Source organism: Trichosurus vulpecula, chromosome 4, assembly GCF_011100635.1.
Source record: "Trichosurus vulpecula isolate mTriVul1 chromosome 4, mTriVul1.pri, whole genome shotgun sequence".
Lineage (NCBI taxonomy): Eukaryota > Metazoa > Chordata > Mammalia > Diprotodontia > Phalangeridae > Trichosurus > Trichosurus vulpecula.
The window spans coordinates 394,955,443-395,210,043 of record NC_050576.1 but is presented as its reverse complement, the minus strand read 5'-3'; the positions used below and the strand labels follow the sequence as shown (position 1 = coordinate 395,210,043).

The following is a 254,601-nucleotide window of genomic DNA, read 5'->3' as shown; positions in this document are numbered from 1 at the left end:
TTGTCCTGCCGCCCACACATTCCAGCCAAGGATATACTCCTACTGTAAGACAGTGCTTCTTTCTGTTCAAAACACTTTTATTAACTGAAAGGAGCAGAAAAAATTGTGAGAAATGTTAAATAAGCAACCTTTATTTCAACACACTCAGAGTAAGAGGGCCCAAATGTTCTATTTCATAGCATGTATTTTACATATGACTTATATCAGCACTTTGAGATTGAAAGCTAGAAAATCCTGGTACCTTGGACTATTTGGCAACTTTGGAACAATACAAGATAAGACAAATAAATATTTTAACGACATTTTATTTTTCCCCAATTACATATAAAAATACTTTTAACATTTTTTTTAAGTTTTGAGTTCCAAATTCTATCTCCCTCTCTTTCCCTCCCTTAAGACAGCAAGCAATCTGATATAGGTTATACATATGCAATTATGTAAAACATATTTCCATGTTAGTAAATTTATAGAAGAAAACTTAAACCAAAAAAATGAAAGAAAGTGAAAAAATAGTATGCTTCAGTGTGTATTCCAATATCATCAGTTCTTTCTCTAGGGACAGATAGGTTTTTTTTTAATCATGAGTTCTTTGGGATTGTCTTGGATCATTGTATTGCTGACAATAGCTAAGTCATTCACCATTTTTCATCATGCTATGTTGTTGTTACTGTGTACAATTGTTCTCCTAGTTTTGCCCACTTCACTCTGCATCAGTTCATGTAAGTCTTTCCAGGTTTTTCTGAAAACATCCTGCTCATCATTTCTTATAGCACAATATTATTCCATTACAATTATATACCACAACTTGTTCAGCCATTCCCCAGTTGATGGGCATCCCCTCAATTTTCAATTCCTAGCCACCACAAAAAGAGCTGCTATAAATATTTGACAAATAAACATTTATTAAGCATTTGCTTTGTCAGGCACTGTGCTAAGTGATGGGGATACAAAGAAGAAAAAGTCCCTGCTCTCAAGGAGTTTACAATCTAATGGGAGAAAACAACAAAGGAAGCTGGAAAGGGTACACCAAGGTAAACCAGTGCAAGGGCATGATGTTCTGTGGAGTGCAAGCAGAATTGCTAATAGAAACTGGAGAGTTACCCAGAAAGTTCAGATCTCTGCCTTCCATAAAGGAAAGTGGAGAGTTGGATTTAGCATTGACAACTCTCTATTGCTATTTATGGTGTGAAGGAAATTATGATGTTTATAATAATCTATATGCTATGTGTAATGAATATACTAATAGATTAGATTTTTCAGAATTGTCTTTCTTGTGAGAGAGCTCACAATTGCAGCTTAAAATGATAATCAAACTTTGATAATGCTCACAATCACTAGCATCCTTCTGACTTTGTCCTGAAGTGAAGTGAATCAAAGACTGTAGAACCTGTTCCCAGCAAAGAACTCTGATCCTGTGACCCACCAAGCAACGACCCCCAAGGACTCGAGCAATACTGCTCCCATGGGACTCCAGAATTGTTGCATTTTCTTCCACTTGTGGGTTTGTTGTGGGAAATAGACAGAGCCTAGGAAAACATTGTTTGTAATCCACTTTCCTGCCTCCCTTCTCACTTGTGATTTATATATATAATCTCTATCTTCACTTCAGCAAGGTGGAATTCTCATCAGAAGTCCTGATTTGCAGATCTGTTCCTCATAATGAAACTAATTAGTTACCTGATGACTACCACTTTGTCTCTGGCCTGCTGTTTTGTCATTCTCAAGTGAGAGACTTGCCCAGTAAAATCCTGTTAACAGTGGCTTAGATGACAGAAATGTGGATTTTGGTTTCTCCCTATAATGTAGAAGTGAGTCATTTCACAAGACATCCATTTTTTTGAGCAGCAGATTTTGGTTGTGACCAGTTCTCTAAGGGGCAAGACCATACTTCTAAGTAGATCTGAGAAAAGTTCTCTGAGTTGGATCATAGAAAGACTTCAGTCTCCACTGCCACCTGACACTTACAAAAAAGTTAGAGGAATAGCTTTGCGGCTTAGGGAAGAGTTGACTGGAGAGAAAGGTTCTACCTTAACCTTTCCCTGAACTGGCATTTACTGCCTTAGAAGTGCCCTTAGAGCCCAACCAAGGGAATAGACCTAGAAAAGCTATGTAGATCCCAGGTTTAGGGGAACTATTTTTACCAAAAGAGTATAATGGTGCCTCAAAGTCAAACAAAACTTGGAAATGCTTTACTGGACTTGGAAAAGCTCCGCAAGTCCGAGGCTTAGGGTTACTGTTTTTGCTAAATACATATATTACTGCACCATAGCTCAGCCAAGGGAGCAAATGTGGAAAAGTTCCGTGGATCCCAGGTTTAGGGTCTCTGATTTGCTAAGAGAACTTAATTCTACACTATAAGACCAACAGAAGAGTAGTTTAAGTGTAGCAGCCAACAGAAAAGTTTATCAGAACATGGAAGCCCAGAAGAGATCCATTCATCAGTGGCCTGTTGTACAGATTATCCCTGAGGGATATCAAAGATATTAAGGCCCAGGGTCCTGAGTTGTCCCAGGCACATGTGTCCCCTAATCAAGTACCTCAGTACTATAATTTTGTCAGTTTCTGCCAACTCTCCCTGAAAGATTCTCTGTGTGCATTGTTGGGAGAATGTGTCCCAGGTTTATGGAGAGAATATTTTTAATTATTCTTGCTCTATCTTCTTTTTAGCAAATATTTCTGATTAAGTATAATGATATCTTCTTGGTTGATTTGTTAAATGGGGAACACACTTGTGTTTCAACAATCTGGCTAGCAGCTGTTGTGGGGGGGTGAAAGACCAACACAACCCCAATAACAAGAATGCTACCAGCATGCTGCAAAAGCACAGGTTCTTTTGATCTGCTTAACTAAGGAAAGCAAGGTTAAGGGGTTGACAAGCTTACTTTAATTCAGCATACAAATATCATTCACTTAGTTCAGGGAGAAACATCAGCACACTGAACTTCAGAGCAAATCACAAACAAATCACAAACATCAATAGACAGACCAAATACAGATTCATAGTTACCAACATCCAGGTTCAGCCCAGGAGCTCAGAACAAGTGCTGGCCCAGAGTCACTCGTGCCACCACTGCTGTGGGTAAGAGCTCCCAGGAAGAGAAAGCCAACCCCTGGTTTTATATCTTTTTCAGGGTCAAGGGTGTCACACATGCGACTCACCCATGTGACCTAAAATCGTCACAAAGAGGCAACTTAAACCCACGTGGTTTGAACCTCTGATGTTCCCAACCTATCACTCAAACTCATTTGTAAACTAGGCCCTCCCCTGAGTTAGCCCCTCCTTGGGCCCCACCTTAGTTACCAACCCACACCCACATAGGTTTTACACCTAATAAGGGTTTGGCCCTGGGGCTTAGCACCTAGTAAGGCTCAACAAAATACACTCAATTACTCAAAGGAAACAAAAGCCAAACTCTTCAAGGGCACTTGTTGAACTAAGTGCTAAGAGCCCATTTTGCTTACCAAAACAGGGGTGCAAGAACTCAGTTGTGAGTAGAATTATAGTCACTGTACTAGGGTTACCCCTAGGACCTAATATAGTGAGTGCAGATTGGGTGAGTGTGTCCACCCAGAAAGAGAAGTAAGAAGGGGATCAGGTGCCAGGCCCATGAACTATACTACATTATTAATCATTAACTCACTTAAGTCCCTGCCCCTCTCCACCTTCTTTTGAAGAAGGGAAGAGGGATAAACATTATCTAAAGAAATGCAGTTATCTATCACCTAAAAGGAACACTCTTCCTATCACAGACATACCCTGTTCTTTACAAAGCAACATGAGAAGCCCCAGTAGAAGTCAGAAGCTAAAGGTTTTAGGCTCAGAAGTCTTTCATCTTCTCTCTGAATTATAATTATATGCAATTAAAGAAGATTAGTAAACATGTAAAATGTTTTTTAAAGTTGCTAAGTTGTGTTAGCTTGGCCAAGTCAGTTGGCTTCTTTGGCCTTCAGTTTTCTTCATCTATAAAATGAAATTGTTCTCGTCCCAGCTCTAAAAGTCTATAATTCTGTGAAATCAATGGAAGGGACTGATCAATGGATTATACTACCTAAACAATTTGATGACTGTGCTGGGAGGTGAACCTACGTATAGAATATTTAGTCCCATCTTCTTATGGATAGTATAGATGCCCCCTGGAACCTCCAGGAAGATGGGTTTCACTGAAAGAGGTTTTGCCCAAAATGAATTGGTTGGCTTGGAGTCTTCCTGGAGGCTTGGAGCCAAAGGACCTGCTCAGTTCTTTTTCCTTTTCCATCTTTATTCTGAAGAGCTCCTGAAAGCGAAGTGGTTAGAAGCCATTTATGGATGCCCTGGAGCAGAAGTACATAACTCAAAAGGAAAGTTTTTGGACAACGTCAGGCTCTTGATTCCAGTCTGACGGAGGCAATGGTGCAACCTCTCAGCCTCGTGGTTGTGATTGAGAGATGAACCACGTGGCCGAGAGGTAAGAGATTCTGAGAATTTCCTCCCTAACAACCCCAAGATTTAGCTTCAGAATCCAGCCATCTAGCCAAAGAAGGGGGAATTTCCTAGGCAGAACAAACTTTTAGGGTTCCTTTTATTGACCCGGAAGCTTGGCTAAAAGAGGCAACAGGCTAGGTGATACATAAATTCATATTGTTTATTCCCTTAAAACTAGCAGATACATGTACATGGAGTCAAAACTTAAATTCTGTCTGATAAAAAGAATGAGAAGCCTTAAATACATTTTACAACAATCCCAACTCAGGATGTCTGCATCACTCAAATTTATGATTTCCAATTATGTTTAACCATGGTATGAGAAAGAAATTTTCTTAATTGAATAGGTTGTAAATACAATAAGATAAGAGAGTTGACAAAGTGTCAGCTGAAATTACAACCCAGGATATCTGTATTTCTTTTACCACTAACATGGCATAACATAGTATATGCCCATAAAATATTAAGATAAGAAAAGTCCCATTATTCAAGATAATGTCTTGGGTTAAGGTGCCTCATCCTTAACGGCCATAAACAGAAGAAAAAATGCTCTTAGTCTCCATCTGGCTTTGTAGTTGTTCACACAGGAAGAGGCATTCTCTGGGTTTACTCAGAGAACAAAGAAGGGCATGTCTGTTAGGCCGAGGTTCTTCTTCTCGTTGATTAGTTCAGGATTTGGCCCTTATTGAGGTTCAGATGATCTTAGATGATCATCACCTTATAAGGAACCCTAAATTCAAGAGTTCAGGGATCTATCTCCTATCAAGAAAAGGATATTTTTCTGAACAGTATCCATCTTAGAGAAAGATTATTTTACATTTGATTCCCTAGTATTGGAAGGAGCAGTAACAAGGGCCTAAAACCATGACATGGGGGTGTGGGGATGGGGAAGAACAAGGGACCTGGCCATTTCTGTTGATGATTACTTTATGTTATTCAATAGGTGTAGTTTCAATAGAAAGGAGGGTTGTACATCACACAATGCCAAGTATTTTTTTTTCTTTTTGGGAGGGAGCCCAATCCCTCAGCCTAGATGCGTGTTTGGGTCTCTGAGGAATAAAAAGGGACTCACTGAAATATTTAGATGTTGCCTGACTAGCAGCCTTAAGTTCATTTCCCCTCTGAAGGCAACCCAAGCCACACGTAGATCTATATGCTGGGGAAATTGTATGTATGCATCCCTATGGAAATAAGAACCCAACAGAATTCAGGAGCTTTCCCACTGGCAACTCCAAGTTCATTTCCCTTCAAAATGAAACACAAATCATGGTATACTACTAAATCTTGAGATCTTTAGAACACTGACGGGAAGTACAAATCACTGGAGAGTGAGAGAATTATATTGATTGCTTATGGAATACTGTGAGTCTTTTACATGTTTTCTGCATTTTCTGAGTGATGAAATAAAAGCTGGCTTTTATCTGATATATATGCATTATTATATTAAACGTATGTAAGAGTTACAAAGGGACCCTTTTATTCACATGTATGGAGTCCTAAATATGAATCATATTCTGAAATTCTGGGTGGGGACATAAAAAGTCAGAGAGATAGTGATGTGGGGAATGAAGGTGGAGGTGGGAAGGTCCCAGGGAAGGAGGCTGCTCCCAACATTAGACCTCATCCATGTAAACCCAGAACTTAAGAAGTTCTGTGTCACTGATTATTATATCAGTTGTTGTTGTGTTTGTCCGTTTTCGAAGAGGACCATGACATCGGGGAGATGATGACATGACTTGCAATTGACTTTAATATGAGGGAGGGAGGGCTGTGCAAGGTCGCCAGCCTCACTTTCTCCTCTAGAGCAATCTGGCATTACATCAAGAAGAACCAATAGAATGGTTGATACTAGAAAAAAGTAAATATTGGAAAGTATACTCTTCATTTATTAAATCCATAGAGTTGCTTCTAAGACAAATGATCATTTTACATATCTAATATGCAAAAACCTGGCATTCTTTTTTCTTATTGCAACTAAATTGGGATACAGTATGGTACAATGAACAGAGAGCCAACCTCAAAGCTAAGAAAACCTAACTTCAATCCTGCTTCTGATATATACTAGCTGTGTGACCCTGGGCAAATCACTTACCCTCTCTGTGCTTTAGGCAACTCTCTAAGACAACTCTATAAGTCCAAGAGAAGGTGCTGACCTGCATCAATGGAGGGAGTTTCTTTACTTGGGGGTTCCTTATACTACTGAAATCACAGGTCCAGGTCCAATCCATATAGAACCAAGTTGCTGGCTAGGTTTAGGTTACTTTGAAACCTGAGTTTTATCATATATTTAAAAAAAATTTTTTTTAGTATCAGTTAAAGATAATTGTAGGATATATGATCTTATAAGAATTAAAACATTCTTCACTAACTGTGATCCCTAAATAATTATCCATTTGTCAATATGATATATAGCACTGAGGATGCCTAGCTGTTGTGCAGTAGTAAGTATAATCCAAAAAGTCTGTCATCAGGAATTGTACTATGCGCTGGGGATACAAAGAAAGGCAAAAGACAGCCCCTACTTCCAAAGCACAAGCAGTCTAATGAGAGAACGATAAGCAAACAACCATGTAGAAATAAGATGCAGACAGAAGACATCAGGAACAAGAAACAGAAAAAAAAAAGCCAAGAACATTAAGGAGGATTGGGAAAGATTTCTTGTAGATGATGGGCTAGCTTCCACTTCCACTAATGGGTGGAGATAAGGAGGGAGAGATTTTCAAGCATCAGTGACAGTCAGGGAAAGCACTCAGTCAGGAAATGAAGTAGTATACACGAGAAAAAGCCAGGAGGCCTATGTCACTTGGTCTCAGAGTAAGAGTAAAGGAATCAGGTATAAGAAGAAAAGAAAGATAGGAGGGAGCCATAGTAGGAAGGCCTTGAAATACCAGAGGATTTTATATTTGATCCTGGATGTGATAGGAAATCACTGGAGTTTATTGAATAGGGAGGTGGTATGGACAGAACTGCACATAAGGAAGATTTATTTGACAGCCCCACGGAGGATGGACTAGAGTGGGGAGAGACTTGAGGCTGGGAGACCAACCAGACAGCTTAATGTTTTGTGCTAAAGTGTGTTCTTATAGTAACCCATAAGATTACTCTGCTCAGCTGGACATTGTCTAATGTTTCATTCATTTGATTCATCCTGACTTTCTTGCTGAGATCATTCTCCTTGATCATGTGCATATCTCCTGGGGCCCATAAAATATGCAGATAACTTAATTACATGACTGAACATTGCTGGTGCTTTCTCTTCAGTGCAACAGGAGAAATCATCCAAATCAGACTTCAAATCACTTGAAAACAAAATTTAAAGGAAACTAATTTGTTCTGTCAAATGTAAAAGGTCCAGAGAGCTAGTCTATGAATATCATAGAACAAATAGAGGTTTTGTTTTTGTTATCTCAGTATGGGCTTCTTCAGAAATTTTTTAGAAGGGTGATACCAAGTTATTGACAGTTACCCTATACTTCTGGGAATGGAAAGGGCAGTGGCCCTAGAGTACTTAAGAGGCAAGGAAACATCCTCCCCTTCTCAAAAACATTTCTCCCACACACTCTACCAACTAGTTTCATATGGATTAGTAAATGCCCCTGTTAATAAGAAATTGTCTTGGGGAAGTGAAACCTGCCTGTCATTCACAACCTGCTATGAATTCCTTTAATCAAAATAATCAGATTGCTTTTCTTCTAACATGTAGCTGAGATTCACCAGCATTAAGATAATGGAGGGAGGGAGTTGGGGGGAGGGAAAGAGTGATGGGGAGGACGGAAAGCAGGAGATTAGAATACTGGAGTAGGGAAGACTGGAGGAAAGTAAAGGCCTAGGTGAGGGGCTGCATGGAGGAGTGTGGATGCACTGCCACAGAATAGTTATCTTGCCACTGGTATACCAGGAGATAAAACTTTCCTTACTTACTATGAGCCCCTAAAGGTCAGTTGTTTCGTTCCTCTCCAGGGTCCATTCCTGACTCTCCAGACTTCATCTACCATGCCAAAGTAGCTTTCTCACCCGGAGAGTTCAGGCAGCCCCTACCCTTCTCAGGAAGCAAGTATACTCTGCCCCTAAGGCCCCTTTCTCTAAATGGCTGATTACTCCCAGAACCTCCATTTTGAGGAAAGTGCCTAAACCAGCCAATCCTCCATTCCTTTCCCAGCTTTGTTTCTGATTCCTGGACTTTCTTTACCATGCATGCCCTTATGAGGGCACCTTCCTCCTCCACCCCAGCTTCTTTTTCTGAATTTTATTTCTCCATTAGAATGCAAGCTCCTTGAGCGAACAGACTATTTTCCTACTCATATTTATATTTCCCAGTGTTTAGCACTCTGCCTAGCATATAATAAAAGCTTCTTTTCTTAACTTATTTAACTCTTTGGTGGCCGTAATACAATGCTATGAACTTGTAGCTACTTAACACTGTGTGGGTTGGATAATTGTGAAGACTTCACAGGGTATGTCTAATGGAGAGGTTTTGGGATTTGGCCTTGTAATTTTGGGAAGGCATGCCCTTCTCTCTCTCTCTCAGATGTTAGAAGATAATGAACTTCCTGTGAGCTGTTTGTTCTCTGCTCTGGGAAGGGTCTCTCCTTCCCCCATCCCATTTCTCCTCCTAGACTTTCAGATGCCACCCTGGCAGTTGAGTTCTGATAGGGAAAAACCTGGACGAACCGGATCAATCTTGGTCCTCTGTGTAGTTTTCGCGCCTAGATTGTAAGCCCACCCACCCCAGCCAATGGTGAGAAGGGATAGAGGTGGGTGGGAATCTTTTTCATTAAGAGTATAAATTAAGGCACGTACCCTTTTGCCTTGCCTCCTCCCTTATGGAGGTGTGCCCAAGTCTTGCAAGGTTTGTATAATAAATTTACTTTGTTTCTCTTAAAGATGTCTCTCCTATTATTTTAAAATTTCTGCCCCATACAACACTTTTGAGGATGACTTTTTAGTGTTATTTTAATAATTGTCTGATTTAAGTGTGTTTGTGGGGAAAAAAAACACCTTAAATATTAGTAATGCAAGTGACATGTCTGGCACTTCAAACTCCAAGCTTACACAGATTGGTCTGATCTTAGAAATGGCCCTCCAAAATTATAACTATATGGCTCATGTTATCCCCATTCTAGCTCTCTATAGATGTGTTTTAAAGTAGTGTTGTCAAACTCAAATAAAAAAGGGGCCACTAGAGTACACAAAGATCCCGGGGATGCATATTGACTTCATTTTAAAATATAATGCTATCTGCGTTTTATTATATTTTTACGTATATTTTGCTAAATGTTTCCCAATTACATTTTAATTGGGTTCAACTGCACTCAGAAGGCCCATGGGCAGCCTGTTTGACATCTCAGGTTTAAAGGAGTCCCAATTCCCCTACCAACACTCAAGGTAGCTGAATACAAAGCAGCCTTTATTTCACTCCAGAGAAACTACAAAAAGCAACATAGACTCACAGAAAATTATCAAACAATCAACATTTATGAAGCACCCACTGTGTGCCAAGCTCTGTGCTAAGTGCTTGTTCTGCTGCTAGCTGGTCTGTCTTCTGAAAAGGAATAAGGAAAAAAAGAGCAAAAAGGCAAAAAATACCAAGTCAGGGTTAAAGATTCCCACAAAAGGGTAGATCCTCAAACAACAACTCAAAACAACCAATCCAACCCCAACTGATCCTCACTGAATTGAGAAAGGACAGATTAAGGCAGATTAAATCAAAGTCCCAAACAAAGGCTATTATCATCATTATTATTGTTTTTATAATTATTATCATCCTTATAAGTGCATCAATCTAATCAAGGAACTCCTCCAATTAACCTCCTACATTAGCTATTGCCACTTTCAATTGATAACCTTTCCATCCCTTTTTGTAATCTTAATTTTGCACACTAGCAAACACAATGTGTTATAGTAGAAACTAACACAATCAGTGTGTTAGAAAGGGCATTGGACATGGAATCAGATAACCTGGGTTTGAGTCCTGGCTTTGCCACTTATCAGTATGTGACATTGAGCAAAGCACTTAACTTCTCTGGGCCTTAATCTCTTCAGTTATTGATAATAACTAATAGTTAAAATAATGGAAATGGACCAATAATATCCAGGTTTCTTAAACTTTTCCCATTTGAGGCCCTTCTAGCACTTCTTAAACTGTGGGTCATGACCCCATATGGGGTTTAAGAAGCACTAGACTAGATGATTCAGCTTTCCACCTCTAAAATCTCCTACAAGTTAATTAAAGGGATGGAGAAGAGGTCTTCTGAGGTCTCTTTCAGCCTTACTATTCTGTAATTCTCCGAATCCTGGCTCCATTGCAGAATTCATCTGGTCTGAGTCTCTATTTATCACTCCTGAACAAAATGCACAAAAATAGACAACACAAAGAAAAGAGGCATTTAAAAATCATATTTTAAAAGGAAGGGCTTTGAGTATAGGGAGGGGACATGTTTTTAGACAGACAGCATTGAGCAAGAATGGAAAGGAAAAAGGGAAGAAAGGAGGAGGCTGTGCATGGAGCAAGCCTCAAAATGTCGATATGAGGTCAGAGAGGAAGTCTTTTAGAGAGCAAGAATTCACTTTTTGAACAACATGAAGTGAATATAATGTGAACTGACTTCCTGGATTGCAGACTAATGTTGAATCTTGTGTATTCTAAGTATAGATGTCCTGGGTCAAGCTCAAAGCAACTCAAAGCTTCATATGTCTCAAACAAAACAAACATACAAGGTGGAGTCACTGGGCTTTGCTAAACTTATAAACTTGTCACTAAAGTTAATTTTAACTCAGTTGCTAGCTAGGCATGAGGGCATTCCATGGAGCAGTAACACCCTTGGGAAAATTACTAAAGCAAAAAACGAGAATTAAGTGGCAAATGAACAGTTTCCACTGTGGAAGATATTGAAAAAAAAAGTCAATGACATTTACAAATGGTACTTAACATGTAATCTAGAACCAGAATTGACCAAAATATAAAAAGAATAGTTAGCCACATTTCCTCTAATCCTTTAAAGTTGGACGCAGATGAGCACATCTCAGAAGACTGTCTTGTAGGCAGCAGCTGTAGTATAGTAAGCAGCCTTAGAAGCAGGTGACTTGGGTGCCAGCTTTGACAATTATTAACAATGTGTGACCATAAATGATTGGGGCTATTCAACAGGGACAATAACACTTGTGTGTTCTACCTCACAAAAATGAGCCAAAAAAAAATGAGTCTGTAAGCAACAAAACCCTTTAGAAATGGGAGATGGCACAGTTGATAAAGATCCCATTTCAGAGTCAGGAAGACCTGGGACTGAGTCCTGCCTCCAATACACACAGGTTGTTTGACATCGGCAGGATGCACTCTTGTGGCCCCAGAGAACACCCTAAGGCAATGTGGTAAAGTAGAGTTGCTAATTTGCATTGGCAGAAAAGGTTTCTTCTCCAGGAATTTCCCTATAATAGTGAAACTACAAGTCTAGACCAAACATATATACATCTACATAAGGTAGGTAGGTAGATAGACAGACAGACAGATAGATAACATATGTACATATACATAAGGTAGATAGATAGATAGATGATGGACGAATAGATGGACAGATAATTGATAGATGAATGGATGGATGGATGGACAGATAGATAGATGATTGCTAAATGGAATGAATAAATGATAGATAATAGATGAATGAATGAGTGAATAAATAATAGATGATTTATAGACAGATGAATGAATAACAAAGATAGATAATAGATGATCAATGACAGATAGATGATACATAGCTAGATGTAAGATGGTTGGCAGATGATAGATAATTAATTTCAATTCAAAAGAACATTTATTAAACATCTATTATGTGTGAGATGCTAGGAATATGAATCCACAAACAAAACCCATTTTTAAGAAGCTTACAAGCAACCAAGGAGAAGACTATGAAGATTGAGTGTAGGTGTCAAAACTCAAACTGACATTTAATAACATCATTTTTTATACCATAATGGTATACCATTATTTATACCATCAATGCAAAGTGAGGCATAAAAGAGAAGACTAGGGGCAGAGCCAAGATGGCAGCTGGAAAGCAGGGACTAGCATGAGCTCCCCTCCAAGTCCCTCCAAAAACCTATAAAAAATGTCTCTGAACCAGTTCTAGAACTGCAGAACCCACAAAATAGCAGAGGGAAGCAGGGCTCCAGCTCAGGACAGCCTGGATGGTTGCTGGGTGAGGTCTTTCGCACGCGGAGCTGGGAGCGGAACAGAGTGGAGCAGAGCCCGGCATGGGCGGTGCAGACCAACCAGACCAGGAGCCGAGCAGAGCAGGCCCTAGCGCCCTGAATCAGTGAACTGTGGGAGCTGCCAGACTTCTCAACCCACAAACACCAAAGACAACAGAGAAGAACTGCAGAACCCACAAAATAGTGGAGGGAAGCAGGGCTCTAGCCCAGGACAGCCTGGATGGTCTTTGGGTAAGGTCTATCCCGCACAGAGCTGGGAACAGGGAGGAGCAGAGCAGAGCCCAGCATGGGCGGTGCAGACCAACCAGACCAGGAGCGGGCGAAGAGGGCCCTAGCGCCCTGAATCAGTGAGCTGTAGCAGTTACCAGACTTCTCAACCCACAAACACCAAAGACAACAGAAAGGTTAGTGGGAAAAGCTGCTGGGGACAGAGTGAAAGAAGGAGTTTGCGGTTCAGCCACCACCGCAGGGGCAGCGGAGGTGGGGCAGCTACAGAAGTACAGCTGCAGTTGCTTCCAACCCCAGGCCCACCTGGTGGGAGGAATTAAGTGGTTGATCAGAGCAGGAATGCAGAGCCTGCTGAAGATCTAAGTCCAGTCCGGGTTGGGGGCTCTTGGGGAAGGAGGAGTGCTGGGGTGGCAGAGCTGGCTGTAATAGCTCTGAAATCAACAGCGCATCCCCCCAAGCTTGGAACATAGTACTCTTTGCTCTACAAGCAGTCATACCCCGACGAAAAACTAAAGGGTCAAGTAAGTTGGCTGGGAACATGGCCAGGCAGCGAAAACACACCCAGATTCAGTCTCAGACTTTGGAATCTTTCTTTGGTGACAAAGAAGACCAAAACATACAGCCAAAGAGCCTACAACAAAAGCCTGCAAGAAAAACATGAACTGGTCCCAGGGCATGGAAGAGCTCAAAAAGATTTGGAAAAGCAAGTTAGAGAAGTTGAGGAAAAATTGGGAAGAGAAATGAGAAGGATGTGAGAAAACCATGAAAAACAAGTCAATGACTTGCTAAAGGAGACCCAAAGAAATACTGAAAAATATACTGAAGAAAACAACACCTTAAAAAATAGACTAACTCAAATGGCAAAAGATCTCCAAAAAGCCAATGAGGAGAAGAATGCCTTGAAAGGCAGAATTAGCCAAATGGAAAAGGAGGTCCAAAAGACCACTGAAGAAAATACTATCTTAAAAATGAGTTTGGAGCAAGTGGAAGCTAGTGACTTTATGAGAAATCAAGATATTATAAAATAGAACCAAAGGAATGGAAAAATGGAAGATAATGTGAAATATCTCATTGGAAAAACCACTGACCTGGAAAATAGATCCAGGAGATATAATTTAAAAATTATTGGACTACCTGAAAGCCATGATCAAAAAAAGAGCCTAGATATCATCTTTCAAGAAATTATCAAGGAGAACTGCCCAGATATTCTAGAGCCACAGGGCAAAATAGAAATTGAAAGAATCCACAGATCACCTCCTCAAATAGATCCCAAAAAGAAATCTCCTAGGAATATTGTTGCCAAATTCCAGAGCTCCCAGATCAAGGAGAAAATACTGCAAGCAGCCAGAAAGAAACAATTTGAGTATTGTGAAAACACAGTCAGAATAACCCAAGATCTAGCAGCTTCTACATTAAGAGATCAAAGGGCTTGGAATACAATATTCCGGAGGTCAATGGAGCTAGGATTAAAACCAAGAATCACCTACCCAGCAAAACTGAGTATCACGCTCCAAGGCAAAATATGGATTTTCAATAAAATAGAGGACTTTCAAGCTTTCTCAGTGAAAAGACCAGAGCTGAATAGAAAATTTGACTTTCAAACACAAGAATCAAGAGAAGCATGAAAAGGTAATCAAGAAAAAGAACAAGAAAAAGAAATTGCAAGGGACTTACTAAAGTTGAACTGTTTTGTTTACATTCCTACATGGAAAGATGATGTGTATGATTCATGAGACCTCAGTATTAGGGTAGCTGAAGAGAATATGCATATATGTGTATACATATACATATATGTGTATATATATATATGTGTGTGTATATGTATATATATGTATATGTGTGTATGTATGTATATACGTAGGTGTGTGTATAGATATAGATTTAGATATATAGATATAGACAGAGCGCACAGGGTGAGTTGAATGTGAAGGGAAGATATCTAAAAGAAATAAAATCAAATTAAGGGATGAGAGAGGAATATATTGAGAGAGGGAGAAAGGGAGAGATAGAATGGGGTAAATTATCTCACATAAAAGTGGCAAGAAAAAGCAGTTCTGGAGGAAGGGAAGAGGGGGCAGGTGAGGGGGGAATGAGTGAATCTTGCTCTCATCAGATTTGACCTGAGGAGGGAATACCATACATACTCATTTGGGTATCTTACCCCACAGGAAAGAAGAAGGAAGAATATAAAAAAAGGGGAGATGATAGAAGGGAGGGCAGATGGGGGAGGAGGTAATCAGAAACAAACACTTTCAAAAAGGGGCAGGGTCAAGGGAGAAAATTCAATAAAGGGGGATAGGTTAGGAAGGAGCAAAATATAGTTAGTCTTTCACAACATGAGTATTGTGGAAGGGTTTTACATAATGATACCCATGTGGCTTATGTTGAATTGCTTGACTTCTTAGGGAGGGTGGGTGGGAAGGGATGAGGGGAGAGAATTTGGAACTCAAAGTTTTAAAAACAAATGTTCAAAAACAAAAAAAAAAGTTTTTGCATGTAAGTAGAAAATAAGATACACAGGCAATGGGGTGTAGAAATTTATCTTGCCCTACAAGAAAGGAAGGGAAAAGGGGATGGGAGGGGAGTGGGGTGACAGAACGGAGGGCTGACTGGGGAACAGGGCAACCAGAATATACACCATCTTGCAGTGGGGGGGAGGGTAGGAATGGGGAGAAAATTTGTAATCCAAACTCTTGTGAAAATCAAAGCTGAAAACTAAATATATTAAATAAATTAATTTAAAAAAAGAAAAAAGAAAAAAAAAGAGAAGACTATATATTCACCATCAATGTTTACCCTACTGTGGTCAATGTCCTGCACAGCATCTAAATGGAATAAGGATTCTCTTTAACTCACAAGTTCATAGATCCTGGGCGGAAAAGGAATCTCAGAAGGTCATTAAAACCAACCCCCTCACTTTATAGGTGAGAAAATTGAGGATGAGAGGCTAAAATGACTTGCTCAAGGTCACACAAATCATAAATGTTTGAACCCAGTAGGATTTTTTCACTTCTCCACACTCTTTAAGGAGTTATTCCAGATGTTCCTGTTTGTAGAAAACATTGTGCTGATTGAATTATGCTCCAGAACCTTTAGAAACTCCTTAAATGAGATCCAGAATGACTCCAAAGAGTTCATTCTAACTATCCATACTGGAAAAACCAGGTGGATGAAGAATACCTCTTGTACAGACTGATGTGCAGCTGAACAGTGAACCCAGAGAGTCAGCCCATCAGACAGGCACTGAAAATGGAGCTGAGTCCATAGGTCGAACAGATGGACTAGATTACACTGAAAAAATTGTGCAGTTTTTTAATGATCCTAATAACACCCTGCCCTCAGGGGAACAATGGAAGTTTGTGCTGACTCATGAGGAGATGCTTTGTGGTGGGATGGATTTAAGGAGGACATGGCTAAGAGCCATGAAGGTTTAAATTGGTTTTGATCTGTTCTATTGAAGATAGTAACTATGTCAATATATTCACAGAGCCATCAAAGTATCAAAGAAGCTGACTCTTAAAAGTGGACAATGTTTAAAAGTAAAGACATTGACTCTCCTTTTCACTACTTAGAGAAGTATAACATACGTAAAAAGGTAATCACTTGTGGAATATTGTCAGCCTTGGTTGATGTGTTGGCTGGTTTTGCTAAACTGCTTCTCTCTCTCCTCTCTCTCTCTCTCTCTCTCTCTCTCTCTCTCTCTCTCTCTCTTTCTTTGTTCAAAGGGATGACTGCCTGGGTAGGGGGCAGAAGAGAAATATATTTAGAATGAAGGTGATATAAAGGCAAAAGATGTCAATAAATTATTTTTGCCATCACTAAACGAAGGCAGAAAGAACCCAGAAACCACTTCAGTCAACAAAAACTTGATGTCTTGCCAAACAGAGAGATATGGCAGCCAAGGGCAACACTGGTTTAGAATACAAGCTCATTTGCAAAACATTATGGAAATGATGGTGGAAGATTAGAAACAGCACTGCCTTACAAAACAATGAAAAGCAAAGGAAAGGAAACTGTTCTGTGGAAAGCTTGGCATGAACCCAATTAAGCCAGAGCATCCTGAGAGTTTTTATGGATGAGAACGGAGACAACAAAAGCAGATTTTTTAAACAGCATTTTATTTTTTTCCAATTACATGTAAAGACAATTTTTAACATTCATTTTTAAAAATTTTGAGTTCCAAATTTTCTCCCTCTTTCTCTCCCCTCCCTCCTCCCTAAGACAGCAAGCAATTTGATATAGGTCATATAGGTGCAATCATGTAAAACGTATTTCCAGATTAGTCATGTTGTGAAAGAAGAAACAGAACAAAAGGGAAAAAATAAAGAAAATGAATGTAGTATGCTTTGATCTGCATTCTTTCTCTGGAGGTGGACAGCATTTTCCATCATGAGTCCTTTGGAATTCCCTTGGATCATTGTATTGGTGAGAAGAGCTAAGTCATTCGTAGTTGATCATTGCATAATGTTGTTGCTGTTACTGTGTACAATGCCGTAGTTCAAACAGATTTTTTTTAAAAAGTCTTTGTAGTGATATCTTTTTTTACATCACCTTCATTTCTCTTTTTAAAAATTTATCCGACAAACAAGTTTGACATGAAACGAATTGGTCAGCATTTCTAAAGCAACGTCTTCTCATCAATGATGATAGTGGAACCACCACATTTAGTACTAACACCTTAGTATTCAGTATGAAGATATGGAAATGACTCTTAAGAAGATGAAGTCTGAAAGGGTGGCCATACCTGATCAAATATATACAGGAGACTTTATTTCAAATATTCTGGAGCTGACAAATTTTCAAGGTAGACACAATCAATTTTCAAGATATCTCAAGAAGAATCTTCCAAAAGAATGGGAAAGATCACGGGTGATATTCGTTACAAAAAGATGATTGGGAAGAGAATAGGAATTACTAAACCACATTCCTACATTCCTGCTGTGGCAGGATGCATGATATAAGAGCCCTTCCCCTACTTCAGCTTATGCACTGATATCCTCTGTTTAATGATCATGATGATGCTTAATTGGCTCTTGAGCTGGACCTCCCCTGGGTGTAAGGATGACTCTCTGAACTCTCCCAGAGAGATTATCTTCTCTCCTCTGGGCCTAGACAGTAAGTACATCGCCTTCTAGGCAAGCCTGTGACTAAGATCTTTATGTATATCTATGCTCTTTTCTTTGGAGAACAACCTTGTGAAATCTCATCTTCTCCCTTTCCTGAGCATCAAAGTGGTGGAAACAGTGGTAATGACAGTGGCTGTGGCAGATCAGTCAAAAAGGACAGAGTAGCCCCCATAGAGAGAAACCACCAGAAAGAAAAGAGCCCACCTGTCATTCATCAGGCTGCACTCAGAGGAAATAAAATGTAAAATAACTACTTTCATCCCTATAGTAAACGTTCCCATGAGGTTTGTGTAATACTCTATTACAATGATTGGTTTGTTTTAAACCCAGGGAACAGTCTCTGAAAACAGCTGCACAAAATCCCTGAAGTCTGGGACAGTTTGCCCTCCACCCTGGAAGCAGAGACCTACCTTAACAAAGAGCTAAAAAGTCAAGTAATTGGCTGGGAAAATGAGCAAACAGTGGCAAAAAAAACTCAGACTACAGACTCTTACTTTGGTGACAAGGAAGATCAAAACATAAAACCAGAAGAAGACAACAAAGTCAAAGCTCCTACATCCAAAGCCTCCAAGGAAAATATGAATTGGCCACAGGCCATGGAAGAGCTCAAAAAGGATTTGGAAAATCAAGTAAGAGAAGTAGAGGAAAAATTGGGAAGAGAAATAAGAATGATACAAGAAAATCATGAAAACAAGTCAACAACTTGGTAAAGAAGACCCAAAAAATGCTGAAGAAAATAACACCTTAAAAAATTGACTTACCTAAATGGCAAAAGAGCTCCAAAAAGCCAAGGGGGAGAAGAATGCCTTAAAAAGCAGAATTGACCATATGGAAAAGGAGGTCCAAAAGCTCACTGAAGAAAATAATTCCTTAAAAATTAGAATGGAGCAAATGGAAGCTAATGACTTTGTAAGAAATCAAGAAATTATAAAATGAAACCAAAAGAATAAAACAATAGAAGACAATGTGAAATATCTCACTGGAAAAAACAATTGACCTGGAGAACAGATCCAGGAGAGATAATATAAACCCAGGGAACAGTATAATTAATGGTCCCTAAGCTATCTGGTTCTTTCTTTGGTTTTAGATGAAAAAGTTTTTAATTTTGGCATAATATAATCCCTCTCAGCCCCTAAGTAAGAATATTTATAACCCCTAGGCAGAGGATGGGTTCTCTGCCCAACCTTATATTACTATCTATCTGTAGTTAATCTCTGGCCTCTAATATTAATAAGTAATAATAGATACCACTTATATAGCACCTACTATGTGCCAGGCACTGTGCTAAATGCTTTAGAATTTTTATCTCATTTGACCTTCACAACAATCCTAGGAGACAGGTGCTATTATTATCCCTATTTAGAAAACTGAGACAAAGAGGGTTAAGATTTGCCCAGGGTCACACAGCTAATAAGGATCTGAGACTGGATTTAAATTCAGGTCTTCCTGCCTCTAGACCTGGCCTCTATCCACTATACCATCTAGCTTGCCTCTTTTTGTTTGAGATAAAATTCAGCTCACTGGAAACATTTTGGGTAGCAAAACAGCAGATTACATTATTGTGTCAGTGGATAGACAAGTATCACAGCAGAAGTTGGGAAGAGTACAGACCTTGTCCTGAAACTTCCCTCAGCTTGGATCCTCCTCCCTGGGATGCCTGAGAGCCAATGACTACCCCTCAATATCTCCCTTCTCTGCCACAGCTCAATCCTCTCTTTACTCCAACCTCTCAACTCCAGACCTACAGGGTCTTTTTCCCCTCAGTTCTGAGCTAGCCTCTCTCTTTTATACAAAAACTTTGACCTAGTCTCTCACACAATAGCTTTGAGGGTTTGACGAGGTATACAGGCCCTTTTCACACTCAATTCTGATGGGTTGATTCAATTAAAAAATTGTTCTCATCTAGCCAAGATACCAATGGGGCAGTTTCAATACCAGGCTTACACTTGACTGCTAGTGTCTCCACTACTGTAATTATTATATGATTCTGTATTGTTCATCATTACCCTCTCTGCACGGCAATAAAACTGCCTGTTCTATACCCTATTCATGTTTGTACTCTAGATACTTTTTTATTTCCCCGCTGCTCCCAGAGAGGGAAACAGAACCCCAGAGCAATGAATCCAGGGCAAACTACCAGAATAAGTAAAAGATACTGTTTGACTATGGATGCTGGCCCTTGTGGCCTCAGCCTATTAGCGACTAGAGAGCCACTATGATATCTAGACTGCTCAAAAAAAAAATTATGTGAATAGTCTCTGCATGTAGGGAGAGTGTCCTTAATAAAGATATAAGATGAGGACAGGCAGGATTTCATAAATAATTTTATCCAGCAGACATCTCCACAAGTTAACTGAAAGTGATAGAGAATGCAATATACCTCCCTTTTCTCCCCCACTTCCCTTAAGTTCCCCCAATGGATGTAAAGTTTCTTAAGGGGTAGAAACTCAAGTCATATACTCCTCTTGTATTCTCCATATACTTAGCGTAATACTGGACTCATAGTAATAATAATTACAGAAGCACAACCCTGAGAAATTTTGCTTCATTGTCTCTGTATTTCTGGATCTCTCAAAGGCCCAGGTAACTTAGAAAAGAAAACAAGATGCTAGAGATTCTGGAATAATTTTACAATAAAGGCCTACTTCAAGGAAAAGGGAGTTAAGCTAATCACCTCCCCTACACATACATATGTCCCCAATACCTATAGCCGAGGACAATACAAAATAATTTTGATTTAACATTATCACTTTTTGTAGATTATATGATGGTTTATTTAACTCTAGAAAGTCAACTAAAATTAATTGAAATAATTAAAAACTTAAGTAAGATTACAGAATTTTAAAAATCCACATAAATCACTGCATTTCTACACATTGCCAACAAAATTCAGCAAGGAAAGATAAAAAGAGAAACTCCATTTTTAAAAAACTATAGAATGTACAAAGTATTTGGATGCCGACCTACCAAGATACACAAAGAAGCTATGTAAATATTTAAATACAAACACTTTAAATGGAAATAGAGATGGACCTAAATAACTGGAGAAATATGAATTACTTATGGGTGGACTGAGCCAATATAATAAAAGGGAGAATATCTACTTAAATCAATTTACTTATTCAGTGCCATTCCAACCAGACAACCAAAGGATTACCTTAAAGAGCTAGGGAGGAAAAATTCATCTAGAGGAATAAAAGGTCAAAATCTCAAGGGAAATAATAATTTTTGAAAAAGTAGAAAGAAAAGGAGCCTAGTTCCAAAGAATACTACAAAACACTAATCATAAAAATAATTTGGTAATGGTTAAAAGACAGAAAAGGCAGCTAGGTGGTTTAGGAGATAGAGCACTTTCTGGAGTCAGGAAGACCTGAGTTCAAATTTGGCCTCAGACACTAGCTGTGTGACCTTGGGTAAGTCACTTAACCCTGTTTGCTTCAGTTTCCTCATCAGTAAAGTGGGCTGGAAACTACTTCCTTATCTTTCCCAAGGAAAACCCTAAAGGGGTCACAAAGAGATGACTGAACAGAAATGACTGAACACCAACCAAAAAAAAAAAAAGTTGAACAGTGGTACACATTAAATATACAACAAATAGAAGCAAACACAGTAAATTAGGTTTTTTTATAAATTCAAAGATCCTAACTACTGGGGTTCACTCACTATTTGACAAAAATTGTTAATAAAATTGTTAGCTTTGATTTTTCCTATATAATCAGAAGTTCTTGGTGATTTGAGACATGCTAGGTATAGCTACCACCTGGAACTGAGCCAGGTATAAAAGGAAAGAAATGCCACTAGCGTGTGTTCTGACTTAAAGTTCTAGGCTTTACATATACTTCACCACGTTGACTTTCTTATAGCTGCTCAGTAAAATAAAAGAGGGCTTTGAATGAGGAGGCTCTAAGGTACTCTGAATTTCTTTCACTGTCTCTTTTTCAAACTCACCTTCAATACTCACTTTAGAAACCCTTGGCTGAAAGAGCTGAAAAGTTACAGAACAGCAATGATCTTCAATAACTTTTCTATTATTCATATAACCTTTAAAAACATTTTCCATTAAAGTGTTTCCATATTCTTGCCCAGAAGCCCAATACCTATTATTAATAACATTTCTTAAAAATTACTAACATCAAGTTCCAGTTTTCTGGAAGTAGAGTAGGTACAGTTAGAGCTGGAGTTACAACCTCATTAGAGACTGCCATTGTTTTTACCTAGGGAAATTTTCATTTTGTGGAAAGTAAAGCCATATAGCATTCAGGACAGAAGACTAGGAGGGTTCAAATGGGCTAACATAACAGATTATGTTAATGATCAGAGCAGTATCATCCAAACAGGACAGATCAACAAATAGACAGCTAGACTAAGGGTAATGCCCTAGCATATAAAACTTCCAATAAGGACCTGAGATAACAACATACAGACCAAAAATTATTAACATTTCTTGGCCTTGAGTTAACAGAACTACTCAAAATATAACATACTAGAAGTGAGCCATTGTGGAAGAAAAATATGCCTTATGAAATACAAATGTAACCAAGAAGTTGCTTAGATCAGAGATGTCAAACTCATGGCCCACTGGCCACTAATGGCTGGTAAAGTTCCCAAGTGCTGCCCAAACCACATTCAAGATCATGGAGTAAAGGAAATATTCTAGCAAAACTCTCCCAACATTCCCCTCTAAATAACTTTGAAATAATGCATCAAATCGAATTCTAAAGCAGTATAACCAACAAAAGGTTGGTGCGAGACATGGAGTGCAGTGTAGTGGTGACACCAGCCGTGGGCTTTCGGAGGCAGTAGTGATGACAGCAGCAGGCATAGCCACAGTGGTACCAGGAGCTGTCGATGCCTTGAGATGGTAAGGGAATTGAACAAGTGTTCAGAAAGAGATCCCAGGGGAGCCCTGACCAAGCACCATTTGACCATTCCATTGTCCATCATCCAGTTCAGGTTTGCAGTTATAGGTCGACAGAGAAGAGTGCCAGCAGTCACAAGGTTAGCAAGGACCCTTTCTGAGTATGGGATAGTTCCAGGGATCATATGAGAACAGGGGCCCTACGTGAATAAGGACCAGAGCACTGACCAGGACAGCAATGATTATATCTCTCCTCAGATCACACTACCTCAGAAGCACCAAAAACTTACAGGCCTTGAGAACTAGCTGTAAAAACAAAGGTGAAAAAGCTTGAAGCTCAGGACAGTGACTCTACCCTACCTAAGAGGTAATCAGAGCCCAACTTTAACATAACGTCCAAAGTCAACAAATGGGTTGAAAAAATGAGCAAATAACAAAAAAGAACCAGACCATGAAAAGCTGTTATGGTGACAGGGAAGATTAAGACACAAATAAAATGTGAAAATTTGTATAAGTGAAAACATAAAGAAAAATGTAGATTGGACACAAGCCCAACAAGACAGAAGCCCAAAAAGAATGCTTGGTAGAGCTAAAAAGAAAAAAAAAGATTTTAAAAGAGTAGAAAAATGAGTTTTAAAATCAAATAAGAGTGGTAGAGAAAAATTGGGAAAACAAATGAGAGCAATGTAAGAAAATTATGAAAAGAAAATTAACAACTTGGTAAAAAAAAAAAAGGCACAAAAATACTAAAGAACTCATTTCCTTAGAAAGCAGAATTGGCCAAATGAAAAAAAAGAGGTACAAAATCTCAGTGAAGAAAATAATTCCTTAAAAATTAGAATTGTGCAAGTGGAATTAATGACTGCATGAGACATCAAGAAACAATAAAACAAAGTCAAAAGTACAAAAAATAGAAGAAAATGCTAAATATCTTATAGAAAAAACAACTAACCTGGAATATAGATCAAGCAGAGATAATTTAAGAATTATTTTACTACTTGAAAGCCATGATCAAAAAAGGAACCTAGACAGCATGTGTTTATAAAGAAAAACTGCCCAGATGTCTTAGAACCAGAGGGCAAAATAGAAACTGCAAGAATCCACTGATCAGCTCCTAAAAGAAATACCAAAATGAAATTTTCCAGAATATTACTGTCAAATTCCAGAGTTCCCAGATCAAGGAGAAAATGCTACAGGCCTCCAGGAAGAAACAGATATCATGGAGCCACAGTCAGGATCACAAAAGATTTAATGGCTACCAAGATAAAGGAGAAGGCTTGGAATATGATACTGCAGAAGGCAAAGGAGCTAGGATTACAACCAACAATAATCTACCCAACAAAACTGGGTATAATCCTATGGGAAGATGATATACGACTCAGGGGTGAGGAATTTGTGGCCTCAAGGTCACATATGTGGCCCTCTGGGTCCTCAAGTGTGGCCTTTTGACTGAATCCAAACTTCACAAAACAAATCCTCTTAATAAAAGACATCTAGAAGCATGAAAAGGTAATCAAGAAAAAGAACAAGAAAAAGAAATTGCAAGGCACTTACTAAAGGTGAACTGTTTTGTTGACATTCCTACATGGAAAGATGACGAGTACGATTCATGAGACCTCAGTATTAGGGCAGCTGAAGGGAATATGCATACATATATGTTTATGTATATATATGGGTGAATGTGTATGTATGTATATATGTGTGTAAATATATATATACATATATATATACACACACACATATATATATATATATATATATATATAGAGAGAGAGAGAGAGAGAGAGAGGACACAGGGTGAGTTGAAGATGAAGGGAAGATATCTAAAAGAAATAAAATCAAATTAAGGGATGAGAGAGGAACACACTGAGAGAGGGAGATAAGGAGAGATAGAATGGGGTGGATTATCTCGCATAAAGGAGGCAAGAGCAAGCAGTTCTGTGGGAGGAGGGGAGAGGGCGGATGAGGGGGGAATGAGTGAACATTGCTCTCATCAGATTTGGCCTAAGGAGGGAATACCATACATACCCAATGGGGAATCTTACCCCACAGGAAAGAAGAGGGAAGAAGATAAAAATAAATGGGGGGGATGATGGAGGGGAGGGCTGATGGGGGTGGAGGTAGTCAAAAACAAACACTTTCGAAAGGGGACAGGGTCAAGGGAGAAAATTCAATAAAGGGTGATGGGTTGGGAAGGAGCAAAATATAGTTAGTCTTTCATAACATGAGTATTGTGGAAGTGTTATACATAATGATACACATGTGGCCTATGTTGAATTGCTTGACTTCTTAGGGAGGGTGGGTGGGAAGGGAAGAGGGGAGAGAATTTGGAACTCAAAGTTTTAAAAACAGATGTTCAAAAACAAACAAAAATGTTTTTTCATGCAACTAGAAAATAAGATACACAGACAATAGGGTGTAGAAATTTATCTTTCCCTACAAGAAAGGAAGGGAAAAAGGGATGGGAGGGGAGTGGGGTGACAGAGGGGAGTGCTGACTGGGGAACAGGGCAACCAGAATATAAGCCATCTTGGAGTGGGTGGGAGGGTAGAAATGGGGAGAAAATTTGTAATTCAAACTCTTGTGAAAATCAATGCTGAAAACTAAATATGTTAAATAAATTAAAAAAAAAACCACTGAAACAAAAAAAAAATAAAAGACATCTATGACAGCATTTGTAGGCAGGGAGAGACAAGCCAAGAGATAAGATGAAGGTGAAGATGAGAGAGCAGGACAGATCAGTGGGACACAATCAAAGAGGAGATCAGTTGAGGTTAGATAATATGAATTGTTAATGGGTTCATTTGGGACAATTTGTGACTTCGTTGAGCATCATTCAGCAGCCTGAGAATAGAAGAGAAAAAGGCAGAGGAGAAGATGGTCCAGTATTAAGAAATGGCAGAAAGATGTGGAGAGATTAAAAGGTGGACAGAAGGCAGTGTCATGTTGAACTGTTTAGCAAAAAAAAAAAAAAAAAGTCAAGCCTGAAGGGAAAAAAATGAAGCCAGAGAAGAAATGATGGGAGTGAAAAACAACAGAGAGGGACAGATGGATTGAAAGTCAGAGTGAAAACAGTACCTGGTATATAATAGATGCTTAATAAATACTTGTTAACTGAATGATGAATAGTGAATGATGAACCAAATGAAGAACAGGTCTGGAGAAACAAGTTAGAGACAGAGATAGAAGGACAGGTTATGATCAGGAAAGTGAATTTCAAAGTTTAAAATCATGGAGATGGTATATTTTAGATAATGATGTTGAAGTATGATGTGTGAAATGACAGACCAAAGATACAAAATGAAACATATTTTTGGGCACGGTCAATGGGGGAATTTGCTTTGTTTGACCATATATAGTTGTTGCAAGGATTTTCTTCTTTTTGTCCCAAAGGGGAAGAAAGTAGGAGGAAGAGAAAAGAAAAGAAAAAAAAAGTTTAAAAACTGAGGTATGAAATACACCACCACCTCTCCCCTTCCCCTCCCCCAACCTGGTACTTCAGGTAGAAAGAAGATGGAGGTCATCGGAGTTTGCTGAATTGGGAGGCCAGTGTTTGAAGTAGTATTTAAAGGGATATTATTGCAAATACAGAAATTTGCAAGGATGAAGGCAAGGGTGGGGGGGGCGGGGGGAGAAGAATCCTTTGACCTGGGGTCTGAAATGATTATGAAAGGAGGGAAGTGAACCGGGGAACAGACAGTCGACTACATTATAAGGCTCAAATTCTGTTGAGGGAACCACCATTCTTCCAGTCAGGTTAAAAGACTAGGAATCATTCTAAAGTCTTCCTTCTGGCTTTCTCTTCTCCACTCCCTATAACCCTTCCGTTGCCAAGTCTCTTCAACGATATCTTCCGTAACTTCCCTAGAATCTCCCCTTTCCACTAACACCAAAATCACTCTAACTCAGTCCTCATTACCCTCCTTGTATCCAAAATATACTTTCTTCAATCTGTTCTTTCCTCAGCTGTGAAACTTCTGAGAGAGGGAGGGAGGGGGAGAGAGAGAGAGACGGAGAGAGAGGGAGAGAGAGAGAGACAGAGAGACAGAGAGACAGAGAGAGAGAGAGAGAGAGAGACAGAGAGAGAGAGAGAGACAGACACACAGAAAGAGACAGAGAGAGAGGGAGAGAGAGAGAGAGACAGAGAGACAGAGAGAGAGAGAGAAAGATTTAAAGGGAATCAGCTCCCTTGGGTAGCAACAACAATTCAATCGTTTTTATTGTTTCTGCCTTCCTTCCTGAAATGCTGCACACCACTTTGATTCAAGCAATTGGCTGGAAACGTTCTGTTCAAAAACTTCCACAAGCTGGAAGTGGAAACATTTGGTATTTTGGTAGATCTATGATTTCATTAATGTGAGTACTCCCTCCCCTTGTGCAGATCCTAACCTCTACATGACTTCTCAAACTGTGGAATTCTTGTACATGTTTTCTAATAAATGCTCCATACAGAATCTACACACTCTTAGCTCTTTTGGAATCTGGGGACCAACATAACACTCGGGCTGTTGTCTCTCATTCCTGCTGCATGACTAACCCACCTCCTTTTCCAGCTGCATGTGGTACTCTACGATGTTTTTGGCCATTCATTATATACAAATTGTTTCTGATGTGCTGCAGTCCACCAGAACTTACTATTTTTCCCCTAAAACTCACTCCTCTAACTTCACGATATCTGTCAAGGGCAGCCAGATGGTGCAGCGCATGGTATGATGGACAGAGTGATGGACCTGGAGTCAGAAAGATTCATCTTCCTGAATTCAAGTCTGGCCTCAGACACTTACTAGCTGGTTGACCCTGGGTAAATCACTTACCCCTGTTTGCCTCAGTTTCCTCATCTGCAAAATGAACTGTAGAAGGAAATGGCAAACCACTCCAGTATCTTTGGCAAGAAAACCCCAAATGGGGTCACAAGGAATCAGACACAACTAAATGACAACAATCTGTCAAGCACACTTCCAGTCTTCCAGGTTGTTTTAGTCTTGGCCTTGATTTCTCACTCTTTTCTTGCCTACAAACCCAGTCAGTTGCCAAACTTTGCCATTTCTACTTCCACAATAGATTTCTCATTCAACTCCTTCTCTCTACTCACACAACCACCACTTCAGTTCAGGCTGCCATTACTTCTTGCCTAGATTATGGCAATACCTTGTAATTGGAATCATAGCTTCAAGTTTTTTTCCCATTTCAATCTATTCTTTACACAGCTGCCAAAACGATTTTCTTTATATTTATTTTATATCTTTTGATTTCATTTTTTCAATTAATAAGCATTTATTTTCTCTCCCTCCCATTTCCCAATTACCCCCTCCCCCAGGCCAATTAAAAAGAAAAACAAAATTCTTGTAATAAATATGCATAGTCAAGCAAAAATATAGGTCTCATTCAGCATAGTGAGTCCATCAACTCCCTGTTAAGAGGTGGGCAGCGTGCTTCATCATAGTCCCCTGGAATCATGTTTGTTCATTGCATTTATAAGCATTATTAAATCTTTCATGGTTGTTTTTCTTTACAGTATTGTTATTGTGGAAATTGTTCACCTATTTTTGCTGACTTCAAGCTGCTTAAATTTTACATGCAGTTTTATATCCAGGTCAAAGTGATTTTCCTTAAGCAAAGATTTGGCTATTTCACTCCCTTGTCTAATAAACTCCTCTAATGCCTTCAGATTAAAATGTAAACTCCTTTGTCTTCTAAAACCTTACGCAACTATTTTTCCTCGACCTTTTCTTTCAGTCTTCTTATCCATTACTCCTGTTCCCATTCTCTACAGTCCAGCCAAACTGGCCTCCTTTATGTTCCATTCAGCACTCCATCCCCCATCTCTGAAGCTTGGTACTGGCTGTCTCCCATGCCTGAATGCCCTTCCTCCTCATCCCTGCTTCCAAGAATTCCTTTGCTTTCTTCAAGACATAGTTTGAGTGCTACCAAACACTACTGTCTAAAATCTGCCAAACAAGCTTCTCTTGATTCCCCAGCTATTGGTGCCCTTCCTCCTTATCTTTGACTTACTTCTCTATACATTTCCCTGTATGTATGTGTTGTTTCCCAGTTAGGATGTAAGATCCTTGAAGGAAGGCATTATTCCCCTTTCATCTTTGCATTCCCAGTGTCTGGTATAGTGCTTAACTCAGCATATTACAGGTACTTGATATATTCTTGTCCATAGACTGATTGATAGACCAGGGAAGCTTTCCTATTGTACTTTGAGTTACTTGTGTTATTTAAGTTTTATATTCTCCCTAGAACCTATTTACTATTGATTTAATTTTATTTCTTCTCAGATCATGGTGTTTCATGACTGCATATATGTGTGTGTGTTTCATGATTCACAGTTAATTAACATCACTGGAGTCTATTACTCACCAGTGGTGTAATCTTAGGCAAATTACTTCACTTTTCTGGACATTTCTGTGGCATTTCTAAATGCCACAAATATTGGTGATAGAAAGCCGAGCATTTGTGACAATCAAAAGTTCAGAATCACTGAAAGTACTATAATTTACCAAAGGCAACCGAACCTCATTTCTTTCTAATTCAGGGCCCAGATTATTGTGTCTCTATGGCACTTGTCCAAGATATGAATATTTTAAAAATGGGTTTTTATTGACACCTTTTATTTTCCCCTGTATCTCAGCCTCTCTCCCCTATCAGAGAGCCCACCAAGTGGGAGAGAGCTAAGCAGACCAGATCATAGCTCTCTCCTTTTATCTAGCTTTCAACTTTTTCCTTCTAGACTAGATGCTAACCCCTCCCCCAAAGGAGGGAGCTCCAATACCCTGATCTACCTAGACCTTTGGGCTGATTTGCCCTTTCCAAAAAGTTGGGCCCAAGCCCCTCTAACCCTTCAGCTGTGGAGCAGGTGTGGTCATTCACACCATTTTGATAAGCAGAGTGTCACCAGCTATAATTCATGGCAAGATGGAGGGCCAATGGATTTTAGAATCTGCCCTATTAGTATACCCTCTAGACCTGTTTCAAAACTCCCTTCTATGTGTGGTTTTCTACCATTAGAAGGTGATTATGTCAGCAGGTACCATCTTGGCTTTAGTATTTGTATCTCCAGTGCTTTGCACATAGTAAATGCTTTTTTGTTCATTCATTCATTCATTCATATCTCCCTGTTTAACACCTTGCTTGGTATCAGTATTCAAAGAGTTACTGAAGAAGTTATCCCCGTGGAGTTTTCTAAGATGATCCCTTGTCTGAAAAGGGCCTTGAAGGCCTTATTTTGCACTGACCAAGTCAAAAACTTTCTTAAAAGGAACAAGAAATAAACTCAGTGGGATCTTAAATTCTGTGCATCATTTTGTTAGTTTTGTGGCCACAACTATATAATGTGCTATAGAAAATCACCTGCAGAAGCCTGCCTATTTTTCTTAAGGATATCTTGGATTCATGCATAGATTATTGGCTTAGTAATTTTATACATATGAAAGATAAAGAATGGCATAGTAGATAGAAAGTAGGCCTGTGTGATACCAGTTCCTAGAATACATAACTTCTCAGGACTCTTGGCCAGTGGTACTGAACTCAGATACAGGGGCCAGTAGTCTGCGCATAAGGAACCTTGCAAGCCACATACTGAAACAGTTTTAAAATGTAATGTTATCTATGTTTGATTGTATTTTTATTTATTCTGTTATTTACCCATTACATTTTAATCTGTTTCTGGCTCTGGTTTGACACCTCTGCTCCATGTACCTCCTTAAGACTATAAGAATCAGAGAAGGTGTATACTTGTATTATTAGAAGGAATTTGTTTGCCTATGACTTCCCTAATAGTGAAAAATCACACTTTGGTCACTATCACATTTTGGTCACTACCCCTATTCTATGAAAAAGCAGGCCTACACCAAGTTTACTCTGATGCATTAGAGTGGTATAGAGGTTACCTTGGGTTCTTAAAGGTTACAGCATGGGTACAAGCATGGATAGATGCTACCATGCTCAAAGTCTTTTGGTTTAGTTCTGGCAACAAACAGTCTACTTTCCAAGGACCAGCCTAGCTTAGTATCATGGGTACTATGAATCATGTTGTTTTTAGGCCATCTATAAATATTAGCTTAGCTATTGGTACTCTAAATGTGAATTCCACATTCAATGACTTGAGGAACTGAATCTTATCAGTATTGACATTCTTACTGAAAACAAAAGTCAGAAGGAAGATGGAAGAAGAGATCATAGGTTCTCCTTGGGAAGGCAAATAAGGGAGTTGATTTTATTTTGTACCCCAAATCCACAAGAAACATCATTTCATGAGAAATTTGGTAATCTCCTATTACAGTTCTTATAACCTTTTAAAGCTCACAAGATTGGAAGCTTTAATGCCTTCACTTAGAATGGGAAAAAAAACCCAGAGAGGCTAAGAACCAGGGCCCATTTCTCAGGGCTACCTGGCCTTAATGGTAAGAAGTTCTCAGGGCCTCTCCCCATCTAATATTGTCTCTCACCAGCACTATCTCTTTGTCCATGTGCAGAGCAGATGATGGGATAAACCCAAAGAGACTAGGCTGAAGCTGAGTTTCGCCTCTTTGTTGTCCCTAGTTTTGGCTACACAGCCAGTTGAAAAAAGATTCCTCCTACCCATGTTGTTAGCAGATCTGATGTAGCTACAGAATGTCTATATATGTTCAAGCCTGTCTATTTCTCATCATCATGACTCCTCTGGAAGCAGACTCCCTACTTCTTCTAAGTTTGCATCAACAAAATGCACTAATTAATTCTGCCCATGTGCTAATCCCTTAAGGGGGTGGCTTATATACATACATACATACACACATGTGTGTATGTATGTATATAAAGGTAATAGATTATATGTAAACATATGTATATATGCACATACATACACACATGTTTATACATGTGTATCTATCTATCTATCTATCTATCTATCTATCTATATATAATCTTACTTCCCCAATAGAATGTAAACTCCTTGAGGGCAAAAACTGTTTCATTTTTTTCCCTTTGCATCTCCAATGCTTGGCACAGTGACTGAAATTAAATAAATACTTAATAAATACTTGTTGGTTGATTGATAAGTATTTGAAAAAAAGACTATCATGAAAATAATTGCAGTTTGTACATCAACTTCTATTGCAAAGGTTGAAGAGATAAATTCTACATAGAACATAATATGATGCTTCAAACTGAATGAATTTATTTTCTTTCTCAGTGATTTCAATACAACAATGGGAATAGGTTGAGGTTAGCAAAATATAGCTTGGAAAATATGGTTTAAGCAGCATGGAATGAGAGAGGTCAAAGATTTGTAGAATACAAAGGATCACCCCACCTGTAGGTCACAAATACTTCCTTTAAGAAAATAGCTGGAAGGCTTTGGTTATGGCAAGCTCCCAATATCAATAGAAAAATTAAATTGATTTTATTTTAACAGACAGGAAATGACTCCTTATGAATGGAGGAGTCATTCTTAAATCAAAGGCCTGTGTATAGTCAGTCCATTGATTTGCTGTAGCAAAGATTAAAATTAATACAAAGCTAGATGAAACAAGAAAAAAACAAGAAAACATGGTGTACAATAAAAATAGCTTCAATATGACCTATTTAAACAAGTTAATCACACCAAAAATTTGGAAATGGATGAAGGAAAGGACATTGATATGAACATATAATAATTTCATGCAGGAGTTTAACCAATGAAAAGGAACTGTCCTAACAAGGAAGTCAAAAGAGCCTAACAACCACCTTAGTCAAATGTGGAAATATGTTGAGCATGATTGTACATGTATAACCTACACCAGATTGCTTGCTGCCTTGGGGAGGGGAAAGAGGAAGAAAAATTTGGAACTGAAAATTTTACAGAAATGAATGTTGAAAACTATCTTTACATGTTATTGAAAAAAAATACTATTAAGAAAAAAACCACCTGAGTGAACAAGAATTTGACATAGTTGCCAGACAGAAAGATATGGCACCCCAGGAAAATGTGTTTTGGAATAGAAATAAATTTGTAAAACTTTGTGGATAATGATGATTAGACAACCACAGTCAATATTGCCTCATAAAACAGCAACATGCTGTGGAGGGTCAGTTAGGATTTGGGGACCTGTCACTTTGCTTTGAAGCAAAAACTCTCTAAAATGGTGTCATTTGTGGTTAGTCAGAAGCCAGACCAAAGACAAAGAAGAATCCATGTATAAAAATTAGGTATCTGTAGCTAAATGTGTTGGGATATAATTTGGTAGTTAAATCAGGTAGTTCTTGGTCTCAAGTAGATAGGAACATGGTATTTGTTGTTGTTTGTCCTTTGTTCTCAGAGAGGACCAATGACATCAGGAGGATGATGTCTTGACTTGCAAGTGAGTTGGATTTAAGAGAGGCAGAGCTGTGCAAACTCATCAGCCTCACTCTCTTTTCCAGGGTCATCTGAGTCCAGTGGCAAGACATAAATCAGGAAGACTGAAGATAACCCCAGAACATTGGTGGTTGCATACAGAAGAGCCCATGAGAGGAATATAACCCGAAAGGGTCTAAGGGAAAGGCCCCTATTTACAAAAATATTTATAAAACACTTTTTGTAACATCAAAAGTCTAGGACTGTGTTTTTGTCTTTCTTTGGATCACAGTGACTGGAACATATTAAGCATTTAATAAACACTTGTTGACATTGACATCTACTCCGGCATTATCTGGAATAGGTTAGCGGGGTCTTTTTTTTTTTTTTTTGAGGCAATCTGGGTTAAGCGACTTGCCCAGGTAAGTACCTGTCTGAGGTCAAATTTGAACTCAGGTCTTCCTGCCTCCACTGCGCCACCTAGCTGCTCCCTTAGCGGGGTCTTATTTCGGTAAGAGGGCCTCTTGCCTTTCCCAAATGCCTACATCCTGCCTGGAATTCCTTTAATAGGAGCCAGAACTTTTCATTTCACCAGTAGAGGGAAGGGTATAGTGCAAATATCTTCCAAGAGGAAATTTATACTGTGTGAATTATTGATATCAGGTTCTTTCCAGAGAACAAATTTTGATAAAGAGAACAGGGAGGGGACTGTTAGCCTCACCCTTTAGACACAAGTGTAGAAACTGAAACTGAATTTCTATTCCATAATTTTTCCTGGATAGGACCTCTCTTCCTTTTGATAGCATTGTAATAGAATAAGCGCTATCATTCTCATTTTACAAATAAGACAGGCGCTGCCTACCAGGGATGCAAAACCTGCACCCTCGTGGCCACATGCAGCCCTCTAGATCCTCAAGTGCAGACCTCACTTGAGGATCTAGAGGGCCGCATGTGGCCTTGAGGCCACAGTCCCCCCCACCCCCACCTGACTGTGACTCTTCCATTTACTAATTTGTGGCCTTGGTTTTCTCACCAGGAAAATGTAGTGGGAGGCTACAAAGTCTTTAAGGCCTTTTCCAGCTCTAAATCCTCCAGTCCAAATGAGGTTAAGTGATTTGTCTAGGTTCACAAAGTTAGTGGCATGGTTGCGAGTAGAACCCAAATCTCCTAATTCTCAGTCTTAGTGAATCATTCATATTCTCTCACCTGATTTGCCTTTATTACGGCCAAGCCGTGGGACAAAACTGCAAAGTGACCCTGAGGTGAAGCTGAAAGTAGCGTGGCTCTGTTTGCTGATGTACCAGCAGTGCCCTAATTAGAAGAATATTCAGTGCTGCAAAACCTTGCAGTAGTTGACAGAGCTAAAAAGGGAGGGTGGTAAAGATTTTGTGGTCCTGTCTGTGGCATGCACAGCGTGCCTGGCCAGAAGCGCCACCTTGACCAGGGAATTACCGAGGCCCAGCTCGTGGGGGCGGTTCATGCTTTCTCAGACCCAGTCCTGCATGCACGTGTCTCGAGTTGCCAGGGCTTTCTCTCTAACCCGATCTGGGGCACTCAGTGGGTCCAGGAATCTAATTTGGGGGTGCTCCCTAAGCCGGGAGAGAAGAAGTTAAGAGAGGTTGGGGAAGGAAAAAGAATGAATGGCTCGGTTCGCGTAGCCTCCAAGGGCTGCGGTTTTGGGAAGAGGGCCGTACCGTATGCCTCCTTCCCGGTCCCCCTCCCCCAGGTCCCGGGGCGCTTGCAGCCACGTTCACTCTCCCACCCTGGCGGCCAACCGCGAAAAGGCACCGCGGCGGCGCTGGAGTGAGCGAGAGAGCTAAGAGAGGGGCTGGGGAAGCGCCTGCAGCGCCGCGCCATTACGAAGTGCTGGGGAGGAGACTGACTGCCTGGCGAGCTCTCTTCCACGCTCCCCGCCCCATCCCCCGCTGCTTTCCCCGCCTCCCCTTCCTGCTTTTGGGAGCAGCCCCCTCCCAGCCTGGCCCGGCCCGCCGGCCCCCCAGTCCTGGCAGAGCTCAGGCTACTGGAGCCTTTGCGCCCTGGGGCTCCGTGCAGACGCGCGCCAGTGGCTCGGGTACGAGGGGATCTGGACTTCTGGTGGCTGCGGCGGTGAAAAGAGAAAGGACAGGAGGAGGAGACGGCGGCGTTGGAGTGGTGTCAGAGGACGTCCTAGAGCTGCCGGGAAGATGTTGGGGGTTGCGGCGGGAATGACCAACAGGTAACAAGATGACTCCCTCTTTTGCACGCATCCCCTCCCGCCCCCATTCATCCCCTGCTGCTGCTGCTGCTGTGGTGGCAACTACGGGAGGAGGAGGAGAGGAGCGGGAGGAGGAGAAAGTGGATTAAGAGGAGGCGGGGAATGGTGCCGAGATTTGCTCCCGAAGCTAGCCAACGTGGGGCTGCTCCACACTTGTAGTTAGCTCTTTCTTTTTTTGCTCCCTCCGGCGCTGGGGCGCTGTGGGGGTGGCAGCTCCGGTCCTTGGCTGCCGGCGTCTGTAGGTGCTGGGCGGAGGCTCCCGAGAAGCTGCCCGGGGGCTACGGAGGAAGCCTTGGTCGCGCTGGCCAGGTTCGCGGCTAGGGCTGCGCAGCTCCCAGGGAGTGGGGCTGCGGGTTGATTGCCGCACCTCCGCGCCGAGAGCTCGGGCTTCGGGAGCACCGCCTTCGGTGCGAGGAGGGGGAGGGAAGCCTCTGGTGGGTCAAGGGGCGATGACCTTTTGTGCCCACCGTACGACTCGAGGTAGGGGCAGGGGGCCATTTGTCTTGGTTTAGTGGGGCTATGACCTTCTGTGCCCACCACACCACTGGAGGCAGGGGGGCATTTGTCTTGGTTTAGTGGGGCCAGAGGAGAAGCAGGCTCCGGAGTAGAAGAGCCTCTCCTGGGGTAGAGACTTTTCTTTTCTTTTTTAACCGAGTCAGCATTTGTGCGGTCGGTGGTTGCAGCCGTCCGATGGTTTTTGATGTCTTTTCCACAGTGCCTTTTCGCTCCTCCCTTCCCCCAGCCCCTGGAGTGGGCTGGCCAGCCGAAGATGTCTGAGTCGGTAGTGAGTCTGAAGTCTGCTTCGGCATGGTCTCCAGCCCACGATCTGGACTTTGACCTCGGGCTGGCTCTGAGTGGGTGTGGGAAGGGTGGCCGGGGGTTAAGCCAGCCCGGGTAGGTCAAGGAGGTTGAGGGAGCCGTGGGGCCTGGAAGGGAAGCAGCTGGCCCCGGAAACACCAGAAAAGATTGAAGTGCAGCAGCACTCAGTTAATTGAAAAACCTGTGTTGTCCTCGCAGTTCCCCAGAGCAGGCAACTGAGGGGCAAAGTAAGGGCACAGTGACTAACGACAGTACGTGTGCGCTTGTTGGGGCTGCTCTTTCAGGATTGGGCTGGTTTTAGAGCAGGCTGGATGGAGCTCTGGGTGTCAGTGTTCCTTTTGCAGCCCGCATGTTGTTTTAGTGGCGGCTCCCTGTGCAGAACGGAATTCTAGCATTTTTACAAGTTACCAACTTATTGGTTGAAGTTCTACCTAAAATTCTTCCCCACCCCGCCCCCTTTACTGCACAGTTGTGGCACCTCTAACCTACAGAGGAAATGCTAACTGAATATTTCTGCATCACCCTAAGGATTCATGGGGGGAGCAACAAGTAGATAAGTCCTTTTGGTTTACTGGAGCACGGTGTTGTAGTGGAAAGACCCAGTGGACTTGGAATCTTGGCGACCTGGGTACAGATCTGATACTTATTATCTGTGTGATCCTTGGACAAATCACTTAGTTTCTCTGAGCCTATTTCCTCACTTGTAAAGTAATACTAGTAATACTTGAAATGCCTACCAAAGTTGTGAGGAAAGCCTAATATAGATGCCAATAATTATTAATTGTAATAAATGTCAGGTTTTAATTTTAATTGATTTTTGAGGAGATTGCTCATTTGTGTCTAAGAACCTTTACCTGAGAACCTGATTTTTAAGAAGTACCTGATGTTTTCCCTTTGGATGTGACCTTTCTGTGTGCAATAGTCAAAAAGCATTTCTTCAGGCTTACTCTGTGCCAGGTACTGTGCTAAATGCCAGGAAGACAAAGAAAGACAGAAGCTGTCCCCTGCCCTCAAAGAGCCCACTTTCTGATGTACATAATGTATCATTTGTAATGAATTTTAAAATTAAAGTATAGTTTTTTTTCTTTTTTAAAATATTAATGTTGAATTAAAAGTAGGGGAGGAGAAAGTCTAAAATTACAGTTGCCTGCTGAAATGCCAGGGAGTGTGGGTATTGAATATTGGGTAAGTCATATGCCTCTCTTGGCCTGTTTTTCTCTTTTGTTAAATGAGATGTTGGACTAGATGAACCTAAGGTCTCTTCCGGTTTTGATATTCTGTCTGCCAAACATTTATTATTGTTTATGATATGTCAGGCACCAGAGATGCAAAATGCTAAATAAAACTGTCCTTTGCTGTCTATGGGAGGAGATGAATACTTGGACACCTCTTGGATCAGTGACTACTCCCTTCAGTAGTGCAGAATGCCACCCATGTACACCTTCCTATTCTGTTCAACTATTGTTAATAATAATAGCATTTAAAGAGGCTTTCATGTTATTATCTTATTTGATCCTCACAACAGCCCTAGGAGAGAGGTGATATTATTATTCCAATCTTTCAGATGAAGAAACCAAGGCAAACAGAGGTTAAGTGACCTGCCCAGGGTCACTCAGGTGTTAAGGTCTGAGGTGGGATTTGAACTCAGGTCGTTGAGAGTCTAGGTCTCAGTCTCTATCCATCGTGCCCCAGATCCTGCAAATGCCCCCACAGGAGGTCTACCCAGCCTTCTGGGGCCTTTCCTGGGGATTCCTTGATATTTGCTGGCTATCAGTGGAGCATAGGACTGGTTATTGGTTGTCCTTTGTTAAACCTTCCTACTGATCTCTGAAACCTTTTCTTCTGGGTTATTAATTATTCGTTCATCATCTGCTGCAGTCTCTAGCTTGCCATGTCATTTTTCAGGTGATCTGCAACTTTAATTCTTTGGAGACTGTGGTATTCTACAACTCAGAGTCAGAAAGCATCACAAGGAGATTATTGGTGTTAAAAGATGGGCCTTTGTTTCAGGGAGAAGCCTGAAGGCACTAAAGCATTGTGTAATTTCCCAAATGCAGATACAATCCAGCCTCTTCTTCCCCTACTAATTTCTGACCCAGCTCACTGTCCATCGGCAGTGTTTGTCCAAGATACACATGCATTTAGTACTGATGGCCTAGCTCCATAACTGTATATCATAGCCTGAACAATAGGCATTCTTCATCCACTTAGTTCGTGGTCTAAGGAGCTTTTACTCTATAGATGGTCCTACTGATGAATTGCAATGCCTTAATTTAATTAATGTCACCTCCCATTTCAATTTATGAGATCACAGTTCAGTTGTGCTTTCATTCAAAACAAGGTTACATTTTCAGGATTCTACTACAGAACTGCATATTCGACAATTTTAACTTTTTTCTTTATGCTGTGATGAGAGAGACAGGAAGAAAGGAGAGAAAGAGGAGGGAGGGGAGAGGAGAGAAAGAAAAGGAAGAGAAAGATGAGTTGAGAAACAAAACAGAGAAAAGGAGAGGAGAGAGGGAAAAAAGATAAGGGAAGAGGGAAAGAGAGAGAAAAAAGGAGAAATAAAGGAAAGAAGAGGGGAGAGTGATGATTATTACCTGAAAGGAACCACAAAGATCACCTGGTTCAGATGTGTTAAACTCAAATAGAAACAGATACCTGTGCATGTAGACGTTGTCGTTCAGTCGTTTTCAGAGCATATCGACTTAGAATATTGCAAATTAATATTATCTATGTGTTGCATTTTTATTTATTAAACATTTTACAATTACATTTTAACCTAGTTTGGGAGTTTTGTTGGTTGCTTGGGAATTTGACAACTCAGACCCAATCCATTCCTCAGAGAAGTTTAATGATTTATCTAAGAACCTATAGTTAGAAAAAGTGTCAGAATTAGAATTGGAACATGTATGGTCTAAATACAAATATAGCCTTGTTTCCACTATCCCCACCCCACTACATACATGTGCATGGATCTTGCTCAAAAAAATAAAAGACAGCACTTTAGGTTTACAGTACATATAAAGGCCTTATCCCATTTGAACCTAACAAAAAATCCTGTAAGATAGGCACTAAAGGTATTGCTACCCACACTTTAGAGATGAGGAAACTTACCCTCCGAAGTGATTTGCCCATCATTACAGCAGGTATGTTCCCTAGGCAGTGTTCAAACCCAGGTCTTTCCTGTCTCCAAGCCCAATGCTTTCCCTAGTATTTTACAAGCTAAAATACATGCATATTATTTGGGATTTTAAAATGGGAAGGGTCATAGTATTGTTTTCAGATATCACCCAGTATGCTAACTTTTGGGTTCTTAATAGAACCTGGTGACCGAGTCTTCTCAGTTCAGTTAATGGATAAAGCGAAGCTGTTGGTATAATGAAAAGAACTCTGGCCTTGGAGTCAGGAGACCTGGGTTCTATTCCTGGTTCTGCTATTAACTTGCTGAGTAACAGGGCAAATCACTTGATCTTTCTGGCTTCAGTCCTCTCATCGGTGAAATAAGCAATTTAGACAGAAAGACGACCTCCAAGGTACTTTCCAGGTCTAACATTCCATGAGTCTATGAGTCACTTGGAGGCTTAAAACTTGTGCTGTCTCTTGATAAATGGTTTCTAACCAGTTGCTGTATCTCTTTTGTTGGGGAGAAGGAAAAATATTATAAATGTTAAAATATTCCATTTAAGAATCCACTAGGAATTTCTGGTTTTTTTTTGTTTGTTTTGTTTTTTATTTGCTGAAAGTTTGGAGGGGGAAGCATTCTTATAGTACTTAAGGGTTTGCCGAGTGCTATCTTTAGAAATATCTCCTTTGATCCTTACAACAGTCCTTGGGAGGTAGGTGGTACTATTATCCCTGTTTTACAGATGAAGAAACTGAGGCAGACAGTGGTTAAGTAACTTGCCTAGGGTCACTGTATGTCTAACGCTCTATACTCTACACTACATAACTTAATATTATTATATGTATAAACTTGGGGTGTCCAAGAGGACCAGTGCTTCTGGTGAGAGGGCTTGCCTTTTCAGGGCTGCTTATCCACCTTTGGTGTCCACCTGATTCATCCAATTTTCCCCTTTGCCCCAAGAAGCTATAGCATGCACAGTGGCCACTCCCTGGTAAACGTTCTTGGCAGATGGGCTAAACCAGTTTGAAGGTAACCTCCAGGCCTCAAACCCGTAAGTGAGGTAGGGAGATGTCTGCCCTAAGCATGTGAAGACTTCTCCCGGAGAAATGGGTGGAGGAGAAGAATTTATTCCAATGGCCATGAAGGTGTCTGAAGCAGGTGCTGTGGCCCCCTTAGAGCTTAGTCACACATCAGAGACACCAAGGTCATCCACTGCACCCCCTGTCATGTTCAGTTGTTCCATCTTTTGTCCGGCCCCTGGAATTCAGCGACTCAGGAAGAGAGAGCAGGGCTGATGACTTTGTGCAACTCTGCCTCACCTAAATCCAGTTCACATGCAAGTCAAGGCGTCACACATGATGTCATTGATTTCTTCTAAAACGAAGGACAAACAACCACATGTGTAAACTCAGAGTCGATAAATGGCCAGAATAAGAAGGAAAAAAAAGGCACTTTTCCAGGAGCCTAGAGAGTGGGGTTTGAGTCTCGGCTGTGTTATGATGCTAGGCATTTCCCCACTCAGACCCAGTTCTCTCTTCTTTAAGATAAGGTTGTTTGGATCACATCAGTAGTTCCTTGCTTGTCAGCTGCGTTTTATTGCAAAGGGCCCTTGAATCTGTATGCTCACCAAACATTGTCATTTAATGTTTTTCCCCCTCTTTTTTATTTTGATTTATTTTTCAAGTAGCAAGTTTTTTTTTTTAAATTAACCTGTCCTTCTGACTACACTATCCCTCCTACTGAAGAAATTAAAGAAAAAATCCCTCAGTATATATTTACATAGTTCAATAAAATAAATTCCCATCATTTTAGACATTTGCCATGTTCAGACATTAGCCGAAAATGTATATCTCTTTCTGCATTTTAAGTTCATTCCTTTTCTGTCAGGAGATAAATCTTCATTCTTTGAACTCCTGGTTGATCACTGAGTCAAAATTGTTTTTCTCTATAATGGTGTTATCCCTGTATAAGTTGTGCTCCTACTTCTGCTTACTTTGCTCTGTATCCATTCGTAAAGGTCTTCCCAGTCTCCTTTGAAATTGTCCATTTCATAATTTTTGGAGGGAGGCAATTGGGGTTAAGTGACTTGGCCAGGGTCATATAGCTAGTATGTGTCTGAGGCCAAATTTGAACTCAGGTCCTCCTGACTTCAGGGCCAGTGCTCTATCCACTGCACCATCTAGCTTCCCCCATTTCATCATTTCTTATAGTACAATGATATGCCATTCCATTCACATATCACAGTTTGTTTAGTGATTCTCCTGAGGATACTCCATTTCCAATTTCTGGCTAAAATGAAAAGAGCTGCTGTAAATATTTTTGTACATATAGATCCTTTTCCTTTTTCTTTGATTTCTTTGGGATATAGGCCTAGTGGTATAGATGGGTCAGAGAGTATGCATGGTTTGGTAACTCTCTGGGCATAGTTCCAAATTACTTTCTAAAATACACCCACTCCACTAACAATGCACTAGCATATCTGTTCTCCCACAGGCCCTCAAACATTTGCCATTTTCTTCTTTTGTCCAAGTGTGAGGTAGAATCTCAAAGTTGCTAGAATTTGTTTTTCTCTCATTAGTAGCAACTTAGAACTTTTTTTCCATGTAATTTTGATAGTTTGGATTCCGTCCGTTGAAAACTGCCTATTCGTAACCTTTGACCATTTATCCATTAGGTAATGGCTCTTTATCTTATAAATTTGATTCAATTCCCTATATATCTTGGAAGACAAACTTGCTACAAAGATTTCTTTTCCAGTTCTCTTCTAATTCTGTCCACATTTGATTTGTTTGTAATTTTATGTAATCAAAATTGACCATTTTATCTTGTGTGAATCTCTCTATCCCTTGTTTGGTCATGAATTAATTCTTCCCTATCCATAGATCTATAGGGTACTCTTATCCTTCCTCCTAATTTGTTTATAATGTGATTTTTTTATATCTAAATCGTGTATATATTTGTAATTTATCTTGGTGTGTGTGTTTTTTCAATTATTTAATTTTTAGTTTTCAACATTCACTTTTATAAGATTTTAAGTTCTAAATTTTTCCCCTGAATCCCCCCTCCCCTCCTTAAGACAGCTTGCAATCTCATATAGGCCATACATGTACAATTATTGGTGTGTGTTATGAAATGTTGGTCTAAATCTAAACCTAATATTTACCAGACTGTTGTTTAGTTTTCCGAGTAGTTTCTTTTTATTTATTTATCTTTTAATTTATGGAATAAAACAAACGTTTCTGTAACATAGTATAATAAAAAAAGATGATTACACATGAAACCTCAGCATTTTTTTGTCAAACAGCCTTGTACTTCTCCCCAGTAACTGGGACCTTTGGGTTTATCAAATACTATTACTGTGCTTGTTGGCTTCTGTATTTGTATACTTAATCTAGTCTATTTATTGACCTCTGTTTTTTTTAAACCAGTACCAAAGCATTTTAATTATTTTTGACTTGTAGTATAGTTTGAGATCTGGTACTGATAGATCCCTTTCCTTTCCATTTTTTTTTATTATTACCCTTGAGTTGTCTTTCATTTTTCTAAATGGATTTTGATATTTTTTCCTAGGTCTATAAAATATTCTTTGTGGAGTTTGGTACAGCACTGAATAAGTAAATTAATTTAGATAGTATTGTAATTTTTTATATTGGCTTGAATTACTCATGAGCGATTAATATTTCAGAAATATATGTATATAAACTTTCCTTTTTTTTAGCTTTAATAAAAAACTGTCTTGCACTATTTTTCAAATGTATGTAGATACTGTTGTAAATAAAATAGAAATTTATTTTAAAACTTTACTAAATTTACAGTAGCTTTTGAATCACCTTTTAAAATGCACATTAGGGTTATTATTAATCTAGAGTTAGAAGGGACCTTGGATTGATTATTTACTTGGTCATCTAATCCAACCTTCTCTTTTTATAGAGGAGCAAACAGGTTTAAAACAAAATGACTTGCCCCAGCTCATACAGGCATGTAAAGGACATTGCTGGGATGACTAGTGATACAACTACTATTAGGAGAGGTTCTGAATTTTTTTTTTAATGTTAAAAAGGGTTTGGTCCTCCTAGTTTTGAAATCCTGTGCTGGTTTGCCAAGCCACCATATCATTAATCATAACGAATGAGGGGCTCAGAGACCTGTACCCAGTGTGGCAAGTGTTGCTCCTATCCATTCAGTTCTGTTCATTTCATCCGGAATGGTTTCAGTTCTCTCTTAGGATAGTTATTTATATATCTTATGTGCGCTCCCCTCTAGAGCCTCAGGGTCGTTATCCTTCCTCCACTGTCTTTTAAAACAAACACATACAAGTTAAATTCTTTAAACTAGAAGCCACCTGGTTTACTAGACTATACAGGGGGAAAAGCTGCATATTTAAAAAAAAAACTCTCATAGATATCAATCAGGACTATTCTCTCTCTGTACAACATATCCTTCATAAACTAACCGAATAATCTTTGTTTTGCATAAATTAGACTTGGTCATGTCAGATCTCTACTAAATTTTTTTTTTCAGTGGTTCCCTATTGACTTCTGAGTAAAGTTTAAACTCTTTTGACTTCTGTGACCTTCTTACCTCATATTAGACCCCTCCATGTATTACAGAATACATTGTGCTTCAGTGCTTCAAGCAAGTCAGACTTCTTTGTCTCATGGGCCCATCCTGTAATTTCCTGCCTCCTTGTATTTGTCTATCCTCCTTTTTACCTGCTGAGTTTCTACCCATCCTTTAAGACTTGACTCAGATGCCCATCATCTTCACTATGTCTCTTCCTCCATGAGTAATGACAGGACCGTGATGCCTTTTTTAAAATCTTGTTTTGCACCTCTTCAGTGCAGTGTTCTTGTGCTGGATTGGAGTCCAGGAGACCCAGAGCTCTATTCTGCTTTAGACATTTATTAGCTGTGTGACTTTGATTTAGTTACCTTCTCTCTTTTAGCCTCAGTTTCTATATCTGTAAAGTAGGAATAGCAATATTTACACCTCTGTCACAATGTTGATGGTAGGGTCGAATGAGATAATTATGTAAAGTGCCTTACAAACCTTAATGTGCTGCATAAATGTGAGCTACTATTTTTTATATAATATTGTAGTTGTTCGTGTCTTATCTCTTTCTGTAGACTCTAAGTTCCAGGAGGGTAAGGACCCTTTCTTATCTGTTCAATGATAGATACTTGTTGAATATTAATTCTTTATGTGTCGTGGATATAATTTTTTCAATGAATATTGTTCTAGAAAAGAAGTTAGGTCATTCATGTAACAAAGAGTGAGAAATAGTGATAAACAAGGTGCTACCCTGGGACCCATGAAATATTAAGACTTGGACCACAGGCATTCAAACTATTGTTCAGATCCTCCAAGACTGACTTATGGGAGGACACGGACAAAAATCGCCCAGCCGACGGTATGGTCAAGTTGTTATTCACACCATTGGAATAAGTATTCCCATCATTGAGATTTCAGGTCCATTAAAATGATGAAGTGTTGTATTAAGCCTGTGTTACATCGTTTCTTCCTCAAATGGGTGGGAAAATTTGTGTGACTACTTTATTTTCTGCCTACTCTAATTAGGTTGCCTCTCCCTTCCCAATAGTGTGGTCCATATTTAAAGTGAAAACAGAAAAAAACCAGAACACATGGTTGGATAAAGGACCTTTCTTCTGCAAAATCTTGCTGAAGTACCCTTGTCTCTTTAAATTGAGATTCCCCCCTGCCCCCCTCCACAAAACCCTGGGCTTGTTGATGGCCTTATTGATGTTAAATATTAATTTTTGACAGTTTCCAGGGTGTCTTCCAAAAACCTTAATCTTAAAATTGTTTTCAGAAACAGCCATTTGCCCCTGGCAGTTTTCACATCCTTTCTGTACTAGCTTTCCTCCCCCCCAAACCAGACATCATCTCATCTGTTACTTTTGATGTCATTAGACATTTCCACTCTAGGGGCATTTTACAACTTAGTTTTTCATATTAGACAATATTTCTGGTTCTAGTTAATCCTACAAGGTAATTTAATTCAGTGTTAGGGAAAAAAGGAAATAAAATAGGCACTGATCCTTTGTGTTTTATATGCCATGAAAAGCATTGAAAAAAGTAATAACCTGAAGCCTGGAAGTTTACTCTTAATATTTCAATACGCAAAATATCTATGATTTCATCCTACTGAGTACTTTCCCTACTCTTCCTTTATGCCGTGCTATAGTATAACTTCTCATTAGCTTCTGTGGCCAAAAAAAAAATTATAACCCAATGGTCAGCCCTCTGGTGGTGAGCTTCTGTGAACTAATAGGGGGGTTTACGATTAAAGCCATCCCAGCCAAAGAGGACCCGCTAACCATGTCCTCCGCTGGTTAGCCTTTAAGAACACAAGGCACTTATATCAGATTGCATGCTCTCTTGGGTGGGGAGTGGGGAGAAGAGGGAGGGGGAGAAAATTTGAAACTCAAGAACTTGAGAAACTGAATGTTGTAAACTAAAACTAAAAAGTAAATTAATTCAAAACAAAACAAAAGAACACAAGATGACCTCTGTGTCATGATACAATGTATGTATTTTGCATGTATACACTTAATGTCTTCCTGATAGATCATAAGCTCCTTGAGGGCACTAACAGGTTTTGTATTTGTCTCTGATCCACAGTGCCTAGAACAGTACCTGGTACATGATAGACATTTAATAAATGCTTGTTGATTTAGTAAGATTCTAGTGAGGACATTCATAATAAGAAATAATGATGACTACATACATACCTACACTTGTGCTTTACAAGCTGCGATGTCTTTTTGTTTCTCATTCTTAGCTTTTGAATCTTTAAAAAAAAATGGGTTTTCTTACCCCGGGCTTGTGGTTACAGATGAGGAATGATGGTCCTGAGAGTTTAAATGATTTGCCCAGTGCCATGGTGAGTTAGTAAAGCTTGACTGCCTAGCTCTGAATTCAGTACCCTTTCCACCATAGTGAAAGCCACAGCTGGCATGGAGAGAATGTTTGGAAGGGGGCAAGATTGTACTTCTTGGGAGATTATTGAGCCTGTGATTGAGGGTATATGGTATTTCCCTTGTCCACATTCCCTTTTCTCTCCCAGTTTTTTTGTCTTACTTTGCTACTGTGTGTGGTGGAGGGGGGAGAGGGAGAGAGGGAGCTGGCTGGATGGGATAATAACAGATGCATAGGAATGGGAATCAGGAAAAATGGAAGTGTAGTACCGATTGATCATGTGTGACCTGGAAAACATCCTTTGATTTCCTTAGACCTCATAGAGCCTCAGAATTAGACAACATCTGAAAAATCAGTTAGCCCGACACATGCCTAAGCAGAAATTCCTTCTACAGAATCTCTTTAAAGAATGATCGTCCAGCACCCCACCCCCCCTTCTACTTAAAGACTACAGTGAGGAGTGGCCATTACCCTCTAGGTTAGCTTATTTCTCTTTTGGACAAGTCTCATCTGCCTCTACCACATTCACCTGTTGATCCTAGTTCTGTCCTCTGAGGACAAAACAGAATAAAGGTAACACTCTTCTACATGACAACTCTTCAAATACTTGAGGAGACTTTGGAATTAGGATCCATCATATCTTCTCTAGGGGCAGCTAGGTGGCAAAATGGATAGAGTGGATAGAGTGCCTGGCCTGGAGTTGGGAGACTCATCTTCCTGAGTTCAGATGTGGCTTCACATACTTACAAGTTTGTGTGACCCTGGGCAAGTCACTTAACCCTGTTTGCCTCAGTTTCTTCATCTGTAAAATGAGCTGCAGAAGGAAATGGCAAACCACCCCAGTATCTGCCAAGAAAACCCCACATGGGGTCACAAAGAGGCAGACAATACTGAAAAAACAACTGATCAACGACGTCTTCTCTAACCCCTAGTCTCCAAGGTCTTTTTTTAAAAATGATTTATTTATTTATTTTTAGTTTTCTAACATTCATTTCCACGAGATTTTAAGTTCCAGATTTTTTCCCCCTCCCATCCTTGTCTCCCAAGTTTTAAACATCTCCAGATCCTCATATGGCATGGTCTCTAGCCCTTCCTACCTTTCCAGACTCATATCCTTCATAAACTATCCTTCAGTCACAGTGGCCCATTTGTCATTCCTTAATCATCTGTTCCTCTTCCTCTTTCTCCTTTTTCTCCTCCTCCTCATAATAACTGTCATTTATAAAGCACTTTACGTATATTGTCTCATTTTATCCTTACAACAACCCTGGGAAGCAGGTGATATTTTTATCCTAATTATTCAAATGGGGAAAACAGGTTTGCACAGGGTCACACAGCTAGGTTCTGAACTAGGATTTACACCTAAGTCTTTCGGACTCCATCCTAAGGTTAGTTTTAGTGTCTTTGCCCATGCCCATTTCTTATGCCCTACAGTGTTTTGCCCCATGTTAAGTTCACCTGTTGAAATCTCATTCCTCCTTTGGGACAGCTCAAATATAGCCCCTTTTGTGAAATTTTCATCGGCTCTAGCCATAAATGATCTCTTCCCTTCTAGGATCTCTTATTGTGTCTTGTTCAAAACCTTCTTCTGTACATATCATAGTTTATTTTACATTAATTCTTTGTTTATATCTCTTAATCTCCCTGCTAGGTCATAAGTTCCATGAAGGAGCCTGGAGACTATCATTTTGGTATCTCCCCCTAGTACCTCATTCAGTGCCTTGAAAATAATAGGTGTTAATACATGTCTTTTGAATGAATAAACTTCTGAAAGCGTTTCCATGTATTTACAGTTGTGGAACCTCTCCAGTGGTCAGACTGTTCTCTAGGACCTGACTTTCTCTTCAGGAATGTGTTGTGTTTTTCAGAAGAATTGAAGCATTGTAGCTATTTCTGGGCTTTTAAAGAATGAGCCAACACTTAAAAGTGTTCTCTCAAAAGCAAAACACATCAGAAACCAGTATTTCAGTTCAATTTAATGAACATTTGTTAAGCACCTTCTATATATTATTCATTCTGCTAGGTGCTGGGGATATAAAGATGAAATAAGACTCAGATCCTGCCTTCACAGAACTCATAGTCTAATGGTGGTGGGGGTTGAGTGGTGAGAGGGTGAGGTTGAAGCATGTATGCAAATGATTGTAATACAAAATACTCCAAAAAATTTGTTGGAGAGCTCTTTCAGGTGAGAAGAATCAGGGAAAGTTTCAAGTGTGAGGTGGCAGGCACTGGAATTGGCTCTGTAGATATCTAAATTTTGTAAAGGACATAAAAGTTTTAATAGTAATAGATGAGATCTGATTGATGGTGGATTTTCCCTTCCAAGCAGAGGGGACAGTGTGAGTGATGACCTGGAGGTAGAAAAAAAAGAGCAGGATAGTTGAAAAAAAATACAGTTGGGAAAATAGTAGGGATTAGGTTGGAGCCAGATTATGGAGGCCCTTAAATATGAGGGTAGGCAGTTGGGAGCCACTGAAGGTTTTTCAGGAGAGGAGTAACATTATAAGAGCAGAGCATCAGTAAGCATATTGCCTGCTGTACCTTTGACTGAAGATACCAAGGATAGTATGGGTAATAGAAGGGAGTTGAACTCTTTTACTTTGGCTGTACCTAGGGTTTATGGTTTGTGGGATATCATATTAAGCTTAATTAATATAAAAAGAGACCCACCTTGAGTGTTTCATAGATTTTTGTTGACTAAAGTCATAGGGATTATTGTAGGAACATAGATTTAGAGCTAGAAAGGAATGTAGAGAGGACTTCTAATCTTATTTTACATATTAATAAACTGATGGTCCCATTGGTAATAGGCAGCAGAATCAGTATTTGAACCCAAGTCCTCTGTCCACTGCACCACGATGATGCAAATAACCTGGTTTTTTTTTTTATTTTTAATGCACTTTTGGAATCTAGAATGAATTGTGTATTGTGTATAGAACACGAAACTGTTCAAAGTACTCCAGGTAAGATGTAGAAGAGGCCTAGTTCTCAATGGGGAGCTTTTACATTTTTAAACGAAATGCTTTTGGTATATTGGGGAAGCTAAAAGAAGAAAGCTAGGACCATGGTTCTCGGAGGGAAAGACCCCATTGACTTCTTTCTTATGGGGTCTGTCTTTGCCACTGTTATGGGGGAAAGGAAGGTCCAGGGAGGGCAGAGCTCACTCTTTTGCAGCTGGGCAGCTTGTGTTGATATTTGGGAAGAGTATCCTGGGACAAGTCATAGATTAAATCTAGAGCTGGAGGGGACCCCAGAAGCCATCTTTGAAACCCTTCATTTTTTTGCAGATGAGAAAATGAAGGCCACACAGAGGTTAAGAGGCTTCCCTGAGGTTCCATAGTCAGAGGTGGGATCTGAGCCTAGGAATGCTGACTCCAGAGGCAGAGCTCTTTCCACTGCTCCACATGCCCACCCAGGGTCCCTTTAGTTCCTCCATTATGGGCTGTAGTCACTCAGCCAATTTGAACAACCCCAGACCATTCATAAAAGCTGTGATGAGTGATCTTCATTTGTGAACTGAAAAGTCCATTGACAGCATTGCTTAGAGAATACTGTGATGTTTGAGTCACCAACATGCAGAGAGAATTATCGGTAAATATAGGGAAAGCAGCTTGGCCATCTGGTTTAATTTAGCTGAACTCTGTATGAAGTCTGTTCTGTACCATGGTTATATGGAACCATTAATCTCTGTAGCCATGGAACTTTGGAAAGCAATGCAAGTATTATGGGCATGAAACCCTGTTCAGTGACTACATATTTGGAAACTTCTTTAGCATCATTTTCCAACCTCAAAAATGTAGATATGGGGTCTTATTGTACTTATATGCAGTGACAGAATTTTAGAAGCTTGGAGTTGTAAGTGACCTTAGGTGTGTCTCTTGTCCAACCCATGCCTGAGCCATCTACAACATCCCTGACAAGTGATAGTCATTCAGCCTTAGTTTGAAGACCTCTAGGTGATTTGGAATTCAATACCTAATGATTGAAACCATTCCATCTTGTGGGATAACCCTAATTATTAGAAATTATTAGAAAGCTTTTCCTTTTATTGCATCAGGGCAGTGATCTCTGTTTGCCTCTCTTTATGGAGGTCAGAGATACCTTGTTCCTTTTCCATGCGTGAATCCTACAAATTCCATAGCAGATAGGCCCTTGTCCTAAATACCTATTGTCATATCTCTGCCCAGCAGAACCAACATATGTGAATGTTTAGGCAGATGGTAACCACATTTGGGAACAGAGCAAGCATAATTGAAAAACCAGGCTGAGTTGTTACCTGTATGAACAATGGACTAATCTTCTCAGAGCTCTGTATTAGCAAAATTACTTTGGCCAACAGTATGCAGGATGGATCAGAGGATGGAGAGACTGGAGGCCAGGAGTCTGAAGAGGTCATGGTGATAATTCAGGTATAAGTTAATGAGGGTCTGAAGTAGGGGAGGAGACAGACAGAACTATTCAAAGTAGTATCAAGCAGACTTGTGAGGGGAGGCCGAAATCAAAGATAACTCAAGGTTTCAAGTTTGTTTGGCCTTGAGCATTGATCCCTAAACTTTTTTAATCCTGTACCTTATTTGTTTAAAAAAACCAACTTTGAGCATTCACCCTAACATTTGCATATTTATTTACAAATTGTACTTGTACTACTCTACTAATAATTGCATACCTTATAAAACTTATATGAAAATAGAAATTAAAGAGAATAAGGGAAAGATGAGACAATATTTGATCCTAGAGTCACTAGGGAGCCACTTGAGTTATATTGGGTAGGGTTGGGACATGGTCTTATCTGTGCTTTAGAAAAGTTAGTTTGACAGCTGTGAGGACAGTGGGGTAGGGAAGGGAAGGAGCTGGAGCAAGGAGACCGATTGGGACCAACAGACCAATCTATCACAATAGTCCAGGCAAGAGGTGATGAGGACCCACACTGTTGTGGTGATTCTGTAAGTAGAGAGGAAGAGGAGAGATACAAGAGATGTTGTGGCGGTAAAATGACAATATTTGGAGTGAAGAAGAATAAGAGTCTAGGATAACACCAAGATATTGAACCTGAGTAGCCAGAAGAATGGTGGCACACCCAACCAAAGTGTAGTAGATAAGCCCAGAAGAAGGTTTAGCGATAAGCCCATGATTGAATATAGTTGGGGGAGGGAAGGGTGACATGGCTGATCACATAATCCTTGCTTCAGGTCAAAGTTCCCACATTGGAGACCAATGATTTGGAGAATGTTTATGCCATTAGCAAAAAAAAAATAAAAAAATAAAAAATAGATAAATCAGAAGGAAGAATGAGTTTTCAGGGTAGTGCTATCAAGTCGGCACTTAGAAAACAGTGGACTGCCACTTAGGGGAGAAGTTGGGGCTAGAAATGGAAATTTATCAGTCATTCATGTAGAAGTGGTCATCGAAGTTGAGAATGAATACTGTCACTGAAGGAGATGCCACCTGCAAATGAATAGAAGGTGTGGTCAGAGAGGTAGGAGGAGAAGCCAAGGAGGAGTCTGATGTTAATAATGAAATGGAGAACAGTGATGGAAGAAATCTTTTGGAGAGGTAGCATGATCGAGAGGAGGATTGTTGATTTGTTTTACAGACAAGGGTAGCCTAAGACTAGCTGTTGGCAGAAGGAAAAGAGTAGAAAATGAAGAGTTTAAAGATTGAAGAGAGAGAAGATTGGTAAGGGAAAGTTAGTAGTGCGAGTCGCCAGCCACGAAAGCTGATGTGACATATAATTGAAATTAAATTACTTGCCTTCCCAATGGGCAGGGGAGGGAGGGGAGAGAATTTGAACTCAATTTTTTGAAAAAATGATTGTTAAAAAAATTAAAATGAAAAAAGAAAGAAAACACTGATTTGATCTCAGACTTCACTAAGAGAGTTAGAGCTTGGAAAAGAAGACCCAGGATAGATGTCTCTAGTTACTCTTTCAGGTCCTCCCCATTCTAGTCAGGTTGACCTGCTGGTTGTTCTGTATGGTATAGGGAAAGAAGCATTTAATTGGAGAATATAAACTGTCCCACTTTTGTCTTTGTGTCCTCAGTGCTTAGCATAATTCATGGTATCTAGTAGGCACTTGATAAATGCTTATTTATTGTTACTGCTATAATCCAGGCACTGTGATAGTTCCTAGAAGTTAGAATTCATTGTATACGCTATCTCCTATTTCCTGTCATTCCGTCAGTACCTAGGACAATGCTCTACACATCATGGACTTTGGGATCTTTAGAGTTGACCTGGAGGGCTCCCAATATACTCATGGGACATCTCAGATGAGATCTGAGAGAATTCACTTCACTTTTCTGGGCCTCACCTTCTTCATGAAGAAATGTAAAATGGGTGGGGGCTGGAGGGATTTGGTGCTTCCAGTATTCCTTCCCCACAGCCCCATGTTCCTATGATTCTGAAATGTAATGACTGTCACATCATCCAAAACAATCATTAACATAGCAGGTTATTTATAGCTAAGCCAGCAAACTCTGACCATCCATCCCTAATAAAACCTATGTCTAATTTGAGTAAGTCTTTCATTTTTAGCCAGTATTATAAATAGTCTTATACTTAAGATTTTACCGAACTTCACTGAAAGGCTGTTCATTGACACATATGAAAGGACGATAATCTTTGGAGGACAGAGCAATAAATTTGAGCAGATATTTAAAGAAAAAGAAAAAATAAACAGTAATCGTTTGATTAGTATCATGTTGCCCAAATTTTTTATGGAAGGAAAGAAAAAAATGAAGATGCTTGTATTTGAATTATAACTTTCTTCTTTCAAGCAGCTGCCGTCATATAATTCTATTTCTGTGACCTTTCTGTGGCCAAGGAAGTGACAGAGGGTGGTGGATTTAGAGTTCTGACCTCATTAAAGGGATGAGGAATGGATGAAGATAGACTTCGTTTGCAAAAGTCCCTTTTGGAACCAAATGGAGTATTAGCTCTCTGCTGAAACAGATTTTCCTTTCTGTCTCTTGGGGACTGTGAAGTGATGCTTAAATGGTCTTTCACCATGTTAAGAATTCTTCTAAATATTATTCTAAGTTCTCAGTTAAGTATGAGAGCCATAGTACTTATAGTAAGTTTTTTTGTTTTATTTTTGTTTTGGTCTGGACTTGTGATTTCATTGAATCAAAACACTTATTGGAAATTCCAGCTCTGTAGTTTATGGTCTTAGAGAGTTACCAAGGGGCCACTGAGAAGTTAAATGAGCTGCCCATGGCCACGTAGTTAATATGTTCATTGGTCATAGATTTAGAGATGAAAGGGACAATACCCTCATGTTACAGATGAGGAAACTAAGGCCCCAATGACTTGCTCTCTGCTCTTCTTGTCTGGTGTCTCACTCTACTTTGGACATTTATTATGTATATCATGTCCTCTAATTTTTGATGTTCCCCAAGGCTTTGTCTTAGGTCGTCTTCTCCTTTTTCCCTATATTTTCTTTTGGCCCTCATCAGCTCCCATGGATTTAATTACCATCTCTGTGCAGATGGCTCCTCGATCTATATATCTAACCCTAGTCTTTCTCACATCAGTGGCTACCTAGTGGACATTTCAAACTGCATGTTCTGCAGACATTTGAAACTACACAACAAAACTCATTTTCTTCTCCCCCAGATCTTCCCATCTATGGAATTTCTCTATTTTGACTGAAAGTATCACCATGTTTGTGGTTTGGCAAGTTTGCAGTCTTGACATAATGGACTCTCCTTATTCCCTCATTTTATGTATTCATTCAGCTACAAAATTTTCTCATTTGTGCCCCCATAACATCTCAAGTCAAAAAAACTAAGATCTGTCCTGTTTACTGTTCCTCACATATGGCATCCCAGCCTCTGCCTTGGTACATTTGCACTGGCTGTCCTTCATGCCTGGAATGCACTCTTTCCTCACATCTACCAACCTCCTAGAATCCCTTGTTCCCTGTAATACTCAGCTTTTAAGCATCATCTTTTTTTATTTTTTTTTTGGAAATTTTCAAAATTCTGAACTTAAACACCAAACGAGAGCATTTCCTTACACTCAGAATAAAAAAAAGAGGATTCTATGGGAACATGTGAATCTCCATTTCATACTGTTTGGTTTTTTAAAAAGTGTATAAGTTCTACTTTCAAAGCTGGCCTGCTTCCATCAGAATGTCCTTATGTTTTTTTCTGTGCATCAAAAAAAAATTTTAAAAAAATGTTACAATGGCCTTTTTTGGGACATCACTACTGCTAACCACCCTTCCTCTTCTCTCTCCCCTCCCATTTAAAAAAAGCAAGAGAGAGAGAATGAAAGAAACCCTTGTAACAAATAAACATTATCAAGCAAAATGAATTCATACAGCAAACCCTGACCCTGGCCATATCCAAAAATGAATGTTCCTTTCTGTGCTTTGTGTCCATCACCTCTCAGGAGGTGAGTCACATGCTTCATCATAGGACCTCTGAAGACATAGTTGGTTATTGATTTGATGAATTTTTAAATCTTTCCAAGTTGTTTTTCTTTGTGGTGTTGCTGTCCTTGTATAAACTCTTCTCCTGATTCCATTACTGGGATTATAATCCCAGGAAGTCATTGATAAGAAAGTCTTCATATACATCAAAATATTTATGGTAGCACTTTTTGTGATACCAAAGAGTTGGAAACAAAGTAGATGCCTATCTACTGAAGAATGCCTAAACAAATTGTGGAATGTAGTGTAAATAAACAACAATATCTCACATCCACATATCTCACATGCTCTCTACTCACATAAATGTAATGGAATATTATTGTGCTGTAAGAAATTATGAATGTGATGAGTACAGAGAAGCATGGAAAGATCTGTATGAACCGATGAGTAGTGAAGCAGAGTCAAGGAAGCAACATACTTGTGTATTGTTGTTTAACTACAAAAATATAAATGGGAAGAACAGTCACACACCAAAAAAATAAAAAGTCAGTACAACACAATTATAAAGATTAAGCATGACTTGAATGAAGAGGATAGAAGAGGACACCTCCAACCCATCGTCTTGCGGAAGTAGGAGAACCACAAGTGTTACACATTGCACATTTCAGACTTTTAAAAATGTATTTATTATTATCATTAATTATTTAATTGTGGTAATTTTATTTCCTCTTTAAAAAATACTATTTGTAAGATGGTATGGCTCTCTGGGAGAGGGAAAGGGAAGGATACTGGGGAATACTAACATTAAAAAAAAAAACCCAGAAGACATCAATAAAAACTCATTTAAAAAAATAAATTGTCCTGATTTTGCTCATTTCACTCTGCATCATTTCACACTACCTAGGATTCTCTGAAATGATCTCTTTCATCATTTCTCATGATACAATAATATTCTACTAAATAAGTGTATTATAATTTGTTCAGCCATTCCCCAACTATCTAACAGACAGTGTAGCACCATTTTACATTATTATTCTTTTCCTTTCTTTAATCTTCTCTTCAGGATCAGTAAAGGTTGTTTGGTTTGTGATTATTTCCCCCCTGATATTAATCTCCCTTTTTAACCTCTCCTCTCCATTCCCATTTGTTTCTCTGTTGTATTTGATTAATTTCTACACCAAATTGTTTGTTTGTTTGTGTGTGTGTGTGTGTGTGTGTGTGTGTGTGTGTGTGTGTGTGTGTGTCTATTCAACTTTCCTTTGTCTATTTTAGAAAGGAGTGAGGTTTATCAGGTAGGTGCCCGCTTGCCCCACACCTTCTTCCATGTATTTAAGTTATCATGTACCCCAAGGAAATAGCAAGTTCTATACCCTTCTTCCTCCTTGCTATACTATTGTATTTCTCTTATCTTTTTTGCTCTTTCCTCTTTTCCAGTCCTCAAAACAGAACCACTCCACTCCCAGAATCCCTTCCTTCATCCTTCCCTCCCTTCTCTTTTTCTTTCTTTCTTCCTACCTTCCTTTCTCTTCCTTCTTTCTTTCCTTCCTTCCCTCCCTCTCCCTCCTCTTCTTTCTTTCTTCCTTCCTTCCTCACTACCCTTTGCAGACGTTAAAGTTCTTAAGGGACACTTATTTATTCCCTCTCTATTAGACTGTTAATATTACATTATTAGAAATCTTCCAATTGCTCAAATAAATTTACTTAATTGGGTTCCTCTGGACTCTTTTGTTTGTATTTCAAACAGCTCTGGTCATTTCATCAGAAATGCTTGAATATCCTCTATTCCATTAAAGGAACATTTCCTCTCTGCGCACCCCACCCCCTCTCCCATTCTGACCAAGGTTTAGATTCAACATTGCAGGATAAGTTATTCTTGGTTGTAAGCCTATCTCCTGCCTTTTGGAATATTATATTCCAAGATGTGCTCTTGTTTATATAGGAGAAGCTGCCACGTCTATCTTGACTATACTTCCTTAGTACTGAAATTGCTTCTTTCTGGATGCTTACAGGGTTGTGTTTTGTTTTTTTTAAATGTGGGAGCTTGGCTTTGGCTGTCATTCCTGGGACTTTTCTTCTTGGGGTTCCTTTCAAGAAGTAGTTGGTAGATTCTTCCCATCTTTGCCCTCTAATTCAAATAGATCTGGGCAGTTTTCATGTATGATTTCTTAAAATATGTTGGGGTTTTTTTTAATCATGGTTTTCAAGGAGTCAAGTGTTTCTTAAATTATATTTCCTTTACCTGTTTTCCAGTTTGTTTTTTTATATCAGATATCTTAAATTTTCTTTTAATTTCTACTTGTAATATTTTGATCTTTCAATTTTATTCTAATATTGCTATCTCAAGGAGTCATTGATTACTTCTTTGTCTACTCTAGTTTTCAGAGATCCATTTCTTGGATAAAGTTTACCAGTTTGCCTTCTAAGCTACTTATTCACCTTTCAAGCTATTTATTTGCCCTCTAATTTTCCCCAGAATTTTTTCATTTTTTTTTAATCTCTTGTTTCATTTCTTCTAAGTATTCATATAATCCTTGTTCAAAATCCATTTATTTTTCCATTAAGTCTTTTCTTGCAATTGTCATGGATTTACTCATTACTTCTTTTTAGAGATCTTAAGATTTGCAATAATTTTTGATGTTCACCGTTTTCTTTGATTTACTCATCTTTCCTGCTTTATTTCTTGAACTGCATCTTTGTGCCAGCATCAGGCTTTGTTCCTTTCTGTGTTTTTCAATGGGGTGGTCAGCCCTGGTAGGTCTTTCCCAGGGTTCCTACGCTGTTTTCTACCTCTGTTAGGCCATCCTGGATCTTTGAGGTTTCAAATGCTGAATCTTCAAGGTCTTTTCTAGCATCCTAGAACAGAGCATTAGGGTAATCAGAGGTCCTAAGACTGGGCTCTTCTGGTCTGAGCACTGTGGCACTGCTATGGTCACTGGTTACTGCCCACTGACATTCTCTGGGACCTCTCTAGGGTTTTGTCAGGGGAACTCTCCATTTTTGCTATCTCTCCTGGAGACACCAAGCTTTACAGGTTACGTGGTGTGCCCCTAGTCTGGCTCTGGTTGTGCTGCTGGGTAACTTCTGTACTGTCACCCACTTAGCTGGGAAGTTGAGGTGGGGCTAGCAAGGGGAGGGCCTTTCCAATTGCCTGTGGGCTTCTGTTTGAATTTGTGTGCATTTCTAATGTGGAAATCAGTTTTTGAAGTTTCTCATAGGATTTCTTAATCATTTGACCTGGGGTGAACTTTAGAGTTTGCTGGAGTAGGTTCAGACAGTTCTCCCTTTATTAAGTGGACCCTTCCGCAGACCTCTAAATAAAGCGATTTTTCTGTAATGCGAATTTACCTCACCCACCCACTTCATTTAGCCTATGTGACAAAGGCATACACACAATAATACCTTTCACGAGTCATAAATTGTACTAAATACAGAGGTGTTAAATACTGGACCATGATAATAAATGAAAGTTAAAGTTAAGGACTAAGTATACACAGCACTGAACAGTAAAGTTAACATAGATGTGCACTGTGTTGCCCCTTCCCCACCCATTGCCCCTAGCCTTTATCACTAGTGACTGGCTACACAACCCTCTTTTCTGAAGCTATCCAGAGGTGTCGGGGCAGTGGCTCTCTTTTTTTCCTGATATATCTGATGATAGCAAGCAACATTATCCTTCACTAGTCTTTGAACTTTTAAAAATCTTGAAGTATTTGGACCCATTCTTTCCATATAAGGAAACAATCCACTCAAATGATGAAATGTTTCTGTTTCGTTGTGAACCGTTCTGGTTGGATCTCGGGTTCCAGAGCTTTCCCTTTGTTCTGCAGTCTTTGGAGCTAACAGCTTTATCAGATCCTCATTCAGCAGTTTCTCCATGAGACTCAACTAACTCCTCCTTCATTGTCATCCACTTCCAGCGCCAGTTCTCATTCTGATTTCACAATCTTGTTATTTCTTCTAATAGTTTTATCTTTGTCAAATCTATGAAAATTGGAACAAACTGCAGGCACACTTTTTTCAAACTCTTCCTACATGTTTCTATTACTTCTTCCCATGCCCTAGCAATATTCCAGATTGCATAAGTATTATAGGACTACCAGAAATCTCTCAATGTCAAGTCCTTATTCGGATAGGTAGGTGGTACAGTGGGTAGAATGCTGGCCCTGGAGTCAGGAGTTGCTGCATTCAAATCTGGACTGAGACACTTACTAGCAGTATGACCCTGGGCAAGTCACATAACCCTGTTTACCTCAGTTTCCTTATCTGTAAAATGAGCTGGAGAAGGAAATGGCAAGCCACTGTAGTCTCTTTGCTAAGAAAACTCCAAAATGGGGTCACAGAGAGTTGTACGTGACTGAACAACAGCAAGTCCTCATCTGTATCCAAAACTGTAATTGCTTGGGCAAAAGTAATTTGCAATCAATCCTTGAGCCATAAGTTGTAATAACGAGGTAGTGTTAGAAGGTAGACCACTTTTACATTTTCATTAAAATCATCTAGATGGGGAGGATGGCCTGGGATATTATCCAAAAGAAGGAGAATCTTGAAAGGAACTCTTATCATTACAAAACTTTTTGACTTGAGGAATAAAGCAGTGCATAACCATTATTCAAAGATGCTAAGGATGTGTAACCTATATTAAATTGTTTGCTTTCTCAGTGAGGAGGAGTGGGGAGGGAGAAAGGGAGAGAATTCAAAACTCAAAAGTTTTAAAAATGAATCTTAAAAATTGTTTTTACATGTAACTGGGGAAAAATTAAATACTAAACAAATTTTTTAAAATGAGATTAAAAAACAAACAAGAAAAACCAAAGATGATAAGGGTTATCCATTCCTTAGGGTTAGCAAAATAATGCCCAGGTAGTGTTGCCTTGCTGATTCCTTTCAATGCTCTGGGATTTTCTGAGTTCTGAAAAAGGGCGTTTTTTGAGTTCCAAGTCCCAATACATTCCCTCCAAGTGGAAGAGTAACAATTTTTAAAGCATTATGTATGCCCCAGCATAGTTTTTTCCTCCACCAAGATGTAGGTTTGAGATGGCATTATTTGATAAAATAGGCTGGTTTCATTTGCATTAGAGATTTGCTCTGGCAAATAGGGACCTTCATCTATTATTTTTTTGCAGGAACTCTGGGAGCTTCTTTGCTACTTCAGTATCTGCACTAGCTGCCTCTCCTGGCGCTTGCACATTATGAAATCTTGTGTGATTTTTAAATCATACAAACCAACCATACCTGTGTTCCTTCAGAGTACTTTACCTTTACATCTTCAAAGGCACGTTAGGCTTTGGCTTGAATTATCATCAAGCTTAAAGGAATATTACTTATGAGTCTGGTCTTCTATCCACATAGTTACTAATATCTCCATCTCTAGACTAGAACCTTCTTTTTGTTTCGACAGATAAATCAACTTCATGCAACTGCCTTTTACGTGCTTCTTTATTGTTTGGACAGATAAGTCAACGTAATGCAAGCGCTGCCTTTTGTGTGCCCCTTCAGGCAGTATCCTTCAGTATGGTGTTCATAGTCCACACTGCAAGACCAAGTTCACATGCTATCAATGAAAATTTTTGTCCTCCATATTTTCTAATTATTTTCATTTTCATTTCTAAGTCTATTGGCTTACACTTAGAAGATGGTTCATTTTTCAAAACCTTCAAGAGCATATTTGTTGGCAGCTATAGTGAAAATATAAGGATCACTGTCGAACACAGGGAGGAACACTCACTGTCTGCAGACTTCGGGATGCTTCTCAGTTTCCCATCACCATTTATCCTGCCTGCATAGTAGCATTTGCATAGGGAATTTTCATAATTTTTTTGAATGCAGATTTCTTTCAGAATTTTTTACATAAGGTCGAATTTGGATAATGCAAATTTATGTAAAGTGAGAACTCTCTGTATTTGGAAAGTGGGAGAAGCTATCTGTAATTCAAGCAGCCATCTTGGCCAGAAGTTAAGCACTATCTTCTACACGAAGCCTTAGCTGGTAGTGTCCTCCCTACCCAAATACCCTTGAATTTATTTTGCATATATTCTAGATATACTTATTTATGTGCATGTTGCTGCTCCTTGAATTTAGGAATTATTCCACTTTTGCCATTGTATCCCCAGAGCTTGACAAAGTGCCCGGCATATAGTACGTGTTAAATATGTCCTTTTCAATTGATTAACTGTCTAAGATCACACAGATAATAAATAAATGGCATCAAAGGCAGAACTTGAACCCAGGTCTTGCTGACTTCAAGGGCCACTCTGTACCCACAATTTCCATATTGTTTCTTGCCCAGTAGATGCCATGAAATTTTACAACTTGACTCATCTTTGATCTTCAAGCAATTTTTAAGGTCTCACATTTTGTCATTAAACAGTGGTAAGAGATTGGTAGAGATTCATAAAACAAGAATCATAGAATTTTAGAGCAGGAAGCAACCGTAAAGTCTGCATGATGGACCAGAAACAAGACTCTGACTTACCCAGGGGCAGAAATCTGATTAGAAGCAGAGCCAGGATTGAAATCCCAGATTTCTAAAACCCAGTCCATTGGGCTTTTATCTATATCATATTGCTTTGCCTCTCTAACTCACTGCCTTTCAATTTGACTAGATGCCCATTTTTTTTGTTCTCATAATCTTGGAAAGATTGATGTGTATTGGGGGAGTAGGATTGACGGAACAGACCCAGGTTGTCTCATAGGTTTTTGGGCAGATGTCTGATTACCCTCCAGGGTGATTCATTTTAAAGTGTCAGGCAAAGAGAAATTAGTTAAAATCATATAGTATTTTTAAAGGGTACCTGGGTATAGACACAGCATCTCACAAATTTGCCAAGATCAAAATGGGTACATGATGTAGACATAAGTCATATGATCAAAATAGGGAAGCATGGATTACCTGTCAGGTCTATGGATAAAGGAAGGATTTATGACCAAACAAGAGATAAGAGAGAATCAAAGGAAGTAAAATACATAATTTTGATTACATTAAATTAAAAAGTTCTTGGCACAAACAAAACCAATGCAGCCAAGATTAGACAGAAAAGAAAGCAGGAAACTGGGAGAAATTTTTTTTTTTTTATGGCTAGTTTTTCTGATAAAGGTCTCATTTCTCAAATATATAGGAAATTGCATCACATTTATCAGGATATGAGTCATTATTCAAATGACAGACTGTCAAAGGATATGAATAGGCAGTTTTCAGAAGAAGAAATCAAAGATATCTTCTAGTCATATGAAAAAAATGCTCTAAATTTCTAGTGATTAAAGAAATGCAAATTAAAATAACTGTGAACTACTACCTGACACCTATCAGATCGGCTAATATGACAGAAAAGGAAAAATTTTGGAGGATGTAGAAAAATTGGGACACTAAATGAACCATTGGTGGAGATGTGAACTGATCCAGCCATTCTGAAGAGCAGTTTGGAACTATTCCTAAAGAGCTATAAAACTGTACACACCCTTTGACCTAGCAATACTACTACTAGCTTTGTATCCCAAAGAGATCAAAGAAAAAGGAAAAGGACCTAAATGTACAAAAATATTTATAGCAGCTCTTTTTGTGGTGGCAAAGAATTGGAAATTGAGGGAATCCCATCAGTTGGGGAATGGCTGAAGTTGTGGTATATAATTGTAATTGGAATACTGTTGTGCTATAAGAAATGAACAGGCTGATTTCAAAAAAACCTGGAAAGACTTCTATGAACTGATTAAAGTAAAATGAGCAGACCCAGGAGAAAATTTTATACAGTAACAGGAATATTGTAATGATGATCAGTTGTGAGTGATGTAGGTATTCTGATCAAGACAATTCCAAAGGACCCGTGATGAAAAATGCTATCCACCTCCAGAGAAAGAACTCATGGAGTCTGAATGCAGATGTACTTTTTTTACTTTGTTTATTTTTCTTGCTTTGTTTTTTGGCAACATGGCTAATATGGAAATGTTTTGCATGATTTCATATGTATAATTGATATCACGTTTCTAGGGGGATCTAGTGAAAGAGAGGAAGAGAATTTGGAACTCACAGTTTTTAGAAAATGAATCTTAAAAAATAAGTAAATGATAAAATTTTTAAAAATAAACTAAAAGGGTACCTGGGGAGAGAAGATTTCTGGAATTTTCAGTTAGAATCTACTATCTTTGGTTTATTCTACTCATGACCTGAAAAGCAATTCACTAGGAAACTCAAGCGTGTGAATGTGGGTTAAAGTTTACCTCGGTTCCTCAAGCCTGTTGTGAATGCCTCTGTCTATTGTGTAGAGTAGGAAATGTAAGTAGGGAACAGATCTTCATTCACTGTTCATGAGTTTTCTCATTCAAAATGTGTGGAGGAAATGATGTCCCAAGTCTCACACAGTCCGAGGTCACTGCCAGCACTGCAGAATATTGGTGTAAGTTCTCTGGGGTTTCAGTGCATTCCCTGTTGGAGCAGCTTCTCCTTGGGGATACAATGTGGCCTTTGTCACGGTGAGTGAGGTGTGTTTTAACAAACATGTAATATGTAATATCATTTTGAAAGGCAAGATGAAGTACAATAATCCATTTGTTAAATGAGGAGCCTTTTGTTTTCGAGTGTGGGTGATTCGTGTTTTTTCACCAGTACTAAAACATAGATGAACGTGCAGTCAGAGACTAGTTTTTCTTTTCAAAATGGGCTTGAAAATGTAAGATTTTAAAGGGCCAGGTGCTGACTCCAAAGGGAGTCACAAATAACACTTAGGGCTTTTTGCATTTCTGATATTTTTTGTTAACCCGCTGCAGGAAATGAGAGCATTCCTATGGCCAGCCATGCTTTTGCCAGACCTTTGCATAGCATAAAACATCTGGAGGTGTTTGTCTCTGTGACGTACTTACCGAGTTTCAAGGTAGAATACCGGAAATGAGTGTTTTTCATGTTGTAAAAGATGTCAGAATTGGTTTAGCTTATATTTTCCTTAGATTTTTAATCTTTTATAAATATGTATATATGCGCACACATGTATGTGTATGCTTTTCAATTAATGAGCATTTACTTTCTTCTTAGTTTCGTGATATTTGAAATGATCATTTTGAATGTTGTAAGATACTTGAGAACTAATTTTGCTTACTTTTCTTAGTGGTCCTTTTGACTTGGGTGAGGTACTTACCCTTTGGAGGGGAACATAACTGGGGAAGATATAAAATGCAAAATAGCAGTTTAATGACAATAAATATAGTTTGTTCTAGGAAAAACTGAAAAGCATTTAGTAACTTCTCTATTTCACAGAAGCCTCATTTCTTTTAAAAGGGTTGTTTTGGGATCCTGACATTAGTACTTAAAAGAATTTCTTTTAAAGCTTTGTGACCCTTTTACTTCTTTACCCCTCACCCCCAGCCCCTACCCCTCACCCCCAGGTCATGTTATTGTAGCAGTGATAGGTCGTAGGAGCTACAAAAAGGGAATCATGGGAAAAACAGGAATGGAAAGCTAATTTAAAATTAGTTTTCTAATGATCATTTGGGATTAATCAGCTCCTGAGGGAGCATCTTGAAAGCTGGTAAGTGAGTGGTAGGTGGAGATAAGGTGAATTGTTGAGAGGAAAGCTAAAATATGAAGCTGAATTTTGTGAATAACTTTTGATAAGAGAATAAATATTTCAGAGGGGCTGCTGCTTTCGAATTCTAGCATGTAGTTCAAGTTAGCTCTTGGTGAACACATTTATTGTGAAACACATTGACTTTAGCACATAGATGTGTGGTTTTCCTGTGTCCTGTTCTTTGTTTCTTTAGTACTATGGGCCATGAAGCATTATGTGGGCAGAAGTGGGTAGAGTCACATTTCAGTAGGATTTAGCTGGACAGATGAGATTGGAAGTGGCGGTACTTTTGTGCGTTATTGCTGAAATCCTTCGAAGTATTTCTTAGTTTGTTTTTTTTCCATTTTACTATAGCAGAAAACCTCGGGTTTTGGTTTTTGATTTGGCTGGAAAACAAGATATTTCGGGCAAGTGAAACTTTTCATTTTATTTTAAGCATTTTATTTTCTTGACAGCCTTTCTAAAAAACCCACTCTGCTACTTTAACAGAGTGGAGTCAACAGAATTTGACCTTTTCTTTGTAATTCAGTCATCATTTTTATAGCAAACTAGTGCACTGGGCTCTAATATACCCTGCCTTTAAAGAGCTTGAAGAGGTATCTTACTCTCTGCTTTTGCTTAATTCCTCTTAAATTGCTAATTGTCCTAGTTGGTGCCAATCTTGTCTCCTCCATGGTTGCTGTCACTTTCACTATCTTGCATTCCTCCAATAGTAGCTTCCATGTTTCTCTGGCCTCTGGGGTCAATGGAATCTCAATTTAATTCAATAACCAGTGCTAGCTCATGAGAGCATTACTTTCCTTGGATTTTCATTGTTGGCTTGAGCTTGGAGGCTGTCATAGAATTCATAGACCTTCTGAGCTGGAAGCAGGCTTAGAGGTCATTTCCCTATCTACCCACACCCCAGCTTCTTTACACCTGAAGAAACCAAAGACGAGATAGATTAAATGACTTGCTCAAGGCCACACAGCTAATAAGCCGTGGAATTGAAATGTGAAATCATCCCTTCTGAAGTTTGGTAGGGGGAAGGGTTTGGAGGGGTAAGATAATGAGTTAGTTCAGTTTTGGACATGTTGAGTTTAAGATATTTAGGGGATATAAAATTTGAGATGCCAAAATCTTCCTAATCATGCTGATTCACAGATTAGGACTACTGCTCCTAATTGTCTGGCTTATTTTGTAATAAAAAAAAAAAAGATTATCCCTAAGGGAATTGGAAAAAAGCCTCCTAACTGGTCTCATTACAAGAATCTCCCACTCCGATCCACAGAGCTGCTAAAGTAATTTTCCTAGTTCTCAATAAATTCTGTTTGGCCTTTAAAACCCTTCACAGCCTGGCCCCAGCCTATATTTCTAAGCTCATTAACCATTATTCTCTTTTACACACACTAAAGTGTAGCCAAACAGGCCTGTTTTGTGACCTTCATTAGGTTCTACAATGCGTGTGTGTGTGTGTGTGTGTGTGTGTGTGTGTGTGTGTGTTTGTTTGTTTTACATATGCGTGTATATGCTACATAAACAAAAGTTCTTTAGGGTCCTCAGTAAATTTTAAGAGTGTAAAGGAGTCATAAGAACAAAAAGTTTGAGAACCACTGATTCTAGTTTAACCCTTTTATTTTGCAGATGAGGGAACTGAAGCCCAGAGAAGTTAAGTTGTTTGCCCAAGGTCATGCAGGAAGTGAATGATAGTGGTTTCTGTAATTATTTTATTTTCTTTTGGACTGGACCTGTGATTTTATTGGGGTAGGAAGCTCCCAGTGAAGAACTCCCTCTACCAATGTAGATCAGCATCTTTTCTGCAACTTAATCTTAGGTTTTGCCTCAGGCAGCAGGAGGAAAATTGACCTGCCCAGGGTCACCTGGTCAATATGTGTCAGAGGGCCAAACTTGAATTTAGCCTTTTCTGACTCCAAGGTCTATTCGACTAGACCAGATTGCCTCTGATGGATTTTTATATCAAACCGTTATGAGAATAAAATCTTAACCTCGTCTAACCTATTTTCCTAACATTTTTAACGTCACAGGGCTATAGATTTAGACTTGGAAGGAACCTCAGATGTCATTTAATTCAACCCTTTCATTTTATAGCTGAGGAAAATGAGACCCAAAATGGTGAACTTTCCTAAGTGTCACGCCAGTAATATGTAGCAGAGCCAAGATTCACACCCAAGTTTTCTGACTCCAAATTCAATGTTCTTTCCATTTTGTGAGTGATACATTATTAAATAAGTGCAACTGTGTTTTCGTTATTTTCTCTATGTCTTACTACTCGTTAATCTCTCATTAAAGGGATAAACTGATGAGTGATAGGGATTTTAGCTTTGGGGATTAGTTTTCCAGCCCATTACTTACATCCTCATTTAAGGTTCTATTTTGTCAGTCGGAATTCCTTTATGTAATGATGTGTTTACACTTTTCAGTTCTCATGTTATCCAGTTCTCTGATTATATCATTAGCTTTGTCTTTTGTTCAGTGCATTTTTCTGTCATACCCTTCATTCCTCCTCAGTCTAATCCATTTGCTCCTAGATTTCCATCATTTCTTGTAACATGCGCTGCAGCGTTACTTTGGTGACATGGTTTATTTATTTTGCAAAAAATAAAATGTTAGTGATCTTTTGCTCTTACATTGCCTAAAATTCCCTTATATCACACTCCCTTCATCCTCCCAGAGAGTGATCTTATTTAACAAAGAATTTAAAAAAAAAAAGAGGAAAAACTATCAGCAAAACTTATAATATATAGAAAAAAATTTTAACAGTATATGCAATGTTCCACACCCATGGACATTCCCTAAAGGTTTGGAAAGAGGTGTCTTCTTTGTGGCCCTTCTTGTTGAACAATCTTGCAACATTTATTTTTTGATTGTTTTGTGTTTTTTTCAGTTGACGTTGCTGTCATCATGTATACTGTTTTCCCAGCTTGGCTTCCTTCACTTTTCATTAATACATGTAATTTTTTCCAGTGTTCTATATTTATCATATTTGTCATTCTTCTTACAGCATAGTACTATTCCATTATATTCATATACCACAATTTATTTAGCCATTGCCCAATCAATAGGCAACTACTTTATTTCCAGTTCTTTGCCACCACAATAAGTATTGCTATAAATATTTTGATGTGTATGGAGCCCTTTTTATCAATGATACCCTTGGGGTATGTGCCCCAAGATCTAATATACCCATCCTCAGTCTCTCCTTCGATCTTCAGTCTAGCACTTCTCATAGACTGCTGGACATTTTAGACTGGAAAGATGCTGTGTCAACATCTCAGACTCAACATTCCTAAAGCCGACTTTGTCTTCTTACCCCCACTCCAACCTCACCTTTCTTCCAGTATTCCCTATTTCTGTCAGAGACACCACCATTCTTTCTGATCTCCCAGTTTGTGACTTTGGTGTTATTTTTGGTTCCTCCTTCTCAACTCTCCCAATCTGTAGACATCCAATAATTTGCCAAATCTGTTTCTACCTCCAAAACATCTCTTTCATCCCATCACTTCTTTCAGCCAAGTCATCCTTACTTCTTGCCTAGAATCATTATAATACAATAACTCTCACTTGGCTTACAACAACCCCGTCAGGGAGTTCAAGTATGATTGTGTCCATTGTAGAGATGAAGAATCTGGGGCTCAGAGAAGTCAAGTGACTTGCCCAAAGTCACACCCATAATAAGACTGAGTCTGGACTCAAACCCAAGGATTTCTGACTCCAGGACCAATTAAAAAAAGGTGCCTCTTACCTACCCCATAGGCTTCTTGTGAAAGACCAGATTAAATACATGAGATTGAGAAAATGCTATACAAATGTTTAATTGTGATGAACTCACAAAGATAGTGCTTGATATGAGGAGTAGAGTGTTGGAACTTCAGCAAATGGAATGCATGAGGGTAGTTTCCCTCCCACCCTCCATACCACCCTCTTAGGAAGACTACAACATTTGAAGAAATCCTGAAATGAATTAATTTTTATTTATTTTAAATAGGAAACATTCCTTAATTTCTACAGTTGTTAGATTTTTATTGAAGGTGAATACCATCTTTAAAAAAAATCATTATTCCCCTTTTCCCTTCTTAATCTATGGCATTTATTTATCTGCTCTATAGACTAGGAGACTACAAACGGGTTAGCTGGAAACCACAAGCCTGAAGAGGATTAAACTCATTAGCAAGTCACTGGAACGTTGGTTTAATATTTCCTCTGTTATCTTGAATTGTGCTTTAGCCTCATTTGTTTATTACTCTCCTAGCCCAAAATGGGCTATCAGTTTATATACACACACACCTGGAGTAGTTAGCTACCTGACCAGGTTGTTAACAACCTGTATCTCCAATCTAAAATGAGCCTGTGTGAAAGTCATTGTGCTTAAGGAAGACCAGGTCACTTGCAGCGTAGGGAAAGCCAAAGGTAGGTTACTTGGAGAGAGGGATAAATTTCAGGTGTTCTGATTTGGCAGAAGAAAAAATTAAGTGAAATGAGGCCCTCCCCTTCTTTTTGCTCTATCCTTTCTCCTTTTCTCTCCCCTACTAGTGTTAAGATCTTCACCCCCTGTCAAAATTTCTTTTGTCTACCTTCCTCCCACCTTCTCTCTCTCTCTCTCTCTCTCTCTCTCTCTCCACCTCCAAAATTTTTTTGACTCATCTTTTTTTTAACTAGTCTTGACCTACTGGTCCTAAGGATGTGATGTTTGCTAGTAATTCCTACATTTTTCAGAATTTGTTGTTGTGCCCTCTATGGAGGGGTGAGGGGTGGCGTATTTACTTTAAAAGCCTTATCTCTACTTTGAAAAGATTTCCCACCACCATCCCAAAATGTTGAGAATAATTACCAGCACTTTGGGATTCCTGATATGAATGTGGCTGGTTCACTTTTAGGCCGAAGGGCAGGAACTCTTCTTTGGCCTAGTATAATACCCTACTTCCTGACCACCTTATTTGGACAGCTGGGGTCTAGGAATATAGAGTCCTTTCTGAGAGGAATAAGTAAGAACTCAATACCTGTAGTACTCTCTTACTGCTAGATGAGTTTTCCTGATTCCTAACTCAACTACTAATTCCTTAGGTTTGTGCAGAGGAAGGCATTTTGATGTGATGGTACATAGTAGAGGACAATAGATTGAGGTTTCCCCTCTCCTCAGCATACAGGGTGAGTTTGCTTTTAATCGATTACAACCTGACATTTAACCTAACCTTGTAAGTAAGTACAGGTCTATCTCACCTAGTCTGTTGGTTCCATTTAAAAAAAAAAGACTAAGTGAAACATTTTGGTGGGGAGGGTGATCTCAGACTCTTTTCTGCCCAGAGGAAAAAATAAATGGAAAGTGCTGAGACCTAGTGTGAAAGGAGGAGGGCAAAGTATTGAAACTGCTTAAAGTGGGTGCCTAAAGGTTCAGAAGCAATGCACCACAGACTGGAGAAGTTGAACAGTTAATTTACGCTGACCTTAAACTTGCAGAAATTCCCCTGTGGCAGAGGGAGGCAGCGGAAAACAGCACCTGGGCCTGAGGAGTGAAGAACCAACTCAAACTGGGCACCTGGGCTGGACTCCGGGCACTCCCGATGTAAGGTAGGAATTGCCTATGATGCATTATCTATGTTATTGTAAATCGTTGTTGGCTGCTGTGTTTCACAGGGTATGTGAGTAAAGAAAACCATTCCAGCCTGTGTGTTATTTTGTTGTTATTATTGTTGGGCCCCATTCTTCCACTTAGGTTACGGTGGTCATTAAAGAATGAAATTGCATTCTTTTGTAAGTTATAACTACCCCAGAGCTAATGTTTGAGGCTACTTTTTGGGGGCCCAGTCCTTTGCCTGAAAACCTCACCAATTCATCAACTGAACTATGCTTAGCTAGTAGGTTTATCTTTTCTCTTTATACAAAGTGTTAGTTTCTTGAACCATGGATTCGTAGATTTACACCTAGAATGAAAGATCTTTTAATTAAAGATCTTTTCCCTCCTCATTTTGGTTCAAAGAAGGGAGATGACTTGGTGGTGATAAGTAGCAGAGTTATTTTGCATTGATTCCCAAATGGCCATTTGCCATACGTCTTTACCCACACATCTCTAATACCCTGCTCAGCACACTGAAGGTAGCGATCTTTAGATGTTCATGCTATCACTTTAAAGGATAAAGGTTCAGGTATGAAGCTAATGTCATGGGCTCATTTTGTCGCTGTTCACCTTGACAGAAGGGGCTTAAAAGCTGATTGACATAACGTCCTAGAACATATACATCACAATATTTTTACTGTGGGAAAGAAACAGCAACCAGGCAAAGAACAGAAGTTTACTTTTATCAGTGAAACACACGAAAGGTTGTATCATCTTGTGGAAAGATCCCTAGGCTCCAAGTGAGGAGACGTGTGTTCAAACCAGTCTGTGGTCTTTGCTCATCAGTAAAACAATCTACCTCACAGAGTTAGTTAGTATGAGGAAGTGGCTTTGTAAACCTTAAGTGCTATATATAAAGGTAAGAGTTACAGTAACAGTGTAGTGCACATTTCCCCTTCTGCATTGTCATTACTCATTACAGGCAAATTGCTATCTGTTTTCCTTTTCTCTGAGATGAAAAATATACTCAGTTCCCATTCTCACTCGTCGCTAGCATAGGACTAGGTTTCAGAAGGACTGGTTTCTCATTCTTCCTCTGCACAGCTCTATGACCATGGGCAGGTTATTGTATGGCCTCTATAAAATGAAAGTGTTGGATTATGTGATCTTGGGCCTTTCTAGCTGCTAAAATAATTTATCACAGATACAAGGATTAATGAATGAATCTAGAATTTTAACTACTTTGAGAAAGTTACTTCATAAAAATATAGTAATGTAGTTATCAGGAACATTGGTATTAACAGAACGATTTTTAGTGAGTGTAATGCTGACTGAACTGATATCCAGGATTCAATTTGGGTTTCTCTATTTTGCTTATGAAAAGTTGAGTCTAAGCATGCAGATATGGAGAAGGGGAAATTTTTGCTTCACCTTTTTTTAATCAGTTGTTTAAAATGTTCTGAATGAATTTAAATTTATAACACAGTAACCGTTTATATTTCACTTGTAAATTTGGTTGACATTCTGCATAATATTTTATTTTTAGATATATAAGTTTACATGTAATTATAGTAATTCTGGCCATCAAAATTTACTTTCCTTTGGAGAGGAGAAGGAGAAGGAGAGGGAGAGTGAGAGGGAGAGGAGGAGCTGAGTTACCCAACTAACTGGGTCCCCATTCAGGCAGCTCGGTGTACTCATAGGTGGTGTTTGTCCTTCATTTTCGAAGAGGACTGTGACATCACGGAGATGATGACATGATTTGCGGTTGATTTTGATTTGAGTGAGGGAGGGCTGTGCAAGGTCACCAGCCTCACTTTCTCTTCCAGAGCCATCTGGGTCCAGTGACCTGATAATTATCAGGATGACTAGAGATAACCCAGGATATCATGGGAGACCCAGGCCCTTGTAGGCTCAGGCCTTTTCATGTACTCACGTAGAGTGAAGTAATGCCCATTCCGCGAATAGGTCTCTTTAAGAAGTGAGTCAAGGGATAGCCCCCCTAATTAGAAAAAAAGGAAAAAAATCAAGCTGGGAGGGGAGGACCCTGAGGGTTACTATTCCAGTAATAAATGCATTTATTTGATACATAACCCAGACCCTTATTGTTTATTATCTTTGGCTACCTGGAAGAATGGTGTATAGCATAACATGGATTCCAAGAGTGTTTACAGAAAGGATGTATTTTCAGTGCAGTGTGGCAGAGTGAATCCGAATTTTTGTTGTAAAATATAATTTTTTAGTGTTTTGATTCTGTGGTTATTACCTTGAAAATTTTTCCCACTCACCCTCATTTTTGGGCTAAGTAATTTGTTGCATTTTGTACAGAAAGGAGTCATTCTGGATTCTTTTATAACCTCTAAGCGTATCAATAATCAAAGGTGACTCCTTGCTACCTGATTTCCGTGAAAGATTGTTAGCTATACTATACATCAAGGGACAGTTTTTAATTGGGTCCATAATTTAGACTTACACCTCCATCCAATGCTGATCTTCAACTAAACCCACAGAATCAGGAGAGAAGGGTGGAATCTGTATCCTGTCCCACTTCCCCTGTCATGCCACCTTATCCTATGTACCCAAATTCAATTACTATAAAGTCATAGAGATGTAATGAGGGAATACATGTATTCAAGGAGGGAAAGGAGGTAACTTTAAATGAATCAAGGGAGCCTATTGTTCTTGACTGAAAAGGAAAGGAGTTCACATAATAGAAAAAACCCTTGTAGTAGGCATCATGTCCAGGAATGGGGCTTAGATTCCAAATGGAGTTTTCTGATATTTATTTAGTCAGAATTTGCAGACTTTTGGATGTCAGTTTACTTTGCAAGGGAATGTACAATGCTGTGAGAGACAGAGACTAAGACTAACTGCCCTGCTATTTTCCTTGGTGACTCAGGTAAAGCAAGAGACATTGATTTCATGCCTAGGTTGTGTGAGGACTTGACTAACTTCTTGCATAATGGTTTTGGTGTCTTTGATGCTGCTTACAGTGTTTCAGGAACTTTAATCAGTCTAATGTGTTTTGGTGCCTTTGCTGTACAAAGTGTTCTATTTTCAATTGACTAAAGTTATAGAGGGCTCAGAAGTTTCTGGGTAAATCTCCATTTTCCATCAGTTCCCATGATGACTACCCCCAAGACTCCTACCCCTTCTTTCTCAGCTTCCTTTTGTGTAATATTTTCCCTCATTAGAATGGAAGCTCCTTTCCGGGCAAGGACTATCTTCTTCTTAGCTGTATCCCCAGCGGTTAGCGCGATGTCTGGCACATATTAGGTGCTTGATAAATGTTGATCAAATTGAATGGATCCTCTCAAATTACCATCAATCATATCATTGATCAGAATTCCTCAGCCTTTTAAATTTTTTGTCTTCACAGTATTGGTATTATATAAATTATTTTGTGGTTCTGCTTCCTTCACTCCACATGAGCTCTTACAGGTATTCCCAGGATTCTCTGAAAGTCTCTATCATTTCTTATTGAAGAATAGTATTCTGTCATAGTCATATTCTATAACTTGTATAGCCATACCCCAGTTGAGTACCCCCTCAATTTTCAATTCTTTGCCATCACAAAAAGAGCTGCTATAAATATTTTTGTCTTTTTCTTCTAGTAATTATTATGTTCAGTCATTTCAGTCATATCCAACTCTTCATGACCCCATTTGAGGTTTTCTTGGCAGAGATACTGGAGAGGTTTGCATTTTCTTCTCCAGCGCATTTTACAGATGAGGAAACTGAGGCAAACAGAGTGAAGTGACTTGCCCAGGGTCACACAGCCAGTAAGTGTGTGAGGCCAGATTCGAATTCGGGAAGATGAGTCTTCCTGACTCTAGGTCCTGCACTCTATCCACCGTGCCACCCAGCTGCCCCTAGTAGTTACCATGGCTGCTTACTAAAAGTACTTTCAAGTCCCAGACCTTTTTTTACTCCTTTGACGTGGTATCAGAGTTTTACAGTTTGCTATTCTGAATCATTCAACATGCTAAATGTCTTCAGCCATCTGTGTAATTTGATGATTTTATATAGAATAAGAAAAAGGAGACACTTAAGTTTCCTAACCTTGCTTACCTCCAAGACTAATGAAAAATAAGCAATCTGTGTTTTTTAGGGAGGTTCCTTTTGGAACAGTGAAGGAGACTAAAAATCACCAAAGGCAGGGATTAGCTATCAAAGGTAAACAAGAGAAGAGAATTAGTATGAGATAATTCTCACTATTATAGACATTTCTTGCTCTTCACTACTAGTCCTGCCAGGGACGGCACTCCTTCTTCTCCTGGGGACTTGCACTATTCCAAACCCTGGCTCTGCTCGTTGTTTCATAAATTCTTGTAGGATGAAGAATTTTTTTGTTCTCTTCTTGGAGTTCAGTGTTCTTCTAAAGAGAGCTTTCAGTTTTTTTGTCTCCATTTCTGCTTCATGGTTACTGACTAAAGTGAGTTACTATTGTTAACCTTTATATAAATGAAGGGAGAAAGAGAGTTGTCGTTTGTGGCTTACAGTTGGCAGGATGAACCAGTGATCTCAGTAATAGAGGCTTTGCAGGGTTTACAAATCCAGAGGAAAAGAAACATGGAAAATTACTTTGAGCATCACAGAAATTGTAGAACTCTAGAGCTCGGAAGAGACTGTAGCGTTTGCCTCCATCCCCCTCATTAGACATGATGATTTCCATAATTTTCAGTGTGCATTCAAGAAGGAAGATTCATTTTCATAGACTTCTATTATTGCAAACTGACAAGAACCAGGAAATTCCAGATTATCTCTGCACTGGCCACTTGCTGCAGTGAGAGGACAATACCGTTTCTGCTTGGTCAGTAGTCTGTAACCCCCCTTCTCCCAAAAAATTTTGGCCAAAACTAGACTAAAACTAAAGAACTCACCCAGCCCAGCCCAGGGCTTTCTTGGTGAATGAGTTCCCTTAGAAGGCTGTACCCCGGAGATCTGTCTGGCTCCATGTGCTCCTTCTGTCTCTGAGATCAGTTCTGGGCCAACTCCTTTAGGGCTGAGATCACTTTTGGATCATCCGGGAATGGGATTCAGGCTCCAGCCCTATTTGTTGGGGGGGGGGAGGAGGTGGCTAGTAGCAGAGAGTTGGTGGCAGTGATATATTGACAGTGCAGTATCTAATGCTGTAATTTTTGTATCTAAGTATAAAGGCTGTTAGCAGCTAGATGGCATGGTAGGTAGAGCTCTGGTCCTGGAATCTGGAAGACTCATTTTCCTGAATTCAAATTTGACCTCAGAAACTTGTTAACTGTATGACCCTGGGCAAATCACTTAACTCTATTTGTCTCAGTTTTCTCATCTGTAAAATGAGCTGGAGAAGGAAATGCAAACCACTCTAGTATCTCTGCCAAGAAAACTCCAAATGGGGTCATGAAGAGTCAAACCCAACTGAATGATAAAATAAAAGCTTTTATCTGGGCCAGGGGTTAAGGGGTCTCTAACTTTTGTGTCAAAGCATTTTAACATCCGTTGTGTCATTTGACCTTCACAACAAACCTGAAGGGGTTAGGGATTATTTTTATTTACATATTCACATATTTACAGATGAGCAGACTGGGGAAGTGGGCAAATACCTTAAGATTAAATTCAATTAAATAATCATTTATTGTTTTTAAAAATAAATTTATTTTTTATTTTTAGTTTACAACACTCCGTTCCACAAAGTTTTGGGGTTCCAAATTTTCTCTCCCCCCCAAGATGGCATGTAATCCAATGTAGGTTCTACATATACTTTCACATTGAACTTATTTACATGATAGTTCAGTTGTAAAGAATAAGAATTATAACCTATAAATAATCATTTATTAAGCACCTACAACTTTCCAGCCACTGTGCTAGGTGAAGGGGATACAGAGGCAAAAAAAAAAAACAAAAACATCCCTGCTCTCAAGGAGCTTGTATTCAACTAGGAGGAAACATTATATACAAAGATTAGCATTTATAACATATATTCAAAATAATTTCAACTAGAAGGAGAAAGCATTGGCTGCTGGGGGGGTCTGGAAGGTCTTTATGCAGGAGGTTTTGCTTAATTTGAGTCTTGGAAGGAGCTAGGGATTCGGAGAAGGAAGGAGAGAGAGCGTTCCAAGCAGGGTGCACAGCTTGTGAAAAGGTGTGAAATGGAGATGGAATGTTCCCAACAAGTAATAGCGAGAAAGCCAATTGGACTAGAATGTAAAGTACCTAAGTGGGGATACTTTGAAGTCACTTTGGAAAGAGAAGTTGGAGCCAGTTTGTGTAAGTCTTCAGATGCCAGAAGTTTGAATTTTATCCTAGAGACAGTAGGGAGCCATAGGCCCTTCTTGAGGGAGGGGAGCAAGTGACATGGGCAGACCTTGCTATAGGAATATCAGTGTGGCGTCTGTGTCAGGGAGGGTTTGGAGATAAGTCCAGAGTGGCATATCACCAAAGTGTACCAAATTGTTCTGGTTCATTTATAAATTTTTAGTCTTCCAGCTTTTAAGGAATTGTGTGTTAGAGATGGTGCTGTTATGGAACCTTGTAATCAATCAACCAACATTTATTAAGCGCCTACTGTGTGCCAGGTACTTATGAGTTATATATTACTGTTGTAGATATGGCAGAAAATATCACAGACCTATTCACCCCTTGTAGTTTACTTCCTGCCAGTTTACAGAAGCATTTGAAGGAATATCCTCTTCTCACTTTATCTTTAAAGAAGGGTATTTCACATCCTCTTTACTGTAAGCCTGCAGCCCCACTTGGGGCCTTGGGGTAAGGTTGCTAACACATCTTTCTGTTTTCTACTTACTCTTGTGTGGAGCACTGGCTAATTATTATACCCAAGGAAACATTCTTGGAGGAAAAAAAAGTCTCCTTTTTTCTTCAGGAGACAGAAACGATCCATTACTATCTGTAGCCAGGAATGATAAAGTGCTGGCTGACTTTGTGCCATGACATAATGGTTTCCCATTAGGACTAGAGTACATTGGTTATTTATCAACATTGATTATTCCTCCCAAGTGTTTTGTCTATAGGGCTCACCTTCTGAATATCTCTAAATAACAAGCACTACCTGGAGAGCATATTAACTCCATTTCTAGGCCCCTTAGAGGTAGGAGGCATATTCACAGGTGAGGCATTCAAAGCCCTTTATGAACTAGCTCCATCCTGTCTTTCTAGTCTTCTTACATGTTATTCCCCAACACCGTGCTCTTTGATTCAGTGACACCGGCCTCTTGGCTGTTCCACATACAAGATACTCCATCTCTTGGCTCTGAGCATTTTCTCTGATCATCCCCTATTCCTGAAATGCTTTTCCTCCTCCTCCCTGATACTGACCTCCCTGGCTTCCTTTAAGTCTCAACATAAAATCCCACCTTCTACAGGAAGCCTTCCCTAATCCCTCTTGATTTTAGTGATGAGGTCAGGGAACCATCTGTTTTTAGGGGTGCTCCAGACCCCAAAATACCAATACACCGGGTCCTGCTCGAATGAATTCGACTCAAGCCTTCTCTGCCAAAGAAAAACAAAATTTATTAGATTTCTCATAATGGGTCATAATGGGTAGTCTTAAGAAATCTCACCATTTGTGATGCTCGTTTTCACAAGCAGGCCAGATTGAATCTGAGTGCCTTCCTAAAGGGTAGGTGGAGATCATATACAGAATGATTGTGGGAGGGATCTAGGGTGGTCCTGGGGTGATGGGAGGAGGGTTTAGGGAGGGTCTTGAGGAGGAGTCTAAGGAGAAGCTTGATAGGACTGGGGTGAGGTCAGACTGCAAGAGCCCAGAGAATGGGATTAAGGGTGGGAAGTAGCTGAAGGCTACGTGGAGATAACAGACCATGTAGAGCTAGGCTAGTTTAAGGGTAACAGATTTGGGCATTGACACTTTGATGGGATCAAAGGTGGGAAGTAGCCAGACAATGGAGAGCTAGGCTGGATTAAGGGTAACCTAGAGATTTGGGCCTAGCCATAATGGAAGGCTTATGGCCTCAGGCAAACGCCTCATCAAGTGGGAAGATTCTAGGAGAGTTCAAGGGGACTCCCACAATCTAAACCCCATCACCAGTGTCTTCCCTCTTTTACTTATTTTCTATTTATCCGGTATGTAGCTTGCTTTGTCTATATTTGTTTGCATGTTGTCTCCCACATTAAATTATAAACTCTTTCACAGCAGGGGCTATCTTTTTTGCCTCTTTTTGTATCCCTAGTGCTTAGAACAGTGCCTGGCACATAGTAGGCTTTTAGTAAATGTTTACTGATTGATTGATTATCCCAGGGCAACAAAACATTAAGCAACTAACTTGTGTGATGGTAGGTACATGACCACAGCCTGCCCAGCCTATGTGCCTCATTTGGTAGGCTGCCAGTGGGACAGATCTAAGAGCACTGAACTTGGAGTCACAGAATCAGGGTTCAAATCCATGGCCCATCTCTTTATGATCTCTATGTTGTTTAGTCGTCCCAGTCATGTCTGACTCTTCATGACCCCATTTGGGGTTTTCTTGACAAAGATACTTGAGTGGTTTGCCATTTCCTTCTCCAGCTTATTTTACAGATGAGGAAACTGAGGCAAACAGGGTTAAGTGACTTGCCCAGGGTCACACAGCTAGTAAATGCCTGATGCTAGATTTGCACTCAAGTCTTCTGACTCCAGGCCAGTGCTCTATCCATTGCACCACCTGGCTGCCCATTACCTCTATGACAAGGGGGAAAGTCACTGCCTCTCTATGCCTTAGTTTCCTGCTGTGTAAAATGAGGGGGTTAGACCAGACTAAAGTCTCCTTCATTTTGAGATCTGTGGTCTCAAGTAAGGGACTCATTATATACACAGGAGACGTACAGTGATGTGTGCTGAAACTCTTGCATTCCTTTTCTTTTTCGAATGTGTAAGTGGCCCTGAATTCATTTATCTAAAGTGATCTCCAGTGGTGATTTTTAAAAACCTTTTATATGACTTGAATTCGTGATGTGGGAGTGTTTGAGTTTTATCTTAGAGGTAGTAGAGAGCCATTGGAGCTTCTTGAGCAGGGAAGTGATGTGGTCAGATCCTGTGCTCTAGCAAAATTATTTTTTATACGTGCAAGGAGGATAATTTAAGGGAGGGAGGAGGCAGTGATAGTCCAGGTAAGACATGATGAGGGCCTTAATTTAGAATAAAGTCCATGTAAGGGGAGAAGAGGAGAAAGATGTAAAATATGTTACGGAGGTAAGATGGGTAAGACTTGGCAGCAGATGAGACATGGAACAATAAGGGAGAGTCAAGAGTCAAAACTGATTCTTGAGGTTGTGAACTCAGGTGACAAGAATCATCATGATGCCCTTAAGAGAAATAAAGAAGTTTGGGGGAGAGAGGTAGATTCGGGCTGGGAATGAAGGGAGGGAGGATAACAAATTTTCTGGTTTAGTTGAGCTTCAAATGCCTGAGGAACATCCAGGTAGAGATGTGTAACAGGCCATTGGTGATTGCAGACTGGAATTTAGGGGGAAAGATTAGGACTGGATCTATAGATTTGGAAGACATTTTGTGTAGAGATGAACTTTGAACCCAAAGGAACTGATAAAAACCACGGAGAGAGAAGGGTATAGACAGAGAAGAGAAATTCTGTTGGATGGAAAAGGTCATCAGTAAAATTGGAGAAGGCATTTATAGTTATGGTAAGTACAGAAGCCAGATTACAGGGGGGTTGAGAAGTGTGAGTAGGAGGTGAAGTAGAGACCAGGAGTTTGTCTGTGAATGGGAGGAGAAATATATAAATATAAATATATATGTAATATAATAATATAATATAATATCTCATGTCACGTGTTCTCTCCTCACCTCCACCTCTTACAAATCCTTCTTTTTCTTCAACGCTCAGCCTAAACACCACCTTCTATATAAAGCTTTTCCTGATTCCTTTCTGCTTACCCCCTAGCTGTCAGTGCCTTTCCCCCCAAAATTACCTTGTATTTATTTTGTATATATATACTTCAGTGTCCTGGTCACAGGCTGGTTTTGTGACTTGGAAGAAATCACAACCTCCCTGTTCTCTTGACAGTTTTCTAAGGCTTTAAGTTCTAGAGGAGGTATCAAGGGAATTACCCCATCTGTGAGTTCTGCAAACCAGTGAACGCATAGGGCCAGTCCCCCATTCCTATATTTTTAATACACTATATTTACATATGTGCTTATTTCAGCAATTAGAATGTAAACTTCTTAAGGGTAGGGACTGCCTCGTTTTTGTTTTTGTATCTCCAGCACAGATAATAGTATCTGGCACACAGTAGATGCTTAATAAGTGCTTGTTGGTTGATCTTATAGAAGTGGCAGGATCGAAGAAAGTTTTGAAAGAATTGTTACTTATTTTTTAATCATATTTTATTTTTTTCTAATTGAATTGTTATTTAAGAGGCAAAATAGGATAGCGCTGTTACCTCTGAAGAACGAAGGCCTAATAAATTTTTTTTTAGGAAAATGTTTTCATTGCATATATTTGAAAAACAAGAGGGCCTGCTTTGGGGAGGGATGTACTATTAAATATACTTGGTTTATCAGTTATATAAAAACGGTCTTTATACCACCCATGGAAAAGCAATCAGTCATTGTAGGAATTCTTGTTTGATTTTCTCAGAAAAATAAGATGAACAGAGGTCTTTTCTTTCCTGGAGAATAGTGGAGTCCTCTGAATCTTGCCTTTAGAAAAGATGCTCTTTACTACAGATGTGTAACCTATATCAAATTGCTTGCCTTCTCAATGAGGGGAGTGGGGAGGAAGGGAGAGAATTTGGAACTCAAAATTTTAAAAACAAATGTTGAAAATTGTTTTTACATGTAATTGAGGAAATAGAAAATACAAAATAAATATTTTTAAAAAAATTTTTTTAAGGAAAAGATGCACTTTTTTTAAAAAAAGTCAATCACAAAAAGCAAACTATAAATACCTTTACCACTTTACCTTTTACTTGTCTTGGAAAGATCAAATGTCTTTTGTGTCTTGAGAGAAAAGACTTCTTGTGATTAAGTTTGTAAGTAGTAAAATATCACTGGTAAAATAAATTTTACAGAGACCTTTACAACAACTCAGATTTTTAAAATTTGTTCTTTGTTGACATTAAAAAAATTTTTTTCTACTTAGTTTTGATTGTGCAGAAAGGAGGAAGGCTTATTTTATTTTTATCCTCTCAATACTGCAAGCACTAGATATCTAATTATTTGAGTATTTAGAAGATATGTCTAGATTTAGAGGTTCTTAACATTTTTTTGTGTCTGTCATATACATATTTTGGTAGTCTGGACCCATTTTGCTGAACAGTGTTTTTAAATGAGGGATTAAAATACATGGGATTACAAAGGAAATCAATTATGTCAAAATATAGTTATTGAAACGTATCTTCCAAAGTTTGTGACCCCCAAGTTAAGAACCCTTGGTCTAGGGTAAACGGTCATTCCATGTGAAACACTTGTTATTTTTTGCATTTAGTTCAGTATTTGCTTTGCCCTATTTAGGGAACTATGAGAATAGTCATAATGTGTCTTGACACCCTCAGATGTTATTTTCAGCCTATGGCATGTAGAGCTCAGTTACAAAACATGAGAATGGACATCATGTGGATTGTTGTTTGGAATCTGCCAGAAATACTGAGGTGTTTGGGAATGACATCTAAAATGTCTTTTGGTAATTCAGATGAAGTATTTGATGGATTTTTAAAAGAGCTTAGTGATTTTTTTTCATCCAAGTTGATTTCTAATCACTTATGTGAGATTTTATCATTGCTTTAACTTTCCATTTGTTATATTAAAGCAGCGTGTGTTTTGTGCCCATTTGGGTCCTAAGGCCGGCCCCGTTATCAGTTCTGAATAGGCACTGTTAGAGTTTTGATACGTTCATCTCATTTAACTTGAAGGAATTTTGTCTGGTACATCCATAAAACCCTAATGGCCTCTAGTCCCCTGAGTGGAAAATTTCATATTAATAACAACTCATGTTTTTCTCATTCTTTAAATTTTACAAAGACCTTCTCAACAACTCCATGAGATAGAGGAAGGCCAGATAGCATGTCTTTTTTATAGACAGAAACTGAAGCTGAGGGAATTTTTTTTTTAACTTTGCCCAAAGTTACTTAGTTGTTAGAGGGACCCTGAATTGTAAGTTTTAAATTTTTTATTGGCCCCTCTTTTTCTGTTTGAATTTTTGTTGTGTCATTTTTTTTTTTTAGTCAACAACCTTGGGAAGTAGGTCTTGTTATTATCCCCATTTTTATAGATGGGGAAACAGAGGTTAAGTAATGTGCCTAGGGTCACACAGCTAGTAAGGTGTTTGATGTAGGATTTGACCAAGGTCCAGCCCTCTATCCATGGCATCATGTGGCTGCCGTGATGACTTTTATCAGTCTTTTCCTTTTGGTTATTATAGCCATTATAGTTGTGATTTTCTTGGTTCTGCTTACTTTGTTGTGCATGAGTTCACACAAGTCGTCCCAGATTTACCTCTGTTATTCCCATTTGTTAGTGCTTAGGATGCAGTAACATTCTGAAATATTCATTTACCACAATTTTCAGGGTTTTCTCTCCATTGTACCACACTGTCTTCACAGAAAGCACAGGATTGGATACCGTAATCTGTTAACCTATGGAGAAACTACCAGCTTCCATGTTACCCACTCAGCATTCCAGGGGAGTTGATTGAAATTTAAATGATAAAAATGTATTGAATAGGGACAGCCAAGTGGCATAGTGAATAGAGTACTGGCCCTGGAGTCAAGAGGACCTGAGTTCAAATCTGGCCTTAGACACTTAACACTTAATTAGCTGTGTGACCTTAGGCAAGTCGCTTAACCCCAGTTGCCCTGCCTTCCCCCCTCCACCCCCCAAAATGTATTGTAATAGCTTGACAACAGAGCTATCAGGAGAATGGACCCTTGAGGTTCTCCCCCACTTCTTCCCTTCTTCTGCCTTTCCAAGTGCCTTGGATGGTGCTATTGTGTTAAGCAAGTCACTTCAGCCCTTTTGGGATTCATTGTCCTCATCTTAAAATGAAGGAGGTTGATGGCATCAATAAAATACGTTAAAATTTAAATAAAATGAAGTACTAGACTAAATGACCTCTAAGGGTTCTACTAACTCTAAAGCTAGGCTCCTGTGAACACTGGAGCTATTGTAATATGTCTGGGATAATAACTAACTGGCTCTGGTCCCATCTGAGCAATAGAGAACAGGGAAGAGTTCATGAGCAGAGTGAGAGACTAGGTGGGACCTGCTTCTCGAAGAGTAAGGAGAGGAGGTAGACCAGCAGTCCAACTTCAGTCCAGCAGGAACTGGAAAGAGAAGTTATTTCTAAGCAGTCATTTATTTTGTGTGTGTGTGTGTGTGTGTGTGCGCGCGCGCGTAAAGGCTCGTTGATTAATTAGCTTTCAGGATTGCTCAACAGGGCATAATCTCTTGGGGGTGTGGCTTCCAATTTTGAATCTTAAAAGTCATCAGTAGGCCCTCTCCCCCTTTTGATTAATTATTTCCAAGATTTCTACTTAAGCCATTCCATTCACCTAGTGGTTTATAGGCTATTAGAAGGGACTCCTTGGTGAAAAATCAGCTTTTCTTCCTCAACTTTCTCATCGGTTCTTTTTTCTTTGCTTACATCTTACTTTCTCTTGCTTTAGAGTTATTTGGGTAATATGGTGCATAGGACCTGGGTTCAAATTCCACCTCTGATGCCTATTACCTGTGTGACTTGAGGTAAGTTCCCAGTTAAATGAGTGGACCTGACATGGTGGTCTCTGATCTCCTTTCCAGCCCTACATTTATGAGGTATGAGTCTTGTCCCTTTATCATGTGCCAGTTCCTTGGAGGTATTGTCTGTGCCACTGTATATCCTTATAAAGTAAGCCCCTTACATATAGTAGACACTTAATAGCTATTTAATGAACGTACAGTTAATTGAAGTATTGGGTATTAGTTGAAAGATTAGTTCTCAGTAAGTAAATAGGTTTTGTGTAGTGAGGACACTTCTATAACCGAGTAACCCTGTCTTAGACTAATGATTATTGTTATCTCCTTAAGCATCTATACTGTGCATTTAACAGTAACCCTATTTAAAGAATTTTACTGTTCAGTTCTTGTGCATGTCCAGAGAAGGCAAGAATTAGTTTTAATTTAATTTTTATTTATTAATTTATTTGCTACACTATACTAATACTATTTTATATATATTGTACTCTAACCAGACAAGATGTAGTATGATTTTAGCTGTAAAGCTTGATAGCTATACTGTGCTGCCTGCCCACCAGACCTAAGGGAAATTGTAAACAATTTGTGGGCTTATGTTGGAGGTGGTCTACAGAATGCCAAAACCATTGGTTGACCTAGTTTAAAGAAATAGAATCAGTCATTAGGCATTTGGCATTGTGTAGCCAGTAACAAATCATGCAAAGACCAGTTAATTACACTTTTCACTTCTCCAACAACTCTTATTTGTTTTGTAAAGTAGCAGTTTTTGTTACTTTCTAGCATACATTGAATTTCTACCATGTAAATTTAAATTCCTATCTCCCTTCTGCAGTCTGAAGGATTAGGGGATGTACAGTATATTGTGTTTATTTTTTTTAAAACCTCTTGGTATAAATCCTGTGATGTTAATTAAGGTCGATATTCAAAGTAACATTTGGTTAAATGTCTAGAACTTTATCCAATTAGAGATAGCCTCAGCCCTCCCACAGCCTGGATATAATTTGCTTAGAATATTTATTTTTCTCAAGCACTTGGGAGAGATCACCACAATAAAAATATGATCTCAGTAAGCTACACTATATTTTGATCATTTGTGGTTACCTGTTGGAATTGGTGTCCAGTAAATGCTGCACTGAAATCCCATGATTATGAATGAAGCATTATCTGTGAGGCCTCACTGGGAACTTTAGGGAAATAATTGATGTATTTTGATAGTTGATTTGTTAGATTGCATGATGGAAATGGAATAAGCAACTAGTAATTTAAGAGAATGTTTGTTTCTGTGTCCCCAGCACCTAACACAGTACTTTTCATGTAGCATTTACTTAAATGCTTGTTTATTGGTTCATTTTTCTTCCACCCAAATTTTGAGGGAAAGGATGTTCTCCCCGCCCCCCCACCCAGTCTGGTTGCTCAGTGATGATTAGGGATAATAGCTGAGATTTGGAGAAGACCCTGCTTTGATTTAAAGAAAGCTTCTTTAAAACTCAGGGGGCAAATTCTTCCATAAGGGTTGTTGGGATAGATGGAATTTTATTTTGTTAGACTGAGATCTGTAGAGCTAAAAAAGGAATTGGTGTTGTTTAAAAAAAAGTGAGGAGTGATTGTTCTAGTAAAGAAATAAGGATGGGTTGGTAACTTAGAATAAAGTGGAAGAGGGAGCCAGGCAAGTTGCATGTCAGCATCCCAAACGACTGCTTTTATCCCTTTCCCCACCATAGAAGTACCGGGTTGAAAACCGTAAATGTACCTAACCTTGAAGGTTTATGGAGATGCAGGATCTCAGGTCATGAAATTATAACTGTCAAGCTGGTAATCTCGCCTAGCTGCCCCGGGCCCCCTTCTCTTTTAGAGATGAGGAAGCTAAGATCCAGAGAACATGACTGGCCCAACATCATGCAGGCAGGAGGTGGCAGAACAAGCTCCCAAGATCATACACAGATTTAGAACTGAAAGGAAGTTTAAACAAAGACACTGAGGGACAGAGAGAGACTATGGAACTTGTCCAGGGTCATATAGAGTATTGTGAGCCAGGCCTGACTCTGTCCAGTCCCCTGGTAGTTTAAGTGGGATACTGGAATGAAATGAAATACTCAGAGATCATTCAACACTTAACAAAAGGAGATTTACTTAGCTATAGCCCAGGGAAGATATTCAATAGCAGTATTCATTGAGGATACCTTAAGTTGATTTGGCTGAGTGAAACTCCCTGGTCTATAGAAAGCTATTGGAGCGCCTTGTGGCTGTTTGCGCTAAAAGGATCAGGGATTGATACCAATGGCTAGAGCCTTTAGTTTCCTGAGCCAGTTAAGTTTTAAATTGTAAGGTAGCTTGGAGTTTAGAGTATTATTCCTAGTATACAGCTGGTTGATGCTGTGCGTAGAGATCCGGTGAGCAGAGGTCTGGGCCTGGAGTCAGGAAGACCCGAGTTCAAATTCAGCCTCCAGACACTTACTAGCTGTGCGACCCTGGGCAAGTCACTTATCCTTGTTTGCCTCAGTTTCCTCTTCTGTAAAATGGGTTAGAGAAAGAAATGGCAAACTGCTCCACTATCTTTGTTAAGAAAATCCCAAATGAGGTTAAGAAGGTTCAGACAAGAGTGAAGCGACTGAACAGCCATATGTATCGGATAAGTAGCATAGCTGCTATTTGAGCCCAGCTTCTCTCACCGTGCCATGAATTGGAGGGAATCCAGAGGTTATCTAGGTCAAGCCATAGCTCAGTCAGGAGTCCTTCCTCTGCTATTTCTGAAAAATGGTAACTAGGTAGCACAGCAGATGGAGTGATGGAGTTGGGAAGAGCTGAGTTTGAATGTCTCCTCAGGTATTTACTAGCTGTGTGGTCCTGCTTCCTCAGCTGTAAAATAGAAGTCAGTAATAGCATCTACCTCACCAGGTTGTACGATGATCAAATGAGATAAACACATACAGAGTATTTGCAAACCACAGTGTTATATAAGAATGATACTTTATTACTCATACATTGAAGAACCCCAAATCAGGTTGTTAATTTCAGGATCGATGCTGGTTTTCTTGAAACAATATTGCTCTTACTGTAAACAACATTCTCTTGCTTCTGCTCCTTTTGCTCTTCATTATTTCATGCAAGTCTCTCCATGTTTTTCTAAGATCACTGAGGTCATCATTTCTTATAGCAATAATTCATATACCACCACTTGTTCAGCCATCCCCCAAGTGAAGGGCATCCCCGCAGGTACTGAGTAGTTTTTAGGAATTGTGCTCTAGACTGGGTCCCTAGGGTTGCTCAGATTATGTATCCTCTGGGCTCGTCCCTCTCTGGACCTAATTATCATGCTATTGCTGAAGTAAAGAGTAAAATATTTACAAGCGAATAAGCCTTTCCAACCCAAATATATGCCAGCATGGCCTACTTTTCACTCTAGACTGTTCTTTTCTGCATTCTACCCTGTGTGAAGTAATGACTGGGCAGACCACCAAAGCAGCAGGCACCTCAGGTTGCATCCAGCAGGAACAAAGGTGTCGTATGAAATATGGCTGAGGCATAAGTGAGTAACAGTCTTGAAAATGATGGGCCCTTTTGTGTAGAGTTTGTTGAGTCAACTTCCATTTCTGTTATGAAAACAACAGGAAGAAATTAGATTAAACTTCAGCATGAAGGATTCAAGTTTGTATCAAAGAAAAACAACCTTGTTCTGAAAGGATAATTTAATATTAGAAAGCTTATGGAAGGATACTATAAAATCTTTAGATGCTTTTTAATAGAAGACAGATTTATTTAAAAAAAAAAAGAGGACGGATTCCTACCTGTTGGAAGTATTCATGTGTAAACTCATTTGAAGGAGTGGGCATTGACTGGGTGATTTTTCAAAGACTCATTAATCCCTGAGATTTTATGGAAGCCATAAATTAGAAGCCTTTTTTGTTCTCAGTCCTGTTTGATAGCTGACATTTATGATAAATACATTATGTATTACTTGACTCTTTTGAGTAGTCTGCTTCTTTCTGCTGTTTTTCTTACTATAATTATTTTCTCCTATCTGTTCTTGCCTTGAAAATAGGGGTCCAATAAATGCAGAATTGAATTCCAAGAGTTATGAATCATAGATTATTTATGAAGTTCCACTGAGATTTGGGAGAGGAGAGGAAATTGAAGTCATTGACATATTTTAATAGTGTTTTTGTTAAATTATGGGACAGAAATGGAAGACGTAATAAATAATTCTGCCGTGTGAGTACAAAAATTATACAGAAATATCCTCCCAGACCTAGAGGAAGTTGGTATATATTTTGTATGAAACCATTTGTGTATTGTTAATATAGCACAGTCAATTTATTAGATACCTACTATGTGCCAGAGATTGTGCTATGTACAAGGGATACAATGTTAGGTGCGACACTGCCTTAGCCCCATTGTTGTTTGTTGTTGTTGTTGTTGTTGTAGGAGCAGCTGGTAGTACAGTGGATGGAGCATGGGGCCTGGAGTCAGGAAGATCTGAGTTCAAAGGTGGCTTCAGATACTTACTAGCTGTGTGACCCTGAGCAAGTCACTTAATCCCTACTTGTCTCAGTTCCTCATCGCAAAATGGAGGCACACTGGAGAAGGAAATGGTAAATCACTCCGGCATCTTTGCTAAGAAAACCCCGTGGACAAAAATCCATGGGCTCAGGTAGAGTCAGATCCAGCTGAATGACTGAACAAAAACAACATGTCAGAGATTGTGCTGTGTACAAGCGTTACAAAGTCAGAAATGAAACTCTTAAGGAACCTATTTTCAAATTGTAAAATTTTGTCTGTACCAAGACTAGCTCTCTGGAATGCTTAGGCTTCAAAAATTTCCCTGGCACAAAACCAAAAATCCTCCGAACAGTCTTTTCCCTTCTTTTACAACTTTCTCCTTCCCTTTTACAACTCCCCTGAGCAATTCCTAACTCTCCCTTAAAAAAAAGACACAAAGCAAAATTCCCTTTATCAGCAAAGAAATGGCTTTTAAGCGCTGGGCTACAAAATATACGTAGAGAAAACTCAAAGATTACCCTTATTATTTGTCATTTAAAGTACTTTAAACTCTGGCTCCAGTTTATCTTTTCATCCTGATGACCTGGTACTCCTCCCCACACCCTGCAAACTGTAGCTGCCCCACCTGAAATGTCCTGCCTCCGAGCTTATGCCTGGGCTTTCCCCCAGGCCTGGAATGCTTTCCCTCCTCACTGCCAGTTCTTGGAATGTAGAGCTCCCCTCCTGAAGGGGCTTAGCTGAAGTACAACTTTCTTCAAGAGACCCTTGAGGATTTCTCTATTTCGTTTATTTTTGTCCAGTTGTTCTGACTCTTTGTAACACCAAATAATAGATTCAGGGCTGGAAGAGATCTTAACAGTCCAGTTATTCTCAAAGTGTTTTCCCAAGGACCCTTTCAGGAGTTCCTTAGGTGAAAACTATTTTCATAATAATCCCCAAACATTTAAATTTCTCATATGGTAAATAGCAACAAATATAATCTACCATAAACAAAAGCTTTTTGAGGGATTCTCAGTTTTTAAGAGTATAAAGGGATACTGAAAACAAAAATTTGAGAACTGTTGATCTAATAATAATTTGCCATTGTTGTTCAGTCGTGTCCAACTCTTCTTGACACCTCTTGGGGTTTTCTTGGCAAAGATACTGGAGCGGTTTGTCATTTCCTTCTCCAGCTCATTTTACAGATGAGGAAACTGAGGCAAACAGGGTTAAGTGACTTGCTCAGGGTCACAGAGCTAGGAATAGCTGCCCCAAAGCAATTAAAGAAGCCCCACAGAGGATCAAACTCGGGACCTCTGGTTTACAAGTGCTATGACCACTGAGCTACGAGCCACCTATGTTCTGTTGAATTATTTTCCAGTCATGTCTGACTCTTCATGGCCCCATTTGGGGTTTTCTTGGCAAAGATACTGTATACTGTTTTGCCATTTCCTTCTCCAGCTCATTTTACAGATGAGGAAACTGAGGCAAACAGGGTTAAGTGACTTGCTCAGGGTCACACAGATAGTAGGTGTTTGAGGCCAGAATTGAATTCAGGAAGATGAGCCTTCCTGACTTTAGTCCCAGTATGTCCTCGACACCACCTAGCTGTCCTGAAGCCACCTATAGGTAATATTTAAGCATCACTCTTGCTGTGTGCCAGGCTATATGCTACTGTGCTAAGCATTTTATAATTATTATTTTATTTTGAACCTCCCAACAACCCTGGGAGGTAGGTGCTGTCATTCCCATTTTACAAATAAGGAAACTGAGGCAAACAGGTTCAATGACTTGCCCAAAGTCACAGGTAGGATTTAAACTCCGATCTTCATGACTCCAGGCTCAGTGTTCTATCCTCTTCAAGCTAACCTCTAGTACAAACTACTCATTTTGCAGATAAGGAAGTCAAAGTCCAGAGAGATTACGATTACTTGTCCAAAGTCTCATGGGAAGTAATGATAAAACAGACTTGAACCCCAGTCTTCTGATTACAAAGTCAATGTTCTTTCCATTGAACCACCCTGCATTCTTTATTAGTTTTCAATAATAAAAGTTTTTCTGTGCCATTCTATTTAAAGAAATAATACTTCTCAAAATTTCCCAAAATGTTCTGCTTATATCTCACTCTTCTTGTAAAAACCCCATGAGGTATATAAGAGAGAAGGGATTTTATAAGAATTTCCGTTTTAGCCTTGGTAATCAGTCCAGACTTCAGGACTGGAACACACATCTCCACTGCCTTCAGTATGCTGCTTTCTGCTTGAGATTTCGTGGGAATCTTTATAGGGGAATAACAAAAGACTCTGTAAAGATAATTGTATATATTTGGTGTCTGTGTATATAATAATGAACCAGTGGGGACCATATCAAAATTCTAACTTCCAGATTTCCATGCTTTGAGCAGGCATTGGTTAAAAAACAATTCTTTAATCTTGTTTAGATAGATAGATATACATATATATTCATATATTTGAAGTTGGAGAGGGATATAATTGTTAACCATGAGGCAGGATCTACGCTTGTTGAAAAATTTCAGAGTTTTTGTGAATGTTTGTTAGCAGTAACAAGAGGAGAGGGCACAATAATCAACACTTTCAACAGTGACTCTTTCACAAACACATGTAACTCATTCTTTTCCCTAAAGACGTGGGGTTGCAGAGATATTGCAAGAAATGTTGATGCTTCATTGAAACCACTAAAGCATGGGGGAAAGCTGTTGGAAACATGTTAGGCAATAGTGATCTCCCTAGGCATGTTTTCTGTGTGGCTGGGAATTTTCTGTAAATTTAGAGGCTTAGCTGCTGTTTGAGAGTATTGTCAAACTTATATCATAGCCTGTCCCCTTAAAAAAGAAACCGACCTTTAAAAAGAGGGAAGTGTTCAGTTGAGAAGTTTTAATTTCCTTCTATTGCACAAACTTAGTAAAAATAGGTATGTGATAGACCCAGATTGCACTCATTTGAGGTAATTTTCATCCTTGCATTTGACCTATTTCCAATCTACTTAAAAAGTCACTTTGAGAAGGGATGTGTGGAATTCTGGCTTTTTAAATACATGGTTTTTACAACCAGCATTTATTTGGCCCTTGACTTCTATTGTATGAGCACCCTTCGTGTGTAATTGCTTTCATTCACTGTACATAAATTTTAAATATATTGTATTTCAAATGAAGTACGTAATTGATCACAGAGGTGTTAAATTGAAAGACTTTGACCCATGTCTAATAAAGTTGTATGCAGAATCACTTTCATTTTTAGAAAATATAAATGAAAATTTCTCTTCCTAGTTTCTACCTACCCTTGAGAAGCTAATATGACTGGCTGTCTAAGTTATTGTATTAAAGCGTAGCTTAGGTGCCTCTTTTCCTTTATCTTTCCTCTCATCTATCTTCTTGCTCTCTTTTGATGCCTTTCTTTCTCCTTTGTTTCTTAGGTAGAAAAGCATAATGTGAGTGAGTCAGATGTTAAGAGATAAGTAAATTGGCAAACTTAGTACTCTCTGGATTATGTTGGAAAAAGGCAGGGGATTAGAAAGCATCTATTCTGAAACTCAACAGATCATTTGAAATTCAACTTTTCCATTGCTGTGATTTCAAAACATTTTAGTTGAGGAAAATTATTTGAGCTGGGGTAAGTTTCTCATTTTGTGATCTTTCTTATTTTTCCTCTTTAATTTGGTGGTTTGGTACTATTTAAAATGAGAGAATCTTAGAAGGTCAGAGCTAGAAGGGACCATAAAAGTCCTCTAAGCCAGAAGATGGGCAGTGTCTTGGCCTGGAGTCAGGAAGACTTAATGTGACTTCAGGCACTTATTAGTTTTGTGACCCTGGGCAAGTTACTTGACCCTGTTTGCCTCAGTTTCCTCATATGTAAAATGAGTTGGAGAAGGAAATGGTAAACCACTCCAGTCTCTTTGCCAAGAAAACCCCAAATGGTTTCAGGAAGAGTTGGAGACGACTGAACAATCCAGAAGTTATGTTTTTATGTTAAACTCCTTTGTCAGTCTGGTGAAACTTTTGCACCTTTTCTCAGAAAAATGTTATTAAACGTATAAATTAAATGTGTTATTACAAAGGAAATGAATTATGTTGACGTGCATAAAACAAAAACAAGTTCACAGACCCTAAATGAGGAACCCTTGGCACTTCGTTCAATGGCCTTTTTTTTTTTTAGACAGAAGATGAAATTAAAACCTGGGCAGTGACATGTCCAAGGTAACACAACTTAGTAAATGACTTTTAAAATGTTTTTACTAGTTGAGTCATATGTGTTTGCATTTTTATATGTTAAAATATATATTAAAGGTGCATAGATCTGGAAGGAAACTAAGAGTTCAACTCATTCATTTTATGCACAAGAAAACTACAGCTCAGGAAAATCCAGTGATTTGCCTAATATCAGGGCCTCTGATTTAAGCATCCGTGTTCTTCCTATTGTACTGTGCCACCCAGGCCAGGAAGTCTCCGTCCTAATGGCTAACCTCTGTGGAACCAAGAGCAGTGTCATCTCCAGAAGCTAACTACCATTCTTAAACTCAGCATTTTGGGGGTAGGGTCCACACACACACACACACACACACACACACACAGGGCAAGAGACGGCATCTTATGGCTGGACCAGCCTTGGAGGCCAAAAGGCTTGAATTCAAATACTTCCTCTGACACATACTAGCAATATGACTCTAGGCAAGTGGTTTAACCTCTCAGCGTTACCAGGCAACTCTAGGAGACTATAATTTACAGACCTACATCAGTAGAAGGAGTTTTCACACAACAGATTACATACACTAGTAAATCACAGGTCTGGACCAAAAGCAAGGTGTAGTGTTTGGATAAACTACTTAACCCATTCTAGCTTAGACTTTCGCTGACAATAAGGAATCAATACATCAAGTATCCCTTAGTTGATATTTATTGGACAGCTACTGTGTAGTTGCCCAATTGTGGGCACTGTGCCAGGTTCCATATGGAATGAAAAGAAGTATAAGATATTTTCTATACCATGTCTAAGAATGAAAGGCAGTTAGTCAGCAAGCATTTTTTAATGTGAAAATTTATATATATTTTTTTCAAATAACAGGTGAAAACAATTTTCAACATTTTTTTTTAAATTTTGAGTTCCAGATTCTTTCCCTACCCACTCCCTTCTTGAGAAGGCAAGCAATTTTATATAGATTATACATGTGTAGTCATGCAAAACACATTTCCATGTTAGCCATGTTGCGAAAGAAAACAGACAAAAAAATGCCAAGAAAAATGAAGTTATAAAAAAGTATGCTTCAGTCTGCATTCAGATTCCCTTAGTTCTTCCCTGGAGATGGATTGCATTTTTAAATCATAAGTCCTATGGAATTGTCTTGGATCATTGTATTGCTGAGAATGGCTAAGTCATTCACAGTTGATCATCGCACAGTATTGCTGTCACTATGTACACTATTCTCATGATTCTGCTCACTTCATTTTGCATCAGTTCATGTAAGTCTTTCCAGTCAACAAGCATTTCTTAAGCACCTACTGTATGCCATGCATTGTGCTAAGAAAGGCAAAAAACAGTCCTTACTCTGAGGAAGCTTAGTGTCTGATAGAAGAGACAACATGCAGAAAACCGTGAACAAACAAGATACATCGTCTCAGAGGGAAGGCACGTTAAGGAGGCCTGGGAAAGGCTTCTTGAAGAAGGTTAAACTTCAGTGAGACTTGAAGGCAGGAGAAGGAGGTGAGGAGGGAGAAATTTCTAGGCATGGGGGACAGCCAGTGAAAATGCAGAGTGGGAAGTTGGAGAGTCTTATATGAGAACGGCAGTTCAGTGTCATGGGAATAACCAAGTACACAGTGTAAGATGTAAGAAATGACCAGATTATAGTGGGATTTAAAAGTCAAACAGGATTTTATATTTGATCCTGGAAGTTATAGAAAGCCACTATAATTTATTGAATAGGGTTGTGATGTGGTTAGACCTGTAATTTAGGAAGACCAATTTTAAAACTGAGTCTAGAGTGGGGAGAGACTCAAGGTAGGTAGACCCACCAGCTGGCAGGACCTACACCAGGATGGTGGCAGTATCAGAGGAGAGAAGGTATAGATGAGAGATATTATGAAGATAGACATGACAAGCCTTGGCACTGAATTTGATGTGGAAGAAGGGGAGGTGACAGTAAGAAGTCAAGGTTGACACCTAGGTGAGCCTGGGGGTCTAGGAGTATGGTGGTACCCTGGACAATAATAAGGAAGTTAGGAAGAAGAGGAAGTTTGAGGGGAGAGATAATGAGTTCAGTTTTGAACATGCTTATTTTAAGATGTCCGTGCAGACATCCAGTTCAAGATGTCCACTAGGCAGTTAAAGGTGTGAGACTGGAGATAGGTTAGGACTGGACTAATAGATCTCTATAGAGATCATAACTGAATCCAGAACATAATGAGATGAGTCCAGGAGATAATGAGATCACCTAATGAAATACTATAGTTGGACAAGAAGGGAAGAGGTCCTGGGTCAGAAACGTGGGAGACACCCACAGTTAGCAGCCACAACTTGGATGAAGATCCAGCAAAGGAGCTGGAGAAAGAGTACTAAAATGGGTAGGAGAACTGGAGAGAGTGGTGTGGAAATTTAGAGAGAAGGAAATATAAGGGGAAAAAGAGTGTTAAAGACTGCAGAGAAATCAAGAAGGATGGTAATTGGAAAGGGCCATGAGATTTGGCAATTAAGAGATCATTGATAACTTTGGAAAGAGTATTTTCAGTTGAATAATGAAATTGGAAGATAGACTGCAGAGAGTTAAGAAGAGAGTGGAAAGGAAAGAAGTGAAGTCACCTAGTAGATTGCATTCCCAAGAAGTTCAACCACAAAAGGAAGGAGAGAGAGGGAGGGGATGGACAGATCCAAGTGAGGGTTTTCTCATTGATGGGGGAGATATGAGTCTGTTTGCAGTTAGTGGAGAAGTTGCCAGTGATCAGGGAGTGATTGAAAATTAATGGAGCACAGCCAGGTTGAAGTCTACTGAAGCTCAGTTTTGAGTTTTTATTTTTTTAAACAAGGGTGGGGCCAGTATTTTAATTTCTTAGCCTTCTCTGACTCAGAGATAGCTCATTGGAAAAAGCTGCTAGTCATTTAATTGCTCATCAGTGTCTCTGCAGTCCTTGAATGTATTTTATTTTTTCCTTTTCATGCATGTGTTTTTATCTCAGCCAAGAACCTTTCTCCTTTTTGTCTGATGCCCTGCCCCAGAGCAGTGTAAAGTGCTCAGTAAACGTACTGTAATATTGATTCAGACAGATTCCCTTGACTTTTAAAATTTCATAAGTTTTTTTTTTAATCAACCCAGTTTAAACAAAGAGTATTTTCCCACAATATTTGTGATTAAAGCAGTGAGTGTTCTTGGGGACATCTATTATGGGAAGGTGTTTTGGATTTAGAGTTTGGCGTTTCACATTCTTGCCAAATTTTAGTTCTACTAACTTAATTTAGCTCTATAAATGTAGCCTCCGCCCTGCTTACAGATACTGTTTTATGGAAGGTTCAACAACCAAACGGGTAATTCAATTGGAAGTTGGTCTTTGGTATCCTGATCAAATTGTACTGGAGTTTCAAAGCTCCTCCCTTGTACCTCCTTCAAGTGCACATAAACTGGCACCTTTTTATTTTCACCTTTAAAGGAAGTAACAATTGAATAGAAACACAATTTGGGGGTGATTTGGTGCATTTTCCTGTGTGAAAAGAATTACATGGTATTAAGTTGTAGGCAGCAGCAGTAGTGTCATAATAAAACACGGGACAAGAGTGCCCCTGCCGCCATCTAGGTACATGACCTTAGGCAAGATATTTTATTTTGGAGATCCTCAGTTTACTCATCTGTAATATGAACGTATTGGACTTTTCCACTTGAAAAGCTTTATGTTTCTTTGAAGTTTGACAATTAAAGGATTAGCTTTTCGGTGAAATAGTCCAGCCTAAGGTAATGATCCACCCTGGAAATGACATAGATAGAATCTGGAATTACTTTTCTTCCTAGAGGGACTTATGTCAAGTAGGAGCAAGGAAGTAGAAGGCAAGTAGGGACAAGAAATAGTAAATTTAGAGCAGAGGTTAACTGGGAGGTTATAAGTGCCTGATATTATTATGAAATAATGGAAATGAGTGCTTAGAACTGGAGCGAGAATGGATCTGAGAAGCTGTCTGGTCCAATGACTTACAGATGAGGAAGCTGGGGCCCAGGAGACGAAGTGACTTGCTCAAGGTAATAAGTGTCAAAAGTGGGCCCTTGGGAACCCAGGTCTTAGTCTGGTACCTGGTTGATTCACAGATTCTCAGCTTTGAAACCAAATTTGGGATATGAGTGCTTTCTTTTAAAGGAGGTAGTGAAATTAAGAATCTGTAAAAATTCATAATCTTGAATCTAAGAGAAAGGCTTCGGAGTATACATGATTGGGAGTTGGCGATGGAGGTAATATCATTTCTCTTTGCCACTTTTGTTGGGATTCCAGGGAAGTCCTTGTTCATACCAGGTCCACTACACCCCTAGAACACACACACATTATAGGCAAACATTCCGATGGTAACATGCCTCAACACCTTTTGGGTTTCAAATAACTTCTCATGTGTTATGAGTAACAACATGCCAGGAAAATAGCAAAAATGATTATTACACTTATCAAATTGACTAAAATAGATTGAAGGGGAAAGCGACAAATGTTGGAGGGGATGTGGTAAAATTGGGATACTAATTCATTGTTGGTGGAACTGTGAACTGACCCAACCATCTTGAAGAGCAATCTGGAATTATGCCTAAAGAGCTATTCAACTGCCTATACCCTTTGACGCAGCAGTACCACTAGTAGGTCTGTTTCCAGAGATATTAGGGGAAAAGGAAAAGAACCTAAATGTTTTGAAATATTTATAGCAGCTCTTTGTGGTGGCAAAGAACTGGAAGTTAAGAGGATGCCCATCAATTGGGGAATGTCTAAACAAGTTGTGGTATATGATTGTGATGAAATACTGTACTGTGCTATAAGAAATGAGTTCAGTGATCTTAGAAAAACATTGATAGACTTGCAGGAAATAATGAAGAGTGAAATGAGCAGAACCAAGAGAACATTGTATACAGTAACAGCAATGTTGTGTTAAGAACAACTTTGGGCATCTGTCATCTATTATAAATATCCAAATTAACTACAGAGGACCGCTGAAGGAAGATGCTTTCTGCATCCAAAGAAAGAGCTGATAAATAGAAGTACATATAGAATAATTTTACATAGTTAAACATACTTGTGTCTAATTGTAGCCGTCGGGAGAGGAGGGAAGAAAAACTGTTACATGATGACTTTATTATATATTTAAAAGTAATATCAAGTTGTATATAATAGATTTGCAGTTTCAAGTGCAATCATTTTTTCATTCTATTATGTTATGGAAGTGCTTGTTTTATTTCATAAATTAAAAATAAAATGAATAAATTTGTTAAAGTGAATTTATCTTTATCCTAAGAAAGGAGCAAAGGACTAGTTGTTTTGGGGTGATAGTAATAAATTTTTGTTACCTCTTACAGTATTACTACTGCTATACTCTATTCCTGGCTTATGTGGGCCTTGGAATGAGGTCTAGCATAATCTCCTCCAAAATAGTGTGCAAAGAACAGAAATCAGCAAGTTTGGCCATTTTAAATTATGTACTAAAAACCTCTGTCCTCTTAAATTTAGTTTGAAATCTCAAAGTTAGTTTTGCTGCCCCCAGGGCTCATAAGGAGCATAAGCATAGCTTAAGTCAGTACTAATAATCACTCTTTTGTTCAGAGCCTTATTATCCATCCAGATGGTTTTGCACTTTCCCCATGCTTTGTCTTTCATTAGGAAAACTGCCTTATTAACTGCTTCTTGGTCTCCTCCTTCTGGCCGCAGTTTCTGTTCCAGTCCCTTCTTGATGCATTTGCTGCCTTTATTCACAAGGTGTACTAATCATCAGAGAGCTGGACTCACCTTTAAGTAGTTATCATGAAGGGGTACCATGTCTGTCTATTCCACTACCTGCACAAACACAGGATCGTTTCTCTAAAGCTGCAGTGGCCCTCAGAAGCCATCTAATTAAGTTCTCTCATTTTTACAGATCGGGACACTGAGTCACAGAAAAGGCAAATGACTTATTCAAGGTCTCACAGGGAGCAGACACCAAAGTCAGTTCTCCTCTGATTCTAGAGCCAGTTCTTGTCCTCTTGCTTTATTTTTCCAGTATAAGGACTGATGACACACAAGCACCACATAGCTTTCATTGCTTTCCTTTTTTAAATTAAAAATTTTTTTTTCTGGTTAGTGTTGGTTGACTAAAGTCTCAAACATTGTCACATATTGTATAGTATTAATAAAAGTTTAAATTGTTTCAGTTTGTCACAGATTAAAGTACACATTAAGTAGACCCCTCCTGTGGTATATCCCACCTCCACCCCACCCCCTATCACCTCTTGAAAGTTTTTTTTTTTGGTATTGCCTTTTGTCTACAAACATTCATTTAAAAGTTGTAGTTTATTATTATGGCTAGGTCCTGTTTAGTGCAAATAATATATCTCATGTATTCAAGTTCCTACTATTCTAAGTTATAATTATGTAAAATATGGTCATTGGTTTCAATCCCATAGATATGTACAGGCTGAGTTTGTTGATAACTCTTGTAAAAAGTGGTAGAATGGGATGTCTCCTTCTCTTCAAAGGGAAGGTGATGACAAACCATTGCATAGACAGTCATACCACTGAAAGGAGGTCTGAAAGACCTTCTGCTCCATTCCCTTTCCTCCAGGCAGAAAGGTACCTTATGTGTCCCAGAGTTTGTTGACAACTCTTAAAAGGTGGTAAAACAGGGTATCTGTTCTCTTCTTCAAAGAAAAAATGATGGCAAACCACTGCATTGGTAGTTAAAATAATCTCTCAAAAAAAAGGGGGGGTCCAAACTCAACAACAAACATTTGCCAGTTACCTTGTATGTCTAATATACTGTCTTAAGTGCTAGGAATAATATGCAGAAGAAAATGTCAAAGTGCCTGACCTGAAAGAACTTACTATCTTGTTGGTGGAAAAGATATACTCAAAATCTGTAATAGAAATTGCAGTGTTTGTGAGGGAGGTCAATTAAACGGGATAAGAGATTAGAAGGAGGGAGGCTGGTGGGGAGCAGGGGACTAGAAGACATCATAAACAAAGCAGCATTTGAAAAAGATTTCAATAGGATGAGTTATGAAGATAGTTTATCCAACTCCTGGAGAAATCTCTACCGCTCTTTTTAAAAAAGATACATAATATTTTATTTTTTTCTCCAATTACATGCTAATTTTTTAGTTTAAGTTTGGTTTTGTTTTGAGTTCTAAATTCTGTCCCTCCTTCCCTCTCCTGCCCCCTCCCTGTGACAGTAAACAGTCAAGATACAGGTTATATATGTGCAGGCATTCTATCCCTCTTAATGTCTGTAGTAAATTATTTTGAAAGATAAACTTTGTGTTTAAGAATTATCCCCAATTCTGGTAACATTTAATTCTTCATATACATGGTATTCCTAACATCTGGACATATGGGCAGAAATGGATATTTTCAAGAAATGAAATGAATGAAATTTTCAACATTTTATTTAATTGGAATATTAACAAATAACGTCTTCAATATGATTCCCATCATTTGTGATGCAAAGGTTGATGCGCTTTGCAAGATTCACTTGAACTCGATGCAATAACTCCACATTGCTGTCAATTTTAGCACATTCACTCTTTATGTGTTCAGTCAAGTGTGTTTCATGTGTGATTTTCATTGAGTACACATTCTCCTTTAGCATACCCCAGAAAAAGAAGTCAAGGGGGCTAAGGTCTGTTAATATTCCAAATATTTCAAAATATTCATTTTCCTATGTGTCCAGACTTTAGGGACACCCTGTATGTTTCTCTTGAGGATTAACTCTTTTCCTTTCAAATGTGTTCACCCTCTTTCACCAACTGCTTGAATGACCAGATCCAACACGTCGCTGTCAGTTGGGAGGGGCGAGTCTCTAGTAGAGACTGAGGAATCTGTCTCTGGTGCTCTGATGTTCAACATTTCCATCACCAGCCAAGAAGAAGGTGTCAGTGGTATGCTTAATAAATTCGCAGACAAGAAGTTGGGAGACGGTAGCCAATTCATTAAATAATACAGTCTGGATCCAAAAAAGATCTTATCAAGGTAGAGCGAGCTGATAGGATAAAATGTGACTTGGCAATTCAGTTAACCTCTCTGAGCCTCAGTTTCTTCATTCTTAAAATGAGGTGATTTGGTTTAGATGACCTTTGAGGTCCCTTCCAGATCTAAATCTAGGACCTTATGATCCAAGATCCATGCAAACAGGTATGATGTTCCCTCTGGGTAAACTGCATATGAATTCCTTGTTTTTATTCATATACCATTCCTGATATTAATTTATTTTAGTAACACAGGGTGTGTAGTGATAAAAGGTTAGTCTCTTGCTTAAAATTTTGAAGTCAAATATTTGCCTTAGTCTTAAATGAATGATGAACACAATGGATTTCCCCCCTCAGTATACATACATACTTTTAAATTTATTCATTCATTATTCATTTATTTTTTTACTTAGTATTTTTCCCTAATTACATGTAAAAACAATTTTTAACATTCATTTTTAAAACTGAATTCCAAATTCTGTCCCTTCCTCCTTCCCCACCCCCCTCATTGAGAAGGCAAGCATGCAAAACATATTTCCATATTAGTCATGTTGTGAAAGAAAACATTCAAAAAAATTTCAAGAAAAATAAAGTAGAAAAAAGTGTGCTTCAATCTATATTCAGATATCAGTTCTTTCTCTGGGGGTGGGATAGCATTTTTCACCATAAGTCTGTCAGAGTTGTCTTGGATTGCTAAGAATAGCTAAGTGATTCACAGCTGATCGATCATCTTACAGTATTGCTGTTACTTTGTACAGCTTCTGTAAGTCTTTCCAGGTTTTTCTGAGAACACCCTGCTCATCATTTCTTATAGCATCACAATCTACAGTTTGTTCAGCTTTTCCTCAGTTCATGGGCATCCCCTTAATTTCCAGTTCTTTGCCACCAGAAAAGAGCTGCTATAAATATTTTTGTACATATAGGTCTTTTCCTTTTTGGTTTTGTAATCTCTTTTGGGATACAGACCTAGTAGTGGTATTGCTAAGTCAAAAGGTTTTATACCCCTTTGGGCATAGTTCCAAGTTGCTGTACAGAATGGTTGAATTAGTTCATAACTCCACCAACATTTTTTTCGTTCTTTTGGTTTTGTTTTATTGTTTCTTGATTTCTCATAAAGTCATTAGCTTCCATTTGCTCAATTCTAATTTTTTAAGGAATTTCTTCAGAGAGCTTTTGTACCTCATTTTCCATTTGGCCAATTCTACTTTTTAAGGAGTCTTTTTGTTCAGTGAACTTTTGTGCCTCTTTTTTCCATTTGGCTTAGTCTGTTTTTTAAGGTGTTATTTTCTTCAGTATTTTTTTGCATCTCCTTTACCAAGGTATTAACTTTTTTCATGATTTTCGTCTGTCACTCTCATTTCTCTTCCCAATTTTTCCTCTATTTCTCTTGATTTTCAAAATCCTTTTTGAGCCCTTCCATGGTCTGAGACTAATTCAGATTTTTCTTGGAAGCTTTGGATGTAGGAACTTTGACTTTGTTATCTTCTGAGTGTGTGTTTTGATTTTCCTTGTCTCCATAATAACAGTCTATGGTCAGAATTTTTTTTTCCTGTTGTTTGCTCATTTTTTTTAGCTTATTTCTTGACTTTGAACTCTTTGTAAAAGGTGGGGCTCTGCTTCCAGGGTGAAGGGTGCACCTGTCTCAAGCTTCAGGCTTTTTGTGCAACTGTTTTCAGTGGTACTTTTAGGGACGTGTAAGTTTTTATTTCTTCCAAGGTGGTATGATCTAAGGAGAAGTGTTTACTACTCTTCTGGCCTGTGCTCTGGTCTGTGAGTGACCACAACCACTCTTTTCTGCCCTGGAACTCTGAGGGGGGTTTCCACTCCACCATGGCCACAAGTTCTGGTGTGCTAGTACTTTCTCACCCTGAGACTGCCACCCAGGACTGCGACCCAGATGGGAGTATGGGCAAAGTAACAGAGTCCTGCCCCCAGTGCCACAAAAATGACCCCTGTAATCTCCTTCTGACCAGTTGTTTCAGCCTCTTATTTTCTGTGGGCTGAGGACTCTGGTAGCAGCTGCTGCAGCTGCTGATTCAGTGGTTCCCCAGTCCTGCTGCTCCTGGTTTGCTGGGCCAGTGCTGTGCTGGCAGGGCCTGTGCTAGACAGTGCTCCACTCTCACTCTGGTGCAATAGACTTTCCCTGCTGACCTTCAAAGTTGTCTCTAGTTGGAAAATTATTTCACCCTGTCCTTTTGTGGGTTCTGCCACTCCAGGAATTGTTTCGCGGCATTATTTTAAGGTGTTCAGAGGCATTTTGGGTAGAGCTCAGGTGAGAAGCTGTCTTTTCTCCACCGTCTTGGTTCTGCCTCTTCAACATACGTATTCTTAAAAAGCATAACTAGTTACTTCTTGCATACATCCATTTATTGGGAGGCCAAACTGAAAGCTTTGCAAAAACAAAAAACACTTCAATCCATTAAAGAAATCTAGTTTGGGGAGTAAAGATTGGATTAAAAACCTCATATTTTCTCTTTCTTCTTATCTCACTCCCAGAAAAGCTTTTTGCATGTTTTAGTAAAAATGTATATATTTGAGTCCTTTAATAGAGTTATATAGTAAAGTCTTCAACTCAACACAGTTTCAAATGTGACTTACATTTCCCCATAAAACTAAGCTATTTTTTAATGAGCTCATCTTTTGCATCTAGATATGTAATTATTTGTTTCATCAATCACTGTTTCATTGTACTGAGTACTCTTGTTTTACTCTATTCAAATGTAACCTTTTTATGGAAAATTTATTTTGCAATATTTCAGTAAGTTGGTGTTACTACGTAAATTCTTGCCCATTTGACATATTCCAGTCCTTAGAGTATTTAACAAAAGAGTTAATGCTTTCACTGAACTCTTAAAAGCACTTCAACTGTGGGAAATATTGACAGTGTTTATTTGATTTCCTGGAATGTAAACAGTTTTTCAGATTAGTTCCCATATATGCATTAGAAAACTGCGTCCAAGGAAATAACTTCTGGCCTACCCCAAAATTATGTTCGGGAGGGTATCCTTTCCTTTGTTCCCAGGAATAAATTTAGTCTTAAACGGGAGTTCAGACTCACGTATTTGTAGTCTTCAAGATTTAATGCACACTTCCTGATGAAATTACCTTGTGTTCACTTAACCGTATACATACGGTATCCTTCCGATAGAATGTGAGCTCATGGAGGGTAGACGCAATTTTGTTTTGTTCCTCCTGTCTCTAGTACCTGGCATTGTGCCTGGCACCTAGTGAGTACTTAATACTTTTTTAGTTATAGGCAGTTTCATGCTGAGCCTGTGTTTTCCACAATCAGTTTTAACCTTCATAGAATCCTAGATTGAGAAACAGTTTCGGAGATCATCTTGTCCAACTCTGTTGTTGCAGAGGCGTATTCTGAGATGGAGCAAGACTCCATGCATGGAGAATCATTGCTTGCCCGCTACCGAGATTTTTGGTAACGTTCTAATTGTTTCGATTCTAATTGACATTGTGATGCAGCGTATTTATATAATGAACTGTCCGTATATTTGTAACAGGTTACCTTGTGTCAGTAGATTTCTAGGATGCTGTTGTTCCATTTATAAGCGACTTAGAAACACCTGAATGTAAAACATCTCATATAGATGAGTGAGCCACCATGGCTCTGCTGCTGCTAATAATAATAATAATGATAGTGATAGCAGGCATTTATATAACTCTTTGAAGGCCACAAAGTATTTTCCATAGACCGTCTCATTTGCTCTTCACAGTAACCCTGGGAGGTAAGTACTATTATTATCGTCACAATTTTACAGATAGGAAACTGAGTAAAGGAGAAATGATTAAGTGACACGTCCACACAGCTAGTAAGTATGTGAGGCAGGATTTGTATTCAGGTGTTTCTAACTCTAAATTTAACACTCTATCCATTGTGTCACCTAACTGCCTTTGCTAGAGCTTGGGTCCTACCTCATCCACTGTTTCCTTATCTCCTTTTTCTAGGGCCTTCTTTCAGTGATTACCTAGGTCACAGGGGTGGGGAATCTGCGGCTTCGAGGCTACATGTTTGGATTCAGTCAAAGGGCCGTACTTGAGGACCTAGAGGGCCACATGTGGCTTCAAGGCTGAACGTTTCCCCACCCCTGATCTAGGCCAATTCTCAGAAGTTAAGTAAAGTAGCCAGGGTCACATAGACTATGGCACAACCAGGTTTCTACATTTCAAATGGGGCAGAAAAAAGGGGTGGGGGGAGTTGCAAAATAAGCATTTGCTTTTATTAACTAGAAATCATAATTAAGTGATTTGGGGGGCAGATGTCCTGGGTTCTAAAACTAGCTCTGTTATTTTCTTCTTGTGTGACCCTGAACAAATCTCTTGATGTTTTCATCTGTGAAATGAAAGAGTTGAGTAAGATGACCTCTGACATCCTTGCTAGCTCTTAAATCTATGATCCTGTGGAATTTTGGGACATCTAAGGAAGGCAAGGGTTGTCCAGCCCCTTGGAAGTTAATATTATCCATGGTGTCCCCTTATTTCCCCACCCCCATCTTGTTTGTCCTCTCCCTCAATTCCCACTGCCCCCCACCCCTTGAGAATAGTGATCTCATAACTGTAAGGTTCTTGGAAAGCACATGTCAGTCAGTCGTTTGCCCAGTAATTCCAATCATTATTCCCTTTGCCTTCTTCCCCCCACACCACTTCCTTAGATGTGTTGTCTTTCCTGATTAGAATGTAAACACCTTGAGAGCATGGGGTCTTGCTTGTTATATTCCTAGTGCCTATTCTGCCTGGCACATACTCGATAATTTTTTTTTCATTCAGAATCTCATTTTATTTGTTTCTATGGTGTTTCTCGGTGCTGATTAAGTATAGAACAACTTGGGCAGGGGTGGATTTCCGTTGCTCTGGGAATTAGAGTGATCTGTACAAAATTAACTGAAAGCCAGGGCAAGAAGATGAGGAGAGATATGATTCATGCCAAGTACCAGGGCTTCCAGAACAGAGAGTCATAGGGCCAAGGGTATTCGATTCAGAAGGCTGCTTCTCTGGTCCTGACTAGATTAAATCTCAGGGCAGGCAACCACTGAGAGCAGTGTTCAGTATGGGAGGAAAGAGAATAAAAAGCATGGTATTCTTTTGCCCATTACCCCATCAATGTCCTTTCCTTCCCTGACTGGTAGGAATCACCCAGTTACTTGAAGATAAATTATTTTCCTTGTTGAAGGTTAAAATATGTTTCTAATCTGGGGGAAGAATCAGGTGTAAAAGACAATGGAGAGCAAAGAAACTCCTTTCGTAGAAAGGCTCTTACCAAATGAGACTGTCAATAAAAGCATAAGCACCAGGGAATGAAGGGACCATGAATCTGTTTATTATGTCAATGACAAGTGATAAAGGGGCCTTTATGAAATTTTTCCTTGATGATCCAGGATTTAAACTTAGCCACTAGTTCAAAGTACTGTGAAGTCCCAGAATATTAGAGCTACTTGAACGTGGGCATGAGTCTTAAGAAAATACCCCACAATCAAATATAAATAACTTTTTTTACCTACTGTTTCAAATTATTCGTGCTGCTTTTCTATTATTAGTGTGAGTGATCAGAAATTGGCTATAAATTGAATAGAGGCATTTAAACAGTTGGGTTATATCTGAGAGAATTCAGTGCAATATAATATTTTTTTTTAATTCCAAGATGATGTTAATGGTCTAGAATATTAACTTAAGAAAAGGTTTTCTTCCTTCTCTCTCTTTAAGACTTTGGCATTTGCTGCCTCTTTAGATTATGGGCTGCCAAGAAAACAAAGCCCAACAGTTTACTTAGTCTGAGGAGGGCGTAGAAAGGGTACACAAGCCAAGACCTGTTGATAGCTATAGTAAGTGGTTGTTTTGATTTCAGTTTTCTTTTAGGCCATGAAATTTTAGGTAGCTTTCAGAGGTGATGACTTGGCAAGCATCGATAAGGAGAGTTGTTTTGGTTATTGGACATGGCAGAAAAGAATGGAAAGATGTTGACACTTGTGAAAAATGTAGGCTGTTACTGGAAACCGAAGCAGAGATGAGAGGAGATGGTGAGTATGGCACTCAGAAAATGAAGAGGCTTTTTTATCCTGCCATAGAGGAAAAGTGGTTTCTGAAGTTGTTTTATTTAGAGAAACTGCCACAGAGGTCAACAATAAGTCAGCAGGCTATCAAGACCTTGCTATATGCCAGGCACTAAGCAAAGCCCTGAGGTACAAAAAAAGTTAAAAAACAGTTTCTGACCTCAGGTAGATCACTGTCTAATGGAGCTATGTAAGAACAAGACAAGTAAATGTACATTGGAGGCATTAGCATGAAGGAGTGGGGATAGAGGGAGGGGAGGGACCAGAAAAGACTTTTTACGGAAAGTGGGATTTGGGCAGTTTTGAAGGAAGCCACATAAGCCAGGAGGGGGAGAAGAGGAGAGAGAGCATGGGGAACTACCTGAGGCACAGAGTAGAACAGCGGAGGGTCCTTTGTGATGAGTAGCAAGGTCAATGCTGGGTGGTAGAGTGCGTTGTTGTGTCCGACTCTTCATTGACCCCATTTGGAGTTTTCTTGGCAAAGATACTGCGGTAGTTCACTATTTACTTCTCCAGCTTATTTTACAGATGAGGAAACGGAGGCAAACAGGGTTCAGTGACTTGCAGAGGGTCTGAGGCCAGATTTGAACTCAGGAAGATCAGTCTTCCTGACTCCAGGTCTGGCATGTGTCACCTAGCTGCTGCTATAGAGTACATGGAGTGGAATGAAATGTAAAAAGATGGGAAAGGTAGAAAGGGTCCAGTTTGCGAAGGTCTGTAAAAGCCAAAGAGAATTTTCTATTTGATCCTGGAGGTAATAGGGAGCAACTGGAGTCTGTTGAGTTGAAGAAGTTGACATGGTCATACCTGTGCTTTAGGAAGATCATTTTGGCAGCTGAGTGGAAAATAGAGAGGGGTGGGAAGAGACTTGAGGCAGTGAGACCAACCAACAAGCTATTGCAGTCGTCTGGAGATGAGGTGAAGAGGGCTCGCATTAAGATGGCTGCTGTGTCAGAGGAAAGACGAGCACACATACAAGAGATGTTGCCAAGGTAAAAATGACCGAGATCTGGCAACAGATTAGATATAGGAGAGCGAGAATGAGGAGTCATGGATGACGCCTCACTTGTGAGCCTGGGTGACTGGGGGGAAAGTGTAATAGGCAAGTTCAGAAGAGATGCTAGAGACATTTTGGACTTCAAGTGAGAGATTGTGGTGCCATGAAGATCATCGGCCCATCCATATGCTAGCTGGCACAAAGGATGCCTGATGGTCCCCCCTCTCTCCTCCCTCCATTCTCACCTCTCTCCCGGAAATGCCTTCACTGACTTACGTTTAATGTTATACCCTCAGCATTTTTAGAGAATCAATAACAAGAATTGTCCATTTGAGTAATATTTCTGTGCCTTTTAAAAAGCCATAGTTGGAGATGTTATCTGCTGCATTACCCAGAGTATTTTATGCAGGGACCCATGTAATAAATCCCTGCTGTGTTTCATTTCCAGGAAAAAAATTGTGGTTATGAATGTGGACACTCTCTATCAGACAATGAATAGTATGTAACCAATTCATTTTCCTTTTTTGCTGTAGCAGCCGAGAAACTTGGAGCCAAACTTAGCACCCAGTGGTAGTAATTAATTTATCTCAAATATCTCTTAACTCCAGCCTCTATTCCCCTGTGGTCTTCATTTATTTTTATCCTTTAATTGTTCTATTTTGCACTATTTTAAATTTGGTAACGCAAGTAGAGAATAAACAAAAGTAGCATTAGTCAGAGGATCAGAATCTTAGATATGACTGATGGATGTAAAGAGTGCTTTCCTAAGTGGAAAGACACTTGTTTTAGACATGGGGCAAATAAGAAATGACATTGGACTATTCAAAGGCCGGAGATTGACATTTTTAAAGGTATTGGCCTGTAAGCACTATTGAAAAAGAAGTAAAAGGGGGTGGATGAGTGATTAGGGTGAGGGGAAACAAGTTTAGATTGATAGGTGGGTGTGGTGGTGATGGTGATGGTGGTGGTGGTGGTGATGGTGGTGGTGGTGGTGGTGGTGGTGGTGATGGTGGTGATGGTGATGGTGGTGGTGGTGGTGGTGGTGGTGGTGGTGGTGGTGGTGGAGGTGGAGAGGAAGAGGAGGAGGAGGAGGAAGAAGAAGGAGAAGAAGTAATAGAAATAGTAGGGTAGCTAACATTTATATAGCACCTACTATGTGCCAGACATTGCGTTAAGCTCTTTACAATTATTATCCCATTTGAGCCTCACAAAAACCTTGAAGATAGATGCGGTTGTTACCCATATTTTACTGTTGAGGAGACTGAGGCAAACAGCGCTTAAATGACTTGCCCAGGGTCACACAGTTAATAAGTGTCTGAGACTGCTTTTGAACTCAGGTCTTCCCGACTCCGGGTCCACCACCCAGATGCCTATACAAAATCCACTCATTGTTGGAGATTGTGTTTCCTAGCAATAAGATGTGTTACATATTGAGGATGGAGAAACTGAATGAATGTGACTGATTTCAGGGAACAGTTTCAAAGCAGAAGAAATTAGTTCAGATTAGGAAAGAATCTAAGAGGAAGAGATGCCCAAGTATAAATGAAATCAGAAAACTTAGAAATAATGGATATATATCCATTTAGATAGCAATATTTGAAAAATATTTAATCTGAGTTCTTTATATTTGTGGGATACTTTTTCTTGTAAAGAAAAAAAATGGCACTGAAATTTGTGGGTAAAAAAAGTTGGCTTCTTTCCTAAGCCTTTCAAACCTATCCTGGTTATGTGTAGATATAACAACAGAAGGAGCTTAACAAATCTCTGGTTCCATCTGCTGGAATAAATGAAGAAAATACCCATTACTTCTTATCAAAAGATCTCTGAGGAGCTTTTTTTGTCTTTTAAGTATTCATATCTTTTGTCCTTACATTACCTTCATTTCCAAGTATATCCCTCCCCGCCAACACACACACACACCCCTATCAAGAAAGCCTTCCCTTGTAATAAAAAATAAAAGAGAAAGAGGGAGATAAAGCAATTCAGCAAAATTAATCATCAACCAATTCTGACAGCATTTATGCATTATTTCACATACCCTATGCCCTCAGTAGGGAGAGAGAAATACATTTTCTCATCATTTCTTCTGACCAAGGTCAAGGTCAATTTTGGTTATTATAATTGCGGTCTTCAGTTTCCTGTTTGTTTTTGTTGTTGCTCTTCCCATTTACCTTGTTATATAGTCAATGTGTATTGTTTTCCTGGCCCTGATTCTTTTGCTCTGCATTAGTTTATATGTCTTTCCATGTTGTTGTTCATTTGTTTCAGTCGTGTCCAACTCTTTGTGACCTCATTTCTTGGCAGAGATGCTGGAGTAGTTTGCCATTTTTTTTTCTCCAGCTCATTTTACAGTTGAGGAAACTGAGGCAAACAGGGTTATGTGACTTGCCCAGGATCACACTACTAATAAATATCTGAGTTTGAATCTGAGCCCAGGTCCTCCTGACTCCAGGGCTGGCATTCTACCCGCTGTACCACCTAGCTGCTGCCGTAAGTCTTCTCGTAGCAGTAAGGTTTTTTTAGAAGAATCCATACTTTTTTGCACTCTAGATTCTTCCTTCGTGTGACCTACCCACTTAATGAGATTTTAGCTAAAGGAGCAAATTCAGAAACTTTCCTCGAGAGAGAATTCCATATCCTGGAGGCTGCCACTTGGAATGTTGAAGCTCTGCTTTGTTTCTCCCTGGAGGGAGAGAGACTGATTGCCTGCCAACTATTTATGAATGCCTGTGGAGCCTTGGGCTGTCCCTCAGAGAGCCTACAGCTCTCCCACACACAGCTTTTTAGCTCCAACTTCCTTCTCTAAGTCCTTAACTCTGCTTTCTTCCCCACTCATCACTCTGCATCCCCCTCCCAAAAGAGGGAACACACACACACACACACACACACACCCCACCTTGAACTCAAAAATATGCAGATGTCAATTTTTCAGTTCTTCTTTAGGTGGTTTGAGTATTATTTGAGAAAATCTAACCCATTCCCTTGTAACTGGACTTTAGAATGAAATGAAAGAGAAGCATGTGTGGTCTGTTTTTTGCAGATGATAACTATGTTCTAGTCTGGTCGTCAGTCTCATAAAATGTTAAAGCTGGAAGGGGTCCGCCAAATTATGTCATCTGCCCCATCCCCTCTTTTGTGGGTAAAATTGAGATTCATACAAGTGAGGTGACTCATCCAAGTTAGTGATGAGCAGAAGTAGAATCCAGGTCTCCTTACTCACAGTTTTAATGTTCTACCACATGTGCTATGTTTCAGAAAAAACCCAGAGGACTCAAGTTGTAACCCTGGCTTTGCTACCAATACTGCCATTTTTCTTCTTTGAGACCAATTTCCTTGTGGATAGAATAAAATAGGACATCTAGGTGGCACAGTAGATGGAGTACCAGCCCTGGAGTCAGGAATCTGGCCTCAGACACTTACTAGCTGTGTGACTAAGTCACTTAACTTTGTTTGCCTCAGTTTCCTCATCTGTAAAATGAGCTAGAGAAGGAAATGGCAAACCATTCTAGGATCTTGGCCAAGAAAACCCCAAATGAGGTCATGAAGAGTGGGACATGACTAAGCGACTACATACACACAATGTATATATCTATTGTATGTGTATATATAGAGACATATATAATAATAATAAAGGTCTTGGGGTAAAGTTATAGGATAATAGATTTAGAGATGGAAAGGACAGAAGCTATTTGTCTAACTCCCTTATCCAATAGATGACGTATGTGAGGTTTCATTCCATGAAAGTTAAGTGATTTGCCCAGCAGGATATTTAATATACACATGTTAAATGCCCAAGTAGTACTCATCTCTGAAGTTTTATCATTTCCAGAGTTCTAGGATCCTGGAGTAGCTTTTTGAGTTATTTTCTGTAGCACTTGGGATTGGGGTGGGGGGGTGGTTTGATGATTTCTTTTCTTACTTACACACATCCTTACACATATCACTTAAACTCTCTGTGCTAGGCAACTCTTTCAGAATGTAAGTTGTAGAGAAGGTGCTGACCTGCATTTTCCTCATGAGATTTCCCTGTACCAATGGAAGCACCCATCCTCTCTCTCTCTATTCCTATCCCTCTTAACACTAACTTGACTTGCTTATACATTTCTTGATCTTAGAATATTCAGAATAATTTGTGAGATTCCAGAACAAAGTAACCTAGCTGCAGAAATGACTAAAATAGTATAGAACCTAGGTGTGTGCCCATTCTCTTCCAGTGGGAAATGGAACCATTTTTCCCCATGTACATTAGTGAGAAATAGTGCATCTCTCTGGCAAAGGAAGGTGAAGCTGGGAGACTTGACTTCTGGGAGCCAAGATGGCGGGGTGTGCAGTAAATTGCTGTAAGTCTCCCATATTTACCTCCAAGCAACAATAAAATAGCACCCCAAAACAAATCCTAGAACAGCAGAACCAGCAAAAAGATGGAGTAAAACAATTTTTTAGCCTATGAAACTTGGAAGATCAGCAAGAAAGGTCCCTCTCACTCAGGTAAAAGGGGAGGGCATTCCAGGACAGGCAATGTCCCAGCAAACCAGGGATCTCAGGGAGTTTCTGAGCCCCAGTGTGGTGGAGGAGGCAAATTCCAACACCAGGACCCTCCCCACCCCAATGTGCCTTAGCATAGCCAGAACCGTCATATTCCAGTTTCAGGAATCACTATGTGCTTCAGTGTACACCCCTGGGGAAACACAGAAACACCCCAGGGCCTCAGAACATACTAGAAACCAACACTAGGACCCCAGCTCAACAACAGGTAACCTGTCAGACCCCTACAGCCTCCAGCAGCACCAACTACTCCCCACCCCACCCCCTTAGCACAGCACCAGACAGGAGGGCCCCCAGGGGCCTCAGGAAAACATCAGCGCAACACCAGGTAAACAGCCAGGGCCTGCAGCCACTAGCACAAGAAACCTGAGATAGTGCCCCTTCCACCCTGAGTGCAGAGGTCAAATGTAAAAGAAAGGAAAAAGGCCAAGGGAAAAAAATGAGCAAAAAGCAACAACAAAAAAAACTCACCATAGAAAGTTATTATGGTGACAGGGAAGACCCAAGACACAAACTCAGAAGAAGATAACAATGTCAAAACACCTATGGGCAAAACCCCAAAGAAAAATGGGAAGTGGTCTCAGGCCCAGAAAGAATCAATGGAAGAGCTCAAAAAGGAGCTTTAAAAATCATGTAAGAGAGTTAGAAGGAAAAAAATGGGAAAAAAAATGAGAGTGATGCAAGAGAATTACGAAAAAAGAGTCAACAGCTTGGAAAATTGCTTTAGAAAAGGAAAGTGAAGCTGAACCTGGGGGAAAAACATATCTCAGGTATAGCAATATTTTTCTAAATGGTGAGATCATTCACTGCAAGTAGCACCCTATAGGAAGTCTAGAATAGCGGGTTCTAGTTGCTCTTTTCCCATTACCTACCTACTTGTGTGACACTGACCCATTCCTTTTCCTTCTTTGGGTTTCCCAATCTGTGAAACAAAATAGGTTGAACAAGATGATTGCTTCCAGTTATAACATGTTGTGATCTTTAAGTGATACAGCAATTACCCTTAAAAATACCACTCTAAGCCTGTGTCAGATTACGTGCCGGCTTGGCGTAGAAGGAGGGGAGGGATGGGGAAAAAAGTTGGAACTCAAAATCTTGGGAAGTGAATGGTGAAAACTAAAAATAAATAATTTTTTTAAAAAGAAAAAAATACTACTCTAAGAGCAACTTTGAAAGACTTAGGAACTTTGAGCAATACAACAGCCAACCACAATTTCCTAGGGCTGGGAATTTGTTTTGCTTGACTGTACATGTCTGTGTGTGTGTGTGTGTGTGTGTGTGTGTGTGTAACTTTTGTTTCTCTTGCTTTTTTATGAGGGGTATGGGGGAAGGGGACTTGAAAGAGAGAGAATGCAAAACTGAAAATAAGATAAAATTGAATGAAAAGAAATACTACTGTAAGATCAAGAAGTATTACAGAATTCTCCTGTTATATTCAAAGTGAAACAGAACAAGGGAGCCTGCATTTATAGGGAGGTCTGGATTAATTACTTAGGAGGTTTTCTTGTGGCCTTAACCAAAGAATCCTTGATCCTTCAATGGAAATTGGGCATTGAAGAGTCCCAGGAGGCCTTCCCATTCAGGCATGACTAAATCCATTCTTGTGCAATGGTCTTTGGAAGAATTGGCATCATTTTTCTCTTTCATGGTATCTGTCAAATATACTTAAGGGGAAGATGGAAAGGTTTTGAAACATTAAGTTCCCACTGCTAAGTGAGACAGAGACTAGTGTCTTAGCTGAACCTGGACTGTTTTAATAAAGCTGGGTAGTGTTACACTGACATGTTTGAATGTGATTTACAAGACAGTTAACATACGTATGTTAAAGACTAGCCCGTGAAGTAGATAAGCTCTTTACTTATCTTGCCTGGAACGAGGGCTCCACGTCACTTGTTGGCCATTCTCAGATGATGCTGCCACACATAGTCTAACCCTACTTTGTGTTGTCTTCCTGTCTTGATTTCTCCTGTTTGTGTCCTCAGTGTTTGGCATGGTGCCTGGCACATAGGAAGTACTTGATAAATGCTTTATCATTAATATTTCTGAGACTCATGGAAATTCAACAAAAAAAAGTTAAGTGTCTCATCAGCATCTCATTGGACAGAACATATACGGTAATGTTCTCCGAAGCCTTTTAAAAAACTTTTATTAATACCTTTTGTTTTTATATTAGTCCTTTCTAGATGTAAACCTTTTCCTTTCTGCAGTGAACACTTCCATGTAACAAAAAGTTAAGCAAAACCAACCAACACAGGGACCATATGTGAGAGTGTATGCAGCCCACTGCACCTGTAGTTTCCTACCTCTATATCAAGAAGGAAGAGGTAGATTTCATTTTCTCTTTTCTAGAACCAAGATTGTTCACTACAATTTCTCAGATTTTGGCTTCCTTTTATGTGGTGATTGTGTATATTGCTTTGCTCTGATACAGTTCTTATGAGTCTTCCATGTTCTCTGACTTCTTCATTTGTCATTTCCTGCAAATATTATTCCTTTATATTTATACCCTTATAAACTAGCAGTTTGTCCTGCTACTCTCCACCTTGTTTCTAGTTCTTTGCTACCACAAAAAGTCCAATAGCCTTTCCCCCCTTTTTATTGATGCCTTTTGCTTGTATATCATTTTCATTTCTGAATATGTCCCAAGTAACCCTGCCTTATAACAAGACTAAAAAAAAAAGAAAGAAAGAAATAGTGCAGGAAAACCAACCCATACATTGACTATTTTTTGGCACATGCGATCCTCTACACCCATTGTCTCCCACTTCTGTAATGAGGGAAGGAAGGTTATAGGAGGGAATGTGGTAGAGTGGAAAGCATTGGCTTTGGAATTCCAAGACCTCAATCCAAGTCATTTGCTTACTACCTTTGCAATCTTGGGCAAGTCAAAAACTGACTTTGTTTCTCAGATTTGTTCATATTTGTCATTTCTTACAGATAGTGAATTTTCCATTAAATTCATGGTGTTTATCTTGTTTCCAGTTCTTTGCTATCACAAAAAATGCTGAAATGGATTTTTTGGTATGTTCAGGAAGTTTTTATCTTTGAGAGCTTTGGGCAGTGGGATAGCTAGGTCAAAGGAGATGGATGTTTTGGTCAACTTAAAGAAAAAAAGATGAACATTTCAAATCGCTTTCAAGAATAGTCAAAGCTATTTTACACTTAATCTTAGCATGAATTAGATGAGAAACCACTAGTTGGCACAATTCACTAGCTCCATGACTACTGTATTGGCCTGCCTTTCCTCCCATAACAGTACATTAACTATTCTCATTTTTTATCTTCTTTGCCAGTATTCTGTATGTGAGGTAGAACCACAGAATTGTATTAATTTGGATTTCTTTTATTAATGACAGAACAGTCTTTAATATAGTTAATAGTTTGCAGTTCTCTATAGAACTGTTTGTTGTTTGCCCTTATTTATCCACTGGGACATGATCCTTGGTGTTTATTCTTTGTGTTAATTTTTTGTATATCTTGATTATATGACCTTTGTCAGAGATTTGATACAATGATATCCCCCCTCCCCACTAAACAGCTTTCCTTCTTATCCTGTCTATATTCCTTTCATCTGAGTAAAAGCGTTTCAGTTTTATTTAATTGAGGTTCTCTATTTTGTCTTTTGTGATCTCCTATTCCTTGTTTAGTCCTGCTATCATTGTTGTGAAAGATATCTCTGACCATTTTCCTCCAATTTTTTGATGATATGACTTTTTGACGATGAGTATCCATTTAGAATTTATTGTGGTATGCATTATGAGATGTTGATCTAAACCTACTTTTTGCCACACTGCTTTCCAGTTTTCATAGCATTTCTTGTCAAATAAAGAGTTCTTTCCCAGTAGAAGGGACCTGATAAATGTTTATTGTCTGACAAATAGTTTATGTTTTCTACTATCTCAAATGCTGGATTGTTTCTGGCCCAATCTCATCTAGCCCTGCCCCCTTCTATTTTTAACTAATTAAGTAGTTTTGAAGATCACAGCTTTATAATATAACTTAAGGTTTAGAAATGCTATACCCACCATTCCTACTTTTTTTTATTTTTTCCCACAAAATTCTAGATTTTTTTCTTCCTCCAAGTGAATTTTGGCATTGTTTTTGTCTGGCTCAGTAAAGTAACATATGACCTTTTTGAAGGAAGGAGAAGATGCATACCTTTGTGGATTCTAACAGGTTAGCACTCATTTATGGAATATGGATATGCTAGTTCATAATTGATTAGTTTGTGGCTACATTTCTTCTCTTGTTAATAGAACTCCGGTAATAGTACAACAGGATATGAGCTATGACAACATTTTAGGGTGTTGTCATGTTCCTTTAGAAGCGAAGGGTTATCATGCAACACACCATGTCACATGTCTCTGAATGCGAGGGAGAAAACCCAACTTGGTTTCATTGGTTTAAATATAGTTGAAGGCTCCAGATACAAGGTTGAGAGGAGGAAGTACTATGCAGCATATAGGAAATAGCTTTTAAAGATAACTCACTGAAGTATAAAATTGACTTCAAAATGTCCTGATGATTGAAATAAAAAAACAATAGACTTGCTGAAAAGGAGGTTCTCTGCTGGATCTGTGGAAGCGAGAAGGGGAAGCAAATTAGGTAAAGTACTTGAGATGGGAATTGGCTGATATAGGAATGTTACTATGTGCTTAAGAATGAAAATTTGTGAAGTTTAAGAAAGGAAAGTAATGCCTAAAGAATTGTGATGTGGGCACTTAATGTCCCTGAACTGAATTGTAGAAGAGTCTAAACTGGGCATGACTAAGGATTCTTTGTGTTTCTTTAAATGATTATTCTCAGAGTCATTTATATGCTAGTTTAGAGACTTGATAGCTCCCATTTTAACCTTTTGTGTATGCTTTTATATATTAAACAGTTTTGTCTTGTGCTAGTTTCAAGGCAGGAAATTTTGAAACCTTGTACCTTTTTTTGCCAAAAGAAATATTAATCACAGAATATAGAATGTACTGTGACCATCCTAATATGCCATGGACAGAGTAACTATTACCAGTTAGGGTTCATTGCTTATTTCTAGTATTCCTTGAGGAAAGTAACTATTACCAATTGGGATTTTTTTTTTTTTGTTATTGTTGTCCTGTATTTGGCATGTGTTATCTTATATCCTTCCCTAACCTGTAAAGTGCTGGTTGGGAATATGCAAAGCTAGGAAGGTTAGTGTATATGTTGAAGGGTATATATTGAACAGAGGTACGATTTCCCCCTGCAAATCAGTAAATTATATGATAAGCCTGGATCTTTTGTTGTTATTCAGTCATGTTCAGTCATATCTGATGACCCCATTTGGAGTTTTCTTGGCAGAGATACCGGAGTGGTTTGCCATTTCTTTCTCCAACTCATTTTACAAACAAGGAAATTGAGGCAAGTGGAGTTAAGTGACTTGCCCAGGGTCACTCAGCTAGGAAGTGTCTAATGAGGGAAAAAATTCAGGCCTTCAGTTTGGTTTTTAAAAGTCATATATTGTACAGTTACAAGATGAGGATGCGTGGATAGACAATGGTTCTCATTGAAGGGATCTGACTGGGCATTTTATGAGCAGTAAGAGTCAATATTTTGCTATAGCAGCTGCAAAAAAACTAACCAAACCTTAGGCCTCATTAAATAAGGGCATAGTGCCCAGAAGAAGGTATGTAATAGTCGCATTGTACCTTGTCCTGTTAGACCGCATTTGGATTATTAAGTTCTAGGCACTGTGTTTTAGGAACACTAGCAAATTGCAAAGGAGGTTCAGATAATGAGAGGGGCTAGAATCTATGTCTTATGAGGATCACTGAATCGAGGGAGAAGAGAATACTTGGGGAAGCCATGATAATTGTCCTCCAAGGCTGTCCTAAAAGCTGTGAAAGGGGGAATAGATTCGTTCTACTTGACTTTAGCTAGCAGAACCTAGGAAGGAGTAGCCAGGTGGAAGCTGCCAAGCAGTAAATTTCTGTTGGAAAAACATTCCAAAGATTAGAAGATTAGAAGTGGTGCAGGCTGCCTGCCCCAGGAAGCAGTACGTTCCCCGTTACTGGAAGTCTTCAGTCAGAGAGACTGAACAATTACTTGTCGTGCACGTTGTCAGAAAGATTCGTGTATAGATATAGTTTGACTAATTGACTTCCGAGGTCCCTTCCAACTGCGAGATATTCTAAGGTTTCTGTTTGCATTTCAGAAGTATTCTATGCCTCGTAAGATGATTCACTGCAAGGCAGCAAAGTGTAGTAGACAGACTTGGAGTTAGAAGAATCTTGGATTCAGAGCCCAGCTGTGACTTTGGACAAGTTAGTTCACTTTTCTGAACCTAAATTTCCTCTTCTATAAAACAATAATAATGATAGTTTCACCACCTGCCTCTTACTATTATGAAGAAAACCCTTTGTAAATCTTAAAAGCACTGTATAAGTGTAAATATTCCTTTTACATTTAAATTACACAATCCAGAAAATTCTCTTATGCAGGGGACTTTAAGAACATTCTTATTACATACAGGTACACTTGTAGCTGTAGACCTGGAGTACTAATTAATGCCTGTTAAGATTGTGCAGTAGCAAAAACCCATGTGTATCCAGGAGTCGAAATGTTTGTCTGTTCTTTTCCAGAGAGACAATGAGGGGAAATTTGTTCAGGGGAACAAGAAGATCTTTTAGTTCTATCTTCAGTCTAATGTTAAAGCATGATTTATTTATTTACAGAGGCTTCCTGGCAATTAGAGCATTACAAGGTAAATTTGAAGAGATGTCGCTTCTGTCATTGTCTAATGGAATCGTTGACTGGTATTTAGACTTTGGAAGCTCTCAGGCTAAAATGTGAAGTCTGGCTTTAATAAATGATGATGAAAAGTTATTGCCAGCTCATATGGTGGTGTGCAGAGTTAGAGAACTGGGAAGCTAGGAAAGCTAAGGGTTCTGGTCCCACCATGTCACTGTTGTAGTCATTCATTCCCACCTTCACTCCATTGATGGCTCCGTGCTACCCACCAGCTGGATGCCATTTACTCTCTTAGACAATCTTTTCATCCGGTCTGGCTCCCCACTCCCAATTACCAGCGTGTAAGTATCTTATGCAGAGGTTCTTTTTGCAAATGGAGGCTCTGAGGTTCCAAAGTGAAAAAGAGAGTCAATGATAATACTCCCAGCTAGCCTTGCAGTAGCTTGGGTAGGAATGTTTCTGTTGCATTTTTAGGGCTGTGGTAGGGGAGAGAGAACCAATGAATCTTAGAGTTTGAAGGGCCCCTAAGAAATCATTAGAAGTATTGGTATAAATTCCTGTGTTTAGTGCCTATTTCATTATGAACATTTATGGGACCAGAAAAGGAGACAGACTGCTTCTATAGCCAGAGTAAAAAATGTTAAACAGATGGACATCCCAGAATCTTGCACTGTCATTGGTGAAATATTTAGAAAAAAGAAAAGAAAGATACTGACGTCGTTTGCCATTTCCTTCTTCAGCTCATTCTACAGATGAAGAAACTGAGGCAAACAGGGTTAAGTGACTCACCTAGTCACAGATAGTAAGTATCTGAGGCTAGATTTGAATTCAGGGAAACTCCTCTTCTTGACCCCAGGCTGGGCACTCCATCCTCTGTGCCACCAGACTAATACACACACACCCCTTTATAAACTTTAGCTCTAATGATGATAGAAAGTGACATTCCATTTTATTTTGGTTCTTTAAGCCAATATATCTTTATTCAGCAAGCATTAATTAAGCACCTTCTTTGTACACAACAATGTATAGGCACTAAAATGCCTTTAGAAAGTCAGATCCTGGATTGGGAGAAGATAAATCATTGACACACTATCCAATTAGAGAATAACTACAAAATAACATGTACTAATGTAAGACAATAGACATTGACCAGTAGAATTATAGTCTGTTAGACCTTCCAGGGACTTTAGAGATTATCTAATTTAACCTCTTAATTTTTTACACATGAGGAAAGTGAATCCCAAGAAGACGTTGAAAAATGTACAGAAAATTAGTTAGCAGATTTAGGATTTTACTCCAGTTCTCTTTGACTGTCTGTTCCATGCCTTAATCTACCACCCTCTTCCTATTATCTGTAGTACCCAGCATTTCTTATAGAAGATGCTACTTAAATGGTTGCTAAATGAATAAGTGGATAAATGGAGCTTTGAACTTGGCCTCAAGAACCAGGTCAGAAATTACAGACGTTCCTTGGCAGAGTTAGGTGGGGAGGTTAGTTGACTTTGTATAAGAAGGAGAATGTTATGAGCAAAGCCATAGGGATGGAATGGAGTATGCACAGGAAAGGACATTGGTTTGGGTAGGCTGGAAGGCCATAGTGGGTATCTGGGAGGTCTCCCTGTGTCTGAACTAGGAATTGGACCTATGAATAGATAGATACTGTCATTTGCGCAGTGCATAAGAATATAGGTCTTGAGGGCAGAGACTTCCTATTTTTGTCTTTGTTTTGTCAGCGCCTATTATAATTCCTGGCACAAAAATATGTGCTAAGTAAATATTTATTGAATTGAATCTTTTATTTCCATATCAGACATCTCTTAGTCAATGTAAATGAGTAAAGGTGGGAGTGAAGCAGTGATTAAAACTAGCTTCCTTGTCTGCTCCCTTATTCTCCCACCCCAAGAATGAGGCTAAACCATGAAGCTCATTTTAATAACGGTCTTGGGAATACTTAATACTTAATATATAGCGACCTACGGGTTTTAGTGGTGAAACACTAGATGACAACTTTGGGTCACCAGTGAAGAAAGACATAATAACATATGTTTACATAACAGTTTAAGGTTTGCAAAGCTGTGGCTAGTGTGAGCATTATCATCTCTATGGAGCGTGAATATTATCATCCCCATTTTACAGAGTAGGAAACTGAAGTCGAATGGTAGTACTACTGATAATTGTCAGAATCAGAATTTGAACCCAGGTTTTCTGGCTGAAGCCAGCACTACATACAGACTGTCTCTCAGGATTGGTCTTGTTTGACTTCATCGAGGGGAAGGTCTGCAGCACCATTCCTCAAAGTTACCTGTTCCCATCCATAATGAGCCGAGTTTTACTGCACGGAGCTAGACTGTAATTTTAGAGGAGCTCCCTAAGTGTTTTAACAATAATTATAGGTAAAGGACTTTGAGTAACTATAGTGGTAGGTCTTGGACTAAGATGTTTTCCCCTAGGCAGCCAGATAGCCAGGTAGATAGAATGCTGGGCCTGGAGTCAGGAAGACTCGAGTTCAAATTTGACCTCAGACACACTAGCTGTGTGAGCTCTGTTTGCCTCAGTTTCCCCAACTGTAAAGTGGAGATAATAACGGCACCTACTTCTCAGGGTTGTTGTGAGGATCAAGTGAGGTAATGTCTGCGAAAGCTCTTAGCACAATGCCTAGGGTATAGAAGGTTTTATAGAAATGCTTATTCCCTTCTCCTTAATATTGTAAGTACTCACAGTCCTTTTCTTGTTAAAGCACATAAAGTAGCTCTGAAAAACCTCTTTAATACCTTTTAATTATATGTCTCCTGCACCTTTTCAAGTGGTGCAGGATAGAATTCTAGGCCTGGAGTCAGGAAGATTTATATTTATAATTTCAGATCTGGCTTCAGGCACTTAATGACTGTGTGACCCTGGCCAAATCACTTAACCCTGTTTGCCTCCATTTCCTCATCTGTAAAATGAACTGGAGAAGGAAATGGCAAACCACTCCAGTACCATTGCCAAGAAAACCCCAGGTAGGATCATGAATAGTAAGTAGTACACAACTGAAATGACTGAACGATAATGCCTTTTCTAAGGACAAATGAAAGTATTAGTGAAAAGAGCTTTGGAGTCAGAGGACCATGGTTCAAACCCTATTTCTGGTCCTTACTGTGTGACTTTGAGTAAAGTTACTTCTTCCTGAGCCTTCATTTCCCTCCCTCTGTAAAATGAGGGGACTAACTTCCAAGGTCCATCCCTTCCAATGCTAGATCTCTGAAAAGCTGAAAGTTCCAGTTTGAAGGATACTTTGTGGGTTAGAGGATTATTTATGGAGGCAGAAATTAATTTAGCTTTTATCTCCCTTTGCCAGTAGAGAACACAGGAAAACGAGTGCTGACTGCTTTATGTTGAACTATGTTTGGGGAAAGTGACATGTCCCAGTCTCTTGATTGGCAAATCTGCAAAGGATTAAATATGGAAATAGCACTATTTTTAATGTATACGGAAGCAGATGCCAAATTATCTCCTTCCCAAAGGGCTGATGTCTTTCTCAGATGGGAAAACTTAATGTGCATTTGAGGAAATGACACAGAACAGCTACTATATATGGGAATTTTTGCAGAACTGGGCTGTCAGAGATGTATGATAAATGATGGCCTCAGTTTGACTTCCAGTCCAGCTGTTTCTGTGATCATATGTCTTTGGTATCTTGAGTCATTTTTTCCATTCCCTCTTTACCTTGAAAGCTGCGTCTTGTTAGTCCTATTTCTTCCAGAGATGAATGAAGCCTGCCCCGTTTGATGCTTCTTTTCCCAAGTGATTTGAAATCTCTGATCTCATTTCGTTCTCACAGCAAGCCTATGAGGCGAAGCTCCTTGAAGGCAGAGACTGTTTACATTTTTGTCTGTTCTGTTTCTGGTATCTAGTACATACAGTGCTGGATCATGGGCATTTAATAAATACTTATTGATTGAATGATAGGGTAGATAATTGTTTTATAGGTGAGGGAAATGAAGCACAGAGAGGTTGTCACTTTCCAGGGATCACGCATGTGGTAAGCAGAACAGAATGTCTAAGACTAAAGCCTGAAACTGCCCTCCTCAAAGTTACTAGTGATCTCTTGCCTACCAAATCCAGTGGCCTTTTTTCAGTCTTTCTCACCTCTTTGCAGCTTTTGATGCTGTTGATTACTCTCTCCTTCTTGATACTCTCTCCTCTCTAGGTTTTCAGGATATTATTCTCTCTTGTTTTCCTCCTATCTGACTGCTCCTTCTCTGTCTCCTTTGCTGGATCGTCTTCCAGATCATGCCATCAAGCAGTAGGTTTCCCTCAGGATTCTGTCCTGGGACCTCTTCTCCCTCTCTAGTACTGCATTTGGTGGTCTCATCAGTACCCAGGGATTTAATTACCATCTTCAAGCTGATAAATCACAGGTCTCCCTTTCTTGCCCCAGCCTCTTGGATGACCTCCACTCTTGCATCTCCAACTACCTTTCAGACATGTTGAATTGAATGTCCAGTAGACATCTTCAACTCCCTATGTCCAAAATCAAGCTCAATATCTTTCCCCCTAAGCCAGGAGTGGAGAACCTTCGGCCTCTGGACCACATGTGGCCCTCTAGGTCCTCGAATTCGGCCCTTTGACTGATGTCTACCCTAAGCCCTTTCCCCCTCCTACCTTCCCAATTACTATAGATAGCAGCACCTACCTCCTAGTTCCTCAGGCTCACAACCTAGGATTCATCCTGGACTTCTCCCGTATCCAAGTTGTTGTCAAGGCCTGTAGATTTCACCTTTGTAAATAGAATCTCTCTTATACCGTCCCCTTTTTAACTCTGACACTACCACTGCTCTAATGCAGGCCTAATCAACACCTCACACCTAGACTATTGCAACAGCCTTTTGGTAGGTCTGCCTGCCTCAAGTCTCTCCCCACTCCAGGCAATCCTCCATTCAGCCACTAAAGTAATTTTCCTAAAACTCACCTCCCTACTCAGTAAACTCCAGTGGCTTCCTGTTAGTGCCAAGAGCAAATACGAAATGTCCTGTTTGTTATTCAGAGCCTTTTATAACCTAGCCCCCTTCTACCTGTCCAGACTTCTCACACCTTACTCCCCAACATGTACCCTTTGATCTAGTGACAGCAGCCTCCTGACTATTCTGAGGACAAGACACTCCGTCTTTTGGTTCCAGGCGTTTTCTCTGGCTGTGCCCCATGCCTGGAATGGCCTCCTCTTCCCCTCCAACTGTTGACCTCCCTGGCTTTCTTTAAGTCCCAACTAAAACCCCAGCTTCTATAGGAATACTGCCCTAACCCCTCAGTTCCAGTGCTTTCCCTCTTATTTCCTATTTGTACTGTATGTGGCTTGCTTTGTATATATTTGTTTGCATGTTGTCTCCCATATTAGACTATAAGCTCCTTGAGAACAAGGATGTCTTTTGCCTCTTTTAGTATCCCCAGTGCTTAGCACAGTGCCTGGCCCATAGTAGGCACTTAATAAATGTTTACTGAGGTGAATTGAATTGAACCCAGGTATTCATATTCTTAGTTAAGGGGCCGGTAGGTGGCACAGTGATTAGAGTCAGGAAGACTCAGGTTCAAATTCAGCCTCAGATGCTTACTGGATGTGTGACCCTGAGCAAACCACTTAACCTCAGTTTACCTTAGTTTCCTCATCTGTGAAATGGAGATGACATTGTAAAGCACTTAACCCAATGCATGGCACATAGTAAGAACTATATAAATGTTAGCTATTACTGTTATTGGTCCAAGAGACCTACCCTCCAAGAAAACTTGAAGAATTGTGAAAAACAGTTCGCTACTAGAGAACCAGCCCTATTTCAGTGACAGTACTTGAGCTGGGGTCTTGGAATAAGTAGACCACAGGATAAAATGAGGATGATGACAATAAACAATAGCCAGTGTTTATATAGTGCTTTAAGGTTGCAAGGTACTTTATGTCTTCCCAACAACACTGGCTAATAGGGGCTATTGTTATCCCCATTTCACAGACGAAGAAACTATGGCAAATAGAGGTTCAGTGACTTGCCCAGAGTCATACAACTAGCATCTGGAGTGGGATCTGAACTCAGGTCCCCCAAGTCCAGCACTCTGCTGCTTAGGATAGATCGTAGGATCATATGAAGCACTTATTAAGTGCTTGCTGTGTACCAGTTACTTTGTGAGTTGCTAAGGATACAGAGATAAACATGGGATCCTCCCTGCCCGCAGGGAGCTTACAAACCACATGTACAAAAATAAATGACATATATGCGAAATGACTTCAGAATGAAGGAAGGCTCTAACAACTGGAGAGCAGGACATCAGGATAGGGAATACCCATAGGGGATGCCACTGGAGCCCAGCTTTGAAAGGATGGGTCAGTCGATATTTAAGTGCCTACTGCCTATTATGTGCCCAATACAGTGCTAGGCAGTGGAGAAAACAAAGGAAAAAAAGACAGTCCTTGCCCTTGAGAAACTTATATTCTATTACTGTAGATAACATAACTACATACAAGTTATATGCAGAATAAATGCAAGGTAATTTCTGAAGGTAGGAGGAGTCACCAGTGTCATGGGTTGGAAATAGCCTCTTATAGGAGTTGGCATTTGGAGGAAATACTTTGAAGAAAAATAGGAAATCTGAGAGATGAATATAAAGAGGAAATGCATTTCAAGTATGTCTGGGGTCCACCTGTTCCAATGCACAGAGGATAGGAGATGGAATATGGTTTGTGAGGAACCACAAGAAAGCCAGTTTGGCTGGATATTAGAATAATGTGTCTAATGAGGTAGGAACCTGGTTGTAAAGGGCATTAAATGCCAAACAAGAGTTTGTATTTTATCCTAGATGTAGGGTGCTAACAGGATTGATCGATGAAACTAGGGATTTTAAGGGTTAGAGGTGAGGAGGGAGGGCATTCCAGGACTAAGGCACAAGACACTGAGCCAAGAGATAGAATATTGTATATAAGGAACAGAAACTAATCCAGTTTGGCTGGAACAGAGTGTGTGAAGGAGAATGATGTGCAGTCAGCCACGTGAAGGGCCCTAAATGCCAAACGTGAGTCTGTATTTTGTCCTAGCTTCTTGATCAGTGGTGTGACATGGTCAGAGCCTGTGCTTTAGGAACCTTAATTTAGGAGCTCAGTGGAGGATGAATTGGAGAGGGGAGAAATATGAAACACAGGAGGACCCGTTTTTGAGATGTGATTAGTCCCTAAACTAGGGTGGTGGTGGTAGTATGAGTGGAGAGAAGAAGGCAGATGCAAGAGATATTTTGGAGGTAGAATAACAAGACTTGGTAACTAATCTTATGTAGGATAGTAGAGAATGGAAGATGACTCCAAGGTAGCAAAATGGGTTGACAGAAGGTGATGGTACCCTCTGTAGAAATAGGGAAATAGAAGAGGTGGGTTGGGGGGAGACTGATAATGAGTTTTATATAAGTTGAACTTGAGATATACCCCACTGGACATTCAATTCAAAATGTTTGAAAGACAGCTGGTCATGTGGGATCAGATCCCTGGTGAGTAGGACTGGATTTAAAGATCTGGAAGTCATCTGCATAGAGATGAATCCTTAGGAGCTGTTGAGATGAGTTTGTGTTCCTTTTTTTTCTTTTTATTTTTCCTCTTGAGTCCTCCTACCTTCTCTTCCCCACCCTCATTATCCCTTTGCCTTTCTTCTTTTTTATCCATTAACTGTTCACAATTGGGAATTTGAATGCAGCTCTTAATACACTTATAGAATAAAGTTTTATTTTTCTTGTTCTTATTTAACAAGATAAACAAATGAACAAGTGAATTGAGTATTATATGTTTCCTTCTCTTGCCTCTAAAAATATGTTTCAGAGCTGGGGCTGACCTGCATTTATAGAAAGAATTTTCTCATTGGGAATTTCCTATTACATTAAAATCACAAGGGGAGCGAGAGAGAGAGAAAAAGAAAGAGATTTCATTTTAAAAACAAAGAAACAAAAACCTTACCTTGATTTAAATGAGTTGTTCTTGGGTGGTCCTTCTTTATGGTCTTTGCAAAGTTCATGATTTAATTTTCTTAAGTTCCTCACCCCATCTGTCGGAGATTATTCTGCCTAGTGTATATCTGAATTATTCTATATGGTTTTTCCATTCCTAATGGATTGTTAAGTGTTTCAAATTTTTAAGGTGAAAAATGAAATTAATTTGTTTTTAAATAATGTCTGTAGTAAATTGATGAAGAGCAGTTTAAATGTGTGTTTACCTCATTAGTTTTAAGCTGCTATGTACTATGTGCTTAAGTGCTGTGTACTTACTTCAGCAGTTCCACTTTGAAAGGGTAGGGATTTTACCCCAGACAATGTGCTTCCTTTTCTTCAGTTCTAATTAACAGCAGTGCCAGATGACTATGACTAAGGATGGCTAATGGAATATTTTAATATCCTTTTCTTCAATCAGACCAGAAAGGCTCCTTTTCAAATGATATCCCTAAAGGGGCATTACTAGGGAGAAAACTTGGCAGAGTGGGAAGAGGACTGAATTTGGAGTCAGAGAACCTGAATTCTAATTTCTTCAAGGCTCAGCTCAAGTGCCTGGTGAACCATCTTTGCAGATGTGCCAAGCCAGGTTGAGGGTAAGCAACTTTCCTCAAACCTGTCTGTGAGTGAGGGGGATGTCTATCCCGAGCATGTGAAGACTTCCCCTGGCGGAAAGGGCAGATGGGAACAATTTGTTCCAACCCCCATGAATGTGGCTGAAGCAGATGCTACAGAGTTACTTAGAGCTTAGTCAGACATCAAAGACACCAAGGTCATCCACTGCATCCCAGGCCATTGCCAGTCATCTTGACTTTTGTCCTGCCACTGGAATTCAGTGACTGTGGAAAAGAGAGTGAGACTGATAACTTTGTGCAACTCTGTCTCACTTAAATCCAGTTCATGGGCAAATCAAGACATTACCATGATATTGTTGGTCCTCTTCAAAAATGAAGGACCAACACCAACTGCAGCAACCTTTCAAAAGAAGTCATTCCCAGTCCTCCTTAGTATTAGGGTGCCTCTCTGAGATCACCCCCAATTTATACTAGATATATCTCATTTGTACATAGTTGTGTATCTTTAGTGCTTAGCACAGTGCCTGGCGCGTAAGCACTTTAAAAAAATGCTAGTTGACTATGTTAAAAGTTCATCTCTGTTTCTGCTTATTGTTTTGCTTTTCTATGGAAATGAATTTTACTGGACATAAAAATAGTTCAGTCAAGCATCCAGCTTCTTTCACCTCGCCATTTGACAGTCCATAGGTTTGTGTCTTGAAGGGATTGTGCACTGGACCCTAAGTTAACTGTTCAGAATAATCCAGAGAATGTGGAAGTTGAGGTGTAGACCTCTCTCTTATTTGAACACCACTGTATAGTATTTGTATCATAAAAGCATAGGCTCATTGTTATAAAGTTGGAAGGGACCATAGAGTTAATGTAGTCCAACCATTTCATTTGACAGATGAGAAAACTGAGGCCCCGAGAAGTAAATTTTAATTCAGATTCTCTGACTCCAAATCTATGATTCTTTCCGTTGTGCTGCATTGCCTCGGTTTTATTCCGTCAGTGTAGTTGAACCAAGAAACAAAAGGATATTACATTTCACAAAAGCAAATTTAGGGAACTTGAGAAACTTCCACTGGGTAGAGTTGGGGCAGTATCATAGAAGGGTGTGGTGATACGAGTTACAACAAAGTGGAGAGAGAGTCTAGGGTGAAGTAATGGGGGAAAAATGAGAGTTTTAGAGCAATTTGGGTGACTCTAGAAATAACTATGAAAACATGAAGAAAATAAAACTACTTCATAGAAATAGGAAATGGCATATTTAGAGAGTACAAATAAAATAATCCCTATGGAGTTGAGATAAACTTTGTGTTTTTATAGCTTAGTTCAGCTTGCTTCAGTTTGGGGGAGAGATAGATTTTATATTCATTGAACATGGGCTGTATGCATGGTGGTGTGTTAAGCACTTGGGTATTGGGACTGATAGCATCACTGATTCAGAGTTGAAAAGGATGGACTCCAGAACCTAAGTCCAATCCCCACATTTTATAGAAGAGGAAGGGAGGGTGAGTGGCTTGTTCAACATTGCATGGTACCTTATTATAACTTTGTATGGTGCAACTTAGACTACATGCAATCACTTCAGAAAATTTGTTCTTTGTATTAATTAGGACCTAACTGGAATCAGGAAAACATGAGTTCAAATCCAGCCTTAGACACCTACTAGCTGTGTGACCCTGAACAAGTCGTTTAACCCTGTTTGCCTCAGTTTCCTCATCTGTAAAATGAGCTGGAGGAAAAAATGGCAAACCACTCCAGTATCTTTGCCAAGAAAACCCCAAATGGCGTCATGAAGAGTTGGATACGACTGAACAGCTATGGTAAAGAGTCAGGATTTAAAACCAGATCCCCTGGCTCCAGAACTAGTACTTTTTCCACTATATTATATATAGAGAATGTAAACAAAATATCACCAGGCATTTGGAATAGTTTAGAGTACCTAGAGTCTGAATTTAAAACAAAGATGGAATCAATTAAAATATTGTGGCAGCCTTTAGGAATTTAGTTTCCTGAGAAAATAAGCATAACATCAGTGGTCACTAGAGGGCAGTGTTTCAATAGCATTGAAGATGAACTCTTTTTATGCCTGTTGATTTTCATTTAGCCAAAAAAAAAAGTTTCTTACCTCCAGTTTGGGGACATCTCCCTCTCTTTCTCCCTCTTCTTCCTCTCTCCTCCTCCCCTTCCTTTCCCTCCTTCCCACTCTCTACCTATGGATCACCATCGTCGTTACGAGGTATGTGATGATATATTCCCTAGATGTTTATAGGAGGCCAAAACTATTGGAAAGGACCACCACGGTCATCTGTTTCAGTCCATCCGTTTTACAGGTGAGCAGACTGAGGCCTGCTTGGATAAAGTGATTTGCTTGAGATCACACAAATAGCCAACATCCAATGATGTTTTCTTCTAAATTATCAAAATTTTTTTTAGATGGGGAGATTAGTTTTAATTTATTTTAAATGTATGGAGAAATATTTTAACAGGTTTGTTTGGGGTTTTTAGACAAAGTCATACAAATTACTTAGAGGCCCAACTGCACACCAAAACCAGGTCCTTTGGGTGGCTCAGTCAAAGATGTAAGACCGCCAGCTGACTCACCAGAGAAACATCCACTCCTTGGTCCAGGTTTTACAACATTGTCAGCTTTCAGCTCATCAGTTATCTCTTCAACATCCTTGGGTGTCAGATCTTCATAGTAATTATCATTTATTTGAACCATTGGTGCATTTACACAGGCACCTAAACATTCCACTTCTGTTTGTGTGAAAAACTTGTCAGGTGTAGTTTCTCTAACCTTAATACCACACTTTTTCTGAATGGCCTACAGTGTGCTGTCAGAATCTCGAAGCATACAAGGTGTAGTGGTGGAGACTTGAATATGATACTTTCCAACTGGCTTTTGATTATACATTGTATAAAAAGTTACTACTTCATATACTCTCATTGGAGGTACTTGTAAAATTTCAGCAACTTTGTTCATAGCAGATATGGGCAACCATCCATTCTGCCTTTGGGCTAAGTCCAGTACTGGAAGCACAGCTGCTGCTTTATGTCTCTCTGGGTAATTCTTTACAATTGCTTCTATCCTCTTGTAGTTTTCTGGTGTGAAATCAAATGGAGTATCTGGCTTATTTTCAGGAGTATCTCTGTGCACAAATAAGGCTCCTCCAGCTCCACTTTGCACAGCTGTTTTGTGTAAGCATCTCATTTGTCTCCCCCAGTGGGCGACGAGACCTGCGGCCCTCACCCAGAGTGACGAGGAGAGGAACATGGCGGCTCAGATTCTTTGGCTTCCCACAGCTGAGTACTAAGTCCCTAAATTATCAAATATTAATTATGTCCTGTTAGAGTCACTCTATTTCTGTATTTCGTTGTATTAGTTATAAATCAGTTATTTGTGTGTGGGATAGATTTTTTTTTTTAAACCAGACCTGTGATTTCAGTGGAGGAAGGACAATGGTGTCAAACTCAAGGTATATGGAGGCCATTAAACTATTCATAAGGATCTCTGCAGGCCACATATTGATGTAGAAACACATGTTTTTATGTATATGTACATATATATATGTATATATATACACATATAGGTAAATATATAAATTCACCAACAGATTCAAATCAGATAGGAACTGCATTTTAATCCGGTTCAAGCCCCACTTGGTATGTTGTAGGCTGCACGTGGCCTATGGACTGCATGTTTGATACCTTTGACATATGGTACTCCTGATGAGAAAGCATGTAGGGTACATATTTTAATATCTACTTGCTAATCATGGTTGATAAAGTGGATTTGTTTTCCTTACATATTACTTGCTCAACATCTGCTTTCAAAAATTTTCTAGATACTATTAACTTCTAACATTCATTTTTTTTAATTTTGAGTTCCAAATTTTCTCCCTCCCCTTTTCATCTCTTCTCTCCCTCAGACAGTTAGCAATTTAATAAAGGTTATACATGTACAATCATGCAAAATATATGCTATTGACTTTTAAAACCACTCATTGCAACTAGTTCTCACCTGGGTCAAGTAGCCCATGTCCAATTCTTGTACCACGGGAGACAGCCCTCACATACTTGAAAATAGATATTATATCCATGTTTGCCCTGCCCCCCCCCCCCGTTTCCTTCTTATGTCCATTCCTTCCCCTACCCCTTTCCTTACCTCATAGGAGGCAGAGTAGATAAAACCCTGCACCCAAAGCCAGGAAGACCCAGGTCAATAGCTGTGTGAACTTGGGCAATTCCCTTAACCTCTGCTTGCCTCAATTTTCTCAACTGTAAAATGGGGATAATTAATAGCACCTACCTCCCAGGGTGGTTGTGAGACAGTATTGGTAAAGTGCATAGTGCCAGGGACAAAGCAGGTGCTCTATAAATGCTACTAATTATTATCATCTTCATCATTATCTAGGACAGATGCAAAGAAGTCTAAGAAACCCTTCTGGAGCTTTTCGGGTCCAGCTGGGAAGGCAGGACAGATACACAAAAAGATGAGTAACAATAAAAGGTAACAAAATGCCAAGCGAGTGCATACCACACCACTACAGATATAAAAGAAGACCTGATTTCTGAGGTGTGGCCAGGCTGATTTGTGAAGACCAGGCAACAGAACATTTATTTCAATTACATAAACACGTCTTAAATACCTATTGAACAACAACAATTCAGACACTTCAAGCAAAAAAAAAAAAAAAACGTAATTATTTAAGACTTTTCTATCAGTGATTAAATACTTTCCCCTTCCTTATATCATCCAGCACACAAAAAACTAATTACCCAACCGTAATTGCTTGGGCTGGGAGCCACTCCCATGGTATTTTGCCACTCATTCATGTAAGCTATTACTGATGATTATAAGCTGTTCATAGCTTGTATTCAATGTTTATGGAGAAAGTTAGGATAATAAAGAAATTAACATTTTGCAGCAAATAATTAAGAACAGATTTTTTTTTTATGATAACTTCCTTAGAACTTTTACCAAGGAGAGCAGAAAAGGTTATTGGATTGATGGATACTGTTCACTAAATTAATTCTTATAAAGCTAAATCTGCTTTTATTTGGTTTTGGTCAATTACCTTCCAGTACTGACCACAAGTATCCTTTGTAGCTCCTATAATTAGATTAACAGTTAATTCCTGAATGAATCCATGCACACAAATTATCCATTGAATGTGCCTCTTGTATGAATGATTCTAGTTTGGAAAGTACACATGCCTTTGATCATGGTCCCCCAATGGCTGAAATTCCCTTATTACTTGTTTGATTTAAGTTAATAAGCCTTGATAGTTGTCCAGAAGTAACATAAGCCATTTCCACCTTAGTGCAGATTAGTCTGTCAAACCAGCTAGGTACTTATGACAGTGGAGGGAACTGAAACAGATGTATGATTTTTGAAGTGTTGGATTGTAATATTGGTATAGTGCCCAGGGCAGCTAGGGGAGTTACCATGAAGGTATCAGGTCCTGGACAGAGAGAAAGAGAGAGTAGAGGATTGAGGGCACCTGGAGTGAGCCTAGATACAAAAAGCAAGTTTTACCTACTTCAGAGTTTTACTTAGGAACTGTGCTATTGTGGGAGGAGGAAAATCTGGGAGGAGAGAGAAAGTAGTCATGTATACTTCTTGCCCCACTGCAGTGGATCGTAATTTTCTCTACTTAATAAGAATTTTCTTACTAATAGGAAGCTGCAAAGATTTTTTTGGGGGGGGGGTGGCGGTGATCTTGCATTTTTATTTTATTTATGAGTAACTGGTAGTGAAGTGACTAGGTCCTGGAATCAGGAAGACAGGAGTTCAAATCCAGCCTTAGGCACGTAGTAACTATATGACCCTGGGCAGGTCACTTAACAGTCTTAATTGTCTGCCTTAATTTCCTCAACTGTAAAAGGGAGATTATAATAGCACCTCTCCAGGTGGTTGTGAGGAGAAAGTGAAATAATATTTGTAAAGTACTCCACATAATACTTGATTCATAGGAGACAAGAAATGTTTGTTCCCTTCCCTGCTTTCTGTGCCCCTTTTAAATCTTCTGTGCTCATCTAGGCATTAACATGGATAATGAAAGTGGATTGTTTTTCTTTTTTCATTTTTGTCACTGTTGCTCAGTCGTGTCTGACTCTTTGTGACCCCATTTGGGGTTTTCTTGGCGAAGATACCAGAGTGATTTGCGGTTTCTTTCTTGGTTCATTTTACAAATGAGGGTTAAGTGATTTGCCCAGGGTCATGCGAACTCGGAAAGAGGAGTCTTCCTGACTCAAGACCCAGCACTCTATCCACCATGCCACCTAGCTGCCCCCTTCTCCAAAAGGCTTCCACTGCATATGCCTTTCAGGTACTCTTATGAAATGCATCTTTATATAACATTCTGTTTAAGTGATCAGAATAATAGGATCCACTGTTATTTTTTTCATCCAGCCAATTACATTGCTCAGCTCAGCCCTATTTTAACACTATTGCAATGGAGTGTTAGATGGTTTAACATGTGGAGTTTGGGGAGCTTTTTTCTCTCGACCTGCCAAATGGAGCCCAGTTGTTCTGGGCTGGTTTCATGCCTGGGATGTTACCATCTGGCAGCTGTACTGAAGCATATTTAAACAAGAATTAATTTGATTTGGGGTTTGGGGCAGGAGGAAACTTTAGCTGAGAAACCAGGATCCTTACAACTGCCACTAAATAGCTCCCTTGTTTTCAATCCAGGCAGAAGAACAGAGCTAAAATTACTGTCCTCTTGACCCCAAATTATCCGTCTTCTAAGTTGTCATGATAACACAGTATAGTAGAATAAAGCCAAGACTTGTGGTGGCTGATTCCTACCTGCATTGAAAGTGCCCACGATCAGAGGGCGGAGCCAAGATGGCGGCTGGTAAGCAGGAACTAGTGTGAGCTCCGTACCGAGTCCCTCCAAAAACCTATAAAAAATGGCTCTGAACCAATTCTAGAACAGCAGAACCCACAGAACAGCAGAGGGAAGCAGGGCTCCAGCCCAGGACAGCCTGGATGGTCTCTGGGTGAGGTCTATCCCACACGGAGCTGGGAGCTGGGAACAATCAGAGAGCAGCGAGGTGGCACAGTGGATAGAGCACTGGAATTGGAATCAGGAAGACTCACCTGCCTCAGTTCAAATTTAACCTGAGACACTTACTAGCTGTGTGATGCTGAACAAGTCATTTAACCCTGTTTGCCTCAATTTCCTTATCTGTAAAATGAGCTGGAGAAGGAAATGGCAAACCACTCTAGTATCTTTGCCAAGAAAACCCCAGATGGGGTCAAGAAGAGTTGGATGCAACTGAACAGCCGGATCAGAGGATCATAGAATCATAGTTGTAGAGATAGAAGGGGGTTTCAGAAGACATCTAGTCATTTTACAGAAGAAGAAGCTGAGTTAAAACTGAGTGACTTGCTCAAGGCCCTAGAGGGAGGGAGTGTTAGAGAGGGAATTTGAACTCAGATCCTCTGGCTTCAACTCCACATGGCTATTTATTCAACAGAATGTTTGGCAGCCTGATCTCTGACCCATCCACCTACCAAATCAAAAGCGTGTAATTCATTTGAAACTCTGTGCTTGATTGAGGGGTGAAGGGCAAAGGGAATGATGGTCAGATGCAAATGCGCACCTTAAAAATTAGGAATGAACCTTTCAAGAATAGCTTATTACTTCAGGGAATTTTGTTTCCCTCAGGGTCCAGCTAACACAAAAACCGAAGAATATGCATATGCTAGGTGACTAGTGCCAGTCCAGAAGTCAAGAGGACCTCAGTTCAAATCCAGGCTCAGAAACATACTATTTGTGTGACCTTGGGCAGGTCCTTCAATTGCTGTTTGCCTCAGTTTCTTCTTCCCAGAGTTGTCCTGACGATCAAATGAGATACTTGTAAAGCACTTAGCACAAATGTCTGGCACATAGTAGGTGTTTAATTCTATAAATGTTTTATTCTTTATTTTGCTCCACTTCTGGGTTGCCAGTGATGCCCTCCTGAGTGAGGGGAAGACACAAAGAGCCCTAGAGACCAATGCTCAAATGTCAGTAATGGGGAATCATGGGAGAAAGAGGAGACTGTAAACACACATTGTGTGGAATCTTCTGTGTGTGAATGTGTCTTGAGGATTGGGGTGAGGGCCTATGATATAAAAGGCCTATGATTTCAGGAACAGACCCAGCCTAACTTATTTCCATGGAGTCCATTGCAATATAGTTAGCAGGGCTTGTTTTAATTTGGCCTGGGCATTCAGAAAGATCTCCACTTCTATAATGAAATCACAGAGTCCCCAGTACAGACATTGCTCCCAAAGGCTGGTAAGTGTTTTCATGTGTAAATCTAGTCAAATGCTTCTCTACTTGTCTTTTCTGTTCCCTGTTGGTACTAAACATTCTTTCCCCCCCTTCCTCTAGCCTCTTTTTTTTAAAGGTTTGTTCATGCCTTTTGTTTGTATACCACATTCCTTTCCTTGTGTATCTCTCCTCAATGAACCCTCTCTTATATCATAGGAAAAAACCCAAGCAAACAAAACTAACCAGTCAGCAGTTATTCAGCGTTTACTATGTGCCAGGCAGACTATGGGCTAAACACCAAAGATACAAAAAAAGGCAAAAACACAGTCCCTGTCCCCAAGGAGCTCACAAGGCTGTTATTCCTGACAACCTGTAGCATCCGTAGAATCCCCCTCTCTCCTCTTCTACACCAAGAGGAGGGAAGGTGTTTAGTGAAACAGGTACTTTAAAATCTCTTCTATGTGGGGGCATCAGAGAAATGATATGAAGATTGAAAAAGTACAAAACAGTTAAACTGTCCCAGCCCTCATAAGTAAATGCAGTGTGTGTGTGTGTGTGTGTGTGTGTGTGCAAAAGCATATACTTTACATATACAAAGTATAATATACAAAAGTAATTTCAGAAGGTATAAGGAGAATAGTGACAACTGTGTAGTTGGGGAAGATGGGTAAGGGAGATCTGGAAGCTAGGTAGCACAGGAGATAGAGTGCTGGGCCTGGATTCAGGAAGACTCATCTTCCTGAGTTCAAAATTGGCCTCAGACACTTAGAAGCTTGATCCTGGACAAGTCACTTAACCCTGTTTGCCTCATGTCCTCATCTGTAAAATGAGCTAAAGAAGGAAATGGCAAACCACTCTAGTATCTTTGCTAAGAACACCCAGATGGGGTCATGAAGAATCAGACAGGACTGAATGTAACTGAACAACACCAATAGTGGAGATGACCCCTGGACTGAGCCTTGAAGGAATTCAGGGATTCTGAGAAGTAGAGGTGAAGAGGTAAAGAATTCCAGGTATCTGGGAGGGCCTTGGCAAAAGTTTGGAGACAGGAGAGACTGTTAAGTAGGAGGACCAGCAAAGAGGCCAGTTGGACTTGAATGTAGAGTGTGTAATAAGCAGTCATAAATCTGGGAAGATACATTGTGAAGGACTTTTAATGTCAAACAGACAAGTTTGTGTTTTATCCTAAAGGTAGCAAGGAACCATTAAAAACTTTGGAAATAACCTCAGAAGACAAATACTTCAGCCTCCCCATTTAACAAATGAAGAAACTGAATTGTATTTTAGAAATGTCAGTCTAACAGCTGTATTTCATCTGAGGCAGCCTATTATAGTACACAGGGTCAGGAAGATCTGAGCTTGTTGACACATTTACTAGCTGTGTGACCTTGGGCAAGTCACTTAACCCCGATTGCCCTTCTTTCCCCCCCTCCAAAAAAAAAAAAAGAAAAAGGAAGATTTGGGTTTGGATCTTGCTTTGGACCATTATCACCTGTGTTATGCTGGGCAAATAACTGAACCTCCCTGAGTCTGTTTCTTCAGTTATAAAGTGGAGGTAGTAATATCGCCTACCTCAGAGTGTTGTTGGGAGGATAGAATGAGATGATGTATGTAAATCATGTTGTAAACTTTAAAGAGCTGCATAAATGCCATCTTTTACTTTTATCATTTATTCTTTCAAGCCAGGATTGGTCGTTACAATTAGTCAGAAATTGGCTGCCTTGTAATATTGCTTTCATTTACTTTATCATATTCACGTATATTATCCTCCTGGTTCTCCTTCCTTTATCATGTGTCCATTCATTCGAGTTTCAGCATTGCTTGTATTCTCATATTTGTTTCTTAAGGTGCAGTGACATTCCACTACATTTGTAACCCAGACTTAGCCCACTCTCAGAGGAGACACTTGCATGGTGGTTAATAGCAGGCGTGGAAAGGCAGTTTAGAGCAGAAGTCAGAGTACTGGTCTTGGAATCAGGAAGATCCTGTTCAGATCCTGTCTCAGCTAATTTTCCTAGTTGGTGTGACCCTGGGCAGGTTATCATTTAATTTCTCAGTGCCCTAGTTTCCTGATTAGTAAAATGGTGAGGCTGGATTTAGTGGCCTCTGAAGCCTCCTTCAGCTATAATTCTGTGAAACTTGGTAGATCTCAGGTATCTGCCTGGGGAATGAGCAGGCCACCCAGAATTCCTCAGGTTCTTGTGCTAATTATTGCTCTTGAGGGAGCTTGGGAAAAGAAAATCAAGGACAGGCCTTCAAAGAGAAACTAGTGTCTGGAGGGAACGTCATCTAGGACTGTCTGACCCAGGAGCTAAGTAATTAGTGCTTCCCCACCAAATCTCCACGGTCGTGATCTGGGAACAAGCCAAGGCTGAATTACACCATAATTTGTTCAGCTATTTTCTCAAATGATAGCTCCTCACTTTTTTGTTTTAATTTTGGATTTTATTTGTTTTTGGTACCACTAAAAGCTACTCAGCGGTCTTGTCGGTCATTTCACTGATTATTGTTCCCCAGGTGAGGAGGGATGCCCTCAATATTTTCTGTAAGAGCTTTCTGTGATATGTCACTGAGAGTTAAGAAGACAAATTGATAAGGCTTGAGATGGGGACAGTGGGAAGAACACTGGATTTTGAGTCAGAGGACCTGGGTTTGAATTCTGACTCTGCTACTTACTACATATGTGATGTTGGTCAAGTCATTCAATTTTTCTGGGCTCCATTTGTAAAATCTGGTGTTTGGACTAGGTGACCTGAGGTCCTTCTCAACTATGTTATCTATAGTAAGGTAAATTAAAAGCATTTTCCCTGAAGGGGTTGTTTTTGTCTTTCTTATCTCTAGCACTCAGCACAATACCTAGCATATAGTAAGCATTTAGCAAGTGCTTGTGGATTGATTTTCATACATAGTCTCTTTTCCCCATATTTTTTGGAAAATTGATAAACCACATGGGGGCAGAAATAGCATTTGAAAAGTTAGTTAACTTAGAACTATGATCCTCTAAGAATGACTGATATTATAAGGGCCCTGAAAGGACCAGAGAGCAAATTATAGTGTTGAGCTTTTCATCGAGACTTTTTACTAGCATTTTTTAAAGAAAGCATATGCTTTGTCTTGTCTTTTTCAGTGGCTGTACAACAGCGCTCTGGCCCATTATTACAAGATAAGGTGTTCAGTCAGTGGTTAACTATTATGTTGGGCAAAAGAAATATAGGAGAAAGTCACAGTGGAGGATCCTTGACCTATGGGGCTTATGGTGACTTTACGGATTGTTCGGGTATTGGAATAAACTGGGCCTTGCAAAAAATAAAATCACATGCACTTGAAGGTTCACAAAGCATCTTACATACTGATGTTGTTGGAGCCTCAGGGTGACTCTGTAACTCAGGTCTTATTCCCATTTTATAGCATGGGACTCAGAGGAGCAAAACAACTAGACAGTGTCAGTAGCTGAATTCAAACCCAAGTTTTCCTTATTCCCAGTCTAGCGCTCTACACAATGTGCCATGCAATCTCCCACATAAATAGTAACATGGATTATGGAAACATTAGTTTCCACCTTCCCCTACTAGTGTTGTGTTTGTGCTGCTTCCCAAGAATGCCCTAATTAAGAATTTTAGGTCTGAAAGCCACTTATCCAATGCAAAGATATTTTTCTCCTATTTTGTGAGTCCATATTCAGTGGGATAATAATAACATGATGTTAGTAGTTTGCATTTATATAGCGCTTTAAGATTTGCACAGCACTTTACATTTGAGTCACTCTGAGGTCGGTGCTATTATAATAGCCATCTTACAGGTGAGGAAACAAGGCACAGAGTTGTTAAATGACTTGTCCAGGGTCACACAGGTAGGGAGTATCTGAGATTAGATTCCGTCTCAAGTCTTCCTAACTCCAAGTCCTAGATGCTTTCCACTTCACTATCTAGCAGACTGGGGAGTGAAGCGTTAGGGAAAGGAGGAAAGAGAACAAGCATATACATAGTGCCAACCATGTGCCAGGCACTTTTACATATATTGTTTCATTTGATCATATTATGGAAGTAATTAAGGAAATATTACAGAAGACAGGAATGGTTCTAAGAGTTATTTATTCATTCATTTATTTTATTGACAATGATTTATCCTACATCAGGTCTCTGTCCTGGATCTTCTATCAAGGTAATTATGGAAATATTACAGAAGACAGGAATGGTTATATGAGTTATTTATTCATTCATTAATTTTATTGACAATGATTTATCCTAAATCAGGTCTCTGTCCTGGATCTTCTATCAAGGTTTTTCTTTTTCTTTTTTTTTTTTATATTACTTCACGGATTAAAGTGGGAAAAGTTTGGCGATTGAAGAGGGTTGAGAAGAGAAGTATAAACATACGCAAAAGATTGGAAATTAAGGCCTATGGGGAAGGAATGGTGAGAGGAACAAGGATTATTCAACTTAAAGAGATAGTTAAGTGTCAATTAATAATGGTCTTTTGGGTTATTGTTGTTCAGTCCTTTTCAGGTGCTTCTGACTCTTCATGACCCTATTTGGGGTTTTCTTGACAAAGATATTGGAGTGGTTTGCCATTTCCTTCTCTAGCTCATGTTACAGATGAGGGGTTAAGTTACTTGCCCAGGGTCGCACAGCTGGTAATGCCTAGGGATGGATTTGAACTCATGAAGCTGAGTCTTCCTGACTCCAAGCCCAGTGCTCTATCCACTGCACCACTGGCCCAAGAGGCAGGTAAAGGGGGAAGAAAAGAGTGGGAAAGAAATGGGAAGAGTGAGTCCAAGGTCACTTCCCTCTGGAACAGTTATCCTCATCAATGAGACTGAACTAGATGGTCCCTAAGACCCCTCATAGCTTCAGCACTGGGATCCTGATGGTCCCGCCTGTGCCTCTCCACCCAGGAATTAGATACAGGTAATGTTTGCTCTTATTTTTATCCTATATTCTTTGCTAACTCTGTCTTCAATACATTATTTGCCCAGAGAGTATGAGTAAAATGGCTGTTTGCAAGGCTCTCACTCTAAAACCTTAACGTGCTATATAAATGTTAGACGTTATTGTTGTTATCATTCAGTAACACTGCCTTCCGAAGCTGTGGATCTCTGTGGCTTCTGCTGCTTCTTTTGGCTGGCATTATCTTCACAGTTGCCATGGAAGTACTTTGAAAAGGACAATTAATTTAGAACTGAACATCTGGCCCTGGTAGTTAGAATTCTTGGAAACATTCGTGAATATTCAGATATAGCCTCCAAGGAAACCATTGCAGACATGGTTATCTGAATTCAACCAGACCCCAGAAAAATTCGTTAATTCATTTAGTCCCGTTTGCCTACTTTTCTTTCACTGTAGATCATTATGAGGAAATTAGCCAAAGATGCATATTATAATTCTCTGTGTTAAACAGAGATGTCCAAAAATGCTCTTGTTTCTTTACCTAAATAACATAAGAAATCCTCTGTGTACTCAATTATTTTCATCACATCTTATTTTGTTTGTAAATGAAGAGCCATCTTATCTCCTTCCACCCTCTCCCCTTCATTGAAAAACAAACAAACAAAACCTCCTGTTAAAATTTGGGTGTCTTGCTTGCCTTGCTAATCTTCCCAATTGTCAGTATATAGGCTGACTAAGTCAGCAATTCCACGGATATATTTATAACATGTGTTAGGAAGCAGAGAAGAAGCAAATGGGCACCAAAGTGCCATTTAGGTCTGAACATGATGTCAATTTGGAAGGGCAAAGACAAGGGCCAAATGGGAATGGCATTGATTTACAATCTGCTTATCCAGTCTGTCTGGGGAATTGCCCAAGGGATGAGAGAGAGAGAGAGAGAGAGAGAGAGAGAGAGCGCTTTAGTTGCTAGGGCTAAACTCTGCTCCTCTGGTTTCTGAACCTGTGAATATTCAGACACAACTTCTGGTTTATAATTCACTTTTGAAGGCCATTTGGAAAAGAGAGAGAGAGGGAGAGAGAGAGTGTGTGTGTGTGTGTGATTAGGGGTGGGGATGGGGATGGTTCTAAGCCCTAGATTAGAAACTATGGAATCTTAGAATCTCTCATTTGAATAAGACCTTAGAGAGATCATCCAATTCAGGCTCCACCTTAAGCAAGAATCTCTATAATAATTATAGCTAGCATTTGTATAATGCTTTAAAATTTGCAAAGCACTCTTTATATTTTAATTCAGTTAATCTTGCTATAAGGGAGTGATATGGTAGGGTTGCAAGCTGATGATTTGGGAAGATCCCAATATATTTATATGTCAAGAGATCTTAGTTTTAGGCTGTTCTGTGTGTGACCACAAGTTATTTGAGACCTCTGAATTGGTTCCCTTATCCAGAATTCATGTAAACATCGTTTAAAAACTCTTCTGTTATTTTGAAAATGTGCTTAGGAGAACCTGAGAAAAGCAAAGAAATAGTAAAAATTCCCTGAAGAGCTTTCAGACCTGACAAAGAAATTGAAAGGGTTGAAATAGGACTAAAGTTTATAAAATGTATATCTTGTCTTCATTAGAAAGAAGGTAGAAATGAAGAATAAGGGGGCCTAGAGACCTGAGCTTTGGAGTTGGGAAGTATGTGAGCAAAAAGCCATCTGTTGCAAAACCATGATGACCAAAGTGCACTTTCCTAAATGGACCCAAAATCATCAACTTGCTATATTTCAATATCAGGTAACTTCATCTTCAGTTAATTAAGTTTAGGTCATAATCAAGTTGAGCTGGAGGAACAGCCTAATTTAATTGAGTTATGCTGAAAAGCAGGTTTGCATAGTGGATAGAAAGCCGACATCCTGGGTTCAAATTCCCTGTCTTACCCATAATGACTGGGTGACCCTGGGAAAGTCTCTTAATAACCTTTCATTCCAACACTTACGTTGCAGAACAGTTATAGCCTTCATTGGTAAGGAGCGTTCCTGTACCCATCCCAATTAAATCGTAGAATAAAAAGCTATAATTGAAAACAGCTTGTTAGTGATGCAGCTGGGTGGCATGATAGATGGGGTACTGGATTTAGAATCAGGAAATCTGAGTTCTGATCCTGCCTCACTACTAGCCTTTTTATAGTGCCTGTTATATGCCAGGCACTGTGCTAAGCCTGTTGCAAAATCCTCACAACAACTCTGGAAGGTAGGTGCTCCCACAGCTAGTATGTGTCTGTCGCTTTATTTGAACTCAGATCTTCTTGACTCAAGGCCCAGTGTTCACTGTACCACTTAGCTGCTCTCATTCCTGTCCCTCTCTCAGCCTCTTTTTCTCATCTGTCAGATAGGGATAATAATATCACCTATTACTGGGATTACTGTGGAGATCAAATGAGATTATAAATATACATAAGCACTGTCTTTGAAAATGCTAACTGCCTCATAGTAGTAATTAAGAGACCACATTAGGCCTTTGTGTTTCCTTATCTTTAAATCAAATGGTATTTTCTCTTGATGTGGCTCCTCTCACCTAGAGTGAGTATACTGTACCCTTCACCAATTCTGATGCTATCCAAATTCTTCTTTGAGGCCAGACTCTTTCCTTTATTCTGTAAGAGTGCATCATATCTCACCCAGTAGGTAGTTACTTATATGTGTTTGGTTAGAAGGGAATTATTGTTGACTATTTAATGTAAATTCTTTTTTAGTGTCTCCTGCTTTGTTATGCTTAAGTCCTTCTATGTGTAGTGTATCTCTTTGTCCTGGCCCTTTCTTGTGAAATCTGGGTTAGTTCCTATTAACAATAAAGTCCAGTGTACAGACTATACCATTCTTCTGAAATTTTGTTGAATAAGATGTTACTTGAAATAAGTGGATCATTAACTGAGGTTTGAGAATGCTTTCTTATAGCTACAACTATTTGTAGTCCTGGGAAATGAACTGTGCCCAAATTAGGGGGACAAAGAGAAATGGGGGAAAAAAAAAGTCTCAGATTTCAGAAATGGAGCAATGGAGCCTTTTAGATGTTGGTGTCAAGATTATACTGTTTCCATAGGAGCTGGTAAACATTTCAGGGACCTGATGAGAATAATTTTGGAATAAGAGACACATTTTTGACAATAGCAAGCTTAGTACCAAAGTCATGGCTTGTAGTGGCGAGTTCGTGGTAGGCAGGAAAGAACAGATTTCAATGAAGTACATACCTTTGGATTCCAGGAAAGGGAGAGGAGCCGTGTTTGTTGCCCATAGTACAGACAACCAGAGTTGTTGACTCTTGACTCTACCGGTCTTAAAAACAAGCTTGTATTTTTTTCTCCTGTCATGCACAAGAGCTTTTGTCAATTGTTTTTTTTTTTTAAGTGAAAGTTTATTTTAGGAAAATTTATCAGATATTTGGATATTATGAAGTACCTGGTGGGTGGGTAGAGCAGAATGGAACTAAATTTGGCACATTATAGAGATCCAAATGACACCGTTGGTCTTTGACTTTAAGCTAATTAACATGCAAAAATCTACTTTTACAAAAAAACCAAATGGCATCAGGTAGTGATTATTCAACTTACCAATAAAATTCCTTTGGCTGAAGAACTTCCTTGATGAATTTCACATGATTCAATTTGCAAAAAGATGAAATTTAACCACATTTTTTCTGAAATACATTTGTGCCCTAAAATGCAGCATATCCCCAATTCCCTTCCATAAATTGGAGTATCACATGTTTAGAGGCAGAAGGGGAATCTCCCAGGTCATTGAGGCTAGTACTGCCCTTCGTTTACAGATGAGGAAACTTGTAGCCCAAGAAAGTGAAATTGGCTTTCCTAGAGGTGGTATTAAAGCCAGGATTTGAAAAAGAGATTCTAAATCCTGTGCTCTGTCCACTGCTCCAGGCTATTTCTTCATTAAACACAACAACTGTGTTTGAGAAAAGGATTAATTAAAAACCTTAAGTCGGGGGAGCTGAACAGCTCTCTTGCTAATTTTTTTCTCCCCGAGAGCGCATAGATTTGTGGCCAGAGTCCTGAGTTTCAGTTCACATCTCTCGGCTACCTTTGTGACCTTGGGTAAGTCAAGGTCCTTCTCTGGGCCTCAGGTTTTTGGTTTGTTTTTTTTTTTTTTTGTCTACCAAAGGAAGGTATTTAACTAATGAGCTCTGAGGTCCCTCCCAACTCTAAATCTATGTTCTTATGATACCATTATTAAATGCTTTCTTTGTGCAAGGTCTTAGCCTCCACTAAAAAGCCACCAGCTGATGCCTTTTTATTATAAGTCACATTTGTAGAACATAAATGTTGACTTTTAGATATGTATCACTCTAAAGTTTACAAAACCGTTTTCTCCCTGGCTGTGCCCTATGCCTGGAAGGCTCTTCCTCCTCCACTCTGACCTCCTTAAAGTCTCCACTAAAATCCTACCTCCTGTGGGAAGCCTTTTCAACCCTTTTTAATTCCAGTGCCTTCCCTCTGTCAGTTATTTCTTATTTATCCTGTATACAGCTTGCTTTGTATATTTCTTTTTCCGAGTTGTTTCCCGATTAGATTTTAAGGTCTGGGTCTCTCTTTCGCCTCTTTTTGTATATATTTGTTTGCATGCTGTCTCCCCTTTTAGAGTATAAGCTTTAGTGTATAAGCGAGGACTGTCTTTTATCTCTTTTTGTATCCCCGGCACTTAGCATGGTGCCTGGCACATAGCAGGCACTTAATAAATGTTTACTGAATTCATTTGAGCTTCAAAACAACTTTTTTGAAATAGGTGCTAACAGGTATTATTAACTATATTATTTATAGATATGGAAACTGAGGCTCAGGTAAGTGAGGTGGGATTTGAAATAAGATCTTCCTGGATCCAGTAGCATTTTATCCATTATTCCACAATACCACCTCTTTATTTTTTATGGCATTTCAGTATGTGTTTAGGGTTCATGATTTGATGGGGAAAGTAGGAACCTTCTGCTATCATTCTCTTACCTTTCAGACTTGTTTGCTACATATAGTTTGTTACATATACCATTTGTCAGTATTCCATTCAAAAGTAAGACTTCTACCCAAGCCCCTGATGACAGACCCATAGAGAATCCATCCTTTTTTGGCCATTTCTCAGTAAGAGGGCATGCAGTACACAGTGGAAAGTCCCTGGGTTGGGAGCCTGAGCACATGGATTCAGATCCTTTCCTTCATCACTACCAGCGGGCCCCTGAAATAGTCATTTAATCTCTGTGGGCTTCTCCTCCTTCGTCTGTAAAACCAGAGGCTTGTACTAATTGGCCTCTACACCCTTCCAGCTTGAAATCTATGATCCCTTTGATAAATGTCTTTTGTCTAGCATATGATAGCCATATACTTCTCTAGTAATCATAAGATAATGTAATTTTAATAATTTTAAGAATACAAAGAGATAAGGACACTGAGGCAATGGCATCTCCAAGAAGATGAAGTGAATCGAGGAGAGTAATGCTGGTACATCAGCCTGTAATTCAGCCTGGACTTGCATCCATGTCAGTAGTCTTTCCTCTAATTATTCAGTTGTTTCAGTCTCTTTGTGACCCCATTTGAGGTTTTCTTGACAAATATCCTGGAGGGGTTTTCCATTTTCTTCCCCAGCCCATTTGACAGATGAGGAAACTGAGGCAAACAGGGTTAAGTGACTTGCCCAGGGTCACACAGCTAGTAAGTGTCTGAGACCAGATTTGAACTCAGGAAGAAGAGTTTTCTTCACTCCAGGCCCAGCACTCAGTCTTTATACTACTTTAAAACAATTTGGGAACAAAGGTAGGGTCCAGACATATGATTTCATTGGTGGAATTTCTGATGAGGAAATTTCCTCCACCAGTGCAGATGAGCAATTCCTCTGTAACCCTCAATCTCAGAGAATTGCCTGGAGGGCTGAGAGGTTGAGTGACTTTCCTGAAGTCACTCAGCCAGTAGGTCTCAGAGTCAGGACTTGAACCTACTACCTTGAGTCCAAGGTCAGCTCTCTATACCACTAAGTAACCCCTCTGCTGCCATGAATTTCTTTTCCTTGTTCAGATTCAGGGCTGACAGGCAATTTGCTTACTCAGTCTCTCTTTGGAAGGAAAGTTTCTGGGTAACTGGTATATTTTTGACTTGTAATGCTAACAATGTGTTTTGATCAGTTTTTCAAGTGCCTGATAGGATATGGTGATTTGTTTTGTGACCTTGGTTATAAGATGGGACAACAATCTGGGCCTTTTTGTTAATAAAGCTGATAGATGACATAGGCAAATTGGTCAGGGATAGGATGAGGTGTAGTCATGGGTCTAGCTGTATGTATCAGAGGTATGGGGCTACTAACCAATGGTATGCCACGCCCCAGAGGAAATGTGGGCAGTTGGCATAGTAGCTTTTTCACCCTGAGCTGTTGTTCCTTTGGGCTGCCTGATGTCTCCATAGCTTGTTCTTTTTTGTTGTTTGTTTCTAGAATTGTGGTGATTTGTTCTCATATCCTTCACCCCATGAGTTTGAACTTGAGCCCACACACAATGGTACACAGTTGTGGTTTGAACCTCCTTCTACAAATCCGCGAAACATTTTGGTTAATGCATGTAACCAAGAAAACACAGTTCACCCAAGAAACCTTCACTTAGAAAAGAAACCAGGAGTTGGAGATGTAGCCATGCCCTTTGTGTGACTTTTAACTTAGTTGTGTGTTCATGTACATGTGGGTGTACGTGCTCCCACACATAAAAAAAAACATGTCCAAAGGAGAAAGCCCAAACACAGCAGGAGAAGGGTATTTGAAAAAACCTTTCCCCTGTCAATGATTATTCAAGGGATGCTATTTAAAGGGTTTACTTCCATCAAGCTCCAAGTCTTGGTTGCGAAATATAAAATTCATCCCTTGTTCTATGTCATAAATGGAAATCAACGACCTGGAAATACACAGGTACTCAGCCAATTCATAGGGCTGCCTGAAGTTAAGGGATATAAAAGCTGGTGGTGATGTCTTGTTAACAGCTGCTCTGGCTCAAAAGGTACACTGTACTTAACAAATGTTTGCAAGAACATTAGCCGACCATTAAATACCACTAATTGCCGATTTGGGGGATGTGATGCTTAATTATATTTTAAGTTTCTCCTCTGTTGGTGAAGGGGTTACTTGGAATAGGACACTGAAAATTGAAATGTAATAAGCTTAGGCAAATGCTAGGGCTAATTGTATTTTATGTTTTCCTCAGATGTGAAGTGTTGAGTTCACACATGCAAAATTCTGTGTAATTCCTTGTAAGCATGAAAAGGGCTTGAATTTCCACATTCTTACTATAAAAAGAGCCTTTTCTGAAAGTCTATCATGTATTTAAAAGTTTATATCAATGTTAATATTATATTATGTAAAGTTTATATTGTGTTACATAGATAATCTGTGTTATATAATGGCAAATTCTTTAACGCAGAATGCAAAGAAGTACTTTGAAACACATGTGAGATTAGAAATTGAGCCTTGAAAATAATTTTCTAAAATTTCTCAAATGCTTACTAAAAAGGTGAGGGGAGTGCTGGGTGAAGTTTAGAGATCAGATCATCCAGTCATTTCATGAAACCAGAACACAGAGAGGTCCAGTGATTTGCTTGGTCATTTCACCTAGGTCACACAGGTAATAGATTAGCAGAGCCTGGGATTCTGACCCCTAAGTCTATTTTTCTATTACATCCCATGCCTTTGGCCTTCCAAATCAATCAGGTTGTATTAAGTTAGGCCTTATACTGAACATTGTGTTATTTGTTTTGGAAGCTATAAAGAAGTTTTAAATAGAGTATCTGTCTCAAGGAGTTCATAATTGAGCAGGACAAGGCTAATAACTTGTTAAACCAGTTTGAAAAAGAAGTCCTGAACTGCAGAATATTGATCATAATTGCAATAGGAGTTCATAGAAGCAAGACTTTCTAGGTTTTTCTGAAACCATCCTCTTCAGCTTTTTTTGTAGCACAATAGTATTCCGTAACAATCATATACCACAACTTGTTCAGCCATTCCCAAAATGATAGGCATCTCCTCTGTTTCCAATTCTTTGCCACAAAAAGAGCTACTAGAAATAGTTTTAGACATATGGGTCCTTTTCCTTTTCCTTTGCTCTCTTTGGGGCATAGACCTAATAGTAGTATTGCTGGATCAAAGGGTATGCACAGTTTTATAGCTCTTGGGCATAGTTCCAAATTGTTCTCTAGAATGTTTGGACCCGTTCACCACTCTAACACTTTCTTGTTAGAGCTATGAATCAGTGCAATCATTTTGGACTGATTAATTTGTATTAATATCAGAAGTTACCAACTGCCACTGTTGGGCATATACCCCGAGGAAGCCAAAGGTGGGAAGAGAAGTTTGATGTCTATGACAGGATATTGGTAGCAACAGTTTTATGGTAGTAAGAAACTGGAACAAAAGTCACTTTTTAAAAAAAGTGTCACAGTAGAATAGAATCAGAAAGGGACCCTAACACAGTACCTGGTGCCTGACAGGTGTTTAATAAATCCTTGCTGACCTGACTTCAGAAGCCCTGCAGTCCAGGCTGCCCTCAGACAAGAACCCCCTTTGGCACAAATAAGTAAAGCCAATTCTACTTTTGTTAAACTCTCATTATTAATAATTTTTTTTTCTTTACATCCAGAATAACATCTGCCTCTTTACAGCTTTCATGGATCACATTGGAGTAGAAAAAGCTTTAGTCTTCTTCTACTCTAACATTTTTACTAACTTAAAAGAATTCATTTAACTTAACCCCTGTTTTATTAAAGATAATATTCATTTCTGGTCAACAGGCAAAGGATGATTTTTGCGGGGGTAGGGGGACCGTTTCTTTTATAGTTTGGAAGCGGGTACCTTACTTCATATCTATCAAGAGAAATGTGTTTATCAAACAGGCTGCATCCCACATAGTCACGTGCTTCCTGCCTTGTCATGGCTTAGCCACTAAGCACTTTTCTTCACCTCAGCCTACCGCGTTTACTTTTGAAAACATTTTTTAAAAAATCTTGACCCATCCTTATTTAAGTATTTTTCATAGGAACCACCCATGCATCAGTTTCTGTCTCACTTTGCATGTGCATGTAGCTTAGAGTGAATACAGCTGATTTTCATTTTACTTGGATAGCCATGGATCCTTTTTTTATGTTACAGTAAAATATCTACTTCCTCCCTCCCTTCAAAAAATTGCCGAGGTCGATTTTGTTTTCCTAACCTTGTTGTTGAGAGGTAGAATGATGTACTGGAAAGAGGGCTAGATTTGGAATCAGCTGATTGGAGTTCAAATCTCAGCTTTGGCCTCTTCTACCAGTATGACTTTGGTGAAGTCATTGCTCAGTTTCATCAATTGTAAAACGAATTCATCGATTTAGATGACCTCAGAGGTCTCTCCCATCTCTAAAATTGTGATCCTGTGAACCTAAGATGATGCTGGATTCATGCTTTGTGAACTCTCAATAGGATCCTCCATCATATGGAAAACAAAATCAGAGTTCACTGAAACCTTTACAAATCTCCTCATTATTTAATTGAGACTAGATTATGCTTTCAATGATTTCCTTTTTCCCTCCTGCATCATCAAAAACTTGTTAAACAGCCATATATGCATTATGTTTAGTTGGAAGATGTTCCAAATCCATTAAAAAGACCCTGGAAATTCTGTAGGGACACTGTTCTCCATTAATTCTGATGTCATGCGAAGACATTGGCCCAGTAGTCAGAAGACCTGGATTCTAGTCTAAGCTGTCACTAGATTTCTTGGTGGCCTTGACCCTAACCTCTCTGGAATTCTTTATGATCATCTGCAAAATAAAGAGATTGGCCTATATCATTTCTAAGGCCTCCCTCTTCAGACTCTAGTCAACTCCCTTTATTCAGACTCCACTCCACATTCTACCATCAGGTGTAGCAGGTAAAGGATTGGGATCAGGATGAATGTTAGACATTTGTAGAATAGTTATTGCCCATGCATCGTGATTTAAGCTTTAAAAAAAGAAGAAGAGTCTTCTTCGTCCGTGACCTTAAATTTCATTAGTGATTTATTTAGTTCAATTTCCATTCAACAGCATTTATTAAATGCCTACTATATGTCAGGTACTATGCTAGGCTTTGAGGATTTAAAGAAAAAAAAATTCAAAATAGCTCCTTCTCTCAAGGAGCTTACATTCTCCTGCAAAAGTCAGGGTAGAGGGGAGGGGAACAACATGTACATAAATTAGTAAATTCAAAACACGCACAAATGTGACCCATGGCCTAGTGCTACCAGCCTAATGGATTCAGAACTTACATGGACTGGATCAGATGTTGGGCATCTGACCCAGAGATGGCCAGTTTCTGTCTTTGACTTGTTGCCTTCAACCTGCAGTGTTACTTTAGAGATATCTTCAAAGTAAAGCTTACATATTGCTCACATTTAAGTTTCAAATGTGGGTAACACATTCTTTAATTTCCATTTTAGGCACTCTGTGCTAAATGAGTGAGTCCCCACCCACACACACTTCAGCTCAGCATATTCAGCCCTGCAACTCACCGCCTTTGCTCTCCAATTAGAAAATTGAACAGAAATGACTCTTCTTTTTTCAAGGAGTGCTATGTCAAGAAATCTCCTTTCTCTTTTATAATTTTTTTTTCAAGCAGCAAAAATCTGTTCTCTCTCTCCCTCCCACTCCCATCCCTTCCCTGTTGTGAATGGGGAAAAAAACCCAACCAAACAAATCCTGTTGCAAACACGTATAGTCGAGCAAAACAAATGTATTCATTGGACATGTCTAAAAGGTGTGCCCCTCTCTCTTGAAGGGGGATCTCTCCCCTCTGTCTTGAATTTAGGAGCTCTTGAATTCAGGGAGTCTGTTTTCAGGATCTCTCCCCTCAGACTTCCAGCAAACACAGGTTTCTTTCTCTGTCATGTGCTTTGGCTGAAACTCTTATCTGTGTCCTGACTACTTCCTTATCTTGACGTGGAAAATCCATTCTCTGAAAATGTAGTCTCTGGCCTGTGCTCTAGAAAAAGAAACAAAAAAGGAGAAGGTAACCAGTTAGTTAACATTTATAAAGTGCCTATTATGTGCCAGACATTGTGCTAAGCACAGAGTAATAAAAAAAAAAAGTAGCAGAAGACAGTGCCTGCCCTCAAGGAGGTCACAGTCCAATTAACGTGGGAGACAACAAGTCAGCTACTACATACAAACAAGTTATATACAGGGTAAATAGAAACTGAGTAAAAGAGGGAAGGCACTAGAATTAGGAGGGGTTGGGAAAGGCTTTCTGTAGAAGGTTGGATTTTAGTTGCGGCTTACAGGAAGCCATAGGGGAGAGCATTCCAGGCGTAGGGGACAGCCAGAGAAAATGCTCAGAGCCCAGAGATGGAGTTATCTTGTTCATAAAACAGCTAGGAAACCAGTGTCACTGGATCGATCGGAGAGAGTGGTGTCCGAAAAACCTAGAAAGAAGGAAGTATCAAGAAGGAGGTGATTAACAGTAAGATCAAAGGCTTCTGAGAAGTTGAGAAGAAGAGCTTGTGTCTAGGACCGCCCCTTTCAGGATTGCCATGGGCTTCTTCATTCCTTCATCTTCATTTGGCCCAAAATACAATCCTCCTCCTCCTTGCAATAAGGTTGAATCACTAACATCTCAGTTTAAAATGAACATATCCAGTCCTTTTCTCTCTAACCTGAGAATGGGTGGAATAGGGGGATGCTGGTACTGTTTTTCACTCATTTTTATTGGGGGTGATAGATGTGATATAGATGATATTGTGAGGGCAGGGAAGGGAGAGATGGGTGGATGTAGGAATTCTTCCAGTAGTCACCAATGCGATCATATGGTAGTGGGAAGGGGGATAGTTCTCCCTGCCAAGTTAGTCTCTTATTTTACATAGTTAAAATACAAAGGATGCAGATTTGGGCACAAGAATAAATAGATAATGCTAGTTAAGCTAAAGAGGCATCTCTTTTTTTGGGGTGAGGGGGCCACAGTTGTTCTTCTGTCCCAGGTTTTCCAAGGACTTGTATGTTAATTGGATTTAAGTGAGGCAGAGCTGAACAGTCATTCTCTCTTCCTGGGCACAGCTGGAGTAGTGCAATAGTATCAAACTCAAATAGAAAGGAGCCACTAAACCATAAATGAAGATCTCTGTTGGAGAAAGCCACATACTAGCATTACATATGTTCTGTTGTATTTTTTACTTATTTTGTTAAATATTTCCCAGTTATGCTGTGATCTGTATCTGGCTGCCCTCAGGAGCCTTACTGCTTCTTGTTTGATCCTTCTGGTGTGTGCTAAGGGGAGGTGTTCAAGTTAGGTGTTCCTTGAAGTTAGGAAAACCTTAATTAAGATCCTGCCTCAGACATTTTACTAGATCTATGACTTCACTGCTCTCAGCTTCAGTCTGTAAAATGAGGATGATGATAATAGCCCCTTCCTCAAAGGGTTGTTATGAAGATAACATGAGAAAATATTTGTAAAACAGCACAATGCCTCATACACATTAGGCACTAAATAAATGTCCACTCGCTCCCCTCTGTTGATTGTTGGAATCTTACATTTTCATGGCTGTAAGTCTCTGCCTTCTTCCCTCTGCATTACTGCATGCAAGGCTAAGGAAGCCTACATGTAAGTGTATGTGTGTGTGTGTATGGAAGAGATATTGCAAAGGTAAGATTGACAGGCCTTGGCAACAGATTGGATCTTAGAGGCGTGAGAGGTAGGGAAGAGTTGAGAATGACATCTGAGTTACCAGTGTGAAGGACTGGAAGGGTGGTGTTGGCTTTAAGAATAATAGGGAAGTTGGGGGAGGAATTTTTTTGGGTGAAGATAACAGAATATAGTTTTGGATATGTTTAGTTTAAGATGTCTACTGGATATTCAATTTGAGATGTGCATATATTATATAAATATATAATGTGTGTATATAACATGCATTATATTATACATTATTTTACAATAAAGATGTACATATATTATATAATTTGAGATATGCCCATATTATATAAATATATATACACAAGTATTATATAATGTATCCATGTTATGCATGGTGGCTAGTAGATAGAGTACAAGGCCAGGAGTCAGACTCATCTTCTTGAGTTCAGATCCAGCCTCAGACACTTAGTAGCTGTGTGACTCTGGGCAAGTAACTTAAATTAACCCTGTTGGCCCAGTTTCCTCATCTGTAAAAAATGAACTGGAAAAGGAAATGGCACTCCAGGATCTTTACCAAGAAAAGCTCAAATGGGGTCACAGAGAGCCAGACATGACTGGAAAAGATTGCATATTATACAAACGTTAATTCTAGCAGAAAGACAGCTTGGAGTCATCAACAAAGCCTGGTGACTAGAGGGTCAGTCTTGAAGTCACCAAGGTGGAGATTCATGTTATCTCCTTCACACATACTGGCTGTAAGTGTTGGGAAAGGCTGAAGTTTCTCTGTGTCCACAGGCAACACTCTAAAGGTGGAGTTACCAGTCTATATAGGTGGAAGGAGTTGTCCTACTTCCTTGGAATCACATTTCCAAATAACAGTTTTTAGAATTGTGGTATAACTTTACAACAGTTTTTTAGCTCATAGAATCCCTCACTTTCTTCTAGATAGATTTTGGACACGTTGCCCTAACTGTCCTTTTCTAACTTGTATTTGGTCTTTTTTTTTTTTTTTTTTTTGCTGTTTTTCAGTAGTTTGTGATTCTTTGTAACTCACTTTGGAGTTTTCTTGGCACTGGAGTGGTTTGCCATTTCCTTCTCCACTTCATTTTACAAATAAGGAAACTGAGGCAAACAGGGATAAAGACTTGTCCAGGGCCACACGGCTAGTAAGTGTCTGAGGCTAGATTTGAACTCAGGAAAATGAGTCTTTCTGACGTTAGGTGCAGCACTCTATCCCCTGCACCACCTAGCTATGTTCTACGTTTATCCTTTATATACTTTTACTAGGTATCCCAAAAGTCTGATTGTACTTAATAGCTTATGTCTTAATAGCTTAAAACTGCAGTTTAAAAAACAAACAAGCCTGTACATAGATGTCCCACAATTTTAAATATGTCCATGTTTTCTTTCTGGTAAGCTTTTTGAGAGCAGGATTGATTGATTTGTTTGTCCAGCACAGTGACTGGCACATATTAGGCCCTTGATAATTACTTGTTGATTGTTTGATGGCAGAAAATGTAGAGTGGGATGTTAAGTGCATGCTCAGAAAATGTGTGTAAATAGATAAAGTAATTACCTCGATGAACAGTTAAACAATGTCAGAGATTATTTATTGGAAAATAAGTGTTGGGGGAAAGGTAAAAATTTACTCAGGTCTTCCTGACATGTAAATTAGAACTTGGTTTTGAATGCTTCCTGGTGCCATCCTTCAGGATTTAAGCTTACTTACTAAATTAAGCAAAGAATCCCCAAGACCCAGTGATGACCAGGCACATCTTAAAGGGAGTGTGGCTTGTGAAGTGCTGAGATGGCTTTCCTGGCATAAAAAGACAGATTCCCAGTAGTTAATTGGTCATGACATGACTAGCTTTTCAGCCAATGATGGAAACCTTGGCATTAAAAAGTTGGTAGGGTTATTCTCCTACACAAACTTTTGCTTTTCAGCAAATGACAAGACCTCATAGGTACAGGACTCAGATGATAAGGGAAGTACAGCCTTTTCTCTCTCGGGGAGGGTGTGTACCTATATGAGAAACAGGAAGTTGTACTCTAACTGCCTCTGTTGAGGTTTTAACTCAAGCTAGCTAGTGCAGGTGTGCACTAGACACGCTTGCTCAGCTGCTCAGTTTATCTCCTTTCCAGACACCTTGGCAGCTAGCTACTTCGACAGACACTCTTTTTTAAAAATTGATGTGTGGAGAGAAGTATGACTACATTACAGCTGAAGGAACTTTCCCATTCAGGTCTTTACAGGAGGAGACGAGATCGGCCAGATAGTTTGGGACTAAATGGGTTACCCAAGGAGAAGTTAAGGTGAGTGCTTATTAATGGTTGGCTACAAGTAAAGGCATCTTACAATTGGAATGGGATTCCATAACCTTTAGATAGAGGAAGTAAAAAGGAATACAAATGAAGAGAAAATTCAGGTAGGAATTTAAGGACTACAATTAAGAGTTTAATAAAACTCCAAAACAGACCTAAAGTGGGGGCAGTAGGGCTTACACTGTTACTAGATTGGTGCTTTGTAAAAACCCAGGATCTTTTTTTTTTTGCTCCAATTTATAAAAAGACAGATTCCTTATCTATTGGTTTCCACCATGCTATGGGTTTTATCTGACATCTTGTAAAACTCTCTTTTGGAAACATGCCTTCTTAATAAATTACGATTTATAATTTATGGGATACTTTTACTAAACTTTGGACTATATGGCTTCTCTGGGATCCTCGATGATGTAGTAGTCTTTTTTTTTTAAGAGAGAGAGTGTGTGTGTGTGCATGTGCGTGCGTGTGTGTGTGTGTGTGTGTGTGTGTGTGTGTGTACGTACGTTTGTAAAATGGCCTGGAGTAGGTTATTAGATCGCAGAGCTTTATTTATTTATTTTTGAGAAGGGAAGTTGGGGGAGGGTTCTCCCCCCCCCCCCCCCCGCAGGGAGTTATTTGTTATTTAAATGGATTTAGACAGAAAAATGCTGTAGAACCAATGTGACCTAGGAAGGAAGGGTAACTAAAAATTCACAAACTATTTCACCACAAAGGTTAAGTTTCCTGGAGATTTAATTGGTCTTAAAATAACACAATTTACTTTTTGAGTGTAACTGGTGAGAATTCCACCCCTTAGTTTCCAAAAAACCCTTGAAGTTATCTCATATATAAACTACTGAGAAAATTATTTAGGTGATTTGATTCTGATCTGAAATGTATTTCTGTTTTAGTGCTGACTAAAGGCAGAAGGAATGGAAGGGAATTTTCTTTTTCTTAATTACATTTACTCTATAGTACTTTATCTTATTTTTAGACTCTTAATTTAAGCATTGGACCTCCCCAATTAAACTGATACAGCCTCAGCTAAGATTATTTTTCTTCTATAAAATGCTCATTTTCAGATACAATTCAGCATTCCCAATTTAAATTTTACATAGAGATTGATTCTAAGCACATTTTAACCTCAAAATTAAATTTGCGTTTGCATTACTTATTATAGGGAATTATAATTCAGAAACAAGTTCTTCTACTTCACTACTTTTTCTTTTAATAAAAGAGCTATTTGGAAGCACTTAAATCAGTAATGATTATTTTATTCTTGATGGATTGGGTTTTATCTTTCATATACCTCTAGATATCATATATTGAATTTATGTAAAAAATCTATGATTTTCTGCAAAAGACGTTTTTGCAGACTCATTTCATTGAGAAGCAGTGGTAATACTACAGGGAAGAGATGCTGGGGCAAGGTGAAGATAATCATTTAGTCATTTAATTTTAGACTTTTCCCTTAATTTTAAATATTTATATTAAATTATATGCAGCGTATATAATAGCTTATATGGAAAAGCATGTATCATAGAAGAAATGTTAACCTATTATATCACAGTGGAATAAAGGGAAGGTGCAAAGCTCCAGCTTAAGACCATGACACTTTAATAAAAATTTGTGTGAGGCAAGTAAAAAAATTAGTTTCTTTCTCCCAACTTGAGCATGTTGGAAATGACTTCTGAAATCCTTGGAGTGAAATCTAATCTAACTCTGGTCCAAGCTACTTAGAAAAGTTGTCTGCATAAATTTTCCTTCAGCTTTTGGATAATAGTAAGAGTTATTCCATTAGTATTTGTGGTCTGTTCAGTATTGAACATTATATTATAGGCAGTGGATGCAGTTAATACTTATTTCACATTCATGCAACACAATTTTGGGCTAAACCTAAACGCTGAAATTATATATCTCGGGATGTTAAGGATGAATTTTATTGTCTGTAAATAATTACTGTAGGGGATGAACTATTTAAACATTCTTTATTATGTCTTTTGAAGAGACCAGCTGTTTTTGCCTTTGAGCTTTGATTGAAGGGACAGGCAAAAGATAACTGCATTGTTTAACTAAATCTTGTTAGTACTAGTAGATTAAGGCTGATCTCTCTCTAATTTAGGGGATGCGTTTTCAGACAGGTATCTGTTCTCTTTTCTACTCTATGTCCTACATTTATTTACTTTTTATTTTAGGAGTAGCAATGGATGGCCAGAGAACAGAGTGTTCATCTTGTCAGTTGTTTCATTTTGTTTTTTAATTTTGATAATTTGACAACAGAATTCTCCCCCCACCCAGGTTTATGCTATTTCTAAATATTTTTAGCATTCAGGATTAAAATTCTAAAGTTGGTACCCAGATACCCACTGTTAACTACCAACAGATACAGTCTCATTTCTCCTACAGCTTCACATGTTGCTCAAATCATATTACTGTTTACTCCTTTCTCACTCGAAGATTTGTTTCCTTGGCACCTCATCAGTAGGGTACAACAGCAATATTAACGTTGCCAAAAAAGATGTTGCATAACTGATGCCAGGAATGAAACATTAAGTGGAAATCAGCTTAACCCCAAACATAAAATACAAATAATGAACTACTCCAGGCCTGATTCATAGGGTTAGATTGTGTGCCTTAAGAGATTCTCAGTTTGCATAGGAATGTAGTGCTTCTGACAAATGCCTTTGGAGGCATTTGTTTTGAAGTTTTGAGAATGCCTTGAAATTTATGGTAATACATAGTAAAATTTTTTTTTAAATTTTCAGTTCCAAATTCTCTCTCTCACTCAGTGAGAAGGCAAGCAATATGATACCCATTATACATAGGAAGTCATGTAAAACATTTCCATGTTATACATGTTGCCAAAAAAAGCAAGAAAATAACGTAAAAGAAAATTTGCTTAGCATTTTCTGTCATGAGACTATTTGAATTGTGAATCATTGTGTTTATTGATCAGAATAGCTAGTTCTTTATTGTTACAGTATTGCTGTTATTATGTACAATGTTCTCCAGGTTCTGCTCACTTCACTTTGTATCAGTTCATATAAGTCTTTCTAGGTTTTTCTGAAACTATCACCTTTGTCATTTCTCATAGTACAATAGTATAATATGTGGTATTTTGTAAACTAGAGTAGTTAAAGACTTTAGACCCTGAATTCAAGTTTCTCACCCCACTGGGCAGCCAGAGACTCTGAATTTCCTCTGGTTAATACATGCCCCAAAACAAAAACCCAACACAATAGAATTGCAACTTAGTTTTTAGTACTGTGTTAAAGATCTGTGACCTCCTAGAGACTTAATTAACTATTGGTACTGCTGATAGAAAATTATCAGGCAAGATGACCTTTCTCATCATGTCTGTGATCTTGGCAGTAGTGAAATCTGGCATATCATATTTCAACTCCAGAAATAATTGGGAATATTTTTGCTTATTGTGCTAGTTGGAAATAACTTAGATTCAACAAATACAGTATTTGGGACCTGTTGTCACTTGTCCCAGAATATATACTGTTCTGTGACAATGAAATCTTACACAAAAGTATTTAGGTTTATACTGAGAAACATTTATATGGCGTAACTATATTTACTATGAAAGTCAGGTATTTGACAGATGTACATCAATCTCCTACTGCTTAGCATGGAAGAGGGGAGCTAGACGGTGGGCTTGACAAAGCCCGTTATAGCATGATCATAGATGACATCCATGTTTTGTATGAGGCATATCTGGGGAAAATGTAAGGCCTATATTTGGACTAATAGATTGATTATATTTCTATTTTCAGGTGCAGCTACAGTACAATTGTCTGTGTACACATTAGAAACTTTATACTGAAGCAATCCTTTTTAAATGTATTCCAGCTTGACCTCTAAATAGTTGTGATTCTGCATACTATGCAAAATAATGTGTGTGTGTGTGTATACATATATATATATATACATATACATATATATATGTATACACACACACACACACACTTCTATTACATAAAATATTAACTTTTAAAAATAATAGTGCCAGAAATAACCTCTATGATACACACACATATGCAGGGACTTGTATATACTCATCGTGTTGCAAATTATGAACCCCTGTGTTAGAGAATATGAAGAGAAACAATTGGTAAAGTAGTCTTCCCACTCTCCATTTTTGTTCCTTTGATCTACTTTCTTATCGCTTAATTACTGACATTGCCCCTTTCGTTATTCTTTTTTTTTTTTTGGAGGGGGGGAAGGCTGGGCAATTGGGATTAAGTGACTTGCCCAAGGTCACTAGTAAGTGTGTCAAGTGTCTGAGACGAGATGTGAATTCAGGTCCTACTGACCCTAGGACGGGTGCTCTACTCACTGTGCCACCTAGCTGTCCTTCCTTTTGTTATTCTTAATAATGTGATTTCATTAGCTAATGAACAAACTCCCTCTGTCAGTGGAGATCATTCCCTTCTCTGCTCCCTATAGTCTTTGAGAGTTACCTAGAGCTCTGAGAATGATAAGAGTCTTGCCCAGGTTAAAATAGCCAGTATGTGTCAGAGGAAAGACTTGAACATTGGCTTATGGTTTTAAGGCCAGCTCCTATCAGCTACCCTATACCGATCATTTTGTTGGAGCTCAAGTGCTATGGGAATGCTTAGTTTTAAAGAATCAAAGATTGTAAATGCTAGAAGGGGTGCCCTTGAGTCTGACTCATTGATCTCATAGATGAGGAAATGAGACCCCACGTCAAAGAGTTGACCAGTAGTAGCAAAGTCTGGATTAGAACCCAGTGTATCCATTTCCAGGATCCTGACTCCCCCTTCCCCCCCCCCCCCCCCCCCCGCCCAATCACACATATGCAGTGTAGCGTAGTAGCAAGAACTCTGGGCTGGGAAGTCAGAAGACATGAGAGGTGCCATGTTGTTGTAAGGGACTGAGTGGTACCAGTGAAAGAGTGCTGGACAAGGAATTCCTCAGTGGGATTCCCAGCCCTTCCACTTATAGCTTATATGATGTTGGGCAAGTCATTTAATTTCTCTAGGCCTCAGTTTCACCATCTGTAAAAGGAAGGGATTGGACTAGTTAACTCCTTGGGTCCTTTTGAAGCTCTAAATCTATGATTCTGTGACTTAAAGTTAGAAAAACATACCTCAGGGACTCAACTTGCTGTGTGACTCAGAGAAAGGCACTTACCTTTTGATTTCAGCTTCTTCACATCTAAAATGGAATAGCACCTACCTTACAGAATTGTTGTAAGGTTCAGATGAATTTTTATTTGTATAAAGCACTTTGTAAACCTTAAATTATTACTTAAGTGCCAGCTGTTGTATTTTTTTTCCCCTGGTTCTGCCAGCTATATAGACCCTAGACAATTAATTCATCTGCCCTCTCTGGGTGTCAGTCTTTAATCTCCAGTGAGGAGATTGAACCAAAGGATCTCTGAGTTCCACGAGAACTCTAACCTGTGCCTCTGACTAGACCACATGTCACATTTCCTGAAGGGAGGATACTATATGCTACCCTATCTGCCATCTAAAACATTTCTGTGTAGTAGAGAATGTATTGTTGAAATGGAAAGTTAAAGTAGCTGTCTTCTCATTCTAACACTGGGGCCTACAAAGGAAAGGAAAGCTCTGTGTTCTCTTCCTATTGGTTCTCTGTGTACTGAAAGATAAACATGAATTCTTAACAGACCTGGTCTGTCAGTCTATTGCACAACACACATATCATACATTTTCTCAGTGTGGATTCCCATGACAAAATTAAATTCCTACAATATAACTTATTATTGACTTCCACATTCTTTATATTTTATATCATCATGTTGGAAAAGAATAACAGGTAATTCTCATACCTCAGGAAGTACCCAGATGTCATTCATTCACCAAAGCAAGAAAAGTAATTTGACTAAAACTGTGTTTTGGATATTTGGTTTTGTTTTATACTGTTGTTAAAAGTGAAATGATACTAATATATTCGGCAGAACTGGGAGAATGTTATTAAGTATATATATATATATACATATATTCCCACATGGGTCATTCTCTCTCCATATACTCATATATAAAGCCGGCACATAGTAGGTGCCTAATAAATGCTTACACATACACACACGCATACACATACATTCCCTCTCTTTCCTTCTCCCTTTGTAATCCCTGGTTTCTTTAAACTTCGGCTGCCATTTCTTCTGCAAGAGAGCTCTCTCAGTCTCCTGGCTACTAGTGGCTTCTCTTCTAAAGTTTCCTTATGTCCACTTTGTATGGCTCTTGTATACATGTGGTCTCCCTGGTTAGAACGCAAACTCCTTGAGAGCAGGGACTGTCAGAAAGGCATCATGGTATTGCAGAAAGAAAGGATGACTTCAAAGCCTGGAAGACCTAGGCTCAAGTCCTGCCTCTGGTACATACTGATTTTGTAACCCAGGGCAAGTCACTTAATGTCTCAGTGCTCTTTGCCAGTCATTCTCTGGATCACTTTATGCTCTTAAAAATTATTAAGGGCCTTTCCCCAAAGATCTTTTGTTTGTTTGTTATCTATTAGTATTTGGCAGGTGAAAAATTAAAATAACCTAGTATTATTATGAAAATAATTTTGATTTTGAGGAGCTCCCTGAAAAGGTCTCAGGTACTCCCAGAGGTCCTGAACCACACTTCCTCTCCGTTTTTTTTTTTTTTTAAGTAATCAGGGTTAAATGATTTGCCCAGGGTCACTAAGCTAATATGTGTCTGAGGCTACATATGAACTCAGGTCCTCCTGATTCCAGGGCTGGTACTGTATCCACTGTGCCTCCTAGCTGCCCCCACTTTCTCTTAACAGTATAAATTGTGAAGAAGGTACCAGTCTGTAGAGGGAGTTTCCTTGCCTAGAAACTTCCTTTACTATTGAAATGACAAGCCCAGTTACAATTTAGCAAAAATTTTGGCATATAGTAGGCACTTAATAAGTGCTTATTAAATAATGGATAGTTTTCAATATAAGATTTATCATATGAATGTTCTGAATTATAGATGATCATTTTTTATTTTAAACGTTGACACCCTATGAAGATATCAGGCATAAAAGTTAATATTTTAAAACCCATGTTTGCCCCCGCTCTAAGTAAAAGATGAAAACATACCTTTTTGGCTTCTTCATCACTGCAGTTTACTAATGGGCTGAGTTTTAAATGAAAAAAACGAATAATATTGAGTTGCTTGATCTATTCCTAGAATAGTGTACTCAGAGGAAACAAGGCAATGAGAGTTTGGTTAATCACTGAACGTAAGGAAATGTCACGTGTAAAATTCAGGAGGTAGAAAAGGACAGGCAGGATAAAATTGAGAAGAACTCAGTGTGGCTGGAACATTGAGTAGTATATGAAAGAGAGTTGTGTTAAATAATTCTAGAGGAGTAGGCAGGTTGAAGCCAGATTGTAAGGATTTCTTCAGTTCTAACTTGAAGAATTGATATTTTATGTTTATAGCAGCGTGTGTGTGTGTGTGTGTGTGTGTGTGTGTGTGTGTGTGTGTTGTCAAAGAACTGGAAACAAGCCAGTGCCTATCAGTTTGAACGGCTGAAAAATTACGATTTGTGAATGTGATGGAATAATATTCTGTAAGAAATGACAAGAGAAACATGCAAAAACTTAAATGAATTGTTAATGTTAAGTGAGAGGAACCCCAAGAACAATTTGTACACACTCAACAACTCTAATAAAGACAAACAACTTTGAAGACTTAAGAACACTTGTCAGTCCAGTGACCAACTATAATTTTTTTTTTTGAGGCAAACTAGGCCATGTTTTGCTTCATTCCTTACCTAGCCTTAAATCACTGCATGGGTGTTGCCTCAGACAAACTGAGACCTGGGAAAGACCTTAACCTAAAAGGGCTAAGGTCTCCTACTACATCTGGGGTCATCTCCAATCATGCTGACCTTTGTCTTGCCACTGGACTCCTGAACCTGGAGGAGAGAGTGAGGCTGATGACTTTGCACAGCTCTGCCTCACTTAAATCCAATTCACTTTGCAAGTCGTCCTCCCGATGTCATTGGTCCTCTTCAAGAATGAAGGATAAACAACAACATGTATGTGCCCATTTTATTTGATTTTTTTTAAGTTCATAATTTTTAAAAATTACAAAAAGGAAATAATCAATACTTTCATCACCTGTTTGACAGATTCATGAATATCAAATAAGACAATGTATGTAAAATCACTTTGAAAAATTGTACATTACTATACAAATACCAATACTGCTGTGTAATTGTTTCAGTCACGTCTGACTCTCCATGACCCCATTTGGATTTTTCTCAGGGAAGATACCAGAGTGGTTTGCCGTTTCCTTTTCAAGATGAGGAAACTGAGGCAAACAATGTTAAGTGATTTGCCCAGAGTCACACAGCTAGCACGTATCTGAGGCTGGATTTGAACTCAGGTCTTCTTGACTTCCTGACTCAGTGCGCTATCTATTGCACCAACTAGTTGTCTCCCCTATCAATTCAAATAACGTAATTAGAGCAAGTTTAATGTAGTATTTATAGTAAGTAGTTTATTTTTAAAAGCTGATGATTGAGAGTTTCCCTTGTAACTTTTTGGGAAACTAAATTAACTAGACTCACAACTTCATCCATCTTTGAATCTTCACTCTCTCTCTCAAGACCCAGTTAAAACCAGCTATCAAATCTTGTCCATTTTATCTCTGAAATATCTGTCAGTTTTCCTTTCTACTTGTCATAGAGTACAAAGAATGCTAAGGTTGAAGTCAGGGGGCCAGAATTCAAATCCCAATTCTGATATTCACCAGTATACTCTTGGACCAGTCCTTCAATTTGTCTGGGCTTTAATTTCCCCAAAGAAAGAGGTCTGGAGACAGCATGGACTAATGGATAGAAGGCTAGACTTGGATTCAGAAAGATCTAGATTCAAATCCTTTCTTAGACCCTCCCTAGCTGTGTGACCTTGAACAAAACACTCTTGTGCCTCAGCTTTCTGATTTGTAAAATGAGCCTAATAACACTTGTCTCCCAGGGTTATCATGAGCTTCAAGGGAGATAAAATGTGTAAACCCTTAAAATACTATGTAAATGTTAATTTTATTAGTTGTTTTATTATTGTTGTTGTAGTTCATATCTGACTCTGCTTGAACCCATGGAAAGTCCATGAGGCATTTGTTTTTTTGGCAAAGATATTAGAATGATTATTTCTTTATTATGTCCTCATTTTACAGATAAGAAACTGAGGCAAATAGGGGTTAAATGACTTACCCAGGGTCACACAGCTATTAAGTGTCTGAGGCTCAGATCTTCCTGACTGCACTGCGCCACTTAGCTGCCTTGTTGTTGCTGTTACTATTATCCCATGAATATCCCATATATAAATATTGTTATCCCATGAATATATCCCATATATAAAGTCTCTTCCAAGTCCTGAATAATTTTAATTCACTACTTCGATCATATTACACCTAATTTTAAAGTAAATTATAAATCACTTGATGTGAGCATTCAAGATTCTCCAGAGAACCAGTGGTGTCAGACTTGCAGGTAGCATATTGATGACTTCTTCTTCTCCTTCTTCTCCTTCCCCTTCCTTCCTTCCTTCCTTCCTCCTCCTCCTCCTCCTCCTCCATTATTATTATTGTATCTGTTCTACAGTATTTTTGTTTATTTTGTTAAATATTTCCCAGTTATGCAGGCATGTTGTATGCTGCCTGTGGGCTATTTGTTTGACACCCATGCTCTCGATTATTCAGGGAGACTTTTTGAATCCCTTGCCCTCTTCTTCTGTTCCTTCTCTTCACAATGGATTCCTCCCACCATGTATCTCCTTCCTCCATCCAACTCAAGGGCAGCTCATCTTCCTGCAAGATCAAATCAACTCTTCAATATATCTTTTCAGTACTCTCTGCCCCTTGTACCTCTTCTTCCCTCTGATACGAACAGGGAGAGGGTGGACATCAGAGATCTCCTCCCATTTCCTCTGTTTAAAGAGGGGGCGTGGGACAGAAGCAGGGCAGCTAGGTGGCCCCATGGACTGAGTACCTGGCCTGAAGTCAGGAAGACAAACCCCTCCTGACTCTGACCTCAGACATTTACTAGCTGTGTGATCCTGGGCAAGTTATTTACCTGTAAAATGAGCTAGAGAAGAAAACGGCAAACCACTCCAGTATCTTTGCCAAGAAAATCCCAAATAGGGTCACAAAGAGTGGACACAACTGAACATGGCTCCTTATCTCATTCCCTACAGAAAGGAAATATTCCAAATTTCTGAAAGTCATATCTCCTCCTCCATCCTTACCTGAAAAACTTGGCTCTTCCTTTACTGAAAAAAATTAGGTCCTTTGATATGAGCCCTCTTTTCTCTCATTCTCTTCATCTCAAAGCCCCTTGACTTCATCTCCTACTCTTTTTCCCCCTAGATTGACAAAGAGCCCTTTTCAACATCAACCCTCTTCTATCTTGATTCCCACCCCACCCACCCCAGCCTGTAGTAGATAGCATCCATAGTCATGCCCACTCTCTCAATAATCTTGTGTATCAATGGATTCCTTCCCTACTACCTTCAAACATGCCCTCTCCCCATCCTTTAAAAAACAAAACCCTTTATTACACCCTCAAGATAATGAACTGTACTTTTCTTCCCTTTCTCTTTTTGAATTTAAAAAAAAAAACGTTATTTTTTCCCACTATATGCAGAGACAATTTTAACATTTTCTTCCCTTTCTCAGCTAAGACCTTGAAAAAGCTGTCACTCAAAGGTGCCCTCACTTTCTGTCCTCATCCTTTTGCAGATTTGCTATAACCTTATCACTCTACCAAAACTGATCTCTCCAAATTTATCAAAGATCTCTTTAATGCCTAATTTGATTGTCTTTTCTCAGTCCTCAACCAATCTTTGACCACATTCTCCTCCTAGATACTTTCTCCCCTCTTGATTTACATGAAAATACTTTCTCCTGATTAGATTCCTACCTATTCTACTGCTTCCTATAGATCTCCTTGCCATCCACATCAAGCCCTCTAACTGTGGGTGTTTCCAGAGATTCTCTCTTGATAATTTCATCTGCTCTCATAGGTTTAACTATAATCTCCGTGTAGATGACTCTCAGATCTATATATCCTGAGTCCCCATACCCCGTTGCCTATTGGACATTTCAAATTGGATGTCCTGGAGACAACTTAAATTCAGTGTGTCCAAAACTTAACTCATTATCTTTCTGTCTAATCCCTTCCCTCTTCTAAACTTTTCTATTTCTGTAGAAGGCACCACAATCCTCCCAGTGTCTCAGGTTTGTGATGAGGCTAGGGAACCACATGTTGAGGTTGGGGTGTTCTGGACCCAAAAATACCCACAGCCCGGGTCCTGCTCAGATGAATTCAACTCAAGCCTTCTTAAAGCCAAAGAAAAACCAAGTTTATTAAAGGTTTGCTATGTTGGGTAGAGTCTCAAAAAATCTCACCATTTGTGACCTTTGTGAAATTTAAAGTAGATTGAATCTGAGCCCCTTCATGGAAGCAAGATGAGACTTATATACAGAAAGATTGTGGGAGGGATCTAAGGTGGTCTTGGGGTGATAGGAGGAGGGGTTTAGGGAGGGTCTTGCTGGGACTGGGGTGAGGTCAGACTCCTCTTTGGGACTGGGGTGAGGTCAGACTCCTGGAACCAAGAGAATGGGATTTAGGGTGGAAAGTAGCTGAAGGCTACCTGGAGATAACAGACAAGAAGCCAGATGGCAATCCAGAGGTAACCAGACAATGAAAGGCTAGGCTAGGCTAGGCTATTTGAGCAGGAAAAGCCAGATCTAGTTGGAAGATTCAGGGTGGGGTCCAAGGGAGTTCCCACAGTCTAAACCCCATTAGTTTGTATTCTTATCATTAATCTGTACTGCTCATTCATCCTCATCCCCCAAATCCAATCATTTATCAAAGCTTTCCATTTCTTCCTTCTGATCGCCTTATATCCACTCACAGTTACCACCTTAGTTCAGACCCACATCAACTCTAGTCTAGATCATTGCAACAACCTCCTCATTGGTGTCCTTGCTTTAATTCTCCCTCCCATTCTGATCCATCCTATCAATTTCTCCCAAAGAAATTATCCATAAGTATAGATCTAGCCATGGGACCCCTCCTACTTAACCAAGTCCAGCAGCTTCCTATGCTATGGTTTTTCCAAGTAGCAATGTAAGGCTGTGAGAGTTGGACTACAAAGAAAGCTGAGTGTCTTGGAATCAACACTTTTGCATTGTGGTGCTGGAAAAGACTTTTGAGGAAACCAAATCTGTTGATACTTAAAGAAATTCACTCTTTTCACTGGAAGTTCAAATATGGAAACTTAAATATTTTGGTCGCATCATGAGAAGTTGGGAACTCATGGAAAAGACCCTGATGTTGGCAAAGGGAAAAGGGGACGGCAGAGGATGAGATGGAGAGATAGTGTCGTGGAAACAACAACCATGAACTTGGACAGACTTCAAGTGATAGTGGAGGATAGAAGGGCCTGGTGTGCTGTGGTCCATGGAGTCTGACTGAACAACAACAGATTATCTCTAGGATAAAATATAAACTTCTCTGTTTAGTTTTTAAGCCCCTATGAAACCTGCCCCAACATATACTTCCAGTCTCATTGGACATTACTCCTCACGTTCTGTTACCCAAAAGGCCTTTGTTCATTCACAGTACTTTTATCTCCCATCTCAGCAACTTTGCACTAGTGTGTCTACCATGGCTGGAATGCACTTCTTCCTTATTGCTTCCTCATAGTCTTTATCTTCCCTTAAGATGCAACTCAGGTACCATCTTCACATGAAGTCTTTCATGATCTTTACAACTGCTAATGTCCTCCTTCCTTAGAACTTAATTACTTTGCATACACATATGTTTATTAATTTTATATTTATGCTACATATATATTTTATTTGAATATAAGTTAATTGCTGGTAAGGATTGTTTCATTCTTTTTATGTATGGATCGCTAGTGCCTAGCACAGTGCTTGGCACATAGTAGGCACTTAAATACTTGTCAGAATGATTAATAATCCCATCTCTAATACTTACTATGTGGCCATTGGCAAGTCACTTCATTTTTTAAAAAAATTTCTTTTTTATTATGAACTTAACAAACATGAACATTTCAATATATAGATAGCAGAAATGTCTATAAAAGTATGTCTCGTTCTGCACCTCTAGTCCATTCCCTCTGTGTGCCGAGAATTGGGAAGCATACTTCATAGTAAGTCTGTGGAGTCATCATTGGTCGTTGTTTTCCTTTACACTATGATAGTCATTGAATAATTGTTCTTATTCTCTTTGCCCCCCACTCTGCATCAGTTCAAATAAGTCTTCTCATGATTCTCTGAATCCCTTTTTTTCATCCTTTCTTCTAGCATGATAGTATTCTGCTACATCCATATGATCATAATTTGCCTATAATTCCTTCTCTTTGAATGTTGGAGGAAGAAAGAGGAGTCAGCAGATATTAGGGGTGTCTCATTTGTGATTTGTGCTACCATTCCCTAGCCAGTCAGTCAACAAGTGTTTATTAAACGTGTGCTAAACACTTAGCACAAAGAAAGGCTTCACCGTGCTGTGATTAAGAGGCAGTGTGGTACAGTTTGTCAGTCAGCAAAATTAAGCTCCTACTATGGGCCAGGTACTCTGCTACGCACTGGGGACATGAAGACAGGCAAAAAAAGATAGTCTCTGTTTTCAAGAAGCTCACAATCTGATGGGGGAGAGAACATGCAAAGATCTAAGTACAAACAAGATATATACAGGTTAGGTTGGAGATAATGAGCAGAGGGAAAGCATTAGAATTAAGGGAGTTGAGGTGGGATTTTAGCTAGGCTTCAGGGAAGCCAGAAGGTGAAGATAAGTTGAAAGAGGGTAGGATTTAGAATTAGAGGACCTGGGTTCAAATTCAGACTCCTCTGTGATCTTGGACATGTTTCTTAACCTCTCTGGGCCTTAGTTTGTTTCCTCATCTATAAAATGAGAGGATTAGACTAGATGGCTTCTTGAGGTCCTTTCCAGATCTGAGTCTATGATCTTATGAACCTGATGCCCTCAATCACTGTCTTTAGAAATTCCGCAGTTGATCCACAGATCTGTTCAAATGCCACCTCCTCCACGGACCCTCCTCCCCTCCCAATTCCTTTAAATTAGGGCCCTCTCCTTCATACTTAACACACTGCCTCTTGTACCTTAGTTATTTATGCACATATCTTCTCTTTTCTCCTTTCCATTATTAAATTGTTAAGCTCTCTTAGTACAAGGTCTGTTTCTTATCTCTTTGTACTCTAGCAAGGAATTGAAAACTTTTGTTTTAACCAGACTTGTGATTTCGTTGACATACGAACCAGGATCAGCAACTGCTCAGAAATTTCTAGGCATAGTGGGTTGCCCGGGGCCATGAGGTCAGTGATTCCTTCAGAGGTCTATAGCCAGGGCGTTTCAGCCACTTGTCTAGCTGCTACTCCGTGCTTCCTTTTTTTGGGTAGCTAGGTCAGAGCATGAGACTTGGAGTCAGGAAAAGCCGAGTTCAGGTACCACCTCAGATACTTAGTATGTGAAGGAGTCACTTAACCTCCATCAGCCTCAGTTTTCTCACCTGTGAAATGGGGATAATAATAAGATCTCCCTCCCAGGGTTGTTATGAAGGTCAAATGAGATGGTTATGTACAACACTTTGTAAACCTGGTGGTCGTAATTGGGGAGCCAGATTGTTGGTCACAGAATAGACAGTACTGATGCTGGATTCATTGAGATCTGAGTTCGCACCTGGTCTCCGGCTTTTAGTATCTAAGTAACCTTAAGTAAGTTATCTCCATCTGCCTCACTTTGTTCAACTCTAAAATTTTTGTTGTCGTTTAGTCATTTTTCAGTCATGTCCGACTCTTCGTGACCCCATTTGGGGTTTTTTTTTGGCAAAGATGCTGGAGTGGTTTGCCATTTCCTTCTCCAGATCATTTTACAGATGAGGAAACAAAAGCAAACAGGGTTAAGTGACTTACCCAGGGTCACACAACTAGTGTCTAAGTCTGGATTTGAACTTGGGTCTTCCTGTCTGTCTCCAGGCTGGGTGCTCTATCCACTGGGCCACCTAGGTACCTCAGAAACATTAAAAGTGTTAGTATATACTTCTGGCTGCTATTAATATTTAACACAGTGGGTACATAATAAAGGTTTGCTGAGTAAATGAATGTGAAAGTCAAAAAAGTCATTGTGGGTGGCATTTCTAGTAATTTTACCCATGAAAACTGAGCTGTATCCATTTCTTCTGCGAGTCAGTATTTCTGTAGGACAAATGATTCCCATGTCAGACTAAGAAGCAGTAAGGAGAAGGTAGTGTATTCAAGGCCTACCTAGCAAAGAATACTTTGTACAAATTCTATAAAAGAAAAAGTGAGAAATAACTCCAAGAAGAGAAGAGACTGCTCTAGGTGGCCCAAAGAAGATTGAAATGTCATTGGGACATGTTTAACAAAATAAATAAAAATACAATGCAACATAGATAATGTTAATTCATGGTTTTCTAACCCAATCCCTAACCTTCAGTGATTCCTTTCTATTTGAGTTTGAACACTGCTTTAAGCAATCTGAAATTTCTTCATCTGGCTGGCCCTCTCTGACACTGTTCTCTGTTCTAAACCCAGTCTTGTAATTGGGACCTAATTAGTGCAGGATGATTTTTGGTAGGGAGGCCCTGATTTCTCTTTTCTGCTCATTAACCTTTAAAATAATAGAGGGTACACTGGGTGCAATGGAAGAACAGGAATATTGATTATAATCCTACTAGTCCTGTGCTCATCAGTGCTGGGTTTGCGTTTCCAGCTCTCAGACCCTATTTCAGGCTGTCTCAAGTATACCAAAGCTATTAAAAAAAAAAGAAGGTAAATTGACTTTTAAGTCTGTTTATATAAGTAATTTGTTTGGAGTTGATTCATATCTGCTTTGTAGACAGAGACAGAGTAATTTCTGAACAGGAAAATATTGACTTTGTCCTGTGAGCATTACACTGTCATTTTTCTGATTATATTTGCCTCCTAGATTACTAATTGGTGCCAGGCAAAATTTCTTGTGGAGGAAGAGGGGAGTTTAGAAGAGACCACTGTTCCGGGAAATGTTATCACGCATCCTCATATGACCAAAAACACTCTGCAATCATGACTATAATTTGAGTTTTGGCTCTTTGGACTTATTTTAGTGTTTGTCCTTTTCCTCCCTGCTCAAAGTCTTGCCAACATCCTTCCTCTTAATTAAATTGATTTGGCATTACAAATTTTCTTCTCGTGGAAATTTTATTTTAAGTGCTGTCTTTGTTGGCTAAGGGAAGAATTTATGAGGCTACACTTATTTACACAGATTATTTCATTTTTAGGCTTTACTGCCCCTTCATTCAGGCCCTGACTTTCTGATAAACCTTTGAAAAACTCTTTTCCCTAATTGTAAAATCCTGTCACATTCATGTTAGTCACTCTGCCTGTTTGTCCCTTAGAACTAAACATAGTAGAGCTTTCTGGAGAAAAGTTAGATTGTCCAGAGCTTCCTCTTGAGCAGAAGGATAATTCCTAATAAGGATTATTTTATGTCCTTAAAGCACCATCTACCTTGGATTAGTAATAATGATGTAGCTAATAATAATTTCTTGTTGTTCGGTCACATCTGACTCTCCATGACCCCTTTGGGGTTTTCTTGGCAAAGATACTAGAGTGGTTTGTCATTTCCTTCTCCGGCTCATTTTACAGATGAGGAAACCAAGGCAGACAGGGTCAAATGACTTGCCCAGGGTCACACAACTAAGTGTCTGAGACTAGATTTGAACTGGGGAAGATGAGTCTTCCTGACTCCCGGCCTGACATACTATCACTGCGCCACCTAGCTGCTCAGCTAATAATAACAGCCAGCTTTTAAGGGGGCAAAGCACTTTATAAACGTTTCATGTGATCTTCACAACTTTGGGAGGTAAGTACTATATATCTCCATTTTATAGACAAAGAAACTGAGGCTTAGAGAAGTTGTGACTTGCCCAGGGTTACATAGGCAGTATGGGTCTAAATCGGGATTTGAACTCAGGACTTTCATCAGGTCCAGTGCTGTATCCACTGCCACTTAGCTCTTTTCCTGAAGTCTTTTAGCTCCTGGGCCTAGATTATGCTATATGAATTTGTCGTGATTTATTTTGGGCTTCTCTAAACATTTGCTTAGTTTATATATGTGAATCCTACTTTTCCAGACAAGTTATAAGGCTCAGATGGGCTTTTTCTTTATCATCATCATCAATTCTTTCAGCCTTTGCTTACTGTCACCTGTTTAGTTCTCCCCTATAAAATAGAAAGTTCTCATGTAAGTGCTGTTTGCTTTGTTTCTTTATTTTTGTAAACTGCTAATGAAAAGTTTAATCCTTAACACTTGGCACAATGACTTTGGAGTCAGAAGCCCTTGGTTTTGAATCCTGGTTCTGCACCTTTGCTACCAGTGTGACCTGGAGGGAGTCACCCAAACTCTGGGGGCCACAGTTTCTCTTTGTGTACAATACAGAGGGTACACTGGATGATCTCTGTGGTTTCTCCCACCTATAAATGTCTGGTCCTCTTATCTCACAGTCCTGGGATGAAAAGAAACTCATTAAAGATCTTGAGGAAGTTGTCTAACTTATCCCCTTGGCCTTCTAACTGGATGGAACATCAGCCACCTCAAAGAGATGGGGAGCAGTCCTGTTTTTAAAATTACTCCCATTGAGCAGGTTCCCTGCTCTGTATACATTCTGATGCCTGGTAACCTTATAGTCAAGAAGCTTTCCCTTTACATTATTAATGTGGCTCAGTGTTAAAAGCGAAGTACTATACAAGTAACAGTCGGACTCTAGCTGTCAACAGTAGGTTGTTCCAAGAATTTATTTGTAACTCAGTTCATTCAGTCAATCAACAAGCACTTAAGAACCTACTACGTGCAAGACACTGTGCTAATTGCCGGGGATTCCATAAAGAAAGCAAAAATAATACCTGCCTTTAAGGAGTTTGTATTCTAATAGGAGTGACAACATGCATGTAAATGGGTAATACTATCTGTCTCTATCTATCTATTGACCTATTTATACATCTTTATACATCAGTCTGTCCCTCTGTCTACCTGTCCATCCATCCATCCATCCATCCATCTTTCCACCCATCCATTTGTCTATCTCTTCACCCATCTGTCCATTTGTAAGTTTACATATTCATCTCTGTCTGTCTATTTATCCATCCATTTGTCTGTCTATCCACTTATCCATCTATCCATCTGTCTGTCGGTCTGTCTGTCTCTCTATCTTCCTGTTTATTCACCTATCCAACCCTGCATCCATCTGTCTGTCCATCTATCTACCTACTTGACTATCCACATACAGAGAGTCGATGGAAGAAGCTTTAAAGGGGAAGGCTGTGGCAGCTGGAGGGACAGGTACAGGCCTCCTTCAAAAGGTGGTGTTTGAGCTGAGTCTTAAAGGAAGCCAGAGATTCTAAGAGACAGCACAAGGAGGAAGAGTATTCCAGGCATGGGAGATGGATAGGAGATAAAAATGGTTATATATTAGAAGATAGCTAGTAGGCACGTATGCCTGTGGGACTAAAGAGTCATGGAAGGAAGTAATGTGTAAGAAGACGGGAAAGATGGGAAGGGGGCAGTTATGAGGAGTTTTAAATGCCAAACAGAAGGGTTTCTATTTGATCCTAGTAGTAATAGGGAACCACTGAATTTTATTGAGTAGGCCAGTAGCAAGGTCAGATCTGTACTTTTAGGAAAATCATTCTAGCAGCCATGTGGAAGATAAATTGGCATTGGAAAGACATTTAAGGAAGGGAGACTAATTAGCAAGCTACTGCAGTAGTCCAGGCGAAAAGGCCAAAACCAACACATTTCCATCAAAGCCACATTATAAAAAGTTCTTAGGTCCTAGGTTAGCTCACCAAAAAAAATCTGTTTGGTTCATAATATAGCTGGACAGTGGTGCTAATTAGTATAATTGTGCTCTTAGAATAGGGCAAATTAGAATGAATGCTGGGAGCATGGGGCCACATGATTCACAAGGGAACTGGAGAGTTTCCTTCTCCTTTCCTGGGCTCAGGGTTAGCCCCGCGCAAATATTTTTAAGTGGAGGAAGTATGTCTCTGGCAGTCTACCACTCCTTTTTTGGTGTCCCTTCCCTCAAAATGTACAGAGCTGTCAGACTGAACTAACTCATTCATTCATTCATCAGGAATTTATTAAATATGTACAGAGTTCAGAGTGCCAAATGACTCGATGCAAATTTTAGAAGATTTGGTCCCAATTTTCATGGCACTTACAGGCTTGCTGGGGGATGGTACAAGCACAAGTTACTATAATACTTGCTCTTTCATAATAATTGCATTAAATAAAGAGTTGCAAAACAAACTGTTCTGTAAAGCCTAGAAGAGGAAGGTTGCCATCCATCCCAGGACTGTAGTTACACCTTCTCTCCCTGTAACAATACCTTACTTTGCCTTTTTTTTCCTCATATGCTCCAAAATTACTTGTCTGTATTCCCCTTAATCAGGACTCCCGTTCTTTTGGTGTGAGCAGTTAAGCCTGGAGTAACTTATACCAAAGGGTAAACGATTGATAGGGTTAATCTTCCTTGAATTTTACATTCTTTACAATGAGGAAGTAGCCATGATATAGTGGGTAAGAGCACTTGACTTGGACTCCGGAGAGTCCTGGGGTTTCCATCCTACCCCTAATACTTAACTGAATAACCACAGTCAGGTCACATAACCTCAGTTTTCCTCATTTGTGAAATAGAGGCGATGATATTTGTAGAAGCTATATCATGAGGTGATTGTGAAGACCAAATAAGATATGTATATAAAGCACCATATTTGTTGCTGTTGTTTGGTCATTTTCAGTTGTGTCTGACTCCGTGACCCCATTCGGTGTTTTCTTGGCAAAGATACTGGAGTGGTTTGCCACTTCCTTCTCCAGCTCATTTTACAGATGAGGAAACTGAGGCAAACAGGGTGAAGTGACTTGCCCAGGGTCACAAAGCTAGTAAGTGTCTGAGGCCAGATTTGAACTTAGGAAGAGGAGTGGCCTGCTCCAAGCTGCCCAAAACACTATATTAGGCAACAGGTATTACTATTAAAATCAAAAAGCGTTAGTAAATATCTACTGTGTGCTAGGAGCTAAGGATACAGAGACAAAAATGAAACCGTTCCTGCCTCAGTGAGCTTACTACATTCTATTACTGAAGAGAGCCTATATACATATAAGTATATATGAGACACATACAAGGTAACTTTGGATGGGAAACCAAGGGAAATAAGAATCCTGTAGAAAGTAGTTTAAAAGTAGGTGTTTTAATTCAAATGAAATCCTGATTCATAGAATATTGGGTTATTCTACCTTTTTTTAAATTTCAGGCCATATAGATGTTTTTAAACAGGCTACTGCAAGAGCAAGTTGTCTGGCCCTGGCAGTCCCTCTTAGAGTCAGCTTCCCTAAGTAGTCCTTGCTTTTTATAGATCTTCCCCCTCCTCTACATCTAAACCCATGGATATTGTAAAAACTTATAAGTTTGGATTTTTTTTTGCACAGCAGCTTTGAGGAGGAGGGGAGGTAAGTGTTAGGGAGCCAATGAGCTGTTATTATAAAGTTTCAGTAGTACTAACATGAACCTCAAAAAGCCCACCGAGGCTTGAGCCCTTTGGAACTCAGATTTAATAAGTGCTCTCTGCTTTCTCCAGTGATGACACATTAACTTGTCTGCTTATTTGATGTTTCCCCATTAGACCATAAGCTACTTGCTTTCTGCGACTTTTTTTTTTTGGTCTTTACTTCTCCAGCACCCAACAGTGCCTTGCAGGGAGCAGGCACTTAGTAAGTGTTCATTGTGTTCAGTGTAGTTGAATATAGTTGAATTGATAAGAGTGAAGCTGTGAATGAGAAAACTCTAGGAGCTGGGCAGTTCCTAGGATAGCAGAAAGGGAAGAAAGCACCCAAAACAAGAGTAAGAGGGAGCTAGCTTGTTCTGGGACGTTGTGGCTCCCACACCCAAAGTGATCATCAAATAACACTAGGACAGGAGGGACAGCAGAATTTTCTACAAAGCGCCTCAGTAGAAGGGAGGAGGAAAGGGCATTTGGGGTAAGGCTAGGTACCTTATAATCCCAGTCTTTTTAATGTTTTGTTAATAGTGTTTTCTTTTTTTTCCTTATTACTTGTATTATTATTACCGCCTCCCCAACCTTTTCCTCCAACATTCTCCACCTCCCAAAAATAAAAGCCATCTCTTAACAATTTGTTTTTGTCCTTTAGTCATTTTCTTCTCTCATGTCTGACTTTTTGTGACCCCTTTTGGGTTTTGGGGGGGGGGCAGACATACTGGAGTAACTTGCCATTTCCATCTCCTGCTTATTTTACAGATGGAGAAACTGAGGCAAAAAGGGTTAAATGACTTGCCCAGGGTCACACAGCTAGAAAGTGTCTGAGGCTGAATTTGAACCCAGATCTTCCTGACTGCAGGCCCAGCACTCTATCCATAGTGCAATCTAACTGCCTTGTTCTAACAATTATCAAGCAAAACAAATTCACACATTGTCTGAAAATATGTCTCATTTTGCCTCTCTAGTCCATTGCCTCTCTGAAAAGAAATGGGAAGGGGACTTTATCAGTCAGTCATCAAGCACTTATTAAGTGCATATAAATTGTGTCAGGCACTGTGCTAAGTACTAGTGACACAAAGAAATGTTTAAAAAAAAAAGAATCCCTTCCCCAAGGAGCTTCCTCTGTTGGGAAAAAGGCTGAGGTCTCCCACTGTAACTTGCTCCACCCTCAGTCATCCTGATCTATGCCTTGTCACTGGACCCAGAAGGCTCCAGAGGAGAGGGTGAGGCTGGTGACTTTGCACAGCCCTGCCTCACTTAAATCCAATTCACTTGCAAGTCATTGCATCACCTTCCTGATGTCACAGTCCTCTTCAAGATTGAAGGGCAAACAAGGAGGAACTAGAGGCTTCCCTCTACTGGAAGGAGACAACATGCACATACCAAATATGTACAGAGTAGATGAAGATTAGTCCCAAAAGAAATTAGCTTCATCATTCTTCTGGAGTTACGATTGATCTGTGTGTTGGGCAACATAATTTAACGTGTATGCATGTGTGTATATATGTGACTACGTATATACATATATAAGCCTTTCCATATACACACACACACACACGTATATATATATATATCTAGAGAGAGAGAGAGAGAGAGAGAGAGAGAGAGAGAGAGAGAGAGAGAGAGTTGTTGTTCAGTCATTTCAGTCATGCCGAACACTTTGTGACCCCATTTGGGTTTGTTGTTTTTTTTTTTTTGTTGTTGTTGTTGTTGTTTTTTTGGCAAAGATACTGGAGTGGTTTGCCATTTTCTTCACCAGTGGATACTTTTTGTCGGGCAATCAGAAGTTAAGTGACTTGCCTAGGGTCACACAGCTAAGAAAGTATCTGAGCATGGATTTGAACTCAGGTCTTTCTGACCCCAGGCCCAGTGCTCTATCCGCTGAGCCACTAGCTTCCGTGTGTGTGGTGTGTGTGTGTGTGTGTGTGTGTGTGTGTGAGTGTGTGTGTGTGTGATATTTCTATGTTGCAAATGTTCCTTTTAGTAAGTCAGTCAAGAAACATTTCATAAGTGCCTGCTATGTGTATGTGCTGGGCACTGTGCTAATAAAGAACCTGCTCTCAAAGAGCTCACAATCTAATGAGGGAAGCAGAATGCAAACAACTCTGTATAAACAAACTATATGAGATAAGTTGCAGACAGACAACAGAGGAAGGGCACTAGAATGAAAGAGGATTTGATAAGAAAGGCTTCCTGTAGAAAGTGGAATTTTAGCTGGGACATGGGAGACAGCCACACTGGGCCGGTTGGGGGGGGGGGGGCGGGAAGGTGGGGACTTTTTTTGTGCAACATCAAGGACACTAGTGTCAGTGGACCACAGAGGTGGTATAAGAAGACTGGAAGAATAGGGGTTGGAGGTGGGGTAGGTTATGAAGGATTTTTAAAACCAAATAGGATTTTATATTTGATTCTGCAGGTGATAGGGAGCCACCCAAGTTTATTGGGTTATGGGAGTGACTTGGTCAGATCTGTGTTTAAGGGTAGTGGTATCAAAGTCAAATAGAACCAAATAGAACTTATTGGCTTAGAAAACCACAAAGTAACATCTGTGTTGTATTGTATTTTTATTTATTTTATTAAACATTTCCCAATTACATTTTAATCTAGTTGGCCACACAGAGAAGCAGTGGGCCCCAAGTTTAACCCTTCAACTTTAGGGAGATTACTTTCACAGCTTAGTGGAAGATGGATTGAAGTGGGGAGAGAGACAAGTGGCAGGGAGACCAACGGGCAGGTTATTGCAGTAGTCCAGGTAAAACCAACAGGCTTTGGCTATAGATTGGATATGGGAGGGGTGAAGAAAGAATGAGAAATTGAAGATGACATCTAGATTGAAAGCCTGGGTGATGAGGAGGGTGGTGGTTCTCTTGACAGTAATAAGGAAATTAGGAAGAGGGGAGGGATTTGGAGGAAAAGTGATGAGTTTAGTTTTGTATGTCTTGAGTTTAAATTATCTATAAGACTAATAGGCAGTTGGAGATGGGAGACTGGAGCAGGGGAGAGGTTAGGTCTGCATAGGTGGATTTGAGAATCATCATTATAGAGATGATAATTGAATCCTTGGGAGATCATCAAGTGAAATAGTGCAGAGGGAGAAGAAAAGAAGACCCAGGACAGCACCCTGTGGGATACCCATGATTAATAGGCATCACCTGAATGAAGGTCTGTCACCAGCACAACATGGTATAAGACAGTGATTCTCAAACTTTTTGATCTCAAGACTCCTTTTTTTTTTTTTTGAGGGGGGAAGGCAGGGCAATTGGGGTTAAGTGACTTGCCTAAGGTCACGCAGCTAGTAAGTGTGTCAAGTGTCTGAGGCTGGATTTGAACTCAGGTCCTCTTGACTTCAGGGCTGGTGCTCTACTCACTGCACCATCTAGCTGCCCCTTCAAGACTTCTTTATGCTTTGAAAAGTTATTGAGGACCCCAAGGAGCTCTTGTTATGTGGATTATACCTTTATTTACCATATTAGAAATTTAAATGAGTAAATTTTTAACTTTTATTTAAAAACAAGAAGATAATAAACCTGTTACAAACATAAGTAACATAATTATGTGAGAAATGACTAGTTTCCAAAACAAAAAAAATATTTCATGAAAAGAGTGACATTGTTTTATGTATTTTTGCAAATCTCTTTAATGTCTGGCTTAATAGAAGATTCTTCTCACTTTTACCTTTGCCTTTTATCTGTTGTAACAGATTGTTTTGATTGAAGTATATGGAGAAAATGAAACCTCCCAGACATGTAATTGGAAAAGGGAGGACTGTGTTAATAGGCAAGTAATGTCTTAGTATTTTAAAAAAAATTTTTTACTTTGTGGTCCCCCTCGAAAGGGACTTGAAGCCCCTCAGGAGTCTGTGGAACACACTTTGAGAACCGCTAGTATAATGGACCATTGTACTTGGAGTCAAGAGAACCTGGTTTCAAAATCTACCCTATGCACTTGCTGTGTGACCCTGGGCAAGTCACTTGCACTTAAAACATCATGTAAATAATGCTAGGGCAGCTAGGTGGCAAAGTGGATCCAGTGCCCAGGCCTGGAGTAAGGAAGACTCTTCTTCCTTATTGCAACTCTGGCCTCAGGGTGACCCTGGGTAAGTAACTTAAGTGACCTGTAAAATGAGCTAGAGAAGGAAATGGCAAACCACTCCAAGATCTTTGCCAAGAAAACTCCAAATGGAGTCACAAAAAATCAGATACAACTAAACAATAACATATAATAATATTACTAGCACATTAGCACTTCCAACTTAAAAGGTAAGCTATGGAATTATCAAAGAATATTCTTCCATTAAGAAGGAACTTTTTTCCCCAGAAAAAGGGAAAAAAATACTCTTTATTCTTTTCTCAGTGTCTTTTTACCTAAAGAGCTTAATATAGTACTTGTACTAGATTTAAATACTATTATGTGGCAAATAATAATTATTCGAGAGATGGGAATATTTAATACTGAAAGGTAATTGCTGTGGGAATAATTTGTACCACCTCTTCATATAGCCACGTCCCTGTGCAACGTAGAGCAAAGTAAATTTAATATTATTCAACCTCTAGGGATAATTCATGTAGTCATAATTACCTAAAGTGCAGTTCATCTCTGAAGGAACCTCTCTGGGTCTCAGTTTCCTCATCTGTAAAGTGAGAGAGTTGAACTCAGTGACCTCTAAACTCCCTCCTACCTCTAAATCTATGCTTCAATGAACAATGAAAATTTCAGGCCCTTGAAATAATTCCATTGAGCATTTAATATCTAAAGTATTAAATAATACTTCTCACAGTAATGTTCTCTCTGAACAAAACTTCATATAGAAAATGCTGCCCTAGAATTTCACCTCCTCTGTTCCCACCTTTCAGTTTTCCACCCCCTTTTTCTCCATAACCATAAATATCCTGTCACTCCCTATCCCACCTAACTCCTGCTAATAAGTAAGAACAAATTAAATTGTTTTTAAGTCACTGGCTGGTTCACATCTCAAAGATTGGCTCATTTCCTTCATGGGTTTTTTTTTTTTTTGGGAGGTGAGGAGTGAGAGAGAAGGAGGTGATGTGAACAGTAGTTACTTCCTGGCCATAAATTTACCTTGCACAGGACTTTCAGGACTCAAGGGCTCCCAGATTCCTAATATGGTACCTCCAGGCCCCACCCACCCCCCCGCAAAAGAAGCAATTTCCAGATTTTCAGGGCCACTTTGTAGTTTCTGAGACATAAAGGAAGCAAGTGGGCCCACTGGAGGTCATAGCTCCCTCTATTTTGCACACCATTGGATTTATAGAGCATCTTTCCTGTAAAAAAAAAAAACAAAAAATCCCTCAAGGCTTTGAACAAAAAACTTCCTACTTTTCATAGTGAACCTCTCTTAACCACCTTAATTTCAGAAAGCAAGAGAGAGGTCAGAAAACACTATGACGGCAGGGAAACAGTAGCCTGAGGGGCTTCTTGGAGACAAGAACTACCAAAAATCTCAGTAAGTTCAGCAGTCTCAACCCCTAACTGTCTCACTGAAGATATTTATGTTGACCCTGCTAGACTATGTTTTTGTATTTATCAGGTCCTTTTACTATTATCTGATAGCAGGAAACCATACTAGCTAAAATAACATGGTACCCTTTAATAGATGTCTCAGGTAAGACTGAAATCTGTTAAGTTAGAAGAAGAGTGTTTTCTTTCCTTATTATCTACCTGACCTTGACCGTGTTTTGGGAGGTTTTTTTGTTTTGTTTTGTTTTGAATGTTATTAGGACTTTGATGTACAAGTTTGCCAAGAAAAGATAATAATAATATAAAAGGAGAAAAAGTACTTTGACATAATAAAAAATATTCCCTTAAAAACAAAATTATTGAAAGGAGACAGTGAAAACATTTAAGTTGAAAGAGCGAGCTAGCCTCATTTGGTGGAAACAAAGTAGGCAACTGGCATCCTGAAGAATTTCAGGATGTTTAACTCTTTAGCTTAGCTCAGGGATAACTAGCTCTTACATGATACTTAGTAGCAAAATAAAAACTCCCACTCACTGCCTTCCTCCCCCAGCAGAGCTGAAGGTTACTTCAATGTGTTATCTTTGACTGAGTCATAACTATAATAAGAATGTAAACTTAGAGCCAGGAAGTCTGTCACGTACACCTATCTTAGCCATAGAAGGCATTTCATGAATGTACTAGCCAGATTTCAAGGGCAGTTTGGGTATTTTCTTTAATCAAAATGTTATACCAGCTAGGTGGTCTAGTGAATAGAATGCTAGACCTGGAATCAGGACAACTTGGTTTCAAATCAAACTTCAGACACTTATTAGCAGTGTGACCCTGGGCAAGTCACTTAACCCTGTCTGCCTCAGTTTCCTCATCTGTAAAATGACCTGGAGAAGGAAATGGCAAACTACTCCAGTATCTTTACCAAAGAAAACCCCAAATGGGGTCACAAAGAGTTGGATATGACTGAAACAACTGAACAACCAATACTACAGCACTTAATGCATGCCCTGCCCTGTGCTAAGCACTTTACAATAATTATTTTATTTGATCCTCACAACAACCCTGGGAGGCAGGTGCTATCATTATCCCTATTTTACAGAAGAGGAAATTGAGGAAAACAAGTTAAGGAATTTGTTCAGGATCACAGCTAAGATTGAACTTGGGTCTTCCTGACTCCAGGCCCAGCACACTGACCAGTGGACTACCTAGTTATTTGTTCAGTGGATTCCATCTTTCTTAAAATGTGTAAAAAATAGTCGTAAGTCAGTAAGTCCCACAGACTACAGTGATTTTTAAAAATTCCTTATATGTTATGTTTATTTCTGAGACCAGAGCTTGATTTCAGTGGTATATGTTTCAAAGGCAGAATTTGAATCCAGTTCTTCCTACTTCTAAATATTTTCTATACCAGTGACATCAAACTCAAATAGAAACAGGGGACACTCGCCTGTATAGAAAAATCTCTGTGGCTGCATATTGACTTAGTTTTGAAATGTAATATCATCTGTGTTCTATCTTATTTTTATTTATTTTGTTTTTTATTTTATTTTATTTATTTGGTTAAATACATTTTAAACTGGTTTGGGCCACACTGCAGAAAGTTACAGCCTAATATTGGATGTTACACTGCTCTTGCCTCTCAGCTAGGTGGTACAGTGTATAGCATGCCAGGCTTGGAGTCAGGAAGACTTGTCTTCCTGAGTTCAAATCCAGATTCAGACACTTATTAGCTGTGTGACCCTGGGCAAGTCATTTGACTCTGTTTGCCTCCGTTTCCTCATCTGTAAAATGAACTGGAGGAGGAAATAGCAAACCAGTGCAGTATCTCTGCCAAGAAAACCCCAAATGGGGTCACAGAGAGTCAGATACAATTGAACCCCTGCTTCTTCTCATCTTCCTACCTTTCTAGTCTTCTTATAACCTGTATGCTTCTATCCAGTGACACTGGCCTCCTTGCTGTTCTATGACCAAGACATTCCCTCTCTTTGACTTTGGATATTTTCTCTGGCTGTCCCCCATGCCTGAAATGCTCTCCCTCCTACTCTCGGACTAATAACCTCCCTGGCTTGTTTTAGTCCCAACTAAAATCCTTCCTTCTATAAGAAGGCTTTCCCAATCCCTCTTAATTCGAGAGCCTTCCTTCTCTTCATTATTTCTTATTTATCCTATATATAACTTGCTTTAATATATATTTATTTGTTTGTTTTCTTCTCCATTAGATTTTTTTGGGAAGGCAATCAGGGTTAATTGACCTGCCCAGTGTCACACAGCCAGTAAGTGTCTGAGGCTGGATTTGAACTCAGGTTCTCCTGACTTCAGGCCCAGTGCTTTATCCACTGTGCCACCTTGCTGTCCTTTCTCTAGTAGATTTTGAGCTCCTTGAGGGCAAGGACTATCTTTTTGTATTCCCGTTACTTAGCATAGTGCCTGGTACGTAGTAGGCAGTAAATAAATGTTTATTGATTGATTTATAGTCAGGGAGCCTTGGCTCAAATTCTGAACCTGGCATTTATCTGTGAAACATTGAGCAAGATGCTTTCTGACTCTGGGTCTTCATTTTTCCTCATCATAAAATGAGGGGCTTGGGCAAGATTTTGAGGTTTCTTCCACTCAAGCTCGATCCTAAGATCTTAAGTGGTGCACAGTGAAGAAAGCAGAGCCAAAAAAAGCAAAAAAAACCAATATACACAGTTACTACAAGGCAAAAAAAAAAAGGCATCAAAATTCTGTTCAAAAACAATTAGCATTGTACTGCCAGAATTAAAGGAAACTTCCTTTCTGTTAATGATCAACAAAATTGTGTCTCCCCAAGATATATGTTATAAGAGGGTTTGTTAGGAAATATCTGTCAAAAGAAAATGTATAAATTTTTTTTTTTTAAATAGGAAGTGATGGTAATATCTGCTTAACCTAGATTCTCTTGTTAGGTGTGAGGATAGACTTAGATATTGTTAACTTTTACACAAGATCTCTAGGAATCAGAATGTGCTGTACAAATACAGTGTGTTTACCATTTGAACAAATTGCATTACTTGTCCAATAAAGAGAATTCATGCTGAAGTGCACCAAAGTCAAAAGCAGACTATTGCCTGTCTGTATGCCTGTCACCTCCCCACCCAGAAAGGTGGTTGCTGACTCAGAGAACCTGCTGCCATTGTTTTGGGAGAGAATTCCTTAGTGGCATAGCAGTGAAGCCCTTGCTGAATTCAGAATGTGCAAGGGCCCCCTTTAGACCTCTCTATTGGTGTTTTCCTTTCCCATTGTCAAAAAGTCTTTCTTTACAAAAGATTTGGTTCACAGAACCCCAGAATTGGAAAAGACTTCATCTAGTCCAACCTATAGCTGAAATTCCCCTTTAGGATACACCAGGCAAGCAGTCATCCAGTCTCTGCTGGAAGACTTCTGGTGATTGGGGAACCCATTAATCCATAGTCCACTTATAGGGAGCTTATTGATTATTAAAAAGTTTTTCTTTACATCAGGCGGAACTCTGCCTTGTTGCCACTCCTCCCACCCATTGCTACTCCTCTCACCTGTGACATTTTTTAGCCCATCGTTAGACTAACTCTCTAGGATGTAAAGAATGTAAAATTCTTACCCTGCCTTTTAAGGAGCTTGGTTTCTCTTTGGGGGAGATCAGACACAAATGAAACAGAGAAACAAAATAAGATTGGAGTCCTATTTAAGGACTGACTTAGTAAATTAAGGAGAAATCAGTATTGACTTTTAGTGTTTTAGAAAGTTTAATGGGGGGGGGGGGGATGAGATTTGGACCAGGCGTTTAAGGGTAAGTATGGTTTGGATAGATGGATTAAGGCAACAGGGCAGAGCTAGCGAATAATCCTTAACAAAGGGATGGTGTGGTGAGTCCATCCTTTAGACCAGAAGTATCCAACATGAAGCAACATTCCAACAAGATCAAAATGTAATTGGGAAATATTTAATAAAAGTACAGTAAAACGTAGGTAACATCTCATCTTAAAATTAAATCACTATGCAGATAGCGGGGATCTGTAAGGATCAGTGGTGCCCTTTCCATTTGAGTTTGACAACACTGCTTAAGACCTATCACTCAGTACTGGATTTTTGGTCACCTTAATAAGCAAGTCGCTCAACTCCTGAGCATTCATTTTCTCATCCATGAAATAGGGATGATCATGTCACAGAGTAGTGAAAATGTTCTTTGCAAACTCTAAAACGCTATTCACATCTGAACTATTGTAGTAATTACTATGATTGTGATATACCCAATAACTGAATAATCATAGAGCATGCTGAATATTCACCTTTGAAGCTGGGTTCTGGTCCTGGTTCTGCCCACCACCCCCACCCCCCCACCTTGCATGATCCTAAACAAATCATATAACCTCCCTGGGGCCCCAGCTCCCTTATTAAGTGAAGGGATTGGTCTACATGATCTCTTGAGTCCCTTACAGCTCTAAAAATTCTATAACTGTAATTGTAATGACTCACGTTCATATGACGCTTTAAGGTTTGCAAAGTGCCTTCCTCTCAACAACCCTGTGAGGTAAGTAAGTAGAGCAAATGTTTTTATCCCCATGTTACAGATAAGGACACTGAGGTTCTCCGGTGAAGTAAGTATCTGAGGCGAGTATTCAAACTCCGACCTCCTGATTCCAAATCCTGCACTTACGCTATGTGGTGGTGGTGGTGGTGGTGGTGGTGTTGTGTTGCGTCCAACTCTTCGTGACCCCATTTCAGTGTTTTCTTGGCAGGAGAGCCTGGAGTAATTTGTCATTTCCTCCTCCAGCTCATTTTACAGATGAGAAAATGGAGGCCCAGAGAGGTTAAGGGACTAGCCCAATACAGGTAGTACTGACCACTAGATTAAGGTTTTCTTTTTGGCTACCACAACTCATGAAAGGGCTTGCTAAAATGAATCGGTTGACAAGGAAGTAGCTGAGCCAGGTTCTCTGACTCCAAGTCTTTTCACTTGGAGAGAACTGCCAAAAGTCTTGGCTTCTTTGCTGTTTTACTTTTTGCCAGAATCCCTATTGTAACATTGTTAATCTCAAAGAGATTTCTCCCAAGGAGAAGGCTCGTGAAGACCCTCCTTCCCCCTTTCCCCCTCCTCTACACTCCTGCTTCCAAAGTCTCTTACAGCGAAGATGAACCAGGGTTATTTTAGCGTGAACTGCCTTGCTTTGTTGGACTTCTGCCAGTAGTGACAGTGGAAAAGTTATTGTTATATTTGGGTAATGTTAGAAACCTACATTGAGATCTTCAGGTGAGAACTGCTGCAAAAAAAAAAAGGCACTCAAAAACTCTGAATTGAACATAATTAATGGCAAAATGATCTACTTGTAGTATTTGAGACCCAAGTCACATGCCATAAATGGGAAATGGAGGTGTAGAATAAGCAGAAAGTGTATTGGAAACAGCTTAGCTGCTAGTGTACCACTCCCAAATCTACATTTATCGTGCACCATATATGGCAGCAATGTAGAGGTTTTCAACGTCAATGACTGGTGGCTATGTAGCTCCTTCTTCTGTCAAAGCCCACTCTTTTGCCTCATAGTAGCATGGGTAACATTAAGTTCTTTAGTTTATGCCAGCAAGCTTAACCCACTTAGCAGCTCCTACCAACATGGAAATGTTGTAATTATGGACCTGGTGACAGACAGACCCTGTGTCTGTTCTCAAAGATCCAGCCTAGCCATGTTCAGAGAGGCTCATTCATCACAGGATTGGCCACCAGGTCTTCATTTTATTTTTGGTCACCAAAGCAGCTCATCAAATGGCCTACTAAGATGAGGAGGAGTTTTAATCTGTGTCCCTGAAGGGAGTACCCAGTCAATCAAGCAATAAGTATTTTTAAGCCCTGATTATGCACAAATGGCAGCTAGGTGGTATAGTGGTTAGAGATACAAAGAAGAATAACATCCTAAGCTCTTTAAAGAAGGGGCTGTCTAATAGGAAGTATATGGTAATACAAGGTAAAATGTGAAAGGGCAGATATTCTCAGACTTTATGGTTCCAAGCACTTTTGCAGTGTTAAGAAATATTGAGGGACCGCTCCCCAAGAGCTTTTGTTTGTGTGGGTTGTATTGATATCTTTTTGCCATATTAGAAATTAAAATTCCTTGGTATTATTATGAAAATTGTGGACCCCCTCAAAGGTCTTAGTCCTAGGATCACACTTTGAGAATTACTGAGATAGAAGCCAGGACAGATCATGTTTAATTGTGTAGACCAGAAAAGGATTAATAAATTTAGCCTTGAAGGGAGAGGATTATTTCAATAAGCAGAGATGGAGAGAGTATATTTTTGAGGCATGAGAGAAAAAGCCTACACGAACATAATAATGGCAAAAAAGTTCAACATGACAGCTAATGGTTATAATTTGGCTAGAACCCAGAGTGCATGTGAAACAATGTTAGGATAGGTAGGTTAGGAATAGTATGGAGGAGGCCCAAAATGTCAGCTGAGAGGTTTATATTTAAACAGGTGAATTTGACATGGATAAACTTGTCCACTGGGAAGTTTATTGTGTCAACTGGGTGTCAAAAAATGTTTGTGCCTAAATTTTGAAAGTAGAGAGAGATTAGAACAAGGGTTCTTAACCTGAAGTCCATTGGTTAGATTTTATTAGACTCGTGAATTTAGATGGGGAAAAAAATTACATCTTTTTTTCCTGCTAAACTCTAATTGAAGTTTATCATTCTTTTCCAGTTGTGAATTTAAAAAAAAAACACTTTTTTTTTTTCTCTGAGAAGGGATCATCCATAGGCTTCACCAGACTTCTAAAGGAGTTCATGGCTTACAAAAAGGTTAAGAATCCCTGAACTACTCATTCATTACAATTTTTCTATGCAACATGACTAATGTGAAAATGTGTTTAATAGGAATGTATGTGTAGAGTCCATATCAGATTGCATGCCATCTTGGGGAGGGAGGGGAAAGGAAAGGGGAGAAAATTTAAAATTTATGGACGTGAATATTCAAAACTAAAAATAAATTAATTTTTAAAAAAAGAATCCCTGAACTAGAGGCAGAGAGACCACTTGGGAGATGATAGTTTAACGTCAGAGGTGATCCAAGGGCTTGAATTAGGATGTTGACACTAAGATTGAAAAAGCTTTGTATGAGGTAGAAATAGCTAAGATTGATTGTTAGAATCCACTGATTAGATGGCTTGGAGGTGGGATTTAGTAAAGGGGAGGGGGGAAAAACCAAGATTTCTAGTCTAGGTGACTGAAAATTGTGCTGCTATCAGCAGAAATAGGTAAGTTGTTAGAAAGGGCACACTTAGAAGAGAAAATAAGTTTTTAATCTAGGGCGTGCGTTTGAGATACAGATGGAGTTGTCCCATAGGATACTTGGAAATGTGTGACTAGAGTTCAGTAGAAAGAGAAGAGATTTTGGATTTATCGGTGTAGAAGTGATCATTGAAGCCACAAGAGCACATGAGTGAGAGAGTTCTCAGAGAGAAGAGCAAAGAACCCTGGGAGGATAATGAAAGAGATAGTTTAAGAGCAGATATATACCGTATTTCCCCATGTATAAGACACACCGTAATTTTGGGGCCCGAAATTTAAAAAAAAAATGTATTACATAAAGTTATTGAACTCAAGTTTTATTCATCTGCTCATAGCTTTCGGGCATCTTTTGGGCAAGTCTGGTGCGTGTACGCATGCTTAGTCCATTCTGTTTCATGAACCTGAAGCACCAATCGTGCCCTCCTTTGAAATCAGCAACTTCTTTTTCCTCAGCAGTTCTTCTTGCCTCATGCTGAACCATCTTTGTGGACACAGGAATTCCAATTGCCCTTTGTTCTTCAATCCATATCTTCAATTCCCTTTCTAAATCAGGCCATTTTGCTGACTTGCCTCTGATGACCTTCTTTTGCCGTGGCGTTTTCAGTAGGGTTTCTTCTTTCCATAGCCAGTCTTGGATTGTTTTCTCAGTTGGAGGAGGACCAAACTTACATTCAGCTGCACATTTTCCATTTACTTTTGCAAACTGGATCACTTTCAACTTGAATTCAGCACTGTACGAAAATCTTTTCTGAGTCATTTCTGGGCAGAATGTGGCAAAGTGTAACCTAATATACCAGCAACAAATGTGAAACAATGAGTGCAAAAACAAGTGCAAAAAAGTGGGAAATGCAAGTAAAAAAAATCTACAACCACTGTATAAGATGCACCCGGTTTTTAGACCCCAAATTTTTCGAAAAAGGGTGTGTCTTATACATAGGGAAATATGGTAAAAGGCAACTAGGTGGTGCAGTGGATAAAAGAGAGTGCTAAGCCTGGAGTCAGAAAGACCTGAGTTCAAACCCAGTCTCAGACACTTAATACCTGTATGACCCTAGTCAAGTCAGTTGACTTCTGTTTGCCTCAGTTTCCTCAACTGTATAGTGGAGATAAGAACAGCACCTACCTCCCAAGGTTGTTATAAAGATCAAATGAGATATTATTTAGCACGGTACTTGTCACATAATAGGTGCTATATAAATGCTTGTTCCCATCTTCTCTCCACCCCAACCTGCCCATTCCCATTAGAACCAAATGCAAACATTTTTCACAGTCGAGGGGAAGTGAGACATAGGATAACTGAGCAGAGTAGAAGGATCAAGGAAAGAGGTGGGTTTTGTTGTTTCGTGAGTTTTTAAGTTAGCAGAGTTCTGAGTTGTAGGTGGCAGAGAGGGATCCAATAAAGAGGGAGAAATTAAAAAGAAGAGGGGAGAATGGTCAGAATGATCAGTGGAGCAAGATTCCAGGAAAAGTGGAAAGGGGTGAGACCAGGAACATAAATAAGGGGATTAGTTAGTCCTGGCAAAGACATAGATTACTTCATCCACTGAGCCTAGGGGAAAGGTTGGTGAGAATATGGACTTTCAGGTGCAGAGGAAGGAAAATGAAAGAAAATTGAAAGAGCTCATGCTCAATGACCATACTGTTCTCAGTACAGAGCTGAGGTCATCTGCAGAGAGAGAGGGAGAGGGAAAGAGAAGAGGAATGGAATCAGGCAAAAGAAAATGATCTGTAGAGTATGATAGGGCATAAAGCTAATAGAATGTTTGCCATGTAGTGGGGAGGGTCCAGTTATGATTAGCTAGCCATGAGTATATGAGTGGCCTCAGTTTGTGTGGTAGAGTAACCTGCTCTAGCATCACTCAGTGACTTGGAAGCACATATAGAGAGGGCAAATGGGGGAGAGGGGCGGTGTGACCCATAGTTGAGAGTTAGCAGGGTAGGAACAGCTGAAGATAAAGGGGTGGGGAATTCAAGGGTAGAGAAAAAGTCCCTTGTTGAAATTGCTGACTATAAGGTCAAGACTGAAGAAAGAGAACAGTGAAATCAGAACAGAGGTTATGAGCTAGGAGAACAGGGAGGGATTTTAAACTAAGGTTTTTTTTTAGAATAGTAACCCTTATTACATATAAGTCCTTTGCCAGACTACCCTTTTTTGTCAGGGAAAGGAGTATTACTATACTTCTTTGATCTATATCAAGTAATGAATTCCCCACTCACTTAAAACTAATTTACTATTATACATTGTGGATTTTTTTTCAAAGTTTTACTATGCCCTGAGAATGCTAACTAATAATCTACTTTGTAAAGAATATTGCTGTTTTATGACTAATGTGGAAATATGCTTATGATTGTACATGTATAATCTCTATAAGATTGCTTGCCATCTTGGGGGCAAGGGAGGGGAAGGAGGGAGATGGGGAGAAAGTTTGGAACTTAGTTTATGGAATCAAACAAGTATTTCTATAACACAGTACAATAAAGAGATGATTGCACGTGAAGAAAAAGTTAATGGTGAAAACTTTCTTTACATGTAATTGGAAAAAATAAATTACTATAGAAAAAGAAAGTTTTTAATAAATAATTTTCATCATTTTGAACTTTTGAAAAAAAAATGTTAGAGAAGAGGAAAATATTCTCACCCTCAATCCCCTTAGAAAAGAAGAAGGCTTTTCTTTTTTGGAAATCATTTTAAGACAAAAAAAGGGCAAGAATGTACACTGATTGAATCTTAATATCTGCTTTCTGGCCAAGTCTTTTGCCTTATTGTCTGTGGAAAGAAAAAACAGCATGCTATTGGAACCTTGGAAACAAGAGAGAATTTTCCAGTTGCAATATCTTTATTTGCATGTCGTGCTGCTTCTGTTTTGAGCTGTCTGGGGAAGTTCAAGATTAAACTTTCCATTTGAGTGGGTTGAAAATCACACTAAAAATGTTCAGTCTGACCACACAGAAACTAAGCAGGGATATTTTGCCACTTTGGGCTGCACAGAATGACACAGAAGCCTTTGAGCTGGAGCAGGACGGCTTGTTTGGTTCCAGCAGGGCAATTACATTGCCCAATGGCAGCTGTTATTGCCAAGTACCTCGTTCAGAGATCCGAGTATGATGCATATCTATTTGTGGAATAAAATAAAACATTTTGCAGGACACTTGATGCCTTTGCCTATATAAGAGTCCCTCCACCCCCCTAAACATACATGCACCCTTATTTTACAGGCAGCAACCTTAAGCAATGGAGCTGGGTTTTAAAACCTACTAGACAAAGTACTTAGTAGAGATGCACTTAGGTTCTGTTGAATAATTTAGTCAGTGCTATTTAGGGGCATTTTAATAAATGGTGCCACTTCTTTAAAAGGTGCTTCTGATTTGGGCAATTTGAGTTAAGGTGATACCTGTTCTTGAAAGGGATTTCCTTCGATAAGGTTGTTTCCGTATTGTCTCCTCTATTCACATGGAAGCTCCTTGAGGGCAGGAACCCGGGTTTTGCCTTCCTTTGTGTCCCCAGCATATAGCCTAATGCCTGGCACATAAGAAGCCCATCATAAATGCTTGTTGACCTTGGTTGTGTTAGCAAACTGTCAAGCAAACAAGCAATAAGTATTATTAAGTGTCTGCTATGTTTTATCAACTGTGTTGGGTCTTGAGGATGTAAATATGAGGAAGGAACTCTAAAGAACTTAACATTCTATCAGAAGAGACAAGTGCTTATACACAGAATAAAAATTAAAAGAATAAATACTAGATAGTTGTCAGTTCTCCCCCACCCCCAACCCTACCCCTTCCACTCCTAATACTTTCCTTTTGTTGATTTATCTCCAGCTTAGCCTGTCTTTATCTTGTTTGTACATAGCTGCTTTTGTGTTCTCTCCCCCCTTAGACCCTAAGCTCCTTGGGAGTAGAGACTGTCTTTTGTCTTTCTTTGTACTCCCAGCACTTAGTACAGTGCCTGGCACATAGTGGGTGATTTATAAATGTTTACTGACTGACTGATGGTGTTGCTTGTTGCTATTACAAGGTAGATGGGAGGGAGGATACTAGCAATTGTAGAGACCAGGAAAGGAAGGTTTCATGTAGAAAGCAGATCTGGCTAGACTGACCTCAGTCTTCTTTACCTAGAATACTCCATCTTCCTTCCCTGCATTTTTATCCTAGCCATTACCCAGGCCTGTAGTAAACTTCCTTTTCTCCACTGCCTCTTAGAAGCCCTCTCTTCCTTCAAGACAAATCTCAAGTACTGCTTTCTTTTTTAAAAATTAATTTTTTTTCAATGGTCAGAAATTTACCTTCTCTCGCTCCCTTTCCAATCCCCTTGCCCATTTAGAATGAAAGGAGGAGAACACAGTCCCTATTACAAACATGTATAGCCAATCAAAAACAAAAGATTTCCCTAATACCACTTACTTTAATATTTTAACAAGATTGGTGAAGAGCCAAGCACTACCAAAGGAAGGCAATCAAACATCTTTGTATTTATTCCATTTGAGGATCGTTTAAAGGAATTGTTGAGGGCTTCTGATACTTAAAGGCAGCTCTCATGTGGAAGAAAGTATTAGACTTGTTCTTGAACTTGGAGCAGTGAGGAAAAAATTTACAGAGGTAGATTTAGATACAATATAAGAAAAAATTTCCTAACTAGAGCTGGCTAAAAATAGAACAGACTGTCTTGAGAGACAATGGATTCACTCTTATTAGAGGTTTTATTTGCCTGGGGGGTGGGGTGGCAGCAATTGCGGTTAAATGACTTGCCCAGGGTCACACATCCAGTAAATGTCTGAGCTCACATTTGAACTCAGGTCCTCCTGACGCCAGGGCTGGTGCTCTATCCACTGTACCACCTAGCCACCATCATTAGAGGATTTCAAGTAAAGGCTGGGTATATTGTAGGGGAAATGAATCTATGTTCAGGTACAGGTTGGATAGGTCAACTACTGAGGTCTATTCTCACCCTGAAATTCTGGGGTTCTTTATTCCTTCCTTCTGACAGCTACCAAAATAATCTTCCTGGGGCAGCTAGGTGGCGCAGTGACTAGAGCACTGGCCCTGTAGTCAGGAGAACCTGAGTTCAAATGCAGCCTCAGACACTTGACCCCCTTATTAGCTGTGTGACCTCAGGCAAGTCACTTAACTCCAACTGCCCTCCAAAAAAAATAATCTTCCTAAAGCATAAGTCTGATCATGTTACTACTTTCTTGCTCAAGAACTTTTCATTTATCCATATTGCCTCTTGGACAAAATACACACTCCTTTAATGTAACATTTAAAACCTTGCCCAATCTGGCTTCAGCTTACCCTTCCAGAATTCTTTTCTACTCCTCCCCTTCTTGGATTTTACATTTCTAGTAGGACTGAGCTACTCACTGTCTGTCATACCGGGCATTCTTTCTTCTTTCCCTGTGCCTTTGTACAGATTCTCCATGCTTCAACTGGAATATATCCCCTCTTAGCTCTGCCTCCTTAGGATCCTTCAGTTTCTTCAAAGTTCAGGTCACACGCCACTTCCTATAGGAAACATTTCTTGATCTTCCTAGCCATGAGTATTCTCATCCTGCTCAAGTGATCAAGTCTGTATATACTTATTTATCTGTTTAGTTGTTTTATACTTTGTTGCCTGGGCTTGATCTGGACCCAGATGATCTGTTCAATGTAGAGAAAGATTCTTTTGCAAATGAATGAAAAAGGTTTCTCCTGGGCAGAACTCTCACTGGCCTAATCTGTAGAACCCCAGTGGAACTCAGATCAGGAATCCAGATTCAGTGATCCTTCAGAGCCCACCTGATGCCATGGCTACTTTCTGCTGAAGCAAATATAGGATAGCCAGAAATGGCAGTTCTCTTCAGAACCGCACCCCCCCTTCCTCCTTTGTTAATTTCCCCTAACAGCTGTTGGTTTGATTATACTGCTACAGTGGCAGGAGTACCATATATCAAGTGGCTTGAGATAAATATTTCTCTCAGAACTAATTACTCCCCAAAAGATTGTTTATATTTTTTTAGCTGACTTTATTAGGTGCCAACAAATGCTTTAAAAATAACAAAATGCTTGGATTTGAAAACTTGAACCTCAGCAACTGTTATTGACATGGCCTTAAATACTGCCTCATCATCTTTCTTGCCCTATTAAAAATAATAACTCAGATATTTAGACCCTTAAAAAAACTTTTCCTTTTGTTCTAATCCATGGCATCAAGATGAAATGAGTGATTAATTGAATTGAATTATCAGCCTATATAGGCTTTTGAGAAGAGTAAGTGGTAGAAGAGCTGATCCCAGTTCTTTCTTTCTTATGTAGGGTGTAAGAATCTTTAGCCCGTTTAATATTGTTGGAGTGCCACCGTCCTGGGCTTGCATTTAGTACTTCAGTGGTTAATGTTGTTTTTGTTTAGTTGTTTTCAGATGTGTCTGACTTTTTGGAACCTCACTGAGGATTTCCTTGGCAAATATACCACAGTGGTTTGCCATTTCCTTCTCCAGCTCATTTTATATAAGAGGAGATTGAGGCAAGTAGGGTTAAGTGACTTGCCCAAGGTCACAGCGAGTAAGTGTCTGAGGCCAGATTTGAACTCAGAAAAATGAGTCTTCCTGATTCCAAGCCCAGTCCTCTATCCACTGCACCACCTAGCAACCCTCTTTGGCGACATCATGTGTAGATGATTTTTCTCCCTGCATACAGAGCTGTAAGCTTCTTGAAAGCTGACCTTGGGACCTCACATATTTTCATAGCAGCATGCTGGGCATGTAGCAGCAGGTCCCCAAGTTCTTGTGTGATAAATAACTCATAAGTAATAAGAATTAATAAAAAATAAGAATATGTAATGTGAATAATAGTGGTTTTTTCCTTGGAGACATTTTTTTTTTTGCTCAATAACAATAGTTTCTATTAAGGTCCTCCTAAATTATGACTGGTCCCTTCGTGTTGGCTTCTCCTTTTCCTCACTCCCTTACTATGGGTCTTCTCCAAGGTTCTATCCTCTGTCCTCTTCTTCATTCCTCAGCTCTTTGATTTGGGTAATCTCATCCATTCCCATGACTTCAACTATCCCTTCTATATAGACAGTTCCCAAATGTGCTGTAGCCTCCAATCTCTCCTGACATCTCCACATCTACCTCTGATGGTACCCCAAACTCAACACGTCCAAAATCAAACCTTTCGTGATGCTCAAAAGCTCCTCCTGACTTTCCTGTTTTCAATTGATGGCACCAACATCTTCATGGACACCCGGGCTCCAAACTTCAGTAATCTTTCCTGTCTTCCATTCTCAATCAAATCACTAAGTTCTGTCTTCTCTTTTCTTTTTTGGCACCACCACCACTGGAATTCAAAAGCAGCAGGGCGTAGTGAATAGAGAGCTGATCTTGGAGCCAGGAAAACCTGGGTTCGGATTCTGCTTCTGACATATATCGGCTGTGTGACCCTGGACAAGTCACTTAGTCTGAGTGCAGTGCTGACCCGAATTGGTAGAGTGAGTTTCCTCTACCAAGGAGATCACAAGCACAGTTCCTATTCCTATTACTTCTTCCTTAAAGTATCGACGTAACCTCCCGATATGTCCCCTATGTTGTATAATGCCCTCAGAGTAATTTTCCTAACTCATATGTTTGGTCATGCAACTTCCCTGATCAAAAAAAAGAAAATTTAAGTTTAATTCAAATTTAAGTTTAATTCATTAGCTATAAAAATTCATTAGCTATAAAGATGTGGTATCCAAAGCTTTCCCCAGTTTAGCTAACTAATCTTTCTAGCCCTTCCTGCTACTCCTTCACAATATGATCCAGCCTAAACCAACCTAATTTACTATTTCCTTAATCTATCTTTCACTGTCATGTGTATTGAAGATTTATTGGATTATTATCAATGCTGTGGAGAAAAAAAAAACACATTGTCTTTAAAGTCAGAGGGCTTAGGTTCAAATCCTAGTTCTCCCACTTACTGCTTTTATGGCCTTAAGTCATTTAATTTCTGCATCTCAAGCTTCTTCACTTGCAAAATGAGAATGTTGGTCTATATTAAACCAATGTCCCTTCTGTCTCTAAATCTGTGACCCTATAAGTGATTTGTGGTATCTTGCCTCACTTAGACAAGCATTTTGCTTGCAAGTGAATATATTTTGTAGTCCTTGCTAAATCAGAGATAGAATCCATTTTATATTTTTAACATTACAGGGAATTTTTATGAGCCACATGATAAATTTCAGGTTTTCACTGGCTCTAGTGATGATGATGATGATAACTGAAATTTATATAATACTTTAAATATTTATTTGATCCTCACAACAGTCACATAAGGTTAGTTCTAATATTAATACCCCCATTTTGCAGATGAGAAAACTGAGTCTTAGAAAGATTAAGTGACTTGCCTGGGGGTCACATAGATAATAAATATCTTAAGGCAGGATTTAAACCTAGTTCTTGCTGACTCCCAGTCCACACTTTGTCCACTAAATCAGAGACCTGGCTTCTCTAACCACTTGCTATCAACAGACCTAAACGTCTCCTCAGTTTCAGTTTATTTCTTCTTTATGTTTTAAGTGGTCAACCCTAAATCATCTAAATTGATTGAAGGAGGATTATGTAGGAAGGGCCATGAATTATAAACTTTAAATTTGGCTTTAGGGTACATTATATTCTATAGTAGATTTGCCTTCATAATTATATTTTTACTTAAAACAATTTCGCATTTCTTGAATGTGTGCCAAGTGATAGGGTAAGGTGACTCAGATGTTCATTTTGTACAAGTAAGAATCTAACCTGTGATAAATTTGTTGCAGACAATATTAATATGTGTATATAAATCCATGTGTATATATAATGCATGGGTATATATCCCTTTGCAAATCATGGGAAGCTTCTTTGTAGAAATATGTCTGGTCTGTTTCATTGTTTTCGTCTTTTGGGGTCTCTATTTGATAAAATTCAAACACTTTATCAATCATATGGGAAGAAGGAAGGTAGTAAGAATTTAGATCTAGAGAGAACTTAAAGAATACCAACAAACACAAGTCTGACCGTTTGGGTGGGGTAAGTTGATCTGGTGCACAGAATACTAAAACAGGTTCCAGTGGTAAAGGAGGAAAGTCAAATGCTGGCATGTGTGTTGGAAAGGACCAAGTCATCAACTACAAAACTGCCCCTGTATTGGCTGCTTATGGAGCCTTTGAGATGGAGGCCTAGAGATAACTGTGAATTATTAAGAAATATTGATTGTGAGCCTTGAAAGGATTCAATCATAGGCAAAGCCATAGGAAAAAAATGTAAGTGAAATATCAAAGAAAAAAGCGCAAGTGAAGCAGCCTATTAGAGGTGCCACTTTTCTCTAAAATTTTAAACTACTTTTTTTTGTGACTCAGGCACAATACAGTAAAACATAGATAATGTTAACATGTGTTTTTTTATGTCAGTATGTGGCATGTAGGGATCCTTATGTATGGTTTAGTGGCCCCTGTTTCTATTTGAGTTCAGTCAGAGTCTAATGCTTCATATATGCAATATTTTTAGAATCTGGAAATAAATATACTCTGAGAGAGAGAGAGACAGAGAGAGAGGGAGAGAGACAGAGAGAGAGGGAGAGAGATTGGCCATAAAATACTTCCACTGTACTGTGGTAGAACGTTCATGGTCCGTAATAGATAGTGAAGACTGCCCTCCCTGCCTGAGTTTGTGCTCGCTAGCTCTGATGGAATGCTTGCTGCGTAGGGCTTCCAGCAAGCCCAAGTAAATCATACCTTGTCATCCTGTCTACTGTGCCTCTGGGCTCTTAACTTGAAGCTTCTGTGGAGCCCTTATAAAGCCTGCCTAACTGACGTGTCAACAGTGGAAGTGAATCCCATTGCTGGGAATCAGGGGGGAAGTCCTATACACTGTTTTTCCCACTGGTGTATGTAGTCGGCAGCTTTCTGCCCTAGTATCAGAGCTCTCAGATAAGTTACTGCTTCAGGATGGCAATCCCAGGGAGGGTACACCCCTTTGTCATTCCAGAAAATGAAGAAATCCCACAGACTGTAATTAATGATGTCCACGATGCTGATGAGAATGAAGGCGAGAAGGCTGTGTCCAAACTGCAGCGTAGGCAAAGTGACATAAAAGTCTACAAGGAATTCTGTGACTTTTATGCAAGATTGTAAGTTTTCCCTCTCCCAGGGTGGGTCCTTTACTGATGGGAATCTAGTGTTCTCAGCATTTTTAACTCACTGGCTGTTTTGACATTGTGCCCTTGTAGGAATGGTTTTGAGGGGTGATGCATTGCTAAATATGCCTGCTGTTAACAAGTTGATGGGTTTGTGCCTTCAGTAGTTTCTCTTGGTTTTGCTAGTTAATGTGGCCCCTTAACATGATGTGGTCTTCATTTAGTAGGGGCAAATAGCAGCAATGAAAAATTTTCATTTCTGTTATAGTGTAATAAACTATTCTCTCCAAAGTAATGAGGTCTTATATTTTCATATCAAATCTTAAAATTTTTGCCCATTTCAGACACCGTTAAATTTCAAGGCAAGTTCGAGGGGTAATCACTTAGAGGCTCCTATAGTATATTTATTAAGAATGTATTTTTGTAATTTTTTGTACATTTTGTACATTTTAATGTATTTAATAGATAATAATGTTTTAATACATTTTTAATACATCTACCTACAATGCCTAGAGCTAGGCTGTAATCTAGTAATGGTTCTTAGGGGACTTGATTTAATGAATAAAAATAGTTAATGATTGGCCAAGTGGGTTACCTATAAATAAATGCCGTTAAAGTTTATATGATAAATAATACCCTAAGATCTTCTGTGTAGTTAATCAGGGTGGGGGGGGAAGGGCAGCAATCACAAAAGATGAGGAGGCATAGATGTTTAGGAGTCTGCAATGATATAGGAATGCTCACATTAAGGAGATCACGATTATGGAAGTAAAATATCTCTGCTAGGCAAGCCGTCCCTCCCCCTTTTTTTTGATCAGTAGTACAGATATAGACAACTGCCAGGCCCACATTAAATGATTAGACATTTTGCATAATTGAAAATTCCAAATGAGTAAAGATTGAATTAATGACTTTGTCATTTGTCTGGTCTCCCATGCTTCACAGCTGCCATTATTCTTCTTTGCCAGTGATCCTTAAGTACTCTCTCCAGTACTAGAATGTAACCCTGTGGTCCCATTTAACAGCTCCATTTGTTGAGAGATTAGGGATTGTTTTCGCTACGTTGTAATCAGGATTTGTGTTGTCCAATGAATTTTTGTTTTAAAATAATTTTTTATTCGTCTACAAGGTCCCCTTAGAACTCTGCAGTTCTAAGCTTCTGGAAACCTGGGACTTTATTGAGACTTTTGGGACATTCTTTATTTTGTTTTATATCCTCTTAATTACCCCTCTTCACCTCTCCCAGAGAGCTATTACGTGTAACAAAGAATGTTTTAAAGAAAGAAAGAAAAAAAATGAGACAAGAAAAAGAAATAAACAAAACTGATCTAATATGGGGAAAGGGGGATCTCAAACTATATGCAGTGTTCTGTACCTGAGGACCTTGCCAATTTCCGTAGGAGAGTAGAAGGTGTCTTATCCAGGGAATTCTAGAGATGATCTCTAGAACTATGTGGTGTTCTGATTAAAACCAGAAAAATGCTTTATTTTAGCCTATTGTGCTAGTAAGCGCTTTATAAGTGGTCACTGTTGAATTATTGGTTAATTTTGTGCAGTATAGTGGAAAAGATGCTATAGAATAAAGAGTTAGAAGGCCTAGGCTTCTAGTATTACTCTCTAACTGTCCTTGTGACAGTGGTTAAGTAATTTAACCTCTCTGAGCCCATCTTTTCTCTTTTATAAAATAAGAGAATTGGACAAGGTAATTTGTAAGATCTCTTTGGGCTCTAAATCTTTGATTCTATGAGACTTAGGATCTTCATTTGCAAAATAAAAGTGATTATAATTACCCTACCTATTTCACAGCTGCTGTGAAGGATGTTTTTGTAAACATGCTCTACACAAATATGTCTAGTTATTATTTTCAGAAAGTTACAACAAATGGAAGGGAGGAGGCTGACACATTTAAATATGGAAAGCTAGACATATGTACCACTCGTTTTAGAGTAAATTGACTTAACTAGTGGTAGATTATTGTTTCAGAAGGCTCTATCCTGAGGGTTTAAGTGTTCACAGGAGTTTTTTCATGAACACTTTTTGATTTCACATCCTGGCAAATTAATTGATTATAATTAGCCATAGTGCTTCTGTAGGCTGCCATATGATTTCTCCTTTGATACCAGACAGCTTTGATCATTGTCTGATTATCTCTATTACAAAAATTACACTGTCTTTGATATGTAGTAATTACCAAACGATGAATTTTTTAGAAACCATATTGCATTATTTCTTCAAACCTGGCTACCTACTATGTGCCAGGCATTGTGCCAAGCATTAGGAATACAAAAAGAGGCAAAAGGCAGTCCCTGCCCTAAAGGAGCCCACAGTCTAATAGGGGAGACAACAAGCAAATATGTACAAACTAAGCTATGTACAGCATAAAAAAGGAAATAATTAAGAGAGGGAAGGCACTAGAATTAAAAGGGACTGGGAAAGGCTTCCTGTAGAAAGCATGGGATGATGGTTATACTGTTTTCACACAGATTTCGTTTCAGCTAGACTAAAAAATGGGACTGTATTGTTATAGGTGGGGGAGGGGTCAGGAAGTGTACCATACAGCTGAGGCATATTGTGAATATTATCCTTCTTCTCCTTCCTCTCCCCCTTTTTGGTGGGAGGGAAAAGGGAGATGAGAAGGGGTAAAACTCTTTATCTTGATACATGTTTTAAATCCTTAGCTGAATTCAGTATAGCTTCTAATAATTTATACAAATTGTAAGTGAGACCTTGGAGGCAGAATGAGCCTTGAATTTAATCCACATAAACTGTCACTATCAAACTGTATGACCTAGGGCGCATTGTTTAACCTTTCTGTGCTTCCTCTTCATTATCTATAAAATGGAAATGAGAATTATGCAATTCCCTTGGGAAGCATTTAATAAATATTTTCTGGTTGTCTCAACATTAGATTAAATAAGTGTGCATGAAAGCTCTTTGGAAAGCATAAAACCCTACAAGTAGAAGGTAATTTTTCTCGTGGATTATTATCATTACAGTTATAATTGTGGTCTGAGTTGCTGCTGTGGTTTGAATTGTTTTGGGGTTTTTGTTTGTTATAGTGGGGTTTTTTTCCTTTCCCTTTTCTTGTCTCTCTTTTGAAGGTCTGGCTTCTGCAGGAAGGAGAAAGTGATGTTTCATCTTTTTTGGCCAATAGAGGGGTTCGATTTTAACTTTTGGTGGTATAGTGGAAAGAGTGCTGGTCTTGGAGTCAGAAAATCAGGTTCAAGTCTTGACTAAGGCTTGCTCCATGAGCTTGGGCAAGTCACTGAGCCTCAGTTTTCTTCTCTGTGAATGGGCACAATACTACTTGGACTACTCACATCACAATGATATTGTAAAGAAAGCACTTTGCAAAATTGATGTAAGTTATTACAGTGCCTTTAAAAAGAAAAATGGGTAGCAGTGGATTTTGAAATAGACTAAGCAGCCTTTCATTTTGTTTCTATTCCCTTTTTCCTACCTTGCCCCGCCAAGTCCTGCCCCCCCTTCTCCCCATTCACCCTTAAGCTTTAGATTCCAGGTAAGTAGATAGGGAGTTATATGCTACATCTCTTTCTAAGTATCAGCTAATAACAGCTAGCATTGATTAAGTACCTATACTATGTACACTTTACAATTATCATTTCATTTGATCCTCGAAACAACCCTGTTGTTTCAGTGTGTGTCCAACTCTGTGTGACCCCATTTGGGATTTTCTGAGCAAAGATACCAGAGTGGTTTGCCATTTCCTTCTCCAGCTCATTTGACAGATGCAGAAACTGAGGCAAACAGGTTGATGTGACTTGCCCAAGGCCACGCAGCTAACAAGTGTCCTAAGTGCAGTGTGAAAAGTTGCTTCTTTTCTGGCTATTGATTATTCCTTATTTAGTGCTTGCACTAAGAACCATGGGACAAGAGGTTGCCTTCTTGAGGCAAGTTCCCCTGCAGGGTGGCTAATGTAACCAGCCACCTTCATACTTAAGGCCAGCCCTGTCTGGACAAAATAAGAGTCATTTTGTGATTTGAGGTAGCCCCAAACTAAACATCCTCTAGCTTTAGATGTTGGATCTAGGGATGGAAGAAACTTTTGAGCTCATCCAGGCCAGCCCTCTTATGTTATAAATGAGAAGTCTAATTCCTGGAAAAATAAAATGGCTGAATATCAGGCCCAGTTATTGGGAAGGCTGAGACTGGTAGATCTCTTGAGCTCTGATACTCTGAGTTACAGGAAGCTATGTCCACACCACCTTCTGCATTAAGACAGTGAACTCCCAGGAGCAGGACAGGGAGGATGCCAGGTTGCCTGAGGGGAGGTGAACCAGCCTACGTCCAAAACTGAGCAGGTCAAAGCCCCTATGCTCATCAGTAGGGGGATCAGGCCCATGAATAGCACCTGTATTTCCAACCTGGGCAAGATAGGGAGACCCAGTTCTTAAAAAAAAAAAAAAAAAAAAAGGAAAGAAAAACAGAAATAACATGCCCAAGGTCATATAGCTAGCACTATATATATATATATTTTCCTCCCTCTTTATCTTCCCTGCCCCCCCCCACCCGCCAGTATATGTGCAGTTTAGGAAGCTGTTATCTTCAAGAAATTGCAAAGCTTCTTTCATGACCACAAACTTCTCCCAGGATCAAAGACCCAGTACTCTACTGATGTTGTCATGTAGCCATGAATTATGGTACATAATAATCTTCAAAGAATTGAAAATGATTATGCACAGAGAGTGGTGGAGATGTTCGTGGTGGATGTGAACTAACTGTAACATGTAATAAATGAGTAACTTCAGAGAAAACTGGAGGAAAGGATATCATCAGGAAAATGTATGATCAAAAAAGAGGGTGGATTGGTCATGTGGCAGGGTGCAACATCACGTAGATAACTCAAGTGTTCTACTGGTTTCTTCAAGATGTCCGAAAAAGGGTAGGCAAACCCGTAGCACTTTGGATGGATCGCCCGTGGCAGACTTATAGGCAGAGATAGGCTGAATTATACCAGATGGGCTGGTATGCGTGGGTTTTGATCTGTGTCACTGGAAGGCAACGTCCAGATTGTTGAGGTTATAGATTCATTGGAGTACTTGGTTTGATAGAATTTGAGATTGGTCGATCAATTAATTGACACATTTATTGAATGTTTTCTATATCTCTAATATTTTTCTAAACATTATGGGTCATTAAAAAAAAGAGTATAAGACCTGTTCCCTGATGACAAATGGCTCACTGAATAAGGGAACCTAGACCTTTAAACATGATAAAATTAGGATATAGGTGAAAAAAGCACTGGTTTGGGAAATAGCTACATAACCTTGATCAAATCAGTTGACTCTCTGGACCTCATTTTTTCCCCTATAGAATGAAAAGAACATCTCTAGGTTTCTCATTCTAAGATTGTGTGACTCCCAGATAGAAGTATAGATTGTAATTTTTTTTTATATTGTAATTTTTTAATTCATTAAATGTGGATTATAATACAACTAAACAGTAGAACAGCGAGCTTTTGGAAACCTTAGCTACAGAGGCTTCCTGGTACAGGAAACAGAACCCTGAACTTGAAGTTGGGAGACATGGGTTTTGGACCTTAGCTTTAATAGTTTGGCACCCACAGGTAAATTGCTTCACTTCCCTGAACCTCAGTCTCCTCTTCGATAAAATGAGGACAATATTTGTACTGCCTTTGTCCTGGGGTTGTGAGCAAAGTGCTTTGTAAACCTTAAAGCACTATATAAATGCCAGTTATTATTGAGAGGCTGTGTGACAGAATGGAGAGAGCACTGTTCTTAAGAGTCAGCAGACAGATTGGAATGAGGGCTCCAACAGGTGAACGTGAGCAGTGTCAACATCTGCAGAATGGGCATAGTCATACTTACACTACCTACCTCACCTTGTTGTTGTTGCAACTTAAAGCAATACATGAATGGAGGCTAATAATATTACCATATGGAAAGAGTAACTTAAAGCAATAGCTTTTTCACAGTTTTTAAACCAAAGGGGCACCTGGGTTACAGTGGCGAGAGTTCTACTGGTATAATCTGTTCTGCTTGGCAATAATATTCCATTTTGAGATCTCATTAGCATTTTTTATTAGAGCAAAGAAACTTTTGAGATTTCATTTGATAGCTCAATATTCAGGGTTGTTTTTTTTAATATTTAATTTATTTTCAGTCTTCGACATACATTTCCATACATTTTAAATTTTCTCCCCCTCCCCAAGAGGGCATGCAATCTGATATGGACTCTACACATACATTCCTATTAAACACATTTTCACATTAGTCATGTTGCATAGAAGAATTGTAATGAATGGGAGAAACCATGAGAAAGAAAACAAAACAAAACAAAAGAGAAAAGAGTCTGCCTCACTCTGCATTCAGACTCCATAGTTCTTTCTCTGGATGTGGATGGCATTTTCCATCATGAGTCCTTTGGAAAAGTTTTAGGTCCTTGAATTGCTGAGAAGGGCTAAGTCTATCAAAATCAGTCCTCCAACAGTGTGTCTGTTACTGTGTACAATGTTCTCCTGGTTCTGCTCACTTCACTCAGCATCAATTCATATATAAGTCCCGGTTTTCCCAAAGTCTGCCTGCTCGTCATTTCTTATAGCACAATAGTATTCCATTACATTCATATATCACAACTTGTTCAGCCATTCCCTGATTCATGGTTACCCCCTCAGTTTCCAATTCTTGGCTACCACAAAAAGGGCTGTTATAAATATTTTTGTTCATGTGGGTCCTTTTCCCATTTTTATGATCTCTTTGGGATACAGCCCTAGAAGTGATATTGCTGGGTCAAAGGGTTTTTTTTTAAACCTTTTTAGTTGCACATAGTGCCAAAGCAAGTATTATGTTTATTTTAAGAGAAATTGAACACAAGTAAGCAAATCTTCAGCAACTTCCTATTCCTTCTGAGATAAAATAACAAAATGCTAAGCCTGGCATTTCAAACACCCCCACAGTCTTGATTTCTGCCCACTTTCCCAGTCGTAATTCATATCAGTCCTCATCTGGTGAGTGTACTTCACTCCATCCAAACTGACCTTTCAGCTATTTCTCTAACACAACAGCCCCCATGTCTATACAAAGTGGGGGTGGGGAGAGGTACTCCACACATGGAATACATTCTCTCCTCATCCCAGCTTTTTAGAAACTCTACTTTCCTGATCTTTCTAGTCCAGTTGTGAGTGTCCTCTCTCTCCCAAGATTGTTTTGCATTTCTTTTTGTATATGCTTTGTACTTAATTGTCTATCTAAAGGTTTTAATCCCTTCATTAGAAAGTAAACCTCTGGAGGGCAGGAATGGTTTTCTTTTTTGTGCTTATACCCCCAACATTTAACTGCCCTGACACTTAGTAGTCAATGTTTGTGGAATCGAATTTTTTTTTTAATATAAGTTCCTAGAGGTTAGAGACCTTAGATTCAAGTCCACTACAGGCTGAACATATTAGTAATGGGGATATTTTTTAAAAGTATTTTTGGTGCTTATGTGTAACTTGTGCAACAATATTTCTTGTGTAACTTGATGCAGCTAGGTGGTGCAGTGAATAAAGTGCTGGCCCTGGAGTCAGGAAGACTACTCTTCCTGAGTTCAAATCAGGCCTCAGCCACTTACTAGCTATGTGACTCTGGCCAAGTCACATAACCCTGTTTGCCTCAGTTTCAGCATCTGTAAAATGAGGTAGAAAGAAATGGCAAGTCATTCTAGTATCTTCACCAAGGAAACTTCAAATGGGACCATGAAGAGTTTAAAACAGCTGAACCACAACAAAAAAACTTGGGGCAGATAGCTTCACTTGTCTGGGTCTAAGTTTCCCCAAGTAGAAAATGAAGGAGATTCTAGCCCTAAATCCTATAATCATGTTTTGCATTCCATTTTATCTCAGCATCTTTAAGCATGAAAAAAGGCTCAGACCTGTCTCCTCACCTTTGTCTTTTACAGTAATATGGCGAATGCCCTGGCTAATGCCCTGTGTGAACGCTGCAAAGGAGGCTTTGCCCCTGCCGAGAAGATTGTGAACAGCAATGGCGAACTGTACCATGAGCAGTGTTTCGTCTGTGCACAGTGCTTCCAGCAGTTCCCTGAAGGCCTCTTCTATGAGGTGAGCCAGCCCTGCCATAGGAACTTGTCTGCTTCCAATTGCCATCCTCTAAAATTATATTAAAATAATAAATGCAGTACTTTGTCCTTGGTAAATGTTAGGTATTAGTGAAGATGTTGAGAATATCAGTTCCCATTGTGTATATGTGTGTGTGTGTGTGTGTGTGTGTGTGTGTGTGTGTGTGTGTTTTGTGTCTCTCTTCTCCTGGAATTGTGATTTCATAAAGAGAGAAAAATCTCCACTAAAGGAGATCAGTACCTTCTTTGCCACTTTGAAAGTCTTCCTTTACCCCAATTGCCTCTAAAACCCTATTGCCTTCCCCCACTCAAAAAAATTTTTTTTAAAAAAAGAAAGTCTTCTGGGGCACTGCAAAGTTGTACCTTAGGCAGAGGCAAATCTCAAATTTAGGTCTTTCAGACTCTGAGGTCAGGTCTCTGTTCACTTCCCCAAGTTGTCTGACACCACTGTCTCTAACAGCATGTCCCATCCCACATAGCTGTCCCGTGAGCATTTGAGACCCTATCAGCTGTTCTTCTAATTTTTCTCCCCTCCTCAGTATGGCCTGCGTAGTATAATCAAGACAGGCTGCTTGTTGCTACTTGCACTCAGCTTTCTAATTTTCACCTCCTTGCCAATTACCCTTCCTATAGTGTTTTTTGACCTCCTCTCCAGCTATCCATGCTCCTTACTTTCTATCAGATCTGCCTCAAAAATAAATTCCTTCAGAAAACTTTTATTAACTGATCCTACCCCACTTTGAGGGACAGTTAGGTGGCAGAGTGGATTGAGTGGTGGGCCTGGAGTCAGGAAAACCCATCTTCCTGAATTCAGAAGTATTTTTGATGCTTATGTATAGCTTGTGCCACAATATTACTTGTGTACCTAGATGCATCTAGGTTGTCCAGTGGATAGAGTGCTGACCCTGGAGTGAGGGAGACCCAAGTTCAAATGTGACCTCAGACACCTACTAGCTCTGTGACCCTAGGTGAGTCACTTAACTACATTTGTCTTAGTTTCCTCATCTGTAAAATGAGCTGGAGAAGGAAACGGCAAACCACTCCAGTATCTTTGCCAAAAAAACCCAAAAACCAAAACCCCAAATGGGGTGACAAAGAATCGGACACAACTGAATCACAGCAATAACTGCAACCCCACTTTGGCCTTTATGACTTTTATCTGAGCCTCAGATTGTCCATATAAAAGTAATGATTGTGTTAAATGACTTCCAAAGTCCCTTCTGGCTCCAAGTATTAGGAGGGGTAAACATGGGTCTGGAAGGCCTCTTAGAGATCATCAGGTCCAGCAACTTAACTTTACAGATGAAGAAACTGACATCCTGTGAGGGCCTCCTCCAAAGTCGCACAGGTAGTGAGTGGAAGAGCAAGGAATGGAACCCAGATCCTGTGATTGCTCCTTCTGCCTATGTCCCCTCAGCACTTCTTTCTATGGTGCCTTTCAGTTAACTTTTAAGTGTCCCATATGCCTATATAGATATAAATATGTGTGTATAAATATGTATATGGGAAATTTTTATACATATATAAATATATAAATTTTCTGTATATATGTGTATGTGTATATGTAAGTATATGTGAACGTATATGTACGTGTGTGTGTGTGTGTGTGTGTGTGTGTGTGTGTGTGTGTAAATAAACATTTTCCCAGCCAGTTCTGTCAGGAGTTGGAATTATTTCTTCCACCTCTTTTGCATCTCAAACAACACCACACCTCATGCTGTACTCACAAAACATCTGCCAGATTGAATCCCTGGAGCAGGAGTGTCAAAGATAGATGAGAGAGGACTGGATGACCCATAATTCCCATAAGTAACTTCATCATTTTAAAACATTTGTTCAGGGCTTGCTATTTGTGGTCACTACAGTTGTATAGATTGTGGTAACTATCTTCTGTTTTTACCACTACTCCCTCCCAGAAACATATCTCTTCTGCATAGTTCTTTGCACATAGTAAGTACTTAAAACATGTACATACATAATAAATATGGACAGGATAAATACAAGTTCAAGCAAAAAAAAAAAAAGACCTTACCTTTAAGGGGCTTATTTTCTAATGGGGGGAAAACAGCAGAGGTGAAAAACAAGGGGATAAGTGAAGGTATCCAGGCTGAAGAGGAAGGTAGAGAATTCCAAAAAACGAATAGACCCAGGAGTAAAGTGAGTATGGCCTGGATATCTCATGAAATGGGGGTCCAGACCAGGGATTCATGGATCAGAAGAGAGGGGCACAGGCATTTCCAGGGGCTTCTTGACATGGAAATTGAGAAGTTTAGAGGAGGGCCTAGGATAGAGCTTTGAGAGTTCTATTTCCCTATCTCCTCCCCCACAGTTAGGGGGCATGATAATGATGATCCAGCAAAGAAGTGTGAGAAGTAGTCTCAGAAAGACAAGAGGGCCAAAGGAGAGCAATGTCAGGAAAACCCATGGAGGAAAGAATATCCAAGAAGAAAGGATATGGGTGCTTAACAGCGTCAGAGGCCACGGAAAAGTAAATGATAAAGACGGAGAAAAGAAAATCAAATTCTGCAGTGAAGGAATCATTAGTATCTTTGGAGGGAGATTTTCAATTGAGGAATGAGGTTTGGAAGCCAGATTACAAAGAGTTTAAATAGAGTGAAAGGAGAGGAAGTAGAAGTAATGAGTTCAAATAACTTCTTTGGAATTTGGTTAGAAAAGAGAGCAGAGAAATATAGCTTGAAAGGTGGGTAAGAATCTAGTGAAAGTTATTTCATTTTGTTTTTTATTCTGAACTTAACACACAGAAAGATCATTTACGTACATACACATAGCAAAATATAAAGAGGATTCTGAATGAAACCATGAATCTGTTTCACACGCTTACTTAAAAAAAAAAATCCAAGAAACCCTATCTGTTACTTTCAGAGTTGTCCTTGCATGTTATATGTACCTAGTGAAGACGTTTTAAGGACGGGAGGGAGGCATGTTTGAAGGCCTGTAGACTTGTCCCACATTCTCTTCTCTGTTGTCTTTTTACCTGTGACAAAGAAATCACCCCTAGCTAACTGATAAGACCACCTCAAAAATAGAATATGAGTTACAATTTTAAGGTCATTATCTGCAATGCTCTTTGTTTCAGGGAAAGTGCTATAATAATCTTTGAATAGAACAGAATAATTTATGACTCACCCATCCTTCTCTTGCCTCCCTTCTACTACACAACTATAAATACCTTCCTAGGTCTGCCTGATATTATTCAAAATGACATTATAAATACCCAGAACCAGTTTTTGTGTTGAACGTCATACTCAATTTGGTCTCACATAAGCTCTGTAGGAGGTTGCTATTTCTGATATAATATATCTCTCTCCACCCTAAAAAAAAAACAAACGAACAAAAAAAATCCCCAGATTTCCAGGTGAAGGCATCAGAACACCACCCTAAAAAACCAAAAACCAAATGAACAAAAAACAAACAGATTTCTAGGTGAAGATATCAAAGCCCTAAAAGATGAATAGAAAAAAACCTTTCCAATAGATTGAATGATTTTTAAGAGAGTATTATTCACGGCCCCCTAGAAACAATCGGCCAGCAGAGTACAACCTAGCAACAAATTGGTGGCTGGCAAAAGAACATTTGAAAAAAAAAGCATTTGTCTGGTTTTCCATTTGACAGTGAGTCAGTTTGTGCTTTGCCCTCATGCAATGATAATTTTATCTCTTCCTCCCTTATCAGTTTTGCTTTGCTGGTTGGTTAAGCTTCTTTCCTTTTCCGCCATTATCTCTCCTTTCTCTTGCCCAGAAACATACCAGGAAAGTGCTTGTCGGTGGATGCTAGGCACTGTTTTTCCCCCTTGATTTAATTTTGTTGTAGCAGCACTTGTAGAGATTTTCAAGCAGAGTGGTCACTTTTCTCATTTGTTTTGCCATAAAGTCCTCGAAAAGCAGACTTGTTTTCTTGACTTAATAAAAGCTATAGAAAATTAGCTGTGAAGATTCCCATGCTTCACACCTCCCCTTATTTTACTGTTGAGGGAATTGAGGGCAAGAGAGCACCCCCAAGGTCATCCAGGTAGTTAGGGGTAGCATGCTGACACCTCCTACAATTTCCATACGGCTACAGCCTCTGGGCCCCTCTCTCACCCTTTTGCTTCTACAAATTGGACAGGCCAATAGAGCACCGATCTCTCCTCCTCTACTCTGGGGTCTCTTAGGAATGCTCTAGTGCCTAGTACTGATAGCCAGGTATTAGCTGAGGGTTCCATTAAATTCAGGAGAAAAAGAAGATAGATTTCTGTTCATTTAAAAAAAAATAGAAGTTGGGGAGGGGTGGTGCATATACATTCACTTTCGGAAGAGATTGCTGTATTGCTGTTTTTGCTTCATTGTTTTACTTTGTTGCAAGAGACCTCATGGAGTGGGGGTAATTTGTAACTGTTTGCAATGGGAAAACAAAACATTTCAATAAAAATATTAAATGTATCAAGCAATACTTTGTGTACTTTGCTAGAATACAAAGGTAGAAAATGACACAGTCTCTACCCTCAGGGATCTAAAAAAAGATGAAACATGTACACATGTTTCCTTCTGGAACCTTGGAAGAGAAAAGAGGGAGGAAAAAAAGCACTTTACAAATATTAATTCAGTTTGATTCTCAGAAACACTGAGAGGTCACTGCAATTATTTATCTCCCTTTTACAGTTGAGGAAATGGAGGCAGAAAAAATTTAAATCACATGACCATAGCTAGTAAGTGCCTGAGATTTGACTCTAGGCCCAGAGCTCTAAGCACTGCACCACCTAGCTGCCTAAAAAGGGGTGAAAGCTGAACCTTAAATAAAAGTCCTGCTTTCAACAAGTGGAAATGGATTCCTTTTCAGGTATGGGAGACAACGGTATGTGTGAGCGTGTGAACACAGGCGTGAGCAGGACAAGATTAGGGAATGACTAGCAGTGAAGTGTGGTTAGAATCTAGAAAATACAGAAGCAAGCAGTTTAAAATAAGGCTCCGAAAGGTAACCTGTGGAATTTTTGATTGTCAGAGAAGAAGTTTCTATTTTATCAGTGGGGAGCTACTAAAGCTTTTTGAGAAGGTGAGGCATGTAAGCAGACTTGTCCATTAAGGCTGGTTAGGAGGTTATTAAAAAGTAGTCTGGGTGAGAGGTGATTAAGGCCTAAATTAGAGTGGTAGAAAGGAGAGAACAAGCCCTGATGGATTTGATAGGATTTAATAACTAATCAGATGGGAGATCAGGGACAAGATGACTCCAACGTTTCCGACCTAGGTGGCTGAATGGTGACTGAATTAATAGAAATGAGGAAAATAAGAGGAAGGACTGATTTGGGAAAACAGTTTGATGCTGAATTTTGAATTATTAATACAGTGTCTAACAGGCAGTTGGAAATGAGGGAACATATTAGGAGAGAGAACTAATAATAATAATAATGATAGCTGATATTTACATAGTACTTACTATGTGCCAGGCCCTGTGCTGAGCCCTTCATAATTATCGCAGTTGATCTTCCCAATAACCCTAGGAGGTAGGTGCTTTTATTACTGCCATCTTACAGATGAGAAAACTGAGGCAAACACGTTGATCAGCTTACCCAGGGTGGAGTAGTGAGTATCTGAAGCCAAATTTGAACTCAGATCTTCCCAACTTCAGGCCTAGCACTCTATCCACTGTGCAACCTCACTTGCCCTCTGGTAAATAAAGATTTACATAGAGGTAATCGTTGAGGTCATGGCATCAGTTAAGTATTAACCATCTGCTGTGTGTGGGGCAACTGAGTGCTCCAGTGCCAGGTCTGATTTCAGGAAGACTGGTCTTCCTGAGTTCAAATGTGGCCTCTGACATTTCCTAGCTGGGTGACCCTGGGGAAGTCACTTGTCCCTGTTTGACTCAGTTTTCTTGAATCTGTCAAATGAACTAGAAAAAGAAATGGCAAGCCACTCCAGTATCTTTGTCAAGAAAACCCCCAATAGGATCATGAGGAGTTGGGCATGACTGAACAACAAGAACAGTGTGCCAGGCGCTGTGTGAGGCCCTGGGAATACAAGTACAGAGGAAAGCAACCCCTGCTCGCAGTGAGCTGACTTTCTGATGGGGAGAAATGGATGGGGCAGTTTTAAGGAAGAGGTTGCAGAGAGAGAAGAGGAAAAGGCCCAAAAGGGAACTTTGAGGAGATGGTGACATCCATTCTTAGGAGGGCATGAAGAAGTGGATCCTGTCAAGTAGATGGAGAAGAGTGGTGAGGGAGATAAGAGGAGAACCAGGAGAGAGAAGAAAAACTGAGGGAAGGGAAAATACAGGATGGGAGGGATGGTTGAGGATAGACTTAACCTCCATCTCACTGGTTGTTTTTCTGCTTTAAACTGAATTGAAAGTGCTGTTTTTAACATTTGCAATCCATGGTCCCTGAAGAATTTAAATGTGAGCTTTTTGATAGTGGAATGGAATAGTGGAAAGAATACTAGCTTGGTAATTTAAGAGGACCTGGATTCAAATCTTCTGTCCTTGGGCAAATTATTTCAGCTCTCTAAGCCTCAATTTCCTCACTTGTAAAAATGAAGATGGGCTAGGAACCTGGCACATAGTAGGTGCTTAATAAATTCTTAGATAGATTAATTACCAATTGATCCTAATCTCACCAATTTAGCATTAATCTAAAATAGACCACATAGCCCATTGGTATTTAAGTCATTAAAAAATAGACTGCAGAACTACCTGCTGATAGTCTTATCACATAATTGGATCTGGAACATCAAAGCCCAAAGAGAACAATTAGATTTATGATTAAAATATTCTGTACTGAAAGTTACTATGCCAACATTACATCATGCCACTGTAATGAAGCTTCGTTTGTCCAACTCACTTTTCTGACTCCAGCGTTTAAGAGCCATATTCAGAACTCCTTGTACTTTTAATCAAAAGATCTCAAATCACCTCATGAACTTGGATTAAACTTTATACTCACATCTGCAGAGCAAATATATGCTAGAAATGCATTCTGAGTGGTTAAATGGACCATCTGTCATGTACTGAGGTATTGGAAGAGCCCAAAGCAGACTTTCTGAGCCTTAATTTATGAAACCATGTTTTCAGTACTCTGGATTGGTCAAACATCGTGCTCCACTGATTTTGATCAATGCTTGTTTACACTTGTTTGTGGCCTTATTCACTGAGCAGAATAAAGTATATACATACATAGACTTTGCCTGACAAAATCTCCATCATCTTCAGTGATACTGGTCACTCGAGAGAATGGTCCACCACTTGACCCTTGTTTAAGGATTATTTAGTAGCTTTTCATGCCTGCGACTGAGAGATTTCCTTTTTAACACTTCATGAAATTGTGAGTGCTTATAAATAAGCTATGTTTCAGCTGCCCAGTACACTCAGACTTCTGGTACAGTTGTATCCTGATTGTTTTACAATAATCTGGACTCACTGCGTGTGAATGTTTTGTTCATATCAGGAAATGTCTGCCTAACTTTACACAATTCATAGTCTCGGGGGAGGCAAAGAGATAGGAATTTTGTCACATTGAGATGGAAATGTTCAGCTTAAACTAGTGCCCAATCACATGACTTCAGGAGAGTTACGTTAAGTAACATTTTTTTAAAAAAAATCTTAGATTTGTACTCTCTAAGATATTCCAAAGCATCATAACAATTTATGGAACCATTCTTTTAATCAGTTGTCTAATAACTCTTCCTCCACTGACTACTGAGATGCTTCATCCTATGTCATTAATTACCATCATTCCTCTTTACCATCCATCTGTTTTCCACTGGTAGCTTCCTGCCAATGTTGATTTGAAATTGGGGGCTCTTTGCTTCTTGTAACATACAAAGAAAATGGTCCCCTGGTTGAGAAGGGTCTCTTACTTTTAGTGCTGTCCTCTAAATCAATGTAGGAACTCCTTAGGCACTATTTTTGTTTCTGCCTTCTAATTATCCAATATAGCACCTGCATGACTGAAGTAGATGGAGATAGTGTAAGCATTTATTTTTCTTCTTTTGATTAATTAATTTATTTATTTTTAGTTTTCAGCATTCACTTCCATAAGCTTTTGAGTTTTAAATTTTTTCTGCCTCCTTCCCTCTCCCCCTCCCCAAGATGGAGTAAGCATTTATTAAGCACATACTATGTGTCATCATGATTCAGATGTCAGATACTATGACTCAAATACAAATAAGCTTAATGAGAAAAGGCAGTTGGTGCGGGTGGAGGAGTCCTTAGAGTCAAGTTGTGAGAAAAGTGAAGTATGGCTAGGGTCCTCCTGAAATAGTGATCTAGATATGCAATCACTAGTCAGAGAGTAGGACTCCAGGGTGGAGATGTCTCCAGGGTGGCAAAGCAGTTGGTAAGAAGTCCATGTGAGTCTCATAAAGAGTAAATATTGATAATACGTTTGTTCCATTAGTTTGACGCTTCTGAAAGTCCAAAGCAAGGGTGACCCCCTTTTTAAGTAGTCTGTAGACATCTTAGATCATAGAGAGCAACTTCATTAGGTTTCTTGGCCTAGTTTTGACCTAATTAGTGATTTGAAATGATAGGGGGAAAAAGTGGCTAAATCTACCTACCTACAGGTATTCCCCAGCTTCTACTGAAAGCTGTATTTTTAAAGCCAAGCTATATACAGATAGTGTTGTGGTTTTTTAATGTGCCCATTATAGCACCTTGCACATAGGCCTTCAATAAATACATGTTAATGAATGAGTCTATTTTATTTTTATCCATTGTTGACAGCTGAGGAAGAATACATTTATAGTTACTGCTTTTCTAGCTCCTCTCCTTGCTACCCATTCAAAATCTGGGCTTCTTTCAAGCAAAAATTTAACTTCCTTGTTAAACTGTCAGAAAAATGTGTTATGGTAGAGAACTGCATTGCAAGTCCAACAGAATAGCCATTTCATCTGTGTCCAGGAAGGAAGACTTTGCCGGGAAGTGCTTGTGAATTGAAGGTTACCAAGTGAATCAGTGGGAGAGCTGATGGTAATCTCTTCTGATTTTTGTGATATAAAACCACAAAAACGAGGGGCAAGAAAGCCTAGGTTAAATAATCATTCTAAATCAAGCATTCCACCAGCATTCTTCTAGGTCAGTGGTAATAACTGGTAAAAAGTGAAGCCAAATCAACATGCACCCACATGGATTCTCTAAAGTCACTTATGAACTTGAACATAAAAAATGGCATGCTGGCCCTTGTCCCAAAGAAGCTGACTAACTCATTTGCCTGGGCAAAAAGGCATTCTCTTTCTCCAAAAAAGCTTGTCATAGGCTTTTTTTTCTTGTAACTCCTTTTTCTTTTTTTTGGAGGGGGGAAGGCAAGACAATTGGGGTTAAGTGACTTGCCCAAGGTCACACAGCTAGTGAGTGTCAAGTGTCTGAGGTCAGATTTGAATTCAGGTCCTCCTGACTCTATTCACTGTACCACCTAGCTGCCTCTCTTGTAACTTTTTTAAAGGGCTTTAAAAGGATGGGTAAGAATTGAGCAGATGAAGTTGAAGAGGGGAGAGCATTTCAGGCATTGGGAATAGGCTCTTGTTTGGTAAAACATTAAGTTGATTATTCCCAGATATGTTTCAGATATGGGAAAATTGAGTGTAGTAGAAAGAACATTGGATTTGGCATCAGAACTAGGTTTGAATGTTGGCACTTCAATTTCCACATGACCCTGGGCAAGACACTTATTCTCCCTTTGCTTCCATTTCCTTATTTATAAAATGGCAGTAACTATCTGTGGTACCTATTTGACAGGGTTATTGTGAGGAAGGTACTTTCTTACATGTATGTCAGAAAGGGCTATATAAATAACAATCTTCCCTTGACTCTCAAGGTGAACTGGCTTTACCACTTATCAGAGCTCTGCTCAGCCTACTCCCATGATTAAAAATAGCCGATGAGTCCATGTCACCTACAGAATTGCACCCAACCTCCTTACCACCTTCTAGTCCCAAACTACCTTTCCATGCTTTACCCCCTCCTGTAGGTTTCAGTCAGATAGGATCACTAATTCCTAAATCAATGAACTTAAGAACCCTCATAAGTGTACTTTACTGTTTCTATGACTTGGAGTGTACTTGGTTTTCAAAATCTTCCCTGTCTTTCAAGTCCCCGATTCAAATGCCACCTTCTGCAGGAAAATTCCCCAGATTTTTTTCAACCTTAAACCACCAGCATTTACAATTTACATTAAATGTTTGTTTTGCCTACAGAGTGCTGAGCTCTGTGCTAAGCATTCAGAGTTGCGTCACAGACTTGTGGCATACCTGAAAGAGGCTATATGGAGATTTCATGAGAGAAACTTTTTTTTAATTAGATTTTTTTATTTTTAGTTTACGACACTTAGTTTTACGTGTTCTTGAGTTTCACATTTTCTTCCCTTCCCTCCCCTTCCCCCTCCCTTCCAAGACGGCATGCAGTCTGATATAGATTCTACATAAACCTTCCCATTAAACTTATTTACACAATAGTCAAGTTGCAAAGAAGATTTATGACCAATGGAATGAATCATGAGAGAGAAGAAACAAAACCAAAAAAAAAAAAAGAGAGAGAGCAAATAGTTTGCCTCAATCTGCATTCAGATTCCACAGTTCTTTCTCTGGATGTAGCTAGCATTTTCCATCATGAGTCCTTTGGAGCTGTCTTTGAGCCTTGTATTGCTGAGGAGAGGCAAGTCTGTCAAAGTTACTCATCATAGAATCAATACGTCTGTGGTTGAGTACAATGTTCTCCTGGTTCTGCTCTGTGAGAGGGAAACTTTGATCCTAGAGGAGAAGAGAAAAAAAGAGAGACAAAGATGGGAAAGGAAAGAGGAAGAAAATGGACCCAGAGCCATAGGCTTTCCCCGGGCTGCATTTTATGCTTGCTGGGGCTAGCAGAAAGCTTCCTCACACTCCTGACAGCAATGTGGTAGAAGGCATTTAATACTCATTCCCAAGAAGATGGAATAAGTTCTCAACAATGCTTTAGAAGCATTGCCTTCCAGGAAATTCAAGCTCTGGTTCAGAACCTTCAAGACAGAGAGACTTCTGTGTCTGTCCAATGAATAAATCACTATCGTCTTTTATCATCTAGATGAGAGGTGTCAAAGTCTCATCAAAACTCCCAAGTGAGGAACCAGATTAAAATGTAATTGAGAAATGTTTAACAAAATAAATAAAAATGGAATACAGAATAGATAATGTTAATTTGTGGTTTTCTAAGTCAATATGTGGCAACATAGATCCATTTCTATTTGAGTAGTACGCTGTTGCTCTGGATTACAGTGTTGGGTTGGTAAGCCATTGTGGGAATACAAATGAACTCAAAACTTTTAGTCCCTGGAGGGTAAAAAGGTGATCACCTTTGGAAATGTTGGCAAAAATGTATGCACCTTGATTTATTCTTTGTTACTTATCTTACCTTTTATTCTATTTAAAGTACATGCTATTATGATGTCATGTGATTTATTCTGGCTACTTGAGGATAGAGGAAATTCAAGAGAAAAGGTGGCTCAGAGCTACCAAAAGAGCAAGAAAAAGACCTCCAGGGCATTGGGTAGATCTTCTATGAAGGATTTATAAGAGGACCTGGTTGAGAATCACCCAGGCTCAGAAGGCATGTATGTATTTCAATCTCCACCATGGAAGGAAGTATCTTCATTGATGAGATCATGGTTTATGGAGGAACAGAAGTATAAAGTTTTAAGACTTTAAAAGGTAATTCAGCTCTCCAATTTGAAGACTAGTTCAGGAGGTTAACAAATGATTAACAAAAGGATAAAAATAAAACAGCTACTGTACCTGGAAAGATGACACATGTGCATTCCAGGCATTAGGGAAGAACCTGTGCAAAGTCATGAAATGAGGGATTGAATCCTGAATTTGAGGAATCAGTAAAAGTCTTGGTTTGCCTGGAAGAAAGCATATTTGAAAAGGGAATAATAAGAAAATAAGTCTGGAGCATTTAAATGCCAAACTGGGCACTCTGTATTTATCCTAGAGGTACTAGGGAACTTTTTGAGGAGGAGAGCGACATATTCAGACCTATGTTTTAGGAATCTTAATTTAGCCACTGAAAGATGTTTCAGAGAAGCAGCAGGGAGATCAATTAGGAGGCTATTTCAAAGGAAAAGGATTTATATGTACAAAAATATTTATAGCAGCTTTTTTTGTGGTGGCCAACAATTGGAAGTTGAGGGGATGCCCATCATTTGTGGAGTGGCTAAACAAATTGTGGTGTATGATTGTGATGGAATACTATTGTGCTATATAGAAATGACAAGGGGGGATGTTTTCAGAAAAGCCTGGAAAGACTTATATGCACTGATACAAAGTGAAGTGAACAGAACCGGAACATTGTACACAGTAGTAGCAATATTGTAACTATGATCAATAGTGAAAGACTTTGCTACTCTGATCAATACAGTGATCCAAGACAATTCCAAAGGACTCATGAAGAAAAATACTGTCTACCTCCAGAGAGAGAACTGATGGACTCTTTGAGTGCAGAATGGAGCACATATAGTCTTTCACCTTATTCTTTGGCCCCTTTTCTTGCAACATGGCTAACATGGAAATATGTTTTATGTGACTTATATGTGTAATGGATATCTTATTGCTTACCTTCTTAATGGGTAAGGGAGGGGCTGAAGAGGGAAGGAGAGAATTTGGAACTCAAAATTTTTTGGAGTAAATGTTTAAAAAAAAAAAGCAGGGGGGAGAGGCTATTGAAGTAGCCTAGATCAGAGGTATCAAACAGGTTGCCCCAGCAATACTTCTAAGCTCTGGGGGAACTTGATTAAAATGTCATTGGTAAAATTTTAGCAAAATAAATAAAAACACAATAGAATGTAATGTTAATATGTCAGTAAGTCAATATGTAGCATATAGGGATCCTTAGTGGCCCTTGTTTCTATTTTAATTTGACACCACTGGTCTGGAGGAGAATTGGTGACTGGGACCTGAACTATGCAAGTAGAGAGGAAGGGTTAGATGTAAGAGATGCTGTAAATGGGGGAGTTGATTACATATTGGGGGGGAACCGTCTGGTAGGGAAATATGATTTCCTTTTTGGACACGTTTCAGACATGGGGCATTTAGTTGGCTCAGTGGTTAAAGCATCAGGCCTGGAGTCAGGAAGACCTGAGTTCAAATCCAGCCCTGTAATCCTGGGAAAGTTATTTAACTTCTGCTTGCCAAAGTTCCCCCATCTGTAAAATGGGTATAATAACATCATCTACTTCCCAAGGTTGTTGTGAGGATCAAATGAGATAATTGTAAAGTACACAATACCTGGCACATAATAAGTGCTACATATGTTAGTGGTGATGGTGGTGGTGGTGGTAGTGGTGGTGGTGGTGGTGGTGGTGATGATGGTGGTGGTGGTGGTGGTGGTGATGATGGTGATGTGATGATGGTGGTGGTGGTGGTGGTGGTGATGATGGTGATGTGATGGTGGTGGTGGTGGTGGTGGTGGTGGTGGTGATGATGATGATTTTGAGGTATTAGTGGGACATTCAGGTGGCAAAATCCTACAAGATGACTGGAGGTGTACAACTGGAGCTCAGGAGAAAAAGAAGGGCTGAACATGTGGATGAAGGAGTGTATCAGTAAGGCAAGGTGCATGATCTTGAGGATGACTATGAACATACCTGTATGGTTCAGAATTGCAAAGTATGAAAAACTCTCTAGGTAGAAGGCAGAGGAAGTATAACATTTATTTAGACTCCAGAGGATAAAATCCCAAGACCAATAACCCCAATTCGATACAGCAGTAATTATATTCCAAAACCAGTAAACCCACCTCAATGTAGCAACAAGGAAATTATAACACAGTATTATAGCAAGGAACCAAGTCATCCTGTAACCTTCCCCACTGCTAGGGCCTTCCTATAAACAATCACTCATGAATCCTAACTCTCCTCTCAGCACTCTCTCTGCACCTCCGAAGACTCCGAGTTCCTGCTCCTTCTGCTTAGGCTGAATTTCTTTTCCTGTAGTTCTCTGCAGATTCTGGGGCTCTCAATTCTGTGTCCTCTTTATATATAGTCCTAGCTGGCATCTGATTGGCTAGAACTCAGGTCTCTGATTGGCTGAATTCATGATTGACTAGAACTCAGTGCACATACCGTTGACTTTGGTCTTAGCAACTCCCCTTAGGGCTTCATGCCCAAGTCAGCTTAGTACCTAGTAGAGGTACTAGTGTACTAGAGTAAGTAGAGGCTTTAGGCCTACTTACAAACAGAGATATAATCAAGCTTTCCCACCTAGCCTCACCTGAGGCCTATTGAATGGGTAGGGAACATCTTTGATTACATTAATACTACCAGGAGTCTTCTGCATGGAGGTGATCATTAGGTCCCATGAGACCTAATTTAGTCACTGAGAGAGAAGAGCCCTAATCCTGGTTTTGTGACATCCCAGGGTGGTTTGAACTTGCTCCCAGTGATGAGGAATAACACTTCCACCGAAGTTGATGACTAGACTGACTGGCACATCCAGAATCCTACTGCCTGCCCTTTTTTGTGCCAAAGACAATGTGTGGCCAGGGATTGATGGCTTGCCTAGCATTGCTTGCTTCTTCCATAAAATAGGCATCAGAATTCTACTTCTCGGTCAATCTTCTGAGATTTAGGGATACTCTTCGTTATTTTGATTAACTAAATATATGTTATTACCCTCATTTTCTCTCTATTGAAAATTCATAACAGGAAAGATACCCTTATGATGAGTGATTTATTGGAAAGCTGTTTTGCACAAATTTCTGGCACAAACAGCCTCCATCTTCATCCTCTTGTTTCCTCTAATCCTGAATGATATCATTCAGGAAAGGGAGAGAAATGGAAATGTCAGACAAGTTAGAAATATCTCTGGTTTAAAAAAAAACTGTTTATCTGCAGATCTAATCATTTCAGTGCACTTTGTGACCAGAAAAAATAGAAGTAAATGTCTAGATTTTTTGGTCTTTATGACCACAACTTCACCTAGTGTCATACCATCTAATATAAACCCCAAATTCTGTTACTCAGGAAACTTTTGTTAATCTCCTTTATTAAAACTCTTTTCCCACAAAGTTTTTATGAGATATGATCTGTACGCTCATGAGGCTTACGGTCTAGTAGGGGAATAAAATACCAACATATATTCCAATGCTATTACACGTAATAATTCCAGCTCTAAGTCTCTGCACCTTTGAACAGAGGTAAGATCAAGGAAAAAAGCCAAAGATTCCTCAAGGTTTCTGATGCAGTCAAAAGAAAGAACTGGTTTGGGGAAGAACATAATTACCATAGTTTTTGAAATTCAGTAAACTTTTGTTAAGTACCTACTATGTGCCTGACATTGTGCTAAATGATGGGGATATATATGAGAAAAAGAAAGATAATCCCTTTCTTCAAGGAGCTTACAGTCTAATGGGGGAAGAAAATGCAGAAAAGGAAATGGAAAGGAAGGGGCACATGGGGGTACCTGCAGTCCAAACCAAGCAGAGTTGCAGATGGCAAGTGGAGAATTAGCTGGAAAGTCCAGATCTCTACCTGTCTAAAGGAAGGCCTTGGGAGGAGTTTACCACTCCACTCTCCAGCCTTCCAATCAGAGGGGAGAGGAAGTTGAGGGAGATGGGAAAGTACGGAATATTCAAAGGGACTCATTCTGCATGATGATAAGATTTCAGGTGATGAGCTCATCCTGGGTGGAGCATAAGGTTCCTGAAGAGTTTGAAGCGCCAGTGGAACATGCAAGAAAAGATAGTACATTAGATGGGAACATGAGTCTGAAGTTTAGAAGATAAGTCAGAACTGGAGATACAAATCTGGGAGCTATCACATAGATGAGGGATAGCCAGGTAAGTGTCTGAGATTGCCAAAGGAGGGATTGTAGACAAAGAAGAAGAGGAGAGGGATGATTGACATCCTTGATGACAACCCAACTCGAGAGGATGGAGAGAGAGTACAAAGGAGCAATTGGGTAAGAAGAGAATCAGTAGAGGGGAGGCGGCTCAGAAACCCAGGGAGAATAGCCAACCCAGTAAGAGAGGATGACAGGCAGAAAGAATAAGGGGGTTGGGTACTGTTTAAAAGCCATTGGATTTGACAATTGGGGTGTTCTCGGCAACCTTAAAGAGAGAGCAACTTCAGTAGAGTAGTGGCAGGAGAAGTCAAATTGCCAGAGGTTAAGTGAAAAGTGGATGGTGAAAAAGTAGAAAGGTAATAGACAGCTTTTTTTTTTTCCAGTAAGTTTAGAGGAATACATAGTCTCTGTCCTCAAGGAGTTTACATTTTATCGGGAAATAACATGTACATGAAAAGGTAACCTACAAGTTATGTACAAAATAAGTGCAAGGTAATGGGGGGAGGGGACTAATTTAGGGGATAAGAAAAGAAGTTGGCTTTTAAGCTAAGTTTTAAAGGAAATAAGAGATTCTGAGAAGCTGATGTGATGGTAAGGGAATGCTGTGAACATGATGGAATACTATCAGTCACAGTAAACGTTTATTAAGTGCTTGCTATGTGCCAGATACAGTACTAAGTGCTGTGTGATTAGAAATAATGAAAGAAAGGTTTCAGAGAAACCCAGGAAGACCTATATAAATTGATGCAGAGAGAAGGGGACAGAACTGGGAGAACAATTGATTCAATGATAACACCCTTGTAAAGACTAGTAACCCTGAAAGACTGAGGAACTCTGATCAACACATTGACCAACCCTAATTCTATAGGACTCATCATGGAGCATCAACCCATCTCCTGATATGAGTAAAGGACTCAGAGTGCAGATTGAGATGTACATTTTTGGACATAACCCAGCTAGGTGGCTCAGTGGATAGAGCACCAGGCCTGGAGTCAGGAAGACCCAAGTTCAAATCCAGCCCCAGACAGACCCTGGGCAAATCACTTAACCCTGTTTGCCTCAGTTTCTTCATCTGTAAAATGAGCTAAAGAAGTAAATGGCAAACTGCTTCACTGTCTTTGCTAAGAAAACCCTAAATGGGGTCACAAAGAGTTGAACAGAAGTGAAAATGACTGAACAGCAACTGCAAAAATTTGTTTTGCTTAAGTGTATGTTTTTGTATTGGGGGCTTGTTTTTCTTTTTCAACTGATGGAGTGGGAAGGAGAGAAGGTTGATTTTTACTGAGTGAAAACATTTAAAAAGTGTATTGGAGGCTTCCCAAAATGATGCATGGGATCTGAGGGGCAAGGCGATTTTGAGCTAAGGAGATCAGAGAAAACATTGTGAAGAAAGAGGTGGTATTTGAGTTGGCTTTTAAAGTGTGTATAGGAGCTCAGTAGGCAAAATGGGCCTCTCTGGCTAATGAGGGAGTTGGGCTAGGTGACCTCTGGTCCCTTCCGGCTGTGAATTCTACAATCTAATAACATTCTTCCCACGAGCAGCTTCACTTCCACATCTGTTTCCATTAGTCTGCTCTGCCGTTTCCTCGCTTCATGTCTTTTCCTATTGGTAGACTAAAGTAGTCTTTTCTCACCCTAAGCCACCTTAAAGTTAGTCTCATTCATTAAACTGTGCTTTTCCATTGACAGCTTGAAGCTGCCTCCAGGAATCCATACTTAAATAAGCAAGAAGTGCAAGTTCAGCCTTAGCCTAAATTTGACCTTTCTACCAAATCGTATATTTGTATATTGATTCTTGAACGTATTTATATACAAATTGTACAAAAGAATCTGTACTTCAGCAGTGTGTTTGTTTTATCTCAAGTGAATTTGTAAACTTGTAGGGCAGGATTTTTGGTTAGTAACTCTTTTTCTGTATTTCTTCATAGCATTGTACCATTTATGCCCTGTGGGTGCCCAACACATTAACTCATATATATTTTTCTTGTAGTTTGAAGGAAGGAAGTACTGTGAACATGATTTTCAGATGCTTTTTGCCCCATGCTGTCACCAGTGTGGTAAGTCATAGCACCTAAACGAGATGTTGAATTTTCTTTAGACTTCCTCCTCATATAAACAAGTCAACAAAACTGGATTAAAAAGTGTAAACTAAAATAGTCTCCATTAAACCTGCCAAACAACTTCAGGGTACTTAGTGAACCTCTCAAAATGTCTGCAGGAGGGTAAATAACTTTGGGGGCATCAAAAGAAACATACACACCTCAAACTGAATTTATTTCATGAGGGCTCGAGGCTTTCAGAATGTTCACAAATGGATTGCAGTTCACTCAGCCCTCTGTTAGGTAACTGAGAAATATACTTTTCACACACTTCTGCAGCCTAGTAACTGGCAAGCCTTTGCTTTCTGGTTCCATGTAAAGAAAAAAAGGAAATGAAACCAAAGGAGGAAGACATAGGTTAGCCAAGTCTTTTGCATGTCCTTTTTTCCCTTTGCAGGCCTTTTAGCAACTTAGCCCCTCCACCAGAATTTGTACAGGGAAACTGGAACCACCAGTATATGAACCTTAGCAAAGATTTGGTGGCAAAAGAAATTAACTATGGGCTCAAAAGGAGGATTTAAGGTATCTGTGGATTTCAATAATTCATGCTGTTCCTTAATAGCAACAATAGAGGCAAATAGAAGAAAAGCCATTGTATAGTAAAAGAAAAACTAGATTCAGAAATAGGGAAGGACCTTGACCTAGAAAGGCCAAGGTCACCCACTTCATCCTAGGCCATTGCCAGTCATCTTGACCTTTGCCTTTCCACTGGACTTTGATGACTTTGAGGAATGTGTGAGGCTGATGACTTTGTGCAGTTTTGCCTCCCTTACATCCTGTTCATTCACAAGTCAAGACATCACCCTCGTGACGTCATCGGTCCTCTTTGAGAACAAAGGAGAACAGTGGCAGCAACTGAAAGGTGAAAAGGTGAAATCATAAAACTAGGGCTCGAGAATAACAAGCACCATTAGGAAGCTCATGTAGAAAATTCTCTCGGTCATAGTTGTTTACTCTTATTTCACACACACTTCTGCACACACATACAAACACAGTCATCATTAATAAAGAAAGAAACTCTTCTAGAATTTTTCCTTGTTGTCTTCAGCAGTAGCACCTTTGAAGGATAAAAGATACCCTTTTAAGCAGCCTGGTATTTTATTTCCTCACAGGTGAATTTATCATTGGTCGAGTTATTAAAGCCATGAACAACAGCTGGCACCCCGGATGCTTCTGCTGTGATCTCTGCCAGCAAGTCCTAGCAGACATCGGGTTTGTCAAGAATGCTGGGAGGTAGGGTCAGACTGTACTCATGTTAAACAAAAACTGTGATTCCAGAAAGTCATTATCACAAGAGTAATGTGTGTTGATTCCTTCCCCCTCCTCCCTGCCCAGGACTTTTTAGGGGCCAATTCTCAAAATCTGAATACAAATGAGGTCCAAGTGAGTGAACTCACTATGTTGACTGAAGTCGCCCTGTCCCATTCATTTGCTAGGGAGGGGCTCCAGGATGCTACTGAGACCCTAATATTTATGGGGTACCTACTAAGTATCAGCGACTGTGCTAAGTGCTTTACAGATAACTTATTTAATCCTCACAACAATTAGATATAGGTGCTATTCATATTTTTATTATTAGGTGATATAGGAATGTGTATTCCTAGGGTCTCAGTAGTTTTGGGGGAAAAAAGCAAATAAGCATTTATGGGGTACCTACTAAGTACCAGCCACCGTGCTAAGTACTTTACAAATAACTCATTTAATCTTCACATCAATTAGATGTAGGTGCTGTTTATATCATCATCATCATCATCATTATCCCCATTTTACAGTTGAGGAAATTTTAGCAGACAAAAGTCAAATGACTTGCCCAGGGTCACACAGCTAGTAAGTGTCTGGATTTGAACTTGGGTCTTCCTAATGCCAGGTCCAGTGCTCTTTCCACTGCACAGACTGGCTGCTTAATAAATGTTTGTTGAATTGCATTGAATTCAGAAAAGGACCTGGCAGCTTACTGACTAGATCGTGTGGTATCAGGCAAGAAGCTTACACTGCGACATTTACTTCTGTCTTTTAGACTTCTGTTATTTGTATAACATTCCCAAAGAGCACTTTTAATTGGCATGCTCCTATTGCCACAACTCTTTGCATTATTATGGCTAATACTGTCTGAATCAAACTCTTTGCAGTTTTAAAATTGATTCCTTCTGGGAAAAGCCATTGCTCGGTCCTCCTCTACCCTACCTCGGTACTTAAATCTTTCCAAAGATTTCACTCATGTAAGTACTGCTTCCAGGGCCAGATCCCAGTGCCTTGTCCTTGCCGTCATGGACGATCTTCCTGCATTGGCTGTGATCAAACTTCAGTCCCTCAGCTTATGCATTTCCTCCACTCACTCTCAGCTGGGCAGGATGTGCTGGAATGTGCTCTTTCCAAAACCTGCAAAACACATGGTCAGGTCTTGGTCTAATTAACAGATGATGAGAAACTTTCTTCCCTCCTGTTTGTAAAGACGTGGGGAACTGCACGTGCAGAACGTTGCACACGTTGTTAAGACAGCTACTGTTTGGTTGGTTTTGCTCAACTGTTTTTCATATGAGAGAGCTTTCAGTGAGCAAGGCATTTCAGGAAATGGCTATTTCCAAAGGTATCAGTAAGCCTTTTTTTGTTTAATTCATTTAATTTTTTTTTAGCATTTTAAGTTCTGAGCTGTCTCCCTCCCTCCGTCCCCACCCCACACTAGAGGAGGCCACCATTTAGTACAAATATGTGTGTGTCTGTACATATATTTATATGTGTATGTGTAAGTGTATATATCCTCTGTGTGTGTGTGGGTGTGTGTGTAAAACTGTACTAGGGGTTTTTTTTAAACAAGTTTTTTTTTTTATCAACACATGATCACCTCCATCTAACAGTAAGTTTTAAATTATTATATGTGGTGATATGAGTATTTTTGTTGTTGTCATTCACAGACATAAATACTAAGAAGTGTTCCTTTTATTTTACCACCACCCCTTACCCTCCCCTTCAGCCTTTCATGGTACAGTGAAAAGAGGTGGGGCGGGGGGGGCTTTGGAATCAGAATGTCTGAGTTGGGATCCCATCTCTGCCACTTAATATAGCTGCAGCCTTGGGCAAGTCACTTAAGCTCTATTGGCCTCAGTTTCCTTATCTGTAAAATGAAGGGGCTGGACTCAGTGTCCCCTTAGGTCTCTTCCAGGTAAATCAATGGTTCTATGATCCTTCCATCTAGTTAAATGTTTAGGCCCCCTGGTGGCCAAAGATGAACTCGCTTTGGATTTGGGTTTATTTTTTCCTGTCTGAAACTTGGGTTTCCCTTAAAAAGTTCTTTTTTTATTTTTCTAGGTCATTGGGGAAATCCTTAAAGTCGTTTTCCTAATTTCAGCACATAACATTCCAAATAAACAAACTTACTGGATTTGGTCTTCCTTTTTGGTCCTTTTTAGGCATCTTTGTCGTCCTTGTCATAATCGTGAGAAAGCCAGGGGCCTTGGGAAGTATATTTGCCAAAAGTGCCACGCCATCATTGATGAGCAGCCTCTCATATTCAAGAATGACCCTTACCATCCGGATCATTTCAACTGTGCCAACTGCGGGTAAAATATTTTATTTTATTTTATTCGTTTATTTGTTTATTTGTTTATTTATTTACATCAGGCTGGTTTAATTTGGTTAGATTTCAATTTTAAAATTACATCAGGCTGGTTTAATTTGGTTAGATTTCAATTTTAAAAGAATGCAATTTTCTGCCTTAAAAAAAAAACCCTCTACCTTTAAATGTTATGAGGTATGCATTGTCTACAAATCAGCTATCAAGAAAGGAAGAATGCCCCTGCTCTCTCTGCTGTATTGTCAGGAGTTGGGGTAGAGGGGAGGGAGTCAAAAGGTCAAAATAAAATCCTTTTATGTTGTTATCAACTTGAAAGTTTTCAGAGACTTAATCATCTAGCTCACGAATCATCTGATCTCATTCTTGTGACCCACTGGCCATTTAATTTCCTTTAACACCTTCATTAGAGTAGTGAGTATTATTGCATAGAGAATATCAAGTGGAAATGAAACTCAAATCATGCCTTTTGATTTATTTGAGCAGCCCTGGCAGATGGTGGAATGAAACAGAAGGAAAGCAAATGACTCAGAAAGGAAGTTTTAAACATTTTCTTTAGGTTTCATCAAGTTCTTCCCATTTCACACGACCTTATGTATAACAGAGAGATGGCTATTCTTCATAGCAACATTATATTATGTATAATTAGTATTAAATAAAATTGGTCCCCAGCTTACTTTTGAAAGACTCCCTCAATTTGTTTTGGTTAACAGTGCATGTTTGTTATGAAGGATTTGTTTGTCTTTTTTCTTTTGAGAGGGGAGCAGTAGAAGGGAGAGAAAATAGATTTTTGCTAATAAAGAAAAAGGAAAAAACTCCCTCAGCCTTGATAGTGGCATTGAGACTGCTCTTAGCAATGGTGACTATAACATTTAGAACCTAGAAGATGAGAGCATCTAGTTAGAATAAAATGAAATCTCATGACAGGAAAAAAGATAAATATGATTGTTAACATGGTAGCACATATCTGACTTCCCCTGCAGTTTGTCCATACTATGTTTTCTTAAGTGATTTTCTGCCATAGTGTAACCCAACCTGGATGGTTTTGACAAGAATTGAAGAGCCCAAATCTGTTAGACTACTGTGATCCCTGGTTCTCTCTTAGTCTTTGTGTTTTAAGAGAATAGAAACCATAGAAAGAGGAGGGAGGAGGAGAGAAAGAGAGAGAGACAGATAGACTTTCTAATGATGTCCTTAAAAATAAAATTATTTCAGAGAATGCATTAAGTAAAAAATATTGCTTGTTTTTTTCTTGTAACTTGAATGTATGCTAATTTTGCTAACTTTCTTGGTGACAGGAAAGAATTGACTGCTGATGCTCGTGAATTGAAAGGAGAACTATATTGCTTGCCGTGTCATGACAAAATGGGGGTCCCCATTTGTGGAGCCTGCAGACGGCCTATTGAAGGACGTGTTGTAAATGCTATGGGCAAGCAGTGGCATGTGGAGGTAAGAACCTGGTTGTGAGAATAACTCTTTTCCTTTGACTTTCCGTATTATCAAGAACATCTCTTACTTAATTTTTAAATAAATACGGAAAACTATTAAGCATTTCCTCTTGAGGTAAAACTCTGAGGTCACTGAATGCTTTTGAGATCTTTCAGTGATGGGAATAGATGTTCCCTACCTGAGGTATACACACTTTACAAGAAACATTCTCAAGGGAGCATAGGTAATATTTTGTAAATAACTATATTCTCCTGCTGAAGTATTACAAATGTTGTCAAGTTAGTGAAAACATTTGTGGAATGGAGAGGGAATGGTTTGGGGGGGAGGTAGGAAAGGGAGGGAGCATTATAGAGCATTTGAAAAACCTGAAAGTGATGACTGAAGGAATAATTCCTCCTGACAAAAACCAAATGAAAGAGGTTTGGATGCATAATTCCAGTGGCAGCGACTTGGTGAAAGACAAGCTAATTGATTTCCCACATAATCCAAAAATCTGAATTGATTTCTCGTCAACGAAGTCACAGAATTGTTGTACTGTTCTCCAGGCCTATCTCATTCTTACCAAAGATGCTTACAAAGGCATGTTTATAACAACTTATCTCTGAATCTCAGTTTTAGTCTCAATTAAATCCAAAGGAAGAAAGAAATTGGAGACTAAACATGATTTGCAGGTATCTCTTTCAGAAACTACACAAAAAATAATGCTGTTAGCTGACAAGCCTAATTAAGGGGCTTACTAATTTATTTCACTATGTTCTGATAAACATCTAACAACTTTATGTTACAAAAAAAGTTTTGTACTAAATAAAATTTTCTTTATGAAAAATTAACATGTTTTATTCTGTATGTATATATGTGTGTGTATGTATATATGTATGTGTATATATTTGTATATATATAATATATATATATATAATACACACACACACATACACATACACACACGCATATGCATGGTAAACAACAGAATCCATTTCCTTTCATTTTGAATAGAGGGTAATGGGAAAATTTACTGAATTGGGGTAAGGATACAGTATGACAACCAAAAACTGTTGGAAAACTTTGTACAGAGTATCTTTTGAGTATCAGATTTCTACCGTGGTTCTTTCTGATATGTGTCCTCCACATCACTAGTGCTCTCCTATATCTGCAGCAAAAAACAAAATCTCCATCCCTTTTTTGAATTTGCATTTGAGTAGGTCATGTTCCAAAGCAGCCTGTTCCAGGTTCCTAGAGGGCAGAGTTTAGAATTTGCTCAGTGGTTGAAAAGAAATGGCCGTTTTATCACATGTAGATTTTTGTGTTTCAGCGCTCCAAAATTCAAGTGTCACTGTTAAAGTAAAAACAAGGCAACTCAGAAACGATCTATACAATTTCTTTGCAGCATTTTGTCTGTGCCAAGTGTGAGAAGCCATTTCTTGGGCATCGTCATTATGAAAGGAAGGGCCTGGCATATTGTGAAACTCACTACAATCAGGTGATTGTTATGTTTATTTTTTTTTTTACCAGATTTGCTTGTTATTATGAGTTCTAAGGCTTTTTTTTCAAAAAAAAATATAAAAGTGACCTCCTTCCTTTCTTGGAAGAAGTTGGAGACTATGGGTATGGAACAAAACTGTGTGATTCAGTTATTGTGTTGTTTAATCTTACTTAGCAGGCCTTTGTCTCTCTCTTTTATTCTTTATTACAAGGCATGGTTCCCTAGTAGGGGAGGGAATAAAGATATATTCGCAGATGAAGATGATATAAAAAACTGAAGCTATTAATAAAAAAATTGAATGCATTATTATAGGAGTAGGGTTTTTTTTTCAACATAAAGAAAAGCAAGTTATTCTTTTTTTGCCACCTTCCTACTGTGGGTGATTGGATTTGCTAATCTGAAAAGTAATTTTTAGTGGTTCTGGGCACCCAATATTTTTTTTTTCCATTTTTTCTATTTTTGTTTCTAAGCATAAAAGAGATGTGGAATGGTTCATTTTATATTGCCAGTGAAGTTAAATTAAACTTTCCTTTTTTCCCCCCATTCACAGCTATTTGGCGATGTTTGTTTCCACTGTAATCGTGTCATCGAGGGGGATGGTAAGCCTCTGTTTAGACTGCATAAGATGTCACTATAATATAAAACATGTAGAAAATCACAAGGAAGGACTTTGCCTTTCATTACTTATAGATAATCACTTGTCTTTCTATCATTATGGTGTGAGGCTCTGACACTGTCAGCAGTCAGATTTATTACCAAAAAAAGGAAAGACACTCAACACCTTGAGCTTAGAATAGTTATTTCATATCTTATGTGAGGCTAATGGCTAAAGAAGCAAATTCTAAATGCAGCATCATATTTATTTCAGCCAATTATCATAATTCCCAAAGAATTAGACTGTGGGCAACTAGGAATTTTAAAGGACTCCAGGATGACATAGCACTTCATCCTCTGCTTCTCCTTGTCACAAATGTTCCCTCCCACCAGATGTGTCATTGATATGACAGTGAGTAGTGTGAGAACCATTGTTACACATGGTCTGCTAATACACAGGGGAGAGGGACCTGGTTTTATTTTAGTATATATTAGCTGTTATTATAAACCATGAAGGCTAAGGGCATATGTTTATAAGGAACAACTTCAGCTCCTGAGGTTGTTTGGGAAAACAGCCCTAACCCTGCAGATGCTGATACCCTGGCACGGACACCGAGAAGCATTTCTGTAGTTCTTATCACTCTCGTACCTTGGTAATCGGGTAGTTCTAATTGACTGGAACAGAAAGGAAACAGCTGTGTTTGGAAATGGTTGTTAAGCATAGTTCTACCAGCAACATCCTGGATGCAAGTTTTGAATGTGCTTGTTGCCGGCACGCTTTATGGTTCTCGGCAGATATCTCCTCACTCAGGAAATACTTTCTCAAACACACTGCCCCCATGCAATTGGCAAAGGATTACTGTTCAGAAGACAAGCAATAAATAAAGCCTATGGAAGTCACAACCCCTTAACTCTTTCCTGTACAAAACATCTTAGCAGGTAGAAAAAGTGAGTAGTTTACCAGTGGAAAAAGGGGGTGTGTGTGTATTGGGGGGTGTTAAATAAATTGTGGTGCTATAATGTACTGGAGTACTATAGTACACTGAAGGCAAATAAGAGGATTACAAAAATCTAGAAAGACTTTTATGAAATAATGAAAAGACAAAAGAATATGACACATACTGACTAAAACCATAGAAGAGAAAAAAGAATGGACACAAAATCCTGATGGAAGTTGATAGGGAGTAACTAAAAAATTGTAAGATAATTTGTGTTGAGATTTATTTAAATGTAAATAGTTTCCAAGCATGTTTAATTAGTTGTACTGATGTCAAATATTAGTTTTGCAACCAGTCTTTTTTTTTTTTCTTTAAGAAAAAAGTCATTAAAAACGGCAAGAATCACTCTTAAGTTTTGTTCTGTTTCTCAGCCAGGAAGATAGACAGTACCCAGTTTGGAGCAATTAGGTTAAATTTGTGGGAGGTTTTGTTTTATTCTTTATTTGGAGGAGACACCACTTAGTTTAAATCTTTATAACAAGGTGGGCTTTTTGGCTTGGTCAATGCTCCCACTGGCATTGCTGGTGGCTGCTGATCCAAGGCAAAGGAATGAAATAGTTTTATCTGCCTTTTAAATGAATGAATTTTAGATATTTTTGACTCATTACCAGCAACCTCGTGACTACTGACAAACTCTGCTTCTTCTTTTTCTAGTTGTTTCAGCCCTGAATAAGGCCTGGTGTGTGAGCTGTTTTGCCTGCTCTACTTGCAACACTAAGTTAACTCTCAAGTAAGTTCTGTGATTTGAGTCCGTGTGGACTTGTAGAAGTGAAAAAAAAATGAGAGGTAAAGAAAGTACATGTAGAATTTCAAAGAAACTCATCCTATGATTTGACTTATTTATCCATTCTGTCCGGGGCTCCTAAAATCAAAGATTCTTTCCTTAACTTTCCTGTGTTCTTTCCCCTGTCTCTTCTTTGTTCTGCTCAAAGGGATAAGTTTATTGAAATTGATCTAAAACCAGTCTGCAAACACTGTTACGAGAAAATGCCGGAAGAATTTAAGCGGCGACTTGCCAAACGGGAGAAGGAAGCGAAGGATAAAGACAAGCAGAAAAAGAAAAAGCCAGTCTGTTTGTAAACTTTTCTATCCCTTCTTTCAGCATTTCCAGTACTTTCTCCTTTGGTTAGTGCTTCAGGAACTTTTTCTTTTCTTTTCTTTTCTCATTTCTCTCTCTGTCTCTCTTGCATGTGTTTGTGACCATCAAAGAGGTTGAAATACTGGTAATTATCATGCGTGCATCTGGAGTCTGCCAGTTAGATTACTTATAAAGCTGGAAAGCCTTTCAGACACATCCATGATTAAACTAATCCTGTGTTAAATATGTTTTTTTTTTCAAGATCGATAGTTTTCCTTTTAAACTCTTTATTTTAACTAGATGTCAGTATCTAAAATAATACTAGTATAATAGTAGCACTTCAAGGTTTGCAAAGCAGTTTACAGATATTATGTCAAAAACCCTTCAAGGTACATGCCACTCCTGTCTCTATTTTATAGATGAGGAAAGCAAGGCAGACAGAAGTTAAGTGACTTCGCCAGTGTCACACAGTTAAGTGACTGAGACCAGATTTGAACTTGGGTCGTCCTGACTCCAGGCCCAGCATTCTAACCAATGAATCAGCCAGTTGCCTGAAAATAAATGGATTTATGGGAGAAAAATTTTGATTTTGTTTAGTGGGAAAACTGTTAATATTCCTTCCCCATGTGTACTTGACTTTCTTCTGCTTCTGCTTTGGTGATCCTCAACCCTTGAGTAACCCCTATGGCCTGCCTCCTCCTCTGGCCCTACCCTCTGAATGCTGCTGGAGGAAATTGTGTTTGGATCCACTCCAGTCTATAATTAACTCAGTTGGGTCCTCACTGCTATAAGGTGATCTTGTCTCATATTGACTCTCCTCTTTACTCATTATGCCTTGAACTTTCAGCCCATTTCCCTCATTGTAAACAGATGCCCTCATCTGTTGCTTTGAGGCCACTCAATATTGACTCCCTTAAGCTTTCTTCTTCTACCTAATAATAATTATACCTAACATTTATATAGTGCCTATTGCATGCCAGGCATTGTGCTAAGCACTTTACAAATGTTCTCTCTCCAAACTTCATATCCTTATCTGTTCTTTGCTCATTCCCTACATTCTTGGTGAAAATGATAGCCTTTCACTTTGCCAAACCTAACCTCTTTCTCTAGCTGTGTCCTGAATCTGGACCCCTTCATTCTCTGTGGCCTTGCTCAATCATACATATTCCCCGCCGTGTCTAATTACCTCCAGCGTCCTTTTATTTAGCCTATAAACATGTTCAAGTCTCCCCAGTCTAAAAACAAGAAAACCCTTATGTTGGCCGTGCCACCCTCCCCCAGCCATGCCCCCCATCTCCCGTTCGTGGTACTCTATTCTTTCATCTTACTCACTTCCAGAATATTGCCTCCACTTCCTTGCCACTCACTTATTACTCAGCCCCTTGTAATTGGGCTTCCTGGCCTACCACTCTACTGAAAAATTGCTGCGTAAGGTCACTAAGACCTTCTTATCACTAAATACACTATTGTTATCTTTTGTAATTTTTTTTTGGAGGGGGCAGTTGGGGTTAAGTGATTTGCCCAAGGTCACACAGGTAGTAAGTACTCGCCGCGCCACCTAGCTGCCCCTTTTTGTCGTATTTATGTTGTTGATCTCTACCATCCTTTCCCCTGCTTTCTGTAACCAAGTTCTCGCAGTCTCCCTGACCTCTCTTCATCTCTTTTGTGGGCTCCTTCCACCCCTGAAGTTTTTCTTCCTTGACATGCTTTCTGCATCCTTTATTCTCTTTCCCCAGTAAATGCATTGGAATCCACAGCTTTTGTGAAGATTTGTAACCATCCTCTAGTATTTCTCTCGTACCCATCTGCCAAGTGACCATCGCCCTTTTACGTCCCACCGGAATTGAGCTCGTTTTCCCCTCCAAACCTGCCCTTTCTCCTAAATTCTCAGTTGGTATTGACAGCACTACCCTCTACCCAGTCTTTCCTGGCTCATAACCTTAGAATCACTTTTGGGGGCAGCTAGGTGGCACAGTGAGTAGAGCACCGGCCCTGGAATTAGGAGGACCTGAGTTCAAATCTGGCCTCAGACATTTGACATACTAGCTCTGTGACCTTGGGCAAGTCACTTAACCCCAATTGCCCTGCCTTCCCCCCTCCAAAAAAAAGGAAAGGAAAAAAAAGAATCACCTTTGACTCTTCTCTCTAACTCACAGTCACTCATTTGCGAAGTCTTGTCAGTTTTACCCTGGCAATATGTCCCACATTCATCCATTCCTATAACCTCAGACCTCTTAACTTGACTATTTTAATAACATCCAAATTGGTCCTTAGGTCCCCATTCTATCCAGTCTTTTAAACCATCCTTCACAATCTGGTTCAAATATTTTTACTTTATTCCTTTTTTTTTTTTAATCTTTACTACTCCACGGCCCATAGTAACTTGGCCTGCCATTGCCTGATAGATAAAACATAAACTAATCTCATGGCATTCAAAACTATCCAATGTGGCTCTTACCCTTTCAGACTTATCATATTACTCGCCTTCAGCTACGCTCCATTCCAGATGAAGTGGACTACTGTTTATTCCTCATTCTTATCCAGTTCTGTTCAGTCTTCATACCTTTGCTTCTGTTACCCAACTATGCCTAAAATGCCTATTCTCCTCTCTTCCCACCACCTCAGTGCCTTCTTGGTCTTTGGAAGTCTTGCCTTATTAACAACTATAAGTCAGTTGATACTTCCTTTGAGAGGCCTCCCCCTTATTCTGTTACCCCCAATTAGATTGCATATTTAGTGAGAACAGGGTCTAGATCCTGTCTTGGCATTCCTAATACTTAACACAGTGCCTCACATACATGTAGGTGAATTTTAATTTGATGTATCTTGACTTACTGATTTCTAGCCCTTGGTTTACTGTTTTAAAATTGTTTATATGTGAATTGTATTCTTATTATACCAAAATACTTAAGAGTATTAAACATGTAGTCATTCAAGAATTTCATATATATAGATATATACATATATATAGAGATATGGATATAGATATAGATATATACATATGTAGATCTAAAACTATTCCTTGCTTTAAAAACCCTTTCAGTACGTTCACCTCTCTGGTAGACTCTGTCCTATTTATCTATTCAAGGCTTTATCATTAAAAAAAAAATCTTTAGTATGTCTATTTGCCTATAAATTATCTTGACACTACCATTTTAAAAATATTTTTATGGACAATTACAAAGTAGATTTAATTCCAGAATTCAGACAGCAGTATTTCATCCTCTTATATCCTATTGCACAGCAAGCATGCTTTTCCTATTTCTTCTATCCTTACCTGTGTTCTAAGCTTTTTAAAACTTACTTTATCATAACAATATTTTGTATTTCTTTTCTAAGCTTAGCTTTCCAGACAGGGACTCTAACTTAGTAATAAACAGAAGAATATGAACAGTTTATCAAGAAGCTTTCTAGAAAGTAGTGATAATGTCTAACTTCGTTAAAAGGAATAGCATTTTTCAGTACTTTTAGTGATAGGATGACTTTGGCAGAAAATACATCATCTAATAGTGATATTTGAATGAATGAAAGAAAAAGTATCTATTAAGCAATTATTATGTGGGAGGTACTGTGCTACGTGCTGGGGATATAAATACAATCAAACAAGATATCTTATGTGAAACTACTTATCTGAAATATTTGAGTACAGCTAGGTCCCTATTAGTACAAATAATGAATCCCTCTGAAGTGATAACATTATTCAAATTCACACTGTATCTTTCCATTAGGTTGGAACCAGTGACCATATTTTATGTAATTATAACTTCAAATAGTGCAAATTTGAACGCACACCTCCACTTCAGGAGATTCATTATTTGTACTGATGAAACCTAGCTGTATTTTATTCCAATTGAAAATAGCCCTTCTTTGAATTGTCCATAAAAGGAGAACCTCTTTAGAGCAAGATCCAAAAACTAATTTCCACATTGATGTAAAAAAACAAAGTATCTTTTTTCTAAGGGCAAATTGTTAATAATTTAATGACAAAATTGCTCAGCTGTTAAACTTCTGTTGAGGCTCACAGTCTAATTTAGTGCTGCTGTTATGTTATTTAAAAATTACTACTTAAAATATAAATTTTTGAAATCTGTAGTATTTCATCCATTTTTCTCTTCCTTTTTTTAATATGAGCTTTTCTAAGCTTACTCATTAAATACTTGTTGACTGAATTTCAGAGAGTTAGATAACGTTAAGGAGTTACATATTCACCCTATTTAATTTCAAACTCCTGACCCTAGATGGCAAAACTAGCAAATCATTGAGGTGGCTTTTTTGAAATGAGTATGCTGTGGGTATCCACCTTCTGGCAGTAGAGGGGGAAGTAGCACAGTCTTCCTTTTTTTCTCTTTATGAGAAGTTTTACCATGAAGTGAAAGTTGTGCTGTTTGACCTTTGATATTAATTTAAGATCTGTATACAGTATAAATATATCTGTATAAGCCATGGTGGATTGGAGGTGGGGCAGTGTCTTAAGAATTTTCATAAGCTTTCTAATTTCTATGAATTTTTTTTTTGTAGTATAAACAGCCATTTTATCACTATCACTTTTTTGTGGTCAAAACATAGGTATTTTGTGGGAAAACCCATTTTGTTCTAGGGAAGGAGAAAATCCTCAAAGGCACTTAATCTAAAATCTTCCATAATATTGTGTTGTTATGAAGTGATAAGAGCAGCCCTGTAACACAATGATATGTTTATGGCCCCATAAAATTACTAGCATTGCTAAAAGATTCTTTAGTTTACCAAAGGATTCACTAAAAAAGTTCCGTTAAATAGAGAGCTCCCTAATAGTTCATTTAAAACAATTAAAATGACAAAAATTAGATTTAGGTCGATGTTTCAGGAACACAGCTTTTTTTAAAGCAAGGCGAGCTTGTACAATTTTTTTCACTGCCAAGAAATGGCAAATTTAAATGTGAACACCCAGATGTACATTAACATAATAAAACTATCAATGATAGACCAGGGTAAGTGTTTCTTCTGCCACAGTGACAGGGAGTAAGACTTTAGTCTTTTTTTTACAGAGGAAGTTTATCATGATATGTTAATTTGCCTCAATAAAATCACTTCATATTATTTGAGCTGTCATGTTTGAAATATTTCCACTAATGTATCTTCTTCTTCTCCCCTCCCCCCACCCTTTTAAAAAACACTTTTAGGAATAAATTTGTGGAGTTTGACATGAAGCCTGTCTGTAAGAAATGCTACGAGAAGTTTCCCTTAGAACTGAAGAAAAGACTTAAGAAATTGGCTGAAACCTTGGGGAGAAAATAACTATATTTTGTTTGTTTTTTAAATTTCTTCCTTCATATGCAAAGATTAGGAAATGTTACACATGTTACTTGATTTCATTCACCCTCCTACAAGTTTTATCCCATAAGAGTGAGGATTTAAAAGCTTCTGTACACAAATAGCTTCACAATGGTGTTATACTGCTCTTCTTTCTCCTTGAAGAACTATAACTTTTGTATGGCCTTATTTAGAACATAGCTGAAATTCTCTATTTGCCCTCTCACAAATTCATTTGTAGATATATAAACTATACTTGCATAGCGAGTTTCATATGATTAAATTAATTCAGGCAAAAAAAAAAACCTAACTTATTTTTATGAAAGTCTTAGCTTTTGGATGATTCAGCTACCAAATTGTAGAATAATTTTGAATCAGAGCCAAAAGAAAATTACTGCCATTTGAGCAAAAATTAACAAGCAAATCTTAAACATTTTTTGTGCATCAGATTAAAGATCTTAACTTTCAGGTTACTAAGACAGGAAACAAGTTTATTCACAACTACTTGAATTTTGCTATTTTTCTGTTAAATGCAATAATTATCCTGCATGGTTTTGTATTTTACTTTTATTCTTTATGAATCTTAGTCCTTCATTCAGATACATAACATAGTAGTTAGGATATCTAGCAAATACGTATGCATTTTTAAAAATTTCTTTTTTTTGTGCAGAGAATTTATACCAGGTATTTGAAAATACATTATTCTTTAGCTATATTGGACATATGAAGTATTTTTTTTAATGTCTTAAAGCAAGCATTCTTATTATGCTTCTAGGCTTAATGTTAAAGCTATAGTCTTAGAATAGGACATAAAACTCAACTTTATGTAATCTTGGAATGTTGACACTTTTAAAAACAGTGAATGTATGTATCTGTATCGGTCAGACTTCTTTTAATATTCTCTCTAATAGCTATGCTTTATAAACAATCAAACCCACTTTGCCTTAGAAAATTGCATCTTTTAATCACAAGTTCTTGCTGCTTGGTATAATACCAAATAAAAAAACAAGTGAATTTAATTAGACTAGGAAACCCAAATTCCTTTACCATAGCCTTAAATATGTGTGTTTTTTTTAATATGTTGCCAGCTAAAGCTCATGGAATTTACTATTTGTTGTCTTTCAGAAAGTGAGAGATGTATATATTATGCTTCAGAATTTCTATTTCAGTTTCATTATCCAGTTAGAGTCTTTTTTTTTTTTTTTTTTACAGAAATGAGGTAGAAGTGACCTTAGATTGGTCAGAGGCATTTTTGAAAAGGGCAATTTTAGCTCCAGAATAAAAGATACCCAGTGGTTTCTCAACCTCATTTTCCATATGGATTTGCTACATAATAGAAATGCAATTCTAGAAACATTTTTTTAAATACTGCCATTCCTGTCATCAGATGAAGTGCTCAAAATGAATTCTAGGGGGAAAAAACAGTTTGCCAAAATGTTGTTGAAATTTTTTTTATGATTTTTCCATCTCTTGAATGACTTGGCTGCCCTTGAATACTTTGAATTAATAGTTGTTTCCCAGATAACTTTCATTGAGCTAAATTTTGGTGATGATTTCAAACTTGCTGTAGCAAATTACATGGGTTTTTGTTTTCAGTGTTTTAACATTATGGTAGCCCAAAGAAGTCAGCCTCATGTAAAGTGTAGACTCAGTATGTAGTTTAAAGTTAAATGTATTCCTTCAACCAGTATGCATTGGGTTCCTGTTATTTGCAAGTTATAGGGTCTACAGATGCAAAAAAAAAATAATTTTTGCCATCAAACCTTAGATTAGTGTTCCTCAAAACTGTGCCTTTCTCATCTGAGACATGACCAGCAACATAAGACCTAGGAAATACTTTTTCACTACCCATCACAAAGTTGGACAGAATTTTCAGAACTAGTCTGGTTGTTAAGAAGAGCAACACAAATCTTCAGAAGTCTTTGGCAGAGGAGAGACAGAAAAAAATAAAAACAAAGCACCATAGATTTTATGGACCTAATCTGGACATACCTAACACGTAAGTAGGCAAAATAAGTTTTTGCCTACTAGTATATCCCGATGTTAACAATTCACTTCTTTGTGTTGAGCACTGATGTTCCCGCCAGTCCTCGTTTAAAATGCAGACTACTTGAGAGCGCTAATATCCCTTAACTCCGTGATGTATATTTGCTCATCACATGCTAGGTCTTTCATGGAGGAAAGTATTAAAGCTGCTGGTAGTGTGAGAGCAAGAGACTGTCAGGGAGGGGAGAAAGTTCTTAGGGAAGGGAATGCCAGAGACAAGCTGCCTGACAACTTTTGTACATAGCACTTGTTCTAACCACAAGGATTCTTGTCAGGTTAGTAAGGTGCTAGCTAAGGTTCACAATTTGTAGGACACCACAGTCATCTGTTCTGCATCTTTGTCTTAACATTTAAAGTCCTCCATGTGAGAAATTAAATGTTATGAAACAAACCATGGCTCTTACATATGAGTAGGTGCAGTTTCTCTTAGAAATAAGCCAAATATGTAGGGGGAACATGTTAAGGATAAAAGGAAAATTGACTGTTAACACTATATTTGAAATAAGACATTGTGTTGCCTTACCTATTTGCTAAAATAGCTCTTTCCAAGTGGAAGAAAGTGTAAAACAGGCTAATAATATACCTAAATATGTGACTTCTTTTAGATTGTAAGCCTGATGGCAGGGACACTAAATTAATATTTTAATGTCTTATCTAGCAGTATACCCTTGGTGCTTAATAAATGTTTAAAATAATTAACAACGACCTGCTGTGCACTGTTTTTCCTTTGAACGGTTTTGAGATACCATAAAACCATTTTAATGGTGTCAAAGGGCAAGTAATACTACTCACGTATGAGCTAGCTGCACATCCAAATATTCAGTAGTATGCAACTATGTACATATGTATGTGTGCATATACACATACTTATATTAGAGAGTTATATTTATGGGAACATGAACGGACCCTTGTTCAAACACATGTGTAACCCATGTCCCTAGGTTTACCTAGGACCTCTTCAGATTTGAGTGACTTCTCATAAATCATTCTTTGGCTTATTCACCAGGGTTATTCCCTGGGAACATTAGCATAAAGCTTGTAGCTAGGTCTCTACAAAATGGTTTAAGAAAAAAAAAAAAGGCCTTCTGTTCCCATACAAGCACTTACACTAACAATATATCAAATAGAGGACAGATTTTTCTTACCCAGCAGAAAATTCAGAATACAAAGAACTTCTATCTGAGTTTCAGACAAGGAAAGCTTCATATAATAAAAATGATAATTCTACCTAATCTACTTATTCAATGCCATCCCAATTAAGTTACCAAAAAATATTTTATGGAGCTAGAAAAGAATTCATCTGGAAGAACAAAAAGAAAAGAATATCGGAGGAACCAATTTTTTTTAATGTAAAGGAAGGAGGTCTAGCCCTACCAGATCTTAGCATTATAAGGTGGTAATTATTAAAACTATCTGGTATTAGTCAAGAAATAAAAAGATGGAACAGTAGACATGCAATAGAGTAGAAATGACAGTTATAATAGTAACCTTGTGTTTGATAAATGTAAAGATTTAAGCTTTGGGGATAAGAATTCACTATTTGGTTAAAAAAAATTGTTGGGAAAACTGGAAAGCACTCTGGCAGAAACTAGATATAAACCAATATCTTACACCATTTGCAAAGATATGGTCACAATGGATACATGACCAACTCATAAAGGGAGACATCATAAGTAAATCAGAAAAACATGGAATATATTAACTTTCAGACTTCTGGATAAGAGAAGAATTTATGAATAAACAAGAGAGAGCTTTGCGAGATGTAAAATGAATAATTCTGGTAACATTAAATTAAAAATGTTTTGTATAAATAAAACCAATGTTACCAAAATTAGAAGGAAATCAGAAAATTGGGGAAAAGATTGTAGACACATATCATCCACAAGGCTGTGTGTCTGAAAGGAGAAAGAGCAAAGGGTTCCCATCATAAAGCCCTGGGGTGGGGACCCCAGGAGAGAATGTCAGTGGGAAGCAATTATTTTGATGCCAACCAGCACTCCGCCATGTCGTTTCAATCAGGACAGCCCAAAATCAGGGTTCTGAAGTTTGTTGTATTCTGTCTTGAGATGCCAAAAAGAATCTTGAAGGGGGTGAGAGAGGGTTATCCTGGGAGGAAGAGGTCTCAGTGCAAAATCAAGGACTGATGGATGAGATCAAGCAGAGCCAACCATTCCACCCAAGAAGCATAGTATGGGTAGAGCGAGCCTGGTTCTGGCACAAAACTCCATTAAAAGAACCAAAACTGGAAAAATAAGTAAATAAAGAAAAAACCTACCAGTAGCAAAAATTAATGCAAATCTAGAGATGAAAAAGTTTTTTAAAAAATGACAAGCATCTCCATAACAACTCCAGGCACTCAACAAGGACTACATAAATACCTAAAAGAATTTAAGCAAGAGATTCTTAGCAAAGGAAAAATTCAAGGAAGTAATTGGAAGGAAAAGAAGTAGCTTAGAAAAGAAGAGCTTACCCAAAAATTGACTCCAAGAAAACTAGAATAGACCAAACCAGAATAAATGACCAAGAGTTAGGAGGAAATATAACTAAATCAAAAGATTGAAAAAATAGAAGAAAATGTAAAGTATGTGATATAAAAAACAACTGAGCTGGAAAACAAAGAGATAATTATTGGGTTCCTTGAAAACCACAATTTTTTTTTTAAATTTAAATTTATTTATTATTTAGCATATTTGGTTTTCAGCATTGATTTTCACAACAGTTTGAATTACAAATTTTTTCCCCATTTCTACCCTCCCCCCCACTCCAAGATGGCTTATATTCTGGTTGCCCTGTTCCCCAGTCAGCCCTCCCCTCTATCACCCCCTCTCCCTCTCATCCCCTTTTCCCTTCCTTTCTTGTAGGGCAAGATAAATTTCTACGCCCCATTGCCTGTGTATCTTATTTTTTAGTTGCATGCAAAAACTTTTTTTTTTGAACATCTGATTTTAAAACTTTGAGTTCCAAATTCTCTCCCCTCTTCCCTTCCCACCCACCCTCCCTAAGAAGTCGAGCAATTCAACCTAGGCCACACATGTATCATTATGTATAACCCTTCCACAATACCCATGTTGTGAAAGGCTAACTACATTTTGCTCCTTTTCAACCCATCCCGCTTTATTGAATTTTCTCCCTTGACCCTGTCCCCTTTCCAAAGTGTTTGTTTTGATTACCTCCACCCCCATCTGCCCTCCCCTCCATCATCCCCCCGCCTTTTATTTTTTTTTTTATCTTCCTCCCTCTTCTTTCCTGTGGGGTAAGATACCCAACTGAGTATGTATGGTATTCCCCCTCAGGCCAAATCTGATGAGAGCAATGTTCACTCATTCCCCCCTCACCTGCCCTCTCCCCTCCTCTGTAATAGGAGGGCAGAGTTTATAATCTCAAAGAGGATCATAAACATGTCTGAAAGGTTCGGAACCGCCGGATATAAGAAACTCTCAAAGTAGAAGGTAGAAGAATCAAAACATATATTTAGGCTCCACAGTAACCAACCCATGAACCAGCAACCCCACTTTGATATATTGATCAAAAGCTTCCAGGCCCAATAAGTACGCCTTGAAAGAGTAACCAGGAGGCTACAGAGAAGCATGATTGCGTAAAGCAAAATCATGCTTCCCCCTCTATGGTAAAAAGATTACCCACTGGCCTGAAGTCTTTGTTCAGCTTCCTCCCGTAGGTCAGCTCTGCTACTGGCAGCTCCTGCTTCAGCTGTAGCTGTGGCTATGGCTGTGGCAGCCTCTGGCTCCAACGGGAGCTGCTTTTAACCATCCAGCTTCTGCCGGGGTGTAAGGTACGCCGGGGAAAGCACAGGTTCTTTCAATCTGCTTAAGCAAGGTGAAGGGGTTGACCGGGAAAGCACAGGTTCTTTCCATCAGCTTAAGCAAGGGCAGCAAGGTGAAGGGGCCGACAAGCTTACTCCAGTCCAAGATACAAACAGCATTCAGTTCAGGGGAAAAAGCCAAACTAGTCAAGGGCACTTGTTGACTAAGTGCTAAGGAGCCCATTTTTGGTTGCCAATACATCCTCCCACAGAACTGCTTCCCCTTGCCACCTTTATGTGAGATAATCCACCCCATTCTATCTCTCCCTATCTCCCTCTCTCAGTATGTTGCTCTCTCATCCCTTAATTTCATTTTATTTCTTTTAGATATCTTCCCTTCATCTTCAACTCACCCTGTGTCTGCTCTCTCTCTTTTACATATATATATATATATATACACACACACATATATAAACAGACATATATATATACACACACATACATACACATACATACATATACACATAGATATATACATACATACACATTCTCCTATATATATATACATAAACATATACATATATATATATATGCATATTCCCTTCAATTACCCTAATACTGAGGTCTCATGAATCATACACATCATCTTTCCATGTAGGAATGTAAACAAAACAGTTCAACTTTAGTAAGTCCCTTGCAATTTCCGTTTCTTGATTACCTTTTCATGCTTCTCTTGATTCTTGTGTTTGAAAGTCAAATTTTCTATTCAGTTCTGGTCTTTTCATTGAGAAAGCTTGAAAGTCCTCTATTTTATTGAAAGTCCATATTTTGCCTTGGAACATGATACTCAGTTTTGCTGGGTAGGTGATTCTAGGTTTTAATCCTAGCTCCGTTGACCTTCGGAATATCGCATTCCAAGCCCTTCGATCTCTTAATGTAGAAGCTGCCAGAAAACCACAATTTTTTTAAAAAAGCTTGTACACTATATTTCAAGAAAGAATAAATGAAAACTGTCTACACCAATTAGAACCAAAGGGCAAAGTAAAGATGTATCTCTCCTGGATCTATTCTCCAGGTCAGTGGTTTTTCCAATGAGATATTTCACATTGTCTTCCTTTTTTTCATTCCTTTGGTTCTGTTTTATAATATCTTAATTTCTCATAAAGTCACTAGCTTGCACTTGCTCCGATCTAATTTTTAAGGTGGTATTTTCTTCAGTGGTCTTTTGGACCTCCTTTTCCATTTGGCTAATTCTGCCTTTCAAGGCATTCTTCTCCTCATTGGCTTTTTGGAGCTCTTTTGCCATTTGGGTTAGTCTATTCTTTAAGGTGTTATTTTCTTCAGTATTTTTTGGGGTCTCCTTTAGCAAATCATTGGCTTGTTTTTCATGGTTTTCTTGCATCACTCTCATTTCTCTTCCCAATTTTTCCTCTACTTCTCTTACTTGCTTTTCCAAATGCTTCAAAAAGCTCAAAAGCTCTTCCATAGCCTGAGCCCAATTCACATCTGTCTTGGAGGCTTTGGATGTAGAGTCTTTGACTTTGTTGACTTCTTCTCGTTGTATGATTTGATCTTCTCTGTCACCAAAAAAGGAATCTAGAGTTTGAGTCTGAATCTGAGTCCATTTTTGCTGCCTGGCGCCTGGCAATGTTCCCAGCCAGCTACTTGACCCTTGAGTTTTTTGTCCGGGTACGACTGCTTGTAGAGTAGAGAGTACTTTGTTCCAAGCTTTAGGGTCCAAGTGCTGCTGTTTTCAGAGCTACTTCTACTCCACTGTCACCCCAGGCTCTGTCACAGCAGTGCTCCTCCTCCCCTAAGAACCGCCAACCAGGATTGCAATTCAGATCTAAGCAGGGCACAGCAAGAGGATCTGCCTTTGTGCCCAGAAAGCGCTCCTTGCATTCCCGCTCTGATCTGCTGCTAGATTCCTTCCACCATGTGAGCCAGGGACTTGGGAAGCCACTGATGCTGGAGCTCTGGAGGCAGTCTCAGGAGCTTCCTGCTGCTGCTACCGCCACGGCTGCATGACCTCCTCTGCCCCCAGACTGCTCTGAACTTCCTCCCTAACCTGCTCTTTGGCGTTTGTGGATTGAGAAGTCTGGTAACTGCCACAGCTCACTGTTTTATGGCCCCAAGGCCTCTTCTGCCTGGGTGGCTCTGGGTCTGGTCTGTCCCAGTGAGGCCCACACTGGGTTACCCTCTGCTTGGCTGCCCTCCGCTCTCAGTACTGTGCATTAGACCCTTCCCAGCAACCATCCAGGCTCTCCTGGGCTGGAGATCTGTTTCCCTCTGCTATTTCGTGGGTTCCACAGCTCTAGAATTTTTTCCGAGCCATTTTTTTTTGCAGGTGTTTGTAGAGATTTGGTGGGGAGCTTAAGCAAGTCTCTGCTCTCCTGCCGCCATCTTGGCTCCACCCCCAAAATCCAGCACTCTCATGGAAGCATCCAGAAAGAAGCAGTTCAAGTACCAAGGAACTATAGTCAGAATATTACAATACCTCTATCAATAAACTCCAATGGCTCTCTATTACCTCCAGGATTAAATACAGAATCCTCTATTTGATTTTCAAGTCCTTCATACCCTAGCTCCCCTCCTATCTTACCACTCTTCCTATACCTTCATCCCACCCCCAACCTATGTGTTCTTCAATCCAATGACACTGGCATCCTTTATACTTTCAATGGAAGATGGCCTGCCTCATCCCCAGGCCCTGATCTCAGGGGACAAATGATTTCAGCTGCAGCTATTGGAGAAGATGGCTGGCTAGGGCAATAAGGGGTGGCAATCTGCATTCGGAAGAGGCAACACCCACACTGAAGAAGTCATGCTTTTCCGAAGGGTTGGAGTCATGTTTTAAACTGCTTTAGTCCCCACCTCCACATATGCCCCCATAAGCTTATTGGCTCCCCAAGAGCAAGACCTGCCTTTGGCTCTTCTTTGAATCCCCAGCACAGAGTCCTGGTACATAGTAGGTGCTTAATAAATGTTGACTGACTGGGTGAGTCACTCTAGGCTCTGCCACAGCAGCTTCCACATTCCAGCCTACATAGCCCAGCTCAAGTCAGCTCCATTCATCTCGAATTCTCTGCCTTCTTCTTTGCTCCTGCCTGCCCAGGAGGGGCAGAGGTGTAAAACATGAGGGCCCTCACCAAGGCCAGGCTTTCCAGCATGGTATACACTGCTGGTGCCTCAGTTCTACTATCCCCTCTACCCCCACCTTCCACCATGTCATGATGAGGCATTATAAGAGACTCCCATTGGAAGGACCCCTCCTACAAATGAAATGAGTTACTATTGTCTAGTCTAGTTGGGCCCTGCTGCTGAGAATATTGTACAGTCTCTAGGAACTTCTTACCTTCCAATTGGGGGCCATCTTCAGTTCTTTTTTTTTTTTTTTGAGTTTAAATAATTTCTTATTTATTTAATATTTTTAGTTTTCAGCATCGATTTTCACAAGAGTTCGAATTATAAATTTTCTCCCCATTTCTACCCTCCCCCCTCACTCCAAGATGGCATATATTCTGGTTATCCCACTCCCCAGTCAGCCCTCCCTTCTGTCACCCCATTCCCCCCCCATCCCCTTTTCCCTTACTTTCTTGTAGGGCAAGACAGATTTCTATGCCCCATTGCATGTATATCTTATTTCCCAGTAGCATGCAAAAACTTTTTTTTGAACATCTGCTTTTAAAACTTGGAGTTCCAAATTCTCTCCCTTCTTCCCTCCCCACTTACCCTCCCTAAGAAGGCAAGCGATTCAACATAGGCCACATGTGTATAATTATGTAAAACCCTTCCACAATACTCATGTTGTGGAAGACTAACTATATTTTGCTCCTTCTTATCCTGTCCCCCTTTGTTCAATTTTCTCCCATGGCCCTGTCCCTTTTCAAAAGTGTTTGCTTTTGATTACCTCCTCCCCCTATCTGACCTCCCTTCTATCATTCCCCCTTTTTATCTCCTTCCTCCTTCTTTCCTGTGGGGTAAGATACCCAATTGAGTGTGTATGTTATTCCCTCCTCAGGTCAAAGCCAATGAGAGCAAGATTCACTCATTCCCCCATACTTGCCCCCCCTTCCCTTCCTACAGAACGGCTTTTTCTTGCCACTTTTATGTGAGATAATCTACCCCATTCTATCTCTCCCTTTCTCCCTCCCTCAATATATTCCTCTCTCATCCCTTAATTTGATTTTTTTTTTATATCATCCCTTCATATTCAACTCATCCTGTGCCCTCTGTCTATATACATGTATGTATGTATATTCCCTTCAGCTACCCTAATACCGAGGTCTCATGAATTATACACATCATCTTTCCATGTAGGAATGTGAACAAAACAGTTCAACTTTAGTAAGTCCCTTGTGATATCTCTTTCTTGTTTACCTTTTCATACTTCTCTTGATTCTTGTGTTTGAAAGTCAAATATTCTATTCAGCTCTGTTCTTTTCACTGAGAAAGCTTGAAAGTCTTCTATTTTATTGAAAATCCATATTTTTCCTTGGAGCATGATACTCAGTTTTGCTGGGTAGGTGATTCTTGGTTTTAATCCTAGCTCCATTGACCTCCAAAATATCATATTCCAAGCCCTTTTATTCCTTAATGTAGAAGCTGCTACATCTTGTGTTATTCAATACTCAAATTGTTGCTTTCTGGCTGCTTGCAGTATTTTCTCCTTGATCTGGGAGCTCTGGAATTTGGCGACAATATTCCTAGGAGTTTTCTTTCTGGGATCTTTTGGAGGAGGTGATTGGTGGATTCTTTCAATTTCTATTTTACCCTCTGGCTCTAGAATATCAGGGCAATTCTCCTTGATAATTTCTTGAAAGATGATATCTAGGCTCTTTTTTTGATCATGGCTTTCAGGTAGTCCAATAATTTTTAAATTATCTCTCCTGGATCTATTTTCCAGGTCTGTGGTTTTTCCAACGAGATATTTCACATTGTCTTCCACTTTTTCATTCCTTTGGTTCTGTTTTATAATATCTTAATTTCTCATAAAGTCACTAGCTTGCACTTGCTCCAATCTAATTTTTAAAGTAGTATTTTCTTCAGTGGTCTTTTGGACCTCCTTTACTATTTGGCTAATTCTGCCTTTCAAGGCATTCTTCTCCTCATTGACTTTTTGGAGCTCTTTTGCCATTTGAGTTAGTCTATTTTTTGAGGTGTTGTTTTCTTCAGTATTTTTTTGGCTCTCCTTTGGCAAGTCATTGACTTGTTTTTCATGGTTTTCTCGAATCATTCTCATTTCTCTTCCCAATTTTTCCTCTACTTCTTTAACTTGCTTTTCCGAATGCTTTTTGAGCTCTTCCATGGCCTGAGTCCAGTTCATATCCATCTTGGAGGCTTTGGATGTAGGCTCTTTGCCTTTGTTGACTTTTTCTGGCTGTATGTTTTGGTCTTCTTTGTCACCAAGGAAAGATTCCCAAGTCTGAGTCTGAATCTGAGTCCATTTTTGCTGCCTGGCCGTGTTCCCAGCCAACTACTTGACCCTTGAGTTTTTTGTCGGGGTATGACTGCTTGTAGAGTAGAGAGTACTTTGTTCCAAGCTTGAGGGGCTGTGCTGTTGTTTTCAGAGCTATTTCTCAAGGCAAGTGCTGTCACACCAGTGCTCCTCCTTCCCCAAGAACCGCCAACATGGACCTGACTCAGATCTTAAGCATACTCTGCACTCCTGCTCTGTTCCCCCACTTAATTCCTCCCACCAGGTGGGCCTGGGGCCAGAAGCAACTGCAGTTGTAGTTCTGTAGCTGCACCACCTCCACTGCCCTCGGGGTTGGCTGAACTGTGAACTCCTTTCACTCTGTCCCTGCAGCTTTTCCCACTAACCTTCTCTGTTGTCTTTGGTGTTTGTGGGTTGAGAAGTCTGATAACTGCCACAGTTCATTGATTCAGGGAGCTAGGGCCTGTTCCACCCAGCTCCCTGTGTGGTTGGTCCCGGCACAGCCCACGTTGGGCTCTTCTCTGCTCTGCTCCCAGTTTCATGTGCAATAGACCTTACCCAGTGACCATCCAGGCTGTCCTGGGCTGGAGCCCTGCTTCCCTCTGCTATTTTGTGGGTTCTGCAGCTCTAGAATTTGTTCAGGGCCATTTTTATAGGTGTTTGGAGGGTCCTGGGGGAGAGCCCTAGGCAAGTCCCTGCTTTCCAGCCACCATCTTCGCTCTGCCCCCTGTTGTTTGTCCTATCTCCAGTTCTGATGAATATCAGGCCACTGGACCCAGGTGGTTCTGGAGGAGAAAGTGAGGCTGGTGACCTTGCACAGCCCTCCCTTACTCAAATCCAATTCATTTGTAAGTCATGGAATCATCCTAGAGCCTAACTAGGTATTTTTGCTGGCTGTCCTCCATGCCTGGAATCTCTCTTGTGACCTTTTAGAAGGGATATTTATTGAGAAGATGGAGCAAGAACACAAGTACAAAAACATCTCCTCTTACTGGGTCACATTCTCCCCTCTGCACTTCAATGTAGAGAGATTAGACTCATACTTAAAGTGATGACTATTAGCTCTGCCCCCATCAAGTTCACTTCTGGGGGGTTCATAACTGACAAATGAGTCATTTCTTATTTGCAGGATAAAGTGACTCAGCTGCTGGATTCACTTGGGTAAAAGCAGGGCCCTCTCTTGAGAGCTGGTTCCTGACCAGCCTTCAGCTGGTCTGTGTGTACTGCAAGATTCTCCTGTAGACTTCAGCTGCTGGGCCTCTGGTGGCTGTTCTGACCTTTTGAAGGTAGCTCTAGATAACTCTCCAGCTGTCATCAGTAACTTTGCTTTGGTTTGGACTCTAGGGAACATGATGCCCCCTCCCAGGAGAAGTTGACTGTTTTTGAAAGTCAGCACTTTCTCAGTTCCTCAGTAGCCTCTCACCTCTGTTTGGAGGGATGGAGAGTAGAACGCTAAACTCCTCCCAAAATCTTCCTTTATGGAGGGGTTTGAACTCCACAGAACATCATGCCCCTGGTTAGGTTCCCTTCTCCAGCTTCATGTTGTGGTTACCCTCCCGAACTGGATTATCAGCATCCTGAGGGCAGAGACTGTCTTTTCCTATTTGTACATAAAGCACTTAGGGCGCCTAGATGGCGGAGTGGATATTATTATTAGTTACCTTGAACACTTTAGGAGGGTTGAGGGTGGTTTGCATGTGTTTTTGTAGCATGTGCCTTGGAGGTACTCTCCCAACATTCACAGCACTAGCAGATTGGGGGGCAGGGTGGGGGGTGGTGCGTCACTATTAAGTCTTCTTTCTTCCACTAGGTTCTAGGTCCTGAGGGACTCTGAAAGTTGTTTTCTAGTGCTATAATTCATAAGCACATCTATGAGCCCTCCCCATTGATAATCAGCTTCTATCAACTAGTCATCCAGATTTAATTAGCTTTTAAAAATGGGTATTTACTACGGTGGTATACTAGGTCAACAAGCATTAATTAAATGCCTATTATGTGCAAGGCACTGTGCTAAGCCTTCTGTTATAAAGAAGGGCAAATACAGTCTCTGTCTTCAAGGAGCTCTAGGTTTAACAGAGACAACATGCAAGAACAAGATATTTATAAGACAATCTTATAGAAGATAATCTTATAGAGAAGCATTAAGGGGGAATTGGGAAAGGCTTCTTATAGAAGTGGGGTTTTGAGACCTAAAGAAAGTTAGAAGATTGGGACGAGGGGGTGGAAAATTGCAGGTAGAAGGGATAGCCAGTGGAACTGTTGAGTCAGGAGATGGAATGTTTTGTGCAAGGAACAACAGTCTACCTGACCAGGGCAAAGTACAGCAGAATTATGTCCTTTCTAATCCCGGAAGCTGCACTTTCAATGTCATATAAACTCACATTAGCTTTCTTCACTGCCACGTCTCACTGCTCACTCATATGGAGCTTGTAATGCACTATAACCTCTACATTTTTTTTCAAGATGAAGTGCTCCATTTTATACTTCCAAAACTGCTTTTTTGAACTTGGGGAGTATAGTCCATATTTTTGTCTTTCGAATTTTGTCTTATTGAGTCTGAGTTGTCAACAGGCAACTTACTATGTGCCAGGCACAGTGCTATGCACTAAGGATACAGAGAAAGTTGTCCTCTCCTAAAACAATACAAAACACAGAAGAACAGTCCCTGCCCTCAAGGAGCTCACTGCAAAATGGGAGAGATATTATGCACAGAATTGTGTATGTACACGCAAGACATAGACAAGATAAACTGCTTACAATTGCTCTGGGGCTATAGCTATAGGAACAGAGCCTTCTCCTAGCCTGGGAGAGAATGAACTATATATAACCTCTATCTAGCAGATGATGGAAGAGAACAGCTGACAAGATGATGCTGACCAGAGAACAGAGCAGAAGACGTGGCCCGAAGGATAGATCCCAGCTCAGTAGAGAAAGCATCTCACTTCAAGTTATTGTTTGTCCTTCATTTTTGAAGAGGACCAAAGATGTCACAGATGATATCTTGTCTTGGGAGTGAATTGGATTTAAGTGAGGCAGAGCTGCACAAAGTCATCAGACTCACTGCCCCTTCCAGAGTCACCCAAGTCCACTGGCAAGACAAAATTTGAGATTACTGATGAGGACGTGGGATGCAGTAGATGATTTTGGCAGCTTATAATGCATGACCAAGATCTAAGAGCTCCACAGTGCCTGCTTTTCAATTGCCTCCATGGTCATTGGAAAAAATTGTTCTTATTCACCCTTTCTGCCAGGGGAAGTCTTCACGTGCTTGGGGTAGATATTCCCTAACTCACCAATGGGTTTGAGGCCTTTTGGTTACCCTCCACCTGGTTTAGCCCATCTGCTGAGCCAGTTTCCTGGGGTGTAGCCACTGCACATGCTACAGCTTCTTGGAGCCACAAGTGAGAACTGAGTGGCAGGTGGACACCAAAGGTGGATGAGCCGTCCTGAAAAGGCTCAGCAAGCCTTTGCACCAGAGGTCCTAGTCCTGAAAACTCCATACAAATCCTTCATCCAAAGTATCCACCAGAGGATGGTGGTTCGGTAGCATCAGAAACTTGAATTTCACCTGCCAGGCTTGTACCCTGGCCACACATGTTTCTTATATGTGTCCCCATCCTCTGCTAGTGGTATGGTAAACCATTGGGAGAGTATACTCCTGACTGTGTAGGGGCAGGGGGCAATCTTTATTTTTAACTTATTTTGTGGTGCTGTTTGAGCTAATATCTTTTGCTTTGAACTGCTGTGTCCTTTGATTGACTCAGTAAAAAAACACATTGATGGGGGCTTGTGAGCTATGGTTTTAGTGAATGCTGACTCATAAAATGCCTTGAACTTGGGGTAACTTTCTGGAAGCATGGAGCACTGAATGTTCTCCAATTATTTAGGACTTTATTTCTACAAATAGCTAATAATAGGGGCAGCTAGGTGAGTAGAGCACCGGCCCTGGAGTCAGGAGGACCTGAGTTCAAATCCGGCCTCAGACACTTGACACATATACTAGCTGTGTGACCTTGGGCAAGTCACTTAACCCCAATTGCCCTGCCAAGAAAAACAAAGAACCAAATAGCTAATAATAATAGCAATAGACATTTATGTGCTGAAGTATTATAATGTACTGTAACATGTCTCCGGCAACCCCATAAGGCAGGCATTGCAGCTATTCTCATTTGAAAGATGAGAAGGTTGAGGTGCAGGGAAGTTTTAGTGCCTTTCCCATGGTCGCAGAATTTGAACCCAATTCTTTCACACTCAAAGTTCAGCATTCTATTCACTACATAGGTTCTGTTTACCTTGGTAGGTTAAGTCCCAAATATTGTAATGGGTTTTGCTATTTTTGTTTTT

The 254,601-nt window shown here is 39.4% G+C and overlaps 1 protein-coding gene and 1 pseudogene across 5 annotated transcripts; one reads left to right on the top strand and one right to left on the bottom strand.

Moving 5' to 3' along the window:
* The first annotated feature begins 35,154 nt into the window (after nt 1-35,154).
* LIMS1 (LIM zinc finger domain containing 1) lies at nt 35,155-241,764 on the top strand. 5 transcript variants are annotated; one of them, XM_036755120.1, is made up of 12 exons: nt 35,155-35,394; nt 69,698-69,808; nt 206,486-206,645; nt 224,450-224,516; nt 225,671-225,791; nt 227,966-228,115; nt 229,425-229,575; nt 230,960-231,052; nt 231,606-231,654; nt 233,302-233,377; nt 233,580-233,772; nt 238,885-238,931. In XM_036755120.1, the coding sequence occupies exons 1-11, from the start codon at nt 35,363-35,365 to the stop codon at nt 233,725-233,727; spliced, it is 1,158 nt and encodes a 385-aa protein (XP_036611015.1). In that variant the 5' UTR covers nt 35,155-35,362; the 3' UTR covers nt 233,728-233,772; nt 238,885-238,931. The 5 variants fall into 5 exon arrangements, with proteins under 5 accessions (XP_036611015.1, XP_036611016.1, XP_036611018.1 ...); XM_036755121.1 differs by lacking the exon at nt 233,580-233,772 and having other exon boundaries at nt 238,885-241,764; XM_036755118.1 differs by lacking the exons at nt 35,155-35,394; nt 69,698-69,808 and adding an exon at nt 198,260-198,562 and having other exon boundaries at nt 238,885-241,758.
* LOC118846508 lies at nt 129,514-130,263 on the bottom strand (annotated as a pseudogene).
* Nucleotides 241,765-254,601: the final 12,837 nt, after the last annotated feature.

Excerpts from the sequence above, each read along its gene's own strand:
- LIMS1 (XM_036755118.1), top strand. The coding sequence starts at position 198,381 with ATGGCAATCCCAGGGAGGGTACACCCCTTTGTCATTCCAGAAAATGAA. Across the intron at positions 198,563-206,485 it reads TGTGACTTTTATGCAAGATT|TAATATGGCGAATGCCCTGG; the intron begins GTAAGTTTTCCC and ends TGTCTTTTACAG. Across the intron at positions 233,378-233,579 it reads AACACTAAGTTAACTCTCAA|GGATAAGTTTATTGAAATTG; the intron begins GTAAGTTCTGTG and ends TTCTGCTCAAAG.